The 288,358-nt window shown below is 40.9% G+C and overlaps 4 protein-coding genes across 11 annotated transcripts; 2 read left to right on the top strand and 2 right to left on the bottom strand.

Annotated features, from left to right (window-relative positions):
* Positions 1 to 22,489: 22,489 nt before the first annotated feature.
* Positions 22,490 to 49,628, bottom strand: luc7l (LUC7-like (S. cerevisiae)). 3 transcript variants are annotated; one of them, XM_060840887.1, is made up of 11 exons: positions 49,428 to 49,524; positions 47,341 to 47,411; positions 46,442 to 46,536; positions 42,830 to 42,928; positions 39,961 to 40,071; positions 34,103 to 34,246; positions 30,206 to 30,382; positions 29,849 to 29,937; positions 29,558 to 29,587; positions 26,704 to 26,886; positions 22,490 to 24,488 (listed from the first exon to the last, which is right to left on the bottom strand). In XM_060840887.1, the coding sequence occupies exons 4-11, from the start codon at positions 42,923 to 42,925 to the stop codon at positions 24,341 to 24,343; spliced, it is 978 nt and encodes a 325-aa protein (XP_060696870.1). In that variant the 5' UTR covers positions 42,926 to 42,928; positions 46,442 to 46,536; positions 47,341 to 47,411; positions 49,428 to 49,524; the 3' UTR covers positions 22,490 to 24,340. The 3 variants fall into 3 exon arrangements, with proteins under 3 accessions (XP_060696870.1, XP_060696869.1, XP_060696868.1); XM_060840886.1 differs by lacking the exon at positions 49,428 to 49,524 and adding an exon at positions 46,634 to 46,770 and having other exon boundaries at positions 47,341 to 47,382; XM_060840885.1 differs by lacking the exon at positions 47,341 to 47,411 and having other exon boundaries at positions 49,428 to 49,628.
* A 431-nt stretch (positions 49,629 to 50,059) lies between these two features.
* Positions 50,060 to 91,189, top strand: fam234a (family with sequence similarity 234 member A). Of its 2 annotated transcripts, none has more exons than XM_060840884.1 (12): positions 50,060 to 50,176; positions 51,957 to 52,092; positions 52,663 to 52,776; positions 53,648 to 53,833; positions 59,776 to 59,903; positions 65,762 to 65,921; positions 70,456 to 70,606; positions 70,867 to 71,013; positions 73,311 to 73,392; positions 78,986 to 79,135; positions 80,206 to 80,317; positions 86,410 to 91,189. In XM_060840884.1, the coding sequence occupies exons 3-12, from the start codon at positions 52,692 to 52,694 to the stop codon at positions 86,616 to 86,618; spliced, it is 1,410 nt and encodes a 469-aa protein (XP_060696867.1). In that variant the 5' UTR covers positions 50,060 to 50,176; positions 51,957 to 52,092; positions 52,663 to 52,691; the 3' UTR covers positions 86,619 to 91,189. The 2 variants fall into 2 exon arrangements, with proteins under 2 accessions (XP_060696867.1, XP_060696866.1); XM_060840883.1 differs by having other exon boundaries at positions 51,957 to 52,309.
* Positions 91,190 to 102,465: 11,276 nt separating this feature from the next.
* Positions 102,466 to 112,558, top strand: LOC132825264 (cytochrome c oxidase subunit 6B1). 2 transcript variants are annotated; one of them, XM_060840370.1, is made up of 4 exons: positions 102,466 to 102,589; positions 109,282 to 109,392; positions 111,796 to 111,896; positions 112,405 to 112,558. In XM_060840370.1, exons 2-4 carry the CDS (start codon positions 109,287 to 109,289, stop codon positions 112,456 to 112,458), a joined length of 261 nt encoding a protein of 86 aa, XP_060696353.1. In that variant the 5' UTR covers positions 102,466 to 102,589; positions 109,282 to 109,286; the 3' UTR covers positions 112,459 to 112,558. The 2 variants fall into 2 exon arrangements, with proteins under 2 accessions (XP_060696353.1, XP_060696354.1); XM_060840371.1 differs by lacking the exon at positions 102,466 to 102,589 and adding an exon at positions 102,674 to 102,784.
* A 5,174-nt stretch (positions 112,559 to 117,732) lies between these two features.
* On the bottom strand, positions 117,733 to 250,632 carry LOC132825525 (katanin-interacting protein). 4 transcript variants are annotated; one of them, XM_060840881.1, is made up of 29 exons: positions 250,529 to 250,632; positions 232,972 to 233,039; positions 232,444 to 232,536; positions 225,359 to 225,450; positions 221,412 to 221,560; positions 215,334 to 215,443; positions 213,043 to 213,174; positions 206,677 to 206,817; positions 203,013 to 203,268; positions 201,214 to 201,357; positions 199,226 to 199,404; positions 198,537 to 198,646; positions 194,394 to 194,496; positions 178,155 to 178,379; positions 175,845 to 175,982; positions 170,359 to 171,442; positions 167,604 to 168,344; positions 161,767 to 161,975; positions 154,979 to 155,048; positions 154,402 to 154,579; positions 151,288 to 151,453; positions 146,187 to 146,350; positions 145,568 to 145,632; positions 141,637 to 141,747; positions 137,136 to 137,275; positions 136,765 to 136,866; positions 136,159 to 136,319; positions 131,015 to 131,100; positions 117,733 to 119,083 (listed from the first exon to the last, which is right to left on the bottom strand). In XM_060840881.1, exons 4-29 carry the CDS (start codon positions 225,412 to 225,414, stop codon positions 119,022 to 119,024), a joined length of 5,082 nt encoding a protein of 1,693 aa, XP_060696864.1. In that variant the 5' UTR covers positions 225,415 to 225,450; positions 232,444 to 232,536; positions 232,972 to 233,039; positions 250,529 to 250,632; the 3' UTR covers positions 117,733 to 119,021. The 4 variants fall into 4 exon arrangements, with proteins under 4 accessions (XP_060696864.1, XP_060696862.1, XP_060696863.1 ...); XM_060840879.1 differs by lacking the exon at positions 232,444 to 232,536; XM_060840880.1 differs by lacking the exon at positions 232,444 to 232,536 and having other exon boundaries at positions 203,022 to 203,268.
* Between the last annotated feature and the right edge of the window lie 37,726 nt (positions 250,633 to 288,358).

Here is a 288,358-nt window from a genome sequence, read left to right as displayed (position 1 = left end):
CTGTCATGGAAACATTAAGATCTTAAACGAATCAAACAAGTATATTTTAGAGTGTATTATTTTAAAGGATTTTTAAAATTTTCAAATGCATTTAGCTATTAATTCATTGCACACATAAACAACCATTGTTCCTTCTTACATCTTCATCTTTTCAAACAACTGAGGAAGGATGAACACGATATAGAAAATCATGTTGATTGGTTCTTAAGCGCACACTGCCATAGCCCATACCCTAAAATTGAGTTTTTAGCTGGCAAATTGTCAATGTACACTGTAAAAATGCTTGTTAAATAAATCTAGGTTATATTTTAACTAGATTCTATGATAAACATGTGGATCAAAAGGTATGAAAAAGCACAGCCGATCAGACAACAAACAAGGAGCAGGAGAGTCGACGTTTCGAGCATAAGCTCTTCATCCTGATAAGCATGTGGGTCAGAGTAATGTCAACAACGGGTTAGATTCCATTCTGGTTGAGGTTAGACAGGTTGGGGCCTGCTAACCTCTCCACCCCAGTCAGTGGAAAGCAAGGCCGCGCAACCAATATTTCTTAAGCAAAATGCCAACTAGTACAGCTCACGACAGAGCTGCACAATGAAGCCAAGGGGAGAGCACAGTCAACAAATTAATATAAATTCTTCCAGTAAGGCAGCAGCAGAGCAGGGTTTCTTATCCCAAGGTTGACCTGCTCCATCCACTTTTCTCTTTTCTTGTTTCTCTCTTTATTTCTCTTTTATTTTGCTTACTTACCTGTTGAAGAACTTGGTCATGGCGATGACCTCAAAGGCAGCAAATGAGCCTAGCTTGGCACCCGAGTGGGCTCAGCAGCATTGCCAAACCCGTGGCAGCGGCGTCTGTGGCGGGTTTGGATTCCTGGCTGCAACTGTGTCTGGCACAGCTTCATGGAGGCAGCAGCGGAGGCAAATTTGGGCCCAGTATGAGACCCAGCAACATCAGGAGAAGCTGCATTGGCAAGGTGGGCCCGAAGTGGATTCATGGCGACAGTAGAGCTGATTTGGGCCAGTGTGGTATCTGGCAGCATCGGTAGTGCCCCGCATTGGTGAGGGTATCAATGGAGGTGAGATGGCGCTGAAGAGTGGGCAACTTTCATTCCAGCAGCGATGGCGTGGCAATGGGGACTCGTGCCTGGCTACCAGGCCCATGACAGAGCATTTAACAAGAAGGACTGTAAAACTGAACACTTTTTTGGCCTTTATAATCAATGTTTTGGTTTATTTATCCATTTTAAGAAGGTGCCTGAGAATGGTGACACTGTACAAAACTTTGCACTTATATTATGTAAGAAAATATATGTGATAATCAATAAATCAAATCATCATGAACCTATCTTGACTCTAATTTGGTTCAACATTCTCATTTAACATTTCCAGCGTAACCAGCAGCAATGTACCTGTATTAGCACTGTAAATATTTATTCAGTCAATGTTTTATATTATTCTTCTAACCTGCATTAGGATAGCAAAAGGCTAGCTGTGAATTAGCGACCAGACCCACTCATGGAAGCAGAACGAAGAATGGAAGCTCTAACTGAATATTTTGTTGTTTTCTTTGGTGAAGACAGCTATGTTGCCAAAGTCACAGTGAAAGAGTGGTGGTTGGGCTAAATAGTAACAAAGAGGAGGGCCAAGGGTGCTTTTGAAGTTGCTAAATCTCTGGAATGGTATCGGTTGTGCCAAAATAGCTCCATTTACATTGCATACAAACAGGAATTGCTGGAAAAGCTCAACGGTCTGGCAGCATCTGTGAAAAGAAATCAGGGTTAACATTTTGGGTCCAGTGACCCTTTACTCAACTGAGCTTTTACAGCGATTTCTGTTTTTATTTCTGATTCACAACATCGGTCTTTATTCAGTTGCGAGTGTGTTAGACTGATGGGTCTAAAGTTTCCTGGTTCAATCCTGGGTTCTGACAGCAAGTGCATTTAAAGAGTGTGTTTTTCCAATGCAGTGGTAAGGCCCCCACTAGTGGACCAAGAGACTTGGGTTCAAATACCACCTGCTCCTGCCAAGTGCAATGACATCTCTGAACATGTCGCTGGGGAAAAATAGGTTAAACAAAGCTTTTTTTTTTAAAAAAAAAGGATGTGTCCAAGAATGCTGATGGAAGAACAGCTGAAAGTTACAGATATATGGGCTGCAATTTCTCAAACTACTTCATTAATAGGGAGGTTCCAGAAGATTGAAGAATTACAAGTATTCTCACACCTTTTGTTCAGATGATGTATGAGCTGGTTAGTGAACAGGCTTCAAGCAGAATTGTAGGAATGGGAAGGTGCATAAAACAGGCATTTTATTAATGGAAAGTTTTACACGTGGGGAGGAAGAATGAGAAGTAACAATTCAAAATAATGGACAGAATTCTAGAGGGGATGCAGGAGCACCCTGTGCATGAATCACTGAACTGAATTTATTGTCATGTGTACTGAGGCACTGTGAAAAACTTTGTCTTGCGAGCAATACGGGTAGATCATATAATTAAATAGCATAGATAAGTAAGTAATAGGTAAACAGCAGCAAAAACAAAAACACAGGTATAGAGTTAAGAGTTTGAGGGTCCATTCAGTATTCTAACAACAGTAGAGTAGAAACTGTTTTGAAATGGACTGGTGCGTGTGTTCAGGCTTCTGTACCTTCTCCCCGATGGTGGAGGTTGTAGAAAAACATTGCTAGGGTGGGATGGATCTTTGAGAATGCTGGCGGCCTTTCCTTGACAGCGGGCCTGGTAGATGGATTCTATAGATGGGAGGTTGGCCTTTGGTGAACTTGGCCCGGACAATCACACTGTCTATAGGTGAAGGTGGCAGGAAAGGTCAGAAAGTGGTTCAGAAGGTAAATGTGGTCCTGAGGTTAATAAGGAGTACATGAACATGGAAATTCTAAAACCCTATTCGCCCCTTCCTGAAGTATCGTGTTTAATTCTGCCCACACACGTGGTACTAGGGATCAGTACTTAAGTTACTTGAGTAGATTGGAAAGGTTGATGCTGTTCTCCTTAGAGAAGGATGGGGGGATATTTTTGAAAGAAAGGTTTGATGTTTCAAAAATCACAACCAGAGCAAATGGAAAGAGAGAATTCTAATTGTCAGAATTGAGAGAATTATCGTTGTCAGAGAACAAGAGGACACAAGTTACACCGAATGGCAGAACAGCCAAAGGTACAAGGGAAGAATATTTTAGAGTGAATGATGACAATCTGGATAGCACTACTTGAAAGTGCATCAGAGGCAGATTGAATCATAGCTTTCCAGAACAAATTTGAGACAGGGAGAGAGCAGCTAAATTGCTCAAACAGGGAGCAAATATCACTTGGTAAGTCAAATAGCCTCTTCCTTCTGTACTGCAACCACACAATGGATTCTATAATAAAATGAGGATATCTGTGTTTGTAATCTGTACAATGCAGGTCTTACACCCCCCTTCTGAGACTGAGATTAACAGAAGCAGCTGAGTTAGTTAGTTCCCTGACGGCTGGGGCGAGGTCAGGTCCGGAGCAGGGGACTGAGAGCGCCAGTATGGCCGGGTGCTTATGAACTGTGGTGTTAAACAGTTAACGTCGTCTCTTTTCCACCTTTTAGCAAGAAGGACTATAATGTTCAGCTTCTTAACTTTGTTTTCCTTTCTTTCATTTTTTAAATTATATATAAATACACACACACAATATATATAAAGATGTGTTACATGCACAGAACTGAACTGCATTTGTGACTGTGATGCAAATATGTTTTTTTTTTGAGGAATTAAGCCATATGTTTAGAGGTCAAGGTTCAGTTTTGACCCACATCATATTTCCTGGCATTTGAGCTGTCACAAACTTCAAACTGGAAATCAAACCATTGTAGACAGCGAGAAAAGTAGAAATACTTTAAAGGACCAGAATCCAATCAGAGTGCACTTGAAATAAATGGCAAGGAGTCGCAATTTAATGAGCTTGTTAAAGTAAAACAACAGGATTACAAATTTACAATTTTTGAAATATATTCTCTTCTATATTTGCTGTTTGCTTGCAATTAAATCTGTAGAGTTATGATGTATTTTAAAAATTTATTCATGGAATACAGGCATTACTGGCTAGCCCAATTTTTTTGCCCAACCCTTGTTGCTCTAGAGAATCACAGAATCACCATAGTGTGGAAGCAGGCCATTCAGCCCGAGTCCATACTGATCCTCTGAAGAGCATCCTCCCCACCACCCCCCCACCCCTCCCGCCAGACTCAGTCCCCATCTTATCCCTGTAATCCTGCAGTCCCTATGGCTAATCCACCTAGACTGCATATCCCTGGATACTACAGACAATTTAGCTTGGCCAATTTATCTAAGGTGTACATTTTTGGGCTGTGGGAGGAAACCCACGCAAACACCAGGAGAATGTATACATTCCACATAGACAGTCGCTCGAGGCTAGCATCAAACATGGGTCCCTAGTGCTGTGAGGCAACAGTGCTAACCACTGAGCCACCGTGCCAACCAGAAGGTGATGGTCATAGAATCCCTACAGTGTGGAAACAGGCCATTTGGCCCAACATGTGCACACCGACCCTCCGAACAGTATCCCACCCAAAAAAGACACCCTATTACTGTTTTATATCTTCCCTGGCTGATGCACCTAACCTACACATCCCTGAACACTATGGCTAATTTAGCCTGGCCAACTCATCTAACCTGCACATCTTTGGACTGTGTGAGGAAACCGGAGCACCTGCAGGAAACCCGTGCAGACACAAGAAGAACTTGCAAACTCCACACTGACAGTTGCCCGAGGGTAAAATTGAACCTGGGTGCCTGGCATTGTGAGGCAGCAGTGCTAACCACTGAGCCACCATGCCATCCACTAGAAGGTGAGCTGTCTGCTTAAACCACTTTAGCTATCTCTCTACGGTACATGGGCTGTAGTGCTGTTGGTGAGGGAGGTCCAGGATTTTGGTCCGGCGATTATAAAGGATCAACGATATAATTTCAAAGCAGGATGACTGTCCCTTGGAGGGAAACTTGCATGTGATGGTGTAACCATGTATTTGCTGCCCCTGTCCTTCTAAGTGGTACAGGCTCTTCAAGGAGTCTTGGTGAGTTGTTGCAGTGTGCCATGTAGATGGCATAGAGCTGTCAGAGGGCACAGATACTGGAGGAAGTAAATGTTGAAAGTGGTGGATGAGCTTTGAGCAACTGGGCTGCCTTCTTCTGAATAGTGCTGATCTTCTTCAGTGTTGTTGGAGCCACACTAATCCCAGAGACATCTTCCTCACATTCCTAACTTGTGCCTTGCAGATTATGCCTATACAACACTTCTCACTGTATTTTGAAACAATAATACACATGACAATAAATAAATCAAGTAACATTCCAAACTAATTTTATACCTCGCAGTCATAACACTTGTATCAAGAAGACATTTTTAATTCTGACTGTATAAAAGCACAAAGAAAGCACTTTAATCTCAGCACGTACTTTATAAAAGAAGCAAAATAAACTCACAGGCAATTACAGAGAAATGCTAGAAATGTTGAGGAACTGCTTTGCCTTGGATTTTACTCAGTTGCTACAAAATGGATCCTACATGAAAGGCTGAGTTTATAAAGAATGTCAATACAGCTCTAAGACAAAGCTGCTCAATTAATTGAAATCTCTTTCCACCAGTGACACACTGTGGCAACAGTGTGTATTACATGCTCTGTAGGAAATCATCAAATCATCTTATACAGCAATGACCTCCGCCACTTAGAAGGACAAGGAGAGCTGAATGTTGGGCTCACAAGTCGAGGAGGGGGTAGGGGGTGAGACCCCCTTCAAGCCATTCATTATACTGTCTTGGAACTATGTTGCTTCACTGGCACTGGGATCAAATTCCTTGGAGACACTTTCTAACAGCACCTACACTAAATGGGTGGCAGTGGCTCATCACGACCTTTTCAAGGGCAATTTTAGATGAAAAACAAATGCTGGCCCTGCCAACAACACATCTCGTCAACAAATTTTTAATTAAACTCCTATTGAGACATAGAGTAACCTTAAGAAATTCAATAATTAGACAATAGGTTAGGTGAATTGGCCATGCTAAATTGCCCGTAGTGTTAGGTGAAGGGGTAAATGTAGGGGAATGGGTCTGGGTGGGTTGCGCTTCGGTGGGTCGGTGTGGACTTGTTGGGCCTGTTTCCACACTGTAAGTAATCTAATCTAAACATAATCTATTCTTCGCAAGTTCATGGCACAATGTTCTTTGACCAGCTTATACAGTTTGAGTGCTTAGTTATTGTAATTTAGTTATAAATTCAAGTATGCTCCCCACGGCTAATGTTGAATTGTTGTTTACTTTAGAGGTCTGGAGTTCTCTGGAGTCCCCTCATGCATGACAGCAAGTCACTGCAATCTATCTTGGAATGTGTGACTATAGGTTTCCTCTGCTATGTGAAAGTATTCTTATGAAATGTTCCATAAGCCAAAATGGTGTAAAGTGAAAAAGCCATTCATTTATATGGGAAAAACTTTGCTGTTTTTCATAAAAGCAAAAATCCTCTTCGGATTTGTGAAAACAGGTACTAACATAGGTCTTTCATAAAAGCGAAATGGCATGATGCGAACTTTTGAAAAACGGGGGATATCTGTTTGTCTGCCGAATACAGTTTGGATTGAGAGGATTCTGAAGCTAATATTGCCAGGGACTGCTTATGTAGGGGAACCAGGAAATCAGCAGCTCGTGCTTCACAATAGGCTACCACAGAAGAACACTTGCAGCTTGAGAGATAGATACACCTTGCCCTTCATCATCTTCCATCAGTTCTCAACGGTTTCAGTGTTTCTAGTTGGTAAAGTTGCGGAACAAAAATTGTAGCAAAAAATAATCTTGCCAGCTCCCTTGAAGTTGCACTACAGGAAATCTTCACCAGCAACTTGTTAATTATTAATCACTTTGTCTACATGGATTATTTAGTTGCATTGAGCTAAAACTGAGAATATTTGCAACTCTTGAACAAACTCCTCGATCACCCACAAGGAGGTAATTTGGTCATACATTTGGCTAAATGTGGATTTTTGCCAAAGCAAAGGTGACTTATTTTGGCCACACTGTAGGACAGGGCAAAGTAACAGATGGAGAAGTAGGAAAAAGAGCTACTTTGAATTTTACCTTACATGAGAAGACTCAAATTTCTGCGATATATTGACATGAGTCGATTTCACCAGAAGCTTATTCTGGATTTCAACACTGCAGTGGTTCCTTTTAAAAATTTATTGAAAAATAGCAAAAATAAAAATGTGAATGGACATAGGAACAACCGATTCCCTCCACAAACTTGAAAGTTGTGCTGAGTTTACTGGGTTTACCATCACCAAATCATTTAGACAGGCTGTTGATGCCAATGGAACTGGTGGTGGGTGCCTTTTTAGAATGAGACAAAATGGAGATTAAACAGACTGTCAGTTATTTTGTGAAGGAACTGAATGCCTGTCAACAGAAATTATCAACAGTTGGAAGAGACAGTGAATCTTGCATTGATACACTTTGCAAATTAAATCTCCAACAACTGTGAAGGAGCTGCTATTCATACATAATTTTACTTTATTAGAAAGGTTCAGGGCAAATACTTAATTGTTTTGTTGCAGTTTAATATTCTAGCCGCACTATTTAAAAAAAAATATTCATTTACCTGGAAAAGATGAAAGTGTAGCAGATATTTTGTCATGACGACATGTGAATTAAGGTGAATACCATTAATCAAATAGATTTATGTAAAATGAAGTTACACAACTTATTGTGCATTAAAGTAAATATATAATTGTTGTTAATCTAATATAGAAATAGTGTTAAGGATACACTTCTGTTTTTCTTGGGGATGGTGAAGGGAAATGCATAATAACATTTTTGGAAATGGATTTTAAAATAAAAATAGATGAGTATTAGTTACTTCTGTGAAGGGTGTTCGTTAAAAATAACTCGGTCAGAAATGCCTTCCCAGATTATGGTTGAAATCTAACACGTGTTCAGTGAGTAAGTAATTGCAGATGCCAGTGGTGTTAATAGAAAGATACTGTTAGATTTATAACTGCGAGAGTAAATATTTGAATCCAGGACAAAACAAGTTTACAAATAGAATCCAGAATACACCAGTTTGGAGGTCATAAGTGAGGTTGGTTTCTCTTTTAGAAAGGATTCATGGTAGTTATACCGTAAGATGCAGGCACAGAATTTTGCCAATAGGCCCATCAAAACTCTGCCTTTCCCCATAAACTATGATTCCCTTACTGATAACAGGATCTATCTCAGCCTGAATATACTTAACCCATACTCAACAGCCCTCTGCAGTACAGAACTTTATGGATTCACTCCCCTCTACCACTTCTGCACTGCAAACATTCACTAAAGAAACTTAGACAGCACCTTCCAAACTCCTGACCACTTCTATCGAGAAGGACACAGGCAGCAGATCCGTGGGAACACCACCACATTCAAGTTCCCCTCCAAGTCATTTATCACCCTGACTTGAAAATAGCACAGTGGTTAGCACTGCTGTCTCTCAGCGCCTGAGACCTGGGTTCATTTCCCGACTCAGGCGACTGACTGTGTGGAGTTTGCACGTTCTCCCCGTGTCTGTGTGGGTTTCCTCCGGGTGCTCCGGTTTCCTCCCACAGTCCAAAGATGTGCGGGTCAGGTGAATTGGCCATGCTAAATTGCCCGTAGTGTTAGGTAAGGGGTGAATGTAGGAGTATGGGTGGGTTGCGCTTCGGCGGGTCGGTGTGGACTTGTTGGGCCGAAGGGCCTGTTTCCACACTGTAAGTAATCTAATCTAATCTAAGATATCATCGTTTCGTCACAGTCATTGGGGCAAAATCCTGGACTTCCCTCCTGAAGGGTCAATCTACAGCATCGTGGACTGCAGCAGTTAAAGAAGGCAGCTCACTACCAACTTCTCAAGGGCAATGAGGGATGGGCAATAAACGCAGGTCTGACAGCGATGGTCCCGTCCCATGAGTGACTGAAAAGGAAATTCCTCCCCATCTATGTTGTAAATGGGCATTCGTACTCTCAGATTACACACTCTGGTTCTAGAACTCTCCCACAAGAGGAAATAATCTCTCTGCATTTACCCTGTGAAGCACACTAAGAATCTTAACATGTTTCAATAAGGTCTCCTCTCATTCTTTTAAACTTCAATGAGCACAAGCCAACTTATTCAACCAGGAACCATTAACCTACTCACAGCAAGGAGATGAATGGTAGAACCCTGGGAAGTACTAATGATCATAGGGACCTTGGAGTAAATGTACACTGGCCCATTATCAGGATTAATGGATAAAGTGATTAAGAAGGCATATAGTACATAAGCCTTTATTAGCTGAGGCATAGAGTTTGAGAGCAGGGAGGTTATGCTGTAACTGTCTAAAACGTTGGTTAGGCTTTAACTATAGTACTGCATGTAGTTCTGGAATCCACATTATAGGAGGGATGTGATTGCACTGGTAAGAGTGCAGAGGAGATTTACCAAAACTTTGTTTGGACTGGAGTATTTTAGTTATGAAGAGATATTGGACACACTTAGTTTCTGAAAGCAGAGGGGACACGATTGAGATGCATACAATTATATGGGGCATAGATAGGATAGACAGGAGTAAACTTCTCTCCCCTTGATGGAGGGATCAATGAACAGGGGCATTGATTTAAGGTAAGGGACAGAAGTTTAAGTGAAGAGTTAACAACAAACGTTTTCACCCAAGAGGGTGGTGGGAATTTGGAACTCACTGCCTGTAAGGGAGGGAGAGGTAGAAACCTTCATGACATTTAAGAAGTATTTGGATATACATTTAGGATGCCAGGGCATACAAGGCTCGTCGAATTTCCTATTCCTTGGATGCTGCCTGACCTGCTGTGCTTTAACCAGCAACACATTTTCAACATACAAGGCTATAGGCCAAGTGTTGAACAATGGAATTAGAATAGTTAGGGGGTTGTGTGGACAGTGTGGATGCAATGGGCCTTTTTCTATGCTGTAGATCTCTTTGACTTTATAACCTCCCCTTCTAAGACAGTACCTTCTTACCTGGAATCTGCCTTGTAACTCTTTCTGAACTGTTAGTATATCTTTCATTAAGTAAGGACCCCAAAAAAGGAACACCTCATTAGGCTTTCGATTGCCTGCAGTGCCAGTATATCTTTTAGAACATAGAACAGTACAGCATAGTACAGGCCCTTCAGCCCTCGATGTTGTGCTGACTTTTTATCCTACTCTAAGATCAAACTAACCTACATACCCTTCCTTTTACTATTATCCATGTGCCAATACAAGAGTGGCTTAAATGTCCCCAATGTATCTGACTCTACTCCCACTGCTGCCAGTGCATTCCACACACCCACCACTCTCTGTGTAAAAACCCTACCTCTGACATCTTCCTTAAACGTTCCTCCAATCAACTTAAAATTATGCCCCTCGTGATTGCCATTTCCATCCTGGGGAACAAGTCTCTGGTTATCCACTCTATGTCACTCAACATCGTGTACATCTCTATCAAATTACTTCTCTTTCTTCACTCCAATGAGAAAAGCCCTAGCTCCCTCAATCTTTCTTCATAAGACATGCCCTCCAGTCCAGGCAGCATCCTGGTAAATCTTCTCTGTACCTTCTCTAAAGCTTCCACATCCTTCGTACAATGAAGCGACCAGAACCAAACACAATATTCCAAGTGTGGTCTAACTAGGGCTCTATAGGGCTGTAGCATAACCTCACAGCTCTTAAACTCAATTCCCCTGCTAATGAAAGTCAACACACCGTACTCCTTCATTACAACCCTATCAGCTTGGGTGGTAAGTTTGAGGAATCTATGGACGTGGACCCCAGGATCCCTCTGTTTCTCCACGCTGCCAAGAATCCTGCCTTTAACCCTGTATTCTGCATTCAAATCTGACCTTCCAAAGTGAATCACTTCACACTTTTCCAGGTTGAACTCCATCCGTGACATCTCAGCCTAACTCCTGCATCCTGTCAATATCCTGTTGCAGTCAAGATCAGAGTGGTGCTGGAAAAGCACCGCAGGTCAGGCAGCATCCGAGGAGCAGGAAAATCAATGTTCCGGGCAGGAGCCCTTCATCAGGAATGAGTCATTCCTGATGAAAGGCTCCTGCCCGAAACGTCGATTTTCCTGCTCCTCGGATGCTGCCTGACCTGCTGTGCTTTTCCAGCACCACTCTAATCTTAACTCAGATCTCCAGCCATCTGCAGTCCTCACTTTCGCCTATTGTCCTGTTGCAACCTACAGCAGCCCTCCACGATTTCCTCAACTCCACCAACCTTCATGCCATCGGCAAACTTAGTAACCCACCCTTCCACTTCATTTATACATATCACAAAGAGCAGGGGTTCCAGAACCTATCACTGTAGAACACCACTGGTCACCAAGCTCCAGGCTGAATACTTTCCAAAAACTACAACCTTAGCTAACAGGACCAAAACTGTCTAAATAGTCTTCTACATTTTTAGCAGCACTCTCCTATTTATATACTGTTTTCTTTAAACTAAAGCCATTGGCTTGCTCTATTATCTGCTGAACTTGGATGTTAGCCTTTTCTGATTGGTGCACATGGACTTCTAAATCCTGACATACTATAGCTTTCTGCAGTCTTGCTCCATTTAAATAATATTTCATTCCTGCCAAAGTGCTTAACCTCACATTTTCCCATATTATATGCTAACTGCCAAGTTCTTGCCCATTCACTTAACCCATCTATATCCCTCCACTGAATCTTTGTGTTAGCCTCATCATCTGTCTTCTCAACTATTGTTGTATCATCTGCAAACTTGGTGCATTAATTTCCCTTATCCAAGTCACTAATGTAAATAGAAAGCAAATAAATGTGGCCCTGTGCCACCCCACTAATTACAGATTGCCATCCTGATAATTCTCCCACTTCTCCGAAATCTTGGCTTCTATTTGTTAGGTGGTCCTATATCCATGCTTATATAATAGTCCCAACCCCATAAGGTTAGAGTTTAAAATGCAATACCTTATCAAGCAACATTTGGAAATCCAAATATATTGCATCCATTGGTTCCCCATTATCTATCCTATTTCTTACTACCTCAAAGAATTCTAATGAATTTGTCAGGCATGATTTCCTCCTTCATGTAGCTATACTAACTCTACTCGGTTATTTTATGTATTTATAAATGCTGTGCTCTTAGATCCTTTACAATATATAAAAATATTTCCCAGGATAGGTGTTAATCGAGCTGGCCAATAATTATCTGTTGTTTTTGTCTTGCTCCCTTTTTGTTAATAGAAGCATTACATTAACATTTTCAAATCTTCAGGGATTTCCCCAGAATAAAATGGATCCACTATTTTGGTGTGTATTTTATTAATATCCTCGGATTCAACTCAACAGATCCAGAGGGCTTATCCGCCTTTAGCCCCTTTAGTTTCACAATACTTCGTTAATGATATTCATCTACGTTCACTGTAATTTTTGCTCCCACTGTGTGGACATCCATGTGCAGCAATAACTTCCGTAACTGGGTGCCAATGTCTTGCCATGCACAGGACCTCCACATTGCCATACAGCTTAGCAGGATAAATGGATATTGCATTTATTCCCTGTCCCACTTTTGACCCTTGATTAAGTATTTTCAGAATGTCAGTAGTGTTCTTCTACTGTGAAGATTAATGGAAAGTACTTATTCAACTCCTCTGCCATCTTCAGGTTTTGCACCTCATTCTCCAAGGGGCCTCTGCTCACTTAAGCCTCTCTTCTCGGGTCCCCTGTCTACATAGGAGCTCTTGGTGTTCATTTTGACATTACTTCCTCATTTACCCTCAAAGTTTTTTTTTGGGGGAGGGGGCATCTTTGTTGCTTTTAAAACTTTCCCAATCCTCTGTATTACACCTAATCGTTGTCACATTACATGCTTGTTCTTTCAACTAATTGCATTTTCCTTGGTTTGGCTTCTCTCCTTAGAATCCTTCTTTCTCATGGGATATATTGTGCTGTGAACAATTAACTTTTTGCTTTAAATTTGTCACGTGTTCCTCAACTGCCTTAGATTAGATTAGATTACTTACAGTGTGGAAACAGGCCCTTCGGCCCAACAAGTCCATGCCCGACCCGCCAAAGCGCAACCCACCCATACCCCTACATTTACCCCTTATCTAACATTAGGGCAATTTAGCATGGCCAATTCACCTGACCTGCACATCTTTGGAATGTGGGAGGAAACCGGAGTACCCGGAGGAAACCCACGCAGACACAGGGAGAACGTGCAAACTCCACACAGTCAGTCACCTGAGTCGGGAATTGAACCCAGGTCTCTGATGCTGTGAGGCAGCAGTGCTAACCACTGTGCCACCGTGCCGCCTTTTTTGCTAAACTTCTTCAACTCTTCAACCATTCCAGTCGAGGCAATCACTTATCATGACTAATCGAATAATAGCATATTTCTGAACTATTCGAAATAGCCCTACAAACCTTAAACCCTTATTTAATTGAGCATTAATTATCTAAGATGCAGTTGTGACAGAAACTTTTGAAATTCAACCCTGACAGTAACAGGCAGGCAGATAACCACTCGGATATCCACAAGGAGATTGAACGAATAGAAAACCTGCAGGTGGAACAGGTGCTAATTTTAGGAAATAAAGAGATGTACATAAATGAATAAAGCAAAAAAGGTTAGAAACAAAAAAAAAGCTTCCACTGCAATAAGGCCAAACATACCAAAGCCCATTGCTGCATGCGCAATGTTCAAGGAATCCTCAGAGAGAAAAAAAAGGACAGAGGAAAAGGAATAGGTATTGAAACAGCAACTATTTTACAAAAAGAACATATTTACTTTTGAAAAGTGAGAAATTTCTCAGGACAACAAAGACAATGCCTCCAGAAGTAATGAGAATCAGATCACTAGAGGTTAGAATATTTTATTTCAAGAGGAGAGGTATTTTTATGTGCTTCAACTCAAGGAAGTGCACAAATAAAGTTACGGAGAAACACTGGAGCAGGTTAGTCATGAATGCCGACTGATAATACTACATCGCCAGGAGGAGTTAGGATGAAATAATAATGAGGTGTATTTGGAGACTACAAAATCAATCCCATTGTACAGAGTTGGACTAAAGACTGACGTAGTAAACAGAGTTGTAACAGGAATAGTTAAACAAACCTTTATAAAAGGAATTGAGTTTATTTGTGGAATTGGTCTTGCTGGTTCAAAACTCAGCCTCAGGAGGTAGTGTTAAAAATAAGTGGAGGTGAAAGAAACTGATGTCACATTCTGGAACATCTGGATTATTTATTGACTGTGTTCCATAGAATTAGACAGGAAAAGGAGCTAAAGTTACAGCACAGGGGAATGCAGATGTTTCAGCCAAAGTAAGCAACAGGAAAAAAAAACACAAAGCTACATTCTTCCAAGATAGATGGTATAAATAGAAATAAATTATCATAACTTGATAGCTATTACATAGAAGTGGTTTAAGGGTTACCAAGTCTGGGAATTCAATATTCAAAGATCATTGATGCACTGGAGGAATAGGCAAAATGGTAAAGGAGTCAGGGTGGTTTAGTTAATAAAGGGTGCTACTGGTACAGCAGTGAGTAGTGATATAGGTGTAGGAGATTGTGATGTGAAATCAGAACAGGGAAAGGGATAGTATTGATGGGGAAAAGGCAAGAAAGTAGAAGAAAGGATTAACGGACCAGGCATGATCTCAGTGAATGGAGAAGACTCAATGAGCTGAATAGCCCCTACTTCTGTTCCGACCTCTTATGGTCTTATACTTTGGGTGGAAATAAGGAAAAGTCACAGGTGGTAGTCACCTTTAGGCCAAAGAGTTGCCTCACAAAGTATAATTGGGAAATAATGCAGGTGTATGAAAAGGGCACTGTAATTCTCATGGGCTATTTTAATCTTCACATTGACTGAACAAATCAGATTGTCAAGGGTAACATGGAAGATGAACATGTAGAGTCCACTATGGATTGTTTTTTAGAAGCAATTTGTTACAGAATCTATGCATTTCTGGCAATTTTAGATCTAGTAATGTATAAATGATATAGGATTCATAAAATATCTCACAGTTAAGGATCATCCGGGGTAAGTGGTCACAAGGTAGAATTTCAAATTCAGTTGGTGAGAAAAATCAACGGCCTCAACTTTTAAATTAGGGCAAATAGGTTTTTAAAATCGAAACAGACCGCTTGGTCAAACAAGTCCACGCTGAACCTAATCCCAAACTAAACTAGTCCCACCTACCTACTTTTGGCCCATATCCCTCCAACCCTCACCTATTCATGTATCCATCCAAATGTATTAAATGTTGTAATTGTACCTACATCCACCGCTTCCTCAGGAAGCTCATTCCACATTTGAACCACCCTCTGTGTAAAAATAAAACTTGCCTTTGGTGTCATTTTAAATCTCTCCCCCTCACCTTAAAAATGTGCCCCGACTCTCTGAATCTGAGAAAGAATAGTCTAAGATGGGCTGTGAAAATAGACTAAGGGGATAGTCAGTGGGTGGCCAGTGACAAACATTTATACAGTTATTTTGTCACACTCAGCAGAAATCTATTCTGGTCAAAATGGACTCGAGGAGAAGATGAACTATCTGTGATTAACAAGAATAGTCAAGAGCATCCAATTAAAAGCTAAGGTAATACAAAGCCGTGAAAATTAGTGGTAGGCCAGAGGATTGGGAACATTTTAGAAATCAGCAGATGATCAAAAGTTACAAAAGGAGCAGAAAGTAGAGTATGAAATTAAACTGGCAAAAAACAGAAACAAGAGTTTCTACAGGTACATAAAAAGAATACTAAACGAAGTATGGGACCCTGTAGGATGCAACCAGGAAATCACAGATCTTAAACCAATATTTTGCACTGATCTTGATATTTGAAGACACTATAAATATTCCAGAAAGATAACAGATAAGCAAGATGCTATTAGAAAGAGAGTCTTTATCACGAGGGACAATGTATTTGATAATCCTAAATTGCCGAGACCTAATAATCTGTATCTATGAGTTTTAAAGGAATTGGTTCAGATGGAATAGTCATTTTTCAAAATATTCCTGAACTCAATGGATTCCAGGAATGTTCCAGAAGTTTGGAAAACTGTTAAGATGATACTTCTGTTCAGCAAGGGGATGGAGACAAACTCTCGCCAGTTAACATCTACCATTGAGAAAATGCTAAAGCTCAGCAGAATTCTCACTCCTCATTCTTATGTTCTAATGGTCGTGTTCAGCCAATCTAGGAAATGTGTTAGCAACACTTCACTGAACGTTTTGATTGGCTATTCAAAAACAGGGTCATAATTTGGTTAAAATCGATTTGTCAACGTGAAAGCGACTAATTGCAGGGCAAAACAAAATAGCAAATTAGCACACATCTAAGACAAGATTCTGTGATATAATTTTTTTTGGGGGGGGAAAAGAGGGGAGAAGAGAGAAAGATAGGAAAGTAAAGGAGTGAGGTATATGTATGTTATATACCATACATGTTTTAATATCGCTTTTGGAATTTGTATTTCAAAATATAAGCTGGTGGATGTTGGGTTATGACTCTTTTTAAAAATTCTGGTCAGACAGCAATACCAGGACAATGATTGAAATCAAATATTTCATTAGAAAGCAGGTAACTGCAGAAACCAAATAGAAAGACATTTACACTTAGATTTACAACAGCTTTTCAAACAAGGCCATTTGATTTGTTTTCAGAATCTAAAGCTGAACAAGTTTTTTCTGTAGGCTTAATTCAGAAAACACCAGCGTTGAGTTTAAAACGTTTAGTTTCTCTCCTAGGAATAGTATTCAGGGTAATACATGGAACAAGTTACCTCAACAGAAATCTTAGTGGTATGTCTAATCCAAGAGAGTTTCGTTAGAAACAGAAAACATTCAGAATCTCAGATTTGTGACAAGTTATCAGCAGATTTGGATGACTCATTCATGTTCTCCATTAATAAATTGTCAGTTAAGCAGAACACAACCGAAGCTCTGAATAAGTCATAACAGACTTGACAGCCTCTCTCTCCAAATGTCCCAATGTGCCCTCACACTTTTTAAAATTTCAGATTTCACGTATCTGCAGTGCTTTGCTTTTATATGTTCTATCAAGCTAGATTTCATTTTGGGATCGGAGTTGGTTAATTATTAGTGTCATCAGTGGGAATCAAAAATAAGTAAGGGATAACTTGAGCACTCTAATTTAATTGAGATGGGGAACTGAAAACTGGCTTATCAGGATTATTGCAATAAGAGGTTCAGAGGGGAAAAATCTTCCTTTGTTGACTAACATTTATTGACAGGTTAACAGAGAGTAAACACAGAAATGCAGAAGATGTAATTTATGTAGATTTTCACAAGACTTTAAGATGTCCCATAAAATCCAAAAGACTAAGGTCAGAGAAAATGAGTGATAAAATGTCAAGATTGCCATGTCTTAATGACAGCCAGCAATGTAAAAGGTGGGAGTTCAGAATATTTAAAGTGGATGTAGGTTTGCTCGCTGAGCTGGAAGGTTTGTTTTCAGACGTTTTGTCACCATACTAGGTAACTTCATCAATGAGCCTCTGGATGAAGTGCTGGTGGCATGGCCCACTTTCTATGTGTTTTGGTTTCCTTGGGTTGGTGACATAATTTTCTGTGGTGACGTCATTTCCTGTTCTTTTTCTCAGGGGGTGGTAAATGGGATCCAAGTCACATGTTTGTCGATAGAGTTCCGGTTGGAACGTTCTGCATCTAGGAATTCTCACATATGTCTCTGCTTAGCTTGTCCACTAGATTGACGACATTGTCCTTGGTGATGAAGTTGGGTGGTGTTTGGTATATGAGTCTTTGGTTCTTCTAATAAACACTATTAAAAGAACCAAAGACACATCCACTAAACACCACTGACTTCATCACCAAGGACAATATTGTCAATCTAGTGGACCTATGCCCAATCACCCACTGGGAGCTCTAATACCAGGGTTCTTAGCAGAGGCAGTAATGCAGAGACTCTAACAAACAGCTCAGCCAAACATCCAAACCAAACTCTGGGTCCACTATGTGGATGACACCTTTGTCATTCTAAATGAAACAAATTAGAGGAACCTTTAAGACCATCAATAATACCCTTACTGGCATAAAATTCACTAAAGAGGAAAACAACAACAAACTGCCATTCCTAGATGTCACAGTAGAGTGAACAGCCAATGGGGAACTTTAAACCAGCATGTACAGGAAAATAACACACACTGCCCAAATACTGAACTACAGAAGCAATCATCCCAACACCCACAAACGAAGCTGCATTAGAACATTATTTCAATGAGCCACCACACACTGTAGCACAGATGAACTACGAAGAGCAGAGGAAAATCACCTATACTGTGTATTCAAAAAGAACAGGTACCCAATGAACACAGTCCACCGATTTCTCAGCAACAAATCCAAACAAGCAGACAAAACATGTCCACAAACCCTGGCCATTCTCCTCTACATCAAAGGCATCTCGGAATGACTGCCAGACTACTCAGACTCCTTGGCATCATGGTAGCCCACAAACCCACCAATACACTAAAACAGCAACGAATGAACTTAAAAGAACCTACGCAGACAACAAGCTAAACTAATGTCATTTACAAAAACTATTCAATTTCAAGAACTATAACAAACATTGGACAACCAGGCAGAAAACTAGCTACCAGGATACATGAACATCAACTAGCCACAAAAAGACATGACCCACTCTTACTAGTATCCTTAGATACAGATGAGGAAGAACACCATGTTGACTGGGACAATACGTCCAATCCTAGGACAAGCCCAAACAGAAACACTCACGAGAATTCCCAGAAGAATGGCATTCAATCCTGAACTCTATCAATAACCACATTGATTTGGATCCCACACACCACCCCCTGAGAAAAAGAACAGAAAATGACATTACCATAGGAAATGACACCACCCATCCAAGGAAACCTAAACACAAATAGCAAGTGGGCCATACCACCAGTACTTCATCCGGAGACTCACTGATGAAGTTACCTAGCATGGTGACGGAACGTCTGAAAATGAACCTTTCAGCTCAGCGAACAAACCTACGTCCAGAACCTCAACCTGAGCTGCAAATCTTGAGGGTTCTCGAAACTTGCTAACAACGATAAGGGATAGTACCACCGCTGTTCACAAGCTATCACAACCATCTGGACTCTGAAACAAAAACACCATTACTAACATTCCGAATTACACCAATTTGGGAAAACTGAATGAGGGCTCAACTAGATAGTGATGGACATCAATAAACTTAGAGAATGGATAAATAATTGGCAAATTAAGTTCAATACTGATAAATGAGAGGCATTAAGCTCTGGTTAGAAAAAGTGAGGTCACAGGTTGTGTAGTCGAAGTAATTTGTGAGATGGGGTAGAAAGGATTCAGGGTACAAACTGACCAATCCCTAAATGATGCACCATATGTTAACAAGGCCATTATGACAGATTGGACAGACTGGGGTTATTTGCTTTGGAACAGCTGACACGGGGGCGGGGGGGAACATGATAGAGATGTATAAAACAGGGAAGGGAGGCATAAATAGGGTAAACAGGAAAATACATTTCCTCTTATTGGAGGGATCAATGGCTAAGTGGCATAGCTTTAAGGAGTACGAAGTTTACAGGGGATATATGCTGCAACAGTCATAACATTAAATAGTATTTAGATGTGCATTTGCAATGTCAACTCGGTAAAAACACTGACTGCAGATGCTGGAAACTAGATTCTAGATTAGAGTGGTGCTAGAAAAGCACAGCAGTTCTGGCAACATTCGAGGAGCAACGAAATCGACGTTTTGGGCAAAAGCCCTTCATCAGGAATACAGGCAGAGAGCCTGAAGTATGGAGAGATAAATGAGAGGAGGGTGGGGGTGGGGAGAAAGTAGCATAGAGTACAATAGGTGAGTGGGGGAGGAGATGAAGGTGATAGGTCCAGGGGAGGGTGGAGTGGATAGGTGGAAAAGAAGATAGGCAGGTAGGACAAGTCATGAGGGCAGTGCTGAGCTGGAAGTTTGGAACTAGGGTGAGGTGGGGGAAGGGGAAATGAGGAAACTGTTGAAGTCCACACTGATGCCCTGGGGTTGAAGTGTTCCGAGATGGAAGATGAGGCGTTCTTCCTCCAGGCATCTGGTGGTGAGGGAGCGGCGGTGAAGGAGGTCCAGTATCTCCATGTCCTCGGTAGAGTGGGAGGGGGAGTTGAAATGTTGGGCCACAGGGTGGTGTGGTTGATTGGTGCGGGTGTCCCAGAGATGTCGGCTAAAGCGCTCTGCTAGGAGGCGTCCAGTCTCCCCAATGTAGAGGAGACCGCATCTGGAGCAACAGATACAATAAATGATATTGGTGGCTGTGCAGGTAAAACTCTGATGGATGTGGAAGGCTCCTTTAGGGCCTTGGATAGAGGTGAGGGAGGTGGTGTGGGCACAGGTTTTGCAATTCCTGCGGTGGCTGGGGAAGGTGCCAGGATGGGAAGGTGGGTTGTAGGGGGACATGGACCTGACCAGGTAGTCATGCAGGGAACAGTTTTTGCGGAAGGCGGAAAGGGGTGGGGAGGGAAATATATCCCTGGTGGTGGAGTCCGTTTGGAGGTGGCAGAAATGTCGGCGGATGATTTGATTTATGCGAAGGTTGGTAGGGTGGAAGGTAAGCACCAGGGGCATTCAAGGCATACAAAGCAATGGGCCAAGTGCTGGAAAGTAGGATCAGAACAGTTCGGACTTGAAGGGTGCAAGGACATTGTATCTGTGCAGTAGACCTCTATATCTCCTCCATAAAACCAAGTGCTATGCTTCATTTACATAGGGACAGAATTGAAATTAGTAATTATATACTAAACCTGTGCCAAACCTTAGTTAAATCACATTTAGCATATGGTGTACAGCTCTGGCCACCTGATTATAAAAACAAAAGCTGGAGGGACACTGGACAGTGTGAAGAAAAACTTTATTGGAGTGTACCACAAATGGCATGGGTATACAGATCAGGAAAATAATAAACAAACTGTGTATATCCTCTTGGAAAATAAAAAGGGGGGAGCTAATAGGTTTTTAAAAAAAAAACATCCTGGAAGGTTGGAGAATGGTATGGAGGGAATGTTTCCTCTTGTGGTGAACACCACAACTTGAGGCGAATGTCAAAAAGTTACCAAGAAACTGATTTTTTTTTGTCCAGAATGCCAAAGTGTTGAACTTGTAAATAGAGTAGACACATTTAGGAGACTGGACAAGTACAAGAACTCCAATTATGCACTGGATGCTTAAAAAGGCCATTTTTTGTAAAGTTAGAATTATTCCTTCTAGCCTTTTATCAAGACTAGTATTTAAACTTGGCACCTTTACTGTTCTGTACGCCCAGCTTCCCACTTCTATTATCATTTAGAAACTACAAGCAAGTGTGTGCCTTAATGCAGGGGCACTTATGAACAGGTTTCTAGGGAAGAGAACAAGAATTGAACAGCAGATCAATATCTTTCCAGAAAAACGTGCAACAAACTTGTTGTGTACATATGCTGCTGACAGAAATGTTCAAAATATAAATAGGATTGGATACAAGTCACATTAGTGCATGGGAACAGCAGAGTAGTGCAAGGTTGAAACTAAAAACACAAGCAGAATGGAATTAAATGAATTAGTTGAAGAATCCTTTCATAAACAAGAGGATTGACAAAGTTAAACAAACTTAAACTAGGAAAAAGATGTGATTCAAACTCATAAATAAGCATTTTTAACTGTTCTCTAACCCACGAACATTGGAGTATTCCACACTCAGATATAGTTAAATGAAATAAACTCAAATTAAATATTCCTCTATGTTTCAGAAATCTGCACTGATATCAGCACATCGTATGCAGCACTGGTGTGAAGCTTCTGTTGGCAAATCTGAAATAGTGACAAATAACAGTGTAATTGTCATTTGACAAATTTCTAAGGATGTGAATTCAAAGCAAAGCCACAACCAAACTCCAAAACTTTTATTCTAAAGTTTTGGTAACTGCGAACTGATCTAGCTTCATTAAACACTCCCTCTAAACCAAAAGAAAGGCTGTATTGACAACTGGTGCTGAAACAAATCCTAGCAATTGGGAACTTGAAGGATGATCAAGTTTTGCTCCTTGGGGATTCAGATCTTCTGTCACAAGTCGGTCTTATTCTTAAGAAAACCTGAATAAAAAATGCAACTGAAGAAAGTCTTAAAGACACTGCAAAACAAGGATTATACTCCTTGCTTTGTATCCTGAAGCAAATTCACAAAGCAACTCCACTGTGCTACATTGATAGTAGGCATTATTCTACTTTGGAATAGCCTTAAGTCTGACATTTTCAGATATTTTCAAACGGTTTGAATAATTTTATAATATTGAGGCAAGAGTGACATTAACCATTTCCCTTTATTTTTGATGTGAACATAACTTTCATCAAGGGCTTTTTTTAAAAAATAAAAGAAAAATGACATTTTTTTTCATCATTCTCAGTATGGAAAATGAAACTGGAATTTTTTTATTGACGTATACAAAGGATGGATTGTTGGAAGCAAATGCATTTCATTATATAACTTTGGAAAAGTGTCAAAAAAAAAACAAATTGCATGTAGGTTTTATTGATGATTAGTGCAATAAGAGCCACTTCCTCTTAATTACTTTCACTAATCAATTCCATCCTGTAACTTGTTAAAAGTAAAACTTAAAACACAAAAGCTCACATTTCTAGAGTATGTCAATGAACAAAACCTTGTAAAATAAAACACCAGACCTGTGATGTCTTAAAACTGATACGCACCACAATAAAATGCTGTTAAAATTACCAAATGTTTTTGAACTTGCTTCTACTGTAAGTAGCGCAGTAGAATCTGCAATTGTAATTCTATGGTTCTGGCCGCTGATCCTGAACATGCAACAAAATAATTTTACAACTAAAAGCCTTATAAGCATTAGATAACATATAAAATGCTACCTAGGTTGGAATGCTCTACTTTTACAGTTCATAAATAAAGTCATACTAAATAGTGACATTCGAATGGATTACAATTCATGTTTGCTGCCATTCTATTACATTTAACATTGCATTTAGTCTAGGAATTATGCAACTGCTGGCAGATCCAAGTTATACAGCAAGTTGCATTTTGCTGTGGGTTACACTGAGCCAGGCTCAACTGGTTCAATTTTAATATTGAAAGAGTGTTGGCAACAGCTTGGCTTTTTTGATAATTAATTTATGAAATGTCAGCAAACGGAGGGCATTTCAAATTTGATATGAACAAGGTAAATTAAATTTGATGTGCCCTGGGGTACTTTAACCTTCAGAAGTTAAACATCACATCACAAGAAATGCAAGTGCTATAGCTCCCCTCTCCCTGATTCCAACTCGTTTGCTTTGATAGCCTGACTTACGTTGTCATTCTTGTCATAATACTCACTAAAAACAACCTCAAAGTGATGCAAAAAGATGGTGTAAAAGCAGACTCTGGGGATAACCAATGTTGATCTCAACTAAAAACTTATTTTAATGATTCAAATGATAATTGTTTTATTTGCAGAAATGTTTATGCCTCAAGAATTATGCATACCCAAACAAAATTAATTGAATTATTCCTAACAAATTGGACCTCAAAGCAAGTTCACTGTCTTTTTGTCTTCAAACTTCAATTGTTGCAAGATTATCTGTCAATGAAAATATTCAGAACCAGGACATGCCAATTAGCTTTTAGATTTATGAAGTTCATTTCCCAAAATTATCAAAAGTTTCTTTAAATGAGCATAACGACCAGGAAAATAAAGAGGATTTTTGATCACTCCTGGTCTGTTGCAATTTGGGCATAAGAATTGCAGAAAGCCTGAAAGACAGCATAACACTTGTCGTTTCGATAATTTTTCCACTGAAATTGCAACAATCAAGGTGAATTCTTGCTGAAATCAAGGCCTTTATGTAGTCAGGTACCCAGTTACAAAATCCACATATCCCACTGGAGAGAGAAATATATCCAGTTTTGTTAGAGGGTGGTAACTAAACCGCTGATAGGTACTTACTTAGAAAGTCTAAAATTGCTTTGTTCCATGCTAGTTCAAAAGATAACTTCAATTTAAAAGAAACCATATGGACGCACTTGTTTTAATATTCATAAATAAATTGAACCAAGTGAAAGGCTGTAACACTACAGGAAAACAATATATATCGGCAGCTATGGAAATCTAATAGTTTCTCTGCCAATGAGAAGTTTTTAAAAGGCAGAAATCATATATAACATGGGAAAATTCAAAGACGACTGCAAGAATGTTTTCAGGTTTAGAGCTTTACATTAACTATTTAGTTCAGTCATTAATTCAAATTTCACCAGCTTCCCTTTCTTCTGGACTTGTTGCATTAAATTCTGACTTCCCATTTGTACTCTCATGTTTCCTTTCTGAAGAACTCTTCTCCTTTCGATCCTTATCTCTTGATTTTCCCCTAGGAGATCGATCCCTTGAAGACCTTGAAAAACAACACTATTATTTAATACAAACCACCAGCATTTCAGCTTCCAAAACGACCCATAAGGTAAATTCTCCAACATGTGAAGTATGGAGCTACATTAGACGACTCCAGATTCAATTCCAATGCAATCCAGCATCAGTCTAAGTGCTTCTGGGTACACAGATTAATGATTAAAAAGTGACTCCTGTGTAAGTTTATCAAGGAAGTGGTGAAAAATGCTTGTGGATGTTGGTTAAGTGATTGACTTGGCTTTCATGCCTTATCCACTCATCTTCAGATGGCTGAACAATCTGCCAATACACCACAGGAAAGTAAGGCTCAGAAATAGTACTGATTGGAATAATTAGAGCAAATACCACAAAATTAAAATTTGAAATAAAGAGAGAAGAAAAATGTTTGGAGAGGGGAAAATAAAGTTGACAGAGGGACTGTTCAAGACTGGTTTTAAAGTAAAAATTGTGTTTTTATTTGTTTTAACTCCATGCAGAATATTATTGTAATAAAGCTACTCTCAACATTGATATGGTTATCTATTACACTAAAAACAGCAAGTGGTCCTGGATTTAAAAGGAACTGCACGAGTTAACAGTTTCTAAACAAGGAATGCCCACAGAGGAATTTTTTTTTAACCTCTTCAGTGCACTTTGAAAAGATTCAGAAATCCCTCCCTATAAAAAACCGTTGAGACATTGCAAAGCATCGAATAAGCGATTGCTCCCCAACTTGCTGCGTTATTTCTTGCTTGAACACCTTGATTTTGATAGTGAAATAGTGGCTCTTTGAGTAGTGCAATTGTTGATGAAGACCTACAGAGTAATGAATACCTGAGTCTGATTACTGAATGGTAGCTTCTGAAAATGTTTAAACTACACAAAGAGCAGCGAATATAGCTTGAACTCGCTCCCAAACCCTTGCCACCTCACTACTTCGCTCTACTTGCCTGGTCACCTTTTCTGTATTGCCCTCCAATTAGATTCTTTGACCTCCGAATACATTACCTACGCTCTGGGTTCTCCCCTCTCCCTTCCTATTTTCTCCCCACATCACCTATTCCCCAACTACTCCACTCCTGCTTCTCATTTTCCTTGCCATGTCCTGACTTTTTCCTTTCTCCTCCTTCCATAGCACCCTCTTGATTCTCTGCCACCTTTCCTCCATCTCCATCCATTATACCCCATTGTTTGATATGGGGGGGAAAATAAAAGCCCTCTTCTACCAGTTTGCAAGGCCAATGTTATACCCCAAAATTGATAAAACACAATACCCAAAAGTTACTGTGTCCTGAGCATCTAAGGAACACAGTGCAACACCTGGAAAGAATTTTAAATCGATGTCTCATAAAAGAAGATTCTTCTCAATGGAATGTAAGCGCTGAAGCATATCATGGACCAAAGGCAACTTGCATTGAAAATCTTGACAAATGAAGTTGAGATCAAAGAGCTAGGCAATCTAATCAGTTTATAAAAACATTTGCTTGCTTTAAGTATTGCTGGGCTTCACCCCCTTTTTTTCTTAGGAAAATAAAGTACCAGTCACCAAACTGTATTCAAGCATTTTAGCACAAGCATCAAGTCTGCCATTTTGAAAAGGTCAGTTTTTCTTGTAAATAATGTTTAGAGACAAGTACAGCTAAATACAAAATATTTCTCAATCACAATAGCCTAATTTAAAACGACCTGTGCTTGTGATAAAACTTTACCCATATTTCTATAATTACATTTCTCGTAGGCAAGGTTAAAAAAAGACAATCAAAAACGTATGACAATACAAACAAAACCACCACTATAACATTTTTGCTCTCAGGGGAAAGGAAATTGATTCAAAATACTGCTTTACAATTCCAGGAGTATAGATAGTGTAGTGGAACAGCTGAAGCATTGCAAGAATTACAAATCTCCAAGTGGAAAATACAATGCATCACACATTAAAGATGATCGAACTGATCAGTCTTTCAACGACTTAGATCAGAACAACAATTTTGCCAACATTTTACATATAAAACCAGTGTTTAGGTTCACTGTGTACAGACTCCCAATCTCAACAATAGAAATGAATTCAAATGAACCTGTACCTGTCTGTACAGGCCATAGCAATTTAAAAAAAAGGTGATAACCACTGCAGTCTCAACAGGAGAATTACTAAATTACTATTATAATGATTTATAACAATATTCCAGAAATTTAGTTTGATTCAAAAATTTCACCAGTCTTACTTATGCTTTGAACTCCTCTCCCTGCTTTTGTCTCTTGAGCTGCGACAGTGTCCTCTGCTGCGGCTATGTGAACGGGACCTATGTCTTCGGCGCCTATCACGGTCTCTGGATCTGGATCTTGATTTGCGCCGCTCGTGACTGGGGGAACCTGAACGTTTCCGCCTATGATCACGCGATCTTGACCTGTGAGCATTTTGAAAGTATAAATTAACTAATTGTTAATTGGTAATGTGGAGACATATGAAAACATTTCCAGCATCACTAGAAGTGATTTTCATTTGTGTAGAGAACAGAAAAACACAACAGTAAATAGTGACAAGCAGTAAATAGTGTTAGCAGGAGGCAGCATTGGGTATCCTCGGACATGAAACACAACAATAAAAATGCAGGTACAACCATTAGAAAGGCAAGTGGTGTATCAATCTTTACTACAACAATGTTAGTCTACAAAATTGCGGAAATCATTCTACAATGCAGGATTTTGATCAAACCACATCTAAAGAAAAGTGCATGTAATTTTGATCTCCATACCTAAAGGGGTATTAGATTAATTCCTGGGATGAGGGATGCGGGTGCTTTTGTGCGTGTGGCAGTTGGAGTGGAGGGGATGGAGACATAAAAATCCAATGAAAGGTGGAGTAGGATAGCCCTCCCTCTCTTCACTTGGATTTAGATGGACAAGCCAACAAGACACACAAGATTCTGACACCGAGTGGATCTGGTAAATGTAGAGTTAGAGTACATAGTTTCAGCCAATTGGCTGTTTTCAGCTGAGACACAGAGAAACTTCTTCACTTGGTTTAGTATCTTTGGAATTGTCCACTCCAGAGCACAGTGGTCAGGGAAATTATCCAAGACAGAGATCAATACATTTCTGGACTCAAAAGAAGTAAAGGGACATAGGAATTAAACATGAAAATGAAGATAAAATTGCCAGTAAGGATCTGACTGAAGCGAGGATCAGATTTGAATGGCCACTTGGTTTGCTCCTATTTCTTTAAGTAGGACAGGTGAACTTGAACTGCAATGTGCTGAGTGCATACTCTAGTATTAAAACTGAATCCAGATCTACAGAGTGCTTTCAGATGCAGGAATTTGATGAAGCCTTAATCAAACAAACATCAGATGCTAGCTTTTTGCTTTGAAAGAGGAGCTTTAGTTATTGAATTCTCAGCGAGACAGTGCGATGGGGTAGGCAGTTGCATCGTGATATTGTCACTGGCCTAGGAATCCAAAAAAGACAGGCTAATGTACTGTGGATGCAGGTTTGAACCCCTCCACAGCGGGTTGTGAAATTTCAATTCAAAAAAATTCTGGAATTAAAAACATCGAATGATGCTCGTGAAAATCCATCTGGTTCATTATGTTCTATAGGGATGGAAAAGAGCCACCTTTACTCGGTCAATTACCAGCCTCAGTCAATCCTCGATCATCATGAAGAATAGCGTTAGAAAGTGTCATCAACAGTGCTATCAAGCAACACTAATCAACAATTTGCTCACTGACACTCAGTTTGGCTTTTACCTTGATCACCTGATTGTATAAATAAAACAGCTGAATTTGAGGTGAGGTGAGTGTGATTGTCTGTCACGTCAGGGCCACATTTGACGGAGCAGAGCTTCAAGGAACTCAAGCAAAACTAAAGTCGGGGGAATCAAGGGAAACATTGTGCTAGTTGGGAGTCATACCAGGCACAAAAGGAAGATAGTTGTAGTTGCCTGAAGGCGGTCATCTCTGCAGGAATTAATCTAGGTCCAACTTTCTCAGCTACTTCAACAATGACCAATCTTCCATCATAATTTCACAGCAGAGATGTTTGCTGATGACTATAAAACATTTACCACTAATCATGACTCCTAAATGCTGAAGCAGTCCATGTTCAAATGCAGCAGGACCAGAACAATGAGAGATTTGGCTGACAAGTGGCAAGTAACATTCATACCATACAAGTGTCAGACAATGACAATCTCCAAAAAGACAATCTAAGCAGAACCTGTTGACATTCAATGGCATTACCAATAATAATTTCCCACTAACATCACTGCATTTAGCATGGACCTGAAACACATCTGGACTTGTCATATAAGTACTATGGGTACAAAGGGAAGTTCGAGCCTAGAGACCCTGGAGTAACTCACTTCCTCACTCCTCCAGTTTTGGCCATCTTCTATAGAAGGCCAAGTCAGGAGTATCACTGAATACTCCCCAATAGTCTGGATGAATGCAGCTCCGAAAACAAACAGGAAACTTCACATCATCCAGGACAAAGCAGCCCAATTCATTGATTCAAATTCAAAGCTGACAGTTTTGAGAGAGTAATGTCAAATTTCCAATGTATCTAATCTTTAGGGATACTGACATTCACTTCAGATCAGAGTAGATGATCACTTCAGATCACAGAGCTTGTTTAAAAAATACAGTGCACATCATGAACATGAGATACCTTAAAGAGTTTTACAAGTACATACTTTGAAAAGTAGTTGCTTCTTTAAAATAAGAAACGTGACAGGCAACTCACATATAGCAAGTTCTAAGCAATGTGATATGAAAATCATGATAATGTATCACTGTGTCAATTAAGGGATACATATTAGCTAGGACGCTGGAGTTAACTCCTCTGCTCTTTTCCAAGAGTATCAATGGGATTCTTTTTATCTACTTGACACTAAAGCTGGGCTGTGGTTTAGCATTCCATTAAAAAAAAAGCTCCCCTGACAATACAGCAACTTGCTCAACACCCCTCTGGAGCGTCAGCATAGATTGTTGAGCTTAAGACTTGCAATGGGACTTGAAAACAGCCTTTTCAAAAATTTCACATCACTCCATAAATGCCAATACCATATAATAGACATACCTCCTGCGATCCCTGCTACGTGATCTGGACCTGTAAGGCAATATTTAATACTTCAATTAGAGAACTATACTGGGCAGTGTAGACAGCCTAATATTTTGCATTGCTTTAGAAAACCATTTCAGAGCGACTGATAATAAAGATTAATCATAGTAAAATCAATGTTTCCTCCATAAAGCATTTTAGCTGTGGACCAAGTGAAGAGCATCCAAAAATGCTTCCCATGTTTAATTCCTATCAAAAATCGTAAACAAGTCAGATTTGCATTTCAAATTTAAATGTAATTTAACCTACTTCCTTTTCATCCTTTCTTCTTTTTCCCTTTCTTCTCGCCTCCTTAAGCGCTCCTGATTTCTTTTCTCTTGCTTCTCTGCCACAATCTTCTACAATTGCAAACAAAGGAGGCAATGAGAATCCCAAAATATTTACCTGATTGGAATTATTATATGAAAGATAAATGCACCCATGTAATGATGATATATGGAAACTTTCTTCAAGCGAAGTAAATAATTACATTACATACTACATTACTTCTTTCTGACTTAAAATAAATCACAGATATTGAAGAGAAAATTGCTTTGTTAACGTACATCCCAAAAATACAGTTATGCATTTCTACACTTTCCAGCACAAAAAGGGTCTTAAAATTACCTTCAAATGATCTAATTTCTCTCGGATTTGAATAAACCCCAAGTGCAGTTTGCCTCCAAAGTGATCAGCAAGCCGACGATCGTTGTCATGAAGACCCAGATATGCAGAACAAATTTCACACACACGCAATTTCTGTTGCTGGAAGCTAGAAGCAGGCATTGAATTCCTATATTCATCCTACACAAAACAAGAAATAAGAAAACTTGAATCTGTCCAAACATTTGAAAAAGACCTGTGCCACTGCTCTTCTACATTTTTAAAAATATGTTGCCTATGATGAGAGAAACACCAGCCTGTAACTTATGGGGAAAAACCAAAAAAGCAACCATTTACAGGAACTTTGAAGGAGCACAACCAATCAAAATCCTATTGTACAAAATCACATAATTTTAATTGTTGAAACATTCATAGCACAAAAGATTAATTCTGGAAAAATGAATGCCCATATCCAGATTTTCCAGATTTCTTCTAAATAAAAGTATGTGTGGCTTTACATTGAATTATTTCCAAGTGCAATTTGTGGTTTGTGTGGTAAAGCATTACATAAAAGTAAGTAATTTTAATGATTTATAATTTAAAATCAAGTGTAAATGCAAAGTAATTTAAAAAGATTTTAAAAACCCTCAGGTTACTGAGGGAAGCAGGGGAGGAAATAGCTGGGGCTTTAACAGATATCTTTGCAGCATCCTTGACGGGAGAATTGCTAATGTTGTCCCTTTGTTTAAGGAGGGTAATAGGGATACTCCAGATAATTATAGACTGGTGAGCCTGACGTCAGTGATAGGGAAGCTGCTGGAGAAGATACTGAGGGATAGGATCTATTCCCATTTCGAAGAAAATGGGCTTATCAGTAATGGTTTAGTGTGGGGAAGATCATGTCTTACAATCCTAATAGAATTCTTTGAGGAGGTGACAAAGTTGATTGATGGAGCAAGGGCTGTAGATGTCATATACATGGACTTTAGTAAGGCTTTTAATAAGGTTCCTCTTGGTAGGCTGATGGAGAAGGTGAAGCCGCACGGGATCCACGGTATTCTACCTAGATGGATAGAGAACTGGCTGGGCAACAGGAGACAGAGTAGTAGTGGAAGGGAGTTTCTCAAAATGGAGACCTGTAACCAGTGGTGTTCCACAAGGATCTGTGCAAGGACCACTGTTGTTCGTGATACATATGAATGATATGGGGGAAGGTATCAGTTGCCTGATTAGCAAGTTTGCAGATGACACCAAGATTGGTGGAGAAGCAGATGGAGAAGGGGAATGTCAGAGAATACAGCAAAACACAGATAGATTGGAAAATGGGCAGAGGAGTGGCAGATGGAGTTCAATCCGAGCAAATGCGAGGTGATGCATTTTGGAAGATCTAATTTAAGAGCAAACTATACAGAAAATGGAAAAGTCCTGGGGAACATTGATGTACAGAGAGATCTGAGTGTTTAGGTCCATTGTTCCTTGAAGGTGCCAATGCAGGTCAATAAAGTGGTCAAGAAGGCATATGGCATGCTTTCCTCTACTGGACAGGGTATTGAGTACAAGAGTTGGCAGGTCATATAACAGTTGTATAGGACTTTGTTTTGGCCGTATTTGGAATACTGTAAACAGTTCTGGTCGCCACATTACCAAAAGGATGTGGATGCTTTGGAGAGGGTGAAGAGGAGATTCACCAGGATGTTGCCTTGTATGGAGGACATTAGCTATGAAGAGAGGTTGAATAGATTAGGATTACTTTCATTAGAAACAGAGAGGTTGAAGGGGGAAACCTGATTGAGGTCTACAAAATCATAAGGGGTATAGACAGGGTAGATAGCAAGAAGCTTTTTCCCTCAGAGTGTGAAATTCAACTACCAGAGGTTACAAGTTCAAAGTGAGTGGGGGCCTGGAATGTGTTGCCAGCAGAAGTGGTAGAGGCATGAATGATAGCGTCATTTACGATGTATCTACACAGATACATGAATGGGCAGGAAGCAAAGGGATACAGACCCTTAGAAAATAGGTGGCAGGTTGAGATAGAGGACCTCGATCAGTGCAGACTTGGAGGGCCGAAGGGTCTGTCCAAGTGCTGGAATTTTCTTTGTTCTAAGATGGCGTTTCCATACAACTGGTAATCTGTACAATTACCTTGTAAGTGTTGTAAATGAAAGCACAAAATTACAAAGAGAAATTGACAGATTAAGTGAATGGATGAGCTCATGACAAATAGATTTTGATGCAGGCAAATGATTAGCTTTCCACTTTAGAGCTAAAAAGGATGAAATGGGATACCTTTGGAATGGTGGAAAGCAAGAAACAATACAGGTCGAGAGACACTTGGAGGTGGAGTAGATGGGTTAAAATCTGTTAAACAGGATCAGAAAATGATCTAAAACATTAATAGACATTATCCTTTCCAATTAAAGCATCTGCACATATGGATGTACGAAACTTTGATTAGAGCACACCTGGAGGGAGCATTTCTGGTCACTGAAGCTTAATGCACTAGTTGGTCTGCAACAAAGTGAATCGAAGGTTTACTAGAACCACATCTGGAGTGTATGGGTTCATTATGAGGAGAGGTTGAGCAAACTAGCAATTTAGAAGGTTAAAGGGTGACTTGATAGAAGAACTTCTCTCTGCTACTTGGGTGTACTTGACTAGAAGCACAACCAAAAAAAATCAGAAGTCAAACCTTGCTGAAGTAAAGGTAGGAAATACTTCATGCATAAAAGCTAGCACAAGCTTCTAATTTTTTGACAGCTGTAAATTATTAAACAGGAGATTGATATATTGATAATTATTGAAGGATAGGCTATTCGATTCCAGATCAAATGACATGTCAATGAATGGCCAAACAGGTTTGTAGGACTGTATAGATTACTTGGAATCCTGAGTTCTAATAGACACATGCTTAATTTTTTAAAAACTCTAAATTCAGAACAAAAAACTATAAACATACAATTGATTAATTTAAAATCAAACCATTAATCAACTGATATAAACCAAACTAACAGACTAAGAAAAAGAAATCAAATCTTTTTAAAACTAAATCCTTTGTATGTGTCATTTTCTTCAAAATTACGTGTTTCATTATCCTCAAAAGTCAAGATTCTAAAAAGGTGCAAATTTATTTTGTTCACGTTTACATAAAAAAAATTGCCAGTATTAACTTTATCACAAAAATGACAAAAAAACCCCACAAATTTTCAAGTCCCATAATTTGTTTTGGTCCTGTTGATGCTGATGTTTATCATAGAATCCACATGAGCATCCTCAACTTACCATTGTAACTATCTATTCTCTTCCCATTCACATGTCAGTCTAGTTTCCCCTTAAATACTACTGAAATGAATAGTTACACAGATGTTAGTACACTGGTAGGGTGGCCCCAAACTCTAATCAACACCAATGCAAGTTTTCCACAAGTTCCTTACTTTTCAAATCTCTCATGCTGGATTTACTTTTTTTTCTGTAAGTGACCTTGCTAACTTGTTCTGCAACGTTTACATTATTTATGCATTTGTGTTGCAAAATCCTTTGTTCATTTGCCAAACTAAAGACTTGTGCGTGTTCAGTAAGTGACTGCCCTGCTCTTCTCGCCCAAGATATATTACTTCATTAATCTGTTTAACTTCATGTGTCAATTTTGATCATCAACTAATTTCATTATTGATTATGCCAACCCAATTTGACCTCGTCTGTAAATTGAGAAATTGGATTTGCACAAAAATTAAGAGTTTGATAGACAAACAACAACAACAACGGGAGTATAAACATCGGCAGTTCTTAAATGCACGAATCCAAATAATCAGGAAGAAATACAGAAGAGAGAATACACATGCCCAACATCAGTTGCAACACAGTAGATTAATTCTCAGCTATCCATTAACAGATCTTTTAAAAGCATTGCTAGACAGTACTTACCTCTGCTTCCCTTTTTTTTGTGCGTACTCTTTCTACTTCTTGCATGACCTTCTGAGATTCTTCCACATTTCCTTCAGCTCCAAGTTGTTCAGCTTTAGCCAAAAGCTTTCCTATTTCTTCATTGAGTTCATGCACTCTTTCTGCCTGTAAAACAAATGCAAAATTCTAGAACTTCAGGCCTTACACTAAGGACAAAAGGTAGGAGATCATTTGCAACAGCACCTCAAGGCCACATTTTGTGTATAGTTTTATGAAGAAATTTGAAATCTGTGGCTGAATACTTTTGAGGAGATTCATGGCAGTTGCTGAACACTGCCTCTTAATGAATTGCAGGAGCTTGTGGCTTAAGTTAATGATGAACAAAAATTAAACATGGATTTATTCTACTCCAACCTCCTTCGGTTTTCAGAGCAGCAACAAATTGAGCAGTGCCAACCTTAAGCACATTGGTTTAATAGAACATAGAACAATACAGCACAGAACAGGCCCTTCGGCCCACGATGTTGTGCCGAACTTCTATCCTAGATTAAGCACCCATCCATGTAACTATCCAAATGCCGCTTAAAGGTCGCCAATGATTCTGACTCTACCACTCACAGGGGCAGCGCATTCCATGCCCCCACCACTCTCTGGGTAAAGAACCCACCCCTGACATCTCCCCTATACCTTCCACCCTTCACCTTAAATTTATGTGCTATTGTAACACTCTGTTGTACCCGGGGAAAAAGTTTCTGACTGTCTACTCTATCTATTCCTCTGATCATCTTATAAACCTCTATCAAGTCACCCCTCATCCTTCGCCGCTCCAACGAGAAAAGGCCGAGAACTCTCAACCTATCCTCGTACGACCTATTCTCCATTCCAGGCAACATCCTGGTAAATCTTCTCTGCACCCTCTCCAAAGCTTCCACATCTTTCCTAAAGTGAGGCGACCAGAACTGCACACAGTACTCCGAATGTGGCCTAACCAAAGTCCTGTACACAGCTGCAACATCACTTCACGACTCTTGAATTCAATCCCTCTGCTAATGAACGCTAATACACCATAGGCCTTCTTACAAGCTCTATCCACCTGAGTGGCAACTTTCAAAGATCTATGTACATAGACCCCAAGATCCCTCTGTTCCTCCACCTGACGAAGAACCCTACCGTTAACCCTGTATTCCGCATTCTTATTTGTTCTTCCAAAATGGACAACCTCACACTTGGCAGGGTTGAACTCCATCTGCCACTCCTCAGCCCAGCTCTGCATCATACCGAAGTCCCTTTGCAAACGACAACAGTCCTCCTCACTGTCCACAACTCCACCAATCTTCGTATCATCTGCAAATTTACTGACCCACCCTTCGACTCCCTCATCCAAATCATTAATAAAAATTACAAACAGCAGAGGACCCAGAACTGATCCCTGCGGAACTCCACTTGTAACTGGGCTCCAGGCTGAATATTTACCATCTATCACCACTCTCTAACTTCGACCGGTTAGCCAGTTTTCTATCCAATTGGCCAAATTTCCCTCTATCCCATGCCTCCTGACTTTCCGCATAAGCCTACCATGGGGAACCTTATCAAATGCCCTACTAAAATCCATGTACACTACATCCACTGCTCTACCCTCATCCACATGCTTCGTCACCTCCTCAAAGAATTCAATAAGACTTGTAAGGCAAGACCTACCCTTCACAAATCCGTGCTGGCTGTCCCTAATCAAGCAGTGTCTTTCCAGATACTCATAAATCCTATCCCTCAGTACTCTTTCCATTACTTTGCCTACCACAGAAGTAAGACTAACTGGCCTGTAATTCCCAGGGTTATCCCTATTCCCTTTTTTGAACAGGGGCACAACATTCGCTACTCTCCAGTCCCCTGGTACCACCCTCGTTGACAGTGAAGACGAAAAGATCATTGCCAACGGTACTGCAATTTCCTCTCTTGCTTCCCACATAATCCTAGGATATATCCCGTCAGGCCCGAGGGACTTGTCTGTCCTCAAGTTGTTCAAAATGTCCAACACATCTTCCTTCCTAACAAGTATGCACTTTCTCCCCGTGTCTGCGTGGGTTTCCTCCGGGTGCTCCGGTTTCCTCCCACAGTCCAAAGATGTGCGGGTCAGGTGAATTGGCCATGCTAAATTGCCCGTAGTGTTAGGTAAGGGGTAAATGTAGGGGTATGGGTGGGTTGCGCTTCGGCGGGTCGGTGTGGACTTGTTGGGCCGAAGGGCCTGTTTCCACACTGTAAGTAATCTAAAAAAAAGTATCTCTTCTAGCTTACCAATCCGTTTCACGCTCTCCTCTTCAACAATACGGTCCCTCTCTTTCGTAAATACTGAAGAAAAGTACTTGTTCAAGACCTCTCCTATCTCTTCCGACTCAATACACAATCTCCCACTACTGTCCTTGATCGGACCTACCCTCGTTCTCGTCATGCTCATGTTTCTCACATACGCATAAAATGCCTTGGGGTTATCCTTGATCCTATCCGCCAAGGATTTTTCATGCCCTCTCTTAGCTCTCCTAATCCCTTTCTTCAGGTCCCTTCTGGCTATCCTGTATCCCTCCACTGCTCTGTCTGAACCCTGTTTCCTCAACCTTATGTAAGCCTCCTTCTTCCTCTTTACTAGACATTCAACCTCCTTCGTCAACCAAGGCTCCCTCACACGACCATTTCTTTCTTGCCTGATAGGTACATACATATCAAGGACACGTCATATCTGCTCCTTGAAAAAGTTCCACATTTCCACCACATCCTTCCCTGACAGCCTATGCTCCCAACTTATGCTCCTCAAATCCTGTCTTACAGCATCGTAATTTCCCTTCCTCCAATTGTAATTTACACAAACTTTTACCAAGTATATAAAAGTTTTATATTTGGAACAGATTATACCAAATATGAATAAATGTGCTCTGCATTAAACATTTTGAAGGTATCATAGCCAAATTCTTTCAACATAATTTTGAGTTTACATTTCAACTGACATATTTGGTCCAATAATTAATTTATATTGCAGTTCACAGAATGCAAAATTAAGGATAGCCCGTGCATTTTACTTGTTCAGCTACTCTCGAGAAACCTTCAACACAAGTGTCTGCGTCCTTTACTTGATGATGTCCAGTTGCTGGACATCTGAAAATTTTCTTAACACAGCTTCACATTCAAACAATATTAGGAAAGGTGAAATTGTGTCTCAGAGATGGTTAAGTCTTTTCAGGGAGCTTTCTTCTACAGCAGCTGCAGTAAGTACCAGTGATCACAAAATCTCAGCTTTCATGTTTGCCAACATAAACAATCTTAATGCTTGGAAATAAAACCCTGCCCAGAAAATAGTGCTTGATATTCATAGAATGCTTACACATTGGCTATAGCACATCCAGCCCACCTGATGGCTATGAGGAAAAGCACAAATTCTGCAGAGCTGTGCCAGAGGTTTTTTTTTAAATAGATATTTTTATTGGGAATTTAACATTTTGACAAATTTACAAAAATAAGCAGAATTTTCAAGCACAAACATTAATATAAAAATAGATCCTAAATATATAATCATCAAAATTCAACTAATCCACAATCATCCAGAGTGTATAGTTGAGTCGCTTACATCCTTCAAATAAGAGAAAATGTTCTCTAATACACTCATAACAGTATGATTAAAAGGAAGCTATTTCCAAACAATAAGAACAAACAAAAAAAAAATTAAACATGTTTGAATGGAGATCTTCCCCCTTGTTCTCAGGGGGCCTTACTACCTTTCCAACGTTCCACCATATCCTCTCCCAAACAGTGTCCCACCCTCGACCCGGGCGCTCCTTAATAGGATTTAGATATAATACCGAGCTAGAGTTAACAGTGAGCGCCGCACCCCCACCCCACCCCACCCATACCTGAGTATATCTAATAGCATCAATGCCACGTACAAACACACATAACTATAAAATTACAACTCCAACAGATTACAGTTAAGTATAATAACATAGCAAGGAAGACAACCCCGCTCCCAGAGGCAAAAGTAAAGTAGAATAAAGTAACCATTTCTCCCCACGGAGTGTGGGAGAGGCAAGCCAACATAAATTGTCTCTTACGATTTATTTAACCGAGTCTAAAAGTTTCTTGGCCTCTTCCGATGATCTAAAATTATACTCGGATCCTTCGTGGGTAAAGCATAACGTCGCTGGGTAGCGTAAGGTGTATTGAATATCTAAGTCCCGTAAACATTTCTTCACCTCATCAAACGCCTTCCTTCTTCGTGCCAAAGCCGGGGAGAAGTCCTGAAATAACAATCTTGGATCCTTCATGAATCATAGCTTTAGGATCCTTTCCAAGCTTTCTGGAGGCATCCAGGAGTATCTGCCTCTCCCTATAACTCTGCAGCCGGAACAGGACCGGGCGTGGGCGCTGGCTTGGGCCAGATCCGCGTACTGCGACCCGGTAGGCCCACTCCACCCTTACCCGGTCAGTTTCAGCCCCCAGGTTTAAAATCTGCGGCAGCCATCGCTCCAGAAATGCTACTAACTGTTCTTTCACTTCTTGCTCTTGAAGGCCCAGCAGCCGAATATTCTTTCTCCGATTTCTGTTGTCAATATCATCGATGTAAATTTCAAAGGCCCTGACTCTCTGCTCCAGAGCTCTCACCTGTTCTGCAGCTGTTTGAGCTGCAGCCTCGGAGGTCGTGGCCTTTAGTTCCACCCCCTCCACTCGGCCCTGCAGCTCTTCCATGATTTGATTCTGTTTCTGCAGCTTTTCTTCGAATGCATTCCATCGCTGTCGGGATTCTGCGATGAAATTGACGAGTGTCGATTCCAGCCTAGCAATCATCTCTATAAGGCCTGTTTTTACATCAGCTGCAGCCAGAGGAGAGGAGGGTGGGGGAGGGGTCTTTGTTTTCTGAGAGCTGCGGGGTCCCTTTGATTTACTCATTATCCACTCAGTATTAGACTATTTAAATATAATATTCAGCAGCTAATTAAGATTAAAGAAATTTTTTGGGTGGTTTGGCAAGTGTGGTGGGGACAGGAAACCCACTTTACCCAGGTTTTGGGAAGGGCTCTGTAGACTCAGACTTGCTGAGTCGCCGCCATCTTGGATCTCTGTGCCAGAGGTTTTTAAAAAAAAACACTTGAAAGGTACCACAGGAGAGACATGGAGTGACAAGTAATACCTAGATTATTTTTCTGGGACAGGACAAACCTCAGGTGATCTTTTGGGCACAGCAGGCATTTATTTGTAGCAACTAGAAATGGGGTCTGATTTTAAAATTATTCTTGTTTGTTTCAGGTGAGAGTACGGATCATCCGTATTGATGCAGAGAAACAGACAGCACATCTTCAAAATAAAAATTCTGTTGGCTGCTCTTTTTTTTTTTAATTGTGGTAATTGGTAGGTAGGAGAAAAATTCATCTAGCAGTATTAAGAACCCCCAGCTTAAACAGATTAAGGAAATCCTATGTGGTTGCAAAATTATGTTTTGAACATGAGAAGTATAACAATTGTACCAGTAGGTTATCTTCAGCCACCGAATTATAGCAATTTTGCACTGTGAAACCATGTTCACTGAGTACAGAGTTAATATATTCCATATAAACTACTAATGCATTTTACTTCACAGCATTTCAGCAGGTATTACAGGACACTCAATTTCTTCATGTGTATGCGTGGACACACTAAAGAAAATAGAAAGTTAACTTTAAAATGAGGCAATGAAAAGTAAGCGATTTTAATCCCATTAGCCAGATGGATTAAAGTTCAAATACAAAAGAGTTGAAACAGAGAGTACATAGCACACTCCAGTCTCCCATACTAATTTACTAATCAAATCACACAGGTGAGCACGGAAACGCTTATTCAAGAGGAAGCAAATTGGAATATACCTTCGCAGCTACTTCAGCACTTATTTCTTCTTGTGTTTCTGTCAAACGCTTCTTTGCAATGTCTGTTCTTCTGTCACAATCAACGATAAAACTTTCAAGATGTTCCATGGCCTTGGGATTGAAAAAACGTTATTTGAACCTATGCAGAGGTCAGTACTATAGCATTTTTATTTTTAGGTTTTGGCATGTAATCCATTTATTACTGAAAGAGTGTATCCCAATGAATACAAATAATAGCAAGAAATATTTAGCAGTCTATCAATGATTACTCAAAAATCTCAAAAGTGGATCTGGAACCAGGGTTTCAGGAGCTATGAAAAGAAATAAATTAAACAAGGGATTGTATTTTTGGTTTATCCTTTTGATTTTTGAGAGTTTGAATATTTGAAAATATTTCTGGTCAGACTTGTTGCCTCATTGAAATACCAGAATTAATTAATATCAGCAATAATTAGTGCAGACAAGTAAATGAGGGCATGGCTTTTTAGTTCATCTTTAGGTTCAAATAGCTGACAAAAACAAAGAAAATTGGACATTCCTACTTTAAGCATCAGGATAGCAATCTACCAACACAAAAATAAAAACATGTAATGCTCTATATTCAAAAACTGAGAAATAAATATGGCCCACTTATTATTAGCACTCCTCACACAGCACCTTACGTGATAGAAAAGCCTAATGTTATGGCACTGGAATATAAACCTGAAGATCACAAATAAACTGAACCAGTGTAAATTGCGAAACTGAATTCAATAAATTTGATAACTCGTGGGCTGGAAGCATGGGCACCCAACTGATTTGCAAATATCCAGAGAAGGAAACCTTTCAGTTCACTTGATCCAGCTTACTTACCTCTTGCTTGCTTAATTCAATTCTCCTTTCCCAATCAGTCCTTTAAAGAGCTGAGGCTGAAGTTTCACAGATTTGGATTTTCAAGGGACAATGAGACAGATTAAAATATCGGAGTGTAGAAGGGCTGCCTTTGTGCGTATGGAATTGCTGTCCTGTGGTTGCAATTTGTTTCTACAGAGCAATCTGAATTTTCTTTTTTGCACACATTCCTATCTTTGTATTTATGGAGGTCATGCATTTTATTGTGTTGGGGAAATCTTATTTGCTTGCTACTTACACAATATAACAATGCAATTAGTTCCAATTCCCAAGTCTTTCACTATATCTCTACAAAGTTTTCTTTTAAAAGTGTTTATCAGATTTTATTTTAAAATATATTACTGTTAAGATAGTGGAACCAAATCAGGCAATGCCATTCCGAATCCTAACTACTCATTGCAAAGCAAGGATTTATCATCTTGTTCTGATTCTCCTGTCAATCACCTTGGAGTTACTATTCTCTCAGTCAGTAGAAACAGTTTATTCTTATTTGTGTTAGCAGAATCCATAACAATCTTAATCATTTCAAACAGATATCCTCCTAAGGCCTCGCTTCCTCTCTGCATAGAAATGATTCCATCACCCAGCACTATTCCAGCAAATCCATCATCAACCCGCTCCAAAGCTTTTTTCCATTCTTTCTCGAGTACAGTGCCCAGAATTAAACAATTCCCCAGCAGGGACTAAACTACTGCTCTCATGATTTAAGCACAACTTTGCAGTTTTGTAATCTATGTCTTTGCAATGCCCAGAATTGCAGTTATTGGAAAACTTGTATTAACCTGCTCAACTACCTTCAAAAGTTTATATTGAAAACCACTAGATATTCCTGTTCTTTCACTCCCTTTTCAATTGTACCAATCAACTTGATTTGCTCTACGTTATCCTTCCTACCAAAATGCATTACCTCTGTTGGTGCTGAATTGCACCTTCCCACCTGCTAGAAACATGTAATTTTATATTTATTGAGCAGTATTAAATGGAACTAAAAAGAATAGAGCGCTTTATTACTGTAGCTTTTCCCACAGCATTTCAGTTCTAAGGAGTGACTATTTCAAAGGGTGCTACATCACAGAAGTGTTATGGCCTTCTTCCAAGCTATGCAGTGATCATGTCTGCACCAGCTCTCCAAAGGAACATGACTTAGCACTGTAATCTAGCCTTTTACCCCAACACCTTGGCATATCACTTCAACTAAGCAATCATGTTGCAGATCTGCAGTCACACAGGCTGCAAGGGCAGCAGGCTCACTCTCATAAGTCATTTGCTTACCAGCAACACTTTCAACAGCCTTAGGTCATCATTAATGATACAATTTTTATATTCAATATTTAATTATTAAGCTGAAATAAAATTCACAACAGAAATGAGATTTGAACATATATCTGCAAGTTGTTAATCTAGTGGATTGATTTTTTAGTCCCTTTGTAATTCTTTAGATTAAGAGTTCAGTGATTTAAACGCTACACTACCCTGTTAGAAGGCACAGGCTTATAAATTTAAGGTGACCATATTGTTAACGTTATGTTCTGTTTCAGAGATATTTGGTAAAGATGGAAAGGTACAATATTACTTTTTAAAAATGTATTTCTTGTTAGAATTTGGGCCATTCAGCACAGTTGGCACATGGTTTAGAGTAGCATGGGTATGATTCCCATTCTAGGTGGAGGATTCGAGAGTCAATGCCTTCTTCATCTGTCCAAGTAGGGAAGGCAATGCCAAACCACTAGTGAGAAAATCTAATCAAGGAAAAAAGTTGAAGTCACAGCACCAACAGACAGAGAGCCAAGGACCTGGCTTCTTGATATTAGTTACAAAATAAAAATGTCAAAATAGAGGGCCAGTGAGGATAGAATTATTCCCATTTTGCGCAAAAATATTCTGCAATTTTCATGTCTTTGTTAGAACACAGATTCAGTGCTTGCCATTACATCAGAAAAAGCTAAATTAATTCATAGTCAAATATTTGGTAACTCACATCCAGCTCAAAGAATAAATCTCTTTCCTTTGCAGCAATTTCATAATCGGCTCTCAGTGCGAGGTCGTGAATCTTTGTGCATTCTCCCAGGTCCATACGCTAGGAAACAGAGAATTCTAAAATTAACTACAGTGTTTAAAATTCAAGTCCTGTGTGTTTACATGCAAATGTACAAGGTACAGTACTTTGTAAACACTTAATGTAACGCTTGCTATTACAGCATTTATGCAATAATCAAAACACCAATTCCACAGACTTCACTAAAATTTCCATATCGCATTTTTGTAAGCTTGCTCATTTACAACAAAATGTTCAACATTATACAGGTTGCATAATTTCAACAATTCTTTAAAACAAATTAAGAACAATCTAGCCATTTGTAAAGAGAAATCAATATTCTTATTGCAGACTTGTGATGTTATCTATTGAAAATCCATTTAAGAACACCCTATTGCCAGTCCACAATTAGCATTTATATAGACACCTGACAGAAGTATAAATCAGACCAAAATTAACAACTGCCCAGAGGAGGGATATGTTATGAGTGGCTATCAAAGTTTTGGCGAAAGATGCAAACACAACATAAGGGATGAGAATGAGAGCAAGTAGAAAATGTAGAGGTTGGTTGGGGGAATTCCAGAGTTTAAGGCAGCTACAAGTGTAAATTCCAAAATGACACAAAAGAAATGGGTGATTCAAAAAATCAGAGCTGGTAGAATACCAAGTACTCAGAGGATTCTGGAAATTGAGGCGGCTCGGATTTGGAAACAAGAATACGTCATTGAGACCCTCAAACCGATAGTACAATTCAAGTGGATAATAGATGACCTCCACCTACCAGACCTGGAACTGTATCTCTCTATACCTTTCCTAACCAAAACTCAATGAATGATAGCATTTCAATTTTTAGTTCAGCTAACCAGAATCGCTTTGGAGGGAGATGATAAGAAGGGTAAAGATCATGAATGAGTGTGAGAATTTTTAAACAGAGGCACATGTGTGCTGAGAGACAAAGGCATGCCAACAAACAGACATAATAAATAGTCCCTATATGAGCAAGGCAATAGGCAGCGGTGAAAAGTGAAGCTCAGGTAGGACACCAACAAAATCACTGAATCTGCCATAACTAAAGCAAGGCAGCGACATACATCACAGAAGTGGAAGTATTTTGTAGGAGATTAGGGCTTAAAACCTCAACTCGGAGTCAAAAGAAAAGCACAATTTTACCCTTAATTGACAATATTCCAATTTTGATGTTAGAGACAAACTGCTTTCATCCTAAATAACTGTTCACGTATTACAACTGCAATGTCGCAATATTAGATTCAGCAACTGAAATTATAATGGGGTTAAAAAACAAAGCATCACACATAAAACAAAGCTATTATTTCCATCTTCAACGTTGAAGACACAAAACACATTCCAGAATAATGAGGCAAGAAAGTTCTTAGGAGAATATCTAATGGGGAACTAATTTATGAGATTTGATGACTTATACATAGGATTTTTAAAAAAGGTCACCGCAGAAGCAATGAGTCCAATGGTTTTGATCTTTCAGAATGACGTTACTTTTTAGAAGAATTTCCAAGGTTTGGAAGGGAACAGACATAATCTGTTGAAAGGGGGTTGGAAGTAATATATGAGAATGAATCAAAGATTGATAAACAGAAAATAAATTGGAGTTTCTAGTTTACAATCCTACCAATAAGGGATTATTCATTCATTCCTGGGACATTAATGTTTCTCTGAAGGCCAGTATTTACAATCCATCCCTGAATACCCTCGAGATAGCAGTGGTGAACTGCTGCAGTCCACATAGGGCGAGGACATCTGCAATGGTGTTGGCGTGTTCCAGGATTTGAGTCAGTGACAATGAAGCAATGAGAACATAGTACCAAATGGTGATCTGAAGGGGAATTTATGTCTGCAAATGTCATGTGCCTGCTATCTTTATAGGTGGTAAAGTTGAAGTTTGGAAGGTACAGCCAAAGAACTTGGCAGTGGAACATTAAGTTGGTGGACGGAGTGTTGATCAAGCAGGCAGCTTCATCCTGGTTAGTGTCAAACTTGAGATGCACTCATCCAGGCAAGTACACAGTATTTCATCACAATATTTGTGCTTTGTGGACAGACTTTGGAATGTCAGAAGGACAATTAATCACAATAGAATTCCCAATTCTGATCTGTTTTCATACTGCAAGGATCTATTATTTAACCTCAAATGATTCACAATCTGTAATAACGACTTAGTTGAGGGGACTGAGTAAAACATATCCAGATTTGCTGACGATAAAAATTTAACTGGGAAGGTAAGTGGTGAGAAGGATTGAGAATGACTACAGAAGAATACAAGACAGTTAGGGAGAGTGAGCACACAACTAGCAGATGACATCGAATGTAGCAGAGCATTACGCTATCCACTTCCTGAGGAAAGTATAAAAAAGTTTTTTGAACAGTGGTAGGGAAACGTTCATACTCAAGAAGTCTGCGTCATGAATCATGGAAATTACACAATTTTACACAAAATTACACAAATTTAGTTAGGAGGACAAATGGAAATGTTGCTTTTTTGTTACAAAGGATTTGGTAACAAAGTAAAGAAGTCTTACGACATCTATATCCATATTCATAGGGGATTGGGGCACTTGGGTTCCCACAGATAGCAAAACCATGGGTTGCCCCAAAATAGGAATTCCTCATCCATACCGATGAACCCAAAAGTACTGCACAAGTCTGTTGATACCTGTCCATTGCAGAGAAAAGAAGGAGGAAGAAGAGGAGGAGAATCACATCTGCGAGTACACAGATCAGCAGATTGCAAAGATCAAGTGTATACAGAGCAGTGGTGAGGCCACATCGTTAGTACTGTGCCCAGTTCTGGTCTCCTCATCTCAGTCTCAGCATGAAGGGATTGGCCATTAGGACAAAAATGAAGAGAAATTCCTCCAAGAACAGTAAAGCTTTGGAACCTATCCCAAAGAGCTGCAACGTCTCAGTCACTGAGCATATTCAATTCAGAGGTCAGGAGATTTTGGGTTACTAAGGGCAATGAAAGGACACAGGATACTGAAGATGGAATTGAACAGGGGTGCAAGCTCAAAAGGTCCAAATGGTCAACTCCAGCTTCTAATTCTTCTGACTTTATTAAAAATAAAAAATTACAAGAACATTAGCACATAGTGAGGCATAAATCTGATGGTTAAAACCATTGAGCAGTAATTGGACATTTAATACAAGTGCTTTAGCTCAATTAAACTAGCAAATACTTCCTCCAATGATAGTAATATCACAGCAACATTCAACAGGGAGGCCACACTAATTTTGCTTAAAACATATATCATTGAAAAGTTGTTAACTGGATGTCAGGGGCAGTGATTTAACAGCGGTTCCCACTGACCTTAAAGGAAACTGCTCACAAAGATTAAGTTATTGCCGCATTGAGAAATTCTATTTTCCTAATGTTAGAAAGCTAACATTCTTAGAGCTGGGAGCAGAAGGAAACCATACATCAGAAGTACTAGATTAAATAGAAACTACGTATCAAAATATTGTATTATCCACACTTTTTTACATTCATCAAAAACAGTAAGAATAATAAGCACAACTACATACCGTTCCAGAGAGAATGTCATGTGGACAGCAACCAAGAAGATGACTCTTGCAAACTCTATCATCTGAGAATTTCACACGCTGTCGTGTTGCATCTCCTGAAACAAGGCAGTTTAAAGTTGATGAGCTCAAGATTGAACAGAAGTGTTTTTGAATGAATGGACTTATCACCAGGCTGCTTTACAGCCAACTTACTGTGCTAATGCCTTCTTGTGTGCAATCATGTGACTACCTCTCCATCTTTACTGCAGAACAGGAACATTCTTCACTGAACATACACAGAATTCATTAAGCATCACCTTGCGAATGTACTCTTCTTAAATCTTGGACCTCTGGAACGTTATACTCTGATCAGACCACACAGAAAATGCCGTAACAGGCATACATTTATTTCTTCTAAAAACCGCAAAAAAAATGCCTAAACAGGTTTCAGCGCTCTAAGAGAATGATGGGCAGCTTGCTTTACTAACAGCACATTGCAAGCTCAACACTTTCAGAAAAAGAAGTCAGGTTAGGGTTTGTATACACACTGTGAGCATCCATAAGGTAGCACCCAGCATCTTCAATCTTTGTGCCTCATCTGCAGAGATTCTGACTTGCTGGAAAAAATTTAAAAGGGGAAGGTTTTCTGGGCCACACCTGTAGTAAGGTAGTTACAGGAATGATACAAAGAATAAAAGTAAAGTTTAACTGTTATGTGACAATTTAATGCCATTGTGTATATAAATGTGTAATATTCAAATATCATTCCTTTATCCTTGCAAGTATTCCAATACCATTGTAGTGTTTCCCACTGTATGCAGTTTATATTTAGTCTCAACTATGTTGTTTATATTAATTACTTCTGAAAGCAAACACTTTTTTGATATTCATAACAGCTTTAAAAATTATTCATGACTCACGGCTCGATGAACATGAGGCTTTTCTGCAACTCCCTTGCAGATTGATGTAGGCAGGCAAAGATACATTGAACCTTTATAAATAAAACAAGGGGCCACAATTGTTCAGTTTGTATGAACAGAGATATGGGAAGCAAATTTCAAATGCAACTAAATCAAACATAACTGAGTTTCCTGCAAGAAAACTGAAGTTAGGTGCAAACCACAAATTTGCACTCAATTGTTTAAAATCAAAAAAAAACCTAAGCAGGAACATACAGGTAACAGCTAGTGACTTTTCAATTTAGAACAGGAAACAGAGGACAAAAGCAGCACTTTGACATTATGCTTTTGTTTCTTCTACCAAGTAAGAAAACACCATTGTACCTTAAAAACTATTTAAAACATAATGTTTTGAAAGGAGCTGCAATCTCATTTACCAGAGGTTCAAAATCTACCATGGACCATCCAGCCCACCCGAATATAATTTGTTGAATAAATCTTGCTCTTCTGAGAAGTTCAGTTTTTAAAATTAATCACATTAGTTAGCTATTCTAAGATTGTTTAAAAAAAACTCAACATTTTCCATTAGACAAAAAAAATTGATCAGTGGATTACAATGGATGGATGTGGTGAAAATAAATCAACAGTACCCAAGTGTAACCATCACTGAGATAAAATTAGTACTAAAATAGGGCTCCTGCATTTTTTTTTGGGATGGGGCAACAGATACAAAAAGCCAACATGAATTTGTTTGGAAAGAGGTTTCTCCGAACAACTTAAATCAGCTTGCTTGCAGTGCTCACTTCTGACTTCAAAAGAACATTCATCAATAGAACCCTCTAGAAGCTGAAACTATTATGAATCAGTCACATATTGGATTCACAAAAGATGCAACAAACATGCAAACTTCAAAAGGTGACTTTTTATTTTAAAAATGTTATAAGTGACAAGGACCATTGGAGTAACTCTTCCTTTCCGTGGGAAAATGCAGCACAGAATCAGACATTATAGATCTGTTGTACAGCTTCAAGCTCCGAAGGGTTTTACTGGATCTCTTTCTGCCTGTGTAATACGTATGAGTGTGGGAGTAGGATAGGAAGTTACAGAAATAAACACATTTTGCAAACGTTGAAACTACGCAACTTAATGATATAATACATGAATGTACAACTCAAAAAATTAAATCAGTCTTTCAGAAGCTTAAAAGCACAAAGATTTCAATGTAATCATGTAAAGGACTATGAAATTGATAGGCACAACACGGTATTGAACCAATAACATCTATCTCAAACAGCTTTCATAGAATCTCTTTTGCACCACAATTTGTGTTTTCTAGCCCCATTACATTACTCCATCATCTCTTCACTTCATATATTTTAAATGGTTAGAAATAAAGGGGAAACATTTTCCAGTCTTGCTGAATACAAGAACTACCAAACACATGGACATCACATATTGTAAGTGCATTTCCTTTCTTATTGATTCAATTCCATAAAAATGGTATTGCAGTGCTTTTAGAATGTATTTAAAATGTTTGGCAGGGAGAAAAATCAAACTATAAATGAGCTTTCTCCTCAAAGAGATATAAGCATGAAGCATGACTCACCTCATTGGAACAGATTGCAAGAGGTATTAATTTTCTTCAACCATATTTATGTTTGTTTGCAATTTTTTCCAAAAGTAATGCTACTCTTTAGTAAGGAAACAAAAGGTCTTGTAAATCAACTAAATCAGAAACTAAAACCTCACAACTTTTTCTCAGTAGCAACACTCCACGTTTAGAGCAAGTTACTGTGGACCTTATGTAACCAACTCTGTAGATGTGTGTTACTTTCAATTTTAGTGTGTAGGTGAGCTGGGATGGTGACACTCCAGCTGAATGCTCCAATACTGGGCAGTGTTTGAGGCCTACAATGATCCATGTGGCCTAGCCTGGACTGGATTAGTTCCCCCTTTCACAGTGAACCACACCTTGGGTACTATTGCATTTTCTTTTCTTTCGGGTTAGCGGCGAATGGGTGGCTTTGTTAACGAAAACTGATTTCAAAATGAGAACTCGCTCTGGAAAACAGAGGCGACAGCACCGAAAACATTAAAGACGCACTTACCGTCCCTGGAGGTGCCCATTAACTGGTCCAACATCGCTCTCATTTGAGCCTGAGCAGACATAGTGGTTTGTTTTAAGATCGCAGCTTGCGTTTGGTGATAAATTTGAAACAAACTATGTCATAGAGATAACTGACGGAAGACACTCCAGCAAAACCCTGAGGCCTAACTCGGCGCTCTCCCTCAGCAACGCACAGAGCTTCCGGTGCCCAGAACCCGCCAGCGCGATACACGCCGGGAGCTGTAGTCCGCAGCTCTTGTTTATTCCGCTATGGAAGGCAGTGGAGGACTACAATACCCAGAGAACATCGCGCCCGGCTCTGAGGCATACTGGGAGGTATAGTCCATGTCTCCTGCTTATCCCGCCATGGGAGGCGGTAGTAGAGTACAATACCCAGAGGGTACCGCGTCTAGCACTTGGGCATACTGGGAGATGTAGTCCATTATCTCCAATTTATCCCGCTACGGAAGGAGATGAAGGACTACAATACCCAGAGTGGACCGCGCCTAGCGCTAGCGCATAGCGGGAGGTGTAGTCCGTTTCCCATGTTCATCTCGCTTTGGAAGGCGTGAACGGACTGCAGTACCCAGAGAGCAGAGCGGGGCTCCGCTCAAATGCGTGTTAGCCGGTGGTGAGGCGGCCATGACGATGTGCTGGGTCGGTGTGTGCGTGTGAGGCGAAGAGGAGTTTGTGGCTGTCTTTCTCTAAATGGTGGTTTTCTTTCTGATGGTTTTACATCATCTGCCAATTGTAAGAATCACGTTTCCTAACGTTTATTTTCCATATATTTTTGTGACTGTTATGTGAAATGGTTGTTTCTGTTCGAGGACTCTCTTGTTTACAGCCTGTTTCCATGGGGGCTAAGCCTGTTCTGTATTATTTTGGCTGACCCTCTGTAATTAGATTTATTCCTCAGATGGTCGGGCAGTGAATACTTCCAGCCGCGTAAGTTAAATACAAAGGTATGTCCTGACTTTGCTGATCTTTCCTTGTTCTCACAGGTGAAGTAAGTGCTCACGTTGATGCAGGATTGTGAAATAGACCTGAGAGAGAAGTTGTCAAAAGTTTATTTCAGTCGCAGACAAAGTTCTCTGGAAAGCAGCACCGATGATCACCTTGATATACTCATTAGTCACTGCCTGTAGGATAAGGCAAAAGCTACCAAATGTGCCTACAAGTTTCTTCAGTCGCCTCCTGTGGTGTTCATGTTCAGAAATATTGAAATAATAACTTCTTGATCTCTAAATCTTTGTGTCCAATTCAGAGATACCTATCTGATATATTTGCCACTACAGGTTTGGGGAAAAATAATTATTTTGAGCGGTTAACCATGCTCACTTGAAAGCATTTAAATACTGTTTCAATAGTTATACTGTGAGAGAGGGAACAGAAGCTTTAGGTTCCCGGTTTATGCAGGTGAGATTCGGATAGGTGGAGGGTTATGCTACTTACTGTGATGGATATGAGGTGTTAGTGGAAGGTAGAGTTACTTTGGAACTGATAAATAACGAAAGGGATGCTCACCTTATTGGGATTGTACTATAGTGCCTCCTATTTGGAAAGGCAAGGACTGATTATGGATAGTCAGCATGGCTTTGTGCATGGAAATCATATCTCACTAACTTGATTTCATTTCTTTAACAAACTCAAAGAGGATTGAAGAAAGCAAAGCAATGGATATTGTTTATATGGACTTCAGTAAGGTGTTTGGCAAGGTTTCTCACGGTAGACTGGTTAACAAGGTTATATCTAGGAAGAACTAGCCATTTGTTTTATAAAATTGGCTTGAAGCTAGGGGACAGGTGATCGTGGTGAAACATTGCTTTTCAGACTGGAGGCCTGTTAACAGTGGTGTGCCCGAGGATCAGTGCTGGGTCTACTGCTGTTTGTCATTTAGATAATTGATTCTATGTGAAAATAGTATGGTTAGTAAGTTTGGAGGTGTAGTGGGCAGTGAAGAAGGTTATCTCAAGTGAAAGGTGACATGATTGGATGAAGGAAAGGAGGCAGGATAGAACAGTTCCAGAGGGTCAACTGAAGAAAACAAAATCCCTCCGTTATATTAGTGTAAGATGAGCAGCAAGGGGATGGCAAACCACTTGGAGAACCAGGCATTCCATCAGTTACCAATGTTCCCCAAGGCATGTCGAGTCTTGCCAATGTATAGTAACGCTATATAGAGTCACGTTAGATTATTGCTGTGACAATTATGCTATTATGTTTTGTAATATAATATTCTTGTAAAGTCACAAGACTCACTTAAATCTATTTTGACGTTGACATCAAACATGCTGATCACTGCTTTCTTCCTATAGAGTAATTTCATTTTTCTTCTGCTGCCTATCCTATTAATAGTAGTTACCGTGGGTTGAGTAATTCTATCCCACAGAAGCTCTTTGTTAAGGTGAACACAAGGATGTGAAAATAGCAGATTCCAGTTGCAGCAATTTAGAAATGTTTTTAACTAAATATTCAAAACAGCAAAAAGCTTCGTATATTTTAACTTTAAACTATGTCCTTAACCTTGCAGGAAGGATAAAGGCATTGATGAAAGAAGAGAGAAGACAGTTTTTAAAAGAATTTGTGTCCCTATTGTGATGTAGACTGGGAATATGACAGAAAACCAAGATTCAGAGGGAGAGATACATCCTCTGAAAAATGATGAGGTCAGAAACCAAGACACGAATGACATTTCTAACAGGCACAAAGGAACCAAAATCAAGAAATTTACCAAGTTTGGACAGCTTTCCCATTGGAGAACTGCTGCTTTCTTTGTAGCATTATTTTTATGTCTGATTGTGGTGTTTGCATTTTCCTTCATAATTCCCTGTCCAGTGAGGCCTGTATCACAGAGGGCCTGGAACAAAACATTTGAAAATGCAGGTAATGTTTAATTGTGTTGAGTATGTTCCATGTAATGCAGGCGTCTTTTGTATAATTGAAAGGAAACATGATAATGTAAGCATCCTAATTTTGGTGGCTTTCATTTTAATTCGGGCTCTTTGTTCTGCATTTATTTCAGCATAAATTTTAATTGTTAGCTTCTTGGATAAAGCCATTGCTTACTTTACTATTTAAAGTTATACTAAAAATACTTAAGCTATGACTTGCTTGAGTTCTAAATGTTTTTTGATAATTGAACAGGCACAAAGAATTCTCATGATGTTAATGAAACCGAAGTAACTATATTTGAAACATTGTTAACCTACTGGTATTGTGTTATTTGTTTGTTACAGTGAGTTACCCTTTTTTCACTCTGTGGGATATGAACAGAGACAAAGTTAGTGATGTGGTATTTGCGTTGAAGTACTCCAATAACACTATAGTTAATGGATCATGTGCAGCTGAGGGTGAGTGACTGTTACAATCACAAAATACCTTTTCTCATTTTTATCCCAGTGTTGTTCAGACTCTTGTATTTCATTACCTCACTGTTACATTGCTTTCATAACATAACGGTTTTTCAGATCGTGATTCAACCAAGCTTTTGGAATTATATCGATGAATGACAGTGTCTTAATTATGTATCTCTGAATGGACAGTCCCTTCAATTTTATTGGTACTGACTTCAACGCTATTCTCTTTCTGAGACAATGTTGCCACTGAAAAGCCTCGCATTCTTAGTTTAACTCCATTCACAGTTTGCACATTTACTAGTGATGCATCAATATATAGTTTCCCAATGTTGACGAGGAGAGGAAAAATAACCCTTAAGATCATCGAGACACTTTAACACCGTTTTTTTACAAAATGCTGTGTATTATAAGCTACTTATTGCTGTGTAATTTAAAATTTTAGAAAATAAGTTTTCATGTTCCTATTGCAAACTTTGTACCAACAATTTCTCCTCACCTTAGTATATGGAACAGATGGATCAAAACCATGTCAGTACAAGTTAAATTACAGACTAGACAATATGACTTACTGTATCCAGACAAAGAAAAATATTAGTGCGAAAACGTGCATGTAAAGACAGAAACAATGAAGCTACACATGAGGTGCAAGTGTAATCTAAGGGAAATGTCTAAGCAAGGAACAGTGTTGCTGGTCATTTTTCAGATTTGTTTTCACAAGGCATTGCATGTGGTTTCTGTTCATCCCTATGCCGATCACACAGTGCTGAACTCCAGCAGCAAGGAAGTAACTTTTCATACGTACCAAACTTGTCCAACAACATTGTGTCTTTATTCATTAATTTATTTTGCATCCTTTCTTTTTAAGGCCTTACATTTCCCTGTGCCCATGTTATGGTGCTGTCAGGAACAAATGGCAATCTTCTATGGCAGCGAGCTTTAGCAGAGGATGTTCAGCATGTGCAGTGTGGAATTGAAAATCTCAGCGGTATGGAGACTTCAGGATGCCTCATCATTGGAACCCCTTACCTCCTCACTGCAATCAGTTCTTCAGGTATACATTATCTTTCGGATAGCATTCTCCTAAGAACTTTATTTTCATAAAGGTTTTAGTCATTTGGAAAGGCAGCACCATAGATTAGGTGTTTGAGGTGGCATATGAATTTAATGAGAAAGCAAAGTGAGAGACAAGGAGAAGAAGAATAGGTCCCACGACAATGTTGTCGATTTTCAGCTGAAAGTAGCCTAGCAAGCCACTCTGTATTCAAGAATGTGTGTCACCCCCACCTCCTCAAGAGGCAATTCAGAATGGACAATGGATGTTAGCCTTGTTAGTGATGCCAAAATTTCATGAATTAATAAAAAGTTGACTAGGATTTTTTTGTTGCCAGTTGAAATTAAACTAAAAAATCTAGTGAATCTTTGCATTTATGAAATTGGGAGAGTTGGTGCTCATATGAACTTAATTTGCTAAAAATGGTGCTCTGAGGACAACGAATATGTAGTTTGATCACAGGCTTACTGCCAAAGTCCATTTGAGGCGAAGAACTGAGAGCCTTGGTCTCCACTTCCTTTGAACAGGAGATTCGATGTTTCAGGCAAAAGCCCAAAACATCGAATCTCCTGTTCCTTGGATGCTGCCTGACCTGCGCTTTTCCAGCAACACATTTTCAGCTCTGATCTCCAGCATCTGCAGTCCTCACTTTCTCCTCCATTTCCTTTAGTTAGAATAGAAGAGAAAGCAGATATCTATGCCGTCGTGAAGTGTTACTATGTTTGCTCAGCCTAGAACAATGCACAAGTTAGTGGACAATGTTTCAGGCTGCTGGTACCTTATTAAAATTGTCTGTGCTGCACCTGAATGTGCAGTTTTCGAGACTTAATAGTCTCAAATCCACAGCTAGAGTGTTACAACAATCAGTGCATCTGACTGATGGGCCTTAGGGTCTTGTTTTAGTGCCAATCGTCTGTCTGGGTGTCGAGCTAGTAGTTACAATGCAGGAGGTCATGAGATGCAGTTAGAAACAGTTTAAGCACAAAGACATGCCAGAAAAACTTCAGTCAGTCCATGAAAGAGACAGTGTGTCTGGTTTACTAATTCCTCATTTATAAATAAGTGAGAGTGACTCGATAAAGTGTGGTTTACTTTGGCTGTCATTTGTTGTATGTGAAGCAGCATTTATAATGGTTTGCATTCTACCTTGATACTCTGAAATGTTTCTCAACCGCCTCCTGAAACATGTTCATGCTATTTTGGATTAAGAAAACAAGTGGGTCCTATTGTTAGACTTCCACATTGTGCAGTGGTAAAGTTGGCACTTTGGGCACACTGCTAAGAGTCAAATGTTCATACTGTTTGTGGGAATGTAATTTGAGGAAGCCATGAATGTGCTTCCTGTGCTAAAGACATGATACTGCTGGGGGTTGGCAATGTAAATTGTGGTGAAGAGGAGAAAGGGTAAAATATTTGAACTCTGTCATACTTTTGTCAAAAGCCAGTCTTCTCAATGTGCTTCCCAACCAAGGAAGCGTAGCCAATTTGTGCAAAGTAATCTTCCACCAATAGTAATGAGAAGACCAGAAGATTTGTTTCTTTGAGATCTCGATTGAGGATTAAATATTGCCCAGGATATTGAGGGGAACTCCCTTGTTCTTAGTCATAGAATCATAGAGATGTACAGCATGGAAACAGACCCTTCGGTCCAACACGTCCATGCCGACCAGATATCCCAACCCAATCTAGTCCCACCTGCCAGCACCTGGCCCATATCCCTCCAAATCCTTCCTATACATATACCCATCCAAATGCCTCTTAAATGTTGCAATTGTACCAGCCTCCACCACATCCTCTAGCAGCTCATTCCATGCACGTACCATCCTCTGCATGAAAAAGTTGCCCCTTAGGTCTCTTTTATATCTTTCCCCTCTCACCCTAAACCTATGTCCTCTAGTTCTGGACTCCCCGACCCCAGGGAAAAGACTTTGCCTATTTATCCTATCCATGCCCGTCATAATTTTGTAAACCTCTATAAGGTCACCCCCCAACCTCCGATGCTCCAGGAAAAACAGCCCCAGCCTGGTCAGCCTCTCCCTGTAGCTCAGATCCTCTAACCCTAGCAACATCCTTGTAAATCTTTTATGAACCCTTTCAAGTTTCACAACATCTTTCCGATAGGAAGGAGACCAGAATTGTACGCAATATTCCAACAGTGGCCTAACCAATGTCCTGTACAGCTGCAACATGACCTCTCAACTCCTGTACTCAATACTCTGAACAATAAAGGAAAGCATACCAAATGCCTTCTTCACTATCCTATCTACCTGCGACTCCACTTTCAAGGAGCTACGAACCTGCACTCCAAGGTCTCTTTGTTCAGCAATACTGCCCAGGACCTTACCATCCTGATGAAGGGTTTTTGGCCGAAATGTCGATTTTGCTGCTCCTTGGATGCTGCCTGAACAGCTGTGCTCTTCCAGCACCACTAATCCAAGATCTGGTTTCCAGCATCTGCAGTCATTGTTTTTACCCATTAAGTGTATAAGTCCTGCTAAGATTTGCTTTCCCAAAATGCAGCACCTCTCATTAATATCCTTTACATCCATCAAAACAGGTAAATGGGGGTCTCAATTTAAAGTCTGATCTGCAAGACAGCACCTCCAAGAACATGACCTTCCTTTGATATTGCATTTGATTGTGAGCCTGGATTTTTCTGGTTGGAGATGTGTCACCTTGGATTAGTTTGTGTGTACGTAATGGGAGACAAAGGTCAAAGACCACACACACGCATGCATGCACACATTGGTGGTAGTGGGGCTGGGGGAGGTCAGTTGCCTGGCAGAGGAATTGGAAAGATGGCCCCAATCATGAGCAAGAGCGAGGAGAGGGTATGAGCGTGTAGAAGGCAAGAGGCGTGACGGAAGCTGAAGGGTGACCTTATAGAGGTTTACTAAATTATGAGGGGCATGGATAGGTTTAATAGACAAAGTCTTTTCCCTGGGGTGGGGGAGTCCAGAATTAGAGGGCATAGGTTTAGGGTGAGAGGAGAAAGATATAAACGAGACCTAAGGAACAAGCTACCTGTTTATTGTGGATTAGCCACTTGCTAAACTTGCCGCCTAAGTCAAAGCCATAGGTAAATTAGATAGGCCTTTCCAACAATCGGTTAGTTTCTTGATCACTCTGCTGTAAGCAAGTGGATATTTCTTTGCCTGGGAAGTAAAGCTTGGAGTGATATAGGGAACCAAAAAAAAAAATTTTGAACAATAAATGAATTGGTGGGAAGAATCAACGACTGATTGTAAATACCTGAGGAAATGATTGAAATATACCTTGACGATTTTAGATGAAAAAACAGTAATTGATAGAAGCTTGCTGATAATACAAAGCTTGATGGAAGGGCAAGCTGTTGGAAGGACTCAGGCTGCATAGAGGTGAGAACAGCGCATGGAACATGATGGCAAAGGGAGCATAATGTAGTGAAGTACAAAGTTACTCACTTTGATCGAAAGAATAGAAGAGCAGATTTTTTTTTAAAAGGTGACTCTTGTAAATCTTGATTTTCAGAGAGAATTGAATGTATTAAGACAAGGAATGCAACGTACATCAAACAGTTAGGAAAGCAAATACACATTAGTCTTTCTTGCCAGATGATTTGAGAATGGCAATAAACAAGTCTTGGTCCTGTTGCATAGGGCTTTGATGAGATCACATTTGCAATGCTGTGTGTAGGTTAGGTCTCTGTGTATTTAAGGAAGACAGTTAGCTCAGTTGGCTGATTGGCTGGTTTGCGATACAAGATAATGACAAAGTGGAGGTTCACTCCCCATACTGGCTGAGGTCACCATGAAGGTCCCACCTTCTCAACCTTTCCCTTCACCTGAGGCTTGTGACCCTCTGGTTAAAGCAACACTATTTGTCTCTGTAATGAGAGAACAGCCTATGGTCCTCTGGGACTATGGTGACTCTATCGTTACCTTTATTTGAAGAAGGCAGTATTTTCGTTGGTGGCAGTACAACGAGAGTTCACTGAATTGGTCCTTGGGATGTGGGAGTTGTCCTTTAGTGAGAGAATGAGTCCATTGAGTTTATATTGTTTTGAGTTTAAAAGAAGGAGAGGTGATTTGATTGAAATGCACAAGATTATTATGATCTTGATTTAATTTTTAGACCCAGGTTGATAGAAAACAAGGACCAACGCCCTGCATTTGCCAGCAATCATTCTTTATAATCAGATTAAACTAAGTGAAGTCTGCAAATTAAAACTTCAAACCCCTTATAAACTCCTCCTTATACGCAGATAACAGAAACTAGAAAAAAAAGGGTGAAAGGGCAACAGTTCTGTAATCTTTGTTCCCAACACCTTTTGGGTTTTTTTTTTGCTGAATTGACTGTTCCTCCTTGAGAGAGCTTTCACAGGGTGTTTGTTTCACTCGAGAAGTCTGTGACTTATTAAATACAAGTCACAACTAGCAGCATCTGTTGAAGAAAAAATAATCTGGCTTTCTTCTGCTTTAAAATGGATTGTGTGGAGAACTGAGAGTTTGTTTGTTTTGCCTGTTGCAACTTTGCTGATTCCTGTCCTGGTCTGAACTTCTATCTGCTTTGGTCACAAACAATCATTTGTTGGCAGACAGAGGACCTTTTGTCATTTGGTTTGTGAACTAGGGACCAATTATCAATCAGAATTTTCATTGGTAAACAACCCTTTGACTCTAGTTTGTCTGCAAATTGCTGGAACCCACATTAAACAGAAATGATTATCAAGTTGATTTTTAAAAACAAAAATCCTATTCTTTACTATCAAAACATTCAGTCATCCTTGTAAATATTTGGGTTTCAAAGCAGCTCTTTTTCAATTCAATCCATATTTTCAAAAAAAGGTACACAAATGAAAAGACACCGTCTTTACAGTACTTGCATGTAATTATAGAAACAGTAATGCTGGCTATGAGTGGGTTGTTTGTCTCCATTTCCCTTGATGTCAGGTAATATAAAGAGATATAATTTAAACTGTAAAATAAAGTAAAGAACTGCAGTTATGGAGATCTGAAATAAACTGGTTGATTAATTCCGAGATAAAATGAAGTTGGGGGTTTAGAAAATACCTCATTAGTCTTTCTACTTGGTTACATGGTCCTGTGATTCAGGTTGCTATGGAAGTGATCTTAGAGAGATGAAAGGCAATAGAAAGTTTTGTAAGTCTACTAAAATTTACTAAAATGCTACAACTTGACTGACTAAAAATGCTGACCCTTGAACAAAACACAGGAGGACCTCACCCTCCGATTGAAGAACGGGAGTTGATGATTCAAAGAAGGCTGGATGATTTGCCTGCCTTAAGCTAGAGTGAAAGAATTCCCTGTGTAATTTTACAGGTCGTTCTGCTATAAGGTGACAGTTGTGTACCTCTATAATCTCATGCTATAGAAAATCGTGCTGCATTATCCAAACAACATCCACAAATCTTCATTCTCGTTATAGCCAATTTGCACTGACGAAACGCGCATTATAGCAGAGCAACCTGTACTTAGCTGAGAAATAGCAAGTAAGTATCTGTTAGGGAGTTGATGTTAGTTCCAGAAGAATAAAATGGCCATTTAACAGAAAATGCCCCGTATAACTGAAGAAGGATTTTTTTGTTTTCAAAGTTAATTTTATTCTGTAATTTTAAGTATGTTACCTACAAGTATATGGTTGTGTCAATAATGCTTGTCGTTTTCGCAAATTTTAAGAGAAGTCTTAAAAGTTGATATCTTGCTCTCTGGTATTCAGTATTCTTTTGAAAGGTTATTGGTCTTACTGGGGATTGTAATGTTGCTTCTACTTTATTTCCTTTTTTTTGCTTCAAATCAGAATCAAATCTTTTGACTGGTAATGTCAAAAGAATGAATAACCCAGAAATCTGAAGCGTTCAAATGTGTCGACTTCTGTCAATATTCTTTGGGTAACGCTGTTGATTTTTGTGGGCACTAAAAATGTCTGGTGTTATTTTTCAGGAGATACGCTGTGGATACTTAATGCTAGTTTTGCAGTGAATCTTTCTGTGATTGAACCTGCATTGATACTTCCAGATCTAGATGGTGATGGAGTTGAAGACCTTTTGATCTTTTTTACATCTAATCAGGTATGGAAAAGAGAGTTTTTCTCCTATTGATCATGTGATTAGTTCTATTAGTGATTTTAAGGTGAGAGTATTTTTGCTTTCCTGTAATCTAAGGCTGGCTATTATGATGCATATTCCTCAGAGAGGAGTACAGAATATGGCTAATTAGATAGGTCTTTCAGAGTTGGCACGGATGCAGTGGATGAAATGGCCTCCTTGACTTCTGTAATTGGATTTTGTTATTGCTTTTGTTCAGAAATCCTAAATGGAAGGATATTGAGGCCTGAATTTTATGCTCGGTTATTGTCTCATTATGAAAGATAGTAGATTTTAAGTACAAACTAATCATACTTAGCAGAATGAAAAATTACAGTTGGCAATTTATGCTTGTTCCCAAGCATTAAAGAAGGCTTCTGAAAGATTAAGCTGGAAGGTTTGGTTGAAACAACATTATTAGCAACAATAATTGTTTAGTCTCTACACATTTACATTTGTGATTCTTCTGGGACCCCAGTAGCACTTCAACAATTTCTTCACTGCTTCACGATGGGCATCCAATCCCTGTACAACTCCGTCCTCCATCAGATTAGTCAGAGGCCTGACCAGTCTCCACCACCGCTCCCTCAGGCAGAACTTTGATCCCTCATTGAACAATTTCTCCTTTAACTTGTTTCACAAAGCAAAGCAATGCAGATGTAGGCACCTGCATAGGCCCCAGTTATTCCTGTCTTTTTGTGGAGTTAGTGCAACATTCCTTGTTCCGGTTCTACTCCACGACCTCTCCCACAACTCTCCTTCTGTTACGTTCACTGTATAAGTGGTACGGGTAGTTCTTCTATAACGCGATGGTTGCATTCATGAGGAATCCTGCATTATAGAAAAATTACGCTGTAGAAACAGCGCTTAAAGTGTTGGCGAAGGAATCGCATTACAGCCAACACATGTTTCAAAAGTTTACACTTTAGAAATAGTGTCCCCAATTCATCAATCACATTACAGCGAATTTGTGTTAACGAAATGTGCAATTTAGCAGAATGATGTGTATTCTCTGACTCTTTGCTTCCTTTCCTTGACTTCTGTTTTCAATTCTAATGATCACCTCTCTACTGATAGTCAGTATAAACCCATTAACTCCCATAGCCGTAACTACACTTCCACATACCCTGCTCACTTTCAGGACTCCATTCCACTCTTCCAGTTTTTTTATAGAATCGTAGAGTCCTTACAGTGGGGAAAGAGGCCATTTGGCCCATTTGAGTCTTCACTGACCCTCCAAAGAGCCTCCCAGAGACCCAGCACTCCCTGTGCCCCCATCCTATCCCCAGAATCATGGCTAATCCTCTAACCTGTACATCGTTCGACTGTGGCTGGAGCACACTTCAGAAACCCATGCAGGCAACATGCAAACTTCACACACAGACAGTCATTCAAGTCTTACAATGATTCCATGATCCATTTTCTGTCACCCCCAACGCGTACTTCATTCACCTCAAATAATAACTTCCCTCGCAACTGCAGGAAATGTAACACTCGGCTATTTGTCTCCTCCTTCCTCACTGACTAAGGTCCGAACACTATTTCCAGGTCAAGCGCCAATTGACTTGAACTTCTTTGAATCTAACCTGCTGTATGCACAGTTCACAACATGGTCTTCTCTATGTGGGGGCGGGACCAAACACAAACTGAGGGACTGCTTTGTGAAACCATCCCCTCGTACAGCAAGTATGACCCCTACATTCCTGTCGCTCATCGTTATAGTATAGGATGGTGCTCTGACACTCACGTTTTTACCCTGATCTCCTGCAGTGTTCCACTGAAGCCAAAATCAATTTGGTTATGCATTTTATAGCCTTGTGGATTCAATATTTAAGTTAACTGACTTCAGAACTGGAGCTCTGAGCTCTTCTCCATTTTGTGTCTGTTTTTGAAGCAAGATTTTCTATTTTGAAATGCATGTGGACTATTTTTAATTACGTTTCTCATTTTATATATTCTGTTTTCTTTTTTAGTTCAGATTCCATTATTCTACCTATTATGGATATTAAGCTGGTAATATATAATTGCCTAGACCTGTTCTGAATATTTTTCTAACCATTTAAAATACATTATCCATCTTCCAGTCCTCTGACACAACCTATTTTTCTAATAAATTAATAGATACGAATTGAATACCTTTGCTCTCAGTTCTCTAGCTCTTCTCAAATGCCTTTGTTCATTATTCATGAGGGCACTGGCTAGGCAGCATTTATTGCCCATCCCTAAATGCCCAGAGGGCAGTTTAGAGTCAACCATGTTGCTGGGGGTCAGGAGTCACATGTAGGCCAGGCCAGGTAAGGATGGCAGTTTCCATCCCTGAAGTGAACCAAATGGGACTCTTAATTCAAGATTTTTGAATTCAAATTCCACCATCTGCTGAGGCAGGATTCGAACCCAGGTCCCCAGAACATTACCTGGGTCTCTAGATTAATAGTCAAGTGATAATACCACCAAGCCATCACTTCCCCAAAGAGATAAGGCATTTAGATTTAGGTTCTATCCTTTTTCTAGTTTTTTCAAAGCATCACTTTTGTATTTTAAATGCATTTATATAATTATTCATCATTCAATGTCATGTCTACCTGTTCCTCTATCATGTCCTGTACCAAAGGAACATAATTATTTAACACATTTGCCATCCTTCTGATGTTCCCTATCGTTCTTATCTGTCTCCAAGTGATCTTATTTCTATTACAGTCTTCTATTCATTGATGTGCTGTAAAATATTTTAACTTTTTCATAGTCCTTGATAATTTTTTTTTGCTCTACTTTGACTTTCTAATTTTTACCTCTCTCTCCTAAACTCTTAGAATTCTGTCTTAATCTGTCTAAGTACAGTGTATATACTTTATGAACAGCTTAGTTGTGTCTTTGTCTTCAGCAATAGGGTGTTTAGTTTAATCTTTCCCTTATTGATGAAAAATATTTTCCTGCACTTTACCCAATTCTATTTCCACTTTCTAATTTTCCATTATCATTGCCCGTTTTATTTTGCTATGTACTATTTTCTGTCCTCACAAAATCAGCTGTTCTCTAATCTGTTCATGTGGTTTAGATCAATCTCTCTCTTTCCTAATCTTAATGTTTATTTCTCTTATTTGAACTGAGTCATAATTATAGAGATGTACAGCACGGAATCAGACCCTTTGGTCTAACTCGTCCATGCCGACCAGATATCCCAACCTAATCTAGTCTTATTTGCCAGCACTTGGCCCATACACCTTTAAACCCTTCCTATTCATATACCCATCCAGATGCCTTTTAAATGTTGCAAATGTACCAGACTCTACCATTTCCTGAAGAAGGGCTTATGCCCGAAATGTCGATTCTCCTGTTCCTTTGATGCTGCTTGACCTGCTCCTCTTTTCCAGCAACACATTTTTAAGCTTCTACCATTTCCTCTGGCAGCTCATTCTATACACATACCACCCTCTGCATGAAAAGTTGCCCCTTAGGTCCCTTTTATATCTCACCCTAAACCTATGCCATCTAGTTCTGGACTCCCCGACCCCAGGGAAAAGACTTTGCCTATTTATCCTATCCATGCCCCTCACAATTTTACATTCTCCATCTTCCCTTTGATGGGCTTCACAAGCATTGAGTTAGAAAAGAGTCCTATACACATTACAGGGACTCCATTCCCTTTGCTCTTTACAAACCTTATTTGTCCGATTAATATGAATGTAGTTAAACTCCATCATTAATATTATGTTTACTCAATTTGCTAATCTTAGTCAAATCTTTCCTTTCACTTTACTTCCAATAAAAGGCAATCTGTGGATTACACCCATTAAAGTGAAGGCTCCTCTGGTTTATCTCTGTAGATACTATTTTTGTAAGGCTTAGTTTCTCATTTACAATTTTCCCCAGTCAAATCCTTTGTTTCCATTCAGAAAATGTCCTAATTAGGTATGTTGCCATGGGTGATCGGTGTCGTGACGTAAACCTGGATTTGGCAGGCCACGTACCCAGCTGACACTTGAACATAAGTAATAAAGGCAACATCATTGTGCTGTCTGTCTCTTCATGCAAGCTCTCTCGCGCTCGCTCACTCTCTCTCTCTCTCTCTCTCTCTCTCGCAAGAGCTCTCCCCCTCAACCTGTGCATGCTCTTCCCTTCAATCTGTGTACGAGCTCACTCCCTCCCTCAGTCTGTGCGAGCTCGCGCTCTCTCCCTCTCTATTTCTCTCCCTTTCTTTTTCTCTTGGTGCAAGCTTTCTTTCTCTCTCTGTTTTTGCGAGCTCTCTCACTCTGTGTGAGCGCTCTCTCGCTTACTGTGTGTCTCCCTCCAATCTGTTGCTGTGAAGATGCCTGTGTTCTCTGTCCTCTGTTCTCTCACTCAACATTCTTTGTTTTAGTTTTTCTTGGCTCCTGTACTTTTTACTATTCTTTTAGACCACAACACCACTCTGGAAAGGTCCTATTACTTTTATGTACGTAACTTCTGCTTCTAAACGTTAGTTTTCTGTGAGCACAGGGAAACAGAGCTAATTTAGCAGCGCATGGAATAGGAAAGGGTGTTTTAGCACTTTATAATTATAAGAACTATAAATGTTGGCACATGATTAATCAAAATTTATGTTTAGAAAACATCTGTTCAACTCCACATAACCCAGAACACACAGGCACAGATAACAGAGCAGACTCAAGCTTTGTGGTCATGCTTAAAAGAAGTCTTTTTTTGTTGTTTGGAGGTGTCTGTGTCTGTGTGTCTGTGGTGATATATTGTTTAAGACAATGGCCCACGCCTTGTTCATATGTTTGATCAGAGCTGGAAAAGAAAAGAAAGATTTGCATTTGTATTTCACTGTTCACAACACTGGCTATCCTGAAATGCTTTACAGCTAATTGGGTGCATTCATGTCGTGTCACTGCAATTAGACTGGAGGCATCATTAAAAATCACATGACACCAACTTATAGTCCAACAGATTTATTTGGAAGTACAAGTTTTTAGAGCGCAACTCCTTCATCAGGTAGCTAGTGGAGTAGGATCCTAGGACACAGAATTTATAGCAAAAGATCATTGTGTCATACACTGGAATATATCGAACAAACCTACATTGCTGTTAAGAGGTTCATCTTTTAGAAGGGGCTGCAGGTTTCAATTCATTAGTATGTAAATCCCAGAACTTCTTTTAAGTCACATTCCCAAGATAACTTAAGGTTTTATTTAAAAAAAAGTGACATCTCAGCTCAAAAAGGTGTGAGGTTAGAGTTTGTATGTATCATGGCAGCCAATTTGCATGAGCTTTTAATGTTTGCCAAGACACCAGAGAGAACCTACCTGTTTCTTCCAAAAACTTTTACATCTAGGTGAGCAGGCAGGTTAGAATATGGGTTAACATTTCATCCTAAAGTTGTTACCTCTGATAGTGCAGCATTCCCTCTGGTCTGCATTGGAATGTCAGCCAGGATGTTTGTGTTCATGTCTTGGAGTGGAATACAGACTTGGTACCTTCCAGTCATTGGTGTTATCAACAGAGTCACTGTAAACACTTTATGTTGGTCAGCAGTTAGGTACAAGGAGGGGAAATATGGCATTTCTTTCTCTCTGTCCATGATCCAGTCCTTAACGAATGTGAGATGAAATGTAGAGCTTCCGTAATCTTTACTAAGATTAACATATAACCAGGACTTAAGCGTGGATTTTTTTATTCAAAATAATTGAGGCTATTTTATTCCTTGAACTAATAGCCTGTTCCCAAAATTGTAAGGCACTTGATACTTCTGTATTACTGTTGTTCCAAGCAATTAAAATATTTTTGTCTTATGGAAGATTATAGTACTTAGTTATGTAAACTAAAACATTGTATGTTTTAACATATTGTACATTTTCTATCAGGTTAGCTCTGTCAGCAAGTTGATTTTGCGACTGTTGTCTGGAAAGAGTGGAGATCCCATTGGTCAAGAGGTGTACCACAACGTTACTGAAAACTTTGAACCTTTAAGCCCATTGATTCATATTACCAACACTGGTGCCTACTACGTTCTCTTTATTGAAGGTAACTGAATAGCAAGTTAATCTCTAGCTTTTTTTTTTGCCCTCTTAAATTCCCCCCTCTTCCAAACCTACTTTCTTTACAAGCCTCATTACTGGATATAACCTTAACCTAATCGCCATTCTTCACGTGAATGTTGTTTGTGAATTATTTTGCAATAATGCCACAGTTGTGAAGCACAGGCAGCCTAGTCATTGTAATGGATGAAACAAATTAACAACAATGAGTATAGGGGAAAGTGAGCTCACAAAAAAACCTGCAAACTGTATCTTGTATTTTGTAACAGTTTTAAAGCAGCAAAAACTAAAGTGTTCTCTTTGGTTCTTTTCCACGTTCCCAATGAAGTATTACATTTATATATCACATATTGGGGCTGAAAACCTTGGATTAAGAATGTCAGCTCACGATGTCAGATAGATTTTAATGAAGGAAACCTTGCTTCAATCTAAATTTGATTTAAATTACCTGGCAAGTATTTAGTACCTAAACTGGGATAATCCTGTATGAAAAGGTCTGTAGGTAATATAAAAGGAAATGGGGAAAGGTTTCATAAGAAATATTACTAGTTAAATAACTAATTGTAGAATATACAGCCTCTCAAAGAAGAGGATGGAGTAAGGTCATCTGATTTAAAAAGGATGATGGAAAAAAGCTTTATCAACTGTTATGACAGTTTTGAAAGTTCAAGTGAGAATGTGGAGAACATTCTTAAGTAATTGTGGTAAAGGAATGGTTCTGATGAAAAGCTGAGTTTAGTGTCTTGTATACTGATTTTCATCCTGGTGTTTTAAGTGAGAGATGAATGCTTTATCCATCCATAAATATGTAAAATGTACCAGGGTGAATGGTTAATAATGTAACATCTCTATTTGGACAGAGAGAAGAATGTCAAATAAATCAGTTTGGTTAATATCAGTGGTAGGGGAATATCCTAAAATCAATAAAATTACTGAGCATGTAAAAGGCTGTGGGATAATCAATAACAGGTAAAGTACCTCCAGTTTCTGTAGCACAATGAAATGTAGGTTCTGTTTGTGAAATTTGTGAAACTTTAAAAAATATATATATAGGGAAGTGTACAACATCATCGATTACTTAATTTTATAAATTTCACTGGAACAACCCTGCAAAATCCTTCCATCTCTAAGGTAAGCAGATCAAGGTGTTTGAGCCTAATCTTACAGCTGTGATTATTTAAGCTTGGATTTACTCTTGTAGCCTTCTAGGTCTCTAGATCCTTTTCTAAGATTGTTCTATCACCATCATGTGAAGTGCCCACAGCCAGGCACACTGTTATAATCTGTTCAGCAACCTGTATAATGTTCCATTACCAGAAACAGGCCAATTGGCCCAACCAGTCCATGCCAGTGTTTATATGCCATTACTCCACTCATCACTTCTCCTCGAAGTTTATCATATCTCTCTATATCCTTCCCCCAAATAGGCTTGTCTTGCTTCCCTTTGAATTACATTAATCTTCATTAATCACTTCAGCCACTCCTTATGATAATGAGTTCCACATTCTAGCCGCTGTTTGTTAAAGATGTTTCTTCTGAAATCCTTGCTGATCTTATTGAAAAGATTATGAGTGTACTTAACAGACTGACTGCTGAAATGATGCCCTGGTAGAAGAGACTAGTAGGAGGGAATGCACTTTTGAAAATATAGGAATTTCTCATTCTTCTAAACTGTAATGTTTCCAAGTTCACACTGGTCAGCCTTCTCTCGTAAGATGACCAGTTCTTGGGAAGGAGACTGTTAAGTGGATCTTCCGCAAACTGTTTCCAGCATAATTACGGATTTTCTTAAAGGAGACCAAAACAATGCTCCAGCTGTGCCCTCAGCGGTGTTCTTTATAACTGTTGCAAAGCATCTTATCATTATAACCCATTCCCTGGGTAATAGACACCATTGTTCCATTTGCTTCTATCTATGCTAATATGTTAACCCCAACACCATGTATTCAAACTATTTGAAGTAACCTTTGATGTGACACCTTCTGGAAGTTCAAGTACTGTACACCCATTAGTCCCCATTTTACTGTGTTGCTAATTCTTCAAAAAAACTCTGATTGAAATAGTCCGATATTTCCATGTCACAGAACCACGTTGTCTCTGCCTGATTGCTTTAAGATCTCCGAAGTGCCCTGTTATAACCTCATTAACAATAGATTCCAGCATTTTCCTATCACTGACTAAACTGTTTATAGTTTGCTACATTCAGTCATCCTTCTGGAATAAAGGAGTTGCTTTTCGAGCTGATAATCTTTCCAGAGTCGAGGGAATTTTGTAAGAATAGAACCAATGCATTTACTGTCTGCACAGATAGTTTTTTTTATGCTTGCAGCTCAACAAAATAGATTAACTTTCACTCTTGATTTGTAATAGTAAGTTGTGGATTCAAACCCACTCCAAAGTACATAATCTTGTCAGTTCGCGCAACTTAATTTAAAGCTGATGGCCTTCCTTCAACTCCCATCGCTAATATAAATTCAATGGCTGTTTACTGTTGTTCGCAGAACATTACTGCGACATAAGTGTCAGGCAACGACCATCTCCTGTTGACAGTAAATACATGATCTGTGGTAAATCCACCACTATCAACTTCCTGCAATATAGGGTTAGGCTTGTTATCACTGAATAACTGCTTAGTAACTGAAGTGAGCCAGCTCTATCAGCAGAATGCTGGGAAGTCTGAGTTGATCAGTTCGTCTCCTAACTTCCCAAATCCCCTCCATCGTTGAAGTCAGGAGTGTGATGGAATAATCTCCATGTGTTTGGATGAATGGGGCTTTGACAACACTCAATATGCTCAACACCATCCACATGATCAGAACCCCATCCACCAACTTAAATATTCACTTCCTCCACCATCACTGTGCAGCGGTAGCAGTGTGTACTGTTTGCAAGACACACAGCGGCACTTCAAGGTTCTTTTGATTGCACCTTCCAAATCCTCAACTTGTGCTGCATATCCTCCTGACTTGGAATAGTATCTTTGTTCCTTCACAGTCACAGAATCAGCATTCTGAAACTCCAACCTCAACAGCATTATTGTTTATGCAAAAATTTGGAGTTTGAAGTGTTTGGCATGGAGCATGAATAAGAGGGTCATACATTCTTTGAAAGAAAGAGAGGGTAAAATTATGAAGCAATATCTGGAAAAGGCATGGTAATTGGCTGAATGGCTTTTTAAATGATGAATGTATTTATGACAATATTTGAAATTGGTATTTTTTTATTTCAGCTCATAGAGATGTACAGCGCAGAAACTCGTCCATGCCGACTAGATATCCTAAATTAATCTTGTTTTATTTGCCAACATTTGGCCCATATCCCTCTTGAACCTTTCCTATTTATAGACCCATCCAGATGCCTTTTAAATATTGTAATTGTACCAGCCTCCACCACTCCCTCTGGCAGCTCATTCCATAAACGCATCACCCTTTGCATGAAAATGTTGCCCCTTATGTCCCTTTTAAATCTTTCCTGTCTCACCCAAAACCTATGCACTCTAGTTCTGGACTCCCCCAAGCCAGCAAAAAGACCTTGTCTATTTATCCTATCCATGCCCCTCATGATTTTATAAACCTCTGATAGGTCATCCCTCAACCTCCAATGCTCCAGCCTATTCAGCCTCTCCCATATCTCAAATTCTCCAACCCTGGCAACATCCTTGTAAATCTTTTCTGAACTCTTTTAAGTTTCATAATGTCCTACCAAGAGGAGGGAGACCAGAGTTGCACACTATATTCCAAAAGTGGCCTAACCAATGTTCTGTATAGCTGTAACATGATCTTTCAAATCCTACACTCGATGCTCTGACCAATAAAGAAATGCAGACTAAACATCTTCTACATTATCCTATCTACCTGAGATTTTACTGTCAAGGAGCTACTGCACTCCAAGGTCTTTGTTCTGCAACACTCCCCAAGACCTTGCCATTAAGTGTATAAGTCCTGCCCTGATTTGCTTTCCCAAAATGCAGTACCTCACATTTATCTAAATTAAACTCCATCTGCCTATCCTCAGCCCATTGGCCCATCTAATCAAAATCTCGTACTGTGAGCTATCCTCTTCCTTCAATTTTGGTGTCATCTGCAAATTTATTAACAATGCCTTCTATGTTCAAATCCAAATCATTTATATAAATGATGAAAAGTAGTGGACCCAGTATTGATCCTTGTGGCACCCCACTGGTCACAGGCCTCCAGTCTGAAAGGCAGCCCTCCACCACCACCCTCTGTCTTCCACCTTCGAGCCAGTTCTGTATTCAAATGGTTAGTTCTTCCTGTATTTCATGTGCTCTAACCTTGCTAACCAGTCTCCCATGAGGAACCTTGTCAAATGCCTTACTGAAGTCCATATAGATCATGTCCACTGCTCTGCCCTCATCAATCCTCTTTGTTACTTCAAAAAACTCAATTGACTCATTGAAAGAAGTGGACAACTTACTCTTTGGCATGCTTTTGGTTTCTATACAGATAAAGGTCCAATATGGAAAATATAGTAAATAAAATTATTTTCTGAAATCACAGGAACTGTACAAGGAGTGGCACTGAAAGATATTTATTTGCAAGCAACTGGAATGTTGCAGACAGCAGACAAATTAAATGCAGATGTTCTCAAATCAGATTCTGAGTGGGAGAAAAAGACTGATCCAGTGTTGAAAAAAATTCAAATCCATAAGTAAGTTTGCCTGTATATTTCTCCCATTAAATGACTACATACCTTTTTTAAAAAATGAAACCTTGAATTTATATCATCAGTTTGTTTACCTTGGAATTTCTTGGGGAAATTAATATTTATTTGACAAATTTCAAAAATATTGCTCAATGCATTTTCACATTGTAGGAATTGATAATATTGGTTAGTAAAATCCAGGGAGGGGGTGAAGAGCACGAAATAGTCTGGTTTGTTAATCTTCTGTAATTTTTTCTCCCATGCAGTTCCAGAACAGCTAAATATCTTCAGGTGGTCCATGCACAAGGAGAGAAGGCTGGAAAACTGTTAATCAGTACGGAGGACACAGTTGAGCTTTTGGATGGTCAAAACCTGCAGACATATTGGCTCCATAATATATCTCACCTTCAAGGGTATATCATTATTAAATCTATGGCTGGGGCAATATTACTTCTATCTACAGAATTACGAGATACTTAGGGTCAATAATCTATTCAACTGTTATAGGTAGGGCCTTGTTGCCTCAAAATCATTGGTATTGTTAAGGGCTCCATGGTTAGCACTGTTGCTTTGCCAAGCCAAGGACCAAGTTCAATTCTATCCTCGGGCGACTGTCTGTGTGGACTTTGCATGTTCTCCCTGTGTGGGGCTCCTCCCATAATCCAAAGTTGTGCAGGTTAGGTTGATGGGCAATTCAGCATGGCCAATTGTGTTCAGAATGCGCAGGCTAGGTGGATTAGCCATGGGAAATGAAGGGTTACAGGGATAGAGTAGTGGGGTGGGTCTGGGTGGGATGTTCTTGATGGGTTGGTGTAGACATGATGGGCCAAATGGCCTGCCTCCACACTGTAGTGATTCTGTGATCTTCTATTAAGTGGGCAGCATATACTTTCTGCATAGAGTAATTTTGTTTGACAATGGAGATAGGAAGAATATGCGGTTCAGCAGCTTGAGCCTGGACCACCATTCAGCTGGCTGGTTCTTATCTGATCTTATCCCTCAGTCCCATTTTACTGCACTAATATTGAGGAGTCTATCAATCTCTGTGTTGAATGGGTTCAATGTTTGAGAATCCATAATTTCTGGGATAGAGAATTCCAAAGATTTAGAACACTTTGTAAATAAATTCCTCATGGCCTGAGACTGCTTCCCCAGATTCTAGGTCCCATAACCAGGGCAGCCATTCTTTCTGACTCTATTCTGTTGATCCCTGTAAGAGTTTTGTACGTTTCATTGTTTGGTCCAAATAGGAACCTACAGGTCGTTCTGCTATTATGTGCATTTCATTAACGTAAATTTGTTATAATGCGCTTGATGAACTGGGGACGTTGTTTCTAAAGCGCGAGCTTTTAAAACGTGTGTTGGCTATAACATGATTACATCACCAATACTTGAAGTGCTGTTTCTAAAGCATGATTTTTCTACAATGTGGGCTCGCACAAAAATGCAACCATCACATTATAGAAAAACTACTTGTATACAATGACACAGGCAAATATGAGCCTGATAGGCTTGTTAGACAAGACAAAGGTCCTATATTATCTAATTTACCTTTTACCATGCTTCTGGTCACAGATTTAATTCTTCAATGGGATATGGATGTGCCGGTAAGGCTAGCATTTGTGTCCCAACACAGCTTGCTGTTGCAATTGAATGGTTTAGTAGGCTATTTCAGAGGGCCCACCGTTCAAAGGTATTATCTACCTTCCTTCACATCATTTAAATAAAAAATTTTGTTAAAAAAACACACCCTGCCTATTCTCACCTGCGCCAACTCTATTATGGTATAAGTGGAGTGATGAGCTCACTTGACCCTTAACTACCTGTTTTCGTCAGCAGCTGATTTTGGCGATTGCCCTCCCTCTAATATGGGATGCGCTCAAGGGAAGGTGGTGAGCTAGTCACTTAATCTATTGTAATATTCAGCTCAAACTTTCAATTCCAGATTTGATTAATCACATTTACATTCCACAAACTGCCATTGTGCAATCTGAACCCCTGGCCACAGAGCATTAGTTTCAACTCTGGGTTACTAGTCCTGTGACATATCATTATACCACCACTTTGGGCTATCCCCCACTTGCCTCTGTAATTTCTTTGAAACAGGAATGAGTAAACACAGGAATGAGTAAATACATACGAATTGCTAAGCTGCTTTAGTTCCCGATGGGTTAACATACAGAGCAATCATTATCATGAGACATACTCAATACAACTTATATATCCATATTTGTTCTATTTGATATAAACTAGCACCTAGCATTCTTCTGATCCTGGTTAAAGTTTGACTTCTCCGGTTTCTATTTACAAACTCATTTCTTCTTCCTATATTCATATTGCCATTTACGTCAGTGCAATGGCCATGAATTGGAGCCTATCACGATGGCTGGAAGATGTTCACTGATTGTTTTCAACATACTTTCTCAAAGACAGTAAAAAAGAATCTAGTATTAGTTTTATTTGGATTTTAGCTACCCTTTGAATGGCACCTATTTTTCAAAAGGCTATGTATTAATACAAAACCTTTACCCAGACGTTTTTTGTGTGGAAAATGATACAGTTGTAATTACATATTACTTTTTTATTTTTGTTGAGCTTTCTTGGATTTACTCAAGTAATGAAAATGGGTTGGTTTTACTGAAAATAATTTTAATGTGCAGCATTTATTACAATATTTTTAAAAATTTATACGCTGTAATTTTAATTTCAGAGCGCCAGTGTCTGGTTACTTCAACGCTGATGATGTTTTTGATTTCCTAATTGAAGACTTCATTGAAAAGAACAGAAAGAAGGTTTGGTGTCACCAATACTTCTATACAATATCATTTAATTATTTGAATGAATAGACTATTTAATTTTGAATGCAACAGCATATATGAAGTAAACTTATTTTGTCTTGGGAACTCCAAATAGTTTGATATAAATTGACTCTTCAATGGGTTCTCTGGATGGGCCCTAGGTTTTTCCCTATATTGACATAAATGAATCAAAGTCAACTGAGCTACAGAGTTACAACTCACACTTCTGTCTAATTAGAGGAACAAAAATGGATGATACTATGAATTTTAGATGAGAAAAATTATGTTTGTTTTCTGAAAAGTAAAGGAACTTATAGCATCCTGTTGGAAAACAGCTACTAGGTAAAATGTATAAGTAATTCATTCAGTGTTAATTTTGTTTCAATCCCATCTGGAGGTAATAATAGACAACTCAAATTCCATCATGAAATCTGGCTTGATACATCATAAGTTTAATCTTTGCACTGGATTGCTGTCTTGGTTAGTTACAGAATGTATTCATAAAAGGCTGCCAGAGTTCTACATAGAAGGATACAGCGCAGTACAGGCCCTTCGGCCCTCGATGTTGCGCCGACCGAGTCCTACCTAACCTATACTAGCCCAATAACTTCCAAATGCCTATCCAATGCCCGCTTAAATGAACATAAAGAAGGAGAGTTCACCACTGATACGGGCAGGGCATTCCATGAACTCTCAACCCGCTGTGTGAAGAATCTACCCCTAACATCTGTCCTATACCTACCACCCCTTAATTTAAAGCTATGTCCCCTAGTAACACCTGACTCCATTAGCGGTAAAAGGTTCTTAGTATCTACCCTATCTAAACCCCTAATCATCTTATACACTTCTATCAGATCTCCCCTAAACCTTCTCTTCTCCAATGAGAACAGCCCCAAGTGCCTCAGCCTTTCCTCATAAGATTTTCCTACCATTCCAGGCAACATCCTGGTAAACCTCCTCTGCACTCGTTCTAAAGCTTCCACATCCTTCCTATAGTATGGCGACCAAAACTGCACACAATACTCCAGATGAGGCCTCACCAGAGTCTTATACAACTGCAACATGACCTCAGGACTCCGGAACTCAATTCCTCTGCCACTAAAGCCCAGTACACCATATGCCTTCCTCACAGCACTATTTACCTGGGTGGCAACTTTCAGAGATCTGTGTACATGGACACCAAGATCCCTCTGCTCATCCACACTACCAAGTAGCCTACCATTAGCCCAGTAATCCATCATCTTGTTATTCCTACCAAAGTGAACGACTTCGCACTTAGCTACATTGAATTCCATTTGCCACATTTCCGCCCAGCTCTGCAACTTATCTATATCCCGCTGTAACCTACCACTTCCTTCCTCACTATCCACAACTCCACTGACTTTTGTGTCATCCGCAAACTTGCTTACCCAGCTTTCAAGTCCTTCCTCTAGATCATTTATAAAGATAACAAAAAGCAATGGTCCCAAAACAGATCCTTGTGGTACACCGCTAGTAACTGCGCTCCAAGATGAACATAATCCATCAACTACTACCCTCTGTCTCCTTCCAGCCAGCCAATTCCTAATCCAAACCTCTAATGTATCCTCAATGCCATACCTCCGAAGTTTTAGCATTAGCCTACCATGGGGAACCTTATCGAACGCCTTACTAAAATCCATATACACAACATCTACTGCTTTACCCTCATCCACTTCCATAGTCACCTTCTCAAAGAACTCAATAAGGTTTGTGAGGCACGACCTGCCCTTCACAAAACCATGCTGGCTATCCCTGATCACGTTATTCCTACCCAGATGTTCATAAATCTTATCCCTTACCATTCTCTCTAAGACTTTGCCCACCACTGAAGTCAGACTCACTGGCCTATAGTTACTAGGGCTATCCCTACTCCCTTTCTTGAACAATGGGACCACATTCGCTATCCTCCAGTCCTCTGGTACTATTCCCGTTGACAATGACGACATAAAAATCCAGGCCAATGGCTCTGCTATCTCCTCCCTAGCTTCCCATAGGATCCTAGGATAAATGCCATCAGGCCCAGGAGACTTATCTATATTCATCCTTTCCAATATTCCCAAAACCTCTTCCCTGCATATTTCCAGGGCATCCATTCTAATTATTTGTGATTCCATATTCACATCAGCAACAGTGTCCTGTTCCTGAGTGAATACTGATGAAAAGTACTGATTTAATGTCTCTCCAATCTCCTCCGCCTCCACACGCAACTTCCCACTACTATCCTTGACTGGACCGATACCTACCCTAGTCATCCTTTTATTCTTGACATACCTATAGAAAGCCTTTGGGTTTTCCCTAATCCTACCAGCTAAAGACTTTTCATGTCCCCTTCTCGCTTCTCTTAGCTCCCTCTTTAGCTCCTTCCTGGCTACCTTATAACTCTCAATCGCCCCTACTGAACCTTCACGCCTCATCTTTACATATGCCGCCTTCTTCCCTTTCACAAGGGACTCCAATTCCTTACTAAACCACGGCTGCCTCACAAGGCCCTTTACACCATGCCTGACTGGTACATACCTATCGAGGACACGCAGTAGCTGCTCCTTGAACAATCCCCACATCTCATTAGTGTTCTTCTCTTGAAGCCTGTTTTTCCAATCCACACAACCTAAGTCATGCCTCACTGCATCATAATTTCCCTGCCCCCAGCTATAGCTCTTGCCCTGCGGCGCACGATTATCCCTCTCCATCACTAAAGTAAAAGTCACCGAGTTGTGGTCACTGTCCCCGAAGTGCTCAACTACCTCCAAGTCTAACACCTGGCCTGGTTCATTACCTAGAACCAAATCCAATATAGCCTCCCCTCTTGTTGGCCTGTCGACATATTGTGTCAGGAAACCCTCCTGCACACATTGTACAAACACCGACCCATCTAATGAACTCGAGCTATAGCTCTCCCAGTCAATATCTGGGAAGTTAAAGTCCCCCATAACAACCACCCTGCTACCTTCACTCTTTTCCTGAATCATCCTCGCAATATTATCCTCTACTTCTCTAGGACTATTAGGTGGCCTGTAGAAAACACCTAACAGGGTGACCTCACCTTTCCTATTTCTAACCTCAGCCCAAACTACCTCAGATGGCAAGTCCTCTTCCATCGTCCATTCCACTGCTGTGATACTGTCTTTGACAAGTAATGCCACGCCTCCCCCTTTTTTACCCCCATGTCTGATCCTACTAAAACATTTGAACCCTGGAACGTGCAACAGCCATTCTTGTCCCTGTTCTACCCACGTCTCTGTAATGGCCACAACATCGAAGTCCCAGGTACCAACCCACGCTGCAAGTTCACCTACCTTATTCCTTATACTTCTGGCATTGAAGTATACACACTTCAATCCACCTTTCTGGTTACAGGCACCCTCCTTAGAGATCGCTGCATTATTCCTAACCTCCCTACACTCAAGGTCCTGTACCCTAAAGCTACAGTCCTGGTTCCCATGCCCCCGCGGAGTTAGTTTAAACCCTCCCAAAGAGCACTAGCAAACCTCCCCCCAAGGACACTGGTGCCCCTCAGGTTCAGGTGTAGCCCATCCTTTTTATAGAGGTCCCACCTTCCCCAGAATGGACCCCAGTTGTCCAGAAACCGGAATCCCTCCCTCCTGCACCATGCCTGTAGCCACGCATTTAACTGCTCTCTCTCCCTATTCCTCGACTCTCTATCACGTGGCACGGGTAACAAACCAGAGACTACAACTCTGTTTGTTCTAACTCTGAGCTTCCAACCTAGCTCCCTGAAAGCCTGTCTGACATCCTCACCCTTCTTCCTACCTATATCGTTGGTGCCAACGTGGACCACGATCTGGGGCTGCTCCCCCTCCCCCTTAAGGACCCGGAAAACACGATCAGCGACATCACGTACCCTTGCACCTGGGAGGCAACATACCAAACGTGAGTCCCTGTCACCCCCACAAAACCGTCTGTCTGTACCCCTCACTATCGAGTCCCCAAGAACTATTGCTCTACCTTTCTCCACCCTACCCTTCTGAGCAACGGGGCCAGGCTCCGTGCCAGAGGCCTGAACCTCGTTGCTTGCCCCTGGTAAGTCATCCCCCCCACAAGTATCCAAAACGGTATACTTGTTCTTGAGGGGAATGACCGCAGGGGGTCCCTGCACTGGCTTCCTCCTCCCACTCCCCCTCACTGTCACCCATCTATCTTGAACTTTCGGAGTAACTACTTGCCTAAAGCTCCGATCTATGACCTCCTCTGCCTCCCGAATGATTTGCAGTTCATCCAACTCCAGCTCCAGTTCCCTAACACGGGTTTGGAGGAGCTGGAGATGGGTGCACTTCTTGCAAGTGTACTCTTTAAAAACAAATCACAAAAAAAGGGAAAAGTCAGAAAAGGGTTTAGGAAGAATTTAACATAAACAGCAAAACATAATTTCAAACATTTTCTCAGCAATATCCTTTATGCACACTCAATCCCAGTGAAGTGGCACTCGTTTCTTTACTTTTTCGTTTCTTTCTTAATTAACTCTGTCCGATTTTGATGGTTCAGGTGAAATTGGTTCCTTTTAACACTGATAGCTTGAAAAGTTTCAGTTGAATTGTGTGGTGCTGGAAAAGCATCTGAGGAACAGGAGAGTCGATGTTTCAGGCACAAGCCCTTCATCAGGATGGGCTTGTACCGAAACGTTGATTCTCCTGCTCCTCGGATGCTGCCTCACTGGCTGTGCTTTTTCAGCGCCACACTTTTCAACTCTGACCTCCAGCATCTACAGTCCTCACTTTCTCCAGAACCCCATTTCAGTCTGACAGTTTAAAACCTTTTGCACAATCTCTCACCATTCAGATACTTCACAATCTAACCTGCCTTTCAGCTGAATTGCAACCTGAATCAGAACTGAATTTTTTAAAAAAAATCTAGTCTATTCTGCTGAATATCCTCGACTTTGTGAAGACTTCCTCAGTGAATAGGTAGCCAGCTAAGCACAAGTCATGTGTTCAAAGTTTGTGAAAAGATTTGTAGCTCGGGTGCTCGTTGTTGTGGTTCTGTTCGCCGAGCTGGGAATTTGTGTTGCAGATGTTTTGTCCCCTGTCTAGGTGACATCCTCGGTGCTTAGGAGTCTCCTGTGAAGTGCTTCTGTGATCTTTCCTCCGGCATTTGTAGTGGTTTGAATCTGCCGCTTCCGGTTGTCAGTTCCAGCTGTCCACTGCAGTGGCCGGTATATTGGGTCCAGGTTGATGTGCTTATTGAATCTGTGGATGAGTGCCATGCCTCTCGGAATTCCCTGGCTGTTCTCTGTTTGGCTTGTCCTATAATAGTAGTGTTGTCCCAGTCGAATTCATGTTGCTTGTCATCTGCGTGTATGGTTACTAAGGACCCTTAGACCCTGCTGGAAGTTAATTATTTAGTTCACTATTTCAAATGACTTTCTGACCTCTTTAAAATAAAATATGTTCTTCCTAGAACTGAAGCCACAAATTTATTTTGCCACTGCTTAAAAAAAACAAATTTCAGATGATGTACATCTTTATCACAATGTAATACCATTTGAACTCAGATTTGTTTTACGATTTTGCTGTGAATCATAAAAATCTGACACTGATTTGCTCTATAGATTACTATTGTGGATGGTAAAACTGGCAAGATTCTATGGGAAGAGGATTTAATATGCAGTAAAGACTGTCCCAAACCATCTTCTATCAACACTGTATCCCGAACATCTTTCCTTTTCTGGGGTGAACTTCCAACACATACCAATGGCTCTGTAAGTCTGTTATTCCATAGTAGCAAAGGGAGTATTTATATGAAGTTTGGATTTATTGCTAAAGCAAAGAATAAATTAAAAGACTTGTTAAATGAGTGCTAATGTTGTGAACGGTACAAATTGACACGGCGTTGTTACCCATTATGCTTTTAGTCCAATTTTTAGATACAAATCTGCTGGTGAAATGTTTAAACGACTTGGCAAGTGTATGTTTTTAATATTGGAATTGTTGATAGAACATTACTGCATCAACTGTTGCATCAAAGTGCAGTCTTCTGTCTGACCCTTTAGCAAAATGTGTTTCTCATTTAGAGCAGTCTTAGAAAATGGAGACTGAAATAACAAGTCAGCTAGAAATTTCTCATTGAAGAATATCTATTAAGATCAGAATTTATTTCTTGTACTGTACGTGTTTATCATTGGCAATACTTTATTTTATTGGGCACATTATATATACAATCAGCAATAGTACCAGAAGCTAATGTGGTGAATAGTATTCTATGTGAAATGAGCAATATATAAGTAAAGGAACAAAAGAGAATGAAAGAGTTCTCTTTATTTATTTGTATGTGGGTACAAATCCTGAAACTCCCTCCTTAACAGCATTGTAGGTCTATCCTTACCAAGTAGACAGCAGCGGTTTATGAAGACAGCTCACCACCACTCTTTGTTCTGGAACAACAGGCAAAATGTGAAACTAATTAGGGATTCCAGGTGGAGTGGGGAATCGACAGGCCTGCACTGTAATATAAATGAGATCACATCTGTAAGACTGTCATTGTGGAGGAGAGCTCCTAAATAAAAGTGTGCAGCAAACGCTCTGGCACCTGTGCTTTTGGGAGAGGGTTAATTTAAGGAAGACCTCAGCATACCAGCTTCTGCTGGGAATCTGGCTCTAGTCAATGGCCTGGCTTAGGATTCACCCCTACTGGAGTGGGAAAATTTCACCAGATTTGTACTGATGCTTTTCTTCAAATGGGCCACCTGGTCTGACCTCTCCTTTCCCATATTAATATCTCTCAAAATACTTTATGGATGCTGTATGTTTTAATCATTTTTGTATTACTCAGGTGCCAGAAGATTTAACTGAGAATAGACATTATCTCTACATGGTTCATCCATCACATCCATATGTAATGCTGGAGCTAAAAAACACCACTGAAAATGTGCTTTCCTTTACTAGTAAGTTCTTACACCATATATTGAATAAAATTGCTTACAAGAATGAGTTACAGTTATTTGATATACTATATGTTTTGTTTGATAACTTGTAAAGACCAAGAATAAATAGGATGTGGTCCTAGTGAAGATTGCTTAATCCATATGTTAATGTATGTCCTCCAACATATAGTGACTTGACAGTTCCCAAAGGAACTACATAGGTAAAGGCATAGCTGAGGTATAACAAACTGAAAGTGACCAGTTACCAAAATAATTGAACAGATCAGGCCATAAAAGCAGCAGGAACCTTACTATTACCTGCAGTACTACAAACTAGACAGGAATAAATCTAGTTCCTGTTCCTGATTGCATTCCATTAATATTTTCAGTGAAGATCCATATTACTGTCATATCACAGGGTCTTTAATATTCTTTGGAGAATGTTTCAAGGTGCTTATATAAATAAAATATAGGATAGTTGGGAGCAATATGTAGTACTGATACAAGTCAGCATATGAAATCCAGTTCATTTAAATGTTCCCCTTACCCTAAGAATCACGTTGGTCAAGTTAACCGCCACCAAGACAGAACCCCACTGGTTCTCACCTACCACCCCACCAACCTCCGCATACAACGTATCATCCGCCGCCATTTCCGCCACCTCCAAACGGACCCCACCACCAAGGATATATTTCCCTCCCCTCCCCTATCAGCGTTCCGTAAGGACCACTCCCTTCGTGACTCCCTCGTCAGATCCACACCCCCCACCAACCCAACCTCCACCCCCGGCACCTTCCCCTGCAACCGCAGGAAATGTAAAACTTGCGCCCACACCTCCACATTCACTTCCCTCCAAGGCCCCAAGGGATCCTTCCATATCCGCCACAAGTTCACCTGTACCTCCACACACATCATCTATTGCATCCGCTGCACCCGATGTGGCCTCCTCTATATTGGTGAGACAGGCCGCTTACTTGCGGAACGCTTCAGAGAACACCTCTGGGCCGCCCGGACCAACCAACCCAATCACCCCGTGGCTCAACGCTTTAACTCTCCCTCCCACTCCACTGAGGACATGCAGGTCCTTGGACTCCTCCACCGGCAGAACATAACAACACGACGGCTGGAGGAGGAGCGCCTCATCTTCCGCCTGGGAACCCTCCAACCACAAGGTATGAATTCAGATTTCTCCAGTTTCCTCATTTCCCCTCCCCCCACCTTGTCTCAGTCGGTTCCCTCAACTCAGCACCGCCCTCCTAACCTGCAATCCTCTTCCTGACCTCTCCGCCCCCACCCCACTCCGGCCTATCACCCTCACCTTGACCTCCTTCCACCTATCCCACCTCCATCGCCCCTCCCCCAAGTCCCTCCTCCCAACCTTTTATCTTAGCCTGCTTGGCTACTCTCTCTCATTCCTGATGAAGGGCTTATGCTCGAAACGTCGAATTCTCTATTCCTGAGATGCTGCCTGGCCTGCTGTGCTTTGACCAGCAACACATTTGCAGCTGTGATCTCCAGCATCTGCAGACCTCATTTTTTACTGGAAGAAGTTATAACTCCATCCATTCCTCAAGATATTTTTGTTTTCCCATATGACCTCTTTGACATTTGTCTATATTTGACCAACTCTGTTCCATGTTCTGGCACAAACAGACACTGTCCTGTCTGAAAGATTGATTCCAGATCTATTCATTTACTTTAAACAGAAATGGAAATTGCTGGAGCAATTCAGCCGGTCTGGCAGCATCTGGGGTTAGAAACCAAAGTTAACTAATGCAGTTAACTGGTGTTCTGAAGAAATGTTGATGCTGAGTTTCTCTAGCAATTTCTGTTTTTGTTTCAGATTTCCAGCATCTGCAGTTCTTTGTTTTGTCACCCATTTACCTTTCCCCTTATGGGATTTGATTTCTGCATTCTCATTTCTGGGCGAATGGTGAACATAGTTACAATCAGTTCCAGGCAAGGTTTTCAAATTTGTTATGATTCCAGACTGCACACAGCAGATTGTTAAGCTCCTGAGCGAGGAGGCAGGAACTGATACCCTTCTCCGTTCATTTGCCCCCTCAGTTGTTTACAACAGGGTTGATTTATAAAGGGACCCATCCCTTCTCCATACCTTTCTGAGAGGCAACCTTATAGAAGTTTATAAAATAATGAGGTGTATAGACACGGCTGATGGTAGTTGTCTTTTCTCTAGGTTAGGGGATTTCAAGACTGGGGACACATTTTAAGATGAGAGGAGGGAGATTTAAAAATTCATGAGGGACAAATTTTTCACACAGGGTGGTTAGTGTGTGGAATGAACTTCCTGAGGAAGTAATGGATGTGGGTACTATTCCAATGTTTAAAAGGCATTTAAATAAAGACATGGCTAGAAAAGGTTTGGAGGAATATGGGCCCAGTGCAGGCAGGTAGGACCAGTTTAGTTTGGGATTATGTTCGGCATGAACTGTTGGACCAAAGGGTCTGTTTCTATGCTATATCACTCTGAATTGTTTTTACCAGGTTTTTTTGAGGTAACAATTGAGTGAGTTTTTAGTTACTAAATACAGGAAGAAATAAAAAACATTCAACCACATTGCAGGCTATAGCTCGCTAGCTGATAAGAGGGAGTCTCTTCAATCCACCTTAGTCTGAACTTTCACAGGAATACAGTTGTATATTTAAAATGGCTGTATATTTAAAATGGTATTTTGATGTTTGGTAGGTAGCTGCCTTTATATTACTTTACCATAAAATACAATACATGGCTATGTCTCACAATATGGTGGCTCCACTATGTTCTCAAAACAAGAATCTAAATCTGTTATCGGGTAACAGAGTCCATTGTGTGTTGTCTTTGTCTTGGTACCTTGGTTTTATTTCCTTTATGAAGGCATCTAGCTCTAGCTATAGTTGAAATAGCAGACTGTGTAAGCTAAAAATCTTCCTCAGTCATCTTAAGTCAATTGAGAACCACTTTCAGCCATTTTATGCTGCTTCAGTCCTGGGCAGTCTTAACAGTACAATATTGTGGTCATTGGCTTGGTTATGGTTGTGAGGAGATTAGTGGTTGAGTAGTCCATTCCAAGGTTCTTGGTTTTGTAGGTTGATTGAAAGTTATTTTGACAGTGGCTGGCTGATGGCATGAGATAGTCACTTTTCCATTTTCTTTCCTGCAATGTACTGGTGTTAAATGGCTGCTCTCAAACTGTGACCTTAACAGCACATTAGTCAGGCCATTAACACACATGGACCTGGATTTCAGTCAAATTTTTAAACCCATATTTTATAAATCCCTGGAAGGATAGAAACAAACCTGCCTACATGAAATGGCTTCCTGCTAAGATGGGGACTAGGTGGTTAGCCCATCATTACTGCTTCCTTTTTTGGGTTTTTCTGTTTGGAGTTTCCTAACTCTATACAAGTGTGACAACATTCACTCTAAGTCGTGTGTGTGTGTGTGTAACCGCTCTGAAGTTCTGCATAATGCAACTGTGACTTCTGAATCCAGAAGTTGTTGCTGAATGCAGGTCGATTCAGAAGCAAAAAAAAAATTAGTGGGAACGCTGGGCATGACTATCCATGGGTCAACACAGGACTCTGTCAGATGGTCACTGAATTTATCTCCAAAGTTGTCATTTGGTTGTAAGAGTCATTTTTCTTTTAATATGCAAGTGCAATATGTCTGCAAATACTTCAACATCCTGATACCCTATCATGACAACAGTTTGTCTTGTTCAATTTATAAATTGACTTAAAATAACTTTTATACATCAGTGAGTTTGCTTGTCAGAATTCTCTTCACAGTTATGAACAACCTGCTTCTGCCTATCTTTTTGTCAGCAAGATGTGTGGCAGTGAATGTCAGTTTGCCAATTTCTGTATCTGTTTTAATACCCTTCTTACTATATTGTCCATGAATGCAAACAAGTCTACAAATAATTGTTGCTCTGTTCAGGTTCAATATCACATTTTGTTTGTTTAATGATCAGTGCGACCCAAGAACCTGTTTTCCTTATTAATCATACATGTTTCAACAAATCACTTCTTGCTTTTTGACAATTCAGTTTTTTCAACGTCCTCCATGAATTGTACCTTCTCCAGCTGTTGCAGAGCTCAGCCATCTTACTTTTCCATTGCAAGTGATCTAATGTTAGCTCAATTGAAACCGGTTTGATGTGTTTTCTTTTTACTGTGAGACTTGATATTTGATTATTGACTTGCATCTGCCAATTGTGAAACTCTCCTTACTGACGAAATTGAGAACATGTTTAGGAACAGTGTAGAAACCTTCTCATGTAATAGAAGGTCCCAATTGAATTTTCTGACTAACATTGATTATATTGCATTCACCTAGCATTCATGAGATTTGCCATTGTGAGGGCTGGACCAACAATAAATTTGATTATTAACCCATGAATATTGTTCAGTTCTTCCCTTGTTAGTGGATGTGACATGTATGTCCAGTAGGACTGTGAATTGTCTGCCATTCAATGTCCTTGAATGTGAGTTTATGGGAATTCTTGAACTGCCATTCAGGATATTTAAAAGTTTAAATTGAAGAAGGACATTTAAGAGTGCATTTTGCTCTAATAGTCAGAATAAAAACAAAGTCTTCCATTTCTTCTTGATAAAGTTCCAAATATGATGTATATCAAATGTCTAGAACATAGAACATAGAAAGATACAGCGCAGTACAGGCCCTTCGGCCCTCGATGTTGCGCCGACCGAATCCTACCTAACCTATACTAGCCCAATAACTTCCAAATGCCTATCCAATGCCCCCTTAATTGACCATAAAGAAGGAGAGTTCACCACTGCTACTGGCAGGGCATTCCATGAACTCTCAACCCGCTGTGTAAAGAATCTACTCCTAACATCTGTCCTATACCTACCACCCCTTAATTTAAAGCTGTGTCCCCTAGTAACAGCTGACTCCATTAGCGGTAAAAGGTTCTCAGTGTCGACCCTATCTAAACCCCTAATCATCTTATACACCTCTATCAAATCTCCCCTAAACCTTCTCTTCTCCAATGAGAACAGCCCCAAGTGCCTCAGCCTTTCCTCATAAGATTTTCCTACCATTCCAGGCAACATCCTGGTAAACCTCCTCTGCACTCGTTCCAATGCCTCCACATCCTTCCTATAGTATGGCGACCAAAACTGCACACAATACTCCAGATGAGGCCGCACCAGAGTCTTATACAGTTGCAACATGACCTCAGGACTCCGGAACTCAATTCCTCTACCAATAAAGCCCAGTACACCATATGCCTTCCTCACAGCACTATTTACCTGGGTGGCAACTTTCAGAGATCTGTGTACATGGACACCAAGATCCCTCTGCTCATCCACACTACCAAGTAGCCTACCATTAGCCCAGTAATCCATCATCTTGTTACTCCTACCAAAGTGAATGACTTCACACTTAGCTACATTGAATTCCATTTGCCATATTTCTGCCCAGCTCTGCAACTTATCTATATCCCGCTGTAACCTACCACTTCCTTCCTCACTATCCACAACTCCACCGTCTAATTACAATGATACAAGTCAGAAAGTGGAACAGTTGTGTACACACCTTTTTTCAGTCTGCCTCCCTCAGCCCTTCCTCCCCCCACCTGAAACAATCCTCCTTTATTTTACCATCCTTCCCCAACTTCATTTCTCTCACCGCTCCTCTCTCAGTTGTGAGGTATCATTGTTACACAGCCCAAACCCTTAAGACTGTTACTTTGTGAGGGTTACTTTGCCTTGCTTAAGGGTTAATCCTGGCCTGCAGAAATGTAGAGGATAATTCCAACCTTGAAACACCTAGAGGGAAGTATTGTAAAACGGAAATCTGCACTTCTTCTGAAGCCAGGTGAGGTTAAAATAACCCTCATGCCTTCTGTCAGCTGCGTTCTGCTGATAGTAGATCAGAAAAAAGTCTTTAAAAATAGGATGATAAATTGAGTGAATCTCAACATACTAAAATGGGACAAAAGAGTGGAGAAATGTGTGAATTTGAAGTAAATGTAATTATCACGTCTGCCGTTGGCAACTGTTACTTCAGTGTTACTTTGATGGCACCGAATTATTATGAATGTTTCTGATATAAAAATAAAGCCATATGATATGTTTTATTTCAGCCGCCTTATTTGAATCAAGTAGACATGCTTGCAATGTCCTGCTGTTAGGGCAGCCTGTAGGAAGCAAAGAAGGACCATTGACGATCATGAAACAAAAACTCAAAGAAAGCATCCATTCCAGCACTGTCAGACGTCTAAACAAGGGGCACAATGTCTTCAGTGATGCTGAAATCAAGGACTACTACTATAGAATAAGATACAGGAACTAATGGTAAATGAAAAACAAATCAATGAAGAAATGCCCTGCTGTCTCGTTGCTAGATATATTTATGTACGTTTTTTTTATCTTGCTGGCAATTAAACATTTGCCTGCAAGATATTATGTACTTCTAAGATCCATTCATAATGAAGCCTTCTGGTTTCAGAGTTTCATTTGATATTTCACTTTCAAAGGTGAAAGTCAAAATTAAATCCTAAAACAAGGTTGTAATTCATAAGCAATTCAGGTAACTGTAATGCCGGTACTCAGTGATGTGTTTCATCAGCTTACTTTCTTAAGAAAATTCTTTGGGGGGGGGGATGTGCATGTTATGACAAGGCCTTCCTTAAGTATCCTCGAACTGAATGGCTTGCTAGGCCATATAAAAGGGCAGGGAAGTGCCAGCTACATTGCGGTCAGTCTGATGTCACCAAAAGAAAGGCCATTAGGCAGATGCAGTGGTATAACAGTAATGTCACTGGAGCAGTCACTTCAGATTAATGTTCTGATGACATAGGTCCAAATCCCTCCAGAAAGTGAAATTTCAATTCAATAAAAATCTGGAATAAAAAGCTAGCCTAATAGTGGCCACGTAACCACTGTCAATTATTATTAAAATCCATGTCATATGCTGTTGCCCTTTAGAGGTGGACATCTGCTGTGCTTGCGTACGTCTGACTCCAGACCCATAGCAATATGGTTGACTCTTAAATTCCCTATGAGTAGTTAGGGATGGGCAGTAAACCTAGGCTTAGCCCATGACACCCATGTCCCTTGGATGAATAGAGAGGTTTTTTTCTGAGAATCAATTATTGCTAAAAATGTTTGTGTACTGATTCGCATAAATATAGGGAAAAAATGACCATATCCTACAATAGTGCAACTTTAAAAGGCTGACTACTGTTTTTTTTTGTATATTCTCAGGTCTATTTAAAAATGCAGGTACTAATTATGATATTGGAACCTGAGTGTAATACTTTAATTAGTGCATCAGCAAGAGTCTGGGCATTCTTTGGCTATAGTGGAATCCATGAATGGTACCTTAGAGTCAGTCTAAAGTGTTTTTCATACAGGGACGACACATTGAGTACTCCTGTCCTAAGAATGAATAAGTTACTTATTAATGGGCTGCCAAATTACATGCATCCATTCCAGTACATGCCTCATCACTGTGCTCAACAGGCTTTTGGCAAGTTCCTCAACTGTGTCCGTTTCCCACTTCTTGCCTTTCTGTTCTCAGCTCTTCCTCTCCTTCCAACAAAGACAGCATTCCCCTTGTCCTCATTTTCAATTATACCAGCTTTTGCATCAAAAAAAAATCCCAGCCCCTCTCGTTTCTGCTATCTCCAGCACAATGATCCACAATCATGGCATTTGGTCATGTCGTCACAGGCAGTGCAAAGCCTTTTATTCACACCTTCTCTCACTCCAATTAATGCCCAAGCCCTCCTTTCAGGGGAAGCAACAGCTTTCTTGTTTCACTCAGTTCAGACAACTGCATTTGCTTGTCACAGTGCAGTTCACAATGGTAGGAGTAATCTCCAACTGCACTGATGACTTTGCAGAGCACTTGTTCCTTAAACGTGATCCTGAGCTTCCATAATGGATGCTGACCATTTATTTCACCATTTGCTCCACACAAATTTGTCCTTGGCCTGCTTCAGTGACGCAGTGAAACTTGGTAGAACCTCAAGGGACAGCACCTCATTCTCCATTTAGGAACTTCTGCACATAACATTGAGTTCTGTGATTTCAGACTGTTATCTTTGATTCTATTCTTCAGCTACGTGTCACAGAGCCAAAGAGATGCACAGCACTGAAATAGACCGTTCAGCCCAACTCGTCCATGCCGAACAGATATCCTAACCTAATCTAGTTCCATTTGCCAGCACTTGACCCAAATCCCTGTAAACCCTTCCTATCCATATACCCATCCAGATGCCTTTTAATTGTTGTATTGTCCCAGCCTCCACCACTTCCTCTGGCAGCTCATTCCATACATGCACCACCTTCTGTGTGAAAAGTTGCCCCTTAGGTCCTTTTAATATCTTTCCCTTCTCACCCTAAACCTATGCCCTCTAGTTCTGGACTTCCCCACCCCAGGGAAATGACCTTAACTATTTACCCTATCCATACCGCTCATGGTTTTATAAACCTCTATCAGGTCACCCCTCAGCTTTCGATGCTCCAGGGAAAACAGCACCAGCCTATACAGCGCCTCTCTATAGCTCAAACCCTCCAACCCTGACAACATCCTTGTCAGTGTGTTCATGTTATTGTTTACAAACAGAGCTATCCATTATTCTGGCATTTAAACTCACTTTGGACAACTTTTTTTTTGGTGCCTTCATATCATTTCCTGTGCCTTTTGCTCCACCGCATCTTTGGTATTTAATCTTTCCCAGCCTCGACTCTATGCCAGTCCTTCCCTTTTGATCTTCCATCTCCTTTCAATGGCATAAATCCCATCACACTTCTACTTGCTGTCAGTTCTAAAGGATGCTCCTATTCACCTCAAAGCAGTAACTCTGTTTCTGTGTCCACAGATGTTTCTGGGCCTACCAAGTATTTCTAGCATTTACTTATCTTATTTCAAATTTCCAGTGTTTCTTTGGTTTTTTGCTTGATGGGAATTTGATCAATTGTTTTTCTTTCACAATCCTGACTGCCAAATGCTGGGAGCCAAAAATTTATTCCAAAAGAGTTGCAAAGTTTACAAATGTAGCTCTTTGTTAAAATAGGAATACCTTGTATGTTTCTTTGGGAAACCTAGAATGGGCATTGGTAGAAATTGTGAAGTCTGTTGCAGCAACTACAGTAGCGCCTCAACTTACGAACTTAATCCGTTCCGGGACCCAGTTCGCGAACCGAAAAGTTTGCGAACTGAATCAATTTTTCCCATTTGAATTAATATAATTCCAATTGATCCGTTTCACCATGTCGTACTGCTGAGCGAGATCAGAAACGCGAGCACCATTCTCGTGTTCAGCTATTATTTCCTTCGTTTCCACAGTAATACGTTTAGGCTTCTTAACACCACTATCACTACCACTTTTCACTTTCTGGGAGCCAGAATGAGGGCTAATTTAATGCAAAAAAACAAAAAAAAGCGTAAAAATGCTTGGACGTAGCAATGAACAATGTTCACAGCGCACGTGCCAAAGACAAACTGAATGAGATCACGCGGAGCGCAAGAGCTTTTGCGTTCGTACCTTGAATTTCGTGCGTACTTTGAAGCAAACTTTTATGTACAATCCTGTTCATAAACCGATTTGTTCGTTAACAGGGTCGTTCATATGTCAAGGCGCTACTGTATTTCCATAGCTGTCGTACAAATGGTTTAAATTGGTCCTCCCTTCAATACTGCAGTTTCTGCTGCTATGCTGGTGGGAAAGCATATATCATTTAATCTCCATATGTGAATTATACCAGGCATAACTGATTAAACAAATATGCTGGCATAATTTAGTGATGGCTAATACGAAGATGGATTAGGGTAGGCTTGTTTTCTTCACTGCTTCCATGTATTCCCACTGCTAGACTGTTCAAAAACTGAATTGATTGAGTGTAAATTAGCAGGATCGAGGGGGAAGCCAAAATTCCAGGGAAGTGGAAGTACCATTGAGTTTAGCTTAATTCTTGTGTGACAAGTGGCAGAATTCAACTGTGGACCACTGGGGCCGCATGACAGTAAGAAAAGATTGCGAGTTGGAAAGGGAGGTGAGAATTAGACCAACAGTCTGGATGGAGAGAAGAAGGGATTGTGGATCTTACAATGCGGGAGAGGGGCCCTTAAATTGAGGCCAATGGGTTACAGGTCAGTGGAGTCCAACACATCACAGCAGCAAGGAAAAACTAATTGAAAGGTTTTCTTGTGGATCTCTCTTGAACTGTAGCGCCAGCTATTTTGATCTCCAGTAAGCTGTGGGGTTTTTTTTAACTCCAGGAACCTTGATCAGCAAAGTCTTTACTAAATTAATCCAAATTTGCAGTGCAACCCTAATGTAAGTATTAGAGTTCTCAACTCTCCAAGACTGCTCAGAACTGACAGTTGTAGAAGCTGCAGGTTGAAATCACAGCTTGCAACTTCTCAATTTTAATATTGCCCTGAATCAAGATGGTAGCTGGTATATAGAGGCATTTTTAAAAAAAACTATACTTATTCCCTTTGGCTGTTGGAATTGAAACATTAAATAGATCTTGTGCTAATTAGAGTGTCTTTAACTGTTTGTTACCACATTGCAATGTGGTTTTGCAGTACATAAGAATGAATGTAAAATAAATGAAACTACAATATCTTTTTTTTGTGTGTGTACGCTGCACTGGAGAGAGCTCACAATGCACGAATACTTTAACTAAAGGCCTTGTTTTATGAAGCTGTGCCAGAATATTTGCCATGTGCCAATTTTGATCCGTTAACCAGAATTCTATCGAAATATTTCAGGAAAACGTGCTGTTAGATAAAATGTTGCAATTTATCTTGTACTTGTATGATAAATATTTACGGTCAGTTTGAATTATCCAAACCAATGATTTCTTAAAATAATTAAATTTGATCATCCCAAACTTGAAAAATAATTGAAATGCAAGTTAGTGTAAATACTTTCAATATTCTTTATTGTTTTTGCATTTTTTCAATATTGAGTTTTATCTCAAAATAATTAATGTTTGTTTATAGTAAGAGTTAATCTTCTCAAGTATTCACTCAATTAACTTTATTCAAAAGATTGTGATTGCTGTTGATAGCTGGTTGATGGGCACTGTGCACCTTATTCTGAATCTAATGATGTATTTAGTGCACTGATTAAAATTAAACTTCCTACAACATAAAATGCAATAGTTCAGTACTGTATAGCTGTTAAATTTCTTAGGAGAAATGGCTGAAGACTTAAGTCCATTACCAAGTCTGCAAAGTGTTCAAGAGATGGTGAAGTAAAGTAGATAATAATGGGTAGACGAAACTGTTATACAGAAGGGAAGACTGAAGTAGCTCAGAAGGAGTTCAGATTCCTGAGGTTTTTCTACCTTTTTTGATTATGGCAGCCTCAGCTCAACAGTTGAGGTTCTCTTACCAAAAAATGTGCTGAACGACCTTCAGAGATTTGGTCACTAGTTTCAAACCATTCTAAGATAATAGAATGGTAATCGATAGTACATAATTGCACTGTATATTGGGCAAACTGGATTAAATAAGAAACTACTTAACTAACTTAATAAATTACTGATTAGCTTAATTAAATTAATTAATTTTAATTTAAATAACTTTTTTATAGTGAATAGAACTAACTGAACTTTCAGAAGCAGTGTGCAGTAAGTTGTCAGCTTTGACACAGTGGTTGTGCTTTTGCCTCTGAGTCTGCACATAGTAGGTTCAAATCCTATTGCAGAGATGGGAGCAATTTCATTCATGCTGCGACATATCGGTGCAGTGTCACAGGAATCTTGCATGACTAAACTAGCTTTTGGATGACAAGTTAAACCAAAACCCTATCTGTTCTCTCAAGCAATGTTTCAAAATTCTATAGCACTCCTCAAAGAAGAGCTGGGTAGCTCTCCCCCAATAGACTAATTAATGTTGATCTTTCAACCAAAAGAAGTTGAAAATGCTACAAATACTCAACAAGCCAGGCAGCAACTATACAGAGGGAAACTAAGTTAATGTTTTAGGTCGATAACCCTTCTTCAGATTCTGATTCTGGTGAAAGTTCATTGACCTAAAATATTAACTCTCTTTCATTTTCCACAGATGCCAGAGGTAGTGAGCATTTTAGTGTTCTCTGTTTTATTTCGGATCTCTAGCTTTTGCAGTGTTTTTGTTATGATAGCTTAAGATCCCTTGGTGATCTGTTTGTGAGCAGTTAACGGGAAGTTGCTGCATGAAAGTTTAACTTTTGTGCGTCCTTGACTACAGCAGTAATCACATTTCTAAAGTACTTATTGGCAATCAAGCACTTTAGGCTGTTCTGAAATCACAAAAGGTGCTAAAGAAATGCAAGTATTTCTTGTTTTTTTGGGGGGGGGAACGGAATTGAAATTTATGTGGGAAGAATGGAAAGTTTGCTTTTGAGGTCATTGAAGAGTGAATTGTTTCTGACTGTTTGAACTTTCTGGCAATGATTTCATGTCAATTTGTTATTTTATCTAAGCTTAGAATTTTATTTGTCTTCAAACAGAAACCAAGGACAAGACTGTTCATATATTTCTTAAACTTCTGTGTAAACTACTGAGCTTTACACAACTTATTAAAAATTACATTTTGATAAAACAGTATTTATCTTTACAAGATTGATAGAAATTGCTAAATTTAGGAATTCTCAAGATTTCAGCTTTCTATTTGCCTCACTAAATAAAGCTTGCCAAAAATCAAGTGAATAACTGAATTAAACCTTATTGCGGAGCAGAGGAATATTAATCTATAAAAATAGCAAACCAATTTGAAATTGTAACATAATTAACGTTAATGGACTGCCAAAAATAATTTCCTATTGTATTCTTTGTAGGGGATTTTATATGTAAACACAGTATCAATTGCTTTCGCTGTGTAACAATATTAAATTCTTGGTTTCATGTTTGCTTCAATGTGTGTCTGTGAAAATATCGCCCTGATTCTAAAGTGAAATATTCCATTTGTTATCAGTACATTTCACAATCAATGTAATAGTTTAATGATGTGCTGACTCTTTAGGTGCCTTGCATTTATAAGATCATGTGTTTATTTGTATAAGTAGTTTGTCCTTTTCTTATATTGTACACTGTTTTTCCAACATTTCCAAAGAAGCTTTGTTCAAAAGTTGAATGCAGTAGGAAGTGCTTTGCATGTGGTTGTCATTTGACTTATAATAAATACTTCTGTTCCATTGTGCAAAATAGTCTGTTGTTTGCTGATGTAACCATAAAGAGATTAAACTTGCTTTGTGTTGTGATCGTGTGGATTTGTGTTTGAGTTCAAAATGAGGTCTGCAGATGCTGGAGATCACAGCTGCAAATGTGTTGCTGGTCAAAGCACAGTAGGTTAGGCAGCATCTCAGGAATAGAGAATTCGACGTTTCGAGCATAAGCCCTTCATCAGGAATAAGAGAGAGAGAGCCAAGCAGGCTGAGATAAAAGGTAGGGAGGAGGGACTAGGGGGAGGGGTGATGGAGGTGGGATAGGTGGAAGGACCACCTCCATCGCCCCTCCCCCTAGTCCCTCCTCCCTACCTTTTATCTCAGCCTGCTTGGCTCTCTCTCTCTTATTCCTGATGAAGGGCTTATGCTCGAAACGTCGAATTCTCTATTCCTGAGATGCTGCCTAACCTGCTGTGCTTTGACCAGCAACACATTTGCAGTTGTGTTTGAGTTCAACCTATATGTAAATAACTAGACTTGTATGGTTCGAGTAGAGAAACCAATCATCAGTTGTGACTATGCATGTATACCATGTAAGCAAACACAGGTTAATGAAAGAATGCATATTTATGTTTTATTATCCAAAGTTTAATTACAGAGTAATGACAAAAGCAGGAAGCTGTGGAAATATGAAGTAGAATAGCTTTGGTACTTTGACAGTACCTTCCAACTGCATGACCTCTGCCACCTAGAAAGACTAGGGCAGCTGATGCCTGGAATGACATGACTGCAGGTTCCTCACCAGACTACATAGCATCTTGACCTTGAATTTTTTTTTAGATTACTTAGTGTGGAAACAGGCCCTTCCGCCCAACAGGTCCATGCCGACCTTCTGAAACGCAACCCACCCAAACCCATTCTCCTACACCTAGCACTACGGGCAAATTTAGCATGGCCAATTCACCTAACCTGCACATCTTTGGACTGCGGGAGGAAACCAGAGCACCCAGAGGAAACCCACGCAGATACGGGCAGAATGTGCAAACTCCACACAGACAGTCGCCTGAGGCGGGAATTGAACCTGGTTCTTTGGCGCTGTGAGGCAGCAGTGCTAATGACTGTGCCACCATGCCACCATTTTATACCTAATATACTTGAGTAACAGTTATTTTTGGTCAAATAATCTGGAATTTTCCATATATCTCGTGTAAAAGTTGACCCTAGTTCTTCACAGATCAACATTTGAATGTGTGCCAGCTGACATGTCCCGCTCCAGCCTTCCAGTCTGACAGTTGTTCCACTCCTGTCTTCCAGTCCACTGGCTGTTGTGTTCTGCTCTGGGTTTCCAGAATTACCATAATTTTTTTTCCCCTTTAATAGAAGCCCAACTGATGTCTAAATGAATAATGATACGGTATGAACTTTGAGGGGCATGAATTTCAGAGGTAGCATTCATGTAGTAGTCAATCCCATAAATTTAACCTTAAAAAATAGTCAAAAAAATTAGACTATTACTTGAGTATGTGCGGTATCACAGTTCTTTCGCTTACAATGGTCAAAATCTTGGAACCCCATAAGCATTCTGGGTGTCCCAACACGCCAATGACAGTAGTGGTTCGAGAAGGCAGCACACTGCCACCTTGCAATAAGTTTTGGCCAAGCCAGTGATGCCATGATCCTTGATTGATTTAGAAAATACAATAAGTATAAAGCTACAAGGGAAAGAACAGGAGACTAAGGGTGTTTGATAATTGTTTCAAAGAATTTGCACAGACACAATGACCTTCCTGTGTACTGTATGTTATTTTCCCCACAGTTCTCTACATTATGTTTTTAAAACAATTTCCATAATGTTATTACATAAATTCCTGTTCTGTGGGCTAAGAGGGCTTATAATACAAATAAAAGATTACAAAATATCTTGCTTTCCTTTAAGTGTTGGGGAACTAAGTAGTCACAAGGTTTCACAGCCAGTTCATATTCCAAAATTAATTAAGGAACTCGAGAAGGATATTTGAAATGGTTTTCAGAATATGACACATACAGTATAATACTTGAGGACTGGAAGAGAGTTGTACTGTTCCAGAATGGAGAGAAAAGGAATTGCGAGCTGGTTATTTAACACAGGTACTGGCAATAACATCTACATATATCCTGTTGAATAACATTCATATTGAGCCAAGTTGTTTGACAGAAGAAGGTTTTAGAGCCATTAGTTCTAGGAATGGTGATAACTAGCCACTGTTTTAACCATAATGGACCAAAGTTGTCCCTCTGTTAGGATGGGCAAGTAATGACTTAGCATTTTGCACCAATTGTGGGCTAGGCAGGTCTCCCTCAACTACCATATCAAATTTGAGGACTGAACCCTCCTCATTGGTATCATTCCACATCACATTTGATAATTTAAGCAAGTGCACTAGCCAGCTTTACAGGGTCCACTTTAAACATAAGCAGAAAATAGTGCTCAAATTAGCATTGGTCAGGTTGCAGTGCCGCTAAGTTTTAAGTGCACGGTTAATTATTGTCGTCATGATGAATAATTGTAACCATTAGGGTAGAAGTTCATCTCGAGCACTGATGTAAAATAAGCCTGAGAACAGCCACTTAGACACTGCTCTGGATATTTAATTCCAGTGGTGTTAACTGGACAGATACTTCATAAATTCAATCTTTTTTAGATTTGAACACACATAGAAACTCACAGGCAGGTTCTAATAGTATCTAAAAACTATCAAAAAATCATATCTCAAAGCTGTGTAGTTGGCAGAGGCACCAAATTAATACATGTGAGACAATTCAACCAAATTGAACCCTGAAAGATTGTGTGAAATATAAATACACATGGTTTTAGTTTTAATTGTCAATGCAAAGAATTTCACATTGAATCTGCAAATTCCTCTCAGTGGTTAGCACTGCTGCCTCACAGTGCCAGGGACCTGGGTTTGAATCCAGCCTTGGGTGACTGTCTGGGTGAAGTTTGCACATTCTCCCTGTATTTGCGAGGGTTTCCCCTAGCTGTTCTGGTTTTCCCCCACAGACCAAAGATGTGCAAGTTAGGTGGCTTGGTCATGCTAAATTACCCATAGTGATGTGCAGACTGGATGGATTAGCCATGGGGGGGAAATGTAGGGTTGCAGAGATAGGGTAGAGGTGGGGTGGGTCTGGGCGGGACGCCCTTCAGAGGTTCGGTATGAACTTGATGGACTGAATGGCCTGCTTCTACACTGTAGAGATTCTATGATTCCAACAGCAGAAACTAACATCCCACAAGCATGTCTTATAACCCCAGGGGCTTCTTTGGTGCTCTGGCAGTGTCCTGACCTTTGAGGTAGCTGACCTGTGTTCAAGTCCCACCTCCTCTACATTCCCCAGGTTGATTAGGGGGAAGAACATCTAGTTTATAGGCAGTTTGTAATTCTCTGCAAAGGTAATCAAGTTGCATTTCATATGGACTTACAAAGTGTTTGATAAAGGTTCTGAAGTGCGATTAATAAAGTTGAGTGATCAGATCAGATGGAACAAGAGATGTACATTAATGTCATTAAACTTTTGATGGCATGGAACTCTAGGATTGGAAGGTAAAGAAAAACTGAAATAATTCACAGATGCTGAAGCACAAACTGAAACATCTAAACAAAAGAGTGACAAGCAGGGAAAGGTTTATTAAATAAATGAAGCATGAATATGTTAAGATTTGAACTGGAGAGCTATTCTACTGAGTCACCCAGGAAACAATGAGCTGACTGGTTAATAAATGAAAATAATTTAGCAATTATTATTAATACGCTGTAGTAGAATCTGGTAGGTGGGCACCCAGTCACACTGAGTTCTGCATACATTGGAATAGCAATGAAAATGTTTTACTGATGCACTTTTAGAATATAGCATGGTCAATCTCAAACAAAAGATGCAAATGATGAGAAAGGATGGTGACCATTTCATGTCTTGGAGACTAAAGTCAGAGGAAAGGCTCAAGGAGCTAACATGAAGTGGCGAACAGATGTGATTTTTTAATTACACCCACAGCCAGAGAAAAAAATCAAACACTCTGCGATTGTTTTCTTCTTTACTAAAAATATGTAACCCTTGATATTGAAATCTCCATGTTCTTTCTTTTGTCCAGTCTCTTTTTTTCCCTATTTGTCCTACAATAAACAGTATTAAAATGGGTAATTTAACCTTACTTCCAAGCTTTCATTATTTTTAAATAGAATCATTTAAGTAAAAACATGCTGCTCTGCACCTTAAAGATGATAAGTCACCAGGACCAGATGAGATGCACTGAAGAGACTGGGTGATGCAAATTAGTAAAGTACTGGCCGCAATCTTACAATCCTCCTGCATTCCAGGGGGTGATGTTGATCACTGGAGAATGGCAAAAATTACACACCTGTTTGAAATAAGATGCTCAAAAATACACCCAGCAACAACATGATGGACTTTGGTGATGGGAAAGCTTTCAGAAATAATAATCTTAGAGAAAATTGACAATCACTTGGACACAAACAAGTTCAAGAAAGCTAGTATAGTCTCATTAAGGACAAATCATGTTTAACTAATTTGAGTTTTCAATAAAGTAACAGATGGTTGATGAAGGACAGATTGGGGTTGTCAACCTTGTATCTGAGGAGATTGAGAGGGGACATGATTGAGATGTTTAAAATTTTGGGAGGCATACTGAGAGTAGGTAAGAAAACTGTTTCCCCGTAATGGAGGGATCATTGACCAAGGCGTCAACTTAAGATAAGAAGTGAAACATTTAGCAGAGATGTGAGTAAAAACGCTTTCACCTGTAGGGTAGTGGGAATGTGGAACTTACTGCCTGTAAGTGTGGTAAAAGCTGAAACCCTCATAACATTTAAGACGTATTTAAATGTGCACTTGGGTTACCGAGACTATGGGCCAAGTGCTGGAAAATGGAATTAAAATAGTTATAGAACATAGAACATAGAACATAGAAGGATACAGTGCAGTACAGGCCCTTCGGCCCTCGATGTTGCGCCGACCGAGTCCTACTTAACCTATACTAGCCCAATAACTTCCAAATGCCTATCCAATGCCCGCTTAAATGAGTTAGGTCGTTCCTTTTGACCACTGGGGAATCAATGGGCTGAGGGGCCTATTTTCTTCTGTTCTGTAGACCTCTATGGCTCTACCATGTGATGCAAGTGGTGTATGTGGGATCTAAAGCCATTTAACAGGCTTCTCATAAAAGCAAAAGCTTATGAAATAAAAAGGACAGTGACAGCGTGGCCATCTCAGGGAATGGTTGTGAATGTTTGTTCTTCTGAATGGGGTGGGAATGACTAGTAAGGTCCCTATGGTCTGTATTGGGTCCAGTGCTTTTCCTGGTCTATTTTACAGCTTAGATTTGTGAGGTGCAAGGTACAATTTCTATAACCCAGATGAAATAAAATTTGGAAGTATTATGCACTGTGAAAAGAATAGCCATAACCTTCCATAAGATGTTGTCAAAGGTAATGGGTATGTAGCGAATAAAATTTAATGCAGAGAGGACTCAACTCATCATTATGGTAAGAGGAACAAGAAAAAGCAGTCTTAAATATAATACCAAAGAGGGTGGGGACAAAGAAGCCTAGAGGTACATGTGTACTGACATTTAAAGGCAGCAAAGTATCTTGAGAAACTGGTTAATGAAGACATGCAGGATCCTGGGTTTTATAACTGGGGGTGTAGATTATAAAAGGATGGAAACTATGATGAACCTTAACAAAATACAGTTTTGGCCTTGAACAAGTTATTGTGTCATCTCCTTTAAGAAGGATGTGAAGTCATTGCTGGAGAGGTGCAGAAAAAGGATTTATGAGAATGGTTTTTGGGAAGAAATACTTTGCAAAGCATTACAAAGCTGGGGCTGTTTTCATTTGAGAAGAGAATATTGAAGGGAGATTTAATGGTTATGTTGAAAACCATGAGGGGTCTAGACAGGGAAGCAGAAACTGTTTCTATTGGCAGAGGATGCACAGGTTAGATGGATTAGCTGTGCTCAATTGCCCTATAGAGTCCAGAGATGTGCAGGTTAGGTGGACTGGCCATGCAAAATTGCTCTATAGTGTCCAGGGATGTGTAGGTTATGTAGATTGACTATGGTTAATGCAGGTTATAGAGAGAGAGGGTGGGGCTGGATCTGAGTGGAATATTTTTTGAAGGGTTAGTGTGGACTCGATGGACCAAGTGGCCTTTTTCCACAACATAGGGATTCTGTGATGCCAGAAGAGGTGAGAGGCAGAAGACACTGATTTAAGCTGATTGGCAAAAGAACCACAGATGACACAGGAAAAGCTTTATTATTGTTCAAAAAGGAACATGTTGAAGCTTTTCCTCATCATCAGGACAAAACACAAGAATACCACATTTCAAACAATCACAATAATTTAGACTGTGGAAAGAAAAATGGACAAAAAGATAACAAAGAATTGTGGATGCTGGAAATCAGAAACAAGAACAGAACTTGCCGGGGTAACTCAGCAGGCCTGGCAGCGTCCGTGGAGAGAAAGCAGAGTCAACATTTCAAGTTTGGAAAGTCAACCCTCATTGGTTGAGATGATGCCAAGATGGAAACTAAGGTGAAACTACAGATTCCTCAAACTCCTGGGGAATTGAGAAAAAAAATGCAAACTATTTCCTTAGTTTGAACCAAAAACAGAAGTTGCTGGAAAAGCTCAGCAGGTCAGGATGCACCAGTGGAGAGAAATCAGAGTTAAGTTTCAAGTCCAGTGACTGTTCCTCAAAATAGGAACCTGAAACATTAACTTTGCTTTCTCTCCACAGATGCTGCCAGACCTGCTGAGCTTTTCCAGCAACTTCTGTTTTTAGTTCTGATTTGGATAAATGTGAGGTTATTCACTTTGGAAGCAAAACCAAGAAGGCAGATTGGCTGTAAAATGGGACAGGGGAGTGTGCAATGGGACCTGGTGGCCTTGCGCACCACTCGCTGAAGGTTGGTATCCAGGTGCAGCAGGTGGTAAGGAAGGCAAATGGTATAGGAGGAAGTGAGGACTGCTGATGCAACAGGAAATTAGAGTCGACAGTGTGGTGCTAGAAAAGCATAGCCAGTCAGGCAGCATCCAATGAGCAGGAGAATCGACATTTCTGACAAAAAACTTCATCAGGAATGAGGTTGGGAGCCTAGGGGCTGGAGAGATAAATGGGAGAGGGGTGGAGCTGTGGGGGAGGGTAGATGAGAGTGCAATTGGTGGATGGAGGTGGGGCTAAAGTTGATAGGTCAGAGGGGAGGGTGGAGCAGATAGGTGGGAAGGAAGATAGACAGGTAGGACAGGTCGAGAGGACAGTGTTGAGTTGGAAGGTTGGAACTGGGATAAGGTGGGAGGAGGAGAAATGAGGAAACTGGTGACATCCACATTGTTACTATGAGTTTGGAGGGTCCCGAGGTGGAAGATGAGACGTTCTTCCTCCAGGTGTCGGATGGTGATGATGGAGGAGGCCCAGGACCTGCATGTCCTCTGCAGAGTGGGAGGGGGAGTTAAGTGTTCAGCCACGGGGTGGTGGGGTTGGTTGGTGCAGGTGTACTGGAGATGTTGTCTGAAGCGCTCTGTGAGTAAGCGTCCTATCTCCCCAATGTAGAGGACACCGCATCGGGAACAACGGATACAGTAAATGACATGTGTGGAAGTGCAGGTGAAACTTTGATGAATGTGGAAGGCTCCTTTGGGACCTTGGATGGAGGTGAGGGGGGAGGTGTGGGTGTACATTTTGCAATTCCTGTGATGGCAGGTGAAGGTGCCAGGACGGGAGGATGGGTTGGTGGGGGAGGGGATGTGTGTGGACCTGATATGGAAGTCGTGGAGAGAATAGTCTTTACAGAAAGCAGGTAGACGTGGGGAGGGAAATATATATCTCTGGTGGAGGGGTCAGTTTGTAGATGGTGGAAATGGCGGAGATTGATGTGATATATATGGAGGTTGGTGGGGTGGAAGTTGAGGACCTGGGGGGGGGTGGTTCTGTCCTTGTTGCGGTTGGAGGGGTGGGATTCGAGGGTGGAGTTACGGGAAGTGTTGAAAGGCATCATCAACCTCTTGGGAAGGGAAATTGCAGTCTTTAAAGAAGGAGGCCATCTGGTGTGTTCTTTGGTGGAACTGGTATGTGACCTTCATTGCAAGAGGTTTCGAGTACAGGAGTAGGGATGTGTTGTTACATTATACAGAGCCCTGGTGAGGGCTAGAATATTGTGTGCAGTTTTGATCTCCTTTTCCTGAGGAAGGACACTCTTGCTCTCGAAGGAGTGCAATGAAGGATTCCAGGGATGGTGGGACTGACATAGGAGGAGAGATTGACTGACTGGGTCAGGATTGTTTTCCCTGGAGTTCAGAGGAATGAGGGAGAATCTCATAGAGACTTTAAAAATTCTAACAGGATGACACAGGGTAGATGCAAGGAGGATGTTCCCGGTGGTGGGTATGTCCAGAACCAGGGATCACCGTCTGATGATTCGGGGTGGCCCACTTAGGATGGAGATGAGGAGACATTTCTTCACCAAAGAGGGGTGGGCCTGTGGAACTCATTACCACAGGAGGCAGCTGAAGCCAAAACATCTAATTTATTGAAGACACGGCTAGATATAGCACTTGGGAGAAAGCAGAATTAGACAATTGATGATCAGCCATGATGGTGATGAAAGGCCTCTTCCTGCTCCTATCATCAAGGTTTCTATGTTACAGCATCTTTCGGGTTTTCTTTAGTTTGGACAGTGGGTCTCTGAATTGACAAAATGATCTCTCACTTGAAGCTTGTTAATTTTGTATTAATATGGTGTCAATCTGCATGCATAAGGTCATCTATAACTAGGCAAGTGCCAAGAATTGTACAAACAAATGTGGTTAATCATTAATCTTTTTGTTGAACTAGCGCTCACACCCTTTAGTGAATAGTTGAAATCCTGCGTTCACAAATCCGTTTTACATTCTCCTATATGTTGCTATCTAGCTTGCAAAGTTCCCTTACATTAATTAACTTGCTGCTTCCCCTCCCCTCTCTCTCTCTAAGTTCCTGTTCCGGGTAAACGCACTTCCTTAACGTTCAAATAAAACGCGTTTAAAACGTACAACTGTAGGTTTGTTTCAGGCTGCTATCACGTCGGTAAGCGTCCCGATCAGAAACGGCTTATTAACCGGTGAGTTATGTTGGAGTGGGTCTGTAGTTGTGGCACTGGAGGAAGGAGGGGGGGGGTGTTGAATCTCTGGTGTAATGCGCCATGCAGCATTCGTGAGTAGACACGGACCTTGTAGTGTCTTAGTCACAGTGTAACTAACACGGAAGTGGAGTGGACCTGTTTTCTTGTACATTTCACTATCGCTTTGGACTGTAGGTAAGGTATGGCTTCTCCGCTATAATGGAGCAGTCAGTCTCAGCGAGGCAGCCAGTTCGGAAAGGCTCTTTGTCTTTCAAGGTTGTATTGTTTCTGAGTGGACGAGGGAGACTGCTTTCGGTTTGAGGTTTTAATTAGCGCCGAGGCGAGGCGGTGCTCTGCACTGAGCGGGGTTTATGTTGTTTCAGGCTGTGAAAGGTCAGCTGGAGGACTCCGAACTCGCTGGCACTGAAATTTCAGACAGAACCACCATTACAGCTCAGCGCCTGGAGCTCGTTCGAGACTCGTTAGTAAATTTATAGAGGGAATTTGCATCACTTTAAAGCGGACCCTGGTTTACCCTTCTCAATGTCACTGCAGGCCTGGATAGGATTGACCTTGTGAGGGGAGAGGATGGTGTCAGAGGTGAACTATGGGAGCTGTAGGCACTGAGGGCTGGGCAGTTAAGATCGAAGCAGAGACTGTGACTCCAACCCAGTGTAAACCAGAATGGGGATTTAAATATGGGCATTGACCTTGCTTCATTTCTGCTATTTCTTCACAGCACAGTTCCTGTAGAGAGTGTTTTTATTAATTATTTTTAACTAAAACAGTGCTGAATGGCCTTGCTTAACCAGCTGTGTGCAGAGGGAACTTGCCCTTTGCTGGATCAGAGTGGATTATGATATCTGTCTGGTTAGGCCTTGGCTCCTGTGCTTATTTTCAGCTAGCCTGCCCAGAGATCTTGACCATCTCTGGAGCAGGTGGCACTAGAACTGACTCCAGGTTAAAGGTAAAGTCTCCATAGCCTTACCAGACCATCATTAGAGAGAGATGATGGGGTGTGGTTTCACCAGAGGGTCACCATGCCTCAGGTGAAAGGAAGAGGTTGAATAGGTGAATTCTTTATAGTAACCTCAGGCTGGTTGGTGTCACTGCATTGCAAACTAGCCATCCAGCCTTCTGAGCTTTCTGGCTCAGACACTACCACTACACCATAAGTATCTTCATGGGTTGTATTGCACGGTGTGTTTATCTGCTTGCTTTGGGTACAATACAGCTGATGAAGTGTCTGTTTCTGGGCTGTACATCTCTATGAATCAAAGTGATGAGTTTGAGATGGCAGTCCATGATTGAGAGATTGGTATGAATGAAGGGACAATAGTGAAGAATGAATAATGAACTGTAGACTGGTCATAATGTCATAGAGATGTAATAGCATGGAAACACTCTCGGTCCAACTCTTCCGTACCGATCAGATATCCTAGATTAATCTAATCAGCATTTGGCCCGTATCCCTATAAACCCTTCCTATTCATGTACCCATCCAGATGCCTTTTAAATGTCGAAATTGTACCAGCCTCCTCCACTTCCTCTGGCAGCTCATTCTATACACTCACCATTCTCTGAAAAAGTTGCTCCGTAGGTCCCCTTTAAATCTTTCCCCTCTCACCCTAAACCTCTAAGTTTAAAAACCAGAATTGCATACAGTATTCCAAAAGTGACCTAATAATGTCCTGTACAGCTGCAATATGACCATCTCTTCACTGCATCTCATCTGATCCTGGTGACTTATCATCTTCAAGTGCAGAGCAGCATTCTTTAATTTAAATTTATTCTCTTTAAAAATAATGAAAGTTTGTAAATAAGGTATCCATGTACTTGCAGCAGGAATACTGAGTGAAAAATTTGGAGGTGGATATAGGCCTGGACTTCCATTTAGCGTTTAAGTCTGAGCTGTTTGGGTTCCTCAGCATATAGTGTTGATCCTGATCACATTGAGCCAACGTTTAATCAGTTAAATCAAATATTGTTTAATAGTATCCGCCTTTTAAATAGGATTGAACTTTCTCAAGTTTTGATGTTACTGGGACAGTGATACCCAATGCAGACTGGGTGACTGTTCAGTTAATAAGCATGGCGTGAACCTCTGGCCACTGCCCATTTCACTCTCCTGCTCCTGTTTCTATCTAGTTGTGCTGCAGTTCCAGTGAAACATGAAACATGCTGGAGGAACAGCACCTCCTTTTTCCTTTTGGCTATTTTATAGCCTCTGGATTCATCATTTGAGTACAACAACTTCAGATGCTGAACATGTTTTCCCCCCTCCATTTTGATCACTCCCACCTCCCAAACAACTGGTTTTCTGTTTTTTGGCAAAACTGAGCTATATTCTACTGTTAACACTCACCCAGCATCTCGCTCTCTTCTCTATAACCAATACCATATCAATTGCCTTTTGTTCTATGACACATGTGAACTCTAATCTCACTTTCCTCTAACTTTCCCCTTTTCCCCCCTCCCATGACTTTCCTGTTTGGTCCACTTGCTCTCAAAGTTCTTCTCCTAAGATAAAAATCCATCACCTTTTTTGTCTCTTGAGTTCAAAAGGAATGGGACAGATTTGAAACATTAACTCTGTTTCTCTCTCCACAGGTGCTGCCAGACCTGCTGAATTTCTCCAGCACTGCGTTTTATACGTCAGATTTCCAGCATCTGCAGTATTTTCCTTTTGTGTTACTACATTGCAATGTTACTCGAAAGCAGAAGTTTAAGTGGAATTAGATTCAAAGTGTGTTTAATACCCTTTTAATTGCAGGGTTCAGATATTTTATACCAGTGACAGTGAAATTAAGTTTAAAATAAAAAAAAAGAGAATCCGTATGTGCTTTTTTTTATTTGTGGGAAGTGGACATTGCTGGCTAGGTTAGCATTTATTTTGTATCTCTAATTGCACTGGAAAAGGTGGTAATGAACCACTTTCTTGAATCATTGCAGACCTTGGACTATAGTTACACTATTGTTAGGGAGGATGTTCCGGGAATTTGTATCATTAACACTGAAGGGACAGTGATATAGATACAAGAGAGAATACTGTGTAACTTGGAGGAGAAATTGTTCCCTTTGCCTGCTGTCTTTGTTCTTCTAGCTGAAGATATTGTGGGTTTAGAAGGTGCTACTGAGTTACTGCAGGCACATCATGTAGATGATATACACTGCTACCGCTGTGTCATCGGTGAAGGGAATGAATGGTGAATGCGGTGCCAGTCAAACGGGCTGCACTATCCTGGTTGGTGTCGAGCTTCGTGCCCATATTTGGAGCTGCACCCACCCAGGCAGGTGAAGAGTATTCCATCTTATTCCTGATTTTTGCCTTGTAGCAGAATTCCATGCTGTTGTTGCCTCGGTATCGTACATAGTGAATCGACATCAGTTTCCGGTCAGTGGAAACACATAGGATGTTGATAGTGTGGGATTCACTGATGATTATTGAAAGTTGTGGTGAGATTCTGTTGTTGGAGATGGTCACTGTCTGGCATCTGTATGGCAGGAATATTAGTTGGTCAGCCGATAACTGGGGATTGTGCAGCACTGGCTGCATAGCGGCATGGACTGCTGCGATATCTGAAGAGTTACCAATGCTGCTGAATGTTGTTCAATCACTGGTGAATGTCCCCAGTGCAGATCTTATGACGGAGGGCTGTCATTGATGGTTTAGGTGATGATTTTGTACCTTGGATAATGTCCTGAGGAGACCTTGTAGTATTGTCCTTAGACTGAGATGAGTGACCTGAACCTTTGTCAGGTATGCATTCAAATGGTAGAGGCATGTCCCCGGAGCTCCAGTTTTGCTGGGGTTCCTTATTACTCCAGTCAGTCCAGTGTTGACCTGAACTCCAGTCTGTCTTGTCTCATCTCTGGAATTCAGTTCTTTTGTTCATGTTTGGACCAAAGCTGCATTAAGGTGATGAGCTGAGTGATCCTGGTGGAACATGAACCGAGCAGGTTATTGCTGAGTAAGTGTTGCCTGATAGCACTCTCGATTAATTCCATTGTTTTACTGATGATTGACCAGTTGACTGAGCACTACACAGTGGATTTATTTAGATTTTTTTTAATGGGTAGGAGTAATCATGGGCAATTTTCCACCTTGATGGATAGGTGCCGATGTTGTAGCCTCGGGTAACAACTTGACTCGTTCTGGAGCTCACATCTTCAGTACTATTGCTGGACTGTCGTCATTTAGCTTGTGAGTGCTTCTCATTCTGCTGTTGATGTTTGTCCGTGGCACCCCATGAGTCGCTGGATCTGAATAGGAGTCCATCCTATTCAGGCACATAACACGACGGAGACTATTCTCCAGTGTGAAGCCGGGAATTCAGCTCCACAAAAAAAAACCTGTTGTAGTTAGTGCTGACACTGTCATGGAGAGATTGGTGAGGAGGAGTTTATTCAAGTCATTTTTTTCCCCCACTTTTTTGGTTCTGCAGCTATGTCTACTAGCACGGTGCCAGACTGCTCCATATTGGTATTACAGAGCCAATCAAGGTCATTGATATGGAATTATGCCTGTGTAATCCCTCTGTTTCCTTCATTTAGTGTTCATCCTGAAGGAGTGCTGAATCATCAGCAGAAGGGGTGTGGTACATGCTAATCCTGACTCAAGTTTGACTTGATGATGTGAGATCTCGTGGGGGTCCAGAATCAATCTAGGGTGACTGCCTTCTGGGCCTCTTCTGGGATGAGACGTACCCAGGCTTGGTGATGATGGTGACTGGGACATGATCTGTAATTTATGATTCTTGATTATGACCATGTCATGCTTTTGATGATCCAGTCATTGGGACAGCTCTTTCAATTTTGGCACGGGCTCCCATTCATTATTAAGAAAAACTTCCAAGGTCATTGGGTTGGCTATGGGCTTATGTTTGGTGCAGCCCATCCAGTTGCACTACTTTCAGACTTTGTAGCAGTCTTGATGCAACTGAATGGTTTGCTAGGCCATATCAGAAGGTAGTTAAGAGTCACTGACATTGCTATGGGTTTGTCGGCCAGACCAGGTAAGGACAGCAGATTTCCTTCCCTGAAGAACATTAGTGAATCAGATCTCTTTGTAAAACAAATCAGTTCATGATCACTAGCTTTTACTTTACAGACTTACTAATTGAATTCAAATTTCATAATCATGTTTCCTGAGCATTAACTTGAGTCTCTGGATTAAGTTCCAATGATATTACTATCCCCTCCCCCACACTTCTCGTATTAATCGATTAGAAGCAAAAACAGCTTGTGTTTTTGTATTGTTTTAATAATTGTATCATTTTAATAATCCTATCGTTTCATAAGATTTTAGTATAATTTTGTCTTGCAAGAAGGATGTTAAACATCAGGACAAAATAACTCAACTCAATTGATTAACATCACATCCACAAACACTCACTCCTCAGCAGCCTGTACTAACTGCAAGATGTACTACAGAAATTCACCAAAGATCCTTAGACAACACCTTCCAAAATCACGACCACTACCATCTAGAATGACCAGGGTAGGAATTACCTGCAAGTTCTCCTCCAAGCCACTCCTCATCCTGACTTGGAAATATAGGGCGAACCCCGTATCCGTGGAATTGTTTTCCGCAGTTTGAGTTACTGCACCCTGAACATATTATAGGTGACCAAGAGACTACCGGGAAGGTATATTTCCCGTTGAAATTAATGGGTTCGCTTTGATCCGTGGTAGGTCCTAGAACATATCCCCTACGGGTATGGGGATGATTGGGGGGAGGAGCGGGGGAATCTACTGTATATCACTGTTCTTTCACTGTCACTGGGTCATAATCCTGCAGTGTCTCTCTAAGGATATTCTGGGTCTGCCTACAGCTCATGGGCTGCAGAGATTCAAGAAAGCAGTTTACCATACCTTCTCCAGGGCAACTCGAGATGAGCAATGAATGCTGGCCCAACCAGCAACATCCACATCCCAGAAATGAGTAACTGAATCACCTAACCATAGGTACAATGATGTCTTTGCCATTTGCAGTTGAGAATTATTGGGCATCTCACTTAATTGAGAAACATGTTGAAACACAATGGCTATGGAGGGTTGTAGTTCTGTGTAACAAGATTTTGAGCCCACTATGTATATTTAAATGATTACTGTGGAAAGTGATTACCAGAAAAAAGAAACTTATTGAAGCATTTCACGTTGCATTTGGCAGTCGTGCCAACTCGAGGGGGGAGAAAGAGCGGTTCTGTGCCAACAAACGATTAAATTTGGAAATTGACATACTTTCATCAACTGATTTGCATTTCCATTCTTAGTCCTAGGTTTCACATTTAAACATACAGAAAAGATCAGGGCAAACTCTGCTGCTTGGAGCTGGTTTTCTGTTTTGGCAAATCATTATTGAACTTTAAGAGTTTCATGAGTTGAGGTGACTTGGGTTGATTTTAATTACTCTCTTGTGTGCATCTGGGCTCCATTTTGCATGAAGTTATTTTGCAAAAAAAGCCGATACTGTGATGGTTACGGTTAAAATCTTGAGCCTAACGAAACCCAGGAACAACAAAAAGCATTTTCCAAACAACGAACTTTTGGCTGAGCAAGTGGCTGAAGAGCAGGATCCCAGGGGTTTCATGATCCAAGCTGCAGCACACTGTTAGAAAAAGCCCTGGAAGTTCAATTTGTGTCTCATTCTCTAAAAGACTTTTTTTTATATATTTGTGCTTGTTCCTCAGACACGATGGCAGAGGATATCCAGACCAAGTTGAAGAATTACAAGACGGCACCTTTTGATGCCAGGTTTCCCAACCAAAATCAAACCAGGAACTGCTTTCAAAATTACCTAGGTGAGGAATTATTGAGAAGAGAATTCTCCTTTTGAGCAGAAGCAGAAATCATGGCTCGTAATTTAGTCTGGAATTGCTTTGTAGAGTGATTTAAACCCCCTACAATACTTTAAAAATTGGTATTTTCCTTTCAAGGAATGGCAACATTTGTGATTATTTTGGTTTTCTCAAATTTGCCACTTTTTGCTGGAAGTAAATGGGATGTAACCTGTTCACAGAAGGTTTCAAACAGATAAATGAAGCTTAATTCCAATGCCAGCAAGATACTGAAATGTACAGAATCTAATTAAAATGCAGTTGCGAAAGTGGTAATCCTACTTGGCTTTTACGATGATTAAACAAGCAGCTTCCAACACTTTTTTTTCAGGCAGAATTGACAGTAATTTATATCATGGAGAAAGTGAGGACTGCAGATGGAGATCAGAGTCGAGAGCGTGTGGTGCTGGAAAAGCAAAGCAAGTCAGGCAGCATCCGATGAGCAGGAGAATCGACGTTTTGGGCAGGAGTCCTTCATCAGGAATGCCCAAAATGTTGATTCTCCTACTCCTCTGCTGCATGACCTCCTGTGCTTTCCCAGCACCCCAACTCAGCAGTAATTTATACCAAGCATTGCAACAGAATATCCAGCTAATGTTTGTTTAACTATGATCAGTTGTTTTTGGTTTCATTTGACTGGTGTTGGAGAATGGAACTATTTTCTCCTGTATCAGAAATGACCACCCTTGTGGTGCATTTGTAATGGCCTGGATGCAAATCAATTTCTGGAGTCAGCGCTGACTTGGAGTAAAATGCAAGTTCATAAATCATTGAATCCCTCCAGCATGGAAGCAGGGCGTTAGGCCCATGGAGTCCACATTCACCCTCTGAAGAGCATCCAACGCAGACCCACTCTATTTTCCGTAACCCTGCATTCCATGAATGATCCACCTAGCCTGGACACTACGGGCAATCTAGCATGGCCAACCCACCTAAGTCTCGCAGACACGAGGAGAATGTACAAGCTCCACAAAGACCGTTGCCCCAGGCTAGAATCGAACCAATGTACCTGGTGCTATGAGGCAGTAGTGCTAACCACTCCGCCTCCGTCCTGGTCAGTCAGTGCCGAACAGTGAGGTTTTCTCAATGACTTTAAGAAGGTGTTTCATGTTGCTGCATCCATTATGATGTCAAACCTTGGCTGTAAAGTGTTTCCTCAAAATGGTCTGGCTGCTGGCTTGGGTAATTCTCAAGACTGAGATAGTTCTTTTCTTACAGCAAGGGTACCCAACACAATTAATGCCGTAAAATATCACAAGGTGCTTCCTAGAACTTTGAAAAAACAAACAAAATTTGAAAAATCCATTATTGGACTTTTGGCTGGTGATTAAAAGATTGATCAGAGAGGTGGAGATTGAGGAAAATGAGGTGATGAAATTTAGGGAAGGCATTCCACAGCACAGTTGTCACTGGTGGAGTGAGCAACGAAAACAGAGCGATACATGGTTAGAAGTGAAGGAATACCAATTATTTCTGAGGGTTGTGTGCCTGCAATTAGTGATGGGGAGGGATGGAATTAAGAAAAGGACCAGAACTTTCAATTTGCAGCATTGCTTTAACTGAGCCAGAATAGGTCACAGGAGCAGTAGGTGAGTAGGACTTTGTTGAGGTCAGAATATGGGAGGCAGGGTTTTGGGTGAGCTGAAGTTTATGAAAGTGGAAGATGGGGCATGCACTAAGATTGGTAAGGAACTGAGATGCATTAATACCTCATCAACAGTTCTAGTTATTCAGGGAAGAGGCAATGGCCTAGTGATATTTTTGCTAAACTATCAGTCCAAAAACTCAATGTTCTGTGGACCTGGATTCAAATTCACGGCAGATGGTGGAATTTGAATTCAGTAAAATCTGGAATGGAGTCTAATGACCATGAATCGGTTATCAATTGTTGGAAAAACCCGTCTGGTTCATTAATGTCTTTTAGAGAAGGAAACTGCCATCCTTACTCCAGAGTCACAGTAATGTGGTTGACTCTCTGGGTAATTAGGGTTGGGCAATAAATGCTGGCCTAGCCAGAGGTCCACATCAGTGAGCGAATATATAAAAATTGCCAGAGGACTGGTCTGAGCCTAGTTTAGGTGGTACCAAGTAGAACAAACGGCAACCCAGTAAAGGTGCCAGTAATTCATTGATATGATGGTGTGGCTTCAATTCAATGAGCAGTCTCCTGAATATTTAATCATCTAAATTATTCATTGCTATTGCACTCCTGTACATCCTAGAGATGGGCCTGAAATCGGTTAACCCCCAGTTGTACTAATAATAATGAATCATCAGCTTTATACTGCAATGATTTTCTCTTTTGTTTGAGTGCAGGATATTTGTGGATGATATTATAATACTGTCCTCCTTGTGATTGTCTTACAGACTTTCATCGTTGTACTAAAGCACTGACTGCAAAAGGAGCTGATACTTCTCCATGTGAGTGGTATCGGAGGGTCGCAAAATCAATCTGCCCAACCTCCTGGGTATGTAATGGCACAATGTATAATACTAAAGTTCTTTTAGAATAGGTTGTGCTTTTTAAAGTCAAATGTTGATCATCTAAGCTATTTATTTTGGAAGTCTGAACTAACATTGGTTTTGTTGTTTTCCTTTTTTTGTTACATAAAATGCAATGCAACATTGTAGTTAATATTAGGACAAAGTGAGGACTGCAGATCCTGGAGATCAGAGCTGAAAAATGTGTTGCTGGAAAAGCGCAGCAGGTCAGGCAGCATCCAAGGAGCAGGAGAATCGACATTTCGGGCATAAGCCCTTCTTCAGGAAGGGCTTATGCCCGAAATGTCGATTCTCCTGCTCCTTGGATGCTGCTTGACCTGCTGCGCTTTTCCAGCAACACATTTTTCAGCTCTTGCATTTTATATTATTTGTTATATAAGCAAATGAACTGCAATAATCATTCAGGTAGTTCAAAACCTGAAATTCTGCTGATTGTATCAAATTGTATAACTATATATTTATTTTCCATCTTAGCTAAACAAGTGGAATGACCAGTTGGCTGAAGGCACGTTCCCTGGAAAAATCTAAGTTGTGAATGCAACCTGATTGATTGAAACACTTACAATGTTTCCAAAGCTTCTAGCCTTCACTAAAATAAATACTGAATATTAAACTGGTTACTTTCTTACCTTTTCGTCCTTCTTATTTCGTGTAAGTCAGGGGTACATATAGAGTAATGGGAAGGGTCTGCGTGGTTGGTGGGTGGTGTTACTCTTTGGAGGGTTGGTGTGGACTTGGGTCAAAAAGGCCTGTTTCCACACTGTAGGGATTCTATGTTGTGTGATTCTAATAACATATAGGATGCAATAATTCCACATTCTGGGGCTGGGGGAGGTTTCACGTGAGTGGAAATCATGAAAGAATTGCTCTGCATTAGTCTGCGAACCTGTAGAGAAATTTCATTATCTTTCCTGGCTGCACTGACTGGCAGAAATCCCAGGGCAGTCCCATTGTCACCGTTTCTGCTGAATCTTACCAGAGCTCCCATCAATTCAGGAACTGCTGGCCAAACAAAGGATTAGCTGCTTGATCATACCCAGCAGCGTGACTGAGGGAAGGTAGAGGCTGCTGCTGCTACAGCAGAAGCTCGAGCGAGGCAGGTATCTCTTGCATAATATTTTTAGGGGGGGAGGGGGGGGAAGAGAACCTCTCCTCTCGAGGGTGACCTCCTGACCCTAATTCTAGGCACTTAGCTTCTTGGGCAGGGAGTGGTGGTGGGGATGCAAATATGGTGTACATGTACCCTGCCACTTGTAGGCTATCAGAGTAAGTGGGATGAAGCCTTTTAAAGGTAATCATTTTAACAGTTATCATTAAGGTAGAAGGTTGAAAGGCAATCTGATAAAAGTTTATAAAATGAGAGGTATAAAGAGAGTTAATGGTGGTTGTCTCCTCCCCCTAGGATGGGGGATTTCAGGACTGGGGAGCATGTTTTTAAGGTGAGAGGAGAGAGACTATATTTTTTAAAAAAAAGACACTAGGAGCAGCATGTTTTACACAGAGGGTGGTTTGTCTGTGGAATGAACTTCTTGAGAAAGTGGTGGACATGGGTACAATTACAATGTTTTTAAAAGACAGTTTGGGTTGATACGTGAGCAGGAAAGGGTTGGAGGGATATGGGCCAGGAGCAGGCAGGTGAGACCAGTTTGGGATTCTGGTTGGTATGGATGGTTGGGCTGAAGAGTCTGTTTCCATGCTGTATGACTATGACTTCAGGCCAATAAGGCTGTCTTCAACCATTCTTACCAACAGTTGTGGATCCATGCGCTCCTGTGGAGGAATTAAACTCCATACTAGTTTTGCCTATGGTCCTACAGAGATCCATAGCACATCTGCAGTTTTCATCTAGTGATTTTGCTAAATGAGTACATTGAAAGCAAGGAAAGTAAATGGTGGGGTTGCAGGTGATCGAGAAGTTGGAACACAGTATTTTATCACTGGGCCTGAGTAAAGTTGCAGTCAGTGGGTATTGGGAAATCTATCATCTCTGCAGGAATTTCTCTGGGTAGTGTCCGAGGCCCAACCATCTTCAACTGCTTCCTCAATCCCTTTTCCCTCCATCACAAGGTCAGGAATTTGCTGATGATTGTACAACATTCAGCACCATATGGAACTGCTCTAATACTGAAGCAGTCCAAGTTCATAAGGAGCAAGATCTGGACAATATATAGGGTTTTGGCATGTTAATTGGTAACGCACATTTGCATCACAAGGGTCAGGCAACGACCAACTCAGTGAGAGAAAGTAAACATTTTCCCAATGCATTACCATCACTGCATGTCCCACTAAATCTCCTGGTGGTCATCATTGATCAGAAACTGAATTGGACTAGCCATATAAAATACTGTGGTTACAAAACAGGTCACGTACTAGGAATTGAGACTCCCAAAGTCTGTCCATTATCCAAAAGGCACAGCTCAAGATACAAGGGAATTTCTCTGCTTGACTGACACTCCAATCACCAATTTCAACATTCACTCCCTTCATCACTAACTCTCAGTGGCAACACAGTGCAATCTACAAGCAACACTGCAACAGCTCACCAAGAATACTACCTTTCAAACCTATAACCTGTATCACCTAGAAAGACAGGGGCAGCAAATACATGGGAACACCATGACCTACAAGTTCCCTGTCAAGCCTCTCACCATCCTGATTTGGTGTTCCTTCAGTGTGGCTGGATCAGAATCCTAGAACTCTTTACCTAAGAGCATTGAGGATGCTCCAATACCTCCTACACTGCAGCAGTTCATGGCAGCTCACCATCACCTTCACGAGGAACATTAGAGATGAACAATCAACAATACCCACATCCTGTCAAAGAATATATTAAATTGAGAGTGTAGTGCTGGGAAAGCACAGCAAGTCAGGCAGCATCCAAGGAGCAGGAGAATCGACGTTTCGGGCGTAAGCCTTTCATCAGGAATGAGGCTTGTGGGTTGGGGCTGAGATAAATGGGAGGGGGTTGGGGTTAGGGGAAGGTAGCTGTGAAAGTGATAGGTGGATGAAGATGAGGGAGAAGGTGATAGGTCAGAGGGGGCAGTGATGGCAAACCTTAATGGGAGTGCTATCAATTTCATGGATACAGAGGTAAGTTCAGCCTTACAACTTGGGTTTATATGGATTAGGAACGAGTAGACTATAGAACACCTCATGCACGGTCCTTCATTGAATGGCTGTTCATTAGCTTCAACTCTATTCTTCTGCCAAACCCTAATATATTTTGACTCCCTGAGACAAAAGAAACTCTCAGCTTTAAATAGATTCCACGATGGGGCATCCACAGCTTTCTGAGGTAGAGAATTCCAAAGATTCATAACCTTTAACTAAAGAAATGTATCCCTATCGCAGACTGTGCCCCATGTTCTAGATTTCCCAGTCAGTTAAACAACTCCTCTGTCTCTGCCCTGTCAATCCTCTTCACAAACGGGCTCTTGTTACCTGTTGTCTGTGATGCAGAAGTTCATGAATGAGCTTAAACCTGAGTGCAGACACTTAACACATATTTCTCATGACATTACAGTGCTGTCCTGACAGAATGTTGTCCTTTTGGAAGTGCTGATTTTCGGATGAGATAGTCCAACTTTGTCCTACCCACTGGGTTGGAAGAGTCTGGTAAAAGATTTCAAAATCTTGGAAAAAATACTGTAAACATTTGAGTCCATGTTCAAGCCAAAACTCCACTGATCTTAAACACCATCTCCTCTGCAAGGTAAAAAGAATGACTGCTGATGCTGGAAACCAGATTCTGGATCAGTGGTGCTGGAAGAGTATAGCAGTTCAGGCAGCATCCGAGCAGCGAAATTGACGTTTCGGGATGAAGGGCTTTTGCCTAAAATGTCGATTTCGCTGCTCATTGGATGCCTGATCTTCCAGCATCACTGATCCAGAACCATCTCTTCTGCAGTTGAGTGTTTTCAACTGGCTGGAAGGACCTCTGTCATTCTTTGCCTCTCAGTGAAGTTGTCTCAGACATGTACAAACACTAGGGCAAAATATACTTCTAAAATACTCCAATGGGTTTTCTCCAGTGTTCAGGGAATTCCAAGTCAATCCTGGAGTTTGGCTAATCCTATTCTGGAGGTGCAGATGCATCGCACCCATTGTGATTGACCTGGACTTAAAGTTAAAAACAAAATCAAACACTGACAGATACGCTGAATAGACTTAAGGTTTTTCATATGATACTGGACTTCCTCCAACTTGCCTCCCAGCTCAGATCAGAGCTAGTGATTCCAGAACTTCAGTTCCCTGACTCAAAGAATGTTTTGCAGAGGAATTGTTTGAATTGTATTTGTGGAACACAATACAACTCATAATATCTGTTTTCTTCTGAACAGTTTCATAACACAGTCTTCTAACACAGAGAGGGTGATATCAAGTGCGGCTGCTAGCCAGGGTGGATAATCTACTCAAAGTTTAAAACGTGTGATACTTTCCTCCCTTAAGTTATCTTTGTAAAACTTTTCATTCACTTCAGCTCTTCTCAAGCTGGAAACAACATAAAGCTGTTGAGAAAACAGTAGCAAACCTACTTCTGGAAGAATCACACTGGAATTTATGCAGTACCTTTCATGACCTCAGCGCACCTGAAAAGGTTTTTGCGACAAACTAATTATAAACCTTTTGTAATGTAAGAAAAACTTACATAGTTATCACTGACTGAAATCCACACTCATCATGACAGGTTGGAGATGTGAACTGAATTCACCAGATTTCTTAATTTGAAACAATAAATGTTGCATATGGTATATTTTTGTATCATCAAGGGCCTTATTGCACAGCTATGTTTTAAGAAAAGCTATTAAAACTACAAGCAGGTTTTTCGGAAGGACTATTTTTGCATTAGTAAGCCGAAACAGCGAAGTACATGATTGAGAAGGAGGAGGGGCAATGAGTAGACCAAGAGATACTTTAAATATAGAAATATTTCATTAAATATTTCATTAAATAATTCCTAATAAATCAAATTCAATAGATATATTTAGCATTTTACCAACCTTCTTCCTTCACAAAAGAATGCTCAAGTTTCTTCCTCAAACATTTCCTCTGTCACTTTGCAATATAACCCTGTACACAGTAAATTCAATATGAGGAAGAGTATATTTTGTTTGTTGCACTAAAGTCAGAAACGTGGAGCAGAAAGTTGGGTCAATTGACATCCGGGATGCTATGAATGCATGCAGGGCTCTGAAATTTCACCTGTGTTGTGTGCATAGTCTGTGGTGTAAATTGTGCTGGGTCTCATATTGGTGACAGCTTCCGTGCAGTCAGAGTGAACATCTGCCAGGAGAATGCAAACAAGGCAAAGTGTGACATCAGTGAGCATGCAGCAGTGATTGATGTCGGTGTTGCTATTTTGGAACCTTTCAGAATTTTAGAATTCCAGTTAATGCTCTCATTTAACCTCTGAATATCTGACCAAAGGTCCAGTTGTCTGATACCACCCCTGCAAGAGTTATTTCAAACTACTTACCGGTTGGTTGTTGTTATTTTCCAATGTTGTTTCATCCAGGCAATTTGGTTATGACAGAAAGGTTTACATTAGGAACACATTACACACATTAGGAATTCTACTGAGAATAACGCAACATGTGAATGTAATTCTCATAAATGTACCTTTTTCAAATAATGGATTCAATATTAGTTTGCTGCATTAAAATTGTTAAGTAATAGAGGAAAATAGATTTCATTATAATATATATTTGTTGCTTAGAAGTTGATAGTCATTTAAACCGGAACATTAAAGCTACTTAAATTGCTCTTTATGTTTGAAATTTTTTTTTAATAAGTATTGTCATCCTTTACATATCACATACATATGTACAATTATTACATGGAAAACATTAGAAAGAATAAAGTCTGATATGTGTCCAAGTACAAGGGTACGTTATATATTTCTTCAATGCTACAAAAATTGTCAGAGTTCGTGAGACATGAGCACTGGTTTTGTGCAATACATTTAATCACGTTTTGGAGTTAGATTGTATTTGCATTTTGCAATAGTTGCGTTTCCAAGTGAGGCATTACTAAGAGTTCTCAATGTGAGAAGAAGCCATTTTGACTCAGCATAGCTGATGAATATACACAGTTGTACGTTGCTTTTTCATTACTCCACGGAATTGCTGGAAGGGTAGAGTCATCAGATTACTTGATAAATAAATTCTTCGGTAGAATATTAGCAGTCAGTTGCTTAAAGGTTATTTAGTACTCCTTGAGTTTAAAAAGAAATTACATATTGAAGTAGTGATAATTTGTTTGGATAGATACTGATTATATTCTCATTACAGGAATACAGTTTACCAAAACAGGCACTGGAACTAACAAGTTCAAAAACCTCTTGGAACAGAGTATGCATAATAAACAAACTACAGAATTTCTTAACAAAAATATTCAGCATAGGACTTTTGTCTCAATTGAGCTTGAGTACAGCATGTTGCAAGTGATTGAATATTTGTTTAAACATAACTGTCATGGATTTTATTAAATTGGAGGGCAATTTACTTGACAAAGGCACAGACAGATGCATTTAATCTTGACTACATTTCGAAACATTGATTTTTGTCAAATTCCAACCAAATTAAAAAGATGGGACTATTTTGTTAAAATTCAATTTTGCAAGGACACAGTTTAATGGCAACAATGTGCAAATAGGCACAAATGTTTGGTAAGACAGGCACACCAAAGCGAGATAGGGGTGGGAGGGTGCATATATTACTCTTATTAGCTCATTCTGCCACTTCAATTTCTTTCCAGTGGATATTGTGCAGACAGTCCTTGTCAATACAGTAAACAAGGTTCACTGTGTACTTGACTCAAAGGTGCTGAAATATAATTGCGGGTGACCCAGCGCTTTCTTTCCCTCTGTTAACAGACTAAACAGCCAAGAAAATGCAAAGGAGAAAATCAAATGTATGGGTATTTAAACCAGTGTCAGGTAAATTGTGTTTAAGTTTGGTTAATCTGTAGTTGCTTTGAAGACAAATTCCTGTCTGCTTTTGTAAAAAGAAAGCAAATCTATGTTTCAAACATAGACAGCACACTCCAAACCAAAAGCAATAATTTGCAGATAATTCACCATGATGAGATCTTCATAAAAACCTTCTTCTCCCAAATGACCCTCTGTCCGTCATACATGTCTTTGGACGTAGAGCTAAAAAAAAACCAAAGATGGAATCTATTGGTAAACAGAGTTTACAAAGAGTACTTGTTAAATTAACATTAACAAAAAGGAAGCTTAAAATCAACTGCTTCCTTGCAATGTATTTTTAATAGAGACTGAAAATATTTCTTTAAATAAAACCCTCAGTAAATGCCATTGCACAAAACATACAGCATGGAGAAACAATTCAGCCTAACCAGTCTGATGTTTACCCCCATTCTGCAAATCATCCAAAATACACTAACACATGTCTCTTCATTGCATTTTCCCTCATCAACCTATCAAATTCTAATCTCAAACAACTAAACAAATTCTGCCTAGACCAGTAAGTGAATTCTACAGCTTAATAATTGTATGCAAAATTAGCTTTATATGCGCTGCTCCAGACCCTTTAACTTCTTGCACCATCTTCTATTGAATCTGCTGTCGATTCATAGTTGTAAACACTTCCACCTTGACAGTATACTGCATTTTCTGTTATCCAGGACTCCCTGATTGGACCTGATTAACAGCCACAATCAGGGAACTCGTATTTTATGACGTCCACCCAGCTGACCTTGTTACAATTACTACAGTCACCTCTTCAAAAATCTCAATCAAGCTGGTGAGACATGATTTCTCACACAGAAAGCCACGTTGACTATCCCTAATTAGTCCTTGCCTTTACAAATGCACACAAATCCTGTCCTCAGATTCCCTCCATCAACTTACCCACCACTGATGTAAGGCTCAAAAGGCTCACCAGTCTATAGTTCTCTGGCTTTTCCTTAAAGCCTTTCTTAAATAATGCCACCACATTAATCAATATCCAGTGTCCTGGCACATCACCTGTGGCTGTCAATGATACAAGTATTTAATGAAGGGGCCCAACAATCACTTCTCTAGCTTAATATTTGTTCATGTGATATCAGCCTCATGACGAAGGCCAGCATTGTTGCAGGCCCTCACTGCCTTTGAGACATTGGTGAGCCACAGTCCGTTTTTGGTGCAAATTTATCCCAACTGCAAGGGAGGGGAGCCTGCAGTTGGTGGTGTTCCCATGTATCTGCTGCTCTGTTATAGATGGTAGAGGTCACAGGTTTGGAAGGTGATCTTAGAGGAGTCTGGGTGAGTTGCTGCAGTGTACCCTGTAAAAAGTATACTACTTGTGACATTTGAGAAGATTTGTAGCTCAGGTTGAGGTTGAGGTTGTAAGTTTACTCACTGAGTTCTCAGACGTTTCGTCACCATGCTAAGTAACATCATCAGCGAGTCTCCGTTGAAGCGCTGGTGTTCTATCCAGCTTTCTATTTATGTGTCTGTTAAGGTGAATGATATCATTTCCGGTCCTTTTTCTCAGAGGTTGGTAAATGGGATCCAAATCAAGACACATAAGTAGCAAGTGGGACAGAACACCAGTGCTTCAACGGAGACTCACTGATGGTGTTACCTAGTATGGTGATGAAACGTCTGAGAACAAGTCTACCAGCTCAGTTAGTAAACTTACAATTAGTATATACTATTGCCACTTATGTCAGTGGTGTAGCGAGTGAATGCTTGAAGGTGATGGATGGGGTGATGGTCAATTGGACTGTATTCTATTACACCCTTGACTTGTACCGCAGATTGAATGCAGACCAGGGGGAATCAGGAGACAAGCTACCTGGGGCAGAGTTCCCATCCTCTGATCTGCTTTCACAGTACATTATTTATCTCACTAGTCCAGATAAATGTTTGGGAGAAGTCAAAATACAAATGAAAACTGACATTGTTTCACACAATGTCCTTGAGGAAAAGCACATAGAGAATGTTTGATGGATTGTAAAAGATACTTCCTTTGGAAAGTGCAGAAGACAAGCGAATTGCAAATGATCCTCTGGCCGCATTTTTATACATCAGATAGAACAAGAATCCGATGAATACAGTACACTTTAATGTCTGTGACCTCTGGTTATCGACGATGTGGAGGAGCCAGTGTTGGACTGGGGTGGAGAAAGTTAAAAATCACACAACACCAGGTTATAGTCCATCAGATGATTGTCGAATATAAGATCATAAGACACAGAATTAATAGCAAAAGATTACAATGTCACACATATCACAATATTGTATAATATATCTCTGTAATCTGTTGTTCTAAATTCTGTGTCTTATGATCTTATACCCCACAACCACCTGATGAAGGAGCAGCGCTCCAAAAGTTAGTGCTTCCAAATAAACCTGTTGGACTACAACCTGGTGTTGTGTGATTTTTAACTTGGTTATCGACCAGTCACACCACTGGGAAGAGTTTCTCTTTATTTACTCCAGTTAAATGATTTGTGATTGTAAACATCTCACTCAAATGTCATCATCTTAGTTCTAAGAAAAATAAATTCAGGTTCATTCAATCCATGACTATAATCTTTATCCTAGGAGCCAGAGTAAACATCTCATCTGTACCTTCACCAAAGTCTTCATACTGAGTGCTGCCCAGTTCTTTTTATTGTTGAGCACAAAAGCAGTCAATGACGAAATGCAGAGCATTTTGTTTGGCAAAGAATGCTGATACCATACACAATAAACTTCGTGATAATTATAACAGACAAAAATAACACTAGTAGAATTACAACTCAGTGGTGAAATATATGCTTTCTTATTATAGTTTTCTACTGTCAGCAGAGGTATTATTCTCTATAATATATACTTACTATATTTAACTCAACTTTCAACAGTATGTGGAACGGCCAATTTAAATCTAACAATGGGGCAGGCCAAATTGCATGTTTAAACACTGTAATCTGATATAGGAAATATAAATCTCTTTGGTAGTGACAAAAAAGTTTTGTTCTCAATGATTACCTTCAGCACACAAACACAAATCTCAAGAAATTAACAATAAAATAGCACATTTAAATACCTGACAACCCAAAACTGGATTAGCCAGATGGACCAAACTGATCATTTTGAGACTCTGCATTTTATGACATTTCTAAATATCACCAAGTCCAAATAAAACACAGACCAACAGGAAAGACTAGGTTAATGGAAATAAACTAAAACTGGGTACCACTGCTAGAACATTAATTTCACCCTTTGGATTACTTGCAGTGTGAGTTTCAATAATGATCTCTGAAATAAAATGATGGAACAATTGCTCAAATCTTTTGTTGCATCCTTCCACTCATTGGACATGAAATAGAAGTGAGATATTTTTCAGTAATAATTTTATTATAACCATGTACACCAAAAACTAGTACCACTATTCATTAAAAAAAAGCATTTTTAAAAAAAAAAATGTCTTCATCAGCGAGATGGGAGCATCACTCACTGCCATTTATTGCCCAGAGGGCAGTCCAGGGCCGACCACAATGCTGAGAGTCTGGGGTCATGTTTGACCAGTAAACTGGGTAAGGATAGTAGATTTCCTTCCCTAGTGAACTAGATGGGTTATTACATCATGTTCACGCACGGTCTATTTCAGATTCTTTTATAAATTCAATTCAAAATTCACCGCCTGCCATGGTGGGATTGGAACCCACACCCCTGAACATTAGGCTGGGGTTCTCGATTGAACGTCCAGTGAAATTACCACGATGCCACTGCCTCCCGACATTTTGTTGGAAACAAGTGGCCAGAGTACATGTGCATGTTACATAAGCTATCATCGAATCCAGCTGTCTAACCCAACTATGCCTCACGAGCAAACTCTAATCACCTTCTTCAGTCTGTACCTCTTGATAAGCACCTACTAACTTTCAACGTTAAATTACCTGTTTCTGTCAAAGGAGCAGCGCAGAACCCATCGTCAATTTTTATAGCTCTATCTGCCGCATTTTGATAAGATGCGTCAGAGCTTCTCAGTGTGAGTTAATCAGAGTATGGGTGAATGTAGGTGTTTAAGTGGCAAGGGAAGAAGGTGAAAGATGGGTAGAGGTAAAGCTGCAAAAGCCCGGCAGGGTAGTACCTGATATCAACTGGCTGCTTTGGTTTTGGTTTCGGAAGGGGTATGGGGATTGGAGGGTTGGGAGGGCAGTGTCAGCAGGAAGACAAAGATAGAGTTGGGACGGTGTCAGTTGTATCATCAACTAGGAGTTAGATCTGTCAGGAGGAGAGGTTACATCACACAAAGGGTTGTGAACCTTTTAAATTCTCTACCCCTATTTGACTGTGAATACAATCCTTGCAGTGTGGAAGCAGGCCATTTGTCCAAAGAGCATCCCATCCAGATCCACCACCTTAGACTTACGTCCCTACCGTATTCCTCTGTAACACTGCATTGTCCATGGCCAATCCAGGAGAAAGCGAGGACTGAGGATGCTGGAGATCACAGTCGAAAAGTGGTGCTGGAAATGCTCAGCAGGTCAGGCAGTATCCGAGGAGCAGGAGAATCGACGTTTTGGGCATAGGTTCTTCATCAGGCTTACGTCTGAAAATGCAATTCTCCTGCTCCTCAGATGCTGCCTGCTGTGCTTTTACAGCGCCACACTTTTCGACCATGGCTAATCCACTCAACCTACTCATCCCTGGACTCTTTGGACAGTAAGAGGAAACCGGAGCACCAGGAGTAAACTCACACAGACACAGGGAGAATGTGCAGGCTCCACACGACACCCTGGAATTGAACCCAGCTCCATGGCACTGTGAGGTAGCAGTACTAACCACTGAGCCACCACACCTCTCTGTTGAGGCTGGGATAGATTTGTGATCTCAGGGAATCAAAGTACAGAGGGGAAAATGCAGCTGGAGGTGAAGATCAGTCATGAACACATTGAGTGTTAATACAGGCTCAAGGGCTTGTTTGGTTCACTGCTATCCCTGTTTCTTATGTATTCTCCAAACTCCATTGAGAACTTGGAGCCTGTGTGCACTGGATAACTTGAAGATTCCCACCCACTTCCAAATGCAGTTATACAAACCAAGTTTTAACTCAGGAACTATCACTGATGTTATGATGCCAGCTGATAACAACATTGGACAAGTCAAACCCTAGAGTGAAACTTGGCTTGATAGTTTTTATGTTTAATTTTTGTAGTTAGTAGCTACCATGGTTAGTTACTGAATATATTCACACAAAGCTGTCAATGCGATTTTTTCTGAAATAAACATGCTTATTACACAAAAGGAAACCAAACACAAATGTAGAAAGGTTTACAGAAATCATACTTTAACCGCTGCAGATACTAGATCCACTGAAGCATGACTCCGATTTTAACTCCTCAATGGCTCTTTTTAGTTTTGTTGCCCTAAGCCTCTTTTCAGTTCTGCAGGTTTGAACACCTATCCCACGCATAGACTTGGCAAACCCTCACTAACTGGCTATTCTACAAATTAAATTCTCCCAGTCTGGAGATTTCCACACAATGAACAGATTTTCCTTCTGCTGGATATAAATTAATTTTCTGAACTAGGCTCAAGCCATGAATGGTTGCTGGTCTTTTTTTCCCTGTATGTCATAAAAGTTCCATTTTGTAAAGACAATCAATTAAGCTCCATAGCCTAGAGGTATTGTCATTAGAGAAGGGCTTTTGCCCGAAACGTCAATTTCGCTGCTCCTTGGATGCTGCCTGAACTGATTAGATTAGATTAGACTTACAGTGTGGAAACGGGCCCTTCGGCCCAACAAGTTCACACCGACCCACTGAAGCGCAACCCACCCATACTCCTACATTTACCCCTTCCCTAACACTACGGGCAATTTAGCATGGCCAATTCACCTGACCCGCACATCTTTGGACTGTGGGAGGAAACCGGAGCACCCGGAGGAAACCCACGCAGACACGGGGAGAACATGCAAACTCCACACAGTCAGTCGCCTGAGTCGGGAATTGAACCCGGGTCTCTGGCGTTGTGAGGCAGCAGTGCTAACCACTGTGCCACCGTGCCGCCCGACTGCTGTGCTCTTCCAGCACCACTCACCCAGAATCTGGTTTCCAGCATCTGCAGTCATTGTTTTTACCTCGTTGATTATAATCCAGAGATCCAGGCAATGTTTTTGGGACCTGGATTTGAATTCCATCACATCAGATGGACGCACTGCCCTACCCTGCTCAGTTGATATATCAGTATCATGTTGAACACACCGAGTGTGAAAACAGCTTAGAATATACTCTGGGTGGGAACTTCAATGTCCACCACTAACAGTGGCCTAGCGGCTGCACTACTAACTGAGCTGGTTGATTCCTAGAGGACATAGCTAGCAGATTGGTCTGTGGTAGGTGATGGGAAGCCAAGAGGGGAAAACATACTTGACTTCAATCTTACCAACCTGTCAGATTCAAATGCACCTGTCCATGACAGCATTGATTAGAAAGACTTCCACACAGTTCTTGTGAAGATGAAGTCCCATATCTCATTGAGAATATGCTCCATTGTGTTGTGCAGCACAATCACTGTGCTAAATGGGATAGACTTCAAACAGAGCTGAAAATGTGTTGCTGGAAAAGCGCAGCAGGTCAGGTAGCATCCAAGGAGCAGGAGAATCGACGTTTCGGGCAAGAGCCCTTCTTCAGGAATGAGGAAAATGTGCCCAGCAGGCTAAGATAAAAGGTAGGGAGGAGGGACTTGGGGGGAGGGGCGTTGGAAATGCGATAGGTGGAAGGAGATTAAGGTGAGGGTGATAGGCCGGAGTGGGGGTGGGGGCGGAGAGGTCAGGAAGAAGATTTCAGGTTAGGAATGTGGTGCTGAATTCTAGGGTTGGGACTGAGACAAGGTGGGGGGAGGGAAAATGAGGAAACTGGAGAAATCTGAGTTCATCCCTTGTGGTTAGAGGGTTCCTAGGCGGAAGATGAGGCGCTCTTCCTCCAGCCGTTGTGTTGCTATGGTCTGGCGATGGAGGAGTCCAAGGACCTGCATGTCCTTGGTGGGGTGGGAGGGGGAGTTGAAGTGTTGAGCCACTGGGTGGTTGGTCGGTCCGGGTGTCCCAGAGGTGTTCTCTGAAATGTTCTGCAAGTAGGCGGCCTGTCTCCCCAATATAGAGGAGGCCACATCGGGTGCAGCGGATTTGTGTGGAGGTGCAGGTGAATTTGTGGCGGATATGGAAGGATCCCTTGGGGCCTTGGAGGAAAGCAAGAGGGAGGTGTGGGTGCAAGTTTTGCATTTCTTGCGGTTGCAGGGGAAGGTGCTGGGAGTGGAGGTTGGGTTGGTGGGCAGTGTGGACCTGACGAGGGAGTCATGGAGGGAGTGGTCTCTCCGGAATGCTGATAGGGGAGGGGAGGGAAGGGAAATATATCCCTGGTGGTGTGGTCCGTTTGGAGTTGGCGGAAATGACGACGGATGATACGATGTATATGGAGGTTGGTGGAGTGGTAGATGAGGACCAGTGGGGTTCTGTCCTGGTGGCGATTGGAGGGGCAGGGCTCAAGGGCGGATGAGCGGGAAGTGGAGGAGATGCGATGGAGAGCAACGTCGATCACGTCTGGGGGGAAATTGCGGTCTTTGAAGAAGGAGACCATCTGGGTTGTACGGTATTGGAACTGATTCTCCTGGGAGCAGATGCGGCGGAGACAAAGGAATTGGGAATATGGGATGGCGTTTTTACAGGGGGCACGGTGGGAGGAGGTGTAGTCTAGGTAGCTGTGGGAGTCGGTCGGTTTATAGTAAATGTCCGTGTTGATTCAGTCGCCCGAGATAGAAATGGAGAGGTCTAGGAAGGGGAGGGAGGAGTCTGAGATGGTCCAGGTAAATTTGAGGTTGGGTGGAAAGTGTTGGTAAAGTGGATGAACTGTTCAACCTCCATGTGGGAGCACGAGGCAGCGCTGATACAGTCATCAATGTAGCGGAGGAAAAAAGTGGGGGGTGGTGCCAGTGTAGCTGCGGAAGATGGACTGTTCCACATATCCTACGAAGAGGCAGGCATAGCTGGGGCCCATGCGGGTGCCCAACGCTACTCCTTTGGTTTGGAGGAAGAGGGAGGATTGGAAAGAGAAGTTGTTCAGGGTGAGGACCAGTTCAGTCAGTCGAAGGAGGGTGTCAGTGGAAGGGTACTGGTTGGTACAGCGGGAAAGGAAGAAGCGGAGAGCTTTGAATCCTTCGTGTTGGGGCATGGAGGTGTACAGGGACTGGACGTCCATGGTGAAGATAAGGCGTTGGGGACCGGTGAAGCGAAAATCATGAAGGAGGTGGAGGGCGTGGGTGGTGTTCTGAATGTAGGTGGGGAGTTCTTGGACTAAGGGGGACAGGACCGTGTCGACGTATGCAGAGATGAGTTCGGTGGGGCAGGAGCAGGCTGAGACAATGGGTTGGCTGGGGCAGTTCAGGTTTGTGGATTTTGGGCAGGAGGCAGAAACGGGCGGTGTGGGGTTGTGGGACTATGAGGTTGGAAGTGGTGGATGGGAGATTAAGGTGATGAGGTTATGGATGGTCTGGGAGATGATGGTTTGGTGGTGGGAGGTGGGGTCATGGTCAAGGGGGCAGTAGGAGGAGGTGTCCGCGAGCTGGTGTTTAGCCTCAGTGGTGTAAATGTCGGTGCACCAAACTACTACCGCGCCTCCCTTGTCTGCCGGTTTGATAGTGAGGTTGGGGTTGGAACGGAGGGAGTGGAGGGCTGCACATTCCGAGGGTGAGAGATTGGAGTGGGTGAGAGGGGTGGAGAGGTTGAGGCGATTAATGTCGTGGCGGCAGCTGGATATGAAGAGATTGAGAGCAGGTAAGAGGCCAGCACGGGGTGTCCAGGTGGATGGGGTGTGTTGGAGGCGGGAGAAGGGGTCGTCTAGAGCGTGGGCAAGAATCCTGGTTGAAGAAGTAGGCACGGAGACGAAGGTGGTGGAAGAATTGTTCGATGTCTCGCCGCGTGCTGAACTTGTTAATCTGAGAGCATAGGGGAATGAAGGTGAGGCCTCTGCTGAGGACTGATCTTTCATCCTCAGTGAGGGGTAGTTCTGGAGGGATGGTGAAAACATGGCAGGGCTGGGAGCTAGGACCTGGTGTGGGACTGGGGTTAGGTGTGGGAGCGGGGTTAGGGGCGGGGACGGAGATCGGCATGGGGGCGGGGTTAGGCGTGCGAACAGAGATCGGTGTGTGGGCGGCGTTAGGCATGCGGATGGAGATCGGCGTGGTGGCGGGGTTAAGCATGGTGACGGAGATCGGTGTGGGGGCAGGGTTAGGCGTGGTAACGGAGATCGGCATGGGGGTGGGGACGCATGCGGTGTGGTCGTTGTGCAGGTTAATGATGTCACTGGGGACGGAAGTGGCTGTGGCGACGACAGAAACAGTGTTATTCCCGATAGCCGTGGACCCCGCGGAGGCCGAGAATCTGTCGGTGATGGTCTTCCTGGCGATCGTGGAGGCGGTTGTCTGGGCAGCGATCGCGGAGGCTGCAAAGTCAGTGGGGGCGGAAGTGACGTCATGGTTCGCGGCGGCGGTTCGCGTGGTTAATGGTGCCCTGATTTAGAGAGGCCGGTGTTGGACTGGGGTGTACAAAGTTAAAAATCACACAACACCAGGTTATAGTCCTACAGGTTTAATTGGATGCACACCAGCTTTCGGAGCGACGCTCCTTCATCAGGTGATAGTCTGATGACCTGATGAAGGAGCGTCGCTGCGAAAGCTAGTGTGCTTCCAATTAAACCTGTTGGACTATAACCTGGTGTTGTGTGATTTTTAACTTAATGGCGCCCGAGTGATTTTGGGCACACTTTCCTCATTCCTGAAGAAGGGCTCATGCCCGAAAAGTTGATTCTCCTGCTCCTTGGATGCTGCCTGACCTCCTAGACTTCAAACAGCTCCAGCAACTCAAGAATGGATGTCCATAAAGTGCTATAGGTCATTAGCAACCAGCAGATTTGTATTCTAACACATTTGTAACCTTATGGTAAGGTGCATCCTTCACTCTACCACTACCATCAAGATGGGGGAATCAACCCTGTTGCAATGTAGAGTGCAGGAGACATTCCCAGGAGCAGCACCAGAACCAAAACCGATGGATCAGATCTAAGCTCTGCAGTCCTGCCACATCCAGTTGTGGATGGTGGAAGACAGTTAAACAACTCACTGGAGGAGAGAGCTTCACAAATCTCCCTATCAGTGCAAAAGGCCAAACCAAGTACAGCTTGAAGTACCAAGTGGATAATCCATCTCAGTCTCCACAGAGGTCACCAGCATTATACATATCAGTCTTCAGCCAATTCAATTTTCTCCATTTGATATCAACAAAAGTTTGGAGGATCTGGCTACTGTAAAAGCTATGGGTCCTGACAATATTCAGGAAATAGTAATGAAGTGCTTCAGAACAGCCACAGCATAGCCAACATGGAAAGTTGCCCAGGTTTTTCCTAACAGTACAAATCCAAACTAGCCAATTATTGTCCCATCAGTCTACTTATGATCATCAGTCAAAAGTACCATCAACATGGGTTCAAACATTAATAACAGCTGACTTTCAGAGATGAGATGGGAACGACTGCCCTTGACACTGAGGCTGCATTTGTGTGAGTATGGCATTAAGGAGTCAGAGCAAAACTGGACTCAATGCAAATCTGGGGAAAACTATCTGCTGGCTAGTCACACTTGACACATAAGAAGGTGGTTGTGAATTGTGGAAGTCAGTCATCTAAATCAGACATCACTGCAGGAGTTCCTTGGGGTAGTGTCATAGGCCCATCTATCTTCAGCAGCTTCAGTGATCATCTTCCCTCTAACACAAGGTCAGAAGTGGGGATGTTCGCTGATCATTGCACAATGTTTAGCACCATTCATGATTCCTCAGATACCGAAGCAGTCCAGGACTAAATGCAGTAAGACCGGAACAAAATCCAGGTTTGAGATGACATGTGATATTGTCAAGACACACAAATGCCCAGGCAATGACCATCTATAACTAGAGACAATTGAGCCATCACCCCATGACATTCAAGTGGCATTAACACTGTTGAATCCCCAATTATCAGCATCTTGGGGGTTACCATTAGCCAGAAACTGAACTGAATTAACCATGTAGATACAAGAGCGAGTCAGAGTCCAGGAATCCTGCAGTGAGTAACTCACCTCCTGATTCTGCAAAGTCTGTTCACCATCTACTAGGCATAAAGGAGAGTGATTGAATACTCTCCACTCTCCAACAACACTCAAAATCCAAATCATTTTCCAGGATAAAGTGGACCACTTGATTGGCCCAAGTTCCCTTCAGGCCTCTGACCGCTTTGACTGGCAAACATAAATGCTGCCTACGTCAAATGGACTACAGCTTATCTCGACCACCCTCTTAAGGACAACTGGGGATAGGCAATAAATGCTGGCCCAGCCAGTAAATCACACATCCCATGATAAAAAAAGAAATCCTGCAGGCACTTAGCTGAAATCACATGCTTTCTTAGAACTGATGCATTAACTTTGCCGTTCCAAATGACTTTCTGAAAAGAAACATTTATATTGACAGAACTGAAAACAAAATCTGCGTCTATTTTAAAAATCTAAATTGTCAAATGATAATGTAGATACTATGTGCTTTTACCAGAGGAGGCCAGACATCACTGATGGTAAGAAATGCATCAAATGTGTCTAATCTCCCCAGTGAGCTCTAGATCTTTTTTCAAATTTGCCTCCAAATTCCTAGAATCTTAGGACATTGAGACTGCACTTCTACAATGGATCACATGAGATTAAACCAGAAAATTCAAGTGTTACATTGCTGATCTGCTTTGAGGCTTATAGATTAAGTAACTTCGATAGGGTTACAGCCCTTCTCCCATCACTGCTGAGTCTGTGACTATCCAACTAAATCTGGTTTTCAGAACAGGCCCCAAAATCTCAATAAGTTTCACGGGCCTTAAGAAAGGTGCCTGATTGCTATGGCCTGCTCCTCCCTGACTGGATCATGGAGACAGAGTTGGTTTGGTGCAAATTAGCTGCTGCATGACCAGAGTGGAAATGACCTAAGTTTTGAAAAGTCACTACATAAACCAAGTCTTTCTCTTTCCTTAACCTCCCTTTAACTAGTTGAAACAGAGAAAAGGGTGAAAATCTAACCTGGGTCAGCCGCTTGCTTCTTCTTGGCTCGTTGAATAATTTGGTTTTCATTGGTCATCTTCACATCCTGATCTTCCACTTGGTTACTGTGCAAGAATAATTAAATAAAACATCAATGAACACGTTCAATGGCGTAAGGGAGATATGCTGATTTTTGAACTGAAAAATGCTGGAGATCACAGTGGGTCAGGCAGCATCCATAGAGAGAGAGCAATTTAACATTTTGAGTCTAGCTGTTTATTCATCAGAGCTTTCTCAGCTTATGCTAATTTTCACTTGATCTCTTCATAAAAGCCTAAACATATCCAATTGTTGGCATCATAATTGGCACAGAGCCTCAATTTTTAAACAAAATTACAAGGGCCATAGTAGCACCTCATTTTATTTCCCTTTTCATGCAAAGTGAAGTATAAAATTTCTCTGCAGATACAACAAATACATACACACATTTAAAACAGAGAAGTATACCTTTAGGATTGTTACAGTATCCGGAGATAATGGCTATCCTAAATAAAATAGCTGCCAGCAAATGACTCAGGTTACCAGAAATACTCAAGGTACTGTCAGAACTCTACGCATTTTAATATTTTGCACCTTTGTAAAGATGTGGCATGTACTGCCTGAAAGGGTGATAGAAGCCAATTCTGAAAGAAACTGCATAAATATTTGCAAATGAAAATCTTTACAGGGCTATGGGAAAAGTATACAGGAATTGGCAAAATTGGATAGCTCATTCAAAGATATAGCACAGGCATGATGAGCCAAATCACCTTCAATATTGTAATATTCTATAAATTTTCAATCTCCCACTGCACGGAATAGATTTTAGCCAAAAAAAAAGAAAAAAAAAGTTTTACCAGTTCGCTTGGCACCTGTTAATGGTTACTAACTATAACCTTCAGGTCTCAGTAATGAGTTTCATCATTTTACAGCATGAACACTTTCTTCCATGTTTATTACCCATCCCTACACCCACGATAGGTGACGACAGGAGTTGCTTTCAGCATAGCCAACCCATTTACAGACACTCATAGCCTCCATATCCAGCTGCTTTTCTTCCCTGGCTTACGATCTCAATGCCTTTGTTTGTCTAACTTTTTTTTCCCTCTTTCTCTCTTCACCAAGCTGCTCAGTCCTTCCTCTCCACCTCCCCAATTCCCACACCACCATCATCATACTACCTGAAAAAGGATCACTGGACTCGAAACAAACTCTGCTTTCTCTCCACAGATGCTGCCAGACATGCTGAGTTTGTGTTTTTTTAAAATATTCTTTTGGGAACAGATAGTATATGCTAGTGATTTTTAAAATTTATTCACAGGATGTTGACATGAATGGCTAGACCAGCATTTATTGCCAGTCCCTATTTATCCAGGGGACAGTTAAGAGTCAACCACATTGTTGTAGGTCTGGAGTCATTTGTAAGCCAGACCAGGTAAAGATGGCAGTTTCTTTCCTGACAGGACATCAGTAAACCAGATGGATTTTTCCAACAACTGATAATGGATTCATGATTGTCATTAGAGTCATAATTCCAGCTTTTTTTATTGAATTCAAATTCCACCATCTGCTGAGGCAGGATGAAACCCAGGTGCCCAGAACATTACCTGGGTCTCTGGATTAACAGTCCAGTGGTAATACCACTAGTAGGTTGCTTACAGCTGAGATATGAGCTATCAATGGATGGAAGACTGTGTTAACCAAGTTTGATTTGAAAATGACACAGCACCTCATATCAATTCAAACTGGGACTATGAATTTCAATGAATGGAAAAGAAAAGACATGTTGTTAAGTAAAATAAAGCACGAGATAGCCAACATATTCATGGTGCCTAGAGAGCAAACTAGCTATCTTTGATGACGATGATAGGATTGAAACACTACAAAAAACCGCAATTAGTTTACCTCACACTCAATTGTTTTTATTGTTTTGTGGCTTTAGATTAAAGAAGCAAACATTAATTTTAAGAAGATTGTATTGACAGCTAAAACAATTCATAAGGTCCCCCGAAAATGGCTCTTCCCTTGCAAGGTTTATTAGTTGGCAGTTAATGTAAAACAGTCCCCTCAGCATTGTTCATTGCACTGTTGAAGTTTTTGCAAAGAATAATTCACTTCCTTCTCTAGTTACTCAAGATATTGCAACACAATGACACAGCATTTTCAAAACCTACCCTCTGGTGTTTAGACTCTACTCCCAAAGAATTGCAGCTGATTGAATTCCTTTCCCTGAATATAGTGGGTGACTTCCATTAGTCTCAATCCCAAATCCTTTAAAAGCAGATGCTACCATCAATTTCTATAAAACTAACCATTGAGCCTTCTGCCGTTGAAAACCACTGTTCTCAGCCCTAATTTCCTTTAATAAAAATCAAAAGAACTGCAGATGCTGTAAATCAGAAACCAAAACAAAAATTGCTGGGAAGGCTCAGCAGGTCTGGTAGCATCTGTGCAGAGAAATCAGAATTAACATTTTGGCGTCCAGTGACCTTTCCTCAGAACTGATGGTAGCTAGGAAAAGTCAGTTTATATGCTGAAGGTGGGGTGGGAGGGGGAGGGGTGAGAAGTAAACAATAGGTGGGTTTAGAGCCCAAAGACAGAGAAGAACAGTTGTACAGGCAAAGGAGTGGTTAGCGATCTGGCTAGGAGGGTAAATTGCTATTACTGGAGACAGTTAGTGGCTGACATTGGGTTGTGTATATTCGCAGACTATGTGATTACAAGTAAAAAATGAGGTCTGCAGATGCTGGAGATCACAGCTGCAAATGTGTTGCTGGTCAAAGCACAGCAGGCCAGGCAGCATCTCAGGAATAGAGAATTTGACGTTTCGAGCATAAGCCCTTCATCAGGAATAAGAGAGAGAGAGCCAAGCAGGCGAAGATAAAAGGTAGGGAGGAGGGACTAGGGGGAGGGGCGATGGAGGTGGGATAGGTGGAAGGAGGTCAAGGTGAGGGTGATAGGCCGGAGTGGGGTGGGGGCGGAGAGGTCAGGAAGAGGATTGCAGGTTAGGAGGGCGGTGCTGAGTTGAGGGAACCGACTGAGACAAGGTGGGGGGAGGGGAAATGAGGAAGCTGGAGAAATCTGAATTCATACCTTGTGGTTGGAGGGTTCCCAGGCGGAAGATGAGGCGCTCCTCCTCCAGCCGTCGTATAGTTGTGTTCTGCCGGTGGAGGAGTCCAAGGACCTGCATGTCCTCGGTGGGGCGGGAGGGAGAGTTAAAGTGTTGAGCCACGGGGTGATTGGGTTGGTTGGTTCGGGCGGCCCGGAGGTGTTCTCTGAAGCGTTCCGCAAGTAAGCGGCCTGTCTCACCAATATAGAGGAGGCCACATCGGGTGCAGCGGATGCAATAGATGATGTGTGTGGAGGTACAGGTGAACTTGTGGCGGATATGGAAGGATCCCTTGGGGCCTTGGAGGGAAGTGAGTGTGGAGGTGTGGGCGCAAGTTTTACATTTCCTGCGGTTGCAGGGGAAGGTGCCGGGGGTGGAGGTTGGGTTGGTGGGGGGTGTGGATCTGACGAGGGAGTCACGAAGGGAGTGGTCCTTGCGGAACGCTGATAGGGGAGGGGAGGGAAATATATCCTTGGTGGTGGGGTCCGTTTGGAGGTGGCGGAAATGGTGGCGGATGATACGTTGTATGCGGAGGTTGGTGGGGTGGTAGGTGAGAACCAGTGGGGTTCTGTCTTGGTGGCGGTTGGAGGAGCGGGGCTCAAGGGCGGAGGAGCGGGAAGTGGAGGAGATGCGGTGGAGGGCATCGTCGATCACGTCTGGGGGGAATCTGCGGTCCTTGAAGAAGGAGGCCATCTGGGCTGTGCGGTGTTGGAATTGGTCCTCCTGGGAGCAGATGCGGCGGAGACGAAGGAATTGGGAAAATGGAATGGCGTTTTTACAGGGGGCAGGGTGGGAGGAGGTGTAGTCCAGGTAGCTGTGGGAGTCAGTCGGTTTATAATAGATGTCTGTGTTGAGTCGGTCGCCCGAGATAGAAATGGAAAGGTCTAGGAAGGGGAGGGAGGAGTCTGAGACAGTCCAGGTGAATTTCAGGTCGGGATGGAAGGTGTTAGTAAAGTTGATGAACTGTTCAACCTCCTCGTGGGAGCACGAGGCAGCGCCGATACAGTCATCGATGTAGCGGAGGAAAAGGTGGGGGGTGGTGCCAGTGTAGTTGCGGAAGATGGACTGTTCCACATATCCTACGAAGAGGCAGGCATAGCTGGGGCCCATGCGGGTGCCCATGGCAACTCCTTTAGTTTGGAGGAAGTGGGAGGATTGAAAAGAGAAGTTATTCAGGGTGAGGACCAGTTCAGTCAGTTGAAGGAGGGTGTCAGTGGAAGGGTACTGGTTGGTGCGGCGGGAAAGGAAGAAGCGGAGGGCTTTGAGTCCTTCGTGATGGGGGATGGAGGTGTACAGGGACTGGATGTCCATAGTGAAAATAAGGCGTTGGGGACCGGGGAAGCGAAAATCCTGGAGGAGGTGGAGGGCGTGGGTGGTGTCCCGAACGTAGGTGGGGAGTTCTTGGACTAAAGGGGACAGGACCGTGTCGAGGTATTGGGAGATGAGTTCGGTGGGGCAGGAGCAGGCTGAGACAATGGGTCGGCCGGGGCAGTCAGGTTTGTGGATTTTGGGCAGGAGGTAGAAACGGGCGGAAGGTCTGATGTGTGGGGCTTGGGCTAAGGATATGGGAGAGTTCAAGCCTAAAGTTGTTGAACTCAACAGAGTTCAGAAGGCTGCAAGATCCCCAAATGGATTTTTCCAGCTTGCACTGAGCTTTGCTGGAGCACTGCAGCATGCTTGAGACAGAGATGTTGGCCAGGGAACAGGGTTCCATGTTAAAGCGGCCGGCAACTGAAATTTTCCTTCCCTGTCCACTGAGCATTGTTGCTTGAAAATCAAATCTGGTTATTTCAATTTGAATCTCACCAATCACGTATTTGTCCAGTCGTGGCGCTACAGCCAAAGAGATAATCTACACCTTCAATGACCATGACCACAGTACATTGTTTCCCTTGTTCACTCTGCAGTCACAAATTTCTTCCAAAATTTCTCCGCCATTATCTATCAAAGCAGGACTACATTCAATTGATTCCACAAATATGAGGCACAGAAACTTTACTTAGCAACAATAAATAATCTATTTGATTTGATGTACCTTATAACAGTATTTCTCTCTCTATGTGTAATCCTCTCATCATTGGTGAAAAGGATAGTATGATATGGGATAATAGGTTCACAAGTTGGCAGGATACCACGGGCCACAGGACTCACAATATCTAGGATTCCATTGTAGACTAATAAATCATCAACAAGTAGCTGTGAAACAACAAAATATGAAGTAATCATACAAGTAACACTAAATACCAAATTAATTTTACTTTTTGCATCAATAGATCACAGAAATTATGCTAATGTAAAACTTAAAAAAAAACTGTTTCATTATATTTCTAAATGACAATTGCAATTCCCAAGTCTTTATAATTCACTTAATTCTATTTTAAAAAGGTATGGCTGCAGATCAAAATTCACTAGTTATATTTACCAGTTTGTAGCATCAACAATAATGCACTTAGAATCTTTTCATAGCAAACACAGGCTGCAAAACAATGGCAGGCTACAGTGAAATTCCTGAAAAGGTATGATTATGTTATATAAATTAGATAATTATGCTGATGACATGTGTGGATTCAGTATAACCGTTGACTACTAAGAAGCATACAAGTAATAACTTAATTACTTTGATGCATTTATGATGACATACCCCAAATTCTTTCACCCCTCTTTGAGGGGTTTTCGAATAATTCCAGAGTTTAATCATTGAAACTGCAACAGGTTGATCAAAAATGATATAAACCCGATTTACCTACAACAGAAAAGAGTATTTTATATTCAAAAACTCTCATAACATTCACACAGCATATGGATTTGTGCAAGTTGTTCTTACTGCAGTGATGATAATGACAAGCTCTTTATAGCTATTAACATAGTTTATTACAGCATTACCCGTTATTATCTATTCATAGTTGTCCAGTTTCACAAAATGAACAAAACTAAAGACAATTAAAAAGCAACAACAAGTGCACATAATTACTCAGATCCTATTCTCTTCTGGACAGAAATTGTGCTTCTTACCAATCCAGGAAGAATAGGAGCTAACCACATGTGTCTCCCATCATTTGTGTCATTTATTCCATCAATTAATTTGTCTGGGGTTCGAACATCCCCCGAAACACTTTCTAAAACATTCACACTATCTGGAAAAGCAGAAATGTCTGATAATGGAGAGTTAAGAACATTCTGGACAATAAATTTATTTGATCAAATTTCAACAACAACAATCATTTTTCTTTATAATGCAACAGATGACTGTAGATGTAGATTGCTTAGCTACATTTAATCAACAGCAAGCATGAAGCTGCAATATTTCACTGATTCAGTACATTGAATTAAAACATAATGAATTTTGGCTGCATCCAAATGAATGATAAGTATTGCAGTAGTAAGACTGATATCCCTGCACTCCTGTGCCCTGACCGATATCTTTACACACAATGTGTACCCGTTTTCTTATTGTTTTGAAGATGTGATGTACTGTACCTTTAAGAAAGTTAAAAGCTAGTAGAACTACTTGACAGCACCAAGTGTTCTGAAAGAAAAATAATGTAACATTTGGTTGAACAACTTGATTAGCTGGTTGTCTGGAGTCAAAAACAAATTCGAATCTGGCCAATCAATTTAAATTATACCCCAAAATACCAACCTCTAACCAAGGTTGAATTGAGGACATTGACAATCTTAAAAATGAATGACACAATCCAATGCTTTGGGGTTATAAGGCCAGGGAAAATTGAACAGTTGGGAGAACTGCCAAGCCACCAGCATGTAAAGACTGCCTGAAAAATAACTTTCTCAAAGGTACCTTTATCAATCGGTAACCTGTGAAGCAGAATCCCCCAGATGAAGAAAAGACGACAGGAATATAGAGAAGAACCAAAAACTGCCTGGTTTTGAGATAAAAAGCTTTGTTTTGTAAATCTTAATCGGGGGGCTTTATCGGACTAGTATTAAAGAAGAGAAGGTAAAAGATAGGTTACAGGAAGGAGTTGTATATTGTTGTTAGGTAATTATTCCCTGTTATGCTTTAAGAAATAAAGTTGTTCATTTTTATTTTAAATAATTCTTGGCCTCTTGAATTTTGACAGATTACTGCATGGGATAAATCTGCTCTGTGTTGCTGGTTTAAATTAAGCAAGAGGGTTTACCCCGTGTTGTAACAATATGGGATAGGATTTTAATACAACTAGTCGTGTCAATAATTCATTCCCCTTAATCAAGATCTGCAATTCCAAAAGACGAATAGTGACTGTAGGGGAACAGAGGACAGGGAGTAAATAGGTCATTAGCACAGAGGAAAGAATGCATCCAAGTGTAGTCTGAACAAATTGTTTCAGGACCATAGAGTTGATTGGTAAGTAACTAAAAAGCAAATATACCAAAAATGCTTTCAGTAAAAACACAAAATAAGATTTACAAATCCAGAATCTGAAGATTCAAACTAGCTAATTTTTTGAAGTCACTTTTGCAGTTTTATATTAACTCACTTACAGTAAAACATTCAGAAAAAAAGACTTGTAGTTCTTCACCCAATTCATTCTGGCCCTGGAGTTGGAGTTGTCAGAGTTTGGAAACTCAATTGCCTCTAGTTTTGTTAAACCTTCTGGTAGGTCCTCTTTAATTTTCAGCTTTTTTGTTATAGGAACAGGAGGCCATTTACAGTCACACTGCACAAAAACAGACCCTTCAGTCCAACTCATCCGCACTGACTAGACATCCCAATATGACCTAGTCCCATTTGCCAGCATTTGGCTAAACCCTTCGTTTTCATATATCAATCCAGATGCCTTTTAAATGTAATTGTACCGCCTCCACCATTTCCTCTGGGAGCTTGTTCTGTATATAAACAACCCCTTGTGTAAAAAAGTTACCCCTCAGGTCCTTTTTAAAACCTTTCTCTCTCACCTTAAATGTATGTCCTCTAGTTTTGGACTCCCCCACCTGATGAAAAAGACCTTGGCCATTTATCCTATCCATGCCCCTCGATAAATTGACCCCTCAGCCAAGGAAAATAGCCTCAGCTTATTCAACCACTCCTTATAAATCAAATCCTCCAGTCCTGGCAAGATCTTTGTAAATCTTTCTGCACCTTCGCAAGTTTAAAACAGCCTTCCTATACAAGAGCGACCAGAATTGTGTGCAGTATTCTAAAAATGGCCTCACAATGACCTGTACGGCCACAACATGATATCCCAACTCCTATACTCAATGCTTTGACCAATGAAGGCAAGTGTATCAAATGTCTTCTTCACCACTCTGTCTACCTGCGACTCCACTTGCAAGGAACTATGCAACTGTACCCCAAGGACTCTTTGTTCGGCAACACTCCCCAAGGCCCTACCATTAACTGTATAAGTCCTGCCCTGGTTTGCCTTACCAAAATGCAACACCTCACATTTATCTAAATTAAACTGCATCTGCCACTCCTTGGCTCATTGGCCTGTCTGCTAAAGGTCCCATTGTACTTTGGGATAATCTTCTTCAATGTCCACTACATCACCTATTTTGGGTCACCTGCAAACTTACTAAACACACTACCTATATTCACATCCAAATCAACTATATAAATGATGAAAAGCAGTGAACCCAGCACCAATGCTTCTGGCACACGATTAGTCACAGGTATCCAGTCGAAAAAAACAACTCTCCACCACCACCACTTCTATCTTCAAGCCAATTTAGCATGCAATTGGCGAGCTCCAACCGGATCCCATGTGATCTAACCTTAATAACCAAACTACCGTGTGGAACCTCATCAAATGCTTTGCTGAGATCCACACAGACTTGTCATCTCTTCAAAACAAAACTGAATTCAAGTTAGTTTGACAGAATTTCTAACACAACATCACATTGACTATCCGTAATCAGTCCTGGCCTTTTCAAATCTTGTTTGTCAGAATCCCCTCCAACAACATACCCACCACTGATGTAAGGCTCAACAATCTATAGTTCCTTGGCTTTTTCTTGTTGACTTTCTTAAATAATGGCACCACATTAGCCAACCTTCAATCTTCCAGCTCCTCATCCATGGCTATGGATGATCAAATATTTCAGAAAGCTAGCAGTCTCTTCCTAACTTTCCACAAAGTTCTGGGAAATACCTCATCAGGTCCCAGGGATCTATCTATCTTATGTATTTTAAGACACTTCCTCTTCTGTAACATGAATTATTTTCAAGACATCACTATTTCCCCAAGCACTCTAACTTCCATGTTCTTCCCAAAAGTAACTAATGACACAAAATATTCATCTTGTACCTCACTCATCTCCTGCGGTTCCACACAGACAGCTACGCTGATCTTTAAGGGGCACTATTCTCTCCCTAGTTATTCTTTTGCCCTCAATGTACTTATAGAATCTATTTGGATTATCCTTAACCCTATTTGCCAAAGCTATCTCATGTCCACATTTTGCACTCCTGATTTCCGTCTCAAGTATACTCCTACTGCCCTTAAAATCCTCGAGGGATTCACTCGACCCCAGCTGTCTATACTTTATATATGACTCCTTCTTTCTCTTGACTGGCGTCTCACTTTCTCGTCACCCTGAATTTCATGCACTTACCTCCCTTGCCCTTCACTCTCATAGAAACATACTGATTCTGGACTCTCGTTGGGATGCTTTCCACTTCCCAACCGTCCCTTTACCTGTGAATACCTCTCCAAATCAACTTTTTAAACTTCCTGTCTAATACCGTCAAAATTGGCCTTACTCCAATTAATTATGATCACTTGCAGCAAAGTGCTCCCTCACTGACAGCCCCATCACTTGCCCTGCCTTATTTCCCAACAGGTCAAATATTAGTGAGTTTTGAAAAGTATTACTTCTTCCCTAGTAGGCACATCCATGTATTGATTAAGAAATCTTTCTTGTGCACACGTAACATGATTTACATGACACTCCCCATCCCTTAACACCATGACAGTCCAAGTCTATGTTTGGAACCTTGAGCAATTAGTAGGCTGAGCCAAGGCCTAACTCCATGTCAGCCTTTGCCCCATAAACCTTAATGCCTTTGGATAACAAACAACTGTAAAAAAGTTGCTACTAATTTAGCATCAAATGACACATGAAATAGATTTCCAAACTTATCCCAAAAAGGAGTAGAGTGAAAAGGAGGCAAGGACGTAGGTAGTGTGTTTCAAAGAGGGAATCCCAGAGTTAGATCTAGCTGACTGAAATTGTTTATGGATGGAGTGAGTGTGTTGGGAACAGATATAGGGGATATACAAGGCAGGAGTCAGTAGAACAAAGTGCGTGCAAGATGTCAGTCTTGAATGAGTGAAGAGAAATTGGAAGAGTATGTAGAAATTCAACCACAATCAATTCTTCAGAAAGTCGAGTTGTTCCTTTCATATTGATAATTCAAAATATTTGCACTATAAAGAGGTTAGGCAACAGAGTAAACAGTGGGCTCAGCATTTTTAAAAGGCAGCAGTACTGGAATACGATTTTTCTATTTTAAATATTATTCAGAAGACTATTCAATAATTTGATATTTTCATTTTGCAAAGGATACTATTCTCTGTTAGAAGAATCTTTTCCCCACTGTCGCCATAGAATTCTAGTCCATTCAGACCAATGTAGTAAGGATCTCCCCAGCTTGTCAGCAACTGCAGCTGGAAAATAACTGGCAGAAGCTAGGTCAAGGAAAGTAAACTAGCCATAAGCACGAAAAAATATCAGATTAATCTTACTAGTATTAACAAAAATATTTCTGGTTAATGTTCAAACGCTAACATAATATTTAACAATAGAATTTATTTAAAACAAATGGTAAATGATCTGCTCTCATGTAAACGCAAAAGATTTTGTGAAGAATTATTTTTGGTACCCTGGATTATAAATCATTTCACTAAAGCCCTGGAATTCAAATACCTCCAAACTTACTACTAATACTGTCCATCTTTACAAAGGTATTAGCTCATAAAATTTTTACTTGAAACTGTTAATTCAACAAAGTACTTTAAACAAGGTTATGCTGGTATTAAAATAGTAATTAGAGGACTGTCACACAAATATATTATTTGCATGCTTGTTAACATTATCAAGGTAATTCCAATTTTACACAAGTTAACCAAGGATATTTTAAGAAAGGAGAAAAAATCTTGCATATCTAAAACAGACAGCTTGCATGAATTAAAGTTTTATTGTTGAAGCAAACTGTGTGTGTTAGAACTTGAAACATATTGGACTTGCATCTCTAATGACACATTCATTTTACTTGCATTGATTTGCACGTTATCAAATTTACACGTCATAACAGCACTGCATATGTTTCAAGATAAACAGTCTACTGGCCAAGCATAATATGGGATTCATAATAGGTAAACAACTTATTTTAAAGTTAAAAATCACGCAGGTTTTAGTCCACCAAGTTTATGTGGAAGCACTAGCTTTTGGAGTGCTACGCCTTCATCAGAAGCAGGATCATAAGACACAGAATTTATAGCAAATGATTACAGTGTCATGAATAAATCTAAAATTGTTGTTAAGCCTTTCATCTTTTAGAATGGATTGCAGATTTCTGTTCATTGACATGTAAATCTATGGGGTGAATTTGCATTTGCAAAATTATACTAATAGATACATTCGATTTTGTTCAAAACGTTCACAATCTGAAGGCAGTCAATGCAGGGAGTCAATCCATGTAATATTTTATAAATTCCTACTTTGGAAACAGAACCAGTCTGACTCAAGAGTGGGATATAGACAGACTCTAACCTCACACCTTTAATGCATTGTCTGAGCTGAGATGTAACCTTTTTTTATAAGACCTTAAGTTATTTTGTGAATGTGACTTAAAAGAAGTTCTGGGATTTACATATTATAGAGTCATAAAGATGTATAGCACGGAAACAGACCGTTCGGTCCAACCCGTTCATGCTGATCAGATATCCCAACCAATCTAGTCCCACCTGCCGACACCCGGCCCATATCCCCCCAAACCCTTCCTATTCATATACCCCTCCAAATGCCTTTTAAATGTTGCAGTTGTACCAGCCTCCACCACTTTCTCTGGCAGCTCATTCCATACATGTACCACCCTTTGCATAAAAACATTGCCCCTTAGGTCTCTATTTGGAGTTGTGTGTATAATATTGGTCACATCATTTAAGGAAGGATGTAAATACATTGGAAGCAGTTCAGAGCAAGTTTACTAGTATAATACCTGGAATGAATGGGTTTTGTTATGAGTAAAAAATGGACACATGAGGCTTGTGTCCACTGGAGTCTCGAAGAGCAAGTGATTTGATCAAAAAAATCTAGGAACCTGCGAGGTCTATACAGGATAGATGTGGAGAGGATGTTTCCTTTTTTGGGGGAATGTAGAACTATTAACAGAGTTAACAGCAATCTAGGTTTGTTCAATACATCATTTCAGTTGCATGACATTGTAATCTGATGCTATAAATTCTGTGTCTTATGATCCTGCTCCACAGGTACCTGATGAAGGAGTGGCACTCTGAAAGCTAGTGCTTCCAAATAAACCTGTTGGACTATAACCTGGTGTTGTGAGATTTTTAACTTTGTCCACCCCGGCTCAACAACGGCTCCTCAACATCATAACTTACTTTAAAAGCTACTTCTGCTCATATAAAACATGGCCATTAGTCATTTAAAGCAATTCAGCAAGATGACCTAAAATAAGAACTCATTTTGAGAAGGAAGAAGAGTTTCATCTGTTAAACATCATGGATCATACCAATCGGTAAAATGTATCTGAACCGTACTTCACAGTGTGCCGGATTTGCCGAAGTGGAGAGATATCTACATTTCAGTTCAAACTTATTTTACCTTTTGAAAAAGCAATGTGTTCAGGCCTAGTTCTGGAGCATGGGGAATGTGAACCCAGCCCTCTGCTCCAGAGGTAGGGGCATAACCATCGCACTAAAAGAACTTCAGTTCAATCTTGTTAGTGGAGGCTCAAATGTAAAATCTCATTGAAATCAGCATACCCAAACAGTGCTACTGATCATAACTGATTACTTAGCAGCATGTCCCCATACAGCCTCATGTATGTATTTACTGATTTTCCTCTCTGGGGTGGGCCTTGAACCTGGGACCGTGCAACCCAGAATAATAGAATCCCAACAGTGTAGAACTAGGCCATTCAGCCCATTGAACCCACATCACTCCTCTGAAGAGCATTGCACCCAGACTCTTGCCAGACCCCTGACCCTATCCTAGCCCTCTGACCCTGCATTTCCCATGGCTAATCTACCTAGCCTGCACATCCCTGGATGCTATGGGCAATTTAGCATGCTCAATCCACCCTAACTCACACATCTTTGGACTGTGGGAGGAAACCGGAGCACCCAGAGGAAACCCACGCAGACACGGGGAGAATCTGGAAACTCCACACAGTCAGTCGCCCGAAATGGAATCGAACCTGGGTCCCTGGTGGTGTGAGGCAGCACCACTAACCAATGAACCACCACACTGCCACCAGAGGCAAGACTGCCTGCAAAGGAGGCAATTATTTTTGCCTTATTGAAGGTTTATTCGGGGATAGGCATTTATATTTAAACTGAACTTAAGTAATTGCTGCAGCTGTACAATTACGCCAATTTATTGGCTCAGTTAATTGATCACTGGCTTTAAGTATCAAGGATAGATCAATTCACTGAATTTAAACTAATTAAACTGAAGATAAAGTAATTATAGATTAGTATGAGAAACAGATCCAAGCGAGGCTGCAATTGATTTCTAGTTACTGCAGCTACATATAACTAACGATGGATCAACATGGGTGGCACGGTGGCTCAGTGGTTAGCACTGCTGCCTCGCAGCACCAGGATCTCAGGGTCGATTCCAGCCTCGGGTGACTGACTGTGTGGAGTTTGCATAATTTCCCTGTGTCTGCGTGGGTTTCCTCTGGGTGCTCTGGTTTCCTTCCACAGCCCAAAGATGTGCAGGTCAGGTGAATTGGCTATGCTAAATTGCCCATAGTGCTAGGTGCATTAGTCGGAGGGAAATGGGTCTGGGTGGGTTACTGCTCGGAGAGTCGGTGTGGACTGGTTGGGCCTGTTTCCGCACTGTAGGTAATCTCATCTAATCTAATTATAGATGAACAGTCACCCATAATGAATGCTCCCAATCGGCACAAATGTAATAAACTTGAAGTCATAGTCTGTCTTAGTGACAGGGACTATGAGGGCTCTTGCAGCACAGTGGTAATGTCTCTACCTATATGGGTTGAAGTCCCTTCTGCTCCTGACATGTGTCACGACAGGTTGATTAAAAATATCTACACTTGAAATAGAACAACAGATTATGGAAACCCCAACTTAAAGGGCACAAACTCATGATAATATCCAACAGTCATTTTGCTTATTTAATTTCATTCTGTTCCCAGAGTGAAAGTTATGAGGAAATTGTAAACCTATACACTATTAGGGTAAGGGTAATACTCTTCTGGTAGCAGACTTCCTGAAGTTAAAGGATACAGCCACATGGCATCAAAGGAGATTCATAATCCATACTAGCCTGTTCCACGTTCCTAAGACAATTCCTTTCAAAAATATTGTATGCAATTCAGAAGTGTACAGAAATTACTTTATATATTACGATACAGGAAACATCATAGATGGTCATCAATACATTCTTATCTCCTATTGGGTACTAATGACGCTGAGGGATTGATTACAGCTTCCAGTTGCATTTTTACTAACTATACAAAGTGTTTTAAATCAACAAACCAACTTGTGTAAAGCTACAATTCTATAACAATGAATAGTTGGAAAGTTGTCATTTATTCTTAGAAAGCTTAAAATAAATAATTCATATATCGTCATAATAATTGTTTGGTTGCAAATGGAACTAAATTAACACAAACAAGTCTAATCTAAAGACTGTTACCTTAGATTTCATGTGTTTGCAGTTTAAAAAGCTTAAACATTTGCTGCTAAGAATGACCATATAACTTTTAGAATTTATTAATTTTTATATTTTAATGTTATTAGAGCTGTAAGAAATTCAGAATTGTCTTGGCCTGTTTAAGCTCGTTTAAAACAATTCCAAGAATAATGTACAACCAAATATAGAATGAGTAGGAAATGCTTTTACCCAGTTTGCTGTTTTGCTGTTACTTTGCTGTTCCTGTGAAGATAATCCACAAAGAGAATTTCTTGGGCAAAGTCAAAATGGCATAAGCCTGGCCCTTTTCTGAGGAGGAAGCCCTCTGGTGGTGAAATGCAGTATCCATCAAGGGTAACGTGGACAACTTTTGCCTAGGTAAGATTTAAAGGATATACCAGTTTACCAAACACGCACTTTCTCTTTTTTTGCCCTGATTTATGTTAGACTGTCAGTGAAGGAAATGACAGATGTAAATATAGCATTAAATGTCAGTTACATTCTTTTCTTCGAACCATGTCCATAAATTTTATTCAGAAGTGAAAAAAGCTTTTACTTAAATGTTACAATTATTCATTAATCATGGATTACAAATTGTGCAGAAAAAATGTAAAGTATTATATATGGAAAGCTAGGAAAGTGACATGGATACTTTATAAATAGTGTTGAAATTCATAAAATTATACATAGCAAGTAGGAGGAGTAAGCCATTTGACCCTTGAGCCTGATCTGCGATCATCTGCCATGATCATGACTGATTGAATTCAATACCCTCATCCTGCCCTTCCCTCTCATATCCCTTGATCCATTTAATCATGTGAACTAGATTCACCTCCTTCTTGAAAACACAATGTTTTGGCGTCAACCATTTTTGTTGGTAGCGAATTCCGCAGGTTCACTATTCCCTTGAGTAAAAAAAAAATTTTTTTTCATCATCTCAGCCCTAAAAGGGTTGCCCCTTAAACTATGACTGCTGGTTCCGGACTCCCCCTTCATCTTTCTTGAATCAAATGTGTCCCGATAGAATTTTCGCGGTTTCTATGAGATTACCCCCTCATTCTTCTAAACTTCAGTGAACACAATCCTAACTAAATCAATCTTTCCTCAAACATTAGATCTGCCATCCCAGGAATCAATGTGGGAAATCTTTGTTATACTCCCTCTACAGCAAGAGCATCCTTCCTCAGATAAGGATGCCAAAACTGCACCCAATATTCCAAGTGTGGCCTCACCAATACACTTATAACAGCAGCAAGACATCCTGTTCTGCATTCAAATCCTCTCAGTCTGACAGCGGACCATATGATTTGTCTTCTTCATTGCCTGCTGCACCTGCGCACTTGATTTCAAACCCCTCTCTCAATTTACAGCCATTCAAACAATAATTTGCCTTCTGAATTTTGCTACCAAAGTTGATACCTCACATTTATCCACATTATAAGATATCTTTTATGCATTTGCCCAAACACTCAAATCACACTGCAACATCTCTGCATCCTTTTCACAGCTCACCCTTCCACGCAACTTCTGTCATCTACAAATTTTGAGCTATTACATTAACAGGTAATGTGAATAGCTGGGCTCCTGGTATCCAGGAGTACCCCAATTGTTACTGTCTGCCACTCAGAAAAAAGAGCCATTTATTCTTACGGTTTGTTTCTGGTCTGCTAACCAATTTTCTCTCCATCTCAACACACAATCCCCAATCCCACACATTTTAATTTTACATATTAATCTCATTTTTGGGACTTTGACAAAACCTTTCTGAGAGCCCAAATAAACAACGTCCACTGGCTCCTCCCCCATCTCTAGTTACATTCTCAAAGAATTCCAGTAGATGTATCAAGCATGGTCTCACAGAACATAGACCAATACAGCGCAGAACAGGCCCTTCAGCCCTCCATGTTGTGTCGACCTGTGAACTAATCTAAGCCCATCCCATCATTATCCACATGCATATCCAAGGACTGTTCAAATGCCCTCATGTGGTTGAGTTAACTACATTGGCAGGCAGGGCATTCCACTCCTTTATCACTCTCTGAGTAAAGAACTTTCCTCTGACATCTATCACCCCTTAATATGCAGCTATGCCCCTCGTACAATCCAATGCCGTCATCCTAGGAAAAAGATTCTCACTGTCCACCCTAACTAATCCTCTGATCATCTTGTATGTCTCTATCAAATCTCCTCTTAGCCTTCTTCTCTCCAAGAAGAACAGACCCAAGTCCTTCAGCCTTTCCTCATAAGACCTTCCCTCCAGGCCAGGCAACATCCTGGTAAATCCCCTCTACACCTTTTCCAATGCTTCCACATCCTTTCTGTAATGGGGTGACCAGAACTGTACACAACATTCCAAGTGAGGCCGCACTAACGTTTTGTACAGTTGCAGCATGATATCACGGCTCCGGAACTCAATCCCTCTACCAATAAAACCTAACACACCGTATGCTTTCTTAACAGCTTGGGTGGCAACTTTCAGGGATCTATGTACATGGATACCAAGATCCCTCTGCACATCCACACTACCAAGAATCTTTCCATTGATCCAGTATACTGTCTTTCTGTTATTCTTTCCAAAAGTGAATCACCTCACATTTATCTGCATTGAACTCCATTTACCACCTCTCAGTCCAATTATGCAGTTTATCCAAGTCACCCTGCAACCTGCAGCATTCTTCCATACTGTCCACAATTCCACTGACTTTAGTATCATCTGCAAACTTACTAAACCATCCACCTATGTCTGCGTCCAAGTCATTTATAAAAATGACAACAACAGTGGTCCCAACAGAGATCCTTGTGGCACACCACTAGTAATTGGAATCCAGGCTGAATATTTTTCATCAATCACCACTCATTGCCTTCTTACAGAAAGCCTTTTTGTAAATCCATGTCGTATCTTATTCTACTGCTGTTTTCTAAGTGCTCTACTATAAACAGCTGATAATGGACTCCAGCATCTTGCCCATTATTGATGGCATTCTCACTGTCCCTAACTCCCTTCTTAAATAGTGGGACTATATTAGCTACCCTTCAATCTCTAGGAACTGTTCCAGGATCCAAGGAATCTTGGAAGATAACCACTAATGCACCCACTATTTCTAGGGTCATTTCCTTATGTATGTTGTGATGTATATTAGCAGGCTCTGGGTATTTAGTAGCCTTCACTCTCATCAATTTCTCCAACATCATTTCTCTACTAATACATATTTGCTTCAGTTCCTGCCTCTCACTAAACCTTACATTCTCCATCATTTCTGCTACATTATTCATGTCCTTTATGGAGACAGAAGTATGAATTCAGTTTGTCAGTCATTTCTTTGTTCCGCATTACAAATTTTCCCATTTCAACTATAAAGGACCGACTGTTTCAGGACTGAGTTTTTAACCACTCTTTATACTAAGATAAAAGGACTTGGTGTCTTAGTAAACTCAAACTGGCAATCGACTGTGGCGCAGCAATCAGTGAAGCTAATCACATGTTGATTTAGAAAAGTCAAGACAAGTTGGAGAAAGTTGTTATTAAACTGCTCTGGTCAGATCATTATTTGAACATTGTGACCAGTTAGGTCTTGAATAAACAAGCACAGCAGACAGTGCAGGGAAGAGACAAAATTTACCCCTAGTGTCACGAGTCCGACTCATCAGAAAAGTCAAGATGACTTGGGCTTTTCAGTCTTGGAAGAAAGCAAGTTAGAGGCAATCTTCCTGAGACGCACAAGGAAGCAAACAACATAGAATGGATTAATACTTTCAACTGAATCATGGAAGAAGGGAACATGGCTGAAAGCAAATAAAGTAATACAAACTGTATCATGAAAAATGTGACTAACACTTGGTTCAGCTTCTTGAGTGAAATGAAATGCTCAGAAGATCCCACAGAAACCCTTCCACCAGCACCCCCTGAGACAGGCAGTTTTATTTGGGAGCATCCTTTTAACATGATAGAGCCTTCTACTTTCTGAAGTTAAATTGACACCCAAATTTCTTATGAAAATTGCAGTGAGTATAATATAACAATGGAAATATAAGTACAGCATGTCTCTTAGGAAGCACTGTAATTTGGCAGTTCAAAGTGCTATATTTATGAAAAAGATGTGCATTTGATTCCACTATATATTTTTATTGCAGATCACATCTTGAAGAATGTAATGATAAACTGGGGCTGATTTTATCCAAGAGTAGCACAGCATACAAGGATAAGGGAAACAATACTGCACTTTGCAGCAAAGAACTCAGGAGATTCTGATTTCCATGCCATATCAGCTTACCATCACTCTCTAATCCCAAATTCACGAGAGGGTTGGCAGCCATGAGCAGGATATTAGAGGCAGGAGCCACCAAAGTAAACTCACCCTTTTGGGTACCCTTTGGTGTGATTTCGCTTTCTGATAGGCTTTGCCTGGCAGGAAAGGTACAATATCTTCCTCATTCAGGGTCTAAGGCCATTCCTGAGTTTGGTACTGGGGCACATGGACTGCAATGGTTCAAGAAGGCAGCTCATCACTAACATCTTGAGAGCAATGAGAGACAGGAAATAAATGCTGGCCAGCCAGCAATGCCCAAATCTAACGAGAGAATTTTAAAAAAAGCCTGATCTGCATACTGAAAGGGGGAAGCAGCTTCCAAAGTTATGGACATGAGACTCTTCCTTATGTTATCTGTTGATCAGAATTACTGCCTCCAACTAATTCTAGGCATGGTACTACATTTCAATAGCTTTTCTTCATAAGATGAATGCGGTTTGGGCGTTTGAGGCAGAGCAAGAGCTAAATAGGTATTGTGTGTATATTTTTAATGCTCATTTACAAAATTGATTCCAAAACTTTAGTTATGGCATTAATACTGATCACTTTGTTTTTTTTCGATGTCCACTATAGTCTCACGATACTATTAAAAGAAAAGTAGAGAATTCTCAAGACAAATTGCCTAATGATTTACTGAGTGTTTCAAATTGTGTTGCTTTGACACATTACATGCTTTGTGAAGCCATACTGTGGCTGGTTGTTGCATTTGGCTACATAACGATATAACTTCAAAAGCAACCTATTGGGTTTTCATGAGTTCTAAGACACCCTAAGTAGGCATGAGATAATTTCAAGGCAGGCAACAAACTAACTATATGTAACTATGATAAAACACCAAGGTTTATCCCTCGTGATGACAACATACGCTTTATCTAAATTTAAGCATAACTAGGGAATTACATTATCACTGCCAAATTATATCACTGTTAACCATGTAAGTTAAAGTAAAATCGGTCTTTCGTGATCTCCCAAATCCCATTTGAAAACCCATTCCAAAGACTTACCCCTCTGTATGTATCTTCTGGTGACTTGTTATAGTTCCAGAAGCGAAGTCCAATGACAGTCTGTTGTTTATTGAAATTGATTGTGAGGATGTGATTCTCTCCATAGGCAAAAGGAATCAGCCACATGTGCTCATCTTCTGAAGTGATATTAATCCCATCAATTAACCTTAAACAAATAAGTACCAGGCATCAATTAGTCCTTTAAAGCTGTGGTTAAGTTGAATTTTTATTTTGCATCTAAGCTGCCTCCTTGATCTTCCAGTCGATGGACACTTAAATCCCCCGCTCCCTTCAATTTCATTGTAATTCATTTTCCATTTCAATTTTATCCCCAATCATCGTAAAATAGCAAATAGAATCTGAAGGGGTACAAAGGATGGGAGAGTCAAGGTGGCACTGGAGTAGGTTGAGAAATATAAAAGTTGCTACTACTTTGTTTTTTAAAAAAATACTTGTTTTGTTAATTTTAGGTGGTTGAGAAGGACACATGGGGAAGAAGAAAGAGCAGAGTTAGAGAGAAAGAAAGGAAAGTAAAGGGTTAACACATGCAAGGTGACATAAACTGGTTGAAGGAACTCAAGAAATAGGGGGTATATCCATAAACAGAGAGATTAACAGAGAGGTAGAAAGTGGAGGGGGGGGGGGGGGGGGGTACGAAGGAATAATAAGAAAGATCGAGAATAAATCAGCAGGAATTAATCAGATGCTGACAGCAAAACAGCAGGAAGTGACTCAAACAGGATGGCATGTACTGTGAGAACTGAATGAGATTATGTGCGAGAGACAGACTGCAAAAGGAGGATAATAAAGAACAGAGGTAGAGGAGGAAAAGGAAGGAAACAAGAACTTGATGGTGAAAAAGGCCTAATCAGCTGGGATAGAATTAATAGAAATTGACCCTTCTTCAGAAATGTTGACTCTGATTTCTCTCCATAGATGCTGCCAGACTTGCTGAGCTTTTCCAGCAATTTCTGGTACTGATTTACTGCATCTGCAGTTTTTTCGGTTTTAATTGGGATAGAGCTAACCTCGCATTAGGGATTAGGTTTATGGAGCTGGTAATCTTCCAGCCAAGCAGATACTGTAAGAACTTGGCTAGATGTAACAGGTAGCTGTGGTCAAAAAGTGTGGTGCTGGAAAAACACAGCAAGTCAGGCAGCATCCGAGGAGCAGCAGAGTCAATGTATCGGGCATAAGCTCTTCATCAGGAATATGGAGGGGAGGCCAAAGATATAAATAGGAGAAGGGTGGGGCTGGAGGAAGGTGGCTAGGAAGGCGATAAGTAGATGAAGGTGAGGAGCGATGGTGATAGGTTGGACCAGAAGGTGGAACAGATAGTGGAAAGGAAGATGGACAGGTAGGACAGTTCAACAGAGTGGTACTGAGTTGGAGGGTTAGATCTGGAATAAGGATGAAAGCGGCTGCTCCTATGATGCTGCCTGACCTGCTGTGCTTTTCAAGCGCCACACTTTTTGACTCTGATTAGATTAGATTAGACTTACAGTGTGGAAACAGGCCCTTCGGCCCAACAAGTCCACACCGACCCGCCGAAGCGCAACCCACCCATACCCCTACATTTACCCCTTACCTAACACTACGGCCAATTTAGCTTGGCCAATTCACCTGACCCGCACATCTTTGGACTGTGGGAGGAAACCGGAGCACCCGGAGGAAACCCACGCAGACACGGGGAGAACGTGCAAACTCCACACAGTCAGTCGCCTGAGTCGGGAATTGAACCCAGGTCTACAGGCGCTGTGAGGCAGCAGTGCTAACCACTGTGCCACCGTGCCGCCCACAAATCTCCGTGCCGCCCGTGATCTCCAGCATCTGCAATCCTCACTTTCTCCTTGATAGCTATGGTACACATTTCCTTTGATACTACACCTAGGATGTGACCACCACCCATTACCAATGCTATGCCCAAACAAATTAAGATACCTGCTCATGTCACATTGACTTTTCTAAATTAACCTTTCTGATTAAATAGAGTATTAACTTAGCATTCAAGATTCAAGAACAGACAAAACCATCAGACCTGTCTCTTGCACTAATGCGCTGAGCTTTATCAAAGTTGAGGAAGTTGATGCTCACTGAATCTTGAACTCCTAGTGTTTGCCATTTTTCATCACAAGCAGTAGGCTTTTCTGGCTTTTAAAAATGTTGGAATTTTATAATACTATTTATCACTCGTCACACTCATTCAAATGGATTGGAGCTTTGGTCTTCTCTCTCCCATACAATATCAACTACTGGAAACACTGCTATTGAAAACAATTTTTTCTCATGTTGATTAATTTGCCATATATTCAAAACCATTGATTTAATAGTTGCTATGATGCGCTTTTGTTAATCTGTCTTTCTGATTCTTTAAATGCATATTATGGATTCACTTTAACCACACAAGTTTAAATAGCAGGTCTCATTAATTGCTACCGGAAGATATGGACAGAAACAAATTTTAGCTAACTGCAATTTTGTTTTTTCAGTACAGCACTTCTTGTGACCACTGGACAGTTCAAAGTATTCTAAAACCAAATAAGTATGTTTGAAGTGTAGTCACTATTGTCACGTACAAAACACATCAGTTAAGTGGATATACCAAACTCCCACAAACAGCAGTGCAATAATGAACAGATAATCAGTTTTGTTTTAATTCAGGGCTAAATATTGGCCAGCTTGCTGGAAATAACTCCCTGTTCTTCTTTGTAATATTGCCGTGAGTTCTTTCACATCCACCCATGCAGGCAGTTGGAACTTCGGACAGTGGCAGCGCTCCCTCAGGACTACACTGGAGTGTCAACCTCAACTTTGTGCTTCAATCTCTGGAGTGGGACCTGCTGCAAGATGTCTACTTAAGATGCAAGGATACAGGGAACACTATTTTCTAAGATCAACAAACCTCAAAAAGAACAAATCAACAAGTATGCCTGAAAAAGAAACTAAAATGAAATGTAGCTATCTGAACCACTTGAAAGAGATGGCAATGATCAGAGGTGAAACATGTTTAGGTTTTGGCATGTGTATATGATTTTTGAAGACATGAGCAGATACTTTAAATAATAATCTAATCATTGAATTGTTTTTCTTGTTGAGTTAATGAATAAGATATACTTGTCTAATGTCCTACTGTCTTCATTATACTCTGGCAATTCATTTAGGTCTCTTGGTGAAGCTTCAATATCATCCATTGTGACAGGCAGTGCCTGACCATCTTTGCCTACAACTTCCAGTCCAGTCAACCCAAGGTAGTGAGAGTCTCCCCAAGTCAAAGTGAAATTTAGCTGTATACCTGGAATGCAAGGAGAGAAACTTTAAGTCTATATGACAAAATGTTAATGTTCAATTATACAAACATACATAGTTTGTAAACAAGAAGATGTACACACAATCTCATGTAAGTTCAACACAACATTTTAAAACTGTGATGAGTTAAAGTCAGATAATCTGGAACTCCAGTGTGTCAAAATTGTCAGTCATTCCTGGAGGCAAAAATAGGAAATACTAAAGGAGGATGTCCTGATAAAATGAAATTTCAGACTGACAATTCTGGATTCGCGGCAGCTTGTCAAGTGACCACACCAACCAAAATACAATGACATTTTATTAAGATTCATTAGAACTCTTGCAGGCCATGAATCAACTTCAAAGTTAACCTTGATGTAACTTTGCTCTGTGTACATACACTTACATTTCCCAGTATACTCCGCTCGCATCTGACTGGCTGTTCCACCCAACAGGAATGGAGTTTGTTCTTGCACCTGCAAATACAGACTTTGGTAGTTAAGAGATGACATACTGTTATTTCAAATGGTTATACTATATTTGTGATTGTTTGAGGCCACTTCTAACATTGCCATTATCACTATTATTAGCTACATTTCTATTAGATTGTTTTATTTGCAACAGTGATATTTTATTAACAGATCAAGCTAAGATACAAATTATGATGATGTTTACCCCAGATACATCAAGTATTTAAAAAAACTTGCTTTTTGTATTAAAAAATTGGAATATTGTTATGTTGACCATCCTGTCTGGCCATGCTGTGATTATTAAATCTGCTGATTATATCACCATCAATGCATTGGCCATTTCCCTGCAATATTGGTTCAAGTAATTTTTTTAGTAAACCCAATATGCTTTCAATAATCAATCATAACTTAGGCTTTCTCTTACTGTGATACTACATTGGACATGCTTAACAATCCTCTAAAAAGATATTTTGTGAGCTACAATTGGCATGAGTTTTTATCACCCAGACTCAAACTGAGCGGCAACATTCCATTAGTAGCGTCCCCTTTAAGTGATGAACTTAAATGTGAATTAATTAATTTATAGGGTAGTTGCCTTACCTACACTTCCTACAATACATGACACAGAAGACGTTTAGAGGACACAGTCACATTACATATCTACTGGCTATATCTGTGCTAGGAAAGGAGCGACCTAAGAGTCTTTCTCTATTTTCTATCTCTCAGTATTCTATTTTGTTTTGATGTTGCAACATGGGTATAGTATTGCTGGTGTAATACTATTAGTTACACACAGCTGAAAATGTGTTGCTGGTTAAAGCGCAGCAGGTCAGGCAGCATCCAAGGAACAGGAAATTCAACGTTTCGGGCAGAAGCCCTTCATCAGGAAATGGGCACCGCCCGTTTCTACATAGTAGTTTGGCGCACCGACCTTTATACCGCTGAGGCCAAACGCCAGCTTGCGGACGCCTCCTCCTATTGCCCCCTTGACCATGACCCCACCTCCCACCACCAAACCATCATCTCTCAGACCATCCATAACCTCATCACCTCAGGGGATCTCCCATCCACCGCCTCCAACCTCAGTCCCACAACCCCGCACCGCCTGTATCTACAAACCCCAACCTCACCATCAAACCGGCAGACAAGGGAGGCACGGTAGTAGTTTGGCGCACCGACCTTTATACCGCTGAGGCCAAACGCCAGCTCGCGGACGCCTCCTCCTATTGCCCCCTTGACCATGACCCCACCTCCCACCACCAAACCATCATCTCCCAGATCATCCATAACCTCATCACCTCAGGGGATCTCCCATCCACCGCCTCCAACCTCATAGTCCCACAACCCCGCACCGCCCGTTTCTACACTTTTTACTATTAGCTACACACAAGCAAATTCATCCGCAATGATTGTTAATGCTTGTGATTATAAATATATCACAACAGCACGGTTCTAAGATGAAATGCATCTCAACCTCCAGCCCCTTGCCTGAAACCTACTTTTCAACTCTGGAACCCAATTCCTCAGGACCAATACTAAGTGTTTCTTTTGCCTATCAGAGGATATGAGTTCAAAGTTTGTGAGAAGATTTGTAGCTCGGGTGCTTTTTGTTGTGGTTCTGTTTGCCGAGCTGGGAGTTTTTCTTGCAAACGTTTCGTCCCCTTTCTAGGTGACATCTTCAGTGCTTGGGAGCCTCCTGTGAAGCGTTTCTGTGCTGATTCCTCCGGCATTTATAGTGGTTTGAATCTGCCACTTCCGGTTGTCAGTAGCTGTCCGCTGCAGTGGCCGGTATATAGGGTCTAGGTCGATGTGTCTGTTGATCGAATTCGTGGATGAGTGCCATGCTTCTAGGAATTCCCTGGCTGTTCTCTGTTTGGTCTGTCCTATAATAGTGGTGTTGTCCCAATCGAATTCATGTTGTTTGTCATCGGAGTGTATGGCTACTAGGGATAGCTGGTCGTGTCGTTTTGTGGCCAGTTGGCGTTCATGGATGTGGGTTGTTAGCTGTCTTCCTGTTTGTCCTATGTAGTGTTTTGTGCAGTCCTTGCATGGGATTTTGTAAACTACATTGGTTTTGCTGCTGCTGGGTATCGGGTCATTTGTCCTGGTGAGTTGTCGTCTGAGAGTGGCTATTGGTTTGTGTGCTGTTATGAGTCCTAGTGGTCGCAGCAGTCTGGCTGTCAGTTCGGAAATGCTCCTGATGTATGGGAGTGTGGCCAGTCCTTTGGGTTGTGGCATGTCCTCATTTCGTTGTCTTTCCCTGAGGCATCTGTTGATGAAATTGCGCGGGTATCCGTTTTTGGTGAATACCTTGTATAGGTGTTCTTCTTCCTCTTTTTGTAGTTCAGGTGTGCTGCAGTGTGTTGTGCCCCTTTTGAATAATGTCCTGATGCAACTTCGATTGTGTGTGTTGGGGTGGTTGCTTTCATAGTTCAGGACTTGGTCTGTGTGTGTGGCTTTTCTGTATACCTTTGTGGTGAATTCTCCGTTCGGTGTTCTTTGTACCATCACGTCCAGGAATGGGAGCTGGTTGTCCTTTTCTTCCTCTCTCGTGAATCGGATTCCTGCGAGTGTGGTGTTGATGATCCGGTGTGTGTTCTCTATTTCTGTGTTTTTAATGATTACAAAGGTGTCGTCCACGTATCTGACCCATAGTTTGGGTTGTAGTTGCGTTAAAACTGTTTTTTCTAACCTTTGCATTACTGCTTCTGCTATCAGTCCGGAGATCAGTGAGCCCAGCGGATCCAGACACTCTATACAGTCAACACAAGAATTTTTGGAATTCATTAGAAATATACACATAGACAAGGAAGAAGCCATGGTCTCATTCGATGTAACGGCACTGTTCACTTCTATTGACAAAAACCCTAGCCAGAGAAACAATATCCAACCTGCTGGACATACATAACAGACAACAGGACGCTGAACCTATTAACAAAAACGGCATACTTAAACTACTAGACCTGTGCCTCACAACACACTTCACATTCAAAAACCAGATATATGAACAAATTAACAGAACACCCATGGGCTCACTGATCTCCGGACTGATAGCAGAAGCAGTAATGCAAAGGTTAGAAAAAACAGTTTTAAAGCAACTACAACCCAAACTACGGGTCAGATACGTGGACGACACCTTTGTAATCATTAAAAACACAGAAATAGAGAACACACACCGGATCATCAACGCCACACTCACAGGAATCCGATTCACGAGAGAGGAAGAAAAGGACAACCAGCTCCCATTCCTGGACGTGATGGTACAAAGAACACCGAACGGAGAATTCACCACAAAGGTATACAGAAAAGCCACACACACAGACCAAGTCCTGAACTATGAAAGCAACCACCCCAACACACACAATCGAAGTTGCATCAGGACATTATTCAAAAGGGCCACAACACACTGCAGCACACCTGAACTACAAAAAGAGGAAGAAGAACACCTATACAAGGTATTCACCAAAAACGGATACCCGCGCAATTTCATCAACAGATGCCTCAGGGAAAGACAACGAAATGAGGACATGCCACAACCCAAAGGACTGGCCACACTCCCATACATCAGGAGCATTTCCGAACTGACAGCCAGACTGCTGCGACCACTAGGACTCATAACAGCACACAAACCAATAGCCACTCTCAGACGACAACTCACCAGGACAAATGACCCAAGACCCAGCAGCAGCAAAACCAATGTAGTTTACAAAATCCCATGCAAGGACTGCACAAAACACTACATAGGACAAACAGGAAGACAGCTAACAACCTACATCCATGAACGCCAACTGGCCACAAAACGACACGACCAGCTATCCCTAGTAGCCATACACTCAGATGACAAACAACATGAATTTGATTGGGACAACACCACTATTATAGGACAGGCCAAACAGAGAACAGCCAGGGAATTCCTAGAAGCATGGCACTCATCCACGAATTCGATCAACAGACACATCGACCTAGACCCTATATACCGTCCACTGCAGCAGATAGCTACTGACAACTGGAAGTGGCAGATTCAAACCACTATAAATGCCGGAGGAATCAGCACAGAAGCGCTTCACAGGAGGCTCCCAAGCACTGAAGATGTCACCTAGAAAGGGGACGAAATGTTTGCAAGAAAAACTCCCAGCTCGGCAAACAGAACCACAACAGAGGATATGAGTTCCCAAATCGGCTGCTATTACTCCTTTCAAGAAACACAAGATGGAATTGGAGAAAAACAGAAAGAGAAAGGATATCACTGAAACAGATTACCTGGTTATTAAAACTGTAATGCAGGAAATGCAGCAGTCAATGTGTACAAAGAAAACTCCTACAAGCAACAATGTGGTAATGACAACACAATCTGCTTTAATGATTTTGGCTGCAGAAGAAATATTGCCCAAGACTAAGGAGTAGACAGTTTATTTTGTCTTGTCACCCATTTTCAAGCTTTCATCCCTTAGTGATGCCTATCTAGTTAATCACCTCTACACCTTAAGGAAGACTTTCCTCAAGTGTGCTTCCCAGAACTGAGCACAATTTAAACTGGTCCTAAACAATTTATTTTATTATAAATATATTAACATAAATCCTTTGTTTTTATACTCTATGGACAGGATTTTGCCAGTGCTACAAATCACTCTGACAGTGCATTCTTAATCACCACTGCCTCACAATCATTTAATGCACTAAGGAATGTTTATTTGCTGGAATTGGGATTTCAACCCTCACTCAGAGAAAGGCCCACCTCAGAGTTGCCAGCCAACTGACATCCAGCACCTGCTGTCCCCATTAGCAGCAGTGGCCAAGACTGGGACTATACGCAATATCTGGATTCAAAGTCTCAGAGTCCAGAACCTAGGTAATTGCAGCTGGTCTAATGGCAAACAGGGCAAGTGTGACAGTGAGAGACAAGAAAGGGACTGGGCTTATTAGTGGGAAGGATTCACAGAGGAAAGGAGTTGACCTTGTGCAGGAGTTTGATGTGGAAAAGGGACATTTGACGAAGGTGTCCCCACCCCTCTCAAGTCCCAAGCTGGATAACCTGTCTGCTCCATCACCGAATCCTTTTGCCAGGCTCAGCAATGGCCTAGTGATATTATCCTTGATGATTAACCCAAAAATATTCTGGGGACCTGTGTTTGAAACCCACCCTGGCAAATGGTGAAGCTTGAATTCAATTTAAAAAATTGAATCAAGAATCTACTTGTAAAGCCAAACATCCTTTACTTTTCAAATAGCCTTTTCAAAGTCCTCTGCAACTGTCAATGTGTACATTCCCAAGATTTTGAGATGCCGGTGTTGTACTGGGGAATGTACAAAGTTAAAAATCACACAACACCAGGCCACTACCACCTGATGAAGGAGCATCGCTCCGAAAGCTAGTGTGCTTCCAATTAAACCTGTTGGACTATAACCTGGTGGTGTGTGATTTTTAACTTTGTACATTCCCCAGGCTTGTTTCTCCAGCCCTTGATAATTATTCTTTTTAGTTTACAATCCAACTTCTCATTCTTCCACCAAAATTAATCATGACACCCGCCTGCATTAATTTTCATCCACTGCACCTCTCCCCTGTTTTGCCAGTCTATCTACGCCCTCCTGAAGATGCTTACCATCCTTCTGTCTATGCATAGTATTTACAAGTTGTATTAGATTAGATTAGATTCCCTACAATGTGGAAACAGGCCCTTCGGCCCAACCAGTCCACACCGACCCGCCGAAGAGTAACCCACCCAAGACCCATTTCCCTCTGACTAATGCACCTAACTCTACGGGCAATTTAGCATGGCCAATTCACCTGACCTGCACAGCTTTGGACTGTGGGAGGAAACCAGAGCACTCAGAGGAAACCCATGTAGACATGGGGAGAATGTGCAAACTCCACACAGACAGTTGCCCGAGGCTGGAACCGAATTTGGGACCCTGGTGCTGCGAGGCAGGAGTGCTACCACTGAGACACCCTGGTGCTGCTCCATATCATCTGCATCTTAGTGGGCGGCACGGTGGCACAGTGGTTAGCACTGCTGCCTCACAGCGCCAGAGACCCGGGTTCAATTCCCGCCTCAGGCGACACTCTGTGTGGAGTTTGCAAGTTCTCCCCGTGTCTGTGTGGGTTTCCTCTGGGTGCTCCGGTTTCCTCCCACAGTCCAAAGATGTGCGGGTCAGGTGAATTGGCCATGCTAAATTGCCCGTTGTGTTAGGTAAGGGGCAAATGTAGGGGTATGGGTGGGTTGCGCTTCAGCGGGTCGGTGTGGACTTGTTGGGCCAAATAGCCTGTTTCCACACTGTAAGTAATCTAATCTAATTATGTAAGTCCAGCTCATTAATAGTTTAGGTGAATTGGCCATGCTAAACTGCCCCTAGTGTTCAGGGATGTGTAGGTTTGGTGCATTAGTCAGGGATAAATATAGGATAATAGGGTAGGGAAATGGGTCTGGGCGGGTTACTCTTCGGAGGGTCGGTGTGAATTTGTTGGTCCAAAGGGCCTATTATATATACACTGAAAAAAGAGAGCTCCCATCACCATTGCTGGAGGATATAACAACATACTTTTCTCTGGCCAGACAAACACCACATTTCTAAGCCACGCACAACTTTCATCCATGCAGTCACTGCCACTTTAATCCAAAGGCCTTCACTTTTTCAAACAGGCCTGTTTTGTGGTATTAAAACCAGAGTGTTTTTCTGGAAGTGACAGTATTTAGGGCGCTGAAGGCAGTACCTATAGACTTACCTGTTCACCCTCTGTTCTAAAGCCAGCTTGTGTGAATGGCCTCTCTTCTCCTTCACCATCTGCAGTACTAGGTCTATTGAGCTCTTCCTCAAATGAGAGTGGCTGAGTATAATCAATATTAGCTGTGAATGTCTCATCGTACTGGGACATTGCATCCAGAATCTCATCATCTGTCGTGAAAAGTATGGTATCTCCAAACTGTTCCAGAGCTGAAACAAAGAACATAAACACATGGGTTCAAAAGAAATATTTCCTGAATATAAACAAATTAAAATTGCTACAAAGTTAACAAAAATAAATCCCTGCAAGGTTAAAAAAGACTCTGAACATAAATACTAGGTGTGGAAAGTCTAGTAGAATCACATTTTCACTGTTTTATTTCTTCGACCTACATAAATAATTTTTTCACATACACGCCAACTCTGTACCGGCAGGTCTGGTCTCCGCTGCTTCAGTTACCCGCGGTTTACTGTGGGCTGAACATGTAACAGGGAACATTCCAGAACCAGGGACCAGGGGGCTGCCGGGAAGGTAAATTTTCCATTTAAATGAATGGCTTCACGACTATCCGCAGTTTATGACTTCCGCGGTACCTCTTGGAACGTATTCCCCACGCTAATGGGGGAGCCACTATATAAAGTTATGAAAACAATTAAACCGATCCCCCTCCGATGCATCAGGATAAGGCAGAGCTTTCTCTATACCACACAAAAGGCCAACCCAGATGACTTGAAGCCTCCAGAGTGGACTTCAACCTTCAGAGACTTCTGTCGAGAGTTGAAAAGCAGATAGAACTGAGGTTAAAAATGCATTCTGTCAAATTTTCTATCCTGCACTCATCAAGGTAAATCACAAGATGGTTTCCAGCTGGTGGAAGAATTGAAGGATCGCGTGCGTATTCTTGCCTGGGACTCATTGCTTCCATCTACTTTCTTTGTTTTTTATTCTTTTTACTTCTGTTCTTTTCTTGTATTTTTTTCCTTATGCTTTTCCTTTCTTTAGCAAGTTAATCAACAGTATTGGTATAGCAATGAGAGTGGGCCGTGTGTGGAGTGGCAGCAGCCTCCTGGCGGTCAGAGGTGGCGGCAGCAGACACTGCTCCTCCCAGCAACTGGGAGGCGGTGGTAGCAGGACGGACATCCTCCCAGTGTTCGGGGCCAGTCACAGTGACGGCAAACCTCCACCAGAAACCTGAGGCGGCAGCGGACTCTTCAAGACTGTGGCACCAGCAAGTCGACATCCTGGAGGGCAGTCAGAGTGGGATTCCGGTCACGGTGAAGCCAGGGACCCATGGTGGGGTCTGCTGGCATTGGCAAGTTGGCCACTGCAGCAGCAGCACCATGGTACGCCTGGAGTGGGAACAATTGGCGTCATCGAGGCAGCAGCACAGCCAGGGACTCTAGGTTGTGATAAGCCTGGAGCAGGATGCCCTGGTTATTGGTAAGGTGGCAGCAGCGGAGGAGCCTGGGGCTCCTGGTTTCGGTGTAAGTGTGGGTTCAGCCTGTAACGTAGAGGAGAGAAGGCGCCTAAAGAGTGGCAACGCTTATGATAGTGGGTCCGGCACAGGCAACAAAGGATGAGTGGTGCCATAGATGTCACTGGTAAGCCAGCTCAGATAGGTCTTACCTTCCACCCTACCAATTTCCAGACACAACGAATCATCTTCCACCATTTTTGCCACCTACAGTCAGATCCACCACCAGAGATATATTTCCTTCCCCACCCAATCGGTGTTCTGCAGAGACCATTCCCTCCACGACTCCCTCGTTAGGTCCACCCTCCACTCCCAGCACCTTTTCCTGCTACCGCAAGAGGTGTAAAACCTGCACCCACACCTCCCCTGTCACCTCCATCCAAGGCCCCAAAGGATCCTTCCACATCCGGCAGAGATCTTCCTGCACATCCAAACATCTCATCTACTGATTCTATTGCTCTCGATGTGGTCTCCTCTACACTGGGGAGACAGGACGCTAACTTGTAGAACATTTCAGAGAACATCTCTGGGACACACACTGACACCAAACAACCCTACCATCCTGTGACCAATTACTCCAACTCCTCCTCTCACTCAGCCAAGGACATGAAAGTCCTGGGCCATCTCCACCATTAAATCCTAGCCACCCGACACCTAGATGAAGAATGCCTCATCTTCCAATTTGGGACCATCCAACTACACAGTATCAATGTTGACTTCACCAGTTTCCTCATCTCTCCTCCCCCCCCCCACTTCAAATCTCAGATCCAACTCTCTAAATGGACACCGCTCTCTTGAACTGTCCATCTTTCTGCGCACATATCTGCTCCACCCTCCGCTCTGATATATCACCATCACCCCCCCACCGATATCTATCGCCTTCGAAGCTACCTTCCACCCCAACCTCACTCTGCCTTCCTCCATATATCTCTCAGCCTCCTCCCCCTCTCCACATTCCTGATGAAAGGCTTATGCCCAAAACATCAACTCTCCTACTCTTCAGATGCTGCCTGATCTGCTGTGCTTTTCCAGCGCCACACTTTTCGACTCTGATCTCCAGCATCTGCTGTCCTCACTTTCTCCTGTATAAAATGCTTGATTGGGGTGATAGTTGAAGCATTTTGCTGTATTATTCAGTGTAAAACACAAGTGACCATAATCATTCAATTCAAAAAATATTAAACTAATGCGTAAACAACCTCTTTATACTTTGAGATAAAATATGACTATCTTGATTAGCTCATTTTGTGCTGTATATCAAACAAACTCATGAACCAGGTTTTACCTTTGGTTTAACAAGTGCTAGTCTACCTCAGAATAAAGCAGCTGAAGAAGTTTAAGAAACAGGAAAAGCTAGCTGTTTCACGTTGCTACTTTGTAGAAACAATGCCAGTGGTGAACACCACCATCAGTCTGTTGCTGTCACGCCAAAAAGCTATCCTGGCAGGTTACATGAACTTCAGTATACCATTGTGATGCCAGATATATAGGGTGTAGTTCCCAAAGACTGTAGGATATCGCAAATCCCTTCAGCTATTCGCAACACTGCCCAAAGGCCTGCAGTAAGGTAATAAAACAAAGGTATGGAATTAGACCATTCAGCCCATCGAGTCTGCTCTGCTGTTTGATTATGGTGAAATGTTTTAACTACATTCTCCTGTTTTCCCCGAAATCTTTGATTCTGCTACTAATCAGGAATCTATCCATCCCTGTCTTAATTACTCTCAATGATGGCCTCCACAGCCTTGCCACAGAGTCACCACTCTCTAGCTGAAGAAATTCCTCCTCATCTCAGTTCTTAAGGGTCGTCCCTTCACTCTGAAGTTGTGCACTCAGGCCTTAGTCTCTCCTACTTGTGGAAACACAGAGTCCAGGCCTCTCAGTATTCTGTAAGTTTTGATTAGATTGCATCCCCCATCCTTCTAAACTTCAAATACAGACCCAGAGTCTTCAACTGCTCCTCATCCCAGGATCATCCTTCCTCCCGACCCTCAACAAGGCCTGCACATTCATTCTTAGATACAGGACCCAAAACTGCTTTCAATATTCCAAATGTGGCCTGGCCGAACCTATACAGCCTCAGCAGTATATCCTAGCTCGTGTTGTAGCCGTCTCGAAAAGACATTACATTGCATTGCCTTCCTAACTGCTACTGAACCTGCAAGCTAACCTGAAGGGAATCCCGAAGTAGGTCTTTTTGTGCTTCAGATGTCTGAAACCTTTCCCATTTAGAAAATAGTCTACGCCTCTATTTTTCCTGCCGAAGTGCATCATCTCACACTTTTCCACTCTGTATTTCATCTGCCACTTCCTTGCCCACTCTCCTAGCCTGACCAGGTTATTACTATGGCATCCCCTCACCCTGACACGCAACCCACACTGCCCCACCCCCGAGCTCCTCAACACTACTTGTCCCTCCACCTGTCTTTATGGCATCTGCAAACTTAACAACAAGGTCCTCAGTTCCTTCCTCCAGATCTTCAATATATAATATGAATAATTCTGGTCCAAATTCTGACCCCTGTGGAACTCCACTAGACATTGGCGGCCATCCTGAAAAAGATTCTTTTATTCCCATTCTCTGCTTTCTGCCAGTCAGCCAATCTTCTTACCACGTCCGCACCTTGACCCAAACACTATGGGCTCTTATCTTATTTAGCAGCCTCCTGTGCAGCACCTTGTCAAAGGCCTTTTGGAAATACAAATAGATCACATTCACTGGCTCTCCTTTGTCTAACTTGCTCGTAACCTCCTCAAAGAATTCTAACAAACGTTTCAGACATGATCTTCCTTGACAAAGTCTTGTTGAGAATTTTACCACAAACTTCCGAATTCTCTGCAATCTCATCCTTAATAATAGACTCTAGAATTTTACCAATGGCCGAGATCAGGCTGATCAGCCTACAAATTCCACATCTTCTGCTTCCCTCCCTTCTTAAACAGGGGTGTTACATGAGCTATGTTCCACTTCTCTGGAACCCTTCCTGACTCCAGCGATTCATGAAAGATCACCACCGATGCCTGTACAATCTCTTCAGCTATCTCCTTCAGAATCCTGGGGTGTCGTCAATTTAATCCAGGTAATTTATCGGTCTTCAGCCTCTTCAGCTTCTCCAGTACCTCCTCCTCAGTAATGGCCACTACACCTACTCCTGCCCACTGACTCTCTTGTACAAAACCCAAATGCGCAGGGCTAAGTCTTGTTAAATTTTAGCTGTGTTAATTTTGTTGAGTTTCATGGAGTGATTCTTTCTGTGATGCCCTGTGAGATTTCTTGCCATACCATTCCACTCCAAGATTTCTCACCACAGCCCACGTCATTCAGGGATCCATAATATTCCACCCTCAGTATGCAATACAATTTGTGATCCTACGATTGGACCTTATTTGCTTAATAATCCAGAGAGTACTAAGATATACACTGACAAACAATTTAAGATTGTCAGACTCATAGTATGCGGCACTTGTATGTGCTGAGCGCTACACATGTTAATACACAGGGCTTGTTCTTGCAGACAGAAATAACACATGCACATATTACATTTGTTTCAACCTAACAAAACAGGCAACAGCCTTCTCTGGTCACTTAGGGCAATGCCATAACCAATTCACTCAGTATAAAATTGAACAAAGCTTTCAGTTAACTGCAATTAGCTAACTGTTGCATTCTCCAACGAAACATCATTATCATTCAAAATGTACCTGCCAATCAATCCGAGCTCAACCCTTTCATACAGTAGAAAGGTTGCTTTCCCCTTTACGTTGGTCTTTCTTGTGATTTGCCTTCATGAGTACAAGTGAGAAACTTGAACATAATGTTAATTTTTTCAGCAATATCCAATAGTGTTCTTCCACATGCCTACTTAAAAAGTACTTATTTTCTTGTAATATTCCCTCAAAAGATTTTCCTTTAGAAAGATCCAACAGATCTAGACATTTATGAATAAGTTTTATTGGATCAACAACGAGAAAATGTTTTCAGTTTTCATGAATCCAAAATAAAGGCTATAAATAAATAATGGTCACCAATAAGTATATAAAAGGAATTCGGGGGGAACCTTATTGCCTGGGGAGTGGTTAGAATGTGGAACGCATTATCACAAAGGGAGTAATTAGCTCAGATATACTTCAAATAAAGAAATAAGGAAGATAGGAATTGAAGAAAATGAGGATATTGTTGAAAGAATAAGGGTGTAAAGAAAATTTAGTTTTAAATGTTGCATGAGCGATATAGTTAGGAATGACTATTTTAGCCAAATGTAATGCTATAACTTGACTGAATAATTGGAAACATTATTTTACTTGCTGTGCCAACTCAAATTAAACATAGTACAGAAAAAAACAGGATTAGAACATTTTTTACCTCCATTTAAAGTTCCTGATGCTTTGGCTATTTCTCCTCTAAAGATCAGTTTCCCATCCAGTAAGATTTCAACATCTTTAATACCACGGAAAGAATGTATTCTCGATTTGTTGTAATTCCAAATTCGAATCATTGCCACGTGACAGTGATTTACAAAGTCAATATAGATGAAATGGGATCGTCCTGGAGTGAAAGGTGCAAGCCAGAGATGCATATCATCTTGCGTCCTGTTTACACCATCAATCAAATTTGAAACAACCCTTGGATCTTTGCCATAAGCAGGTAATATGTTAATATCTGCTGGATCTGCTCTTATTTGTACTATTTGTACAGGTTCTCCACTTGAACTGAATATTTCTATTCCATTAAGTCCAACATAATGCCTATCACCCCAAGTTGATGTAATATTAATAATTAAACGACAGCCAAAAGGCAAAACTGGAATTTCAAAATCATCACTCCCGTCATCATCTCTTTCAAGGTCAGTTGTATGTTCTTCCTTTCCCTCTTCAACTTCACGCATTGATTCTGGGTACAAGGATTTCAATCCTGTTTCTCTTCCAATTCTTTGCTCTTGCAAAAACTCATCAAAAACATCTCCCTCAAAATCCACAGCTATCCGACCTCGCTGTGACCTGTTAAACTTTAATAAAGAATCCCATGATTCCATCAGTGTGTCATCCTGCTCACTTTGCCACTTTGGTCTTGTAGACCCTGATATCTTTGAAGTTTTCTGATTTTCTGAAAAAGCCAATATAAAAGATGAATTACATAGAATGGGTTTCAATTCTTACAAGTTCACTTTGCAATTTAAACAGTGAACAACACTAATAAAACAGCAAAATACTATGACAGTTGGAGATTCTAAACAAAAACAGAAAATTTTGGAAATCCTCAGCAAGTCCAATAGCATGGATGGAAAGACAAACAGAATTAATGTAGATTACTTTTGTCAGAACCAGGGGGACTTAGCTGAAACATTTTTTAAGCTAGGCATGGAGGAACTAAGAAAAAGGAAGTTCAATGAAAAAGGGGAAGATATGCAAATAATTTGCAAATTAAGTTCAACATAGATAAAAATATTATATATTATATATTACTGACACATAAAAGAATGAGAGAAATTCCATCAGCAATGCCTGTACTACATTTTCTGGATTCAAAAGAGAATGGTCAAACAAATGCCAAAACTTCTCTTAAAGCCACCTCCAAAAGTATTCAGACACTACTCCTGCAAAACCAACACTGATGGACTGGATACACTCCAAATGGACAAAAACTATCTTACCTGCGAGGTCCCATTTTCTCAACTCTCAACTAGTCAGCTTTCCAGAAAAAGGAAAAGAAAATGCTACAAATATACTTTGAAATTCTCCTTGAAGCGTGGCACCATTGACATTAAAATGCTGGGAGGGTGCTTGCTACTAATAATTGAAAGTTTCAGAACAGGTGGGAAAGGAGAGACATTGAAACCAAACAGAAGTAGGGAATAAAGGATACCTTAAACAATTACACACTCACTCGATGTGATATTTTACATAAAATAGAGGATTGTAATGTTGACTATACTGCTCTGAAGTATATGGAGATGACTATCTAATAGCAGTGAATAAATAATGCCTGATGTCAGCAGAATAAATGTTTGATCTAGTATATTTAGGATTATGAAATCCTAACTCATTGCTTAAACAATACTTTACAGCATGAAATTGAAAATTTTGATCACTAAAGTAATGTACCAGATTGTACAATGTAAAGTCACATCAATTCAAAATATACATATTGGCACAAATATTCTAATGACCACAGAATCACGGAGCAACACAGACTGAAGTTATGTGTTGGTACCATGTGAAATCGCCGACCTTGCTGATTTTGCAGAAGTTGCCCAGAAATTGAAATCCTTTGATGGAAAATCCACTGTGTTTGGAACCCTATGTAAGAGTCCACTAAAGTCAGATAATTCAGTGATTCTGACTTGCTTAAAAAATAATAATGACCCTGAAAATGTTAAGGTCAAAAACCTACTCAACTTCAGAATAACTGAATGTCCAACTTGAATGACCCCCAACCACACGCTCTCGACCCCTAATCCCCCAGACCTGAACCTCCTCCAGGTCAACCTGACTGGGCTCAAATCCCTTCCCTTACCACCAGCCCAACACAACTGAGATATGCCTGAACCTACTGGACCAAATATACCTATTCTAAGGATCCTACCCTCCCCATCCACCTTGCACCGTAACTCCAACCCATTCACTTACCCATCTGCCACCTTATCCCCTCACTTACCTTTCCTCAGCTGCTATAAGAATGCTTTCGGGACCTTAAAATCCTGAAGTTCCAGAAGCAAGTATTGCAAAAAAAAGGGGAACACTACTCCTGTGCTGAGTGAATTACTCCCTGATTTCCTCTGATGGATGCATTTGGGAGAGGTCAACATTGGATTCTTAACCACAAGAATTGCAGACAGATAAGTGGGTAATATTAAAGGGGTCTTCCATTGGTCGATTCTGTTCGAATTGCAATTAAAATATCTTGCCCAATACTATGGAACTTAAAAACTCTAGATATTCATTAACTCTAGATTCCACATCTGATAACATAGACACAGTATATCTTAATCCATTTCATTTACTAATTAAAAAATGTACATCCATTTTACAATAAAGCTAATTAAACTGTAGTAGAATAGGTTTTAAAATGACTTCTAAGAAAAAAAATTATACAACGACAGATGATTAAACCACTGTACCTATTTTAAGAAGTTCTTCAGTTTCACTAACATTAAAAAGTTCTTTATGTCTGGCACTCTTCATAGAGCTTCTCCTTCCACTAATAGGAAAGTCAGTTCTTTGATTCTCCTCACCCTGTGATGAGGGCACATAACATGCACTTTCATTGAAGTCGTCCAGAAAATCTAAATAATTTTTGTCAGTAAGTACTTTGCCCTTGTCATGAGAGTTGACTAACTTTTTCATATTACATTTTAAAATCTTGTCAGTTGGACCAATTGAGTTTTTGTAACTATTGTCAGGGTCAGATAGATCAGGCCAATTGCAATTTGACTCTTCAGATTTAGCTGAATTGTTGTCAACTTTTAAATCTATCGGTGTCTCATTATTGAGCCATGGAGGCTTTTTCCATTTACTTTTCTTAGGTTTTTCTTTCTTTGGTGATTTTAGCCATGATGGTATTTTTGAAGCTGATGGCATATCTGTTATTTTCTTTGCTGATATTTTCTCCTGTTGGTCTTTCATGACTGGTTCTTCATCAGAATAAATCTCTTCTTCCCTATTGGTTTCTGAAATATTTACCCGCTGGAGTGATGTCTCGACCGAAACTGGAGCTGTTAACATTATGTCTTCCTCCACAGCAGAAATTCTGCACTTTGGTGAATCAATCGAATAAATGAATGCATTCTTCTTCTTTTCTAAATTAGAATTTAAAAAGAACGAGGAACTTGCTTGATGTGGAGAACCAATATTAAGGTTTGTTTTTGAGTTCTCAATTACATTAGCTTGATCTTCTGTATCACTCTCACTGAAAGCATCAATTGTATTTCTCTCCTCTAACCTTGAATTTAGAAAGAACGAGGAAGTTGCTTGCTCTGGATGCTCAATGCTTGGGTCTCTTTCTGAGCTCACCCTTTCTTCAGTTTGCTCTTCCATATCACTCCCACTGGAAGTATCAAATGCAGCTTTGCTTCTGTTGGTTCTCAAGTCAATGGTTGTACTGTAATCAAACACTTGGTTTCCACAGCCTTTTTCAAGTTTTTCTTCATATACAAGATTACCATCCACATAAATCCTCACATCCTTTGCCCCAACATCAAGCTCCTAAAGAAGGAATTTAAGCAATGAAGCAATTTACAATGTTATAAATACATTAAATTTTTAAAAAAGTACAATGAGCTTTAATGTGATTAGTTACTTACAGATATAACAAGGAAACAGGCCATTTAACTCTTTCAATTCCACTTGGGCTTTATTTTACATTCAAATAAATAGTTTGAATAACATTCTATTCTCCTATCACAGTATCCATTTTTCTCTTATACACTTATTCAAGTCGATTCTAAACTCAGGTCATCAAAGCTTGTAAGGAATTTTCATTTTCTTTTCAAAATATCTTACATTTAGCATGCATGGTTAATCCCCAAATCCTGACTGATCCATTGCTGGAAACAATCTGCTTCTGGTCAGTTATTGCTATTCTTCATTGCTTTAAGCACTACCATCATATTGTCCCATCTTAATTTAATATGTCATAATCAGATTAATAGCTACAATTAAGACACATTTTATCACCTTTCCTTTATTTACATTTTCTGAAAGCAACTGAAAATTTAAAATAAATTCTTCATCCTACTCAACACTTTAGTATGGTTGAGAATTTTGACTCTGTTCTAAATTTAGACAGGACAGGTTGGCTGTTCGTCATCTGACTACAAGTTTTCGTATTCTACCTGACTCTCATTAAGATCAGGAATTCAGTGCACTGAATATGTATTCAATTTTGTAAATGTTTACATAAATATCTAGAAGAGAAAAGTTTGGAAGCCACAAATTTGACTTGAGATCTTTTTTATTACAAATGTGAATTTGTACTGAATTCATTAATAGCAACAAGATATGAACTGCAATATAACTTTATTTAAGCAATTAATATATTCTCAATTACTTTTACGAATTGTATTTTGTGTTTAGAGATAAAAATAATATCCAAATTTATTAGTACTTTTAAAGTGTAATTCAGTCCTATGCCTACTAACCTATAACTTCTTGGAGCCACAGAAAATAGCATAAAGAAATGTTCAATTCTTTTTATAATTGATTTAATAAACAGAAACTTAAATATTCTAATAAGTAACAAAGGCAAGTCAGAGACTTAACACCGTTAGGTTTAAACTTTGTTCTAATCTACAGTACATACCACGATTATTTGACTTAATTTCTTAAATATCTTTTGTGGACTCTTAACATTTGTCTCTCAACATAGCACAGAGACACCAATAAGCTGTACATGTTATTTTGCATATGAGTTCCTCGGATCAGGATAAGCAATATCATATTCTATTGCTATTATTGGTGGAGTCCAAGTAAAGTAAGGATAAGCTTAATAATCCACTGCATTAATCTCCTGGCGTTCTACATTCTACTCATTTATGTATCCTGTCAATCGGCTGAACTTCAATGCCTTATGAGATTTTCTATTATCTATTCCATAGTAAGGCAAACAAGTGTCAAAATTCTCATTACTCCATTACACAGTAGACTGAAAACAAAGACTTTATGGTGGGACAGTTAATGAGTAGTGAAGGACTTTAAAGCAATTTTTCAAAGTGCTCAGCAGTATATTGCAGCGAAAAGGAAGAATTAAGAAAATCATAATCTGCCATGAGTGTCCAAGGAAGTAAGGGAGGCTTTCAAATTGAAAGAGGAGGCATACAGAGTGGCCCAAGAACATGAAGAAACTAGAAGATTGGGAAAACTTTGAAGGTCAACAGGAAGCCACAAAAAGAGCTATAACGAAAATTAAATTAGAAAAAGACTAGCACAGAATATAAAGACAGATAGCAAAAGTTGTAATAAATATATAAAACGAAAAAGAGTGGCTAAAGTAAATATTGGGCCTTTAGAGGATGAGAAGGGGCATTTTGTTATGGGATATGATGAAATGACTGATGTAATGAATAGGTATTTTGTCCTTCACAGTGGAGGACACTAATAACATGCAAGTAATTGACAAAAAGATGAAGGTAGGTGAGGATCTGAAAACAATCATTATTATGGAAGAGGCAGTGCTGGGCAAGCTAATGGAGTTAAGGAGAGACAAGTCTCCTGGCCCTGATGGAATGCATCCCAGGGTCCTAAAAGAGATGGTGGGAGAAATAGCAACTGCACTTGCAGTTATTTTCCAAAATTTGCTGGATTCTGGGGCTGTTCCAGCAGATTGGAAAACAGCAAATGTAACGCTACTGTTTAAAAAGGGAAGTAGACAAAAGATGGGGAATTATAGACCAGTTAGCTTAACTTCTGTAGTGGGGAAGATGCTTAGTCTATTATCAAGGAAAAAATAGCAAGGCATCTAGATAGAAATTGCCCCATTAGGCAGATACAGCACAGGTTCATGAAGGGTAGGTCATGCTTAATTAATCTTTTGGAATTCTATGAAGAAATTCAGAGCAAGGTGAACAGTGGGGATACAGTAGATGTGGTGTTCCTAGATTTCCAAAAGGCTTTTGACAAGGTGCTGCAGAAGGGGCTCCTGCATAAGATAAAGATGCATAAAGTATTAGCATGGATAGAGGATTGGTTAACCAACAGGAAGCAAAGAGTAGGGACAAATGAATGCTGTTCTGGTTGGTAATCAGTAACTATTGGAGTGCTCACGGATCAGTGTTGGGACTGCAATTATTCACAATTTATACAGATGATTTGGAGTTGGGGACCATGTGTAGTGTGTTAAAGTTTGCAGATGACACTAAGCTGAGTGACAGAGCAAAGTGTGCAGAGGACTGTGAAACTTTGCAGAGGAACATAGGTATATGGAGTGAGTGGGCAAAGGTCTGGCAGATGGAATACAATGTTAATAAATATGAAGTCAGGAGTAACAGTAAAAAGGATCATTACTTGAATGGTAAAAAGTCACAGCATGCTACTATGCAGAGGGACCTGGGTGTCCTTGTGCATGAATCACAGAGGGTTAGTCTGCAGGTACAACAAGCAATTAGGAAGGCAAATGGAATTTTCCCCAACATTGCTAAAGGAATCAAGTTTAAAAGCAGGGAGGTTATGTTGCAGCTGTATAAGGCCATACCTGGAGTACTGCATGCAGTCTTGGTCTCCTTACTTGAGAAAGGATGTAATGGCACTAGAGGGGGTGCAGAGGAGGCTCAATCGGTTGATTCCAGAGTTGAGGGAGTTGGCTTATGAGGAGGGATTGAGTAGATTGGGATTATATTCATTGGAATTCAAAAGAATGAAGGGGGGGATCTTATAGAAACATACAAAATTATGAAGGGAATAGATAAGATAGCAGTAGAGATGATGTTTCCACTAACAGGTAAAACGAGGACAAGAGGGCATAGCCTCAAAATTAGGGGGAGCAGATTTAAGACTTAATTCAGAAGGAACTTCTTCGCCCAGAGAGTTGTTAATCTATGAATTCCCTGCCCAGTGAAGTAGTTGACGCTACTTCAGTAAATGTTTTTAAAGGTAAGACTTTTTTTTAAACAATAAAGGAATTAAGGATTTTGGTGACAGGGTGGGTAAGTGGAACTGAGTCCATGAAAAGATCAGCCATGATCCTATTGAATGGCAGAGCAGGCTTGAAGGGACAGATGACCTACTCCTGCTCCTAGTTCTCATGTCCTAATTACATGTTTTAAAGATTACAGAATTTGTGCACCTCCCCAAACAAACACCTGATACTAATTATTTTCAGCGGGATGTTACTCATACCCCCCCTATACATTAACAGCACAGAGGTGGAATGAGTGGAGAGTGTCAAGCTCCTGAGAATGGTCATCCACAACAAGCTTTCTTGGACTCTTTATGTGGATGCACTGGTTACAATGTCTCTTCTTCCTCAGGCAGCTGAGAAAATTTGGCAAAACGGCAAATGCCCTTGCCAACTCTTATAGGTGCATCATCGAGAGCATTCTGTCTGGATGTATCACTATCTGGTATAGCAACTGTACCATTCAAGATCGGAGATGGTTACAGGAGAGTGGTGAACTCAGCCCGGACAATCACAGAGGCTAACCTCCCATCTATCGAATCCATCTACTGGGGTCACTGTCAAGGAAAGGCCACCAGCATTCTCAAAGATCCATCCCACCCTGGCAATGCTTTTCTAAAACCTCTACCATCGGGGAGAAGGTACAGAAGCCTGAATACACACACCAGCCGGTTTCGAAACAGTTTCTACCCTACTGTTGTTATAACACTGAATGGACTCTCAAACTCTTAACATTCACCTGTACCTGTATTTTTGTTTTTGCCACTGTTTACCTATTATTTAGTTACCTATGCTATTTAACTACTCGTATTGCTCGCAAGACAAAGCTTTTCACTGTGCCTTGGTACACGTGACAATAAATTCAATTCAATTCAATTCAATTCAAGGAAAACCCATAGATTCTTCTTAATTGGTAAATCTTATATAAAGGTTTATCTTCTAGGACATACCTTGTTATAATCTGCATAAAAATAGGAAAACACAAAAGCAACTCACATTGAGGCTCCTATTATAATTCCAAATCTTGATCTTAGAAATACCGAAGACACACAATTTGATTGGACTACGAACAACAAAATATAATTGAACAGGTGGATGGAAGGGGCACGTCCACATGTGACGCTCCTTTGTGGTCTGTGGAAAGAGGAAAGGTTAGATCTTAATAATATCATTGAGTTAAGCTTTTCTTAATTGACACAGAGGGAAGAACAGATTTCTTTTAGAATATCAATATAATTAAATGAAAAACAAAAAAATTAAGAAATGTAGAAACCAATATAGAATGTCAACAGGCAATTACTTCAATGGGACATTGCTGTCATAAAAACGACATCTTAATTCTATGATTCTACCTTATAATTTGAATATTGCTAAAGTCTAGTCTGCATTTTAAATTGCTCAGAACAAGTTAATATTTGTCGAAGACAACTAAAACATAGTACTTTACCAAACATATTTCCTATTGTTGCGAATCAATTTAATACTTATTAGTTCTGACCAAAACTAGAGAAAATATAAAAGAAAACAGCTCTCTCAACCTTTGGACACCTTTGTTTGAACCTGCCTGTTAGGCTAAGCTTTTAATCCTTCTGCTAATATCTCCTTCTTTAGTGTGGGCAGCTTCACAACAAGTTAAATATAGGCTTTTAAGAATAATGGAACCTTCTAGAATTTGTTTCGTTTTTTTGGATCTTAAAATGAGATTTAGAAACATGAAAGTTTAAGAAACTGCACTATAGTTAATAGGTGATAGGTTAAGGTGACAGCCTTAAGATTTGGAGATGCTGGTGTTGGTCTGGAGTGTACAAATTAAAAATCAATTAAAAATTGGAAGCAGTAGTTTTAGGAGTGCTTCCAATTAAACCTGTTGGACTATAACCTGGTGTTGTGTGTTCTTTTTAGCCTTATTTAAGACCTCACTTTTGTCAACGAGGCAAAAGTCCTATGCTTGGGATTATAACCCATGACCGATGCTAAGACCAGCAAATATTGGTTGTGATGATGGAAAATCTAGAAATTTTAAGGGACAATGGCTTTGCAGATGGAGGATCGTTCAGGAAGAGAGACAGTTTTTCTTTTAAGCACTTGACACAGAGGAAGGCAATAGGGAAAAGTCTCTAGTACTCTTTGCCCTAGTTATATTGTTCATTGAAATTGAAAATGGGAGGATATGAGCAACTATGTAGAAAAGGTCAGGAACATGAGACATGGAGAAATGAACAGAGGACCTGCTTTTGGGCTGACCACCACTAGAGGGGTGAAGGACATTATGAACCACAGATCAGATGCGTACTAATTAATAGCCTTAAGTAGAAATATTCTCATTTTTATGGAGTATGCATGAGTAATGAATAAAAAGATCATGTACTGCCAGTTCTCCTGAATTGGAAATATTCTACTGACAATATAGGGATACTCTTTATAATTCACTTCTCATTTTGTTTGTATTTATTTAATTATTTATTCATTCATTCCTTTGTAAGATGTTGGCATCACTTGCTGGGCCAGCATTAATTGCCCTTGCCTATCCTCCCATGAGGTGGTGGTGAGCTGCCTATTTGAACCACCACAGTCCATATGGTGTACAGGCATCCACAGTTAAGAAGGGAGTTCCAAGATTATGACCCAGTGATAGCAGAGAAATGGCAACATAGTTCCAAACCAGGGTCGTATGTGGTTTGGAGGTGGTGGTGTTCCCTTTCATTGCCTGATCTTTGTGGTTCTAGATGTTAGAGGTCAGATGTTTGGAAGATGCTGTCAAAGTTTCTTAGTGAGACACTTTACTGCATCTAATGCTGTAGCCACCACGTATCGATGGTGAAGGCAGTAAAAGTTGAAAGTGGTGGATCAAGTTCTAATCCAGCAGGTGGCTCTGATCTGAATGGTGATGAGCTTCTTCAGTGTTGTTTCAGCTGCATCCACCCAGACAAGTAGTGAGCATTCTGTTACATTTACTGAAAAACCAAATATTGTATATTTAAAGCCATGAGACTCCGCAACAGAGAAGGAGCGAAACAATTTCTTGTGGAGGCTGGTATTATGTTGTCTGATTCATGTGGAGCAGCCAGTTATTTAAAATGTATATCACCTCACTTTTTATTTAATCTACGGATTGTTAACATGTAATTCAATTTGGAAGTGAGAAAACAACACATTTTAACCGAGAAAATCTAATTTGACATTTCAACATATGTAAATGAGCAGTTATTTATATCGTTGGAATTAAAGATAATTTATTTACATAATATAGTTAGAAAGCAACTTTCTCACGGAATACCTTTGTGTTTACAGATCAACTTAGCTTACCTTTGTCTTTCCATTCACTAAACGATTCAAATTCCCAGGACTGTGGGCATTTCTGACATCAACATCATGTGGAGAAACAAAAATCTTCTGATGTTTTAGATCAAAAAATTGTACTTCTGTTAAGCCGACTTTGTCAACGTTGCCCCAGTTTGACAAAATTTCCAGTGTGACATAAATTATGTCCTTCACCGATGTATTGCCCGACGTGCCATTACTCTGTTGAGTCTATTAAAAAGTTGAAGTTGCGTATGTTAAAAATTGAAAATTATGGTACTCTATCAGATTTTGGACATTTACAAATTTTCCTTATATAGAAAAGAAAAAAAAATTGTTTGGATTATTGCAAATCTGGAAACTAGAGAACAGCTGTTCATATCCATTTTGTTTTACCACAATATTTATTTCTTGGTCTCTGGACCGACACTTCAGTACAGTTCTGAGGGAGGATTGCATTATTGAAAGGAGTGTCATTCAGAAGGGACTTTAACTATTTAGATGGGCATAAAATATTTTTGGTGTTATTCAAAGAGGAGCAGGATGATTCATCCAATGTTCTGAAATATTTATTTCTCGACCGATATCATCAAGAGAGTTGTTTGTGGAATCCTGCCGCATGAAAATTGATGACGGCGTCTGCCCGGAGAACAATAGTGAACACACCTCAAAAAGTAAAAGTAATTGGCTTTGCATTTCCAAGCTTCTAAATGGTGAGTTATGAATGTTCTTTTCTAGTTGTACTTTGTGAAGAAAATATATATAAATATCTGCTGTCGCCTAGTTTAAAATATTAACTTCTATAAAGATTGTGGCAGTAAAAGGATGTTCATCTAAATTTAACAATGTTCTCCATGTGTTTTCAATTCAAATGTCTGGAATTGGACTACATCAAATTTAAGGGGCGGGATGGAGAAATCAGATATATAGGAGAATTTCAAATAGAGTTCAAACCAGAAAAGTGTGAATTAATGTTTTGGGGGAGGCCAAACAAAAAAGGGAGTACACAAAATACTGAAGTGTTCTGAAGTGTAAAAGGACAAGGGAGTCTTGGAATACATGTCTACACATCGTAAAAGGCAGCAGGACAGGTTGGCAGATTGGTCAAGAAGACTTTCATACACGATCTTATTATCTGCCTTTGTCATGCACAACCTAGATTTTGCCTTTGTGCCTAAAAGGATCAAGGAATATAGGAGGAGGATGGGATCAGGGAACTGAACTTAATGATCAGCCTTCATGGTATTGATTGGCGGGGCAAGCTTGAGGGGTTGAATGGCCCTACTCCTGCTCCATCTTCTATGTTTCTGTGCAATGTCCCCAGGTTCACTGAAAAGACTCCTGTTGGGTGGGAGAGAAAGCTTTGGCTTCAGCCAAAGAGGCTGTAAATAGACATGGGCAGGTTTACTGAGTGTGTAAGCCATTTGCAGATGGAATATAGTGTGGAGATTTGTCTATTTGGGTAAAAATTTCCAAACTAACTCAGTGACATGTCAAAATCTGCTCACTATCCAGTCCACACTTTCAGACCCTCCTGAGGGAGGAGTTTTCTTACTCCATATCATAACATTGCAACATAAAGCTACTTAATACAACAAAGTTTGTATCATCCCATCCTATTGTATACTTTGCTGTCTATATCATGTGAATTATATTTAAAACATTGGCAAATGGAATATAATATGATGAAATATGATGCAAGTTTGTAAGAAGAATAGAAAAAAAAAATGTTCCAGTTGAAAATGGTGAGAAATTACCAAACATTACTGTTAGGGAGTTTGTGTGATTTTGTACACAAATATCAGAAAGTTCACATGATGAGAGGACAATAAGAGGACAAACGATACATTGCCAGTTATGTTGAGGTTGTATGGGATGTTGGTGAGGCCTCATCTAGGTACTATGTCCAGTTCTGGTTGCCCTGCTTTAGGAAGAATATTTTTAAGCTGGAGAGGGCTCAGAAGAGATTTGTCGGGACGTTGCCGGGAATGGAGGGCTTGAGTTATACGGAGAGACTGTGACCTTTTTCACTGGAGGGTTGGAGGTTGAGGGGTGACCTTATAGGGGTTTCATGAAGGATATAGATAAGGTGAATAGCAGGCTTTTTCTCCCCCCCCCCCCAGAGTAGTGGATTTCAAAATTCGGGGGCATATTTTTAAGGTGAGAGGAGAAAGATTTTAAAAATAGATGATTTTGTTTTACACAGAGAGTAGTCTGCGCGTGGAATCAACTTCCAGAGGAAGTGGTGGATGTGGGTACTGTTGCAATATTTAAAAGACATTTGGATAAGTACATGAAGAAGAAATGTTTGGTGGGATATAGGCCAAGCTTATGCAGGTGGTGCTCGTTTAGTTTTGGATTATGGTTGGCATGGACTGGTTGGACAGAAGGGTCTGTTCCTTGGTGTATGATTCCATGACTTGAAAAGAAATTCCCTTTTTAAAGGGGTTTCACAGTATTATTCTGAAGAATTCCAATGTCGTATTGCTATGTAGTATCAGAATCAGTTAATAAATTTCAAACGAGTGACTGAATGTTGGCTATTATTTAGTTAACTATACAAGCTAGGCTCTGTGGCTCAGTTAGAGTGTTCTGACATCTGAACCAGGAGGTCTAGCTTCAAGTCCCACCTGCTCCAAAGAAGAAAAACAACAAAGAAAATTACTGCCCTTTGGCCCTCCAAGCCTGCGCTGATCCAGGTCCTCTATCTAAACCTATTGTCTATTTTCTAAGGGTCTGTTTCCCTTTGTTCCCTGCCCATTCATGTACCTATCTAGATTCATCTGAAATGACGCTATTGTGCCTGGCTCTACCACCTCCACTGGCAATGCATTCCAGGCCCCCACCACCCTCTGCTTAAAGAACTTTCCATGCATATCTCCCCTAAATGTTTCCCCTTTCACTCTGAAATCGTGACCCCTAGTAATGAGTCCCCCATTCTGGGGAAAAAAGCTCCTTGTGATCCATCCATCTAGACTTCTCATGTTTTTGAAGACCTCAATCAAGTCCCCCTCCATGTTTCCTAATTTACTCAACCTCTCCTCACGGCCAGTGCCCTCCATACCAGAAAACATCCTGGTAAATCTCCTCTGCACCCTCTCCACCCTCTCCGAAGCATCCATATCCTTTTAGGAATGTGGCGAACAGAATTATATACAGTATTCCAAATGTGGCCGAACTAAAAGTCCTATACAACTGATGAAATGACCTGCCAACTCTTGTACTCAATTTACCATCCGATGAAGGAAATTATGCCGTATGCTTTCTTGACCACGTTACTGACCTGCGTTGGCACTTTCAGGAAACAATAGACCTGAACATTCATATCTCTCTGTACATCAATTTTCTCTAGGGGTTTTCCACTTACTGTTTAGCTTGCTTTTGAACTGGATCTTCCAAAACGCATCACCTCGCATTTGCCCGGATTGAACTCCATCTGCCATTTTTCTGTCCAACTCTCCAATCTATCTATTTTCTCTGACAGTCCCCTTCACTAGCTGCTATTCCATCAATCTTAGTGTCATCTGCAAACTTGCTAATCATACCACCTATACCTTCCTCCAGATTATTTACATAAATTACAAACAACAGTGGTCCCAGCACGGATCCCTGTGGAACATCACTGGTCACAGGTCTCCATTTTGTGGAACTCCCTACCACTCCTACTCTCTGCCTCCTGTTGCCCTGTCAGTTCTTTATCCATCTAGCTAGTATACCCCATGCGACTTCCCCATGGTAGGCTGATGGGGAAGTTGAACCTTATCAAACGCCTTATTGAAATCCATGTATATGATATCTACATCCCTTCCCTTATTAATCAACTTCGTCACTTTCTCAAATAATTCTATTAAGTTGTTAAGACATGACCTTCCCTGCAAAAAACCATGTTGACTATCACTGATAAGCCCATTTTCTTCCAAATGGGGATAGATCCTATCCGTCAGTTTCTTCTCCAGCAGCTTCCCTACCACTAATGTCAGGCTCACCAGTCTATAATTACGTGGATTATCCCTGCTACCCTCCTTAAACAAGGGGACATTAGCAATTCTCCAATCCTCCGGGACTTCATCCATGTTCAAGGATGCTGCAAAAATATAAGAACAACGAACAAAGAAAATTTACAGCCCAGGAACAGGCCCTTCGGCCCTCCAAGCCTGAGCTGATTCAAATCCACTGTCTAAACCTATCACCCAATTGCTAAGGACCTGTACCCCTCTGTTCCTTATCTACACATGCATATGTCCAGATGCACCTTAAATGAATTTACCGTGCCTACCTCTACCACCTCTGCTGGCAATGTGTTCCAGGCACCTACCACCCTCTATGTAAAGTACTTTCCTTGTGTATCCCCCCCTAAACGTTTTGCCTGTCACCTTGAACGTGTGACCTCTCATTATTGAATCCCTCACCCTGGGAAAAAGCTTATCTCTATCTACCTTGTCTATACCATTCATGATTTTGTAGACCTCAATCAGGTTCCCCCCTCAATCTCCTTTTTTCTAATGAAAATAAACCTAACCTACTCAACCTCTCTTCATAGCTAGCACCTTCCATACCAGGCAACATCCTTGTAAACCTTCTCTGCACCCTCTCCAAAGCATCCACATTCTTTTGGTAACGTGGCAACCAGAACTGTACACAGTATTCTAAGTGTGGCCGAACCAATGTCTTGTTCAATTTTAACATGACCTGCTAACTCTTATGCTCAATACCCCGTCCAATGAAGGCAAGTATACTATATGCCTTCTTGACCACTCTATCTACCTGTGCAGCCACCTTCAGGGTTTAATGGACCTGAACTCCCAGATCCCTCTGCTCATCAACTTTTCCCAAGGCTCTTCCTTTTACAGTATAGTTCGCTCTACAATTAGACTTCCCAAAATGCATCATCTCACATTTGCCTGGATTGAACTCCACCTGCCACTTCTCCGTCCAACTCTCCAGTCTATCTAAATGCTCCTGTATTCTTTGACAGTCCCCTATCCTTTTTGCTAAGGCCCCAGTTATTTCCTCCATCGCTTCCCTCAGTAACCCGGGATAGATCCCATTCGGACTTTTCCACCTTAATGCCTTTTAGAACACCCAACACTTCCTCCCTTCTTATGCTGACTTGAGCTAGAGTAATCAAACATCTATCCTGAACCTCAACATTCGTCATGTCCCTCTCTCTCTGACTCCACGCATAACCTTCCTTCTTTCTCCTTGAGTGGCCCAACCCTTTCTCTAGTTACCCTCTTGTTCCTTATAAACAAATAAAAGGCTTTGGAATTTTCCTTAACCCTGTTTGCTAAAGATATCACAGACCCCTTTTAGCCCTTTTAATTCCTTGCTTCAGAATGGTCCTACATTCCCGATGTTCTTCCAAAGCTTTGTCTGTCTTCAGTCACCTAAACCTTCCTTTTCCCTCTTCGCTCTTCTCACAATTTCACATGGTTCCATAATCTTGCCATTTCTATCCGTCATTTTCACAGGAACATATATCTCCTGAACTCTAATAAACTTCTCTTTAAAAGCCTTCCACATATCGAATGTGGATTTACTTTCAAACAGCTGCTCCCAATTCACATTCTCCAGCTCCTGCTGAATTTTGGTATAGTTGGCCTTCCCCCAGTTTATCCCTCTTCCTTTAGGACCACTCTCATCTTTGTCCATGAGTATTCTGAAACTTACGGAATTGTGATCACTATTCCCAAAGTAATCCCCTACTGAAACTTCAACCACCTGGCCGGGCTCATTCCCCAATACTAGGTCTAGTATGGCTCCTTCCCGAGTCGGACTATTTACATACTGCTCTAGAAATCCCTCCTGAATGCTCCTTATAAATTCTGCTATATCTAGACCTTTAACACTAAGTGAATTCCAGTCAACATTGGGAAAATTAAAATCTCCTATTAGCACCACGCTGTTGCTCCTAAATCTTTCCATAATCTGTTTACATATTTGAATCTTTATTTCATTCTTGCTGTTGGGAGACCTTTAGCACAGCCTCAACATTGTTACCGCACCCTTTCTATTTCTAAGCTCTGCCCATATTGTCTCACTGCTCAAGTCCTCCATAGTTCCCTCCTTCAGCACAGCTGTGATATCCTCTCTGATCAGTAATGCAACTCCTCCATCCCATCTACCTCCCCCTCTATCCCACCTGAAGCATCGATATTCTTGAATATTTAGTTGCCAATCAAGCTGTTCCCTCAACCAAGTCTCAGTAATAGCAATAACATCGTACTCCCAGGTACTAATCCAAGCCGTAAGTACATCTGCCTTTCCTACTACATTCCAACAAATTGTATTCAAACAAATGCACCTCAGACCACCAGTTCCTTTGCGTTCATCATCTGCTCCCTGCCTACTTTCCCCCTTAGTCACACTAATTTAATTATCCAGATCTTTACAGGCTTTAGTTACTGCCTTCTTCCTGTCCACGAACCATTTGGTTCCCATACCCCTGCCACATTAGTTTAAACCCTTAGCGAGTTTTGAGATTTGTAGCTCAGGTTGAGGCTCTGGATGTAGGTTTGTTCACTGAGCTGAAAGGTTCACTTCCAGATGTTTCGTCACCCTACTAGATAACATCTTCAGTAGGCCTTCGGCGAAGCACTGCTGATAATTTCTGCTTTCTATTTATATGTTTGGGTTTCTTTGGGTTGGTGATGTCATTTCCCATGGTGAAGTCACTTCCTGTTCTTTTTCTATGGGGATGATAGGAATGCCATGCTTTTAGGAATTCTCGTGTGTGTATCTTTGTTTGACTTGTCCTAGGATGGATGTGTTGTCCGAGTCGAAGCGGTGTCCTTTCTTATCTGTATGTAAGGATACTAGTGAGAGAGGATCATGTTGTTTTGTGGCTAGTTGGTGTTCATGTATCCTGGTGGCTAATTTTCTGCCTGTTTGTCCAATGTAGTGTTTATTACAGACCTTGCATTGTATTTTGCAAATGACATTAGTTTCGCTTGTCGTCTGTATAGGGTCTTTCAAAACAACAACAAACTGCCATTCCTAGATGTCACAGTTGAGCCAACAGCCAATGGGAAACTTCAAACCAGCGTCTACAGGAAAACAACACATACGGACCAAATATTGAACTACAGAAACAATCATCCCAACATTCACATATGAAGCTGCCTCAGAATATTACTTCAACAAGCTAACACACACTGCAGCACAGAGGAACTACACAGAGCAGAGGAAAATCACCTGTACTTTGTATTCAAAAAGATCCCAATGCACACAGTCCACCAATTTCTCAGCAACAAACTCAAATAAGCAGACAAAACACGTCCAGAAACCCTAGCCACTCTCCCCACATCAAAGACATCCACATTTGAGATGTGGGAGATTTCAAAGATAGGTTAACGGCAGTGCAGGATAGGCATGTCCCATTGAAGGCAAAGGATAGGAAGGGCAAGATTCGTGAACCAGGGATGACAGGAGAAATTGTACAACTAGCCAAGAGGAAAAGGGAAGCGTACATAAGGTCTAGGTAGCTGAGAACAGAACGGGCCCTGGAGGAATATTGGAAAAGTAGGAAAATCTTAAACAAGGAATCAAGCAGGCTAAAAGGAGTCATGAAATAGCTTTAGCTAGCAGAATTAAGGACAATTCCAAAGCATTTTATTCTTATATAAGAAGCAAGCAGGTAACTAGAGAAAGGATTGGTCCACTAAAAGATAATGAAGGAAGGCTGTGTGCCGAACCTGAGAGAATGGGTGAGATTCTGAATGAGTACTTTGCATCAGTGTTCACTGAGGAGAGGAACATGATGAATCTTGAGATTAGAGATTGAAGTTTGATTAGTTTGGATCACGTTGGCATAAGTAGGGAAGATGTGTTGGGTATGCTAGAGGTTATTAAGGTGGACAAATCCTCAGCACCGGATGGGATCATCCCAGGTTGCTGAGGGAGGTGAGAGAGGAAATAGCTGGGGCCCTGACAGATATCTTTGTAGCATCCTTAAATACAGGTGAGATGCCAGAGGACTGGAAGGTAGCTCATGTTGTCCCCCCGTACAAGAAGGATAGTAGGGATATTCCGGGTAACTACAGACCAGTGAGTCTGACATCGGTAGTAGGGAAGTTGCTGGAGAGGATACTGAGAGATAGGATCTCTTTATATTTGGAAAGGAAGGAGCTTATCGGTGATGGACAACATGGTTTTGTGCGGGAGAGATCGTGCCTTACCAACTTTAAATAGAGTTCTTTGAGGAAGTGACCAAGTTGATAGATGAAGGAAGGGCTGTTGATGTCATATACATGGACTTTAGTAAGGCTTTTGATAAGGTTCCCCATTGTAGACTAATGGAGAAAGTGAAGTCTCATGGTGTGCAGGATGTTCTAGCAGGTGGATAAAGAACTGGTTGAGCAACAGGAGACAGAGAGTAGTAGTTGAAGGGAGTTTCTCAAAATGGAGAAAGGTGACCCAGTGGTGTTCCACAGGGGTCAGTATTGGGGTCACTGTTGTTTGTAATTTACATAAATCATCTACAGGAGGGCACTGTTGGTATGATCAGCAAGTTTGCAGATGACACAAAGGTTGGTGGAGTGGCAGAAAGCAAAGGGAATACAGGAGATATATATAGACTGGAGAGTTGGGCGGAAAAGTGGGAGATGGCTTTCAATCCAGACAAATGTAAGTTGATGCATTTAGGCAAGACCAATTCTAGAGTGAATTATACAATGAATGGAAGAGCCTTGGGAAAAGTTGAGGGGCAGAGAGATCTGGGAGTGCAGGTCCTTTGTACCCTGAAGGTTGCTGCACAAGTGGGTAGAGTGGTCAAGAAGGCATACGGTATGCTTGCCTTCATCGGACGGGGTATTGAGTATAAGAGCTGGCAAGTCATGCTAAAATTGTACAAGACATTGGTTCGGCAGCATTTAGAATACTGTGTACAGTTCTGGGTGCCACATTACCAAAAGGATGTGGACGCTTTGGAGAGGGTGCAGAGAAGCTTTACGAGGATGTTGCCTGGTATGGAAGGTGCTAGCTATGAAGAGAGGTTGAGTAGGTTAGGTTTATTTTCATTAATCTGGATTCTAGGTTGAGTAAAATAACTAAGTCACACAGTTATAATGTCCCTGCCTTTTGAAAAGGTGCCCTCCAAGGTTCCACCAAAGGTGTGTCATAACATACCTGAACAGGTTGATTAAGAAAAGAGAGTTCTGAAGAGTTTGGTTGTGCAGTGGTAGTATTTTTCCTTCTGAACCAGAAGGTTTGGGCTATAGTCCCACCTGTCCAGATGTGTGTCATTGTGTGTCCAAATCAGTTGATTAAAATAATTATTAACATTTACGTAAGAGGGGATTTTCTGGAGTGGTGGTAGTGTCAGAAGATCCAGGTTCAAGTCCTACTTGCCAGGGCACTGTATCATAACACATCCAAACAGCTGATTTAAACAAATACTAAGGGGTAAGGGGTAATAACTCCCATCTCCAGGCCAGGATATCTGGAGTCAACTCCGAACTGCTTCACAAAGTAACTTTTAAAGAAGGGCTAACCTGGAGGAGAGTCGGAGTGTTATTGAATGGAGCAATAAATTCTGTGTGCAGCAATAAAGAAATGCCTCCAAAGTATTTGGGTTTCAGAGTAAGCATCACAAATAGCTTTAGAGTCTCTAAAAACCACTTTCAGGCAATAAGTTATGAATTACATCTTTCAATGAGATTCTGATTTAGTCGGGTATTTCCTGGCAAAGAACTATATCTACATAATTCAAAGTCCCGTTTCTAGTTCACGATTGAGAGGATTGTCTAAGAAATCCTATCTCAAAAAATATTCTCTCGACGATAAGACTCAGAATGCTTCAATTATTCATAATCGGAAACAGCCTACTAATTTAAAAAAATATCAAAATATACTTCTACTCATCAGACAGCTAAAGAGAATTAAATTAATTCATGAAATTACCTAAATTTACTTTTGTTCAAAGCTGCAGTTCCACAACATGTAATAATTAATCAGATGGCTGAACATTTCTTTTCTCCAAATGATTGAGAATATGTAGGTTGAATTTTCCTACCTTTGCACCTGGGGCAGGAACAAGATTCGCTGATTTGCAAGCCCAGTCTTGGATCTTTTACAGGGCAAATTAAATACCATCTGCTTCTGAGCTCCCAGGCCAATTGAGGAGGCTGGGGGCGGTGTTATACATCCAACACAGCAATGAAAGATTTCTTAAAGGGGCCATGGTGGTAATTCAAATAGCAACACCAGTCAGAAAACAACAGTGGGAAGGAGGGGATGGGGGGTAAGCATGAATGCAAGATAGGGAATAGGAGACCTTAGACCAGTTCTCAGACTCTTCACCATAGCTGTTGGTTCAAGCAGTGAGGATGCAAGAGGAGGTCTGTCAGTTTCACAAAGCTGCCTCGCTTCAATTTGCTGAGCCTGTCAGTAGCCAGATTGCAATGTCCAGGAACCAGATTCATTGCCAGAAAAGATCAATGATCTCAAGGAGATCTGACAAAATAAATATTCTTCAATTCTCAGCTGGCTGCCATCGTTCTCTCACCTCCCTAGTATTCTCCTGCACAGCACCCTCTGACTGCCTGTCACAATTGTGCAGTTATGATCTGACAGTTTTTAGGAAATGCACTGTTTTAATGGCTACTGTTTTTTTAAATAATGTTACTTTAATTGGAATTGGACACAAGAAGCTAAAATAATGGCAGTGACATATCACTTGATGGCTTGATGGTAGGAAGCAGAGGGTAATAGTGGAAGAATGCTTGTCAGACTGGAGGTCCTGTGACTAGTGGAGTACGTTAGGGGTCATTGCTGAGGTCATCACACTGTAAACTTTTGCTATAAATTCTGTGTCTTACGACCTTATACTCCACAAACATCTGATGAAGGAGCAGTGCTCTGAAAGCTAGTGCTTTCAAATAAACCTGTCGGACTATAACCTGGTGTTGTGTGATTTTTAACTTTGGACAAACTAGGAACTCTTTCTTTACAGCATAGGACACTGAGGGGGGATCTTACAGAAGTGTATAAGATCATGGGAAGCATCGATAGGGTAAATGCACTCTGTTTCTCCCAAAGTTGGTGATTCGAGGATTAGAGGGCAACAGTTTAAGGTTAGAAGAGAAAGAATAAAAGGGAACCTGAGAGACAATGTTTTTACACAGGGGGTGGTACACATATGGAATGAGCTGCCAGCAGAAGTGGTTGAGGCAGGTACATCAACAACATTTAAAAGACATTTGGACAAATACATGGATAGGAAAGGATTAGAAGGATATGGGCCAAGTATAGGGAAATGGGGACAGACATTTTGGTCGGCATGGACCAGTTTGTGCCAAAGTGCCTGTCTTTGTGCTGTAGGACTCTATGACCTGACTATACAACTGCAAGCTTAAAGTAGATAACAAAGAGAAAGACATGTAAAGACTCTCACTGGGAGATAACAATGATCGCCTGATAATGGCTTGCGAGTACATAAATTAGGCAAGGCACTGACCAGAGCAAAAATCGAGAGTCACAGATGGACAAGGAGTACTTACTAGATCATCAATACCTGACATGGAAAAAGACTTGGCTTTTTGCAAGGTCACCTGGTAATAGTGGCCATCTGAGCTTGTCATCTAAGTAAAAAGGGAAGTTGCCTACAAAATGAGAAATTCTACCTTGAAATAAATTTCTCTCCAGTGACGGTAAGAGGGATGGACACTCGTCCTAACAGTTAATAATCTGTAGAAAGTCACTTGGCAGGTAAAGGTGTTGCTAGCTGCAGGAACAGAAGCCAGGGGCTGCAGCATCGAGTGCCTTGTCAGAATGGTGCAGGAGATTCTATGCTCTGTTCAGCTAGGCAAAGATATTGAGCCTTACAAATCATGCATCAACATGTGAAGCAGCAACACTGAATGTGTGGTCATCTGTCAACATTTCCAAAGACAGTACACATCTCTAGAAAAAGTGCAATGCCATAATTCCTAGCCTATTGGGTTGCTGGCCATCTGCTTTGAGAAAATGGCCAGCCTCACAGATGGTCAGGCATGGCATGCTGAGTGCATACTGGTCCTGATTAATGGCCTGGCTGCCCTGGCTACACATCATTGATTGAAGTCTTGGGTCTGAAGGCCACACTTACATGCAATTAATCAATTGTCTCTCGTTCTCAGTTACCTGGTAAATGCAGATGGATCCCAAGGGGAAAGATAGAGGGAGGGATGATGGCATTAGGAGAATCTCCTCATCTTGCCTATACTTCATGACCTTAGGCCTTACACTGACAGAGTTATGAATACTGTGTTCTGCCATTTATCAGAGATTCTTGCACCCCGCAAGTCTAGCCCATATCAATGGCTTGCTTGGTTGACGTTCTGATATTAAGATATTTCTGATTTTACCTCCCTGGTGCCTCTGTAGTCAGGTGCTTCATTATAGTCACCAGCCAGGTCTAGATTGGGAATTCCTTATCCTCCAGGAATGAAAATTGAAGCTATATGGCTAAGAGAAGACCTCAGGAACGTGAAGCAGCCAAAAGACGAGCAAGTGATGGCAGCTCCCTGGATGTTTGATGCATGTGGTCAAATACCAGCTGCACATTAACAGAGTGGAATTTCTCCCATTGACAAAACAGAAACCTGGCTACTTTGATGGCAACTTCCTTGCTACATGAGTGTGCCTGTAACTTTCTGGACCTGAGGAAACACAGCAGAACACTGTCCTCTGGGGTTGCTTAGCATCATCCACCTCAAAGTGAACATAGTTGGAAGCCATTATAAAAAGGCATTGGTAACCTAGCTGATGAAGTATCTGTTGTAGATTACAATACCCTACCTGACAGTAACTGAGCCCAGGAAAGACAAACACAACAAAATTGAGAGCTGTGGTTACCTTGAAAGCAGCGGTCATTGTTGCTTACATATTGCTCTGGATGGTGGTTTTCTTTAAAGAGACTGCAGAGGTCTGCAAACACCTCAGTGTCAGCCTCTTGATGAAATTACAGTTACTTGATGAAATTGACCCTTTTCCCACACAGCCCTGTGCAGAGGGTTTTTATTTCCTTGAAGTGTAACCTTGTGCCACCTCCTCTGTTCTCTGCAGCAGCAGGTGGCTGTGTAGAAGACGGTTAGTGTTGGTGTTCTGCTGCTGTTGCTGTAGTTGTTTATCTGAAAGATGCTGCAATGTATCCTCAGAGTTCCTGTCGACTTCAAAATATATCGACCTCATATTAAAGGGAAGTCTCACAGTTGCTAAATCAGAATAAGGGATTGCCGATTTGAGTTGAAGAGAATTCTTTCTTTCAGAGGGTAGTGAATCTGTGGATTTCCTTACCACAGAAGGCTGTTGAGACTGGGACATCAAGCATATTCAAGGCTGAGGCAGACAGATTCATTTTAAATCCTCAAGGAAATGAAAGGTCATGTGAAAAAGGCAGAAAAGTGAAGTCGGAATTAGCAAAAATAAGAAACGTACTGTGGATGCTGGAAATCAGAAACGAAAACAAATATTGTTGGAAAAACTCAGCAGGTCCGGCAGCATCGGTGGACAGAAAGTAGAATAACATTTTGGGTCCAGTGACCCTTCTTCAGAACTGACTGTAGCTGAAAAAAGACAGGGATATATGCTAAAGGGTTGGGTTGGGGGAATAGGGCAAGAATAAACAATAGGTGGAGATGGAGCCCACAGAGAGAGAAAACCAATTGGGCAAAGGTATGGTAAAAGTCATCCTGTGAGAATGAATAGCTGCTAATGGGGACCATAACTGCTATTGGTGGCTGGCGACAGGTTGTGGCAGCAGCCCATGTGATAACAAGTCCTTGTGTGGGGTTTGGGGTAAGGATATGGGCGAAGGTATTCAGGCCCTAAAATTATCAAATTTGATATTGAGTACTGAAGACTGAGGAGCCCCCAAGCGGAAGACGAGATGCTATCATTCCAGCTTGCACCGAGCTTCGCTGGAGCACTGCAGTAACTCCGAAACAGCGAGTTTGGCCCGGGGACATGGTGGTGTGTTGAAATAGCAGGCAATCAGAAACTCAAGGTTATTTTTTCAGACAGAGCAGAATTAGCAGATCCACCATGATCCCAATGAATGGCAGAGGGTATGCAATGGGCAGAATGGCTAACTTCTATTCCTACTCCTTGTGGTCTTCTATTTCCAACTTCCATTTCTCTTGCAAATTTTGAAATTATCTTCTGTATTAAGTTGTTAATATACATCAAGGCAGTAGCAAATCCCAATACTGAACCTTACGAAAACACTACTTTGTTCATGAAAACAGCTACTTGCCCCAACTCTGTTTTCTAATCCTTTGCAATGTAAAGTTTTGAAACCACCATACTGACCGAATCTGATATGAATAGTAGCTGTACATCAGTGATACAGAATTAGTGTACCTTCCTAAGCACAGGAAATCTTACAGCACAATAGGCTGTACTTCAGCAGAATGCTCATGTTGATTGATGAAGAATTATCCACCCCAAACCTACCATCTAGATCTTGGTCTGGTCCCTGAAGGTTATATCACTTCTAGTGAATATGCAAATACCTTTTAAATGAAAATTTCTGCTGCCACCACCCTATCCAGGCAGTCACTTCTAGACCCAGCATCCTTTGGGAGAAAGCATTTGTAATCTCCTCTCTAATTCTTCTAGCAACACTTTAAATCTATGTCACCTGACTACTGACCTCTCTGCTAACAGAAATAGGTCCATAATTTTATATACGTTAGCTAACTTGCCTGTCAATCTTGTCCCTTGAAAGAAAACACCCCAACTTGTCATTCCACAAAGATTCATGGCAAAATATCTCTGCACCTTCTCTAGTGCAATCACATCAGTGGGCGGCACTGCCTCACAGTGCCAGAGACCCAGGTTCAATTCCCGCCTCAGGCAACTGTCTGTGTGGAGTTTGCATATTCTCCATGTGTCTGCGTGGGTTTCCACTGGGTGCTCCGGTTTCCTCCCACAGTCCAAAGATGTGCAGGCTAGGTGAATCGGTCATGCTAAATTGCCTGTAGTGTTAGGTGAAGGGGTAAATGTAGGGGAATGCGTCTGGACGGGTTACTCTTCGGAGGGTCGGTGTGAACTTGTTGGGCAGAAGGGCCTGTTTCCCCACTGTAAGTAATCTAATCTAATCTAATCTAATCTAATCATTCTTGTAATGCGGTGTCCAGAACTGGGTTAAATTGGGTTTTATATAATGAGCATAGAGTCACACAGCCAAGAGTGCAGTGCTGAAAAAGCACAGCAGGTCAGGCAGCATCAGAGAAGCTTTAATCCAACCCAGTCTATGTCAAACATAATCCCAAATAAACTAGTCCCACCTGCCTGCTCCTGGCTCATATCCCTCCAAATCTTTCCTATTCATGTACTTGTGTCACTGTACCTGTATCGGCCATTTCCTTTGGCACTGCATTCCACACATGAATCACTCTGCATTAAAAAAAATTCCCTTTTTTAAACATCTTTCTGCTCTCACCCTAAAAAGCTCCCCCTCAGTATTGAAATCCCCCATCTTAGGGAAAAGATACCTGCCATTCACCTTATCTGTACACTTAGGTTATTTTATAAACCTCTATAAGGTCATCTCTAAACCTCCAACACTCCAGTGAAAAAAGTCCCAGCCTATCTAGCCTTTCCTGATAACCCAATTCTTCCATTCCTGGCAAAATCCTGGTACAACTCTTTGAACTCTTCCCCCCAGCTCTTGACTTCAATACCTTCTGTAATGAGGGAAATATCTGATGTCTTAGTGGGCACTTTGTCAACCTGGCCGGTTGCCTTCAGGGATCTGTAAACATGTAAACTTTGTTGTCCTTCTCTGATTTGAATTCTATTTGAGATTTTACTACATGCCTTACCACTCTACTGACAATCTGAGGTGTGGAGCATTCCAGTGTGGGCAGGATGAATTAAAAAATCCGGGTATTGAGATGCCGGCAAAATGTTTTAAGATGTACAGGTGCTCACGAATGTTTATCGTAGTGAGTAAGGATTGCTGTGCATCCACGAAATCAAATTTCTCAGTACAGTAAACAATTGCGTTAAACAATGCATTCCAGCATTATTAACACAGGTCCTAACTTATTACTGACATAAGTGCCTTTAGGTTAACTTTTCTTTTCATGTTTTTATTGAATTCAAATTTCACAATCTGTCACGGTGGGCTTTAAACCCATGATTTCAGAACATTAGCTCAGGGTTCTGGCTTACGACATTTCCATTATACCACTGCTTCCCAGTGTGATTTCACATTAATAAATGATACATTTCAATGGGTAAAACTTGAAGCTTGCTCACCTCAGTAGTCACCGTTTTTCTTGCTTTCATGGTGCTGCTATTTGATCTATCATTAGAAGGCACTTCAATTTTCTCCAACAGCTTTAGAAGTTTCTTTTGTTGACTGTAAAACAGAAGGTGGTAAGTAAAGTAAACTAAAAAACAAAAATGCCAAGTAGAACACAATCTGCAATCACTGTATCCCAAAATGTCATTTTACACTTAATCTCCATCCAAAACCTTCTGAAAAATGCAGATGTACTGCACAACTTGCTTCAAAAGTTTGCCTATGGGACCAGATGAAGTTTTTAAAAAAACTCAAACATTTCGGGATTGAGTTTAAGCGTCGTGAGATCTTGTTGCAGCTCTATAAAACTTTGGTTAGACTGCACTTGGACCAGTTCTGGTCGCCCTATTGTAGGGAAGATATGGATGCTTTGGAGAGGGTTCAGAGGAGGTTTACCAGGATGCTGCCTGGACTGGAGGGCTTATCTTATGAAGAGAGGTTGACTGAGCTCGGACTTTTTTCATTGGAGAAAAGGAGGAGGAGAGGGGACCTAATTGAGGTATATAAGATAATGAGAGGCATGGATAGAGTCAATAGCCAGAGACTATTTCCCAGGGCAGAAATGACTAACATGAGGGGTCATAGCTTTAAGCTGGTTGGAGGAAGGTATAGAGGGGATGTCAGAGGTGGGTTCTTTACAGAGTTGAGAGAGCATGGAATGTGTTGCCAGCAACAGTTATGGAGGCAGGGTCACTGTGGACATTTAAGAGACTCCTGGACGTGCATATGGTCACAGAAATTTGAGGGTGCATACATGAGGATCAGTGGTCGGCACAACATCGTGGGCTGAAGGGCCTGTTCTGTGCTGTACTGTTCTATGTTCTATATATGTCACCCATAGTGGCAACAAGTGTTTAATAGGTAACTTTCCCATCCACATCCTATTGTCCCAAACTATTCAAGTCAATGTTGGTTCTGTATCAGCAGAAACATGACAAATCATCAGGGCAAGACAAAGTTGGGTGTTGAGCCAGCACCCTCACCTTGTAAAAATTAATCATTAGCAAATGCAGGCAAAGGAATACTAGACATCCTACATATGTATGATGCGATTGGAATGATAACACAATACTAAAATCATCAACAAAACTGGTATTGAAACACGTGAACACTCTTATTGAGAGATGATGTCCGAAATGTTGTGAGAGATGAGAACTTGTCAACTTGATTTTCACTGTACAAAGCTCAAATTACACACTTAGAACAGAAGATAATCAGAAGACTAATATGACTAAGGTATACAAGGCAATTAACACCATCATAAAATAGTATTGGAGAAACTCAAGGGACCAAGAACTAACCACAGGTCCTAATGGTTTTGTCCTTTTGTACAATACTTTAAAAATGTAGCTGCAAATATTCTGGATGTTATGATTTGGATTTTCCAAAACTCCTTCTGTTCATGAATGGTTCCAGTGGATTGGAAGTTAACAAATATAAAAGCGCTATTCAAGGAGGGAGGGAAAAGACAGGCAACTAACTACAGGTTACATGGCCTGATGTGTGTTGTTTCGAATGTGCTGTAATCTATTACAAAAAAGTTTTAAAGAGATACTTGCATATAAATTACCATACACAAAGATTTATGGAGTTAGTGATAATGTTTAAGCATCAGCGGATGACTGGGTAATGGGCAGGAAGCAGAGATGTTAGGCTGCGATTAGTGAAGGATCGATCTAGCTATTTAAAATCTATGTTACTGTCTTAGGCAAAGAGACTGAGAATATTGTGTATAAATTTGCTGATGTTACAAGTTTGACAGGGATATAAAATTAAAAATCACATAACACCAGTTTATAGTCCGACAGGTTTAGTTGGAAGCACTAGCTTTCGGAGCGCTGCACCTTCATCAGGTGGTTGTGGAGGACACAATTGTAAGACACAGAATTTACAGCAAAAGTTTACAGTGTCATGCAACTGACATTAATCATTGAAAAATAACCTGATTGTTTGTTAAGTCTCTCATCTGTTAGAATTACCACATTAGTTTCACATCACACTGTAAACTTTTGCTATAAATTCTGTGACTTATAACTGTGTACTTCACAACCACCTGATGAAGGAGCAACCCTCTGAAAGCTAGTGCTTCCAATTAAATCCATTGGACTATAACCTGGTGTTGTGTGATTTTTAACTTTGTACAACCCAGTCCAACACCGGCATCTCCAAATCATGATGGAAATATAAGCTGTGAGGAGGCTGCAAAGAGACATCAGCAGGTTAAGTGAATGAGTAATAAGGTGGCAGATGAAGTGGATTATGGGGAAATATGATTAACAAGAATAGAAAGGCCATTTTTTAAAATAGGAAGCGAAAGGTGTAGATGTTGATGTTCTTGGATATAATCATACAAAGATCTTAAAATTAGCATGCGGACTCTGTGGAGGTTGTCAGTGCAGATGCTACACGTTTGCTTTTTCTGGGAGTAACTTGAATGGGGAAGCACAGTTTCCCACTTAAGACAGGGAGGAGAATGAGTGTTTTCTCTCAGAGGGTTGTCAGTCTTTGGTATTCTCCTTCACAGAAAGCAGTGCAATCTGAATCACTGAATAGCTTCAAGGCTGACTCCAACAGAATTTTGATTTAAAAGGGAGTCAATGGTTAAAGAAAGCAGTCCCAAGAGGGGAGTTAATGGAACAATCGGATTAGCCATGATTTACTGAATGCTGAAGCAGTCTCAATGAGCCATGGAAGTGATCCCTTCCTTCCTCCATTTCCTCGGTGAATGGTATGACAGTTGGTGAATAAGGAAATGATGTACATAAATAACAAATAACTGAGATAAAGAAACATGCTCCTGAAGAAGAGTGGAGGGGGCAGAGGATGATGAGTACTGTGCGACATGCTGAATCTGTAATGTGATGTTCAACTGATCCGATTGATGTTTAAGAATTGGTATGAAGTTTATTTGCACTAACTAAAGTTAGTTAGTTAGGTAGGTAGACATTTTTAACTACTAATGTTGGGCCTCTGGATTCCAAGCCTGTAAGATGATTAACGTGTTGTCACTCTGCTCTGGTTAAACAAACCTAATGGACAAAAACCTGCAAGCTGCTGCTCTACGTAAGATTAAGTATTAAACTGAAAAGGTTAAAGTTATTATTAAATCTGTAAAACAAGTGTGCCATATGGGCTGATTGCTGGAAATCTAGAATTTGGTGAAAAGATTACCATGTTTTGAGAGAAAAAAATTGTCATAAACCATCAAAACATTTGATACCAGTGATAGCCTTGCAACTGGAACACTACTCCAGCCATTCATCTCTAGATAGCATCTCTCTTCATAGCAAGAAGGACCCATGAGATTATCTATCCTCTGTTGAAAGCGAATTTTATGTTTTCTCACCTCTTCTCTAATTACACGATGAAAAAGTCAGGTGCAGTCCTAAAAGTGTCGCTGTCTCAGCTGTGGGCATTTCCCTTGAGTTTAAAGACTGTACCTTATAGACTATAGACTTCTCTAACAAACTTGAGGCCCCATAATTTATCAGGCTGGGTCACACACAATCAAAATTAAAGTCCATTAGTACACAAAATCCATTTACTCTATAGCCAGACTTCAAAAATGTTTTCAAGAAATCTTTATGAGGGAGCTACAGAAATACTTGCAAGTTAATTATTAACTTCAGATACAGAAAAAATGGTTGCTAACTCAAACCAGAAATCCAAGTGGCTCAGTGGTTAGCACTGCTGTCTCACAGCGCCAGGAACCCAGGTTCAATTCCAGCTTCAAGCAACTGTGTGGAGTTTGCATATTCTGTGTCTGTGTGGGTTTCCTCTGAGTGCTCCAGTTTCCTCCCACAGCCCAAAAACGTGCAGCTTGGGTGACTCGGCCATGTTAAATTGCCCATAGTGTTAGGTGCATTAGTCAGAATGAAGTGGGTCTGGGTGGGTTACTCTTTGGAGGGACTTGTTGGGCCAAAGTTATTTTATATACACATACATCCACCACAGTTTACATCACACTCATGGAATTAAGAAAAAGTTCTCAATGCAGCTTATAGAACTGATCTGATGCACTCTGGGAAATGCACAATTTCAGAGGCAAATTAGTTAAGGTGTTTCATGATATGTTTAAACACGTTGTGAACACTTACCTTGGTTCCAAATAGCTGATTCGTTCAATAGCTTTATTGATCATATTGTGCTTTACTGGTACAGGTGAACACTGTAGTGTGCCATTTATTGCTGGTTCTGAAGGTGAAAGCTGAATAATGCAACAGTTGGATAACTGAAACAGTAGTTTTTGAACAAATAAAATGCTTGATCAAATATCATAATTTAAATTATGCAAAACTCAACATTTCTTTCTCACTCTCTTTCAAATTGCTTTTGATAAGTTTTGACCAAGTAATGACTAAGAATGCTTTTCCTGGAAACCAAAGTGATCACTTTCAATCAACGCAATGTATATTCATATAAATTGCTTAATCCGTGCCTCAGAATAGGAAACCCTATTGCATGCACATTTTCCTATGGTATGCTGACACTCAAATATAAATAAATTCATGATATCCAATCGGTTATCTGGATCCTCAATCTCGTTAAGAAATACATACAGTAGGAAACTTGAAAACCGCATAACTATTTACCCTGAAATAAGATCACTTTTTTCTTTTATAATACCTGTAGATTCAGAATTTCCCTTTGTGATACACCAGATCAGAATGGTAATGCATGAAACTTTGTAGCACTTTGAAGCAGAAAAAACTTTAAGAATTTCTACTAGGATGTGAAGAAACAACTTTAATCCATTCCATTATCCAACATTCTCAAGACTACATACCGTTTGCCAACATATGGGCGTTTTTGTTATTGTTCTCTGCTTATCTACACTTTTCAGCATATCTTCATTTTCTTTCTGCATGGCTTGAAATACACTTGAAGCTGATAATTCTGGATCCTTCCCCTGGCATATATTCCTTCTTGCAGCAGAAAGTACCCTCTCTTGACGACTTTCTTGAGCTAAACAAATGAATAGTATACGTTACTATTACTGACTATACTGAAATTAAACACAAAAATACAGTCAAACTCCATTTAAAGAAAAACATAATGTTAAGCAAGAACCTTATGCTGATATTAAAAAATCAGGACACAAGATCTAGAATTTAAAAGATAATCTATTTAATGTTTTCGGGGTTTGTATTACAGGGTTAAAGAATATTGGCCAATCACTCCCTATGGTGTATATGATGAGTCAGAATTGATCGAGCACTTTTGATTAAATTTTGCCGGTCATGTTGCTAGAAGTGTCAGCTGCCAACGAAACACTGCATTTTGAGATTACTTTGGATATATGTCACCCACAAAATATAATGTACAATTTGAAACACCTATGCAGCTCTATACACTTCAAGCTGAAATAACTTGCTAAATATAAAACAAACTCATCATATAATACTATTAGAATGCAGACAGCTCAGTCATTAGACTTTTAAGACTAGGGGTCTTGTGATGCAGTAATGGTGTCTCTACTTCTACACCAGAAGGTCTGGATGCAAGCCCTACTTACCCCACATCTGAAAAGACTGAATATAAAATATCTACAGTAAGGTTTGACTGACCCAGCATCATCTAGTGACGAACAATGACTCATGTAGGTATCTGGTGAAATCTGAGGACTATGTTCACTGAGCAATCTCCGCCACTAGATGGAGGCTAGGACTTTCCTGTGATTCAGAATAAGTGAAGTCAGAAGAACAACAGACCCCAGGACTCCAGAGAACAGAGAGAACAGGAGGCAAGGCTGAGGCAATGAGCAACCACAGGGAGTGAGGGCGGCAAACAATGCTGGTGGGAGGCAAGGCTTGGGAAGCAGGGAATTTATTTCCAGGAGCAAGAGGGACTGATGGCAAGAGTGGCAATGCTTTGGGAAAGTCTTGTGAGCACTGCAACTATTATTTATGAATTGTTTAAATGGATGCACTAACTCAGAATTAACATTCTTTTAATTTATGTTAAGCAAGGATTACTATACTGTCCAAAGCCTGACCACCATCAGCACTTCATGAATGACTTCCCATTAACATAAGGTCAGAAGTGGGGGTGTTCACTGGTAATTGTGTGATATTCAGCATCGCTTGCAATTCCTCAAAAAAATGAAGCAATCTACATCATAAGTGGTAGGATTTGGACAACATTTGGACGCTAATAAGTGGCATCCATGAATATTTCATTTAAAAAAAGACATTCACAGCACAAAAGTGCCAGGCAACAACCATTTCCAATAAGGGAGAATCTAAACACTTGATGTTTAATTGCATTACCTTCACTGAATCCACCACTAGTAACATTCTGGTTTCTAGAGACCAGAAACTGAATCAGACCAGCCCTACATAAACTGTGGCCATGACAGCAGACCAGAGGCTGCAAATTGGTTCAGTTGAAGAAGTGGTTTATCACCACCTGCTCAAGGGCAAACTGGGATGAACAATAAGTGCCTTTGCCACATCCTATAAACAAATACAAAATTATATGTTTTGTACTCCAGTATAACATCAATACTAAATGGGACCGAAAACAAATCCTTAAAAAAAAATCAAACATTTCTTTCAAAAATTAACGCTAAACAACAAACCCACAGTGCTCCATGTGCTGGGTGGAAACACAATAGAATTTTTCCAATTAGTTGTTCAGCTGTTTGGATATTTGTCCGAAAAAGATTTACGATTCCTCGTGCTTACAGTCCTATCTTCTCACAAGTCGACAGAATGTCAGTTCTAAAGACAAAACTTGAAACTTCATATTCCCACCATCAGAAAGAAACCTTACTTGAAATCAGGTCCACTCCATCTTGATTAGAAGAAGAGGTGAATCTGTCAAAAGATTTACTTTTCACCAGACTGGGTTTCAAGGGAATGTAAGATTCCACATCATTTCTCCTAGCTGCTGTCAGAGCTTGCTCTTTTCGACTGCCTGCAAATGATGCATTAATAAGTAATCTATTTTTAATTAAAACCTACCTTACGTTGTTAACACATACTCTCACACTTCAAAATTGTATAATTTGAATAATTTTATTTAGCTCTTAATATTCTCCTTTCACACATTTACTTTCTGAAGGAAGAGCACAGCATGCTAAAATACTGCATCATAAAATCAGACAATATAAAAGGGACTAATTCAGGCCTGTAATGGCTTTAATTGAACAACTGTCCAATTTGGCCCAAACCTATAGTCTTCTCCCACTGCTCTGCCAGTTTCTTTGTATCATTTATATTACATATTTATATTATAAGGAGCAGTGCACTCTTAAATCCCATCTATCAACTGGGCGGAAAGCAATGATAGATTTTTAAAGTCTTCAGCCAAGATTTCAACGAGAACCTTTCTGTCAATATGACTCAATGACTCACATTATTAAGTTATCTATTGTGTGCTAAGAAGATGGATTATTTTTATATTAATGTCTTATAAGACCATAAGATATAGGACCAGAAGTAGGCTATTCAGCCCTGAGTGCTCTCTACTATTTAATAAGATCATGGCTGATTTGCAAATCCTCAACTCCACTTTTCTGCTACTTTTCCCACAGCTCTTGATTCCTTTACTGATTAAAGAATTACCTATTACAGCCTTGAGTATTCTTTTTGATTTTCATTTTTGATTTAGCATTTGAAAAGAATAGAAATATATTTAAGTTGTCACAGTAACTTAATGGAAGAAGGAAAAATAGTAATACAGCCTTGACAACAATCATTTCATCCAACTCTGCTCTATATGTTTCCTATGCTTTCTGACAAAAAAAATGAGCTAAAGGTTATGAAAGTTCCTCCGATTGTACTCATTGATTGGGGTATAACCTTGCCATTTTTCTCACCACTTCCTCCATTTTCTGGCCTTTTACATAAACCTCCAGGATAAATACTGTTGGGATATCTGTACATTGGAGACTTTACAGGGACTGGATTCCAATGTAGACAATGAACCATTTGATCGCTTTTCCTGTGTGCCTACATTGGATTTTTCCTTCCTTTCTTCGATTCAGAAGAGTCAATGTCTCGAGGAAGAGAAGGTTATCAATTTCTAATGAACTCCTCATATCATGCTAAATATTCTGACCTTTACTCTATTTTCACCAAGTGAATGTGCTCTAACGCTCATTATTTGTGCACACAGAATACAGTGCAGAAGTATAATTTAATGCCTGGATACTATTGGAAAAGAATGAAATTGTAAGCAGCGACTAATATCATAGAAGTTGAATGGCATAGACGATGGCTAGTTAGCTCATTGTATCAGCATCTGTTCCAAACTCCTTCCAGTTTTATGCTGGAGATATCCAAGCTAATCCCATTACCCTGCTCATGGGAAGTATCACAAGCAGTTGGACTTAAAGAAATCATATAGATGAAGATAAATCCTCGCATTTGTAAAATAAAGCAATGCATGAAATCGTGTGTGTTTTGGTATTATCATGCCACATTGTTTCTAAAGCAAAAGCAGTAAAAACGGTTGATTTGATAAAGATATCTTAAAGTTCCATTCCAATAAAGCCACATAATCCAAATTTTAAATAGTAACATGAACTTCTGTGAATCATGAAATGCATTACATTTCTCAAATCTTACCAGACTTACTTTTTGTTCCAGGACCAAATTCAAGTACAATCAGATCTCCAGGATGCAAGGCACAGTGGTTAGCCTCTGGGCCACGCTGGAAAGGTTGCTTATTCAGCTGTAGGTTCTCCAGACTGTCTGTTGATTCTCGAGTTTCAATCTGCTCTCCAATTTTCTCATCCTCTAGAGAATCAGAGTCCTCACTGCCAGTGCTCTTTTCATCACTAAGCTGGAGGTCAGCAGTCTGCTGCAAGCTTCTTCTCAACATCTAACAGAAGAAGTAATGCATTAAGTACTGGGTTAACAATATGACAATCAGAACGCTACTTCAATATTGGTTTTAGGATTGTTGCAGTGTCGATGGTGGCTTAGTTGGGTGTGCTCTCGCCTGAGTCACAAGGTTCAAGTGCTAGTCCAGGGCTTGAGCACAGAAATCAAAGTTGACAATGCTGTGCAGCACTTCGAGTGTGCTGGAATTAGAAGTGCTTTTTTTTTTCAGAACCGAACACCACACACACCTACTTCCCTCTTGCCCCAGCTACACTCTGTGGGGACATTTAAAATCCCATGGCACTGTTTGAGAAAAGACTAAGAGTTATCCCAGGAGATTTGACCAATCTCTCACCCTAACATCACAAGAAAGAATATATGATTAATGCTTTGCCGTTTGTCAGAGTTTGCTGTGTATAAAATGGCTGCTTCATTTCATACATGATATGTTTGTTAGCAATTTATTTATATTGGGTGATACAGAGGAACCTTGATGATCCGGACGAGATGGGCAGGCACTATTTTGTTCTGTTAATTGATTATTCGGTTAATTGATTCAATGCCTCTCCTCTGGGGCGCGGAATTTTCAGAAGTTTCCTGCCTTGTTCTCACTCTCTGTCTCAGGATTTGTTTCTGAGCAGATATACAATTGAGTGTAAGGGACCTGCAGCATTGCTGATGCCACTCCCCATCAGTTTAATGGGATTGGCACGTTCGGGAGATGAAGCAGCAGTACACCACACGCCAGCAGCCCCCCACCCCACCACCGGTCAACCTCACCAACCCCGTCCCCTTTCCAACTCCCAATTCTGACCAACCCTGCCCCCAACCCCTTCCAACCACACTGCCCCATTTGCCTCTGCCTCCACCTCCAACCCTGTTTGACTCACCTCCACTGTTTAACCCCCTACCCCGTCCCTAACCAACCACTCAAACCGGCCACCTCATCTGACCGCCCCCCCCAAACCTGTCCAACCCCACCCCTATCCAACCCCCATAACTCCGGCCCCTTTCTGACCCCCAACCCTGTCCAAACCCACCCCGATCTGCCCCCAGCCCTGTTCAACCACACCACCTCATCTGCCTCTGCCCCGTCCGCCCCCACCCACCATCTGCACCCAACCCCTTCCAACGCCACTACCCATCTGCCCCAACCCCACATTCTATGCCCCCACGGAGTGGGACCATTCGGCGCAGTCATTTTGGCGTGAATGATTCGGCGCAGCCGGTTTGGCGCTGACCAATTTTGGCGCAGAACTGTTTTGTAGTTATTCAGTAGTTTGTAGTTATTATTAAAATAAAACATAACCCATTAAAATGCAATCAGCAACTTTGTCGTCAAAACATGGAAAGGAAAAGTGCTCATTCGACAGCTATATATACATATTCGATAGATACGCTGCTGATAAGATAACAAAGTTTTGGAGACGTGAGAGGAAGGACATTTGCAAAGCTCAAATTCACGTTATAAATGGTGACCTAGTGAAACAAATTAATAAACATTCGCATGCAGCTTCAGCATCTAAGGTGGAAAGAGATACCGTCATTTCAAAGATAAAAGTACGAGCTGTTGAAACTGCAGAGGGAAGTGTTTTATTTTCTTTTTTCTTTTTAACATTTTTACTAAAGAGGATAAACATTATTTTTCTTTTTACTGCTTTCATTAATGCTTTTATTTTAGCCTGAAAAGGAATAAACATGAGCTGCGCTGAAACAGTTCTGTGCCTAAATGGGTTTGCGCCAAAATGGGCTGCGCCAAACTGGCCACACCGAATGGTCCTACACCCACGCCCCCATCCCCCCTATCTGACCCGTCTGCTGCCTTACCCTCCTCCCCCCCCCCCCAAACTCAGGGCAGCCAGACTGGACACCAACAGTAAGACTGCTGGTGCCTTTTGGGGAGTGAGTCTGCATACAGCACGTGACACACCCACCCATACACCCCCTTTTACTGCAACTTTTTGTCAAGTTCCACTTTTGCCCTGAACAGGAAAACGTTGGAGAGATGATCCGGGCAAAAGGGATTCAGGGTACACATTTGTGTAGAACTCCAGGGAAAGCGTGAGGAGAGGAAGGGAGGGAGATTAGTCATTTGGAGACGGTGCCTGGGCTCCCATCGATGTCCCGGACTGTTCCCGGCAGCATTTCTATAAGCTGAGTTCGTTTTTAATCATTGTAAACAAAAGGCGCGATCAGTGTTGGAAACACCTCTTTGACGTAATGTTTCTATCGGGACCCTAAGATTTCTTTCAGATAATCCCGATATTCAAATCATTGATATTCAGATAATCGAGGACAAGGACCATGTCTTAAATACTTGTGCATGAATCACAGTCCTTATTCAACAAATAAACTAGTTCATGAATGGACATCATTACTGAGCACAATCAAAGACATTTCCAGAGCTTTCTCATGTTTATCTAGACTCCTTTAAAGGCATCGATGTGATTTACTACAACTATCTTCCGAGAGTGGAATCCAGGGGACTGTCGGGAAAGTAAGTTCTCCATTTAAAAACTTACCTCATGGGAGGAGCAGCCTTCATTGCGGTCGAATTGCAGTTTGGGAAGGTGACTGAATTGATATATTTGGGCAGTGGTTGATCCTGAGACACTACATGCTTAGTGTCTCCCACCTGCCCTCCTCCTCTAACCAAAATAAAAGACTCTGTGGTGTGTTGATAAAATAAGGCTTTTCTATTTCTTCTGTATCATTCTGTTTGATTAAAAGTTTACTTTTTAAAAATTAATCTATTAATTAGTTATTTAAAAAAGACCATAGCAGAGAAATATTAGAAATTATTTAACTCATAAATTTATATAAAGTAACACAGTAATTAACTAAGTAGAGATGGCTGGGCAGGTGATGTGCTGTAGCTGTATGATGTGGGAGCTGGCTGATCCCATTGTGAATGACAGTGACCACATCTGCAGCAAGTGTTGGTTGCTGGAGGAACTCCAGCTCAGAGTTGATGATCTGGAATCTGAGCTTCAAACGCTGAGGCAAATCTGGGAGGGGGAAGAGTTACCTGGATGTTTGTTTCAGGAGGCAGTCACATCTAGCAGATTAAGTAATTCAAATTCAGTTAGTGATCAGGGACAACACTGTGACTGCATTTCAAAAAGCACTTCAATGACTGAAAAGTGTTTTGAGGCATCTAATTAATGGTATGGCATTTAAGTACAAGTCGCCCTTCTGTTCCTTTTTGATCAAACAGTGATGTTCTCCAGGATATGCTCCACAAATGACTCCATTACATGGCTGACATGGACAACTAGGGATGGGCAAGAAATCTTATATATAAACAACTTATCAGATTTAAAGTATCCTGTATTATTTATGCCCAATAATGGGAAATTAACAATTTTCCATTTCAATTCATTATGGATTTGCTGCTAGTGCATACCTCAACTTCGTGTATGTTCAGGAGTATTTTTTCATTGCCATCAGAGCCGATGTTATCTGCAATCCTTCCAGGTTTTATGAAGGAAGAATTTGAAGGAAAACAAGAGTTGTTTCTGATCCTGGTCGAATCATCAGCGAGAATCTGCAAGTAATTGAGAAAACAAAAAAAAATTAATGGCATGAAGGAACAAATCCCTGTATTTTGCCTGAAAGCATCAGCAATGAGGCTTAATACCTTAGAATTACCTTCACTCTGCCCTTTCCCTTCCCCAAACCCCACCGTCCACATTCACTAACCAAAACCCAACCCCACGCCTCTTTCCTGAAGCCCTCATCCCTTCACCAAAACTCTCTACTTTCAACACAGCCGAAAAACCCACTGCCTCATCCCTGCCCCGTACATTCCCCACAACAGTCTGCCCTCGCCCACTCTACACTCAGGCTCCTTTAAAACCACAAATTCTTTAAAGGCACTACGAAAATTCAAGTTTCAGTTGTTGTAGGACATGCTCCAATCTTAAGCAGCTAGTTTCCTAAACTCTCTCTGAAATAAGACAAAATTCTTCTTCTATTAATGGGGTTTCCCCATCTATGACCGTGTCCGAAACAACATTGAAGGATTTGCAATAGGAATATAATTGTAGAACCATAGAATCTAGGGGCATAAGAAATTAAGATCATGTAAGTAATATGGCACTCTCAATTAAGGTATGCGCAATAAAACCAGTTGCTGATTCTTTATTTAAAATGTCAGAAGCATGAATATCTTGAAGTACATGCAAACTTTTAGCACAAGGTCAGGCTGAGCTGTTTAAATTTAAACATGCAACAAACAAGATGATTGACAAAATATAAAAGAAAGTGGAAGACTTAAAACTTCATTAAAAACAGAAATAGAAGGCAAATGAAAACTGCAGTAAAAAGAAATGAGTAAAGGAGATTAACTGGAAAACCAAAGTACATGAGCAACACCTCCCAACTTCCAAAACCATCAGACTGTATCACTGAGTATATCACACATGCAAGAAAATTTTACAAGGACCATGTCTTAAATACTTGTGCATGAATCACAGTCCTTATTCAACAAATAAACTAGTTCATGAATGGACATCATTACTGAGCACAATCAAAGACATTTCCAGAGCTTTCTCATGTTTATCTAGACTCCTTTAAAGGCATCGATGTGATTTACTACAACTATCTTCCGAGAGTGGAATCCAGGGGACTGTCGGGAAAGTAAGTTCTCCATTTAAAAACTTACCTCATGGGAGGAGCAGCCTTCATTGCGGTCGAATTGCAGTTTGGGAAGGCGACTGAATTGATATATTTGGGCAGCAGTTGATCCTGAGACACTACATGCTTAGTGTCTCCCACCCGCCCTCCTCCTCTAACCAAAATAAAAGACTCTGGTGTGTTGATAAAATAAGGCTTTTCTATTTCTTCTGTATTCTGTATCATTCTGTTTGATTAAAAGTTTACTTTTTTAAAATTTATCTATTAATTGGTTCTTTAAAAAAGACCATAGCAGAGAAGTATTAGAAATTATTTAACTCATAAATTTATATCAAGTAATACAGTAATTAACTAAGTAGAGATGGATGAGCAGGTGATGTGCTGTAGCTGTATGATGTGGGAACTGGCTGTTCCCATTGTGAATGACAGTGACCACATCTGCAGCAAGTGTTGGTTGCTGGAGGAACTCCAGCTCAGAGTTGATGATCTGGAATCTGAGCTTCAAATGCTGTGGCAAATCTGGGAGGGGGAAGAGTTACCTGGATGTTTTGTTTCAGGAGGCAGTCACACCTGGTAGATTAAGTAATTCAAATTCAGTTAGTGATCAGGGACAACATTGTGATTACAAGTGAGGTAGGTAGGGGGATCCTGAGTTAAGGAGTGGAGGAGAATTAGTTTTTGACTTATCAAACAGGTATGAGATGCTTGCTCCCTGTGTGGATGAGGAAGAGGGCTGCGGGGAGGATGAGCCAGATGATCACAGCGCCATGGTGCAGAAGGTCACTCAAGAGGGGTAAGCAAAAAGACAAGTGGTACTTACAAGGGATTCTATCATTTGGAAGATAAGTGGTATCCTTTGCAAGCCGGATTGGGGGTCCTGCATGGTGTGTTACCTGCCCAGTGCCAGGGTGCTGGACATCTCTGACCAGCTTGAAAGGATATTGGAGCGGGAGGGGGAGGGGGAGGTCCAGATGTTGTGATCCACGTTGGGACTAACAATATTGGCAGGGCTAGGAAGGAGGACCGGTTTGGGGATTATCAAGCATTAGGAACGAAATTAAGGAACGGGTTCTTGAGGGTCATAACCTCTGGATTACTGCCCGAGCCATGTGCGAATTTGCTTAGGAATAAGAGAATTATGGAAGTGAACACGTGGCTGAGGGAATGGTGTGGAAAAAAGGGGTTCCATTTCATGGGGCATTAGAATCAGTTTTAGAACTGGAGTTGGGTGGGAGGGGAGGAATATCTATACCAATGGGATGGTCTCCATCTGAACTGATCTAAAACCAGTGTTCTAGTGAAAAGGATAAATAGGGTGGTCACTAGGACTTTAAACTACTGAGTCAGGGGAAGGTAAAGGGAAAACGACAACGACAGGAAGTATGATGATACATAAAAAGGTAAGCAGCAGGTTAGCATGTGTGTAGGAAGGTTTAAGTTCAAGGCAGACTATGAAAGAAGTAAAAAGGAAGGATAATTCAGGAGATATTATCAGAGATATTGCAAATCATGAGGGAAAGAAAGCTAACATAAAGGCATTTTACCTGAATGTTCATAGCATTTGTAACAAGGTTGATGAGTTAACAGCACAAATCATTACAAATGAATGTGATTTAGTAGCCATTGTGGAGACATGGTTACAGGATGTTCATGACTGGGAGTTAAATATCCAGGGGTATCAGACTATTTGGAAGGACAAACAGTAAAGTAAGGGATGTGGTGTAGCTCTGATATTCAAGGATGATATCAGGGCAGTGATGAGGGATTATATAGGTTCTATTGAGAATAAGGCTGAATCCATTTGGGTGGAAATTAGAAATGCTAAGAAGAAAATGTCATTGAAAGGTGTAGTCTATAGGCTACCAAATAATATCACATTAGCATGGGCAATAAACAAAACTAATGCCTGAAAAAATGGTACGGAAATTATCAGGGGGGATTTTAATCTACATGTAGATTGGTCGAATTTGCTCAGTCAGGGTAGCCTTGAGGAGGAGTTTGTTGAGTGTATCCATGACAGTTTTCTTGAACAGTATGTAATGGAACTGACGAGGAGCAAGCTATCCTAGATCTGGTCTTGTGTAATGAGAGTTAATGACCTCATAGTTAGGGATCCTCTTGGTAGGAGCGACTACAGTATAGTTGAATTTAGAATACAAATGGAGAGTGCGAAGGTAAAATTCAATACCAGAGTCCTGTGCTTAAACAAGAGAGACTACAATAGAATGAGGGAGGACTTGGCTAAAATAGACTGGAAACAAAGTTTTTATGGTGGGACAGTTGATGAACAGTGGTGGACTTTCAAGGCAATTTTTCAAAGTGCTCAGCAAAAGTATATCCCAGTGAAAAGGAAAAACTGTAAGAAAAGGGGGAATCTGCCATGGGTGACTAAGGAAATAAGAGAGACGGCATTCAAAGTGGCCAAAACAGCATGAAACTAGAAGACTGTGACAACTTCAAAGGTCAACAGGAAGCCACAAAAAGATTTATAAAGAAAAGTAAAATAGACAATGAGAAAAAACTAGCACACAACATAAAGACAAAGAGCAAAAGTTTCTAAAAATATATAAAATGAAAAAGAATGGCTAAAGTAAATATGGTCCTTTCAAGGATGAGAAGGGGCATTTAGTTATGGGATATGATGAAATGGCCGAGGCATTGAATAGGTATTTTGTATCAGTCTTCACAGTGGAGAACATTAATAATATGCCAGTAATTGGCAAACAGAAGGAGGTAGGTGAGGACCTGGAAGCAATCATTATTATGAAAGAAGTAATGTTGGGCAAGCTAACGGAGCTAAGGAGAGAAAAGTCTCTTGGCCCTGATGGAATGTATCCCAGGGTCCTAAAAGAGATGGCGGGAGAAATAGCAAGTGTGCTGGCGGTAATTTTCCAAAATTCACTGGACTGTAGGGCAGTCCCAACAGATTGGAAAGCAGCAAATGTGACACCATTATTTAAAAAAGGAAGTAGACAAAAGATGGGGAATTATAGACTGGTTAGTTTAACGTCTGTTGTGGGAATGATGCTTAAGTCAATTATCAAGCAAGAAATAGCAGTGCATCTCGATAGAAATTGTCCCATTGGACAGATGCTACATGGGTTCATGAAGGGCAGGTCATGCTTAATCAATCTTTTGGAATTCTATGAAGATGTTATGAGCAAGGTGGACAACGGGGACACAGTGGCTGTGGTGCTCCTAGATTTCCAAAAGGCATTCAGCAAAGTGCTGCACCAGAGGCAGCTGCATAAGGAGGCATGGCGTGACGGGTAAATTTTGAGCATGGATAGAGGATTGATTGATTTACAGGAAGCAAAGAGTAGGGATAAATAGTGCTATTCTTGCTGGCAATCAGTGACATGTGGTATGTCTCAGGAATTGGCGCTGGGACTGTAATTATTTACAATTTATATGGACGATTTGGAGTTGGGAACCACATGTAGGGTGTCAAAGTTTGCAGACGGCACTAAGACGAGTGGCAGAGCAAAGTGGGTACAGGACTGTGACACTTTGCAGAGGAACAGAGATACATTACGTGAAGTGGGCAAAGGTCTGGCAGATGGAATACAATGTAAATAAATGTGAAGTCATCCATTTTGGTAGGAGTAACAGTAAAAATGATTACTACTTGAATGGTAAAAAGTTGCCGCATGCTGCTAAGCAGAGGGACCTGGGTGTCCTTGTGCATGAATTACAGAGGGTTGGTCTGCAGGTACAAGTAATTTGGAAGGCAAATAGAAATTTGTCCTTCACTGCTAAAGGAATCGAGTTTAAAAGCAGAGAGGTTTTGTTGCAGTTGTACAAGGTGCTGGTGAGGCCATACCTAGAGTACTGTGTGTGGTTTTGGTCTCTTATTTGAGAAAGAACATACTGGGACTGGAGAGGATGCAGAGGAGGTTCACTCGGCTGGTTCCGGAGTTGAGGGGGTTGCCTTATGAGGAGAGACCTTGTAGACTGTGATTACATTTATTGGAATTCAAAAGAATGAGGGGGAGTCTTATAGAAAGAGATAGAATTATGAAGGGAATAGAAAACATAGAAGTAGAGAGGATGCTTCCACTGGAAGGTAAAGCTAGGACAAGACAGCATAGCCCCAAGATTAGAGGGAGCAAATTTACGATTGAATTGAGGAGAGTTGTTAACCTACGGAATTATTTGCCCCAGGAAAGTAGTTGACACTACTTCAATAAATATGTTTAAAGCTAGGGTAGGTTTTTTTTGGAACAATAAAGGAATTAAGGGATATGGTTAGAGTGCAGATAAGTGGATCTGATTCCACGAGAGGGTCAGCCATAATCATATTGGATGGTGGGGTAGGCTTGAAGGGCCAGATGGCCTACTCCTGCTCCTGGGTTTTGATTCTTATGCTCTTATCTTTGCAGCAGCAAGTTCCACATTCCTTATTTAATTGAATTTTACCCCAAGATGTGGACCAACTCTACGAGTGGAAATACAATCAATATGGTTACCCTGGAAACCCTCTCTATAATGTTAAAGGCCACAATTAGAAAGACCAAGATCTAATAGGGCATGACAGGGTGGATAGCGACGGGACATTGCCAATGACTAGTAACTGCAGAACCAAGGAATCTTCCCAGAATGAAGGGTAAGCATTTAATGAATGAGGAGGAATTCCTTCTCTCAGAGTGTGATGAGTCTATGGAGTTTTCTACACAGAGTTCAATCATTGAGTTGGTTCAAGTCAGAAATCGGTAGAACCATGGAAACCAATGACTGTAAAGGCTATGGACACAGAGCAGGCAAATAACACTGAAGAGATTATCAGTCATAATTTAGAAAGGTGGGAAAGGTTTGAAGGGCTGAATGGCTTACTCCTATTCTTAGGGTCTAATGGCGATAGCTTGCAGGTGATTAAGGGATTAGAGTGATAAAAGGTAACATGGAAAGAGGTAATCAAAGTAGAGGAAGCTCATTTAGAGTACGTACACCAGTTGGGTTAAATATCTTGAATATATAGAAAGCAGAGAAACAAGTTAATATCTAAAGAAATGTAGATCCTATTGGCCTGTGATCACTTTGCAAGACAACCTAAAACTTTATCTACTGAGTGAAGTTGTTAAAATACTATGACAGACAAAACTTTTCATTATTGTTGTTTTCTGTTTAAAATTACCTTAGAACAACTAGATGGTATATCCTCTGTCTCCATATCAACACTTTCATAAGCTTCAAAATCATCGGAATAATCTACAGGTGGACCAAGGTGCAACTGTGTTCCTTTTTCTGTTTTAATATTGACAGAACTCTGTAATAATATGGAAGTGTTACTTGCATCAGAAATTAATATACCTTAGCAAACACAAAATCTGAACTGAAAATTGTACTCAAATCTCAGTGGTACAAAACAGTCCACCTCACAATCTATGTCTTTCAGGATTTACCTGTTTTCAGTGTACAGAGGAAGATAAAGGCATAGTGATATTGTCACTGGACGAATAATTCGGAGCCCCAAATTAATGTGCTGTGGACATGGCTTTGATTGGCAAAATTTAAATCCAATTTTCTTAAAAAGATCTGCTTTAGAAGCCAGTCTAATTGTGGCCTTATAACCATTGACAATTGTTGTGAGTAACCATCTGGTTCACCGATGACCTTTAGGAAAGGAAATCTACCTAGCTGGGCATACATGTGGCTCCAGATCCACAGAAAAGTGATTGACTTTTAAAATGGCCCAGCAGGCAACTCAGTCCAAGGGCAATTAGGGATGAACAACACATACCAGCCTTGCCAGCCACTCCAACTCTCCAGAAACGTACTGTGGCATGAGAGGGAAAAGAATAGAAGTGAATCTATCTGACAAGGGACATCAGAACTGGAACCGTGTTCAACTGAATATTTCTAAATCTTGCATAAAAATTCAAACAGAGACCAAGTAGATGAAAGGGTCACATTGAAACATTAACTGACAATATTTTCTGTACTTGAAGAATGAGCAAGACAAACATTTTTGGGCCAACGTTTGGGGTACTTAGGATACTGTGGTCATGAATCAAAAGGTGTAGGTTATTCATGTCCAATTTGCTCAATAAGCAACAACTTTTGAATAATGTAGGCTGGTACTCCATGTGGATGATATTTGCCTCGTTTACTAAGAACATGGATTCTTTAATTATTTAAATTGTTTAAATGAACTGATCTTGTACTGTTGATACAGATTCAAAATTGGACAACTGAAAAAAAAGGAGGGATGTGTGCATAGTCCTTTGCATTGCAAAAATTAACTCTGAACTGTCTCATGACACCTTGACTAAAATTTCTTTAAATACAATATCCAATTATGCTCTTAATTACAAATTAATTTTACAAAAGTGCAGTTAACAACTGATTCCAGTTTAACATAACACAATATGTTCAGAAAATAATGTACCTAAATTTCATGTAGTAAATCGTGAAGGGGAAACAATACCAAAAAGTAATGAGACTTATTTAGCTGACCTTAAATAACTTATAAAAACTTGAATTTATAATTTATAGGGATGTCCTGAAAGCATTCCTCAAGAGATCAACATTTCCACTGATTTATTGGAGTCCATGACTTGTGACTAACTAAAATGGTAAGGGCTCATGTGAGAAGGTAACAAACATAGACAGACTTTGTCAAGAGCATACAGAGGCTATTAAGACATCGGGGGCAGCACACAAATTTCCAACACCATTGCCCCACATGCAACATTGTCTGCAGCTCATTCATTGTACTTATCAGCCATTTCAAAACCCATTGAATCATAGTGAAATTAAATATTCTTGATCCTAAGGGACTGCTTAAGAGAAGATAATTTGTGTACTCTAATCTCTTCACAAATGGCAATAACTTAGTTATATTGCTCGCCAGTAATACATGGGAAGAGGTCTGCCACAATAAATTCGAAATGTATTGAGAGCACAACAAGACCCGCTTAAAAGTTTGGGAAATACCCAAGAAGTCCAGCCACTTAAACACTTTTAGCTTGACTAGTATTAGTCCAAAGATTTTCAGGTTAGGTGGATTGGCCATGCTAAATTGCCTATTATGCCCAGAGACGTGCAGACTAGGTGGACTATGGGAAATGCAGGATTAAAGGGATAGGAGAGGGGAATGGGTCTGGGTGGGATAGTCTTCGGAGGATCGGTGTGGACCCGATGGGCTGAATGGCCTGCTTGCACACTGTAGGGATTCTGTGATTATTTATCAAACCAAAACAATGTGGGACTGCTTCTTCTAAGTGGAGAAAGGGGGTGATGTTGCAACACTTTTAATATTCAAAAAAGCACTGACTCCACAATGATGCTGTCAGGTTCATGTTGTCATAAACTGAAACTTCTGCCATGCAGAATAAACAGGTAGACTCTGCCCTTAAAATTCTCTGTCAGCAACAAAGATTTAAAACTGCTCATATTGTGGGATCAATCATACTTTGTCCTTACCTGCACCCAACCTTTACGATGTACTTTGCCCGGTGCAGTTTGAGTTCTACGCTTTATTTCACCTAATTCTTGTAGCTTTTCAGCGTGCAATGCTGTTCTTGCAGCAGAATCTGAAATTAATTTTAATATACAGGCTTAACATAAACAAAGCTTTTGGTTTAGTTCATAAAATATGAAATAAACAATTGAAGAGAATAATAAAAGTAATAAAATTGTGAGTAACGGTCTTTTAAAAATGCAAATCGAAAAGCATTCCCACTGCCTACCCAACAAATCGCCAAGGTTTGGGTATGTAATGGAATTTTTAAACTATGCAAAAATGCTTTAGATGCTGGTAGGAGGAGATAATCTAAACACGGATGAATTCACCTTGTGATTAAAAAAAAAGGTAAGAATAAGGTTTGGAATGGCTTCTGTACCATGTTGCCACCCTTCCCAAATTTCAGCTAATCCACACCCTTGTACTCCGCAACATATTCTGCAGGAAAAACCGACATTTCGGGCAAAAGCTCTTCATTAGAAGGGCTTCCTAATGAAGGCTTTTGCCCGAAACGTCAATTTTTCCTGCTCCTCGGATGCTGCCTGATCTGCTGTGCTTTTCTAGCACCACTTTAATCTTGACTCTAATCTCCAGCATCTGCAGTACCCACTTCAACCTAACATAGTCTGCAGACTCACCAATGTAAGAAAGGTAGGAGAAAGTGAGGACTGCAAATGCTGAAGATCAGTGTCAAAAAGTGTGGCACTGGAAAAGCACAGCTGGTCAGGCAGCATCATTTCTGATGAAGAGCTTATGCTCGAAAACTCGGATTTAAGAATGATGATAAGGAAAAGCGAGGGAACTATAGGTTGGGAAGCCTGACATCAGTGGTAGTTAAGTTGTTGGAGGGGATTCTGAGGGACAGGATTTACATACATTTGGAAAGGCAAGGACCCAATTAGGGACAGTCAACATGGCTTTGCACTTGGGAAATCTTGTCTCACTAACTTTTTTTAAAGAAGTGACAAAGAAGATGAAGGCAGCGTTGTCTATATGAACTTCAGCAAGGCACTTGACAAGGTGCCGTATGGTGGAATGGTTAGCAAGATTGAGTCTCATGAAATCCAAGGGGAGATAGCCAACGGGATACAAAATTGGCTTGAAGATTGAAGAGAGACGAGGATTATAGAAGGTTGTTTTTAGGACTGGAGGTCTGTGACAAGGATCAGTACTGGGTCCATTGCTTTTAATTTGCGATCAGTCTACCAGGTGGGATTCTACAAAAGCTTTGTTAAAATCTTTTTAAGCCATAACAAATACAAAATGGCCGTTTAATCTCTTTTTTACCTCTTCAAAAGAAAATGCAGTTGTGTTGGTCAGACATGAAATCTCTTAACAAGTCCATGTTGATTCACTTTGATTTATCCCATCATTCCCTCCCTAACTGCATTATGGATCTAGCTACAGCACATGGATTACAGTGGTTCAGATAGGTAGCTCACCACGAACGTCTCAGGAGCAACTAGGGACAGCCACACCCATGTCCCAGGAGTGAATTTTTCAAAAATCCGGTTTTCCTAATAATTCCTCCCCGGATGTTATACCGATTAGCCTATAATTTTGCAGTCTAGACTACTGTTTAAAAAATGGTAATGGGATAATGTTCTCCAGAGGGGAGTGGAAAATGATAACCAGAGACTCTACTATTTCTTATCTAGTTTTCAGCAGCTTAGGATACATTTTATCCAGGCCAGGGAGTTATCCACTTCCAAAAATCTTAAACCCACTTAATTTCTGTTTTTTCAATATGTTACCTGCATCAAATATTTCATACTCTTCTTCTCTGAATGGCTCTATTTTATGAAAACAGATGCAAAATGATCATTAAGGACCATACACCTGGATAGACAAGGGTGTCCAGGGCACTGCAGAGTAGACAACGATGAGGAGCTGGGACCACGACCAGATATCATTTTATTAAATTTGATCAAAGGATCAAATAACTTATGCCTTTTTAGATTAGATTAGACTTTTATATTAGACTTACAATGTGGAAACAGGCCCTTCGGCCCAACAAGTCCACACCGACCCACCGAAGCGTAACCCACCCATACCCCTACATTGACCCCTTACCTAACACTACGGGCAATTTAGCATGGCCAATTCACCTGACCCGCACATCTTTGGACTGTGGGAGGAAACCGGAGCACCCGGAGGAAACCTACGCAGACACGGGGAGAACGTGCAAACTCCACACAGTCAGTCGCCTGAGTCGGGAATTGAACCCGGGTCTAACCACTGTGCCAACGTGCCGCCCACTAGGTGCTATGTTCAAACCAATGCTCCTCACCTCGAAATATAGGTTATCCTTGTGGTACCTAATAAGCCCTTTTTAAGTTATACTTTTGTTCTTTATGTTGTAATAAAAAAAACTTCAAGTATTCTTTGATTTAACTGGACAAATTTTTCATGCCTGCTCTTTCTTTTCCTTTCTTTTAAACTCCAGATATATACATACATACTCTTCCAAGTTCTCATAAGCTTCCCTCTTTTCTTTAATGTCTCCTCGAGTCCTTGATATTCAGGGATCTCTGGTCTGATAGCCCCACCTGTATTACGTAAGGAAATGTACTTACTCTGGACCCTCACTTCTTTAGTTTTGCTAGTGTTCAGTGCTTTCTCCTTGCATGACATATTCAGATGTTAAATTATGAGTAGTATTTTTTGAATGCTGCAATGCTTCAGTATTTTTGTAACAAAATGATAAACTTTATACAACATGAAGATACAACATGTCCAGGGAATTATAAACTAGTCAACAATATCAGAGGCAAGAAAATTGATGAGCTTCTACTAAAAGAAGTAGAAAAAAAAGCATCTTGGATCAAATTGTATAATAATGAAGGATTTCAAAGTCCATAGAATAATAGAATCATACAGTACAGAAGAGGCTCTTCAGCCCATCAAGTCTGTACCACCAAAAATGTATTACTACCTACATTAGTCCTATTTTCCTGCAGTAGGTCCATAGCCTTGGATGCTATGCACTTCAAGTGTTCATCCAAGTACTTTTTAAAAGACTGTGAAGTTACCTGTTTCAACTGTCTCCTCCCAAGCTGCCTATTCTAGATTCTCACCACGTTCTGGGTGAGAAAGGTTTTCCTCAAATACCCTCTAAACCTCCTGCCTCTCACTTTAAAATTATGCACCCTTGTTAATGACCCTTTGATTAAGGGGAACAGCTGCTTTCTGTTCACCCTGTTCACGCTCCTCATAAACCTATGCACCTCTTTCAGATCCCCCCTCAGTCTTCTCTGCTCCAAAGATAACAATCCAAGCTCATTCAGCCTCTCATCATAGATGAAATGCTCCTTCCCGGGTAACATCCTAGTGAATCTCTCTTGTACCCCTTCCAGTGCAATCACATCCTTCCTAGATAATATGGTGAGCAGAACTTAGTGAACTTTTTTAAAGATTGACAGAAAGAAATGTAAAGTCTCCATTGACCTACAGGACCATAGAGCTACTCTCTCATTAGTCACCAGGCCTCAGGGAGTGGTTGAGGAGAATCCTTCATGGAAACTTCAGCCAGTGCAGGAATTGAACCCACACTGTTAGCATTCTTCTGCATTGCAAACCAGCTGAGCTAACCAACTCCCTTGATAAGAGGCATTGGTAACATAGATATAATTTACTGAGATTTTTAAAAGTGCTTCAGCAAGGTACCCCATCATTTTTTTTAAAAGAAGCTCATTTGTGGGATGTGGATGTCATTGGCTGGCCGGTATTTATTGCCCACCCCTAGTAGCTGTAGTCCACCTGCTGTTGGTTGACCCACAATGCCCTTAGGGAGAAAATTCCAGGATTTTGACCCAGTGACAGTGAAGGAACAGTGATATATTTCCAAGTTAGGATGGTGAGTGGCTTGGAGGGGAACTTGAAGGTGGTGGTGTTCCCACATATCTGCCATCCTTGTCCTTATAGTAATCGTGGGTTTGAAAGGTGCTGGCTGAGGATCTTTACTGAATTTCTGCCTTGCATCTTATAGATAGTACACACTGCTGCGACTGAGCATCGCTGGTGAAGGAAGTGGATGCTTGGGGACGTAGCGTCAATCAAGCGGGCTGTTTTGTCCTGGATGGTGTCAAGCTTCTTGAGCATTGTTGGAGCTGCACTCATCCAGGCAAGTGGGGAGAGTGCCATCACACTCCTGACTTGTGCCTAGTAGATGGTGGACAGGCTTTGGGGAGTTACATCCACTGTGTTTATGTGATGAGTTTAATTGAGTTTTGGTCAATGATAACTCCCAGGATGTTGATAATGGGGGATTCAGTGATTGAAACACCATTGAATGCCATGGGGCGGTGATCAGATTGTCTCTTACTGGTGATGGTCATAGCCTGGCATTCATGTGGCATGAATGTTACTTGCCACTTGACAGCCCAAGCCTGGGTATTATCTAGATCTTGCTGCATTTGAACATGGACTGCTTTAGTATCTGAGGAGTTGAGAACATGCTGAACATTGTGCAATCATTGGCGAACATCCCTACTTCTGACCTTATAATGAAGTAAAAGACACTGATAAAGCAGCTGAAGATGGTTAGGTCAAGGACACTACCCTGAGGAATTCCTGCAGCAATGTCCTGGAGCTGAGATGACTGAACCTCCAACAACTATGACCATCTTTCTATGACCCAGGTATGATCCTAGCCACCAGAGAGTTTGTCTCCTGATACCCATTGATTCTAGTTTTATTAGGGCTCCGTGATGCCACACTTGGTCAAATGCAGCCTTGGAGTCAAGGGCTGTCACTCTCACCTTCCCCTCTGGAATTCAGCTCTTTTGTCTATGTTTGAACCAAGGCTGTAATGAAGTCCAAAGCTGAGTGGCCCTGGTGGAACCCAAACTGGGCATCACTGAGTAGGTGCTGCTTAATAGCACTAATGATGACACCTTCCATAACTTTATTGATGACCGAGAGTAGACTAATGGGGTGGTAATTAGCTAATAGTAGACTAATGAACACGGTCAGCGAATATGAAATCAGGACAAGTGACAGAATAGATAGTGACTTGTTTTAAGGCAGAAAGTAGATATGAGAGCAAAGGGTGGTTCTTCAGTGGTGAAAGATGGGTCAGTAGTAAAGGGTAGGGACTATCATTCCATAGGGATGAGTTCTGGGACTACTTCTGGTCACAACTAACATTAATTTCTAAATTTATACGTGAAACAAAATTTAGGGTTGTGGTCAACATTGAGGATGACTTAAATAAGTTAATTAGTGAATTTACAGAATGGGAAAATAATCGGTAAACAAAGTTCAACTGACTTGTGAGATAGTAGATAATATCAGGAAGGGTAGGGATGTTGTTCCTTAATTAGACGGTCTGATTCTGGATAGGATAGTGGGACAAAGAGATTTTATGAGTACAAATACATTGATCATGAAATATTGTGTCATAAATCAACAAAGACACATTAAAAACAAAACTCCACCATTATCTATTTATATAATTATAGAATATAATTGAAAAGGAGGAGGTTATTATAGACCTTTCAGTTTCTGCCACAGGTTGCATCTTCCAGAACTATTCACTATATTATTAACAGAATATTGAGGTACTGGAAAGGGTTCATCAGAATATTTACGAGGAGGATGTCAGAAATGTGTGTTTATACCTGATAGGGAAGGATAAACATACTGGATCTCTTTTTTCTTAAAAGAAAATTAATATAAGATGACTTATCAAGGTCTTTAAAATTATGAAAGGTTTTGATAATAGATAGAGAGAGAATATTTCTTTTTGTGAGAAAGAGCATAACTAGATGCTATCGATAGAAGATAGTTACCAAGGCATCCAAAGGGAATTCAGAGGAACCTTTTTTTAAATCCAAAGAGCAGGGAGAACATGAAATAAATAAGAAGGCACCTATGTTTATACCTTAAGACTGAAGCTTCTTTCTTAATGACAAAGGATGATATTCGATTTTATTCTGCAAAGATAACAGAATGAAATCACTTCTGTTGATGAAAGGATCTATTTTCCTCCCTTGGTCAACACAACAACCTATTGTTCTTTTTTGGCCAATACGCACCAGCTGTCCGCACTGATCTTGAAGTTGCTTCAAATCTTGGTTGCCTCTTTAATTCAGAGTTGGCGCCATTTACATAGATGGAAAATCCTTGCTCTAACCGCTCTAGTTGTATCTTTTTAGGATCTTTTGCCTTTAATCTTTTCAATATCCTAAATAAAATTAGCACTCTGGTTAATATTAATTTGGAAAATTAACTGTTTTACTGGTCATGCCTCATAAGTACATAAGTCAGATAATGTTAGTGTCAGAAATAATTATATTTTGAATACTTTTCACAGTATTGAGCTGTATCTAACCAAAATGTATAATGAGTTTACGGTAAAATTCCGACACATTATTCACAAGATTACTGAACTAGGAAATACAAACCAATACCTAAGTATTTTAATCTTTTCATCCTGTAACTGAAGACATAATTAAATCTGCACATCAATTCAGAGAAGGCATAATTTTCCAAATAGACTGAGCAACATCATAATACTTTGCTTCAACAAATAAGGCTGCTTATAATTAACCTGAATTGCAGATATGGAAATGGTTCAACACCAATGAATTCCAAAATTATTTGAGTGTTGGGTATATGGGTCCTCTTATTAGGATTATTGCTTAATTAGAAAATATTTCTGTTGGAATCTCAAGAATATCTATATCAATGTTTATTTTTACTTTTATCATCACTAAAGAAACAGCTGTGCAGCACAGACATGGATAGCATTAGGAGCAGTCAGAAAGTTAAACTTGCATCTATACTGCATTTTTCATGATCACCAGACACCGTAAAATATTTTAAATTCAATATGTACTTCTGAAGTATAGTCAATGCTTTAACTCAAGTGCAATGAGATACTTGGGTAATGGTTATATGGGTTTTTGATGAAAATTTATACACAATAAATATAAGAATGGAAAGGAGAGATAACGGCATTCCCATGGTAATACAGACTTAAATTGGAATGTGTTAAGAAATAAGGGAGGATTGGTTCAAGACAAGATGCTTACGGGACAGGGAAGAAGAGGTGGGAGAGTCATCATTTGCTAAAATCATTCAAAACTATCAAGGCTGGTATAAAAATACCACTCTGTATTGGTACAACTACACTGATAACAATTTCAGCAAATATATTAAACAATTAATGTACATACTAGCCCTATGACTGAACATAAAGGTAATGACTGTATGTCAATCAGTGGCCTCATAAACTTTTGTAAAAAAAAAAGGTTCTAAACAAAAAGAAACTGTAGATGACTTCAAGAGACATTATGGATGAACTGGGGTTCAAGTCAGGGGATAAAGACACTTGTTATTGTGGCTACTCTGCAAAGCACAAGTAGGCAACATAACTCACAATTATACAATGTGAACTACTGTACAAATACTGTACAGTCCTTCCAAAGTGCATAACCTCGCTTTTCATTTGCCACTGATCACTCATCTGACCAGCCCGGCTATATCCTCCTGTAATCTAAGGTCATCCTCCTCACTATTTACCACCCCCACCAATTTTTATACTATCTAGTATAACCTACTGATCATTTTCAACACCACATTTACACCACTTACAATATACTTCAGCATTTTTACATGCTTTGTGGGTTCCTATGAGTCAGATTGTCAGAAATTGCAGATGGTTTTCTGCTTTTGGGTCTGTGTCAATTTGGGATTGAGTAAATTTTTCTATTTTTCCTATTTAGCTAGTCACCAATCTGCCTTTTTTGCTGCCTCAGAATCTACATCTGTTGTGTTAGTGATTAAATGTTATTTGATGTATGTGAGGCAAGGGGATACATGATGAATAGTAGGACCCTGGGAAACACTGTGGATCAGACGGACCTTGGTATGCACATACAATGTGTTCCTTAAGTTAGCAGGACAGGTGGATAAAGTGGTTAAGGTGGCATATGGTATACTTGCCTTTTATTAGCCGAGGCACAGAGTTGAAGAGCAGGGAGGTTATACTGGAAATTTTAAAAACATCAGTTAGGCCGCAGCTAGAATGTTGTATGCAGTGCTAGAATCCACATTTTAACCCTGGAGAGGGTCAGAGGAGATTTACCAGGATATTACCTGGCCTGGAGAATTTCAGTTTTGAAGATCAATTGGACAGACTGGAATTGTTTTCCTTCAAGGAGATTGAGAGGAGACACAAATGTAACGATGGGCATAGATACGGTAGATAGGAAAGTAGGATTTTGGAAGGAACTTTCCCGACCGATGAAGAGATCAATGATCACAGGGCATAGATTGAAGGTTTACAGGAGATGTGAGGAAATCCTTTTGCACCCCAGAGGGTTCTGGGAATCTGGAACTTTCTGCCTGTAAAGGTGGTATAAGAAGAAATCCTCATAACATTTAAGAAGTATTTAGACATGCACTTGTGACGTCAAAGCATACAGAGCGAGAGGCCAAGTGCTGGAAAATAGGATTAGATTAGTTAGGAGATTGCTATTGACTGGTGCAGATGCAACAGGCCAAGGGCCTTTTTCTGTGCAATTTCTATGACTTTATGTGGAGAAAACTATCTTCTTTTCTGCTCTGAACTGCACTCAACTGGAAGGAAATTGATCCTTGTCATTGGAATTAGAGTGGAACTAAGAGGGCAAGATAAATAGTGAGTCACCAATTAATCAGAAATGCAGGTCATGGTTTTTGCCATAACGATCTTCAGGATTGGAGAAAAAGATTGCAACGGTGAAACCTGTCAATTTGGATCAATCAATTAATTAACTTTTTTGATTAAAAAGTAACCCATTAAGGTAGGGTTTCCCAAACTAAACTGTGGGTCATGGCACCAATGAGGTCAAAAGTTGAAACTCTGGGGTCATGAGCTCTGAGGCAAAAATGGCTCCACAGAGCACTGACCAAGTGGGAACAATTGCATGGGGCCTTCAAACCATCACAGACTTGTTTAATTGTGGCTGTGGTCTAGCCTGCTAATCATTGAGGCCTGACTGTTGTCTTGTAAAACCTACGAACAATGGTGCTTTTTATTTAATTCCTGTGGACTAACCAGGAACCACCACCCCATTGCCAAACCCCACTCTCTCACATCCTTTCATACCCACCACACATCACCCCTCCTGATTCCATCCCTCTGTACTCTCAGGTCTCAAAATCTCCCCTACTTGTTTCACCCATTATCTCAGCAAAATGGCGTCACAATTGGAAAAGGTTTGGAAAGGACTATTTTAAGACTTGTTCAGAGGAAGGATCACTGAATTCAAATTAATAACTTTGATTTCTCTCACATCCTGCCAGATCTGCTGAGCTTTTCTGTTTTTGTTTCTGATTTCCAGCGCCCACAGCTCTTTTGGTTTTTACTACTTCAAGATTACTATTAGATACCTGCATAGTGACCTACATATGTGCAAGTAAAATTTAAATCTTTATTCTTCATTTCAAAGTCGAAAATTGCTAGTAATTTTGTTTTTATTTTTTATTTCAATGCCAATATTTTGCTTTATTTTCTGAAAATACCAACCTTTAAAGAGATATGAATAGCAAAATATATTAGCACAGTAGATAATGTAATCAAATGTGTTAAGAAAATCCTATAATGCTTGAATGCTAGATCTAAAATTAATTGTAGAGCTGTCTCACACGGTAAAAATTATAACTCAAAACAGTTGTCCCTCCCTTGTACTTAAAATACAGAAAAAAAAAATCAGTGACACATTTACAATTACTTCAGCCAAATTTCATGAAAAAGTTGAACTACAAAGAAAAGTATAATCAAAAACCATTGACAATAAGTTTGAGAAATCTGCCACTGTGATTAAGAATGTAGCACAATCTCATTGCCAACATTCAGTACCTGCTTAAAAAAACATGACTGCAAACAAAGTGACATCTTCATATTCAACAGTGGAATTCTATTTACCTAATGGATTCAAATACCCAAATGCATTTAAGAAAATGAGGAAGTTAGGATGAAAAACACCCACATTACCTGTTTCTGCATTGAAGGAATATCAGATATTGATCATGTTTTTCATCAAAGTCCATTAACACATTTTGGTCGGTTTTGTTTAAACCAACTACCTACAAAACAAATAAGCTAATTGAGCAATAGATTTGGTAAGACATTTTATTTTGTTGTTAAAAAGATACAATTCTGAATCCATGGTATATTTTGGTAAAATTTTGCCTGGCTCTGAGAGAGGAGCACTTTGATACATTAAACTTTTTTGATTTGATTTATTGTTGTCACATGTACTGAGATACAGTGAAAAGTATTGTTTTGCGTGCTATGCAGGCAGATCATCCCAAAGTGCATTAATGTAGTAAAACAGAGTGCAGATTACAGTGTTACAGCTGTAGAGAAGGTGCAGCGAGACATCAGCATTAACATTTGAAAGGTCCATTCAAAAACCTGTTAAAGCAGGGAAGAAGCTGTTTTTAAATCTGTTTGTACATATTATTCAAACCTTTATAATCTTCTCCCTGATGGAAGAGGTTGGAAGAGAGTGTAACCATGGTGGGAGGGGCCTTTGATTATGTTGGTTGCTTTCCCTAGGCAGCAGGAAGTATGGATGGAGTCAATGGTTAGAAGGCTGGTTTGTGAGATGGTCTGGGTGGTGCTCTTGACTCTGTAGCTTGTGGATTTGATAAGCAGTTGCCATAGCATGCTGATATGGCTGCATTTGTAAACAGATTTTAGCCCTAGTAGTAATACAGCAGGTCCAAATATTTGCTTCTGTTAATATAGTGCCCCTGGTCTGCAGATAAACTATGATCAAATTTCTTTCTCTTTGGAGAAACTATCGTTTGGATCCTGCTGTTTGAAGTAGCTCACAGCAATACATCCAAGAACACTCAATATTTATTCCCAGGCCAAGAACAATTTCTTTAGGTTGAGAGATGTTTAACTGGAGATTCAGTTGTACAGTTTTTCCTCCATATACGCGAGAGTTTTGTTTGTGAGAAACCTCACAACTGATGAAAATTCACAACTGCAGAGCCCATTAAAAAATACAGGCTAAAAACAGCGAGTTTTACCACCGGTGTTGAACTTAATTACTTACTTTTTGATGTGGATAGGCAAATCCACAAGTCATGATAAAGAAGACTTATTGTATATTTAATGTAAAATCAGTCGCCAGACACACCTTTTTATGATTAGCAACAAGAGCTGAGCTAGCCCATTTGCTTTAAGACCAGTGTTCACACATCAGTGAGCAATCTCAAAAAGCACAGGACTAGGCCTTCCAAAATTGTGGTCACTTGCGGTCCTGAGCCTTCCAAGAACACTGCTTAGAGAGAATAAAGAAAGGACCTTGACCAAGTGAAAGAGGATAGCTCACAACCCATGCTTGGTATAACTTAAAATATCTTGTCACTTCAATTGTGGTCATTCTAGTCAATTGTTCAAACAGTTCTGGGATCATGTTTAAGTTTTTATATTGATAATCATGCTTTCAGCAACATGTATTCAGATAAAACACCATGGTTGCCATCATAGAGGATAGAGTATATCATTTTTGTTAGCCCATAGTTCTGCTGTGACTGGATAGAAACCTGACAGGAAGGACAGAAAGGGAGGCAAGACAGGAGGTGGAGTGACATTTTGATAAGGGATAGCATTACAGCTGTACTGAGGGAGGATATTCCTGGAAATATATCCAGGAAAGTTATTTGTGTGGAACTGAGAAATAAGAAAGGGATGATCACTTCATTGGGATTATATTATAGACCTCCTAATAGTCAGAGGGAAATTGAGAAACAAACTTGTAAGGAGCTCTCAGTTATCTGTAAGAATAATAGGGTAGTTATGGTAGGGGATTTTAACTTTCCAAACATAGACTGGGACTGCCATAGTGTTAAGGGTTTAGATGGAGAGCAATTTGTTAAGTGTGTACAAGAAAATCTTCTGATTCAGTATGTGGATATACCTATTAGAGAAGGTACAAAACCTAACTATTCTTTGGAAATAAGGCAGGGCAGATGACTCAGGTGTCAGTGGGGGAGCTCTTTGGGGCCAGTGACCATAATTCTATTAATTTTAAAATAGTGATGGAAAAGGATAGACTGGATATAAAAATTGAAGTTCTAAATTGGAGAAAGGCCAATTTAGGCAAGAACTTTCAAAAGCTGATCGGGGCAGATGGGTGCAGGTAAAGGGACGGCTGGAAAATGGTAAGCCTTTAGAAATGAGATAACAAGAGTCCAGAGACAGTATATTCCTGTAAGGGTGAAAGGAAAGGTTGGTAGGTATAGGGAATGCAGGATGACTGAAGAAATTGAGGGTTTGATAAAGAAAAATAATGAAGTATATGTCAGGTATAGACAGGAGAGATGGAGTGAATCCTTAGAAGAGTATAAAGGCAGTAGGAGTATACTTAAGAGGGAAATCAGGAGGGCAAAATGGGGACATGAGATAGCTTTAGCAAATAGAGTAAAGGAGAATCCAAAGAGTTTTAACAAATACATTAAAGACAAAAGGGTAACTAGGGAGAGAATAGGACCCCTCAAAAGGTCAGCAAGGCGGCCTTTTTGTGGAGCAGCAGAAAATGGGGGAGATACTAAATGAATATTTTGCATCAGTAAATACTGCAGAAAAGGAGATGGAAGATATAGAATGTAGGGAAATAGATGGCGACATCATGAAAAATGTCCATATTACAGAGGAGGAAGTACTGGATGTTTTGAGATGTATAAAAGTGAATAAATCCCCAGGACCTGATCAGGTGTACCCTAGAACTCTGGGAAGCTTGGGAAATAATTGCTGGGTCTCCTGCTGAGATATTTGTGTCATGAATAGTCACAGGTGAGGTGCTGGAAGATTGGAATTTGGCTAACGTGCTCGCACTGTTTAAGAAAGGTGGTAAGGAAAAGCCAGGGAACAATAGAATAATCAGCCTGACATCGGTGGTGGACAAGTTGTTGGAGGGAATCCTGAGGGACAGGACGTACATGGATGTGGGAAGGTAAGGACTGATCAGGGATAGTCAACATGGGAAATTATGTCTCTCAAACTTGATTGAGTTTTTTGAAGAAAAAACAAAAAGGACTGATGAGGGCAGAGTGGTGGATGTGATCGATGTGGACTTCAGTAAGGCATTCGACAACGTTCCCCATGGAGACTGATTAGCAAAGTTAGATCTCATGGAATACAGGGAGAACTAGCCATTTGGAAACAGAAGTGGCTCAAAGGTAGAAGACGGGGGTGGTGATGGAGGGTTGTTTTTCAGACTGGAGGCCTGTGACCAGTGGAGTGCCACAAGGATCGGTGCTGGGTTCACTACTTTTCGTCATTTATATAAATGATTTGGATACGAGAAGAAGAGGTATAATTAGTAAGTTTGCGGATGACACCAAAATTGGAGGTGTAGTGGACAGAGAAGAAGGTTACCTCAGATTACAACAGGATCTTGACCAGATGGGCCAGTGGGTCCAAAAGTGTCAGATGGAGTTTAATATAGATAAATGCGAGGTGCTGCATTTTGGGAAAGCAAATCAGAGCAGGACTTACGCACTTAATGGTAAGGTCCTTTGTCCTGCTGAACAAAGAGACCTTGGAGTGCAGGTTCATAGCTCCTTGAAAGCAGAATCACAGGTAGATAGGATAGTGAAGATGGCGTTTGGTATGCTTTCCTTTATTGATCAGAGTGTTGAGCACTGGAGTTGGGAGGTCATGTTGTGGCTGTACTGAACATTGGTTAGGCAACTTTTGGAATATTGCATGCAATTCTAGTCTCCTTCCCATCGGAAAGATGTTATGAAACTTGAAAGGCTTCAGACAAGGATGTTGCCAGGGTTGGAGGATTTGAGCTATAGGGAGAGGTTGAATAGGCTAGGGCTGTTTTCCCTGGAGCATCGGAGGCTGAGGGGTGACCTTGTAAAGGTTTATAAAATCATGAGGAGCATGGGTAGGATAACTAAACAAAGTCTTTTCCCTGGGGTGGGGGAGTTCATAAAAAGAGGGCATAGGTTTAGGGTGAGAGGGGAAAAATATAAAAGAGATCTAAGGGGCAACTTTTTCACACACAGAGTGGTACGTCTATGGATTGAGCTGCCAGAGGAAGTGGTGGAGGCTGGTACAATTGCAACATTTAAAAGGATGGGTATATGAATAGGAAGGGTTTGGAGAGATATGGGCCGAGTGCTGGCAGAGAAAGACCAGGGCAACACATTTTTAAAGAAATAGATGACTGCAGCTTTGAGAAGATTAGAGGCATCGATCAGGTAAGGGATCAATTTACATTGTCAGCCAGACCCAAAGTTCAGTGGTTAGCAGTTTAATGGAATGGGATCAACGGAGCAGTAATCTGGATCCATCAGTTTGATGACCTCGAGGACAGGAGGGGAGAAAACCTGTGGATATATAGATTTACAGCTTTTAGCAAGTGCAAGCTGGTGTTTGGTTTGGTAGGTCATTGGAAAGGATGGAAGCAGAAGAGACAGGTGAACAGATAGTCTCAATGTTTACAAACAAGTTCATAAGCTCCTACAATTTGTTCAAAGCAAAAGCATTCAAGGAGCAAGATTCTGAGGAAGGGTCACTAGACCCAAAACATTAACTCTGATTTCTCTTCACAGATGCTGCCAGTCCTGCTGAGCTTTTCCAGCACCTCATGTTTTTGTTAAGGAGCAGTAACACTTGCTACTGGCTGGAAATGTGCGAGAAAGAATTGCAGATGCCTGCATTGCAGCTGCCAGCCCATGTGCAACTGATCCTGACTTCTTTTTGCTCAGCAGCAGGAGCATCCATGGTGTTGGCTGTCTGCAGGGCATCAAATCTTATTTCAGTGTCTGCTTAATGACCAGGATAAACCTGTAGAATTTGCAATGCATCACAGGCATATAGAATGGCAATAGTAATTTCATGAATTTTTATTCAGTTTTAATTAACACCACTAAGCAAATTGGATAGACTTTGTGGAGGCAATTCCCAGCTCAGTCATTTGGTCGTTAAGAGTGTTTTGGAATCCAACACAGGCTGAAGATTTTTAAAAGTAAAGCTGTTTATTTCTTAACTCTTTGAATCATAAAAGCATATAGAATAGAAGGGGCTATGCAGCCGAATCTGACCCACCAAAAATACACTACGACCTATACTCGGCCCAGAGCCTTGAATGTTATGATATTAAGTGCTCATTCAAGTACTTCTTAAAGGTTGTAACGCTTTCTATTTCAACTACCCTCCCAGGCAGTGCATTCCAGATCGTCATCACCTCAAAATTCCTCTAAACCTCCTGTCTTCTTTAAAACTACATCCCTTGTTATTAATCTTTCAACTATTAATTTATTTAATATTCAAAATACCCAAAGAATTGGAGTGAATAAAAGCCACTGTAATAGGAATATTGCAAAGTGTGCAGAGGCTTCATGCGAATCCAAATAACACATTAATTGATAGAAAATTGTGAAAATTAATGAAGAATGAGGAAATCCATACATTTTGGTGCTCCTCAAAGTCTTTTTGACAGAGTCTGCAATAAATCCTATTAAAAACCAGACCGGATATATTTCTAATGAGAATTTTAATAACAATGATTGATGTATGAACAGAAGACTTTAGGCAAGAGTCAATTCCAAAATGATTCTGTTTTAATTTACTTGTTTAGTTCAGTTTTCATCTGAAAACTTAACTTTGAATGTCTGTCTAGTTGCAAATAAATTAAAAAGGCATCTCTCACTTAAAGCAATCCTGGATTGATTAACTGAGAGTAACACTACTTCTGAACATGTGTAGGGAGTGTGCTCCCTCGTGCTGCAGTTTAAATAATCAGCCAGGAAAGTTAGTAGTGCAAAGAATAAGGGAAGATGCTTCACAGAGACATGTGTAGATCCAGAGATGGGTTAAACCAATTTTGCACAATGGAGGTTAGCATGCAGATTTATACCTTAGAACGTAGGTGATGACAAGAAGAAAAAAATTGTTTACTTTACAGTTAAGTAGAAAAGACCAGAATGTTACGGTGAAGCTAACATCAAAGTCGAACATAGAATAACAGTATTCATTCTCTTATCTTCATTTCATATTTGCTAACTATGACAAAATGAAAATAACCATGAGGCAGACCAGAGACTGAAGTAAGAAAAAAATCCATAATTCACTTTGTACAGATATAGAACATAGTAAAATGTTATTCAGAGCCTGGAAATCAATATAGGCTTTCCATCAATATCTATTATAAGCACACTGACTTGTACTATACAATCTACCTTGATTCCACTTCCACCCACCCTGCTTTCTGTAAGTGTTCTGTTCCATTCTTCTAGTTTCTCCACCTCAAGCATACCCATTTTAATACTTGACCTTACTGTTTTAATTTTCCCAAAATATTCTCTTCCACTTGATGAATCAGATTGTGTACATTCAATTTATCCTATAATGAAACCCTTACTCCTTCTGTCTACCTTGCAAAATGACAACAGATTCTCCTTGCCCTCATCGTACACTCCATCACCATCTTCATTTAAAGCAATGTCACAATCTTCACCTCCCCATCTTTTAAGCACTGCTCAGGCACCATTCCCTCCAAAGCATCCCAAATTCTTCTTCAATCACTCCAATATTCATTCTGTTTCCTCAGTACCCTCTCATGCAAAACCAGGAGATTCATGACCAGAATGCTGCCGGTCACCTGCTGCTTGCATTCTTCATCCCGTTTTGGCCTCTCACATTGTTTCAATTAAACTCAATACAGCCTTGAGGAAGGGTATCAATCTTTCGTTGAGACACTTGACCTACCATCTTCAACAATGAGGTCAAAAACTTCAGCTCAGAATTACAACTTCCATTTTTTCAAACACATCCTGCCCGTGGGGTTCAGTAATACTATTGTCCTTAAACCTCCACTAGGTTTGTTTAATTTATTATTGTCCCTTAGTCCCTTTAACCATCACTCCCTCTGTATTTGGTCATTCTTTCCCTCGATGCAATCACAGACCTTCCCTTGTGTTCTCACCTACCTACATCCACTTGTCTGCTTATAAACTGTTATATCCCTAACTTCTTCCTGTTCTGATGAGAGATCATTGATCTGAAATGCTAGCTCAGTTTCTTTCTCCCATCCAATGCTGCCTGACCTGCAAAGCTTTTCCAGCACTTTGCTTTTAATTATAGAAGATTGAAATATACTGGGACCCCCTCACATATGATGGCTTGGGGCATTACCGCATCTGCAAGAGACAGAAAGAAATGCAAAGGTAAACCACTCTCACTAGAGAAATCAAAATCACAATACAATTAAAAGAGATGGACCGCAAACACACCAACATTTTAATTTTACAGTTAAAATGTCTTCCAAATGTGCTAGCTTAAACTGTCAGTATTCCATTCAGGAGTAAAATGCTGTTCAGATAAACAATCCTAAAATACAAGTCGCCATTTAATCACCTGCTTTGATTTCAATTTAGATGAGCTGTCATTTCGCTTCGAAGGAAGATTATTTATTTGAACCAACCTTAATGCAAAATAAAAACTATAATAATATACTGAAGGAGACAGCTGCAAGGAGATTTTGAGAGATGGGTACAACGAGCAAAATTCCTAAATCATTGAAATCTTGATACAGTTAAATGACAAACAACTTCTTCGGGATATTTTAATCTTACCTCACCCCATTCCCTTAAGCTGTCCTTGTCTGTTTTCACTTGGGCAGACTGTCTGTGTAAGCAGTGGCCTTTGGAGAACAAAGAAAGGTAACATGTGTTTAAAAATATACCTTAAATATAACTAAAATTTACAATAAAAATAAGGACTACAATTATTAGAAAAAACACAGATTTCTGAAATGGATTGATACTCATTTTTATTTAAAATTCCAAACAGAAACTAATTAACTGACTGACAAGCAGAGCAAGTTAAATACAGGAAATGAAATATACTACCAATCTGGAAACTGTGGTTTATCATTTCTCAATCCTACTCTTCTCTCCTGTCTCTTTCTTAAGTTTGCAACAAGGCAAAATAATAGATAATAATAGTCTTTCCTGATCCCTCAGCATCCAGATATATTCTGCTACAATAGAAGATACAAAAAAATCAGGGATTCAGACAGATTCGCTGCTTTACAATGACTGACAAGTGACTATAGGTCCAGCAGGTAAACGTCACAGTGTGCATTTCGAGGATGACACACAATGTAGAAGTGGGGTTTGGGGTGTAGATTTCAGAGTGTCAGGTATAAAGTAGCTAGCAATGCAGTCATCCAATGTGTATCAAATGCAAAGATGCTCAAGAGATCAGAGTCAGATGGGCAACAATTCCTTGCAGGATTTCAGGGCTAGGGGAAGTAATAGATGTAAACAATACCAAGCCTTCTGAAATCTAAAATGTTAAGGGAAATATTTTCAAATGGAGACCAGAAGCCAAAGTAGATAGCAAAGAGATGGAATGATAAATGAGATGATGCAAGTTAGGGTACAGGGAGTGAAATTTTGGATCAATTAGAAGTTTCTACAAAGAGAAAGGTGTGAGGAAGGTAATGGATAGTCAAGTCTGGAAGTCATAAAGGGACAAATGTAGGTTTCATCAGATGAGACCAGGAAATTGACATTAACACAATTAGAAGTAGGCAAACTTCTTAATGGATGGTTATGGGAGTCAGAAGTTGAGAATTATACATAAAAACAGACTTTCACAAATGTAATTAAGTCTAAGATCAAAAGAATCAGACACAAGCAAATAAACTTCAATCAACCTACAAAAAGATGAAAGAATTAGAATTAATAATGCTGGAACCTAGAGGAGAACTATTTTGTAGTGGGAATATCAGAAACATAGCTAAATCCAGAGGATGGAATTAACTTCCAGACACATAGTGGGTAGAAAAAGCAAAGGTGTAACCTTGCATGCCAAAGTACTGGGAAGTTAAATGTAGTTCAGCCTGTGCAAGGTGAGAAGCTACAAAGTTAACCATGTTGGTTAGACAAGTGAAGCATGAAAAAAATCATACTGACACCAGGGCATGCTACAGATGAATAAATTTAAGGAATTGGATTTATTGAAATGCAGGAACAAGAGATCACAGATCAACTAAATATTAACAGGAAAAACCCAACACCACAGAGTCAGAGTTGGTAAATGCAATGTGTGACTGCTTCATGACTTAACGAGTCAAGATATCAGGAGAAGCGACTCTCTTTTAACCTTGTTATTTATGAATGATCTTAAAAACCAGCATGAAATAGAGAGTTACAAGAGGTTTAGATTTAAAAAGGAGAAAAGCCAAATACAAGTCTAAATTTACTGAAATGAGGGAGCAGTGTGAAATCAATGAAATCAGAAGTGAAGGAAACGGATTGGAGAAGGGTATTCAATATCACTTCAGCTGTAGTGAAATAACATTAATGGATAATGTTGAAAATGCAGACAAAATATATACTTCAAATCAGCAAGATCAGATTAGACCAGCATGAATCTAAATAGATTAACAGAGTGAAATTGAGAGGAAAAATGTAATTTGCAAATGCTTCTAGGTGAAAGGACTCCTTGGGACAAATACAAAAATATCTTAAAACAAAGATAATTAGGTGGCAAGGGCACCTAGAAAACAAAAAAAAGGTACATCTGTGGTGTCACAGCCAGGATTTTGAGACTATTTCTCCTGTCAGGAATAGGACTCCAACATGTGTAATGTTATAATGTATTTTGAGCAGATTCTAGTTCAAGAAATGACCTGCTGTTCCAGAATCCCAGTCCAGCAGTATTGTAAATGCAGATTGACACATGCTTTGCACAACGTCTAAACAATTAAAAAGAAAACAAATCCCTACATTTGTATAGCACTTTTCAAAACCTAAGGATACATCAGGGCACTTCACAGTCAATGTAGATACTTTTGAAATGTAGTCATTGTTGAACGTAAGATGTAGGTTTGGATGTAGGTTTGCTCGCTAAGCTGAAAGGTTCATTTCCAGATGTTTCGTCACCCTATTAGGTAACATTTCAGTGGGCCTCTGATGATTTCTGCTTTCTATTTATATGTTTGGGTTTCTTTGGGTTGGTGATGTCATTTCCTATGGTGAAGTCATTTCCAGACCTTTTTCTCAGGGGGGGTAGATGAGGTCTAACTCAATGTGTTTGTTGATAGAGTTCCAGTTGGAAATCTCATGCTTCTAGGAATTCTTGTGCGTGTCTCTGTTTGGCTTGTCCTAGGATGGATGTGTTGTCCCAGTCGAAGTTGTATCCTTCCTTATCTGTATGTAAGAATACTAGTGAGAGAGGGTCACTCTGATCTCCAGCATCTGGAGTCCCCACTTTCGCCTGGGAATGGAACCCAGTCAAACCTGGGGACCTCTGGCATTGAAAAACAAAAATCTAATAGAATTCCAGACCAAAAGTTATTAGTTATGCTGAATACAGCAAGAATGTACCATAAATTTTGGGAATGGATAAGGAAGAGGTAAAGGGTAGAAAACATTAAGTATTTTCAGTCATTAAAAACAGCAGACGAAACCTGTGCAGTGTTTAATGCCCCAATATTAGGTATTGAGAAGTGTTTCTAATTTACATCAAAAAACTGGATCCAGAAGGAATCAATGGAAGTGGTATATTGGTAAATAAAACCACATGAAAATTAGTTGTTAAATTGAAGCAGGAAAAAAATTCCGGCAATATGTATGCAGACAGAATAATAGATTACAATTGCTTGCATTACATTTATAGTACTACACAAAGACGGGAAACAGGAACACCTACCATGAATGGCGTTGAAATTGCAAAACATGAAAATAAAAGATTTCAGATTAGTTTACTGAATATTTAAATGCAGAACTGTATTCAAAAAATAAATACGGGTGCAAAAGAAAAGCCTGAAGAAATCACAACCATTTTCAGCAAGGAATAGGTGAACCAGACTGGCCACTTCCTGACATCCCCACCATCACAGAAGCAAATCCTCGGTCAATTATATTTCGTTATTGTGATATAAAATAACTATTATGAGTATTGTTTGCCACAGAAGCTATGAACCCTGATAAATCCTGATGCAGTAGTGAAGACACATCCTCTAGAACTAGCTGCCCCCTAATCAAGCTTTTCCAATACAGTATAATACTGGCATCAACCAACTAGGATGGAAATTTCCCAGGTATGCCCTGTCTTCAAAAAAGCAGGACCATAGACAATAGGTGCAGGAGTAGGCTATTCTGCTCTTCAAGCCTGTACCACCATTCAATATGATCCTGGCTGATCATCCTTAATCAGTACCCTGTTCCTGCCTTATCTCCATAACCCTTGATTCCACTATCCTTGAGAGCTCTATCCAACACTTTCTTAAATGAATCCAGAGACTGGGCCTCTACTGCTGTCTGGGGCAGAGCATTCCACACAGCCACCAGTCTCTGGGTGAAGAAGTTTCTCCTCATCTCTGTCCTAAATGGTCTACCCATATTTTTAAGTTGTGTCCTCTGGTTCGGCACTCACCCATCAGCAGAAACATGTTTCCTGCCTCCAGAGTGTCCAATCAAACTCAGCCAGTCACCACATCTTCAGTCTACCCTTCTCATCAAAATATTGAAAGGTTTTGTTGACACCTATCAAGCAGAACTTACACAACAATAACCTCTGTTTGGATTCCATGAGAAACATTCAGTTTCTGACCTCACAACCACATTGATTCAAATCTAGAAAGAGCTAAATTCTAGGGGTGAGACAACAGTGACTGGTCTTGGTATCAAAGCAGTACTTAAGTGCGATATTTGGGATCCTGAGTCAAATTTTAAACAACAATTGGGGGAATAGAGTCCTAGACATTTCCAGCACAGGAGAGAGTGTTTCTGCCCATCTTGTCTGAATCAGTCAAAGATCTGACTACACTAATCCCATTTTCCAGCTTTTGGTCCATAGCCTTGGAAGCAATGGCAACACAAGTGAATATTGAACTATTGTTTAAATGTTACAAGAGTTTCAACCACCCTTTCAGGCAGGAGTTCAAGATGCCCAACACCCTCAGTGAAAACATTCTCAGCTCTCCCCTTAGTCTTCTACCTCTTACTGTGCCCCTGGTTATTGACCCCTTTACTAATGGAAAAAGTGCCTTCCTATCCATCCTATTTTTGCCTCTCATAATCTTATATACTTCGGTCAGTCCCCTCTCAACCTTTGCTGCTCCATCGAAAACTACCCAGATAATCCAATCTTTCTTCCTCGTTCAGACAGCATTCTGATAAATCTCCTCTGAAATCAGATCTTTCTTATAATGTAGTGCATAGTACTTCAGTTGTGCTAACCAGTGTTTTATACAGTTCCAACATAACCTCCTTGCAATTGAGCTTTGGCTCAAAGATAAGTATCCCACATGCCTTCCTAACCATCTTATCATCTGTCCTGTTACTGCAGTGATGTGTGGATATGCGCAATAAGACTGCTTTGATCTTCAATACTTTCCAGGATTCTATTATTCAAAGGGTAATCCCTTGCTTTGTTAGTCCTTCCAAGTGCATTGTCACATATTTCCAGGTTGAACAGCTAACCAGTTCATTGACATCTGTGCACATTACTGCTGGACATTAGATGAGCATACTACCCCTTTACAAACAGAGCATTGTTAGGCCATTTCCAGATAAGTTACTCAGCACACTGAGCAAGAGTAACAGGATAGTAGATGTAGAGGAAAAGATAGCAAAGATGATTCTGGATAGGAGCGATAGTAACAGGGTAGCTGTTATTGGGCCTTTAGTATTTCCAATCACTATTTGGAAAGTTATAGAGTACTTTACATGGGTCAGTTTTTGTCCAAAGTGTGCCGGGGAGGGGAGGGGGGGGGGTTTCCTGACACAGTATGTAGACAGGCCAACAAGGGACGATGCCACATTAGATGTGATCCTGTGTAATGAACCTGGCCAGGTATTATGATTTGGAGGTAAATGAGCACTTTAGTGATAGAAACCACAATTTGGTTATGTTTACTTGAGCAATGGAAAGGGATAGGTATATATACCACAGGGCAAGAGTTATTACTGGGGGAAAGGCAATTATGATGTGATTAGTCAAGGTTTAGGATGCATAGGATGGGGAAGGAAACTGCAGGGGATGGGCACAATTGAAATGTGGAGCTAATTCAAGGAACAGCTACTGTGTGTCCTTCACAAGTATGTACCTGTCAGACAGAGAGGAAGTGGTCAAGAGAGGGAGCTGTGGTTTACTAAAAAAGTTGAATGTCTTGTCAAGAGGAAGAAGGCGGTTTATGTTAGGATGAAACGTGAAGGGTCAATTAGGGAAGTGGTGAGTTACAAGTTGGCCAGGAAAGACTGAAAGAGAGAGCTAAGAAGAGCCAGGAGGGGATATGAGAAGTCATTCGCAGGTAGGATCAAGGAAAATGCTAATGCTTTCCATAGGTATATCAGGGAATAAAAGAATGACCAGAGAAAGATTAGGGCCAATCAAGGATAGTAGTGGGAAGTTGTGCGTGGAGTCAGAGGAGATAGGGGAAGCACTGAATGAATATTCACACTGGAAACAGACAATTCTGTTGAGCATAATACTGAGATACAGGCTACTAAACTAGATGGCATTGAGGTTCACAAGGAGGAGATGTTATCATTTCTGGAAAGTGTGAAAACAGATAAGTCCCCTGGGCCAGATGGGATTTATTCTAGGATTCTCTGGGAAGCCAGGTAGGAGATTGCAGAGCCTTTGGATTTGATCTTTATGTCGTCATTGTCTACAGGAATAGTGCTAGAAGACTGGAAATTAGCAAATATTGTTCACTTGTACAAGAAGGGGAATAGAGACAACCCTGGTAATTATAGACCAGTAAGCCTTACTTCGGTAGTAGGTAAAATGTTGGAAAAGGTTATAATTTATAATCATCTCGAGAAGAATAAACTGATTAGGGATAGTCACCACGTTTTTGTGAAGGGTAGGTCATACCTCACAAACCTTATTGAGTTCTCGGAGATGGTGACCAAACAGGTGGATGAGGGTAAAGCCGTCGATATGGTGTATATGGATTTCAGTAAGGCATTTGATAACGTTCCCCATGGTAGGCTAGTGCACTAAATACAGAGGCATGGGATTGAAGGTGATTTAGCAGTTTAGATCAGAATTTGGTTGGCTGAAAGAAGACAGAGGCTGGTTGATGATGGGAAATGTTCATCCTGGAGTTCAATTACTAGTGTGTACCGCAAAGACCTATTTTGGGGCCTTTGCTGTTTGTCATTTTTATAAATGACCTAGATGAAGGCATTGAAGGATGGTTAGTAAATTTGCAGATGACACTAAGGTCGGTGGAATTCTGAATAGTGCTGAAGGATGTTGCAAGTTACAGAGGGACATAGATAAGCTGCAGAGCTGGGCATGAGAGGTGGCAAATGGAATTTAATGAAAAAAAGTGAGGTGATTCACTTTGGAAGGATTAATAGGAATGCAGAGTACTGGGCTAATGGTAAGATTCTTGATAGTGTAGATGAGCAGAGAGATCTCTGTGTCCACGTACATAGATCTGTCAAAGGTGCCACCCAGGTTGATAGGGCTGTTAAGGCGGCATTAGGTGTGTTATCTTTTATTAATAGAGGGATCAAGTTTCGGAGCCATGAGGTCATGCTACAACTGTACAAAACTCTGGTGCAGCTGCGCTTGGAGTATTGCGTACAGTTCTGGTCACCACAATATAGGAAGGATGTGGAGACTTTGGAAAGGGTTAAGAGGAGATTTACTCGGATGTTGCCTGGTATGGAAGGAAGGTTTTACGAAGGAAAGGCTGAGGGACTTGAGGCTATTTTTGTCAGAGAGAAGGAGGTTGAAAGGTGACTTAATTGAGACACACAAGATAAACAGAGGGTTAGATCGGGTGGACAGCCATCACTATCCTTTTTCCTTGGATGGTGATGGCTAACACGAGGGGGCTTAGTTTTAAATTGAGGGGTGATAGATATAGGACAGATGTCAGAAGTAGTTTCTTTACTCAGAGAGTAGTAGGGGCATGGAACGGCCTGCCTGCAACAGTTGTAGACTCGCTGACTTTACAGGCATTTAAATGGTCATTGGATAGGCATATGGATGAAAATGGAATAGTGTAGGTTAGATGGGCTTGAACTGAGCTGTAATGTTCTAAACAAAAATTCTCCTCATTTTGTACCTAGGTGGCATTTCCCTTATTTTTCGATACCCCAACCAAGGGAGCCATCTTATCTGTATTTACCCTATCTATCTGTTCAAGTATTTTGTACACTGAAATGAGATCACCTCTCACTCCTTGAAACTTGTGAATACAGGCCCAATTTGCCCAATCTTTCGTACAACAGTATGCCATTCCAAGAACAAGTCTGGTGAACTTTGTTGCACACTATCTATAGAAAACAATTACCTTTCCTGAGATAAGGAGACCAAAACTGTGCATAGTACTTCAGTTGTGGTCTAACCAAGCTCCTATACAATTGAAACAAGGCTTCACTACTACTTCACTCAAATCCTCTTACAATAAAGGCCAACGTTCCATTCGCCTTCTTAGTAGCTTGTTGCACTTGCAGGTTAGCCTTCAGTAACTTATTGACAAGAATGCAATGGATAGGTTATTTGGGGGAACTGAGAAGTAGGGAAGAGATGACCACCTTATTGGGATTGTACTATAGATCCCCCCAATAGTCAGTGGAAATTGAGAAACAAATTTGTAAGGTGATCTCAGTTATCTGTGAGAATAATAGGGTAGTTGTGGCAGGGGATTTCAACTTTCCAAACATAGACTGGGACTGCCATAGTGTTAAGGACTTGGATGGAGAGGAATTTGTTCAGTGCACACAGGAAAATTTTCTGATTCAGTATGTGGATATAGCTACTAGACAAGGTGCAGAACCTGACCTACCCTTGGGAAATAAGGCAAAGAAGGTGACTGAGTGTCAATGGGGGACACTTTCAGGCCACTGACCATAATTGTATTCATTTTAAAATAGTGATGGAAAAGGCTAGACCAGATCTAAAAGTTAAAGTTCTAAATTGGAGGAAGGCCAATTTTGACAGCATTAGGAATGAACTTTCAAAAGTTGATTGGGGGCGGATGTTCGCAGGTAAAGGAACGGCTAGAAAATGAGAAGCCCTCAAAAATGAGATAACAAAAGTCTAGAAACAGTATATTCATGTTAGGGTGAAGGGCAAGGCTGGTAGGTGTAGGGAGTGCTGGAGGACGAGAGAAATGGAACTTTTGGTTAAGAATAAAAAGGAAGCATATGTCTGGTACAAACAGTAGAGATCAAGTGAACCCTTAGAGTATAAAGGCAGTAGGAATATACACTTAAGGAGGAGATCAGCAGGGCAAAAATGGGACATGAGATAGCTTTGGCAATTAGGGTTAAGGAGAAAATCCAGAAGGATTCTCCGAATATGTTAAGGACGAAAGGATAACTAGGGAGAGAATCTGGCCCCTCAAAGATCACAGGAGATGGGGATAAATGAGTATTTTGCATCAGTGTTTACTGTGGAGAATATGGAAGGCAGAGAACATGGGAAAACAAATAGCAACATTTTGAAAAATGTCCATATTGCAGAGGTGATGGTGCTGGGCATCTTAAAACACATTAAGGTGGATAAATTGCCAGGACTTTCGAGGTGTACCCTCGAACTCTGTGGGAAGCTCGGGAAGTGATTGCTGGGCCCCTTGCTGAGATATTTGTATTATAAATAGCCACTGGTGAGGTGAGAGAAGACTGGGGGTTTATGAACTTGGTGCCAGTATTTCAGAAACGTGGTAAGGAAAAGCGAGGGAATTATCATCTGGTTAGCCTGACATTGTTGGTGGTAAGTTATTAGAAAGAATCCTGAGGAACAGGATTTACATATATTTGGAAAGGCAAGGACTCATAATAGGACTCATAATAGATCATCAACATAGCTTGTGTGTGGGGGAAATCGGGTCTCACTAAATTAATTATGTTTTTTGAAGAAATAATGGAGAATTTATGAGGGCACAGTGATGGATTGATTAATATGGACTTCAGTAATACATTTGACAAGGTTCTTCATGGTAGACTGGTTAGCAAGGTTAGATCACACAGAATACAGGGAGAACCTAACTTGATACAGAACTGGCTCAAAGATAGAAGACAGAGGGTGGTGGTGAAGGTGTACTTTGCAAACTGGAGTCCTGTAACTAGTGGTGTGCCACAAGGATCAGTGCTGGGCCCACTGCTTTTCATCATTTATATAAATGATTTGGATGTGGACAAAAGAGGTATGGTTACATTAAAATTGGAGGTGTAGGAGACATAGAAGAAGGTTACCCCAGAGTACAATGGGACCTTGATCAGATGGGCCAATGGGCTGAGGAGTGGCAGATGGAGTTTATTTTAGGTAATTGTAAGGTGCCGCATTTTGGAAGGCAAATCAGGGCAGGACTTCTACACTTAATGGTAGGGTCCTGGGACGTGTTACTGAACAAAGAGAATGCTAGTTCATAGTTCCTTGAATGTGGGGCCTCAGGTAGATAGGATAGTGAAGAAGGTGTTTGGTATGCTTGCATTTATTGGCCAGTGAATTGAGTTTGGGAGTTGGGAGATCATGTTGAGGCTGTACAGGATATTGGTACGGCCACTGTTGGAATACAGCGTGGAATTCTGATCTCTTTGCTTTGGAAGGATGTTGTGAAACTTGAAAGTGTTCAGAAAAGATTCACAAGGACGTTGTCAGGGTTGAAGGATTTGAACTATAGGGAGAGGCTGAATAGACTGGGTCTATTTTCCATGGAGAATCAGAGGCTGAGGGGGTGACCCCATAGAGGTCTATAAAATCATGAGGGGGCATGGATAGGGTCAATAGTGTTTTGGACCAGGTCAGACACACTGTAAACATTTTAAGAAGGCAGCCAAAGCCCTATTTTTTTTTTAAGGCAGATATAATGTGGATATTCCAGGAGTGATGCAGTTGGTTAAACCTCTCAGCTTTAAACCAAACAGAATCTATATGATGAAACACAAACAAAAGAAAACAAAATTTTAGAATAACTTATTTGATAACCCAATCAACTCTATCACAATTTAACAAAGCTGTTCCAGTCCCATAAACAAACCCCTTGGCAATTGGTAAATTCAAACACAGGCAGGGGAGATTTCAGAGAGAAAGTCTAGGCAAGACCCCTGTTGAAGCATGGAACCTCCTTTCACTTTAGCTGCTTCTCTAGGTCCCCAGCAGTTTTTGTGCGACTGGTAAAACTAAATCAAACCAGAATAAACCTGAACTGGGAGAACTGGCCACTTCTCTTTCATTGTATGACTGACTTAAAAAAAAAACCTAAAGGCCTCCTCTGATTGTTGACTTATGGCAGTGCTTGTTAGCCATTTCAGCACCAGTGATTTTACAATTCCTCTTGGGGAAAAAAATCGAGGACAACATAACCTCATTAAGAGGGCAACAATATCACAATAGACAAGATTTTCTACCCTGGGGTGGGAGTGTCCGAAACAAGAGGGCATAGGTTTAAGGTGAGAACAGAAAGATTTAAAAGGGACCTCAGGGACCTCAAGCCTTCTTAAAATCCAAGTATACTACAACCATCGACTCTCCTTTATCAATATAAGCAACATATAAAAAAATTCCAACAAGTTCATGCAAAGGGCAACGTATGCAATGAGCTCCTAGAGGAAGCAGTGGAGGCTGGTACAATGATAGCATTTAAAAGGCATCTATCTGGATGGGTATATGAATAGGAAGGATTTAGTGGGATATATAGGCCAAATGCTGGTAAATGGGACTAGATTTTTTTAGGATATCTGATCAGTGTGGACGAGTTGGACTGAAGGTTCTGTTTCTATGCTGTATATCTCTACCACTCTATGACTCTTCATCACAATCTCTCCCTCACCTGAGGTGTGGTGACCCTCAGGTTAAACCACCCCAGTCATCTCTCTCTCTCTCTCTAATATGAGAGCAGGGCTATGCCATCTGAGGTTATGGCAATTTTATCTTCTTGACATGGACCAAGGTTCCCCCATACATTTAAATTTTCTAACCTCTAATCATTTAAGAATTATTCTGCATATCAGTTTCTGTTCACATTTCCTCACATTATATTCCATCTCCCAAGTGCTTGCCCCATTCATAAATCCTCTTGAAACCACTTTACATCTTCCTTACAACACAACCTCATAGCTTTGTACCATCCATAAATTTGGAATTATGATGTTTGATCCCCACCTTCAAACATATCTATGAACTGTGAACATCTACAATCCAAGTACTGATGTTTGTTGTACCCCACTAGTCACAACCTGGCAGTGCGAAAATGACCCATTTACTCATCCTAGAGAAAACAATCATTACCCCCTATTACATTTGTTTCAATTTCTCTAACCAGCCTCCTGTGGGGGAATTTTATCAAAAGCCTTCTTAAAATCAAAGTATACTACAACCATCGACTCTCCTTTATCAATATAAGCAACATATAAAAAAATCCAACAAGTTCATCAAACACAATTTCCATTTCACAAATACATGCTGACTATGCCCAATCAGATCATTATCAACAGGTACTTATTTCTCCCATCCTTTATGATAGGTTCGAACATTGTCCCCACTACTTATGTATGGCTAACATGTCTGTTACATCCTGTACATCTGTTTTCTCTCTCACTTACTTCATAGTGTGGAGACCTTTGCTGCCTTCTAATCTGCAGCAATCATTCCAGTATCTATAGAATTCTGGGAGATAATCACCAAACCACCAACTATCTTAAGGGCCACCTTCTTTTCTGGAATGAAGATCTAATCCTAGGGATTAAGGAACTTTCAGCCTCATTATTATATCCAGTAAAATCTCTTACGAACATTAATTTCATTCAAATCCTTATTCTCTCTGGCAACCTGGATTGCTAGTTCTGGGAGATTTCTGGTATCTTCCTCAGTGAAACAGATGTAAAGTGATCATTTAGCTTCTTTGTCATTTCTATTTTCACCATTATAAATTCTCCAGACTGTCAGGAATAGACCAACATTCATTTTCATCAAAAACTTCATTTTCATGTTCCAATAGAAGCTTATAGACTCCGTTTTTATACTTTTTGTTTGATTGCATTAATGGTCTATTCTCCATTTCTTGAAATGTTTTTGTCAGCCACAGCTGACTGACCTTTACCCAGTTTTTGCACCTTGAAAGAATGTATTGTTCTTTAAATAGCTCTTTAAAGTATATCTTTTGTCTATGTACAGTTATATCTTTTAATATATTTTCCCAACACACCTCAGTCAATTTGCACCTCATGTCGTCAATTTCCCTAATTAAAATTTAACATCGTTGTTTCAGATTGAACCACCTTACTTTTAAATATAGTTTAAAATTATATCACATTGTGGGCACTCATCCCTCAAGGGTCTTTAACAACAAGATTGTCAATTATCCCTTTTTCATGGTACGGTACTCAACCTAAAATAGCACATCCTCTAGCTGGCTGAACATACAACTATAGAAGAGGATCCGCAATTCCAGAAAGGTATCTGCCACAGCTTCTACGCTCAGTGTTTACCCGGTTTATGTGCAGATTAGAGACACTCGTGATAACTCTGTTGTCTATGAGACATGCTTCTCTCATCTCCTGAATAATTCCATGCCCTGCATTACCACTAGAATTTGGTGGCCAAGAAATAACTCCAAACAATGCCTGCTGCTCTTTGCCATTTCTTAGCTCCACACAGACATACTCCACATATTTGTCTGCCAAACTTATTAACGTACTGATCCCATCTCTTATTATCATAGCATGTCCACCTTATTTAGCTGCTTGTCTGTCCTTCCGAAACATTGAATATTCTTAGAACATAAAACAGTACAGCTCAGTATAGTGCCTTCATGTTGTGCCAACCTTTTATCCTTCATGTTGTGCCAACCTTTTATATCTAAAATCAAACTAACCTACATACCCTTCATTTTACTGTCATCCATGTGCCTATCCAAGAGTCGCTTAAATGTCCCGAATGTATCTGACTCTACTACCACTGCTGGCAGTGCATTTCATGAACCCACCACTCTAAAGAATCAACCTCTGACACAGCTCACCAAAACCTTCCTCCAATCACCTTAAAATTAAGCCCCCTTATGATAGCCATTTCTGCCTTGGGAAAAAGTCTCTGACTATCTATTCTATCCATGCCTCTCATCATCTTGTACATCCCAATAAAGTCGCTTCTCACCCTTCTTCGCTCTAATGAGGAAAGCCTTAGCTCCCTCAACCTAAGACATGCCCTCCTTTCCAGGCAGCATCCTGGTAAACCTCACCTGCACCCCCTCTAAAATGTTCACATCCTTCCTATAATGAGACAACCAGAGTTGAACACTATATTCCAAGTGCCGTCTAACCGCAGCTCCATAGAGCTGCAGCATAATCTCGTGGCTCTTAAACTCAATCTCCTGCAAATGAAAGCCAAACACCATATGCCTTCTTAACAACCGTGTCAACTTGGGTGGCAATGGACCCCAAAATTCCTCTGTTCCTCCACACTGTCAAGAATCTTGCCATTAACACTGTTGTTGTTGTATCGCCATAGTCTTACCAGACCATAGGGGCTGCTTTCTCATTAGAGAGAAGCGAATGGTGGCGACTTAACCTGAGGGCCACCTGACCTCAGGCAAGAGAAGAGGGTGAGAAGGATAGTCCATCATCATAACCTCAAACCAGTGATTGGAATTGAACCCACGCTGTTGGCACCACACTGCTCTGTAAACCAACCGTCCAGCCAAGTGTGCTAAACCAATCTCCCTTTAACACTGTATTCTGCATTCAAATTTAACTTTCCAAAATGAATCACTTCACACTTTCAGGTTGAACTCTATCTGCCACTTACCAGCCCAGTTCTGCATCCTGTCAAAGTTACATTGCAATCTATTACAGCCTGCACACTATCCACAACTTCACAAACCTTTGTGTAATCGGCAAACTTATTAATCCACCCTTCCACTTCCTCATCCAAGTCATTGATAAAAATCACAAAGAATACAAGTCCCAGAACAGATCCCTGCGGAACATCACTGGGCACCGAGCTCCAGGCCGAATACTTTCCATCTACTACCACCCTCTGTCTTCTATAGGCCAGCCAATTCCGTATCCAGACAGCCAAACATCCCTTCCTACTTTTTGAATGAGCCTACCATGAGGAACCTTATCAAACACCTTGCTAAAATGTACACCCACATTCACTGCTCTACCTTCATCAATGTGTTTTGTCACATTGTTAAAGAATTCAATAAGGCTTGTGAGACATGACCTGTCCCTGGAGAAAGTGAGGACTGCAGATGCTGGAGATCAGAGCTGAAAATGTGTTGCTGGAAAAGCACAGCAGGTCAGGCAGCATCCAAAGAGCAGGAGAATCGACATTTCGGGCATGAGCCCGAAGAAGGGCTCATGACCTGTCCCTCACAAAGTCATGCTGACTGACTATCTCTAATCCAACTATGGTTTTCCAAATAATCATAAATCCTGCCTCTCAGAATCCTCTGCAATAATTTGCCCACCACAAATACAAGACCGACTGGTCTGTAATTCCCAGGATTATCGCTATTCCTTTTCTTGAACAAGGCAATAACATTTGCCACCCTTCAATCATCTGTCACTACTCCAGTGGATAGTGAGGAAGCAAAGACGCAGCAGTCTCTTCTCTCACTTCCTGCAATAACATTGGGTATACTGCATCTGGCCCAGGGTCTTACCTATCCTCATGTTATTCAAAATTTTCAGAACATCCTCCTTTTTAACATCAACCTGTTTGCGCATATCAGCCTGTTTCATGCTGTCATCAGACACGACAAGGTCCCTCTCAGGAGTGAATACTGAAGCAAAGTGTTAATTAAAGACCTCCCCTACTTCCTCCGACTCCAGGCACAAGTTCCCTCCACTATTCCTAAGCGGCCCTACCCTCACTCTGGCCATTGTCTTGTTCCTCACTTAAGTGCAGAACACTTTAGGGCTTTCCTTAATCTTACCCGCTAAAGATTTTCCATGCCCTCTTCTAGCTCTCCTCATTCCATTCTTCAAGTTTCTTCCTGGATACCTTGTATCCCTCTAGGACCCTGTTTGATCCTTGCTCCCTCAACCTTACATAAACTTCCTTCTTCCTCTTGACTAGTTGTTCTACATCCCTTGTCACCCAAGGTTCCTTCACCCTACCAATGCTTCCTTGCCTCAGTGGGGCAAACGTGTCCAGCACTATCAGCAAGCACCTCCTAAACAAATTCCACATTTCTGTCGTGCACTTTCCTGAGAACATCTGTTCCCAATTTAAGCGCCCCAGTTTCTGCCTAATGGCATTGTAAATCCCCCTCCCCCAATTAAATACTTTCCCATACCGTGTGCTCCTATCACTCTCCATGAGTATAGTAAAGGTCAGGGGGTTGTGATCACTATCACTGAAATGCTCTCCCACCGAGATATCTGTTGCTAAACACCAAATCCAATATGGCTTCCCCTGTAGTTAGCCAATCTACATATTGAGTCAGGAATCCTTCCTGGATACACCTGAAAAAAACTGCTCCATCCAAACTATTTGAACTAAGGAGGTCCCAAACAATATTAAGCAAGTTAAAGTCACCCATGAAAACAGCCCTGTTACTTCTGCACTTTCCAAAATCTGCCTCCCAATCTGCTTCTCCATGTCTCTACTGGTAGAAAATTCCCAATAAAATGACTGCTCCTTTCCTGTTTCTGACTTTCACTCAGACTGAAAAACAAATCTTACTTGATGACTTCCCTTTCTGTGATATTATCCCTGATTAACACCATTCTCTCACCTCTTGCCTGCCCCCCTCTCCCCGTTTCCTTTAAAAACATCTAAACCCTGGAACATCCAACAACCTATTCTGCCCCTGTGATATCCAAGGCTCTGTAATGGCCACAACATCATAGTTTCAAATCGTGATCCATGCTCTCGAATATTCAGTTCCCAGTTCTGGTCACTGTGCAGTCATTTTTCCATAATGGCACTTGGATCATGCCCACGTATCTCTCTCTTTGTGCTTTTAGATCAGCTACCTTGTTGTGAATGCTGCTTGCGGTCAGCTAGAGTGCCCTTTTCGATGCCTTTTTGACATCATTTCGCTTTTGATGTGTACTAAATGCTTGACTTTGTTTCACCTGTCTCCCTGACAGCTTTTTGACCTTCTGTTACTAACTTTACCTCCATCCAGCTTAGGTTACCGCACAGGTTCCCACCTCCCTGTCAAGCTAATGTAGTTTCAACCCATCAGCATTCGGCAAATGTCAGTGAGGATCTCAGTCGCAGTCTCATTAAGATATAAACTGACTAGCATGTACAGATCTCATCATCCCAGAACTAGTCCCAGTTCCTTGGAAATGTGATGCCCTCCCTCCAGCACCAGTTCTCCAACCACAGATTCAATCAATCCTCCTGTACTTAGGTTAACGAGTCAAAAAAAATCACACGACACTGGGTTACAGTCCAACAGGTTTATTTGAAACCGCAAGCAAGCAGAGGCTCTTCAAGGTGGCTGGACTATAACCTAGTGTCGTGTCATTTTTGACTTTGTCCACCCCAGTCCAACACTGACATCTCCACCTCAGTAGCACATAGCACTTGGAATAATCCAGAGATTACTAACCCTGAGGTCCTGCTTTTTAATTTCCTTCCTAAATCTGTGAAATCTGCCTTCGGCTCTTCATCTTTACCATCAAAAAGTGGTAATATATAAACGCAAGTCTTTGCTCCATATCTTTAGCAGGCGACAAGCTGTTCAAATACAAGATCCCAAATAAATGAATTTGCCTGAAAGACTGGCAGATTGAAGTAGAATTTACTGACAGCGGTAGCACTGAACGGTGAAGTGCTCGGCCTGGATGAGAAGTGAGCGAGATTTTTCTTTATTTAAACACCAGCGACATAAAGACAGTTATTTTCCTGAAATTAGTTGGGAGTTTGTGAGGAAGGGTCACAACGTTAAACTCTTGACTTCTCTGCAGAGAGGCTGCCCAGACCTGCTGAGATTTTCCAGCAGATTGTGTTTTTGTTAGTGGGGGTTTTGTGAGTCGGGCTGTAAAATGCCACAGTGTAATTGCTGTGGGATCAGTCAGGGGAGCTGGTTGACCCCGGCAGCATAGCAACAGGGGCAACACAGGGAGCCTGCTGCAGGCCGGGCCCCCCACCCCCAGGCCGGCCTGGGTACCTCCCCCACCCCCAGGCCGGCCTGGGTACCTCCCCCACCCCCGGGCCGGGAGTGTCTTCCCCCGGCCATTGACTCACCTTCCATTGACTCGGGCTCTCCCCGCCCCACTCTGCAGGCCGGGGGCCGGGCTCCGGGCTCTCTCTCTCTGTCTCCCCGGGCCTTGGGCCGTGCTCGGTGTCGGTTGCCCCGGCAACAGCCGCTCACGCTGCACTTCCGCTCGCCGCTGCTCACATCCGCCGCTCAGGAGAGGAGCACACAGGGAGGGTAGACACACTCATAACCCCCCCCCCCCCATTACATCCCACAACTCCCCAACCCCATACACAGCCAATCCACACTATACCCACGACACCCCCCTCACTCCCCAAACAATCCACACACACCCCCCACCCCATCTCCCTCTCACCTCTGTATCTCCCTTACCCCCAAACACCACATAACCCCTCACCCAACATCCCCCCCCACCTCAACATCCCCCCCCCACACACACCCCTCACTCACCGTACTCTCCCACCATCACCCTTCAGCCCAATATTCACTTACCCACTATATCCCCACAACCCCTATCGTCCACACCCTCCTCACACACCATACCCCCCTCACCTTCCACCAATCCCCACACCCCCTCACCTCCCAATAACTCACCCCACACAGCCTCATACATCCCCTCACCGCCATACACACCTCACCCCCCCACCAACCCTCACCCCATCTCCCCATATACCCCACACCTCCCTCATCCCATACAACCCTGACCCCCACCGTCCCTCACCCCCACATCCCATACACCCCTCACCAATCCTCACCCCCTCACACACTCCTCACCCTCTACCAACCCTCATCCCACATCCCCTTAGACCCCTCACCCCATACACCCCTCACCATCCACCAACCCTAACCCCACATCCCCATAGATTCCTCACCTGATACACCCCTCACTCACATACACCCCTCACCCACCACTAACCCTCACCCCACAACCCCATACACCCCCACACACCCCTAACCCCATATACCCTTCACCTTTACATCCCCCTCACCACCCACCTTCCCTCACCCTACCTCACCTACCAACAACTGTCACCCCTGTATCCCCGTCACCACCACCAACCCTCACACTGACATCCCTCACCTTCCACCTACCCTCACCCCCATACCTCCCTCACTCCCACCTACCTTCATCCCCATATCTCCCTCACCTCCTGCTAACCCTCACCCTGATACCTCCCTCAGCCCGATACCCCCCACACCCCCATCCACTTTTCACCCCTGTCACCCTTCTCCACACTCTGATACCTACCTACGCCCCAACCCTCACCCCGATACCCCCCTTATCCCCACAACCTTTACCCTGATACCTGCCCATCCCCCCAACCTTCGTCGTAATACCCCCCCTCCCCATCTAACCCTCACCCCGATAACCCACTCATACACCATCCTCAGGCCTGTAACTCGCTCTCTTCCCTCCACCTCACCTCAGAATCTCTGCCATCCCTCATCTTATATCACAACCAACATTCATCCCCGACCACCCCTCACTGACCCGTGGACCACATTCAACCCCCTGACCCCCCCTTTCCACATCCACCTCACCCCAATCACATCCACCTCAACCACATTCACCCCGCATCAGCCATCTGTATTCACACCCCCATTCACATGTTTCCCCCATCCATATTCACCCCCACCACGCCATGCCCATATATTTACTGTTGACCACATCCACCTCCATGCTCCCTGAACATACCCACTCCCACCCCCAACCACATCCACCAATTACCCCCTCGACCACATCCACTCCCCACACCTTCCTCCTACCATTCCCTCCTCCCCCCATCCCATTCACTCCTCCGTACCCCTAACCCCCATCCATTCCCCCACCTCCATCCCCTATATCTATCTCCCTTGAGAGTGTGTTGCTGGAATAGCACAGCAGGTCAGGCAGCATCCGAGAAGCAGGAAAAGTGATGTTTTGGGCCGCAGCCCTTTCTCAGGAATATCCATCTCCCACCTATTCTCTCTCCCAGGACCACCCAAATATTGCAGGACTAGACCAGCATGTTTTATCTCTTAATTGCCAAATTTTAGAAGATGCCCAAGGTCTTCATATTATTAACCACAGTGTATATGGCAGAGCAACATACACCTGGGCATGATCTCAGTGAATATTAGAGCTGGCTAAATTGCCTACTGTTGCTCCCTATTTCTGACATTCAGCAACCAACCTTATTTCCCTGGATGTGGATGCGACTCCATCCCCAGAAGCAGGAGTAGGCCATTTGGCCCATTGAGCCTGCTCTACTATTTATTAAGCTCATGGCTGATTTCTCCATTGCGTCAGCTCTTCCTACCTGTATAATCCCTATAACCTTTAATTCCCCTACCATGCAAAAAAAAATCCAACTGAATATATTTAATGAAGCTGTCTTTACTGCTTCCTTGGGCAGAGAATTCAATGGATTCACTAGAGTCATAGAGATGTACAGCATGGAAACAGACCCTTCGTCCAACTTGTCCATGCTGACCAGATATCCCAACCCAATCTAGTCCCACCTGCCAGCACCCAGCCCATATCCTCCAAACCCTTCTGATTCATACATCCATACGGATATCTTTTAATTGTACTAGCCTCCACCACTTCCTCTGGCAGCTCATTCCATTTATGTACCGCCCTCTGGGTGAAAAGGTTGCCCCTTGGTTCTCTTTTATATCTTTCATCTTTCACCCTAAACTTATGCCCTTTAGCTCTGGACTCCCCCACCCCAGGGAAGAGACTTTGTCTATTTATCCTATCCATGCCCCTCATGATTTTACACGCCTTACTGAAGTCCATATAAATCATGTTCACTGCTCTGCCCTCATCAATTCCCTTTGTTACTTCTTCAAAAGACTTAGTCAAGTTTGAGAGACAGATTTCCAACGCACAAAGCCATGTTGATTATTCCTGATCAGTCCTTGCCTTTCCAAGTACATGTACATCCTGTCCCTCAGGACTCCCCCCAACAGCTTGCCCAATACTCTCTGGGAAAAGCAGTTCCTCCTCATCTTTGTCCTAAATCTACTCCCCCTAATGTTGAGGTCATGTCCCTTAGTCCTAGTCTCACCCACCCATAGAAACAATTTGCATGCCTCAACCTTAATGTTTCTATAAGACCCGCTCTCACTCTTCTACAGTACAGTCCCAGGCGGCTCAACCTCTCCTCATAGCGTAACCCCCTCATCTCCGGAATCAATCTGATGAACCTCCTCTGCACAGCCTCCAAAGCTGCTATATCCTTCCTCAGGTAAGGAGACCAGATCTGTGCGTTGTACTCCAGGCACGACATCACCAGGTGTATGTTGTTCTGCCATATACACTGTGGTTAATAGTATGAAGACCTTGGGCATCTTCTAAAATTTGGCAATACAATTGCAGCAGAACCTCCCTGCTCTTAAATTCAATTCCTTGAGAAATGAAAGCTCATATTCTGCTTGCCTTCCTGATTCTCTGTTGCACCAGCAAATCAACTGTTCGCGATTCATGTATGACAGCACAACAGCATGTTACAATCTTTCACAATTTAAATAATCCTCTGACCTACTATTTTTACTTCCAAAATGGATAACCTCACATTACCAATGTTGTACTCCATCGGCCAGACCCTTGTTCACTCGCTGAACCTATTTAAGTCTCTCTGCAGACCCTCCGCATCCTCTGTACAGTTTGCCCTTCCACTCAATTTAGTGTCATCAGCAAACTTGGAAATGTTACACTTGGTCCCCCTTCTAAATCTACATCATGAACAGTTGCGGGCCCAACCTGGCATCCCACTCACCATTGATCTCCAACCAGAAAAACACCCATTTATACCAACTCTCTGCTTTCTATTGGTTAACCAGTTCTCTATCCATGCTAGGTCAGGCAGCATCCGAGGAGCAGGAGAATCAACGTTTTGATCATAAGCTCTTCACCATTCCTGCCGAAGATTCTCCTGCTCCTCGGATGCTGCCTGACTGGCTATGCTTTTCCAGCTCCATGCTCTTCGACTCTGATCTCCAGCATCTGCATGCTCACTTTCTCCTCTTGTCCATTCCTCACAACGCCATGCATTCTTAACTTATGGATGAGTCTTCTATGCGTCATCTTATCGAACGTCTTCTGGAAATCAATGGCAGTTTCATTTCAATTCCAGGATTGAAATTCCAATTTAAATTTCACCAGATGGAGTGGTGGGATTTGATCCCTTGTTCTCAATATTTAGCTTGTGCCTATGAATACTAGTCTCCTAACATTGCCACTATGCTACCCTCATGATCTAACTGAATAGTGGCTTGAATACTGAATATTTCTATTCCCATGTTCATTGTCAATTAGGGTACCCTGAAGACAGCTTTATTAATTTGGTTTAGTAGTTTCTCTAGCATCGCATTCAACAATGCATTTGTGATTTATCTCTCACAAGCCATCCAGCAGCTTTAGCCTCAAAGCAAGTTACACCATTGTTCTATTCTTCTCTCATCTATTGGAAGGATGGACAAAGACAGTAATGATAATGGTGATAAACCAGGGCCTGTCACTGCCTGAGGTCTGCAGCCTTTTAACATTTGCTGCAAACATGGAACCAGGAATTTCTAATTTGGGTCTAGTGCCCTACACGGGTGTTCATAAAACTTCCCAATCCACACTGATTATTTTTCTTCCAGTCTGTATTGTTTCTCTGCCCTTTCTCCCCCACAAGATGGTGGTGGAATAGGTCTCCTGAGTCTGGTGTACCTGGACAGGTCTTAGCCCACTCAGGGGAGAGTGAGCCATCTAGGGGAAGCCCAGCTTGGAGCATCTACAGACCTATGGCTCAAGAAAAGACTGTAATGTTTGATATTTTACTTTAATTTCTTTATTTTTCTACTTTATGCTAAGAAGACAGTAGAGCTGAACTTTTTAACTTATTTATTTATTTCTCTATTTTTGCAACTAAGATATTTTACATAAGATGGCACCGTGTATGGTGACATTGTCCACTTTTCACTGTATTCTTGTACCCCGTACACGTGACAATAAAATCTAAATCTAAGATAAAAATTATGTTAAAGTGTTTGTCAGAAGAGTAGCTGTGGAATGAGGTAGTGTGTTCCTGCACTCGTATGCTGAATATATTGGATGAAATGAAGTAAGCAAGCCATTGGAGGTCCTCAGATCTTTGGAAAACCTAAATGGAAATTTGGAGTTCCATTACACTGTAATTCATTCCAGCGTTCTTGTTGAATAACAATAAGCTCTGTCCAACTAGTTATCTGCTTCCAGCGTCCAGAAGATGGCACTCTTGATTCAAACAAAAATAATGCTTTCACGTAATTTAAAATGTTATCACCACCCACAAGGCAATAATATTTTAAAAAAAGACAGGAACATGAAATCTTCATAAATATATAATATATATATTTCAAAGATTTTATATGTCAATACTAACTTTGAAGGACTTAGTTTAGCCTGGAGTGTAGCAGTAATAAACATATAATGTTTGTGTTATTTTTCTAAATTAGCATTTTATTTGAGGCATTAACCTCTTCCTTTCAAGCAGGAGTCTTCTTTAAAGTAGTTTTGAAATTCTGCACAATCATCCTAAGGGGTCTCCTTTTGATTCTGCTTTGGTTGGATCAATAACACATGCTAATGCCCATATTCCACCAACATTTATGTGTTTAGCACCAGCCGATCCAGATGTAACCTGCTGAGATGCTAACCATGATAATGAAAAGCTTGTAAATGGAACTAATCTAAGGATAGCTCTTGAAGGTTTCAAGTGATCAGGCTATGACCATTTCTTTTAGCAGCAAGAACTTTCTTTGGGAGAAATGGCTATTGATTTCTTGCAAACAAGTGGTCGTTGTAGTTTGTGTAGATGGCTTCATCATGTTTTGTTTTGACTGGAAAGCACCATTTTTTTTCTGTCAGTTCCTATCAGCCCCGTTCCATATTTAAGAAAACAGTGTTCATCTATTTTTCTTCCTCCCTTGCTGATTCCCATTCCAAACATTTAAATAGGAATGTAATTTGTTTTTTATTTATTCATTTGTGGGATGTGGGCATCACCAGTTGGCCAGCATTTTATTGCCCATCCCTAATTGCCCTTGAGAGGGTGGCGGTGAGCTGCCTTCTTGAATCACTGCAGTCCACCTGCTGTGGGTAAACCCATGATGCTGTGTGGGAGGGAATTCCAGGATTTTGACCCAGCAACAATGAAGGAATGGCGATATATTTCCAAGTCAGGATGGTAATTGGCTTGGAGGGAACTTGAAAGTCACAGTGTTCGCATGTATCTGCTGCCTTTGACCTTCTAGATGGAAGTGGTTGTGGGATTGGAAGGTGCTGTCTGAGTATCTTTGGTGAACTTCTGCAGTGCATCTTGTAGATAGTGCACACTGTTGCGACTGAGCATTGGTGATGGAGGGAATGAATGTTTGTGGATGTGGTGCCAATCAAGTGGGCTGCTTTGAAGTGGATAGTGTCAAGCTTCTTGGGTATTGTTGGAGCTGCACCCCTCCAGGCAATTAGGCAGTAATCCATCACACACCTGACTTGTGCCTTGTAAATGGTGGTTGGGTTTAGAGACTCAGGAGGTGACTTTCTCGCTGCAGTATTCCTAGCCTCTGACCTGTCCTTATGTCTCTAATATTGGTGTATTTCCCATTCTGATTTGTGCATGAATTGTGTGCAACATGTTTCAATCTTATTTATATCTATCACTATATGAATATCTGACCTGCAGTTCATGTACTTCAGTACTGGATGAATAAATGTGCCGCAAACTATAACTCTGATTTTTTGTGGCAGTTCTCAAGACTGCTTCTCAGAAATCCAAGAATCTTGTCAGCTTTGGACATAATCTGTTGAACTTTGGATGAAAATGTGGATGGTGCATATTCATTAATGGCATCTGACAAGGCATTCAGCAGTTTGTCCCATTTTCTTTGCATTGACAGTTCATTTTGTAAACATTTATTTCCAGGCTTTGAGTTCAAGTATCACTAAGTGGCAAACAGAGACCTTATGCTGTTTTTCCAGAGTATGGACCTCCTTAAAATGTTGATTTTAATGTTGGTAGACTTCATGACACTGTTGATTGTGGTCAACATGATTAAAAAGAACAAAATGGGTTTCTGGTTAAGAATGACTGGAAGGATTGTGACTAATTTGGGAGTAGAGTATATTGATAATTTTTATGAGATATTATGATGGTGCTGATCCTATTTGGCATTCAGTGTTATTGAGAAGCAAATTAAACAAGACATGCAACTAAATGCAGAAACTGGGAAGATGTTGTCTGAGTTCCATTGCTGTTTCAGAGGCAGTGCTCTAACAATCTCTCACAAATATTTGACAAAGGCTTGAACTAAAAAGAAAACTTCAAAAGTACTCACCGGGTTTGGTAGTATCTATGAAGAGAGACACAGAGTTAATGTTTCAGCTCTGTTGCATTTCATCAGCAATGGTCATTTTCAAATATAAGATTTAAGTAAGTGAAAATATGGAAAGGTCATTAAAAGGAAGGCCCTATAGTGAAAACAAAACTTCTGGAAATCACAGCAGGTCAGGCAGCATCCGTGGAGAGAGAACGGGCTGAATGTTTCAAGTCTAGATGACTCTTCATCAGATTAATTGAGAAAAGGTTTCATGGTGCGAGATGAAGTAGTAATGGCGCATGTAAAAAGAAACAAAACTTGTGTCTAGAGAACGTTTAAATAACAGTGCCATCTGAATGCACAGTCAAGGAAAGAGAGAAACTAAATAAAAGTAAACCAGGAGAAAAAACCCCAAATAAAATGGGCCAGTGAATACGATCGGAAGTTGGTGAATTCAAATTTTTTAAATATTGAGTTAAAATTGCACTGAGCATCATAGGAAGACTGTAGCAGTTCAAAAACAGAGAGGTCAGAGTGGAAACAAGCTAGAGAATTAGAATTGTGGGTGATTGCAAGCTTTTGAGGTAACGTTTACAGACTGAAAAATGTCACCCAATTTGCATTTAGACTGCCTATATGTAGAGAAGATCATATCCTCTGCCCCCATTTCATTTCAAATTCCTCCACTACTTTTAATCAGGTTTTCTCTTATTTCACTCACATCTCTTCTTGGCATGTTTTGTTTCTCAGCTGTACCATTATGATCTACCTTTAACCCTGCAGCATGAAATCGCACCTGGCCCGATCACAGATCAACCCTTTTGTTCTTTCCTCATCTTTTTACTTGGTTAAAACTTAGAATATTTCTAGCTTTTCTCAGTTTAGACAAAATGGCACAACTTTTTTCACGTCCCCATCTCTCCCTCTCTCTCCACAAATGCTGCCAGGTGTGATAAGAATGTTTAGCATTTTCTGCTTTGTTTCTGATTTCTCGTATCTGCAATGTTTACTGATGTGGAAACACATGAAATTGGAGTACTTGGAAAGTCATATGGTTATTACAACGCAAATGGAGGCCATTCAGAATACCTGGTCCATGCCAGCTCTCTGTAGAGCAATTCATTCATTTCCATTCCTCTTTATGGTGCTTGTAACACTCGGAGTTTATTTCCCTCAAGCCTAATCCAATTTTCTTTTGAAATCATTGATTGTTTCCACTTCTGTGTCATTATCACATGCTGCATAAAAACATTCTTAATCACATTGCCCCTCTGTAACATTTGCTCAAAACCTTAAATTACGTGGTCCTTGTGCCAGGCATCCAAGTGGACCTCTCAAATTTTAAATTTAATGTTGATCTCATTCTTTGTGCACCTTCCTTGCAGCTGTAACATTGTATTCTTCACTCTGTTCGATTATCCTAATCCACTTTGTATGTATGATCCTCCACTCAAAACAAAACATTTCACTGCACCTGACAATAATAAATCAAATCAAAATCAGCTAATAGGAACAGCTTTATTTGCCATAACCTTCCTAACTGCTATCAACTCTCTCACCAGCTTCCTTTTCTCCAAGGAGAGCAACCCTAGCCTTCCTAACATAACATCTCAATCCCTGGAAACTTTCTGATAAACCTCGTCTGCATGCTCTCAATAACCTCACATCTTAAGTGAAGTACAGTGATCAGAAACATTTGCAATATTGAATTGTGGCCTAACTAGAGCTAATAAAGGCTCAGTACAACATGCTCATGGTACTCAAAGCCTGTATTTTGAATCCAAGATCACATAGGCTTAAAGCTTTATTAGAATGTATTATGGACCAGACCAGGCCAGACCCCCTCAAAATACTTTAAAAATGTAGCCTGGACCCTAACTTTTCTTATTTTAAAAAAGCAAATGTGAACTGCCTGTTCCAGATACAATGTGACTGGTCAAACTACTCGACATTAAGCGAAATACAATTTATTTAAATACCGAGGTTAAAATACGACTAAAAAAAGAGGAATTTAGAATAACTTTATTGAAAAAAATTAACATAATAGTAGATACAGTAACGATTATTAATTAACTGTTCCAATATAGCAATATCCCATAAGATAAAGGAAAATTGAGACACTGGCTCTCACATGCAGTTCTTCCATCCAGAAGGAAAAAATATCAAGAGGAAATTCAGAGAGAGTAGCAGCCAGGAGACATTCACTGAAGCTTCCACAACTGTTGAGAACTCAATAGCTTCTGCTTAAAACTCAGGAATCCTGATCTGTGAGAGCAGGCCATAAGCATTCAGGTTGTTCAGGAAAAAAAAAACATTCATGGCCTCCCAAGCTGTTTATTCAAGTGGTCTCAATTAGTCAGCTCAGCATCTTTGCCTTGCAACCTCACTTCAAAAAACAATCCAAGACGAAATAACTTTTTAAAGTCTCGTCATCGTCACAATGGTTAGGAAGTCCAATGTCAGTAAAAATTAATTATTCACATATCCTTTCTCAGTTTCCCTAGTAAGTTAGTGAGAGTACTTTGTATGAGAAAACATTTGGAGAATTTTGAGGTGTTCACTTTGAAAACTGATGATAGATGCTGTAGGAGCTGCTTTCACTTGAACTAAGAAGAATAAGGATAATGGCAGTGAGGCTGCGCTATGGAGAGAGCTATAGGTGGCCAGAAGAGAAGAGAGCATCAGATGGATCAGGATTACAGGAGGCCCCAAACATAGCCCATTGACTGCAAACCAAAAATCCGTGACCTTTTGGAGCAACAGTGCTTCTGATGGTTGAGATTGTCATAGCCAGTGGACACAGGATGTGGATCCTGCTAGATTTGGCAAACACACTGTCAATGGGTATGAAAGTCAACCCTTGTCTCGATTTATTTACCTCTGGCTGCTTCTTGTTAGCTAACGGAAACATATTGACAGTGAGGGAGGTATGTTATCACAATGGCATGAATGAACTTGAATCTATGTCTGTCACTCGCTTCCAAAGATCTAACCATGCCTTGTCAAGCAAGAGTGTTTATCAACTGCATGGGGTTCAATTCCATCAACATGCAGCTGAAATGAAACCACAAAAATGGTGATAAATTCCCTCAGCTTTCATGCACTCCAACATCTCCAACCTGTTTCATACTCACCCAAATGTTGTGGGGTCATCACTAGGTGGTGAAGAGTAACTGCTTCAAACCTGGTTGGTGGCACACTGAGGAAGTGCTAGGAGCATTACAAATGCAGCCATTTGTCAGCCAGATGTTGACATACATAAGCTCTGCTTTAGAATTAGAAGCAAGAAATTTGGAATTAAAATGATAATGATGTATTTCTGTTGAAATTGTACATTCCCAACCATCCCATGATATTCCTCATTCTTGTCAACAACTGAGTTCCTAACACAGTGGTAAGATCAGAACCATTCTCTTTGAACTACATTACAGTACTCTTTCCCTTCTATTTAAAAAAAAATCACAGGATTGAGTGATGCTAGCTAGACTGGCATTTATTGCCCACCTCTAATTGTCCAGGGGACAATTGAGAGCGAACCACATTGCTGTGGGCTGGCGTCACATGTTGGCCAGACCAGGTAAGGGCAGCAGTTTCCTTCCTCAAAGCACATTGTTGAACCAGACAATCAACAATGGAGTAATGGTCATTATTAGACTCTTCATTCCAGCTATCTATTGAATTCAAATTGCATCAAATTTCATTGTGGGATTCAAACAAAGGTCCCTAGAATGTTACCAGGGTTTCTGTATTAATATTCTAGCAATAATCCCATGAGGTCATCACCTCCCCTTTCCCGTGGTTTCATCTCCCGCCATTGTTTCCAAGTTCTATTCAACTACTCCTATTCAAATCTAAATCTGGTCCATTATCTCCCTAGAACCACAACTGCCAATCTGCCCCTCATATCATCAAATCACTCTGATCATATTCTGTCTGCGACTGTGAATGTTATACCATTGTTTAAGATAAGCCAGCCTGACATCAGTGGTGGGCAAATTATGAGAATCAATTCTGGGCAACAGGATAAACTGTCACTTAGAAAGTCATGGATTAATAAGGGATAGTTGGAATTGAATTGTTTTGAGGATGCAGCAAGGACGATTGACAAGGGCAATACAGTGGATATTATCCACATGGATTATAGTAAGGCATTTCACAAGTGCCCTTATAACAGACCAAAATAGAAATGTCCTTAGAATACAGAGGTATGTGGTGAGTTGGATCCAAAATTGGCTCAGTTTGGAAACAAAGGGTAATGGTTGATGGATGGTTTTACAAATCGAAGGCAGTTTCCATTTGTATTCCACAGGCCCACTGCTAGCACTCTTGTTGTTTGTGGCATATATTAATGATTTGGACTTAACTGCAGAAGGCATTATTTGGAAATTTGCAGAAGACACAAAAGTTGACTGAATAGTTAACAATAAACAGAATAGCTATCAAGTCTAGAATTGTATCAATGGTTTGGATGAGTGGCTTGGAAAGTAGCAAATGGAATTTGGTGTGGGGGAGTGTGAGGTAGTACTTTTGTGTAGGGCAAACAATGCTAGGGAAAACACAATAAATGGGAGTTTATTGACTGGGAAAGGAAGTAATGGACTTTGGAGTGCAGGTTTCCTGAGGCAGCTGGACATGTAGAGAAAGTGGCAAAGAAAGCACATGGAATTAGATTAGATTACTGACAGTGTGGAAACAGGCCCTTTGGCCCAACAAGTCCACAACGATCCTCCAAAGAGCAACCCACCCAGATCCATTCCCCTACATTTACCCCATTCACCTAACACTATGGGCAATTTAGCATGGCCAACTCACCTAACCTGCACATTTTTGGACTGTGAGAGGAAACCGGAGCACCCAGAGGAAACCCATGCAGACGTGGGGAGAATGTGCAAACTCCACACAGTCAGTTGCCTGAGTCGGGAATTGAACCCGGGTCTCTGGCGCTGTGAGGCAGCAGTGCTAACCACCTTGCTGCCCACATATAGAATGCAAAAACAGGAATCTAATGCTGGAACTGTATAAAAAAAGCTGGCTAGCTCACTGCTGGAATTTTGTCATCAGTTCTGGCCACTGGATTACAGAAAGCACAGAAATGTTCTGCAGAGAGTACAGAGGAGATTGACAATAATGTTGCAAAAAGAGTTTGGAAATTGCGTTCATGCAGAAAGATTGGTTGTGCTACGATTGTATTCCTTAGAATAGATGATGCTGAGGGGCAATTTAATTGAGGTGTACAAAACAATGAGGGGCCTTGATAGAGCAAACAGGAAAGACCTGTTACCCCTAAAGGAGAAGTCAAATACAAGGGGACACTACTTTAAGTTGCTTTGTAGTGGAATTAGAGTGGACATGAAAAACCTTTTCACCCAGAGGGTTGTGAGCATTTGGAATTCATTGTTGAGTCTGGTGGTGGATGCGGAAATCTGCAGTATGTTTTCAAGAGTACCTGGATCTCCAATAATTGTGTTGTAACCTTTAGGATGACAGATCAGCTGCTGGAATATTGGATAAGAATGGGCAGGCAGTTTTATTCAACCAATGGGTCCTCCACTAACAAATTAAATCAAAAACAAGTGAAGAGGGCATTTAAGTGAGTGTATATCTCTGCCACACTATGTTAACTCAATGTTATTACAATGAAGCCACACTTCCTTATGACTTCTCCTTACCTGGTTGATATTCTGTGATTGTAAAGTTTTTGAAAAGGAAATATTTTTTATTAAGTGTTTCCGTCTCACCGAAGAGGTTTCAGGAATAATCCTGGAAATTAGAGGCCTTATGTCAGTGGTAGAGAAATTATTGGAGAAGATTCTTAAGGACAGGATTTCTTCACTTTTGGAAAAATATGGACTTATCAGCAATAGGCACCGTGGCTTTGCATGGGGAAGGTCATGTCTCACAAAGTTGATTGGGCTTTTTGAGGAAGTGACAAAGCTGTTTCATGAGAGCAGGGTGTTGGATGTTGTCTATATCACTTTTAGCAACGCCTTTGACATGGCAGGCTGCTACAAAAGCTGAAGTCATATGGGATCGGCAGTGAGCTGGTAAAACGGATACAGAACTGGCTTAGTCATAGGAGACAGAAAGAAGCGGAGGGAGGGTGTTTTTGTGACTGGAGATCTGTGACCAGTAGAGTTCTGCAAGGATCAGTGCTGGGACCCTGTTGCTTGTAATGTATATAAATGATTTGGAGGATAATTTAAATGGCCTGATTAGTAAGTTGGCAGACAACTCAAAAGTTGGAGGAGCTGAGGATAATGAGGAGGATTGCCAGAGGATACAGCAGGATATAGATAAGCTGGTGACTTGGGCAGAGAAATTGCAGATGGAGCACAATCCGGTCAAAAGTGAGGTAATGCATGTTGGAAGATCTAATGCAGGTGGGAAGTAAATGGCTAAATATACAAAGGGATTTAAGTGTAAAGATCCATGAAAATCACGACACGAGTGAATAAAGTGGTCAAGAAGGCATATGGTATGTTTGACTTCTTCGGTTGGGACATAGAGGATAACATTTGGCAAGTCATGTTGCAGCTGCATAGAAGTTTATTTTAGGCAACATTTGGAATTTTATGTACAGTTCTAGTCATCACACTACCAGGAGGACATAGAGGCTGTGGAGAGGGTACAGAAACAGTTTACAGAATATTGCCTGGTTTGGATGGTATTAGCTATGAGGAGAAATTGGACAAACTTGTTTCTTTTTCACTTGTATGTTGAAAGATGAGGGGACGAACTGATAGAGATTTACAAAATTATGAGAGACATGGATAAAATTGATAGTTGGAGTCTTTTTCCCAGATAGAAATGTCAGTTACTCGGGGTCATAGGTTTAAGGTAAAAGGAGTTAAGTTTAAAAGAGATATGACAGATGATCTTTTATAGAGAGGATGGTAAGTGCCGAGGATGCACTGCCAGAGGAGGTAGTGGAGGTGTGTACAAAAGTATTATTTAAGAGGAATCTTGACAGATATATGAATAAGCAGGGAATAGAGGGATATGGGCTGCATAGGAACAAAAGATTTTTAGTTCAGAAAGATGTTATGTGTCAGTACAGTCTTGGTAAGTTGAAAGGCCTGTTGCTGGTTGTAATGTTCTTTGTTCCAAAGCAACCTGCTTTAAAGCTTCTACTCCTATTTTTTCAGCTCTGACTATTTCCATCACTGAGACAATATTCTAAAACAATTAACAACATTTGAAATAAAGCAACCCAATATATTCCAAAGGAATCAATTCAACCATCCTCCAATGTGAATCGATTAATATTCACATTTTCACCAAAAAATTAATCAGTTCTCAAGTGTGGTATTCCCACAGGTACCTCGGAATCACCAGCCCAAAACTGTCCAAAATGAAGGAGGACCATCCCGGAAGGTGTCGAGCACCTCGGGAATAACCATAAGGAAACACCATAAGAAGTGTGTTGCCACACCAATGCCCCACCCACACTTTCCTATGACTACCACCTGCCCAAGTGTAACAGAGCCTGTGGAAGCCACATTGGTATGCACAGCCACCTCCACATCACCCTGAGAGTGGGAGAGAGTCATCCTTGTCTGTGAGGGATTGCCGATAATAATGATAATGATGGTGATGACCCCATGCAACCAAGTTTTGCTGCAATCCTTCCATTAATTTTTCAGATATATCACTCAAAAACAAACAGCCTAATCACAGGGTGAAAACATTACCAGCACCACGGGAGTTGGGAAGAGGTGATGAATTTTGTTTGAAATACATGGTTAACTGCGTTATTTATCATCAAGTATTCGGGATCCTGAGGACTTTCTTCATGAAGGTAAGTTATATTATCCTTTTTCTGGGCTATTTGATTTACTTTGTTAGACTTAAATGCATTTTGATCCTTTCTAATGGTATTCCATTCTTTTAGATCATCCTGGAATAAATCAGGTTTGATTTCTGGTCTGAAAAAGTTAATTTAAAACAAGATAAAAATAGATTGAGCATTATGAGTCTTGTTTTTAATTGGCATCAATCCATAACAAACACTATCCTAAATGCAGAACCTCAGGCACCAAGTATAGAGGTCCCACATTATCACTGCTTTGTCTTATGTGATACGTAGTGATAGGGTGGGACAGTTCTCTGCTGCCACTTGTTGTGGACCAGACCAAACCACCTCAAAATATTAACGTGTTCTTATTTTAAATGTATATGGGAAGTGCATTTTCCTGATGTGATGCAACTTGTCAAATCACTTGACGTTAAGCAAAACAATTTATTTAAACACTATAGTTAAAATACAAGCAAAAGAAAGAGGAATCCCTGTTGGAAAACATAACTGGATGATAAACACAGTAGCTACTACTAATTAACTGTTTCAATATAGTAACATCACATGAACACATCTCTTGGCAAAAAGGTAAATTCAGACACAGATTCTTACAGGCAATTCTGCAATCCAGGAGGAAACACGTCAAGAGAGATTTCAGAGAATGTAGCAGCTCGGAATCATTTTACCGAATCTCCAACTCTTCTGGGACTCAAACAGGTTCTGGCTGCTACAGCCAGAACATCTAGAAAGCCTGATCTGTGAGAACTGGTCACTCCCCTTCCATTGTTACAACTGTTTAAAAAAACCTAAAGATCCTCTCTGATTGCTGACTCTGGCCATCTCCTGCAGCCACTATGGTGCCTCTATCTTTACAACCTCTCTTCAAAACATAGCCCAGGGCAAAATAACCTTTTTAAAGTGACAGCGTTGTCTCACACTTCTAAGCTTGCAGTGAGGCTATTTCTGAGTTAGTTAACGCTGCAGTCTCAATCATAATATGCACTAAAGTCAAGGAAGCAAATGTGTTTAATCCTTAAATGCTTGGTTCAGAATTGCAAGAGTCACAATTCACTATCTCCATATTGATTATCTTGAACTTTCAGTGTAATAGCATGTTGTTAGGTTAATAGCTAAATTAATATGAAAATAATACAACTAAAATTGAAGGCAATTTTTTTGAGAATTTCCATTAAATTTTCATTACCATACAGGCTGCACTATAAATGGTAAATATTGTATCACACAACTAGGTCTCTTGTCATATCACAATAGTTAGAACTGTCTTTCAAAAATGATGCACATGAGAATACATTTCAGGATTGTGCCTTTAGAGCTCTCCCTCTGGTACGGTCAACTATTAATTCCAGTTCCAGGCCTGCATCATAAATATTTTTCTTGTTCACCCCTCTGTGATAGTGGATTTGCCTTCTCATGTGGAAAGTGCACTGAGGTAATTTTCCAGTTCTTCAAGGAAAGATTTTCTATCAAGAGAAATTGTAAAGTATCTTTGTTATCAGGTAATTGACCAACAGAAAATGAATATTAATATGCTAACAAAATCAAAAAATTTGGACAGCTAAGGTGTATTAGACTATTTTAATTCCAGAATACGTGGTTGAATAATCCTTGAAGTGTTCCTTTTAGCTTGTTCAATTTTATCACTTGATTTTAATGACCAGATTATTTAGCTAAACTAGGCATCAACATTTCAAAATTAAAATCCTAATTGAATCCTTATATTTACCTTGAAGAAGATACAAATTGATGTACCTGTTAGGTTTCAGTGTGGGAGATATGTGATGCAATCTAGTATGCCTTCAATCATACAAGAATTAAATTATTGTAGACACAGACATTAAACCATGAGATACTAGCATATGAATACTAATGCCTTCATCTGGAATTCAACTCTCTACCATTTTAGACAAGGAATTGATTAAAATGAATAGGTTGATGCCTCCAATAAGACATTGTAGAGCACACTACAAAACAGACAGATCAGTATACAAATTCTGACATCCCACAGGGACATTTTGAGACTAAATTAAATTAAGTGTATATGTTGTGTTTTTATCATACCGTAATCACTGTGAGAATACAGTGCATCTCTGTTACTTCTTCATATCAATCACGCGGTCATCATTTCTTCCACTCCACACTCTTGCTGGTGTTTCCAATCTATTTTCGTCGATTTCCTTTCAGTTGCATTACACCTCAACCTCTCCTCTGCCACAGAGTTGGAGAGTCATAGAATCCTAAAGTGTGGAGACAGACCCCCTTCAGCCCAAGTTGGTCCGTGCTGACCAAAATATCCATCCACACTAGCCCCATTTCCTGCATTTGGCCCATATCCTTTTAACCTTTCTTATCCATGTTCTTTTTAAATGTTTTCATGTTCTTTTCTCAACCACCTATGTTGGTAGCGCATTCCATATGCATACCACCCTCTGTGTTAAATAGTTGCCCCTCAAGTTCCTATTTATTCTTTCCCTTCTTACCTTAACTTGATGCCCTCTAGTCCTCAATTCCCCAGCTCTGGGGGAAATGAGTGCATTCGCCCCATCCATGCCTCTCATGATCTTATAGACTTCCATAAAATCCCCCCTCAGTCTCCGATGCTGTAAAGAAAAAGTCCTAACCTGTCCAACTTCTCCCTATAACTCAGGCCCTTAAGTCCTGGCAACATCCTTGTACATTTCTTCTGCACTCTTTCCAGTTTAATAGTAGCAAGGTGGCCAAAACTGAACACAATACTCTAAGGTCAGCCTCACCAACATCCATTACAGCTGCAGCATAACTTCCCAACTTCTGTACTCAAAGCCCTGACTGACTCAATGTGCCAAAAACCTTCACTGCCCTGTCTACCTGTGACTCCACATTCAAAGAAACGTGTACCTGAACTGCAAGGTCCCTCTATTCCACTATACTCCCTAAGACCCTACCATTCACCATGAAACTCTTACCTTGATTTGGCTTTCCAAAATGCAACACCTCACACTTCTCTATATTAAACTCCATTTGCCATTTTTAGGTCCACTTCCCCAGCTGATCAAAGTCCTGCAGCAATTTCTGATAACTTTCCTCACTGTCCACGATACCACCTATTTTAGTGTCATCTGCAAACTTACTGATCATGCCTTGTACATTCTCATCCAAATCATTGATACAGGAAACAAACAGCAATGGGCCCAGCACCGACCCTGAGGCACTCCACTAGTTACAGGGCCTCCAGTCCAACAAGCATCCTTCCACTATTACCCTCTGCTTCTTACCATGAAGCCAATTTATCCAACTTATCAGCTCCTCCTAGATTCCATTCGATCTAAACTTCCAGAGCAGCCTACCATATGGAAACTTATCAAAGGCCTTACTGAAATCCATGTAGACAACATCTACAGCCCTGCCCTCATCATCCTATCAGAAAGTTGTGAAACTTGAAAAGGTTTACAGGGATGTTGCCAGGGTTGGAGGATTTGAGCTATAGGGAGAGGTTGAATAGGCTGAGGCTGTTTTCTCTGGAGTGTTGGAGGCTGAGGGGTGACCTTATAGAGGTTTATAAAATCACTGTGGCTAACGATGATGAAAAAATATCAGCCACGGCCCCCATAATTTCTTCTCTAGCGTCTTGCAGGGTTCCTTTGGATATATCTGATCAGGACGAGTAGATTTATTCATCTTCATATATTCTAATATGTCTAACACCCCCTCTTCTGTGATATGGACTGTACCCAAGAAATCACCACTAACTTCCCCATGTTCCCAATTTTCATGTCTTTCCCCACTGTAAACACAGAGGACCTCGCCCATCTCCTGCAGTCCTACACATACATGTCCACTTTAGCCCTTGAGGGGTCCTAATCTCTCTCTAGTTATTGTTTTTCCTCTAATATAGTTAAAGAATCTCTTTGGATTTACCCTAATATTCTCAGCCAAAGCTATCTCGCGGTCCCTTTTTGCCCTCTTGGTTTCCTTCTTCAGTAAACTCTGTATCCCCTATATACCTCCAGGGATTCCCTTGATCCCAGCTGCCTATACCTGAGCCATACCTCCATTTTTTTCTGGTCAAGTCCTCAATACCTCTTATCACCAAGGGTTTGTCATTCCTGTCAACCTCGTCCTTCACTCTAACAAGAACATGTAAGACTTTGAATTCTACCTATCTCACTTTTAAAGACCTCCCTCTTTGCCTTCAAACAAACTATCCAATGAACCCCTGCAAGCTCCTGTCTGATTCCATCATCTTGCCCCAGTTTAGCACTTGAACCTGTGGACCAGTTTTGTTTCTCTCCATAACTACTTTAAAGTTGGTAGAACTACGGTCACTGGTCCCAAAGTGCTCCCACACTATTATCTTTCGACACCTGTCCTGCCCTATTTCCCAAGAATATTTCCCAAGTAGGATCCTCTGTATGCGACTTGAAGACACTTTCCTGAACACACTTATTTAAGCCCTTAACGCTATTGCAGTCCCAGTCTATGTTTGGAAGATTAAAATCCCCGACAATGACAACCCTATTGCTCTTACAAGTCTCCCCAATATCCCTGCACATTTGTTCCTCTCATTCCTATTGACTATTTGGGAGTGTCTAGTATAACCCCAAGAATGTCACCATCTCCTTTTTATTTCCTAGCTCCACCCACAAAGCCTCATTGTATGATCCCTCAGTTACTTACTCTCTGACTATTGCTGTGATACTTGCTTTAATCAAAAATACACCACCCCTTCCCCTCTTTCCTTCACCTCAGTCCTGCCTAAAGCACCCATAGCTGAAAATGTGTTGCTGGAAAAGCGCAGCAGGTCAGCCAGCATCCAAGGAACAGGAGATTCGACGTTTCGGGCATAAGCCCTTCTTCAGGAAGCACCCATACCCTGGCATGTTAAGCTGCCAGTCCTGTGCCTCCCTTCACCATGTTTCTGTAATGGCTATAATATCCTAGTCCCATGTACCTACCCACGCCCGAGTTCATCGGCCTTACCCGTCAGCCCTCTTGCATTGAAGTAGATGCCATTTAATTGAAACTGGCATTCCTCAGTCCCTGTCATGTTCCAGCTTGACCTGTCTCTTCAACTTACTGTTTCTGATTACTGTATCTCCTCCCAGCCTTGCGCTTGCCTCACTTGCTGTTGGGGATCCCACTCCGCTTCTTTGGAAGAGAAAAAAAGATTGCATGCTAATTGATTTCAGTTGGCTCTTGCAGTGCTGGAGATTTAACTGGACAGTATAAAGTTACAAGGGGTAGACAGAGTGGATGCGAAGGACATAATTTCCTGAACTGAGGGGTCAATAATCATGGGGCATCGATTTAAATAATTGACAGAAGGATTTTCATTTAGAGAGAGGTGTGTGTCTGGAACTCATTGCCTGAAAGTTTTATGGACTCAAAAGTCCTTATTGCATCTTAGAAAAGAACAGAGAGGTGCATTTAAAGTGCTGTATCTGTATCAGCCCCAGAGCTGAATGGCTCTTTTTCAGCTCACACAGATGCAGTGGGCTAAATTACCTTTTTCTGTTCTATAAAGTTTCTAAGGGCAGTCTTCAAACAATATGGGCAATAGAAAGTCAGCTGTGAATACATGGCGAGATTTGAAAGATGAGATTCTTGAGGTCAAGAAGACAAAAGTCTGATTGTTTTGATTGGGTGATGAGAACCTTGCTGATGGATGGTCAAGGGCCGAATTGCATAGATTTACATCTCATTGTTACCGATACATGTTTCATTAATATACAATTTGAGTCATAGACATGTACAGTGCGGAAACAGACCATTCATTCCAACTCATCCATGCTGACCAAATATCCGAACCTAATCTAGTCCCATCTGCCAGTACTTGGCCCATATCCCTCTAAACCTTTCCTATTCATATACCCATCCCTATGATTTTCATATCATAGAAGAATCATAGAATCCCTGCACTGTGGAAACAGATCATTTAGCCCAATATGTTCACACCGATCCTCCAAAGAATAACCCACCCTGACCCTATTACTCTACATTTCCCCCTGACTAGTGCACCTAACCTACATATCGGTGAACACTATGGGCAATTTAGCATAGCCAATTCACCTAACGTGCACATCTTTGGATTGTGGGAGGAAACCGGAGCACCCAGAGGAAACCCAAGCAGACACGGGGACAATGTGCAAATTCCACACAGACAGTTGCCTGAGGCTGGAATCAAACCTGGCTCCCTGGTGCTGTGAGACAGCAGTGCTAACCACTGGTGCTGCAAAAAGTCTTAAGATGAGAAATCTTGCACCCAATTTTTTAATCAACCTGTTCAGAGGTGTTATTGCATACCACTGGAGCAGGTGGGACTTGAACCCAGTCCTACTCTGGTCTAAGTGTAAGGACACTACCACTGCATCACATTGTCCCACTTGCCTGTATTTGGCCCATATCCTTCCGAGCATTTCTTATTTGTGTGCTTACCTAAATGTAAATTAAACATTGTAACTGTACCCACATACATTCCACACACAATCATCCTCTGTGTAAAAAGGTTATCCCTTTTGTCTTTTAAGATTTTCTCCTCTCACCTTCAAAGCATGCCCTCTAATCTTGAAATCCCCCACACTAGGGAAAATAATCTTGCCATTCACCTTACCTATACCCCTCATGATGATTAACCTCTATAAGGTCACCCCTCATCCTCCTACACTCCAGTGAAAAGGTTCCCAGCCAATCCAGTCTCGCTTTATAAGTCAAGCCCTCCATTCCCACAGCATCCTGGTAAATCTTTTCTGAATCCACTCCATATCCTTCCTAAAACAGTCCTGGTTCTATTCACTGCAAGTCCAGACTGATTATCAGGGTCCACTGCTTTGGTGGACAAGTTGAAGAAGTCTGTTGTGGGGATTGGAGGCAGCATTCAGAGCAGATAATAGTTGTGATGAGGTCAATTCAACATATAAGGATGGGAGGACATGGGTTACTGCAGTGAGCAACTCTTTCTTTGGTGCAGAGGGGGAGAGGTCAATGGTTGGCATGTCTAAGCTGTAGGCTCGGGCCTCAGGGGATAATGTGGGGAGAAGACTTGATTGGGTAGTGAAGAAACTCTGAACTAATGAGCTCGACAGGGAGTTCGAGGAAGAAAGGAACATAATGGTTTGTGGGTCATATAGGTTACCGTGCTGAGCATGTGAATCATTTTGTGAAGAATGACCTGTGTTTCCTTTTATCCATATCTGAATTGCAAATGTACCATGTCAATGAAAAATTAAATGAACCAGGAATCTGAGTGTTCTCAATGATATAGGCATCATGGCAGTCCCAGAATACTTTGCCTAGACTTCTAAGATATGTAACAATTCATGGGCGGCACGGTGGCACAGTGGTTAGCACTGCTGCCTCACAGTGCCAGAGAGCCAGGTTCAATTCCTGCCTCAGGCGACTGACTGTGTGGAGTTTGCACGTTCTCCCCATGTCTGCATGTTTCCCCTCCGGGTGCTCCGGTTTCCTCCGACAGTCCAGCGGGTCAGGTGAATTGGCCATGCTAAATTGCCCGTAGTGTTAGGTGAGGGGTAAATGTAGGGGTATGGGTGGGTTGCGCTTCGGCGGGTCAGTGTGGACCGAAGGGCCTGTTTCCACACTGTAAGTAATCTAAGCTAATCTAATTGTAACCAGGTCAACCAACTAGACCTCCTAGAATATGAGCTCCCTGATTGGGGCTGTTAATCTGCACCTCCACACACATCATCTGTTGCACCCGATGTGGCCTCCTCTTATATTGGGGAGACGGGCCGCCTACTTGCGGAACGCTTCAGGGAACACCTCTGGGATGCCCGGACCAACCAACCCAACCACCCCGTGGCTTAACACTTTAACTCTCCCTCCCACTCCACCAAGGACATGCAGGTCCTTGGACTCCTCCATCGCCAGAACATAACAACATGACGGTTGGAGGAAGAGCGCCTCATCTTCTGCCTGGGAACCCTCCAACCACAAGGGATGAACTCAGATTTCTTCAGTTTCCTCATTTCCCCTCCCCCCACCTTGTCTCAGTTGATTCCCTCGAACTCAGCACCGCCCTCCTAACCTGCAATTTTCTCCTGACCTCTCCGCCCCCATCCCACTCCGGCCTATCACCCTCACCTTGACCTCCTTCCACCTATCACATCTCCCTCGCCCTCCCCCAAATCCCTCCTCCCTACCTTTTATCTTAGCCTGTCTGGCACCCTCTCCTCATTCCTGATTAAGGGCTTGTGCCCAAAACGTCGAATTTCCTGTTCCTTGGATGCTGCCTGACCTGCTGCGCTTTAACCAGCAACACATTTTCAGCTGTTAATCTAGTCCAATCAAGAAGCCCTGGCTGACAGATAAAAATGGGGAGTGTCAGAGATACTAACATTTTGAGAGCTGACTCTGAATGAGGTAGTACATAGGATACCACCCTATGTGGAGTTATTTCAATGATCAGAGATGATTTATGCATCTACTGAATAGAATCCTTGTCTGTTGATAAAGTCAGTTGCACTGCGAATTGGCATAATGTGTACAACGTCTTTAGCACACTGTAATTGGAGGAAGCCAGGATTTTGGTGAGTGAGTAGAAAAAGTATTTTTTTCTTAACCATCTGACGATCTGAGTTCTATTTGCGAGTGATATGAAGTCCTTCAAGAGGCAATTATATTTAAGAAGCACTTACACAGACATCAGTAATTTTAGTACCATGCATGTGGAATACATGCAGTGGCTAGCTCTGTAAAAGACAAAATCCTAGGCACAAGCAATCTTGACCATGTTGGTGGTTATTGCTGATTGCTCAGAGCCATCTCTGTGAAGCCGAAGTGTTTACAAGCAACCTTAAGAGTGTCATCAGTGAGCCACGATTCATAAAGACAACCCCAGATCTCATTATCTATATAAAGGCCCAGAGATAACCTTCACCTGTAATTATTCACCCAGCAGGCTCCCACATGCAATGCTGCCATTCTTGGGTGATGTAAGGAGATGGGGTGTCGTGAAGATTTCTGTAAACTTGCTGCAATTACAATCTCCTACTGTATTTGCATGACATGTGAGGTGATGGTCTCGTGGTATTATCGCTAGACTGTTAATCCAGAGACCCAGGTCATAATTGTGGGGACCCAGGTTTGAATCCCACCTTGGCAGATTGTGGAATTTGATCTCAATAGATATCTGGAATTAACATATTAATAATGTGAAGTCATTGTCAATTGTCAGGATAACAAAAACATTTGGTTCACTAATGTCCTTTAAGGAAAGGAGCTGTCATCCTTACCTGACCTGGCCTACATGTGACTGCAGACCCACAACAATACGGTTGACTCTTAACTGCACTGTGGGCAATTAGGAATGGGCAATAAATGCTGGCCTAGCCAGGAATGCCCTCATTTATTAGATGAATAAAGAATGAATTAAAGAAACATAAGATTTAATATATTCTACATATATCAGGATAAGATCCACTTTGTTAAATGTTCATATAGAGGCAGTCCCAGTATTTTGAGGACTATGCTGATCTATCACTTGTGTGTGATGAGAATGTTGACTGCTCATATTACTAAGGACCTGTTCTATTCTATGGATATTCTCCACCGAGGATTATTGGAACCTTGAACAATGAATCCAACCACAACAAGAGTTATCACTGCTGTAGCTGTGGAGCAACAAAGCCCTGGCCCTGCAGCAAACTCTAGATGATGCCAAATAGCCTTCACATGAAGAGTTGACAGCTGAAGTTCTCTTCGCTCTGGAGAGGAGCTCCAGGAGGCCTACAGCTTATCGTTTCCAGTGTCATTTCCTCCACATATCCTGGGAGACCACACACTGAGGTTGTTCTGGGACACTGCCTCAAGACTGGCTCATGCTCTGCAGTGGAACCCTGCGACCTGATGGCACCTGATGCCCAATCCCACCCAGCGGCTATCGGGTTGACAGCTGCATTAAATGTTTAAGCAGTTAGCTCCTTTCAACAATCCACTGGGGACCTTGTGTGGGATCTCTCAGTCTTCAACCCCCAAATGTATCCAGGTTGTTATTGATGCAGTTTGTGCCAGGTCACACTGAATGACCTCATTTCCCCAAGGTGAGGTCAGTGTTGTAGCCTTGGCAGTAGGCTTTGCCAACATAGCTGGCTTCCTCCAGATTCAGGGTGCGAAAGACTATGTTTAGATTGTGTTGAGTGCAACATTTGGTAATGCAACTGACTTCATTACGGACTGGAATTACTCCATTTAGTAGATGTACAAATCATCTGTGATCATTGGTAACAAACCTTAGAAGTCTATGCCCAACCCATAGGAGCTGCCATAATGCCAATGTCATTGAGAACACTCAGGATCCTGGTGTTTGTGATCCTTTGTTTCAGGGGTCAAATGCCTTACAAACATGGCTACTAGGAGACAAGGGCAACCGTGGCTGAGGGTTGCATTATACAAAGCAGTGATTGAGGTGAAGTGTCGATTTAATTCAGCCCTTTCTTCCATCATGGCTATTATGGAACAGATTACCTGAAGGTCAGATTCTGATGTTTAGATAGATCTTGAGGAGGTCCTTACAGTATAGTCCAGGCAGAGTGTGCTGCATAATTGTTGCATATTGTGCCCTACACTACTGCAGCAGGAAAAGAGGTGGTATGGTGGACACTGAGGAGTGAGGAGAGCAGCAGCAATCTGAAAAGCAAGGACACTGAGCAGGAGGAGGATCACCTTCAGCATACTAGGGCAGTGCAGACTCAGGCACGGCAAACTAGTCAGGACTTAATTGGCACCCAGTTCAATAGATGTGAGCTGATCATGCATTGACTGTAAATTTGTTGTTGCATCTATTCTCAGAAGCCATTGCAGACTTTGTTTTGCTTGACTGTCCATTGTTTTTCCTATTTTTGATTGCTTGAAGACTTTCCAACACATGATGCTTTCACATTGAACAATTGCAAGGTGTTACACTGTTCTTGAATTAGGGAAAGCATTACTGGCAGCACTTACTGTGACAGGTAATCGGACAAATCCTGATTTAGAATCCTTGCAGTGTCATAAGAAGCCATTCAGCCCATTGAATCTGCACCACCCTCTGAAGAGGATCCCACCCATGATATTTAAATTGCCCACATAGAAGTCTTTCATAGTAACAGATAGGGGCTTGTGCCAAATTGTGTGAGCTGTCCCCATGAATTAGCAACATGTTGACATAACCATGCACACTGAGTCATCCCTGAATCAGACTTCTTTATCATCACCATTGGGTATATCCTGGCCCACCGAACATTCCCGAAATGAGGTTCCAATTTAAGCTACAATATGAGACAGCACACATGCTAACATCAGAGCAGCCTGCGGTAGGCAGAGCAGATTGTTCCCACAATGAAGAGATTAGATCAAAACTCAGCCATTGATTGTGCTCTCCAATTGATCAATTGACTGGAGGAGGAGGTTCCAAAGGTAATGGCACAACCCATCCTCAGCACCAACACATCAGTGCAAAAAACGAAGTAGAACTGTTTGCATGCCATCTTCAACCTGAAGTGGATGATCTGTTGTGATATCTTATTGAGGTTTCCTGCATCATGGATGCTAGTCTTGAGCTAATTTGATTCACTCTATGTGATATCAAGAAATGGCTGATGTCACAGGTGAGGTCTATCGCCCTGACGATATCCAGCTAGTAGCATTGAAGACTTCCCTCCCTGTTCAAGTGCATTTCTAGTCAAGCTGTTCCAATACTGTTACAATACTGGCATTGACCTGACAATGTGGAAAATTGGCCAGGTGTATCTTGTCCTCAGGAAGCAGGACAGATCCAACTGACCCATTATCATTCTGCTGGTCCACTCACAATCATCAGCACGTGATGACAAGTATTATTAGCACCACAGTCAAGCAGCCATGTCAAGTCAGCAATAACCTCTGCATTCAGGCTCAGGTTGGGCTCTGCCAAAACCACTTGGCTTTTGACCTTATCATAGTCTTGGTCCAAGCATGGATAAAAGAGGCGAGGTCAGAGTGACTGACTTGACATCAAGGCAGCATTTTACTGAGCCTGGCATCAAACCGAAGCCATTTGGAACCCAGGAAAATTCTGCTTTGATTAGAGTCATACCAAGAACAAAGATAAATGGTTATGGTATTGATAGCTAGCCATCACAGCCCTTAAGCATAAGTGCACATGTTCCTCAGAGTGGCAGACTAGGACCAAGCATCAATCTCACTATCTTAAGTTGAAACGTTGTGTTGTTTGATGATGATTGCTCAACGTTAAGTACCTTTTGCAGCCTCGATATACAACAGGATCTCGACAACAATCAGGCTTGGACTAATGTCAAGTGCCATTCACACCATGCAAGTGATGAACTATTAACCATTTTCATCAAGAGAGAATCCAACCATCTCCCCATGGAGATGGCATTGCCATAACTGAATCTCCCACTGCCCATTTATAGGAAAGATTTTATTAAGCTGGAGAGGGTTCAGACGGGATTTACCGGGATGTTGGAAGGTTTGAGTTATGAAGAAAGACTGAATAAGCTGGGACTTTTCTAATTGGAGTGTAGGAGGTTGAGAGGAGACTTTATAGAGGTTTATAAAATAACGAGTGACATGCATAGGGTTAATAGTAGTTGTCTTTTTCCTAGGATGGGGGCCTTCAAGATTTTGGGGTACAGTTTTAAGGTGAGAGGAGAAAGATTTAAAAAGAGGAGCAACTTTTTTACACAGAGGGTGGTCTGCATGTGGAATGAACTTCCTGAGGAAGTGATGGATGTGGGTATAATTGCAATGTTTAAAAGATATTTGGATAAGTACATGAAGAGGAAAGGTTTGGAGGGATATGGACCAGGAGCAGGCAGGTTTGGGATTATGTTCGGTACAGCCTGGTTGGACCGAAGCGTCTCTTTCTGTGCTTTGTGACTATGACTTTATTAAAAGTCTGGCAATTAACCTTAACTGGAAATTGAACTTGACCATAAGTAGAACAGATTTGGGAATGGGAATTCTGTGGTGAGCAACTTGCCAAAATCAATCCATCATCTACAAGGCACATATCAAGAGTGTGATGGAGTACTCCACCACTTGCCTAGATGGGTGCACCCCAAAAACACTAAAGAAGTTTGACATCAAGCAGATCAAAACAGCCACTTGATTGGTACAAAATCCAGAAAGATTCAGCCCCTCCATCAGCACTCTCAGTAGCAGAGTTTTGCACCATCTACAAGATATTCAGTATTAATTTTGAAATGTTGTCAGAGAAAAAGCATTTTCACAACCTGTGCCTTTTACAAGTGTCACAGATTTTCCTTTTAGTAATATATTTCACCATTTCATGTGCAACCAAGATATTGATCATAAAGAATTTATTTTAGAGATATTTTGATCAGTTTATTGGAGCAATTCCATTTCATTTTTTGTTATTAGCTGTCTTAACCACTTGATCTATTTAAATTTTTATAGATAGTCTTTGCCTAATTTATGTCAAAGTACTGAGTACTATCACTGATTCTAGAGTGATTAGTCTATTATCTCTCCTGTATTTTTGTCTGGAAGATATGAACTAAAACTCGTTTTTGAAAGCACTAATCTTTATTGTAAACTTTATTATCTTGATTTTTGTGATGTGATTAATGTTCGCCTGAAATGTTCCAATGACTGACTGAAAGCAAAGGACAAGGTTTCATGTTTTAAGACTTTTAATGTGACAAATTAAAATCAACATATACCAATTACTTAATGTGCAGCTCATTCATTGAAATAAAGAAAAAGTTATTTCCCATTAAGTAACTGATGCATAAAAGATGCAGTTTATAATCCCTTTCATGTGCACCACATTTCTGCCAGTTATAAAGATTCTTGCATATTAATTAACTAATGCATAAAAGATGCACCTTGTAATTCTTTTCATGTGCACCACATTTCTGCCAGTTATATTGAGTTCCTCCATGTTATTCCTAGTTTTTCAGCAGATTTCTCCTTGCCATTCCTGATTGCAATTTGCAATGTCCTTCAAATGTCATCCACTCAGCCTAAACTTCCTAGATCTGTCTTCCAACAGAAAAGCACATCTCAGAAACTCCTGTTTCCTTAAGATACAAAAGTGCCATTTGGTTCCAATCTTTTTGCAGAGATGAGAGCAAACTCTAACCAGCACCCTGCTTGTTTTTCACTGCTCTTCATAACAGACCTAGTCTCTCTAGTGTAATTATTACTGTTGCAATGTGGGGAGATGTAACAGACAAATTCATCCATGGCTAGATCCCAGAATGGCAATTATACAAATTACCAATGATAACCTTGTGGGTTGAGTGGTAAAAATGCAAGTGATAAAACATAATTTTAAGCAGTGTTATGATGGGAGTTGATGGTAACACTAGATGAGTAAGATCCCAGAATGAAACCTGACTTGAGAGATCATGTATTTCATTCTGGTTGATGTGGTGGTTGGTCGTTGAAATCTATTCGCATGAGCTGCAGATTTTTTTTTAAACAGCAGAAAACTTAAACATACTGTACAAAAGAAGAGAAAACAAATAAAGCCAAATGTGTACACTGCTAGAAAGGTCTTAATGCAAACATCAAAAAAGTTTCAACATGTTTCCAACACCAGCTGCCAGAGAGACTCAATCCCAAAGCAAATCACTCCTAACTCAGCTTTCCAAATTATGACTTAACTGGCACTTTCCAATTTCTTTCCCTTAGATTGCTAGTCCAGCCATGTTCATTAACCTGGCCCTGCCTGTTCTTCCCTTTGGACTTACTTGACTTAACGTCATCTTCTCATCAATCACTTCACCTGCTTAGGTTGCCTCAATAGTTTAAACACTTCTGGAAGGCATTAGCAGACTTCCCTGGGAAGATATTACCTCCCGTTTAGGTGCAACCTTATCTTTCTTTCCTGCTCTGCAAGAGGGCCCAATGATCCAGATATCTGAAGCCCTCCCTTCTACACCAGCTCTTTAGCTATGCATTCAGCATTCATTTCCTATTTCTACCCTCACTGGCAGTGGCACAGGAAGTAATCCTGAAATTACAACCTGAAAGATCCTACTTTTCAATTTTCAACCTAGCTCCTTAAATTCCTTTTGCAGGACCTCATCTCTTCCTGCCTATGTTGTTACTATCAATATGACCACAATGTCTGGCTGGTCACCTTCCCCTTTCAGAATTTCTTGTACCCATTCAGACATCTTTGACCCTGGCACCAGGGAGAAAATACACCAGCCTGTAGTATCACCTGTGGGCATAGAAATGCATATTTGTGTCCCTAAGTATTAATTTGCCTGTGTTTACTGCTCATTTACACTTCAACCCCTCTGCTGTACAACAGTGTCACTCATGGTGTTACTACCTACCTGCTGATACATTCTCCTGAGAGGCCATATCCCCCAACAGTATCCAAAACGGTGTACACAACAACCTCAATGATCAGACTGAGATGGGTGGGGAGTATTTTATTCGGATAACTGATTGTTCGGATAACTGATCTGATCACAAACAAAGGAAGCCACACTGAACATAATTACACAAACAAGCATGTTTACAAAGTTTTTATTTCATTCGATCGATAAAATGTAAACAAACATTGGATATTGCTTAAAAATTCACAATATTTTATTCACTCTGTCATGCATCATTGCAAATGGTGTGCAACTCTGAGGTAAACAGAAATTCAAAAACAGCAAGTGGAATCAATAACCTCTTGTGAAAGTAAATGTAACGAGTTTTGACAAATTCCTTCCTGCTTGAGTGAGAGTTGTGAAAGATAAAGCAACTCCCGAAACGAGATGTAGCTTGGAACAACTTGCTGACAAATGTGCCACCTAGTGGCTTGCACAGACATTTCTCTTTTCGTGAGGGCAAATGACAAAGTTGGAGAGGACTGAAATTCGGAGACATTGAATGGTAGTTTTATGAACGCATGTTCACAGCATGGAGAACCATCTACTAGGAATATACATTCAGAATTGAGGAGCAAAGATCAATGAGCCTGGTCAGATTTATCCATCACCGATTTGATGTTACATTTTTACGGGACCTTTAATCCGAAATTTGGATAATTGATGTCTGGATAACCGAGGTTGTTCCGTACTTGTTTGAGAGGGGGATGGCCACAGGAGATTCCTGCGCTGCCTTGCCCCACTTACTCATCTTCTTGGTGGTCACCCGATATCTGTATAACCATGACTTGGACAGCTCTCACTGGTGATGTGACTAATTCACTAAACATGCTGTTTACCACGTTCTCAGCCTCATGGGTTGGTTTGTAGTGAGCCCATCCACAGCTCTAGGCTCTCCGACAGGTAAATCAGGAGCTGCAGCTGAACACACTTCCTGTATTAACAGTCACCGTGGACATTAGAAGTATCCCTGATTTCCCACATTTTGCAGGAGGAGTATTCCATGGGGCTGGTTTCTTCAGCCATTGTGAACCTTACCAATGACAAACAATAAATGAGTAACCTATTACACAACCCTACCCACAACTCACCATTCTCGTTTCTATTCTTAACAAAACTACAAACCACAAAAATAAGGAGTTCACACTTTATCTTTTTCCCGGACATGACTCACTCAGCCTCCAGACCTGGTTGCTGAGCAGCCAATCCCATGTTGCTTCTTGAGTTGTGATGTCATGTCTGGAGCTCCACCTCTGGACTCTGCTGTTCACCCCCAGGTTCAGCCCTCTGCCTCACCCCTCATTCATTCCCTCGTTCACTCCTCTCTCATTCCCCCTCCCCTCATGCACACCCTCATTCACTCCTCTCTGTCTCTCTCACTCTTTTCCTCTGTTCATACCCAGATTCACACTTCTTTTCCCTCTCCCTCTCCCTCTGTTCACACCCAGATTCACTCCATTCCCTCTCCCTCTCCTTCTCTCCCCCCACCATGTTAACTCCTCTCCCTCTCCTTCATTCACCCCCTTGTTCTCTGCTCTCCCTCTCCCCTCATTCAGCCCCTTGTTCAATCCTCTCCCTCTTCCACTCACTCATCCTCTCCCTCTGTTCATGCCCAGGTTCACTCCTCTCCCTGTCTTCTGCGTCTTTCTCTCCCTCTCCCCCTCTGACTCCCACTCCCACTCCCAATTCCTCTCCCTCTCCCTCTCGCACTTCCACTCCATCTCCCTCTCCCTCTCCCACTCCCACTCCCTTTCCCACTCTCACTTCCTCTCACACTCCCACTCGGATTCCATTGCCTTCTCCCTCTCACTCTCGCATTCTCTCACCCTCTCTTCCCCCTCTTCCACTCCCATTCCCTTTCCCACTACCACTCCCACTCCATTGCCTTCTCCCTCTCCCATTCCCACTCCCACGCTCTCTCCCCCTCCCCCTCCCCCCTCCCTCTCCCACTCCCACTCCATTGCCTTCTCCCTCTCCCCCTCCCCTCCCCCTCTCCCTCTCCCACTCCATTGCCTTCTCCCTCTCCCTCACCCTTTCCCTCTCCCTCTCCCATTCCCTCCGTTCACTGCTACTCCAACTGAGTTCTACTTTCCTTATCCCCAAATTCAATTTTTTTTACCAAGGTTGGCCTCGTAATATGATGAACGGAAAATTCAGCATTCCAAAGAAGTTCCACTGAGGACGTTGGTTTCATTGATTATTGATAAAAAATACAGGTATCTTTAAGTAAACAGATATCGTTTGTGAAAACCTAATATAATGGGAATGCACAGATGGTGTGAAATGTTTGTCATAATTTATATTATTTTATCCCAGCTGTTATAGCTTGTGTTAAATTGAGCATGTAAGATTACCTGGCATGAAGTTACTATTATAGCATTTTGGACTCATTTATGGAGACTAGAATCTTCTCTTCACAATAGCATCAAACTGATACTGTAGTTATTATTTTCAGTAGGTGTGTGTGTATATATATATATATATATATATAATACACACATATATATATATATATCCAGAGGGGGCATTAGCTATTGTATAGAGGAAGGCTTTCATTATCATCTGATTACTTTAAACAAGAAAGATAAGTGAGTTTAATGAGAGTCCCTGTGAGTTCCTTGTTAGGTATTAATGGAAATTCTCCGAGGGTTATGATCTTTGAAATTTTCTTAGAAGGTTATCAGCACTTTGTGGAGAGCTAGGTGATCAGGATGATTATTTTCCAACTCTTGAGTAAAAGGTTTTTGTTTTTATTGTGATGTGGGAATTGGGTGTGAAGCCAGCTTTTATTTTCCACCCAGATTGCTTCAGACCCTGGGGCACTGCTCAATTTTTATTTTCCAAAAGGCTTCTCTTGAGGGTCATGTTTTGGGGGATACTTTGTCATTCTCTCATTTTTTAATTCAGTGATGAAATAGTATGGTAATATAACTTTCTTCAGTTACTCTGTTTGATCTTTTAGCCTCTTTGTCTCTCCCCCACCCACTTTGTGGTCATCCCCTTCACCTCTCTCTTTCTCGCTTACAATTCTGGCCACTTCTCACTCTCCTGCTCATTCCCACTCCAATTCTCACTCCCACTCCCACCCTCACTCTCATTCCCACTCTCACTCTCAGTCTCACTCTCACTCTCAGTCTCACTCTCATTCCCACTTCAACTCCCACTCCCATTCCCCCACTTACTCTCACTCTTAATCCCACTCCAACTCCCAATCCCATTCCAACTCTTACTCTCATTCCCATTCCAATTCCCACTCTCACTCCCACGGTCATTCCCACTCCTACGCCCATTCTCACTTTCTCTCACCCTTTTCCACTCTGCTGTATTCCACCTCCACCAATTTGGATGGCATGGTGGCTTAGTGGTTAGAGTTACTACTTCACAATGCTGCGAACCTGGGTTCAATTCCACCTTCAGGTGACTGTCTGCATGGAGTTTGTGTGTTCTCCCTGTGGGTGCTCTGTTTTCCTTCACAGTTCTGAGTTGTGCAGGTAAGGTGGATTGGCCATGCTAAATTGCCCCATAGTGTCCAGAGACGCGTGGGTTAGCCATGGGAAATACAGAGTTATAGGGTAGGGAGGTGGATCAGGGTGGGATGCTCTTTGGAGGGTTGGTGTGGATTTAATGGGCCGAATGGCCTCTTCCAAGACACTTGTGTGGCTTTCCTGTCTCTCCCACTGTCCTGCAGCTTCCATTCACCTGGATGGATATCTGCCTCAGTAAAGCAGGCAGCTCCCAAATCTACCTCCTGGTTCTGGGTCCCAACCCTAGATTCCCAATCATGGACCCTGGCTCCCAGCTCCTCTCTATCAGCTACAGGAATCGCCAGTTACCTCTGTGCATTATTGAGCATGGCCTTGGGGACGTGGATGTTTTCATAATGCTGTTAGGAAGGGAATTCCAGGATTCTGACCCAAGAACAGCAATATATTTCCAAATCAAGGTGGTGAGTGACTTGAGGGAAACCTGATGGTGCTGTCATACATCTGCTGCCTTTGTCCATCTCGGTGCTAAAGGTTGTGGGTTTTGTACTGTTTTTATAGAAGAAGCTTCAATACTGGGTTTGATTCTACCCTTGGTCCGGTCATCCAACGTTTACTGCAGTGCATCTTGTATGCACTGTTGCCAATGTGCATTGATACTGATGGCAGTGAACATCATGACTGGGTGCCAAATAAGCTTTATCCTGGATGGCACTGAGATTCTTGAGAGTTGTTGGAGCTGCACCCATCCCAGGCAAGTGTAAAGTATTCTATGACACTCCTGACTTGTAGATCTTGGGCAGGCTTTGTCATTTGAAAGAGGTGAGGTGCTCACTGCTGAATTTCTAACCTCTGACCATCTCTTGTGGTCATTTGATTTATATTGCCAATATATAAGACCATAATACTATGAAACATAGCAATAGAAATAAGCCATTCAGCCCATCAAGTCTGTGTTGCCATTCGATCATTGCTGATATGTTGCTCAACCCTGTTTTCCTGCCTTCTGTTTGTAACCTATGATCCTTTTACTCCTCAAGAAGACTGCTTGCATGCACTCAGAGACTTAACGTTCACCGCCCTCTGTGGCAATGAGCTCCACAGATCCACCACCCTCTGGCTGAAGTAATCTCTCTTCATCTCGGTTCTAAAGGATCATCCCCTCACTCTGAGTTGGGTCCTGATCTCTCCTACCCGTGGAAACTTGTCTCTACATCCACTCCATCCAGACTTCTCTGTATTCCGTAAATTTCAATAAGATCCCTCCTCATCCTTCTAAACTTCATTCCAGTACAGACCCAGAGTTCTCAACTGCTTCTCATATAACAAGCGGTTCACGCTCGGGATCTTCCTTTGAAACTTCCTCTGCATCCGCTGCAACATCATCACATCCTTCCTTAGATGTGGAGCCTAAAACTTCTCACAAGATTCCAAATGTAGTCTGATACAGCCTCAGCAGTACATCTCTATTCTTGTATTCAATCCCTCTTGAAATGAATGCTAACACTGCATTTACCTTCCTACCTGCCAACTGAACCTGCATGTTAACCTTAAGGAAACTCAGACTCCCAAATCCTTTTGTGTTTCAGATTTCCTAAAGCTTTCCCCATTTAGAAAACCATCTATGCCTCTGTTCTTCCTGCCAAAGTGCATAATCTCACACTTTCCCGCATTGTATTTCATTTGCCACTTCTTTGCCGACTCTCCTTGCCTGTCCAAGTACTTCTGCAGCCTCCCCAGTACCTGTCTCTTCACCAATCTTTGTGTCATCGGCAAACTTTGCAACCATGTTGCCAATTCCTTCGTCCAGATCATTAATATATAAGGTGAATTGTTGTGGGCCCAGCACTGACCCCTGAGAAACTCCACTAGTCATTGGCTGTCAAAGATCACTGTCTCCTCATTCCCTGTCTTCTACCAGTCAACCAAACCTCTATGCATGCCAATAGCTTGCTCAAAACACCATAGAATCACAGAACCCTTCAGTGTGGAAACAGACTCTATGGCCCAAAATATCAACCCTCCAAAGAGTAACCCACCCAGACACATTCACCCCTAAATAATGCACATCCCTGGGCACTATTTAACATGGCCAATTCACCTGACCTGCACATCTTTGGATTATGGGAGGAACTTGGAGGTAACCCACACAGACACAGGAAGAATGTGCAAACTCAACACAGACAGTTGACAAGCTGGAATCAAGCCCAGGTGCATGGCGCTGTGAGGGAGCAGGGCTAACCACTGAGCCACCGTCCCACACCATGGGCTCTTACCTTGTTCAGCAGCGTCCTGTGCAGCATTTTGTCAAAGGGACTGGGAAATCTAAATAGATCACATTCATTGGCTCTCCTTTGGCCAACATGCTCATTATCTCCTCGAAGAACTCAAACAGATTTGTCAGATTTAATCTCCCCTTGATGAAACCACGCTGACAAGGCCCCATTTCACCATGTGCTTCCAATCTTGTTCTTAAAAATAGACTCAAAATCTTAATAACGACAGAGGTCAGACTAGCCAGCCTACAGTTTTCTGTCTTCCACTTCCCTCCTTTTTAAACAGGGCACTACATTAACCATTTTCTAGTCCTCTGAGACTCTCCCAGACTCCAATGATTCCTGAAAGATCACCAGCAATGCCTCCACAATCTCCTCAGCTATCTCCTTCAGAACCTTGGGCTGCAATCCATCTGATCTGGGTGATTTACCTACCTTCAACCCTTTCACTTCCCCAATACCTTCTCCTTAGCAATAGGCATTGCACTCACCTGACCCTCTTGAAGTCCTGGTATGCTTCTGATGTCTTTCACCATGAAGACTAATGCAAAGTACCTGATCAGTTCCTCTGCCAATTCTTAGTTCACCATTATTATTTCTCCAGCTTCGTTTTCCAACAGTCCAATGCCCACTCTTGTCTGTCTCATGTCTTTTACATATCCCCAAAAAGACTGTTGCAATCTTCTTTTATATTACTAGCTAGCTCTCATCTGCTACCCACTTTGCTGCTGTGCTCTGCTGATTTTTAAAGGCTTCCCAATTTTCTGTCTTCCCACTAATGGTTACTACATTGTAATCCAGGATAAACCTCTGGAGGTTGAGATTGGGGGATTCAGTGATTGTAATGCCATTGAACCTCAAAGGAACCTGGTTAGATTCTCTGTTGTTGGAGATGGTCATTTCCTGATACTTGGGTGACTAGAATGTTCCTTGCCACGTTATTTAAATGATTTTGCTGTGAATGTGGACGGTATAGTTAGTAAGTTTGCAGATGAGACCAAAACTGGAGGTGTAGTGGACAGTGAAGACTATTACCTCAGAGTTCAACGGGATCTTGATCAGATGGGCCGAGGAGTGGCAGATGGCACATTAATTTAGTTAAAGGTGAGGTGCTGCATTTTGAGAAAGCAAATTAGAGCAGGATTTATATACTTAACGGTAAGGTCCTTGGGAGTATTGCTGGAGTGCAGGCTCATAGCTCCTTGAAAATGGAGTCTCACGTAGATAGCTTAGTGAAGAAGGCATTTAGCATGCTTTTCTTTATTGGTCAGAGTACTGAGTTTAGGAGTTGGGAGGTCATGTTATGGCTGTACAGGACATTGCTTAGCCCACCTTTGGAATATTTTGTGCAATTCTGGTCTCCCCCCTATCAGAAGGATGTTGTGAAACTTGAAAGGGTTCAGAAATGATTTACAAGGATGTTACCAGTGTTGGAGGGTTTGAGTTATAGGGAGAGGCTGAATAAGCTGGGACTGTTTTCCCTGGAGCGTTGGAGGCTGAGGTGTGATCTTATACAGGTTTATAAAATCATGAGGGGCATGGGTAGGGTAAATAGACAAGGTATTTTCCTTGGGGTGCGGGAGTCCAGAACTAAAGGGCTTGGTTTTGGGTGAGAGGGGCAAGA

Source organism: Hemiscyllium ocellatum, chromosome 20 (genome assembly GCF_020745735.1).
Source record: "Hemiscyllium ocellatum isolate sHemOce1 chromosome 20, sHemOce1.pat.X.cur, whole genome shotgun sequence".
Lineage (NCBI taxonomy): Eukaryota > Metazoa > Chordata > Chondrichthyes > Orectolobiformes > Hemiscylliidae > Hemiscyllium > Hemiscyllium ocellatum.
Note: the sequence above shows the minus strand (reverse complement) of the source record. Positions and strands in the feature narration are given on the sequence as shown.

Coding starts and splice junctions, on each gene's coding strand:
- luc7l (XM_060840885.1), bottom strand. CDS start 49,488: ATGTCTGCTCAGGCTCAAATGAGAGCGATGTTGGACCAGTTAATGGGC. Junction 40,072..42,829: donor ATTTATTCTTTGAGCTGGAT/GTGAGTTACCAA, acceptor TTCAATCCCAAG/GCCATGGAACATCTTGAAAG. Junction 34,247..39,960: donor GTGCTGAAGTAGCTGCGAAG/GTATATTCCAAT, acceptor TTTGTTTTACAG/GCAGAAAGAGTGCATGAACT.
- fam234a (XM_060840883.1), top strand. CDS start 52,039: ATGACAGAAAACCAAGATTCAGAGGGAGAGATACATCCTCTGAAAAAT. Junction 79,136..80,205: donor CAACACATACCAATGGCTCT/GTAAGTCTGTTA, acceptor TGTATTACTCAG/GTGCCAGAAGATTTAACTGA. Junction 80,318..86,409: donor AAATGTGCTTTCCTTTACTA/GTAAGTTCTTAC, acceptor GTTTTATTTCAG/CCGCCTTATTTGAATCAAGT.
- LOC132825264 (XM_060840370.1), top strand. CDS start 109,287: ATGGCAGAGGATATCCAGACCAAGTTGAAGAATTACAAGACGGCACCT. Junction 109,393..111,795: donor CTGCTTTCAAAATTACCTAG/GTGAGGAATTAT, acceptor ATTGTCTTACAG/ACTTTCATCGTTGTACTAAA. Junction 111,897..112,404: donor CAATCTGCCCAACCTCCTGG/GTATGTAATGGC, acceptor TTTCCATCTTAG/CTAAACAAGTGGAATGACCA.
- LOC132825525 (XM_060840879.1), bottom strand. Junction 155,049..161,766: donor TTAGAACAGAGGGTGAACAG/GTAAGTCTATAG, acceptor CTGTATTTGCAG/GTGCAAGAACAAACTCCATT. Junction 137,276..141,636: donor GATTCTTCTAACAGAGAATA/GTATCCTTTGCA, acceptor CTCCATTATCAG/ACATTTCTGCTTTTCCAGAT.